Source organism: Aotus nancymaae, unplaced genomic scaffold (genome assembly GCF_030222135.1).
Source record: "Aotus nancymaae isolate 86718 unplaced genomic scaffold, 86718_ANA_hifiasm-v0.15.2.pri h1tg000004l, whole genome shotgun sequence".
Lineage (NCBI taxonomy): Eukaryota > Metazoa > Chordata > Mammalia > Primates > Aotidae > Aotus > Aotus nancymaae.
Window position 1 is genome coordinate 19,236,270 of NW_026988415.1, and position 285,901 is coordinate 19,522,170.

Here is a 285,901-nt window from a genome sequence, read left to right on the forward strand (position 1 = left end):
CCTGGCCAAAGGAATAAACCCTCGTGTATGTTTACATCCCAGGCCATCCCTGGGACTGAAGGGCTGAGAAGCTTGCGGTCCACAGTCGAACTCTGATGACTTTACATTGACTCCGAAGAGAGCAGCTAGCAGCTTGCGAAGGAGCTGAAGCTGCCGGCCGATTTGCTTTCAGTCTTAGGGTGTTTCTTAGCAGCTCTAGCCCTGAGCCCGTGATAGGGACTTCAAAGGCATTGCCTCAGCCTAGAGGGTATTAGGGGAGGTGCCCAGCAGTTCCTGGAGGATTCAGTGCTTTGTAAACGGAATTTGAAATGAATAGCAGGAATTTGAAAAAAGTCTTTATGTGCAGATATATTGATATTATTTATTATATATTTGTCCATGCTGAGGAAGTCAGAGGGGTCATCTGGACTAGAAGGAAGCCCTGCTGGATTAATGTCTTCCTCCTCCTCTTCCCCACCCCACCTCCCTTCTCCTAGGCCCAGAGGTTCCATCTCTCAGCTGCGATGTGTCTTCTCTCCTTTAGAAGTACTTTGGAGATGGCAGTTGAGACTTGCCTGGTATGTCTCCCTCACCTGGCGTGAGGGATGTGGGGGAGCATTGGAGCAAGTTGTCTAAGGCTGCAGTGGCTTTGCTGTGGCCTGAGGCCTGGTGTTCTAGGACCCCTCTTGCTTGTCCTCACCACCCTCAAAACCTATTGCCAGCAACGTGGACGTGATGTTGGCCATTTTATTTTGCTTTGGGAACCTCTCCTCAAGATGTTCTACTTGGCCACTACTAACCTCTCATGCACCTCATCCCCACTCCCTGCACACCGCACACACACACCCCTACCTTAAAAAATATTTGGCCTAAATTGCATCAAGGGGAAAGTGAAGATCTGGAAATGATGTGTGTAAGCCAATCAATATATGAACTCAAAATCGTCTCCATGGGGCCTGATGATACAGACCCGACCAATTCTGCTTTGATTTAGGAAGAGTTTACTGTCATCGCTGATTTTAATTAACCCAGAAATTACTAACTCTCCACTTCTTGAAAGCCCTTAGGGTGTTAGGGCTACTTTCCTCCTTGGTTTGAGGCTGAAACAGATCCTGAACACCTCCATTCGCACTAGTCTGTGTCTCACCATTTGGCTGCCTCATTTGTCTGGTGAAACTAAGGTTGGGGCAAGATGATTATTTCCTGGCTGAAGCTCTCGCTCCTCTGAGCTCTTTCCTGTTGGGGGCCAGGCTTCCTGCCCTACAGGAGATGATGGGAAACCAAGGAGCAGGGTGGGGAGAGCTGTGGGAAACCCTGTGAAGAATGTAGATATTAATGATTATTTTATTTGAGGTTAAAACCACAACATAACCATAATAATAATACCTACCTTTGTATAGCATCAGAGTGTTTACAAAGTTCTTTCACTTGTGTTATTTCATGTGTTTCTCACTATAACTCTCCATATTGTAATTGAGGAAACTGAGTCTATGAGCATCTATGAGTGGCTTGCTCAAAGTCACATGGCTAGTGAGTTCCTGAGCCCGGACTCAACCCCAGTAGTCCTAACTCTACATCCAGTGTTTTTTTCGGTATGGTATAGCACCTCCATGTCATGCCAAAATAGTTTTTTTCACGCAAACTCCGCCTCCTGGGTTCAAGCAATTCTCCTGCCTCAGCCTCCCGAGTAGCTGGGACTACAGGCGCACCACCATGCCCAGCTAATTTTTGTATTTTTAGTAGAGACGGAGTTTCACCGTGTTGGCCAGGATAGTCTCGATCCCTCAACCCTGTGATCTGCCTGCCTCGGCTTCCCAAAGTGCTGGGATTACAGGCGTGAGCCACCACATCTGGCCTGTTTTTCTTAATTATTTCTCTCATCAGTAACGTCTACTGACCCAGGCCTGGACTCTCAGAGAGGCAGCTTGGTGTAATGGAAAGAGGGTTGTTTGGGAAAGTTCTAAGAACAGGTCCTAGTCCTGCCTTATCCATAGCTAGCAATGGAACCTCAAGCAATCCCTGACATTTGACTGAGTAGTGCCAGCCTGATATGCCAGGTACTGTATTTTGGGTCTTCTCTTTACCTCTTAAATATGGATATCAATGTACCTGCCCTACCTCCCTCATAAAAACATCCCGTGAGCAATGAGGTATTGATGGGAAAGTGTTTTTTTTTTTTTTTTTTAAGATGGGGTTTCACCATGATGGCCAGGCTCGTCTTCAACTCCCGACCTCAGGTGATCCACCCACCTCGGCCTCCCAAAGTGCTAGGATTACAGGCGTGAGCCACCGCGCCCAGCCAGGAAAGTGTTTTATATACCACAAACTACTGGATTCATGCTGGAGCTTTTGGTTTTTTGTTTTGGGTTTTTTTTGTTTTGTTTTGTTTTTTTGAGACAGGGTCTCACTCTGTTGCCCAGGCTGGAGTACAGTGGTGCAATCATGGCTCACTGCAACTTCAAATGCCTGGGCTCAAGCGATCCTCCTACGGCTGGGCGCAGTGGCTCAAGCCTGTAATCCCAGCACTTTGGGAGGCCGAGGCAGGCGGATCACGAGGTCAAGAGATCGAGACCATCCTGGCCAACATGGTGAAACCTTGTCTCTACTACAAATACAAAAATTAGCTGGGCATGGTGGTGCACACCTGTAGTCCCAACTACTCGGGAGGCTGAGGCAGGAGAATTGCTTGAACCTGAGAGGCAGAGGTTGCAGTGAGCTGAGATTGTGCCACTGCACTCCAGCCTGGCACCTGGTTACAGAGTGAGACTCTGTCTCAAAAAAAAAAAAAAAAAAAGTGATCCTCCTGCCTCAGCCTCCCAAGTAGCTGTGACTACAGCATGCACCACCACGCCCAGCTAATTTTTTTTACTTTTAGCAGAGACGAGGTCTTGCTATGTTTCCCAGGCTGGTCTTGAACTGCTGGACTGAAGTGATCCTCCAGCCTCAGGCTCCCAAAGTGTGGGATTACAGGTGTGAGCCACTGCACCTGACCATGCAGGAGTTACTATCAGTGCCAGCATCACCAACCTCCCTAGGTGTAGCACAGAAACCTAAGGGTGGCACAGGTCTGGGCCCTGCCCTCCTGAAACTTACTAGACAACGCAGGACAAGGCAGTGGGCGGTGGGGGGGGGGGGTCCCAGGGTAATTTAGGCCCCAAACCAACCTCTAACTGAATCTGTAGGTAATTAGTTTAATTCTCTGCTTTGTTCTGTAATCAGAGGCCTTGTCTCACTGGTAAAACAGCCCAGCCCTATGACAAAACAAAACAAAACAAAAATCCCAGTGGTTTAGATCTTTAGAGTTATCAGAATGAAGCAAATTTGAAGCTTCTAGTTGTCCCTTTATTTCCTGCACCTCAATCAATTGAAGGTGAACTTAATTTTGGAACTTAGGATCTCAGGATTGTCTAAGTTACCTGCCTTGAAGGGGAACGGGGTAGGTGAGGGGTGGTGGTGGGAGAGAGACAGAAAGAGCTGTGCAAGCTACAGAAAAGAGTGACCATGTGTTACACCTGAGGTCTACAGTGTATCACTTTATGTTAAAGGGCAAGCAGGGTTGGGGAGGAGTCCATGCCCCTATTTGCTTTTGGTAAATTACAAGCCTTTGTTGTAAGCAGGGTCCCTACAGTAGATACATTCCAGCAGCCTACAGAGTACTGGAGACTTAATACTTACTGGCTCCCGGAGAACAAATGGCCCGGTCTCCGCCCTCTTAGAGCCCCAGGTGTGGATAGGGAGACAGCATGTCTGTTAAACTGAACTCTGTAAACAACCAACAACCTTTTTGGATTTTATAGCCAAAGGAGTGAAAATGAGGAAAGGGGCTCAAATCACCCCAGAGGCCTCACCAGGTCAAGCCCTTCAGCTTGCTGACCACTCCCCTCTTCCTTGAGACTCCTAGGCTCTAAACAAAGTTCTTTTAATTTTTTTTTTTAACATTAGAGGCAGGGTTGGGGAGTGGTCTTGCTATGTTGCCCAGGCTGGTCTGGAACTCCTGGGCTCAAGCGATACTCCAGCCTTGGCCTCCCAAGTTGTTGGGATTATAGGCGTGTGAGCCACTGCGCTCAGCCAACAAAGTTCTTAATCAAACATGCAGTGCTAAAGGTGGAAGGGACTCTAAGAAATCTACCCTTCTGCAAAACTGGCTATGGTTGGCCACTGCCAACAAAATCAAGTCCATGAACCTTCACCTAGCCTTCAGGGCCCTCCCTGTTCTAGTTCTAGCCTCCTTTCCTTCCATGTCACTCATAAAATCCGCTTTTCTGATCTGACTAGCCCCCTCGGCATTCCTTGGATAAGACATGCACTTTGTCAGCTCTGCTTCCTCAGCTTTAAAAAAAAAAAAAAAAAAAAAAAAAAACTTTAAAAAATTGTAGAGATGAGTTCTTGAGTTCTTGTTGTGTTGCCCAGGCTGGTCTTGAACTCCTAGCCTCAAGGAATTCTTCCCTCTTCGCCTCCCAAAGTGCTGGGATTACAGGTGTGAGCCACCATACTGGCCTCCCACAGACTTTTTTTTTTTTTTAAGATGGAGTTTTGCTCTTGTCACCCAGACTGGAGTGCAATGGCACAATCTTGGCTCACTGCAACCTCCTTCTCCTGGGTTCAAGCAATTCTCCTGCCTCAGCCTTCCTAGTAGCTGGGATTACAGGCACGCACCACCACGCCCAGCTAATTTTTATACTTTTAGTAGAAACAGGGTTTCACCATGTTGGCCAGGCTGATCTCGAACTCCTGACTTCAGGTGATCCACCCACCTTGGCCCCACAAAGCGCTGGGATTACAGGTGTGAGCCATTGCACCTGGCACCTCCCACAGCTTTTTATATGTCCTTCACAGCTTATTGAAATCTCACTCAACCGTTACACAGCTCTTGAGGCCAGGCATGGCAGCTTGTACCTGTAATCCTAGCACTTTGGGAGGCCAAGGTGGGTGGATTGCTTGAAGTCAGGAGTTCGAGACCAGCCTAGGCAACATGGCAAAACCCCGTCTCTACTTCAAATACAAAAATTAGCCAGGTGTGGTGGTGCATGCCTCTAATTCCAGCTACTTGGGAGGCTGAGGCAGGAAAATCGCTTGAACCTGGGAGGCAGAGGTTGCAATGAGCTGAGATCACACCACTGCACTCTAGCCTGGGCAACAAAGTGAGACTCTGTCTCAAACAACAAACAAACAAACAAAAGACCACTCTCTCATGCCGCTTTCCCTGACGCCCACACCCTCCCTAAGGAAGTTGTCTGCTCCTCTAGGGTACGCCTACAGTTTTTAGCTCGTCCCTTTAGTTAGCACTTCTACACTCTATCTCTCCAACTAGATTGTAAGTTCCTTGGATGAAAGAACTCAGTATTTCTCATCTGTGTATCACCGCCTCCTTCGTCTCCCCACAAGACCTCCCACCTTGGCACAGAGTAGGCACTTGTTTTACAGTGGAGAAACTGAGGCCCAGACTTGACTTCCCTTCTTGCCAAAGACTCATTTTAAAGTCTTGGTCTCTTTTAGTCTTTCTCTTCCCATTCAGTGGTTAAGCACACAGTCTCGGAAGTTAGATAGACATGGTTTGAATACTGGCTCCACCACTTCCTAGCGCTATTGCCTTGCATTCTTTTCTCTGAGCCTCAGTTCCCTCATTTGTGAAATGGGGGCTAAAAAGTACCTCCTGAAAACCTTATAAGGGCCAGGCACAGTGGCTCACGCCTGTAATCCTAACAATTTGGGTGGCCAAGGTGGGCGGATCAGTTGAGGTCAGGAGTTTGAAACCAGCCTGGGCAATATGGTGAAACCCAGTCTCTGTATATTAAAAAGAAGAAGAAGAAGAAGAAGAAGAAGGAGAAGAAGAGGAGGAAGAAGAAAACGTTATAAGGATCAAATGAGTTCTTGTATGCTTAGAACAGTGCCTGGCACCTAGTAGATGCTCCATAGTAGTTAAAAAAAATATAAGGAATTTTTAGAGTTCAGAACTTCAGAGGACCTGCTTCACTTAAGCCTAGGAATAAAACCCACAACCTGAACATAAAGAAAAAGAGATGTATTTTTGGCAAGGAGAGTAGAATAAAATTTAGCAACTTTCAGCATAATTATTACCTCTTGCCCCAAAGAGGCTAAAGGATATTGAGAATAGCAACAATTTCAGTGGCCCGTATTAGTGGGTGCTCACCAAATTCCACTGAATTTGGGGTGCTGCTTTTCTCTTGCTGTGGTAGCGATTCTGTACAGGCATAGGGAGGTTAGCAGGGACTGAGGTGCTTGATCCATTTCATGTACCCTCCACCTGGCCAAATCCTTCGAGCCCCACTTCTGTGAAGCTTTTGGCTAATGCCTTCGCCTCTGAGACATCCTCTTGTCCCTGAATTCTTGGTCCCCGTAGGTAAATACTGCACAGTTTAGCATCTAGTGCTCTTCTGTGCCTGTGCCTTGGTTAGACCACCCCATCTGACAGCAGGCACCTTGTTATAGAACTCAGCATTCCCCATAATGCCTGGCAGCATTTGCGCAGACTGCCCTCCATGAATACTTTGGGATTGACTGACAAGTGGGCATTCACCAGGAGCAGTGGGGGCATGGGTCCCCTCAAGTCCTGCCCAGCATGCCTTCTATTAATCCTCTGTCCCCCTACACCGCACTTTTCAAACCAACCACCCACAGACACCCCAGTGTCTTGTATCTTAGAATTTGTAAATATCTAGATAGCAAGGGCCACATTTTCCCATGTCTTCCACATGGCCCGGCATAGAGCTTCCAGCATTAACAGCAGAGAGTAAGCACATAGTGTCATGAGCTATAGATAACTCAGTAAAGATACCATTCTTATTTCAGTTTTCTGTGTGTGTGTATGTGTGTGTGTCTCTTTGTGTGTGTGTGGGGGGGATATGCGTGCATGCAGGGTGTGTGTTTATGTGTATTTTTGTGTGTCTGTTCTTGGTCATTAAACTGCAAGAGCTCCACGGGAATTGTCCTTTTTGTGAAGAAAGTTAGAAGATAATTTAAAAAACCAAATTAAGGCTGGGCGTGGTGGCTCACGGCAGTAATCCCAGCACTTTGGGAGGTTGAGGTGGGCAGATCACAAGGTCGGAAGATCTAGACCATCCTGGCCAACATGGTGAAACCCCGTCTCTACTAAAATACAAAAAGTTAGCCGGGCGTGGTGGTGTGTCCTTGTAGTCCCAGCTACTAAGGAGGCTGAGGCAGGAGAATTGCTTGAAGCCGGGAGACCGAGGTTGCAGTGAGTGGAGATCACACCACTGCACTCCAGCCTGGGCGACAGAGCAAGACTCTAAGACTCCGTCTCAAAAAAAAAAACCAAAACCAACAAACAAAAAAAAATCAAAACCTGGGATTTGAATTTTTTTTTTTTTTTTACAATCTAGGAAGTGAATATTCTGCCTTTAGTATACATTCAGTCTATATATACTTACCAAATTTTCTCAAACTTTAATATACATCAGAATCACCCAGGACAGCTCCTTTAAAATTCAGATTCCAAGGCACTGCCCCACTTAGGGTTTTATTGAATAGGTTGGGTGGTGCCTCGTACTTTGGATTTCAAACAATCTCTACAGTAAATTCTAGAACCAGTGGGTTCTGGGACTACATCTTGAAGGACATTGAGCGCATTTTCCCCTTTCCATCTTTGCCATAGATCCTCAAACGTTTCACTACCGAGGGTTTTATTATTTCTTTCCCTTCATGGACCCCATTTGACACACAGTTATATGTCACTTAGTATATGCCAGACACTAATCAAAGGATTTAACAAGTATTAGCTTATGTAATAGTCATAACGACTCCATCACGTAGATACTATTTCTTTCCCCTTTTATAGATGAAGAAATTCAGGTACAAAGAGATTCAGTGACTTGCCCAAGCTTGTCCAGTTAGTACATTTTTAATCAATTGAAGTCAAATTTATATAAAATTAACCGTCAGGCGCAGTGGCTCACAGCTGTAATCACAGCACTTTGGGAGGCTGAGGCGGGCAGATCATGAAGTCAGGAGTTCCCAATATGGTGAAACCTCATCTCTACTAAAAATACAAAAATTAGCCAGGCATGGTGGCATGTCCTGAGTGCCTCAGGCTACTCGGGAGCCTGAGGCAGGAGAATCGCTTGAACTTGGGAGGCGGAGGTTGGAGTGAGCTCAGATTGTACCACTGCACTCCAGCCTGGGCGACAGAGTGAGACTGTTTAAAAAAAAAAAATGAGGGGGGGGGCGGTGGGCAGGCGCAGTAGCTCACGCTTGTAATCCCAGCACTTTGGGAGGCTGAGGCAGGTGGATCACCTGAGGTCGGGAGTTTAAGACCTGCCTGACCAACATGGAGAAAGCCTTGTCTCTACTAAAAAAGCAAAATTAGCCGGGTGTAGTGGTGCATGCCTATAGTCCCATGTACTCTGGAGACTGAGGCAGGAGAATCGCTGGAACCCGGGAGGCAGAGATTCCAGTGAGCCGAGATTGTGCCATTGGACTCCAGCCTGGGCAATAAGAACGAAACTCCGTCTCAAAAAAAAAAAAAAAAACACTTTAAGGTGTACAATTCACTAGTATTTAGTACATTCCCAGTGCTTTACAACCACTACCTCTCTAGTTCCAAATTGTTTTCATCACCCCAAAATGAAACTCCCTACCTGTCAAGCAGTTGCTCCTTGTTTCCCCCTCCCCTCAATCTCTCGCAATCACCGATCTGCTTTCTGTTTCTGTAGATTTACCTATTCTGAATATTTCATTTAAATTGAATCATAGGCCAGGCATTGTGGCTCAAGCCTGTAATGCCAGCACTTTGGGAACCCAAGACAGGAGGAGGATCACTTCAGGCCAAGAGTCCAAGACCAGCCTAGGCAATATAGCAAGACTCCACCTGTTTCCTTGAAGAACAAAAAGTAGAACTACCATTTGATCCAGGAATCCCACTACTGAATATCTACCCAGAGGAAAAGAAGTCATATGAGCTGGGTGCAGTGGCTCACGCCTATAATCCCAGAATTTTGGGAGGCCAAGGCAGATGGATAACTTGAGGCCAGGAGTTTGAGACCAGCCTGGCCAATATGGCAAAACCCCATCTCTACTAAAAGTACAAAAATTAGTTGGATGTGGGGGCACATGCCTGTAATCCCAGCTACTCAGGAGGCTGGGGCACGAGAATCACGTGGTCCCGGGAGGCAGAGGTTGCAGTGAGCCTAGATCATGCCACTGTACTCCAGCCTGGGTGACAGAGCACGACTCTGTCTCAAAAAAAAAAAAATATATATATATATATACACACACACATACATATTACATATACATATACACATACATATTACCATGGAATGCTACTCAGCCATAAAAAGGAACAAAATAATGGCATTCACAGCAGCCTGGATGGAACTGGAGACTATTATTCTAAGTGAAGTAACTCAGGAATGGAAAACCAAACATCATATGTTCTCATTTATAAGTGGGAACTAAGCTATGAGGATGCAAAGGCATAAGAATGATACAATGGACTTGGGGGACTCAGGGGAAAGGGTGGGAGGGGGTGAGGGATAAAAGACTACACATTGGCCAGGTGCAGTGGCTCATGCCTGTAATCCCAGCACTTTAAGAGGCCGAGGTGGGCAGATTACTTGAGGTGAAGAGTTCAAGACCAGCCTGGGCAACATGGCGAAATGCTGTCTCTACTAAAAATACAAAAATTAGCCAAGCGTGGTGGTGCACGCTTGTAGTCCTAGCTACTAGGGAGGCTAAGTCAGGAGAAACGCTTGAACACAAGAGGTGGAGGTTGCAGTGAGTTGCAATCGCACCACTGAACTCCAGCCGGGGCGACAGAGCAAGACTTCATCTCAAAATAAAATAAAATAAAATACTGCACATTGGATACAGTGTCTCGGGGAAAAGGGTGGGATGGAGGTGAGGAATAAAAGACTACACATTGGGTACAGTGTACACTGCTTGGGTGATGGGTGTACCAAAATCTCAGAAGTCACCACTAAAGAACTTCTTCATGTAACCAGTCACCACCTGTTTCCCAAAAGTCCTTTGAAATAAAAATAAATTAATTTAAAAATAGAATTTTAAAAAGGACTCCATCTCTATACTTAATTTTTTAAATTAAAAAGAATAAAATGGCCAGGCATGGTGGCTCATGCCTGTAATCCCAGCACTTTGGGAGACTGAGACTGGTGACTCACTTGTCAGGAGTTCGAGACCAGCCTGACTAACATGCTGAAACCCCATCTCTACTAAAAATACAAAATTAGCTGGGCATGGTGGCACACGCCTGTAATCCCAGCTACTTGGGAGGCGGAGGCAGGAGAATCACTCGAACCCAGGAGGCAGAGGTTCCAGTGAGCCGAGATTGCACCATTGCACCCCAACGCGGGCAACAAGAGTGAAACTCTGTCAAAAAAAAAAAAAAAGGAGAAAAGTTAAATGAAATCATACAGTATGTGGTCTTTTGTATCTGGCTTCTCGTGCATGTTTTTGAGGTTCCTCCATGTTATAGCACATATCAGTATTTTATTCCTTTATCTAGCTGAATAATATTCCGTTGTGTGGATATACCACAATTTATTTATCCATTCCCAGCTAGTAAGGTTTTTTTTGTTTGTTTGTTTTAAGAGACCCAGTCTCACTAAGTTGTCCAGGTTGGTCTCAAACTCCTGTGCCCAGGTGATCCTCCTGCTTTGGCCTCCCAAAGTGTTAGGAATACAGGCATGAGCCATCACACCTGGCCAACAGCTAGTAAATTTGAAGTCAGGATTAGAATCCAGAAAGTGGACGAGACATGTGGCTCACGCCTGTAATCCTAGCACTTGTGAGAGACCAAGGCAGGCGGATCCCTTGAGCTCAGGAGTTCAAGGCCAGCCTGGCCAACATGATGAAACCCTGTCTCTAAAAAAAAAAATACAAAAATTAGCTGGGTGTGGTGGTGTGTGCCTGTAGTACCAGCTACTTGGGTGCTGAGGCAGGAGAATTGCTTGAACCCAGGAGGTCGAGGCTGCAGTGAGCCAAGGTCATGCCACTGCACTTGAGCCTGGGTGACAGAGTGAGACCCTGTCTCCAAAAAAAAGAAAATCCATAAAGTCTGGCTTCAGAATCTATGCCGTCACCGTCTCTGAGTTCCAAATACTTATCTACTTAAACAGGATATATTTCCAAGTAATGCTTAATTTGTCAGTTAAACATGTATAAGATACATATAAAACTGCATCAGAACATCAGATCAGCCTGAGCCAGCCACACTGAAGTCATTTAATCCCAGCCAAAGCAAAAAATCACTTGATGTTGTCATTAACCTGTGAAACTTCATGCAGGTTCATGTATGGTTTCACTAGACTTTATGAAATACCAAACATAATTTATAGGCTTTCCTACAAACTTTTATGGGTTGGATCCCAGTTTGGGATCCATTGATTGCAAATCCTGCAAGACACTCACTCAACAAAGAGAGATTCGGTCAAGTTGCTCAGTAGACTCCAGAAAGTAAGCTCATGCAAATTAGATTCTTCACACCAAACAGCTAAACAAAACAAAACAAAAATGATTTGGAGGTTAACCTTCAGTAAATTAGAAAATTCCAGCCCGGCAAGATGGCTCACACCTGTAATCCTAGCACTTTGGGAGGCAGAGGTAGGAGGATCACTTCAAAGTTGAGCACTTCAGAGTTCAAGACCAGCCTAGGCAACATAGACAGACCTTGTATCTAATCGTGGTGGCCCATGCCTATAGTCCTAGCTACTCAGCAGGCAGAGGAGGGAGGCTCATTGAGCTTAGGAGTTTCAGGCTTTAGTGAACTATGAACGCATCATTGCACTCCAGCCTGAGTGACGGTGACAGAATGAGACCCTGTCACTAAAAGAAAAAAAAAATTTTTAATTAAAAAATTCCATCCAGGTTGGACTCAGTGGCTCATGCCTATAATTCTAGCACTTTGGGAGGCCGAGGTAGGTGGCTCATCTGAGGTCAGGAGTTTGAGACCAGCCTGTCCAACGTGGTGAAACTCCATCTCTACTAAAAATACACACACACACACACACAAAATTAGCTGGGTGTGGTGGCGGGTGCCTGTAATCCCAGCTACTTAGGAGGGTGAGGCAGGAGAATTGCTTCAACCCAGGAGCCGGAGGCTGCAGTGAACCAAGATTGCAACACTGCACTCCAGCCTGGGCGACAGAGCAAGACTCCATCTCAAAAGAAAAAAAGACAGAAAAAAAAATCAAACCAAATTCCATTCAGGCACAGTGGCTCATGCCTGTAATCCCACACTGTGGAAGGCCGAGGCAGGAGGACGTCTTGAGTCCAGGAGTTGAAGACTAGCCTGGGCAATATGGCAAAATCCTGTTTCTACTAAAAATACAAAAATTAGCCAGGCATTATGGCATGTGCCTGTAGTCTGGGAGGATCGCTTGAGCCTAGGAGGATGAGGCTACAGTGAGCTCTGATCGCACCACAAAACACCAGCCTGGATGACAAAGCGAGACCTCATCTCAAAAAAACAAAACAAACAAACAAAAAACAAATATAAGAAAATTCCAAAATCTGATATGTCATTCTGCCTGAGTATTCTAGCTAACTAGAATTTCACCACTAAAGCCAGGCACTGTGGCTCACGCCTGTAATCCCAGGACTTTGGGAGGCTGAGGTGGGCGGATTGCCTGAGCTCAGGAGTTCGAGACCAGCCTGGGCAACATAGTGAAACCCCATCTCTACTAAAAATACAAAAAAAGCCGGGTGCGGTGGCTCACGCCTATAATCCCAGCACTTTGAGAGGCCAAGGCAGGTGGATCACGAGGTCAAGAGATCGAGACCATCCTGGTCAACAAGGTGAAACCCTGTCTCTACTAAAAATACAAAAATTAGCTGGGCATGGTGGTGCGTGCCTGTAGTCCCAGCTACTCAGGAGGCTGAGGCAGGAGAATTGCTTGAACCCAGGAGGCGGAGGTTGAGGTGAGCCAAGATCGCGCCATTGAACTCCAGCCTGGGTAACAAGAGCGAAACTCCGTCTCAAAAAAAAAAAAAAAAAACCGAAAAAATTAGCCAAGTATGGTGGCAGGCACCTGTAATCCCAGCTACTCAAGAGGCTGAGGCAGGAGAATTGCTTGAACCCAGGAGACAGAGGTTGCAGTGAGCCGAGATTGCACCACTGCATTCCAGCCCGGGTAACAGAGCAAAACTGTCTTAAAAAATATTAATAATAATTTCACCACTAAGGGTGCACATGGCTATGTCTTGGGGACCAAAAAGACAGCCCCTTAACAGCCCCCCCACCAAAATGTGACAGCTTGTGCTGGACTTACCAGAGAGGCATTCCAGACCTGGAGCTGAGGTGAGAATGCTGTCTCAACACAAGGTCGATTGTATGATTTTATCTCCTGAATTTTTAAGGGTGTGGACAAAAAAAAAAAAAAAAAAAAAAAAACAAAAAAAAAAACTCAAACAGGCTTGCATCTCCTCTGGAGTTTTGTGATACCCACAGCCCATGTCTGAGAGCCCCATTTGATGTTCTTAGCATTGCCCTCTCCAAAAGTGTCCCCTGTTGCTCCATCAGAGACCAAATAACCAGGCTGGATTCAAAACTATTAGCCCTGCCTTTGCTTACCAGAATAAAATGAACATCAAGGAGAGCCTGGAAAGAGGAGAGATGCCATGAAATCTGTGGCTGGAGAGGTGAGGGGTGAATGATGAGCAGTGAAGGCTTCTTCATCGCTGTAGCGCCACGACCTAGCAGAAAGCCTGGCACCAATAGGAAAACTCTCAGTCTGTGTTTGTTGACTGAGTATCTGACTGAAAGAGAGCCTTCTTCTTGGTCTGGAGGTCGTCATGGAGGTGTTGTAGAGCTGCTCCGTGGAGAGAGAATGGAGGGAAGTTGGCATGGGTCTGGAGTGTCCTGCCAGGACCTACACAGACCATGCTTTTCTCTGCCTGAAAATTTCTCCAAGGCAAAGTTCTCAGCACCTGCAAGTCTCAAAAGTAGATTCCTCCAAGCTCACTGTGTACTTTATTTGACTAAACTCAACTTAGGGAAACTTAACAGTGGCATAGCGTTGTTGGGAGAATCCAACAAGAGCACCTATATAAAAGCATATTGAAAAAGAGAGGGGCCGGGAATTCTTGATAACTCACCAATATTGGCTATATGGGGTCTACGTGACCCTTTTTATGTGCCATTTGGCCAGGTAGGTTTCCATGTACGGATCCTAACCCTGAACATGCTCCCCCACACACACATTTAATAATGCAGTAGACTCCTGTGTGCCAAAACCCAAATAACTACAATCCTCAAAGAATCGGAATGCTTTTTTTTTTTTTTTGCAATACAATGTACTAATCCCTTACATTCGTATAGGGCTTTGTGGGTCATAAAGTGCTTCCCCATCCATGACCCCGTTTGTTTGTTGATTGATGTTCAGAACGGTTCCGAGCCTTTGCAGGATCCTGAAGGCCCTTGAAAAGACTCAAATAGCAGTAACCTGTGGGATGAATAGCCTTGGCTGTGTGCTGACCCTCTGAACACCAAGCCTCTTGTTGTGACAGAGACATCCAGGGGTACAGCGACTTGCTGCCACAGACTTGCAGAGACTCATCAGCTCTTGGGAGACTGAGTTTATAGGACGTGATTCCTGCAGCTGAAAGGAGCTGGGACCCATCTGTACAAAATCAGTACTATAGCAGCAACAGAGGAGGCCAAAGGGTTGGCGTGCCCTTCCCTGATTCTATTCCATCAGGCATTTAATGGGCAGACAGCGAGCACTTGAGCTCCTTTCTCTGGCTTATTCTGGGTACTGAGGATACAGACATAGCAAGACATGTCTGTCTCTTTCTCTCTCTCATCCACACAGACACACACACAAGGCTTCACCTGGAGCTCCAAACCCCCAGGGCTAACCTGGCTCTGTCATGCTCCTGTATTAAGCAGAATATTAGATAAACCAGATCCAAGGGATAAAAATGAAATTTGATAACGCATATTTATAATAATAGTAATCTCTCACATCTGTCCACAACTTAACAGTTTGCAAAACACTTCCATCCCTATTCTTTTATTTGATCCTGGGTCTTGTCATCGTCCTTCATATTCAAAGATAATCTTCTGATTGTGATCTCTATCTCCAGTGCGAGCCATGCAAGGCTGAGGCAGGACCAGGAGGCCCTCTGCTAACAGACTGACATCATGGTGGGGTTTTTTCTTTTTCTTCTTCCCTTCTTTCCCTTCCTCCCTAGCTCCCTCCTTCCCTCCCTCCTTGCTCTCTCTTTCTTTCTTTTCTTTCTTTCTCTCTTTCTTTTGTCTCTCTCACTCTGTCGCCCAGAGTGCAGTGGCACCATCTCAGCTCACTGCAACCTCTGCCTCCTGGGTTCAACTGATTCTCCTGCCTCAGCCTCCAGAGTAGCTGGGATTACAGGCACGTACCACCACACCGAGCTAATTTTTGTATTTTTATTAGAGACGAGTTTTTACCACGTTGGTCAGGCTGGTCTCAAACTCCTGGTCTCAAGTAATCCACTCCTCAGCCTCTCAAAGTGCTGGGATTACAGGCATGAACAACTGCGCCTGACCATTTTTTTTCACCCTTTTCTTTTTCTTCATCCCTCTTTCTCTTGCTGTGCTGTCTGTGGAGCCTGAAGTTGCCTATGACTCAGCTTCCCAGCCTCCAGGGATCCTGGCACCCTGGAGAAAAGGGCTGCTGGCCAGCTACCCCCCAAGCTAGGGTGCCCAAGCCTTTGACTCCTGCAGAGTGGGGAGGGGAGATCCTCCTCTTTAGGCAGCCCCAAAGTGAGCCCCAGCCCACCTCAGCAAATGGGGCAGGCCTGGCATGGGAGAAAGGGAGCAATTTCAATAGAACAAGGAAAGGAGGGTTCCCTGGAGCTATTAGGAGTATGTGAAATAGGGCTCTGAAGCTGGGGAGGCAAGCGCTAAGTTCATGCTTCACAAGGTGCAGACGTAGGAACCTAGGCTTGCAGGAGAAGATGCTAGGGAAGGGAGAAAGGAATCCCCACTATGAGGACTCACACCTATAATCCCAGCATTTTGAGAGGTCAAGGCAAGCGGATCACTTGAGGTCAGAAGTTTGACACCAGCCTGGCCAATATGATGAAACCACGTCTTTAATAAAAATATAAAACTCTGGGCCGGGCGCAATGGCTCACACCTTTAATCCAAGCACGTTGGGAGGCTGAGGTGGGTGGGTCACTTGGGATCAGGAGTTCAAGACCAGCCTGACCAACATGGTGAAACCCTGTCTCTACTAAAAATAAAAAAAATAGCCGGGCGAGGTAGTACCTGTAATGACAGGTACTCGAGAGGCTGAGGCAGGAGAATCGCTTGAACCCAGGAGGCAGAGGTTGCGGTGAGCAGAGATCGCGCCATTGCACTCCGGCCTGGGTAACAAGAGCGAAACTCCGTCTCAAAAAAAAAAAAAAAAAAAAGGAGTCCCCACTGTATCCACTGGGTTTCTAGGCCTTTTAAAAAACCTACTTCACTCATCCATTCCCATTCCCTCACATACTGAAGTATCTTTTTTTGTGGGGGAGGGGATGGAGTTTCACTCTTGTTGCCCAGGCCGGAGTGCAATGGCACAATCTTGGCTCACTGCAACCTCCACCTCCCGGTTCAAGAGAGTCTCCTGCCTCAGCCTCCCGAGTAGCTGGTATTACAGGCACCCACCACCACTCCCAGCTAATTTTTTGTATTTAGTAGGGATGGGGTTTCACCATATTGGCCAGGCTGGTCTCGAACTCCTGACCTCTGGTGACCCACCTTCCTCAGCCTCCCAAAGTGCTGGGATTACAGGAGTGAGCCACTGTGCCAGGCCTAAAGTATCATCTTTCATTTGTCCAGTTTCTTCATTAAGCCCCCTTCTACCTCCATTCCTCTAATGTAGCCCCAACTTTTTGAGCTAAAGATGCTTTCAGTGAAAGCCCAACCCAGAGAGTTCTGAAGTCATCCCAGCCAAACATTCTCAAATTCCCCCATCCATCCCTCTCTCTACATGGTTCTCAGCCCATAGCTGTGGCCATTCTAGTCACACCCTCCACCTGGCCCAGAGCCGCCACAGATGGGAATGCCTAAGAAACGAGGGAGGAGGGGGATATAAAACCACCATGCTGTGGTGGTTGGCAGGAGTAGAGGATCAAAGCTCGGCTTCTCCTGGTAGGAGGGATCAGAGCTGTCTGTCTTGGCACTTGCGAGCAGGGGGCCCAAGCAGCTGGGAAAATCTGCGTTAGCCAGTGGCCAGGTTAAAAAGAGATGACGGTGTGAGTGACTGCCATGCTGGGGTGGGGACGGAGACCCACGACCCCCTCCCTTCATCCGTGGATGTGACCAGCAATCTGTTGAGGCTCCCAATCTAGCCCAACCTCGGAAACTGCCTTCTCTCAGGAAAAGAGCTTCGTTCCAGCCCAGGAGCTCCCTGGTTGAGCCCTCTTCTAGCTCTTGCCCTGACGTTTAGGGCCGGCCGAGTTAGCATTGTCACTCTGGCAGTGGCAGTCAGTGCGGGGCGGGAGTGTGTAATTGCAACCACTTCCTGCCCCAGCTTGCCCTAGGGCTGGCTCCGCCCCTGAGGACAGTTGGGGCGGGGCCCAGGTATAGTGAGAGAGTCCGGTAGCGGGTTGGGGGTGCTGGCTGGTGGGGCCGCTCTCCAGGGAAATCAGCTGAGACTCATAAAAGGGCGGAGGGGAGTCGCCTTAGTTCGAGCCAACCACCGGGAAAGGGCTGGGGCCTCGGGGCATTCTATTGGCACAACGGGTCCCTGCAAGGGAGGATCTAGACAATAGCCCCTCTCCGACTAGTATATGACTAGTTCCAATATTAGCTTTATTCATGAGCTCCGAACACGCTGAAGCCCCAGTGGAGAGGGCGAGGGAACAGCTGGGGTCTACATGGAGGGATGCTCTCCTCTCTGCCTTGGCTCGGCTCTCTGTCCCAGCAACTTAGGGCAGATAAGAGACGGGCCGGGAGCTGCTGAAGACTCTGGTGGTGCATACCACCATTAGCCTGCAGGCGTCTCCTGTCCTGGAGTTTCCGGGATTCGCTGGCAGGTTGTACCATCAGTCTGTGGCTACCCAGGCCTGGGAATGCCCAGCGTGTACAGAGCCAGTCCTACATCAGGTGCTCTGGAAGTATAAAAGAAGCAGAAAAACGAGTTCGAGGCTGCGCTATGCTATGATTGCACCTGTGAATAGCCACTGCCCTCCAGCTTGGGCAGCATAGCAAGACCCTGTCTCTAAAATGAATAAAAAAGAAAATAATAATTTTACTTTTTTTTTTTTGAGACAGAGTCTCGTTCTGTTGCCCAGGCTGGAGTGCAGTGGCGCAATCTTGGCTCACTGCAACCTCCGCCTCCTGGGTTCAAGTGATTCTCCTGCCTCAGCCCCCCGAGTAACTGGGACGACAGGCCCGAGCCACCATGCCCAGCTAATTTTTGCATTTTGTAGAGATGGAGTTTCACCATGTTGACCAGGCTGGTCTCCACCTCCTCACCTCAAGTGATCCGTCCGCCTCAGCTTCCCAAAGTGCTGGGATTACAGGCATGAGCCACCATGCTCGGCCAGAAAATAATTTTTAAAAGAAAAAAGAAGCAGAATAGCCCCCTCCTTTGGAGGAGCTGGGTATCAACTGGGCATTAGGTTGGCAGAGTGGACAAAGAGTGCGATTTGTAGTCAAAGATGGAGACTGTAGCCGTGCCCTACCCCTATGTATCAACCGTGTGACCTTGGGCAGCTTGCTTATCTTCTCTGTTTCAGCCTCCTGGTGTATAAAATGAAGCTACTAATACTTACCTTGTGGTAAGGGTAAAATAAGACATGTATGAGAAAGTGCTTTGAAAGCTGTGAACCACGATACAAAGGTAAGACAGGGATGATGGTATTAAATGGGTGAAGGTGGGAGAGAGGACCCTAACAGGGAAAGATGAGCAGGCACCCATGATTAGGGTGCAAACTCTCTGCTGGAGTGTTACAAGAGTGTGCTGTAGTGAGGCTATCCGAGGCAGGTGGGGGGTTAACTCTGCGTAGGTTTCCAGTTCAGGTGACTCTGAGAGAGGAAAACCCCTAGGAAAAAGTGGTCAGGAGAGGTGGAGAAAAAGCCATCATTTCTCTCCTTTTGAGAAGGGCTTGCCACAGTCCTGGTTGCCTTAATCATGCCCATGTGAAGAGAGGCCAGCAGTGGGTGAGGGCGGCCCACTCCACAGTTCTGTTTAGGGGGGAGGGGGCGGCCTGTCAGCCCTCAAAGTGTAAGGCAGCAGCTGGAAGCGCGCCGCTTGCTCACATACCACGCCTGCAGCGTGCACACAGCTCGCTGGAATGAGCTGGGATTGTCTCCTCTCCTCGCCCTCTGCAGACCGAGAAACGGAAAAGAGCCGAAGGGAGCTGGGTGAGCGGAGCACATTCAGTGACAGCTGCCAACCTGTGGGCTTCTCAGTCCCCTTTGCTCTCTGGCAAGTGCTGCCCAGCCCAGGCGACGCCTGCCTTTCCTTCTCTGATCAGCAGCAGCCAGCCCTGCCTCCCCCTACATGGGGATGGGGCCATCTTCGCTTGCTTGGTAAGTTTTGGGGGAAGGGTGTACCCCTGTGTGGTGGTGGCACACGTGGTTGGGGATGCAACCACGTCTATGCATGTCAGCAGCCATGTGTGCAGGTTCAGGCAGGTGTCTGCGTACAAACCTGTCACACATGTGCAAGCTCCGAGTGTCAAGAATTACAGGACTGACATTTCTGCTCCTGCCTGACTTTGGACTAGGGACCTTCTCATCTGTAAAATGAAAAGACCTGTACCAGAGCATCTCAGAGGGCCCTTTCAAGCTCAAATGCTCACTGTTTCTACTATGTAGGGCTGTGGCTGCTTAAAAAGTCAGGGCAGTAAAAAAAAAAAAAAAAAATCAGCCCAAGCAGTTGTGACGTTGCCTGTCGACATTTCAGATGTTTAGGTTTGGAGATTCAACTTTCAAAAGGCCATTTACTTGGCATCATGTAACATCTGTTCACTTTCCAAGGAGTGACACCCTGACTGTGGCATGATGGTATTTTGTGTATTTGCTTTGTGTATTTACGTGAATGTGAGAACATCTGTAGGTGCAAGTTTAAGTTGCATCACATAATATTAGAGCTGAATGAGATCTTGAAGGTCATCTCATTGAATCCACTTCCATTTCTAGTACATGTATTCAATATCTGTTTTGTAAGCAAGGATCTGTGCAGGGAGCTCTAGAGATAAATAAGGCATAGTCTCTGCCCTCCAGGAGCTCCCCGTCTATGAGGGAGAGAATCATGTCAACAAGTAATTACAATACAATATGGTAATAGAGGTATAAATCCTAATTTTTGGGAGGTCAGGAGAAAGCTTGATTCATTCTACCTGGGAGTGTCTGTAATGGAAACTCAGTTTACAATCACTTTACAGCCAATGAGTTTTCATCTTCAGTTTTCCACTTCCAAAATATTCTTCCTAGTTCTTCACTCCTCACTACGTCCTCTCAGCAAATGTAGGAAGATGCAATACGTGGAAGGCATCAAGAACTTGAAAACGTGTAACGAGCGGGAAGGGAGAAGTCCCTGGCTGGCAGTGTGAGGCTGTAGCATGAGTGTGTCCACACAAAAGGCTAGTCTGCACAAGCTGAAAAGGATTGGCCAGATGGCACACTGGGATCAAAATGGCCCACTGGGATCAACCGTGACCCATACTCCTCTCAGCCACAGGCCAGCCAGAGGCTGGTATGGGGACAGTGTAGGTTGCCTGGGTCAGTGGTTTAGCTAACGCTGAGGTAGGGTGGGGACTGAGAGGGAAGCCAAGGGAAGTGAGAATCCAGTCCTTCCTGCCTGGCCGAGGGGGTGTGCAAATGGAGATCGTTTTCCACAGGGCTTGCCCTTTGTGTTCGCTGCACTAGGAAAGGGGCTCCCTTGCCCGGTGCCCCTGGTGAGCAGCAGCGCAGGTCTGTGAGGTGGTGCTGAGGATACTGGGGCAGCCTAAGTCAATGTGGAGGGCAAATGCGATCAAAGCTAACTGGTAGGGGGAAGGAGGGGCAGTAAGTCCGGACTCCGCCGCAGGTTCTAACCACTGCTCTACCCGCCCAGGAATTCTCCTTGGGAGGCAAATCTCCAGCTCCCCAACCTCCACCCCCATCTAGCGTCCTTCCCCCTCTCGACGGGCAGAAGCCAACGCCCCCTCGGGGACTACCACCCCACCCCACCAGGGCGGGAGCACTCCCTCCCCCTCCCACCCGTCGATCCATAAAGCCAGGAGATGCTACCGCGAAGGGAACCATGGGAGTGTGCCTTGAATGACCCCCAAACACATCTGGATTTTCGGAGTTCAGGCCAGCCCCCGAAACGGACCCCAGGGAAGTCCGCCAGAGGGAGGGAGCGGGGGAAAGGAGAGGCAGCGCGCAGTTCAGGGCCTGCCTTTTAGGACTCCCAGCCCCAAGACTAGGACCGTCCCAAACTTCCTGTTTCTTCCGGCCGCTCTGACCCCGGGGCTGCGGCTCCGAGATAGCTCGGGGCCTGGAAGTGCATGCTGGGTAAGCGCAGACGGACGGAGTAGGCGAGCTGCTCGCTGTCGCCGCGGCGCAGGGCCCGTGTGGGCGCGCGCGCTCGGCTTCCTTCCCCGGCGGTCACGCTTTGCATGTGGGATGGGCAGCGGGCAGGTGGCAAGGAGGCCCCCACGCCGAGGGCGCGGGGAGGAGCCGGGGTCGGGGCGGGGGCGGAGGGGGAGGGGGAGGGGGAGGGGGAGGAGGCTGCCCGAGGGGCGGGGGCGGGGGCCGGGAGTTGCTACATTTTAAAGGGAAGCGGAGTTGCCTTCGTCGGAGGCTGAAGTTCGAGCCGGCCTCGCCGCGTCGAGTGCAGGAAATCCTGGAGGGGCAGAGCAGCCAGCTGGGCCCCCGGCCCCCTTCTCCCGCCCTGCTGAAGCCCCCAGGGGATAGTTGAGGAAGAGTAGAATGAAGTCCTTCTTTACTCAGACTGGAGAAAACTTAAGGAAAACTGTTAACCCCCTCCCCAAAGGGAGTCCAGATTTGGGATTTTTTTTTTTTTTTAATGCAGGCAAATGCTCGACTCCAGGGAGAAACTAAGGCGATCCCAATGGTTGAGGGGTGGGGGTCGGAAAGGACAGCCCATCCCTCAGTACCTCGTCCTTAAGATCGGCTGCCTAAGGTTGCGGCGGAGTGACTGGTTGGGGGGGAACCCATTGCTACTACTTGGCTCCCGCTTCAACAGTTAGAGAGAGCAGGAGCTTTGGAAAGATGGTTGAATCCATGAAGATGGTTAAATCCGAATCGAGGTTTGACCTCTACCTTTTCCCGCACCTTCCTTTGGGGCCACACCCCTTGCGCGAAAGCCCGGCTCCCTTCCACTCCGACCACCTCTCATTATTCCGTACTCTCCAGCTCTGCCACAGGTTTGCGTTGTATCTTAGGGAAATTGGTCTTATGCCCTCGCAGGGGGGTTGATGTTGGACAGAAGACCAGGCGAGATGGGAGATAGAGCACACAGCACACTTCACACATTACTGCCCCTATTCTGAAGATGAAAGAAACCGAGGCTGCCCAGAGAGCCCAATCTTTTGCTGAGCTCCAGGGAATCAGGAATAGAGGTTTAAAACAGCGCTTGAGGCCAGGCGCGGTGGCTCACGCCTGTATCACAACAATGTGGCAGGCGGAGGCGGGAGGATTGTTTGAGGCCAGGAGTTCGCGACTACCCTGGCCAACATAGCAAGACCCTATCTCAAAAAAAAAAAAAAAAGTAACAAAACACAGCTTGGGAATGGGAGCGGGGTCGATGCTTAAGACTCAGATTAAGCAACCGTATCCCTCACCAAGTCTCTTCAGACCCCCACCCCACTAGCTGAGTGCTACTTTAGCAGTCCTCAATTATTCTCTCTGATGGCACACTGCACTAGGGCTACTTAGGTGACTGTGTTTCTGTCACCTGTGCTGGATTAGGAGTACCTCAATGATGGAGACAGGGTCTCAATATTTATCATCTCACCTCAGTACCTACTAAAGTGCCTGGCACATAGAAGACAATAAATGTGTCTGTTGAATGATATAAATTAGGAATCCAGACTTCCAGCCTTTTTCCTTCCTTTCCCCGCCCTCCCTCCCTCCTTCCCTCTTGCTCTGTTGCTCAGCTTAGAGTGCACTGGAGCGATCATGGCTTACTGCAGCCTTGACTTTCTGGGCTCAAGCGATCCTTCCACCTCAGCCTCCTAAGTAGCTGGGACCATAGGTACACACCACCATGTCCAGCTAATTCTCAAAAACATGTTTTTGTAGAGACAAGTTCTCTCTGTGTTGCCCATGCTGGTCTCAAGCTCCTAGGCTCAAGTGATCCTCCCACCTCAGGCCTCCCGAAGTGCTGGGATTACAGGTGTAAGCCACCACGCCCCTTCAGCCCTCTTTCGAGTCAAGTGCTGGCTTATCTACCCATCCATCTACACACCTGGCTTAGAAGCACCCCATTCCGGGTGAGATCTTTCTATTGCTACACATCCCTGGTGCTGGGCTTTGCACTTAAGAGGGGCTTTCAAAAATAGACACAAAGAGTGAGGGACCATCTTTGACTAGCTGGTTAGCGCGCCTGGCCAGGGGCAGGATCAAGCTGGCTGGTTACAAATCTGTTATGTATGTTCTCCGCCCTGGTGCCCTTCTCCCAAACCAAAATATAGCAGGCAGTGCAAACATTTATGCAAATGAGCCAGGAGCCCTGCTGTTTTCAAAAATAAATGATGGAGCCCGTATCAGTAGTTGCAGTGTGTCTTGGCAGGGTTTAGAAGGGGCCCTGCCCACCCCTGGCTAGTACTCTTGGGAAGCCCAGCACACTGAGAAGCAGTGTCTCCTACCCCCCTTGTCTCCCCCTCCCCTCCAAAACTACAAACAGCCACAAACCACATGGCCCACAAGCAACTGAGATTTGTGGCCTTTGGAACCTCCCAGGGCAGGGGTCAGTCAGCAGGTCAAAGGGGGTGTAGGCATCACACAGTCCAGAGTCATTACTCTAATGCCCTCTGGGAGAGTTTCGAATCAATGGGCCTATTTGTCCTCCCTCCAGGGAGGACTGGGGGTAGGGCAGTGGGGGTCCATTATCAAGCCCACCCCCACAACACTGCCTCCCAGAAGCTCACCCTTGGCTTGGCATCCTGCAAAGCTCACTGCTACCCAGAAGACAGAAACCGGAAGTGAGATGGTGTCTGTGGAGCCGGGCAGATAGGATGTCTCCTTTGCATTCTAGGTTAAGAATCTAGGAGTCTGGACTTTTCTGTGGGAATCCCTGGCATTTACAAAGCCAGCAGGGTGACTTTGGGCCCCTGCTGATCTCTCCACATTTTGGTAAGTAGCCAGTTTCCAGCAAGACTGTGCCCTGGCCCAGTTGTCTCTGTTTCTTCCACGAGAGTTTTAGAATCACTTCTTGTGGGAAAGAGGTTGGATAGTATAGCGATGAGAAGCCTGGACTTGGGCGTTGGCCAGACCTGGATTCCAAACCCAGCTCTGCCTCTAACCAGCTGTGTGATCTCTTCAAGTTACCTTCTCTGAGCAATAGTTGCCGTATGTGTTGAACGGAGATAATAATAGTACCTACCATATAAGACTGTTATTGGGATTAGTGTGCTATGTACTTGGCACTTTGTAAGGGTTCAATAAATAGTCATTGTGGTGGCCATTCTCATTAGGTTGGGTTGCAAGCCAGTACTATTCTGTGTGGTCCCTGTCAAGCTTGAGGCCCTTCTCAGCTCAAGTCCTTACCTAAGATACTGGAGAGATGGAATTCTTTCTATCACTCTTCCCCTCCCAGCATTTGGGTCTTTTGTTCTGGGACTGGCCAGGGCTTTTCGGAAGGTGCAGCTAGTGTGGCTCTGGCCACAGGCATATCCCCTGAGGGGACTTAGCTTTATTGACTAAAATGGTATTAAGTGGCCAGCGGGGCAAGGTGGGGGAGACTCAGGGAAATAGTCCCTCCATAGACTCTAAAATGCATACACATGGCATCTAGGGCCAGGCTAGTGGCATTGCTGTAGACCCTAGCAAAGAGTGCATTTATACTGAGGCTGCTTTGAAAATGTTTTGTCTGATTTACTGGATAACCTTGATCTTCCATGGCCTTGTTTAAATCTTACCCTGGTAAGGAATGGGAAGGAGCTCACTTTTCTTTTGTTTTTGACATGGAGTTCTCCTTTTGTTGCCCAGGCTGGAGTGCAATGGCACAGTCTTGGTTCACTGCAACCTCCATCTCCCGGGTTCAAGCGATTCTCCTGCCTCAGCCTCCTGAGTAGCTGGGATTACAGGCACCTGCCACCACGCCCAGCTAATTTTTTTGTATTTTTAGTAGAGACGGAATTTCACTATATCGGTCAGGCTGGTCTTGAACTCCTGACCTCAGCTGATCGACCCGCCTCGGCCTCTCAAAGTGCTGGGATTACAGGCCTGAGCCACCACGCCGGGCCAGGAGTTCAGTTTTCATTCTAACTTTTGGTGGCAGGAGTTGGTAGGATGGGAAGGGCAGCTTGCTAAGTGCTGGGCAACATGGCCCAGAAATAATCTGGTTCAGCCAGAAGTTCACGAAGACACAGGCCAGCTCTGCTTTTGCAGGGCACCCTCGTCCCACTTTTCGATTCATCCTTACTGTTGCGTTTGAACTGCTAAGGGGAGAGAGACTGAGTCTCTCCAATCAGACCTGGAGCTCCCTGAAGTTGGAGATCTTGTCACCCCCACTAGACTGGGAGCCTTCCGACGGGGGCTGAGTCTCCTCCCTTAGGCTGGCTGTTCTCCAGCCTGGGAACCAAGAAAGCTGCCTCCGCCCCCGGAGCGTGTCCCCCACCCATGCCCCGTGCGTTCCTTGGTATTCGAAGCACCCGGAGGCTCAGCACCAGCGATTGGCGCGAACGAGGTCCGGAAAGGATGCGGGGCCCGAACTCCCCAGACCTCTGGCTGGGCAGGAGACGGGGGAGCTGCCCTCTGCCCGAGGAGGGAGGGGCCAAGTGGTGGTGGTGGGGAGCTGCAGAGGGGTGCCCCCGGGTCCACCCAGACCCTTTTGTCTGTCCCCTGCGCTGAAGCCCCCTCCCCAAAGTGGACTTGCTACCGGCGGAGGGGAGGGGAGAGGGAGCTAACACTATGGGGGCTGGGAGAGGCTGGAGGGGTGGAGGGCCAGAGGCCGCGCCGGAGAGGAGCGGCTGGAACTGCAGGAGAAGGCCGGGAGGAAAAAGCGGAGGAAGGAAACCCATCCTGCCCCCAACACCCGAGTGTCTCCTGTTACCAACCGAAAGGTGCTGCCTCAGGAAGAGGTGATCGTAGCCGTTGAGAACAGGCGGTCACGTGAGCCGAAGAGGCAGAGAGAGAGAGAGAGAGGAGAGCGAGTGAGCGAGCGCGCCGGAGAACCAGCGCGAGAGAAAGCCGATGGACAGACCGACAAAGAGCCCAAAAGGGAGGCCAGCGCGGACCGCGAGAGAAAGGAGGAGCGGGAGGGAGGAGGGGAGGGCGGCCCCGGCTCTCGTCCTCCCTTTCCTTCTCTTCCCCAGCCTCAACTCTCTGTTCTTACACTTGGGGGGCCCAGTGACCGAAAGGGGGCCAGAAAGCCTGTCCTCCGGCCGAAGGAGCCTTTTATTTTATCTCACTCGGCCCGGGCGGCTAGTTTTGACGCTTCCCCACTCCTGGAACGACAAATCGGCTGTAATTGGGCCTGGTTAATACCCCCTTTTAGTTTGCAAAATACAAGCAATTCCCTGTTATCCACAGGGGGCTTCCCCAGGGCCTCTGGAATCTGGAATCTTCGAGACCCTACAGTCCTCCACCCCAAGCCTTCTGGGAGTTGGGGCCCTGGGTAGGTCCCTTTCCACTGTTTCTATTTCACTGGACAACAACAAATTAGTCTGGGGGAGGAGTCCACTGTGCCAAGCACGGTGCTAGGTCCGAGAGGCTGCTGAGATATGCCAAACGACTGAGCTGCCTTCTGGAAGCTTTTACTCTAGGGGAGAGGAGGTCACAGATAGAAAAGGCTGACGGTGGAAAAGACTGAGCTCGCAAAGTGCCAGAGGGAGTATGGAGAAAGGAGAAATGACAGGAACTGGAAGGCTTCTTGGAGGAAGTAAGATTTGAGCAGGCCTTGAAGGCTGGCTCTGGAACCCAAGGGCTGTAGGGGCAGGTGGAAGGATTCTTCTGGGAAGAAAGACTGGAGCAAAGGAATTTCAATTGGTTCTTAATTATAAAGGTAAATCTGTTGTTTTAAAACAAACTAGGGGCCGAGCACAGTGGCTTACGCCTGTAATCCCAGCACTTTGGGAAGCCGAGGTGTTTATCACCTGAGGTCAGGAGTTTGAGACCAGCCTGGTGAAACCTCGTTTCTACTAAAAATACAAAAATTAGCCGGGTGTGGTGGTGCACGCCTGTAGCCTCAGTCGGGAGGCTGAGACAGAATTACTTGAACCCAGGAGACAGAGGCAGTAGTGAGCCAAGATTGCCCCACTGCACTCCAGCCTGGGTGACAGAGCAAGACTCTGCCTCAAAAAAACAAAACAAAACCAAAAAACAAACAACAACAACAACAAACAAATCGGGGCCGGGCGCGGTCAGGAGTTTGAGACCAGCTAGGCCAACATGGTGAAACCCCGTCTCTACTAAAAATACAAAAATCAGCTGGGCGTGGTAACAGGTGCCTGTAATCCCAGCTACTTGGGATGCTGAGGCAGGAGAATCGCTTGAACCCTGGAGGCAGAGGTTGCAGAGAGCTGAGATTGCACCACTGCACTCCAGTCTGGGCGATAGAGAGAGATTCTGTCTCAAAAATAAATAAATTAATTAATTAAATAAAATAAAACAGGGGGCCAGGCATGGTGGCTCAAGCCTGTAATCGCAGCACTTTGGGAGGCCGAGGCAGGCGGATCACGAGGTCAGGAGTTCAAGACCAGCCTGACCAACATGGTGAAACCCCATCTCTATTAAAAATCCAAAAATTAGCCTGGTGTGGTGGCGGGCACCTGTAATCCCAGCTACTCAGGAGACTGAGGCTGGAGAATTGCTTGAACCTGGGAGGCGGAAGTTGCAGTGAGCCAAGATAGCGCCACTGCACTCCAGCTTGGGCAACAGGAGCGAAACTCCATCTCAAAAAATAAATAAATAGATAAATAAATAAATAAATAAAATAAAACAAATTGGATCGTAAACATTACTGTTTTTCTTGATCTAATTGCAGCCCTACTGCTTGGCCCATCATTGGTGCTGATTACTGGGAATTGGCTATGATTTTCCAAAGTGCTACCAGTTCCATGAAAACTTTCCTCAGCCTGCTTTTTCCATTGAGGAAATACGGGCCAGAAGGAAATGAAGTCAGTATCCTGTCCCCTGTCCCCCTGCCCCACAAGGATAGAAGGTGGCCACCCACTCAGTAAGTATAGTCTAGGGACAGTGAGAGGTTTGCCTTGGCATTGCCCTTCTCTCTTGTCACACACATGGGCTCACAATTGGAATCACTGGGGTTGGACAGCCTGGCCAGGGATTCCAAATCCAGATTCTAGGTTCTCATGAGCAGGTCAAGTGTTCCTTGGGCATCCTGGTTCTTTCTTGTTGGCATCTTAATTGTGTGAATTACTTCATCTGTTATTTATTTATTTATTTATTTATTTATTTATTTTGAGACAGGTTCTCACTCTGTCATCCAGGCTGGATTGCAGTGGCACAGTCATGGCTCACCGCAGCCTCGACCTCCTAGTCTCAGGTGATCCTCCCACCTCAACCACCTGAGTAGCTAGGACTACAGGTGCCGACCACCACGCCCGGCTAATTTTTGTATTTTTTGTAGAGATGGGGCATCGCTATGTTGCCCAGGCTCATCTTGGACTCAAGCAATCCTCCTGCCTCGGCCTCCCAAAGTGCTAGGATATAGGCATGAGCCACTGCACCTGGCCACGTTATTCTTTGTAGTTTGCAAAATTCAGTCAACTCCCTGTTCGCCACAGGGGGCTTCCCAAGGGCCCTGAGAGTCTAGCCTCTCCCTGACCTTAGACCACTCTCCATTCTGGCTGCCACTGGGCTGCGCTGGGAGTTGGGGCCTGACAAACACAGGGTATTTCAGTGGGGAGAGGAACATGGCAGCTACAAGCCCACTGGGTGGCAGCCCAGAACGTGGGGTCCCCAAGGCTAGGAATATCACTTGAGAAATTGCTGGCTGAGTGCCCAGGGCAAGGGGACCAAAGTCTCACAGGAAGGCTGTAGACCTAAGAGCACTCTTCTCAACGTTCTAGTGAAAGACTGCTCCCCCACCAAACACCGTGTGTATACAAGCCAGTAGCATCATCACCATCAACCTTTTTGTTACTGTTACTCATTTATTCCTTCCTTCAGTTCCTTATTCTTTAAACCTCTATTCAACATCACTGTGTGCCCCTCTGTACTCAGGATTGGGGACAGAGTGCCTCCCCACCAGGTGCTCTGAGCTCTACTGAGAAAGAGATCACAAATTCTAAGGAGGGGGAGAGAATGCTTCCTTTTATTCCTAATACAAAAAGGATTAGTTAGATGAGGAAAGGGACTATTGGGAAAAGGCAGAAAACACATGTTTATTATCAAAGTTTAGAAGACAGAGAGAAGCAAAAAAATAATCATTTCTTTTTATTTATTTATTTTTTCGAGACAGGGTCTCACTCTGTTGCCCAGTGCAATCTCAGCTCACTGCAACCTCTGCCTCCCTGGCTCATTCAATCCTCCCACCTCAGCCTCCTGAGTAGCTGGGACCACAGGTGCCCGCCACCACACCTGACTGATTTTTGTATTTTTAGTAGACACGGAGTTTCGCTATGTTGCCCAGACTGGTCTTGAACTCCTGAGCTCAAAGGATCCACCGGCCTTGGCTTCCCAAAATCTTGGGATTATAGGTGTGAGCCACCACGCCCACCAGTAATTTCTTTTTGAGACAAGGTCTCACTCTATTACCCAGGCTGGAGTGCAGTGTTGCTATCATGGCTCACTGCAGCCTCAACCTCCTGGGTTCAGGTGATCCTCCCAGCTCAACCTCCCTAGTAGCTGGGACCACATCAGGCACATGCCAACATGCCTGGCTAATTTTTTGTGGCGAAAGGGTTTCACCATGTTGCCCAGGCTGGTCTCAAACTCCTGGGCTCAAGCAATCTGCCCACTTCAGCCTCCCAAGTTACTCAGATTACAAAAAAATAATTTTTTTTTTTGAGATGGAGTCTCACTCTGTCACCCAGGCTGGAGTGCAGTGATGCGATCTCGGCTCACTGCAACCTCTGCCTCCCAGGTTCAAGCGATTCTCCTGCCTCAGCCTCCTGAGTAGCTAGGACTATAGGTGCTCGCCACCATGCCTGGCTAATTTTTGTATTTTTACTAGAGACAGGGTTTCACTATGTTGGCCACGCTGGTCTTGAACTCCTGACTTCAAGTGATCCACCTGCCTCGGCCTCCCCAAAGTACTGGGATTGGAGGTGTGAGCCACCTCGTCCAGCCCATAAAAAATAATTTTTAATCTACAATGGCAATAAGGCCGTTTCTGAGCTCTGTGGATTTTAGCATGTTAGTCTCTGGGAGCCTCAGTTTTCTCACCTATAAAGTGGGAGTGGGAGTAGTTGCCCCACTGGGTCATTATGCAAAGACATGGTGATTATTTATTTATTTGAGACAGAGTTTCACTCTTGTTGCTGAGGCTAGAATGCAATGGCACAATCTCAGCTCACTGCAACCTCCATGTCTTGGGTTCAAACAATTCTTCTGCCTCAGCCTCCTAAGTAGCTAGGATTACAGGTGCATGCCACCAGGCCTGGCTGATTTTTGTATTTTTAGTAGAGGCTGGGTTTTATCCTTTCAGCCAGTCTGGTCTCGAACTCTTGACCTCAGACGATCCTCCTGCTTCAGGCTTCCAAAGTGCTGGGACTGCAAGAGTGAGCCACTGTGCCCATCCCATGGTGATAATTTATGTAAGTAGAATGACAAACACAGAACCTGGGACTTAATAAGCCCTTACTGTTTTGCAGGTATACTGTAACATAACTATCATCCAGAGACAACTGCCGTTAACATTTTGGTGCACTTCCTTCCAGCATTTTTTAAAAAGTGCATATTTTTTCCGCATAGTTTGTGATGCAACTCAATACACAGTTTTATAGCTTGCCCTTTTTAAAGTTAAAATCGTAACAAGAATTTCCTCATGTTATTAAAAAAGGTCTTTGTAAACATCAGTGTATTGGCCACATAATAGCCCATTGTGTAGATTCCTGTTGCTTTTTAAAAGCTCCCAGGCCTACTGTCTCCTTTGTCCTCAACCCTTGACCATCCAGCAATACCTTTGACTCCGAGGTGGAGCCACCTCTTCCCCATCCCCCACATTCAGATCCAATTATTTCCTGAGACATTTATTGGAATCCATACTTTCGCTGAGGCATTTCCACCGATGTCTGCATTTACACTTAGTGGCAGCCAAGACATCCTCAGGCCTTGTGGTGCCATGTTGTAACTCAACCTGACTCTCGCCCCAGCGGACTCTCCTTCCCCTGGCCATCTTTGCTTCTCCTCACTCCCTAGCCTGCTCCCTTAACCCCGGGCTGGGGCTTCCTCAAGGATTCCTTAGAGGCCAGTCCTGTTTTCACCCTTCCAACCAGAAATGGCACTGCTTTGCAAACTCAGTTTTGATGGCACCAAAAAAGTAAATCATGGGGGAAATAAAAGTAGACCAAGGAGTGAGCACTGTAGCCGCCAGCAGGCCTCAGGAGACCCAGATCAAGCTCCGGTGTCTGTAGGTAGCTTCCTAGATGCTATTCTCTCCTGGTATTGGTTAAAAATGAGAATTACATAATAGGGAGCCAGTGAGGGAATGGGGTGGGAGTGAGTGCTTTAACTTGGTTCATTTCTTTTTTTTTTTTTTTAAATCAATCCTCTGTTTGTTTGGCACAGTCATGCTCTGCCACCCAGGCTGGAGTGCAGTGGCGTGATCTCTGCTCGCTGCAGCCTCTGCCTCCCGGGTTCAAGCCATCCTCATACCTTAGCCTCCCAAGTAGCTGGGACTACAGGTACACACCACCACGCCTGGCTGATTTTTGTAGTTTTTTGTAGAGACGGGGGTCTCACTTTGTTGACCAGGCTTGTCTTGAACTCCTGACCTCAAGTGATCCTCCACCTTTGCCTCCCAAAGTGCTGGGATTACGAGTGTGAGCCACCAGGCCTGGCCAGGTCAACCCTTTTTATGCCTTTGAGGTTCTCCTAACTGGAGCTGAAACTGTCAAATAAATGGCTTGCTATGGGAAAGCCTGAAGCTCAGCAGACACGATCCTGAATGCAGCCCTCCAGCTTCAAGACAGGGACTGTTTATATATCCAGAGGGTTCAGTACCAAGCCGGCAGCCTGGAGTTCTAGAACATGAGACTTTCCTTGCCAAGAAGGGAATGGAAAACCTACGGGGGTTCTAGGAGAGGCATGGGATTCTAGTCAATAGGACAGTCCCAAGGACAAGAGCTCGTTTAATGGAAAAAGTCACCCTTTTCAAGTCAGTGGAAAAATACTGCATTATTTAACCAATGGTTTGGGGATATCTGACTTGGAGAAAAAAAGTTAACACGGCCAGGTGCGGTGGCTAACCCTGTAATCCTAGCACTTTGGGAGGCTGAGGCAGGTGGATCACTTGAGGTCAGGAGTTCAAGACCAGCCTGCACAACATGGTAAAATCTCATCTCAACTAAAAATACAAAATTAGCCGGGCGTCGTAGTGTGCGCCTATAGTCCCAGCTACTCAGGAGGCTGAGGCAGGAGGATGGCTTGAACCCAGGAGAAGGAGGTTGCAGTGAACCAAGATTGTGCCACTGCACTCCAGCCTGGGTGACAGAGCAAGAGTCTGTCTCCAAAAAAAAGTTAACACTTGATGCCCTCTACCCAAGTAAATCCCAGAGGAGCCTAGTTAGGCTCTTGGTTGTAAACTACAGACCGTTACTTGACCACAAGCTGAAAAGGAGTTTGCTAGAAGGCTATGAGGCATCTCACTGTGACTGCAAGTGTGAAAAACCAGCCTCAGGAAAAGGGTAGGAACTAAGGAAGGCAGGCAGAGTCTGTAATCCCAGCATTTTGGGAGGCCGAGGCAGGCCGGATCACCTGAGGTCAGGAGTTTGAGATCAGGCTGGCCAACATGGTGAAACCTCGTCTCAACTGAAAATACAAAAAATTAGCAGGGTGTGGTGGTGCATAGCTGTAGTCCCAGCTATTCGGGAGGCTGAGACAAGAGAACTGCTTGAACCCAGGAGGTGGAGGTTTCAGTGAGCTGAGATTGTGCCACTGCACTCCAGCCTGGGCGACAGAGAGACTGTCTCAAAAAAAAAAAACAACAACAAAAACAGCTTAGTAAGAGTTTAGAGAAGCACATTTAAAAAATCAGCTTTGTTGAGGGATAATTTAGCTGCAATTAGCTGAGTCCAATTAAATTATACAACTCAAAGAGTTTTGACAGGTATACCCAATCATGAAATCACTGGCACAATCAAGATACAAAACATACCCGTCACCCCAAGTCTTTGCTCATGCCCCTTTATAATTTATATCTTCTTCCACCTCTGTCCCCAGACAGACAGGCAACTATTGATGTTGATCTTCTTTCTGTCACTATAGTTTCATTTGCCTTTTCTAGAATTTTATATGATGGGGATATGTTAAAAATATGCATGCCCAAATTATCTGATATCCAGTGTTTGCTTAAAAAATAATCCATTGGCAGGGGGACATGGGTGGGAATGTAGGTGAAACGAGATTGGGGCTTGTTATACTATTTTACTTTTGAATATGTTTGAAATTTTCCATTATGCAATTTTCATATGCATCATCACCTCTTGATCTGGTTGTTCCTAAAATCAAAAATGCACAAAGGATGCTAACGAGATATTATATTTATAATAACAGAAAAAGGATAAACAATCTAAATACCCAACAAAAGGTAGGGTAAATAAATTACAGCACATTCATTGAATGGAACACATGGGGCCTTTAAAAATCATGTTTTCAAAGGGTATTTAATGCCATTGAAAAATGCAATGTACATTTTATATGAAAAGTACAGGTTACAAAACAGTTACAGCATGATTCCATTTTAATCTAAAATATATAATAAATATAAATAAAATACTGGAATGTTAACGGTGCTACACTCTATGTGGTAGGATTACAAGTGAATTTTTGGGTGGGGTTGGGGGAACCGAGTTTTGCTGTGTTGCCCAGGCTGGAGTGCAATGGCATGATCTCAGCTCACTGCAACCTCCATCTCCCAGGATCAAGTGATTCTTCTGCCTCAGCCTCCCAGGTAGCTGGGATTACAGGCATGCACCACCATGCCAGGCTTATTTTTATTTTTAGTAGAGACTTGGTTTCACCATGTTAGCCAGGCTGGTCTTGAACTCCTGATCTCAGGTGATCCGCCTGCCTCAGCCTCCCAAAATGCTAAAACTATAGGCATGAGCCACCGCATCCGGCACACCCCCTTTTTTTTTTTTGAGATGTAGTCTCACTCTGTCACCCAGGCTGGAGTGCAGTCATGATCCCACCTCATTGTAACCTCCACCTCCCAGGTTCAAATAATTCACATGCCTCAGCATTCCAAGTAGCTGGGATTACAGGTGTGCGCCACCACGCCCAGCTAATTTTTGTATTTTTAGTAGAGACAGCGTTTCACCATGTTGGCCAAGCTAATCTTGAACTCCTGGCCTCAACTGATCTGCCCGCCTCAGCCTCCCAAAGTGCTGGGATTACAGGCGTGAGCCACCGTGCCCTGCCCATGCTAATTTTTTGTGTTTTAGTAAAGATGGGGTTTCACCATATTGCCCAGCCTGGTCTCGAACTTCTGAGCTCAGTCAATCTGCCCACCTTGGCCTCCCAAAGTGCTAGGATTACAGGCATAAGCCCTTGTGCCTGGCTACAAGTGATTTTTATTATCTTTATAGTTTCCAGTATTTTCAAAACTTCTACAATGAGCATGTGATACACACACACACACACACACACATTTGTAGAGACAAGGTCTCACTATGCTACCCAGGCTGGTCTTGAACTTGAACTCCTGAGCTCAAGCCATCCTCCCGCCTTGGCCTCCCAAAGTGCTGCGATTGCAAGTGTGAGTCATGGTACCCAACCTATAATATTTTTAATAGAGGAGAATCGTTTTTAATGTATCTTTGGTACTTTGCATTTTTCCAGATTCTTTTCTTTTACATTGTCTTATTTTTAACCCTAGCAGATCATAGAATAACTTTTATTATATTCCCATAGACTCAAAGTAGTATATTTTCAGAAAATATAGGACCTTAGAGATGAAGACTGATTGCTCCATTGTTTAGACGAGGAAACTGAGGATCTGAGAGCTGAAGTAACTTGCTTGATGCCATACAGAAAATTAGTGTCAGAGTCAGAACCAGCAGTCAAGCCCCGTGGGGCTGGTTCCCTTTCACTGCCTCATAGAACAAAGGATCCCAGTTAAACCGAGTTCCTGACAGAGATCATTACTAGATATTCTTGAATAGGATGCCCCAACCAGAGATAACTTCCTTGACTTTTTTTTTTTATAGAGATAGGGTCTCACTATATTGTCCAGGTTGCTCTTGAACGTTTGGCCTCAACCACTGCTCCCACCTTGGCCTCCCAAGGTGTTGGGATTACAGGTATGAACTGCTGCTCCTGGTCAACTTCTAATCCTGGTCCTGAATCTCATCTTAATCCAGGACACAAGGGATCCCTCAGCTTCATACATAGATCAATCTCCCTAACCCTGGCCAGGATCTGAATCCCGATCCGTGTTGGACAGTGAGCCATTTCTCCACCCGCTTACCCCCATCATGCAACTCTGTGGTTGAAAGGGATGTGGAGTGGAATATAGGTGAATCAATATAATCTCCTCCCTTCAAGGGTCAAGGATGACACTTTCTTTTTTTTTTGAGATGGAGTCTCACTGTCGCCCAGGTTGGAGTGCAGTGGCACGATCTTGGCTCACTGCAACCTCCGCCTCCTGGGTTCAAGCAATTCCTGCCTCAGCCTCCAGAGTAGCTGGGATTATAAGCGCCCACCACCACGCCCAGCTAATTTTTTTTTTTTTGGTGGTTGTATTTTTAGTAGAGACGGAGTTTCACCATCTTGGCCAGGCTGGTCTTGAACTCCTGAGCTTGTGATCCAAGGGTGACACTTTCTTATACGCAGGCAGGTAGGCAGACACTTTTTAACTAGAAGGCAAGGGCAGGTCCAGAACTCGAGTGGAAGATGCTTAGGGGCAGCATTGGAAATTTCGGAGAGCCTGGAAAACCTCTCTCACCAGTTCGCGTGGATACTCAGAGCCCTCAGTCTGTTGATCAGAAGGGCCCAGCCCAGAGGACTTTTCCCAGTCCTGAGTTAGCTGAGGGACGGGAGCAGCCCAGCCAAAGCCAGTTCTTGAAAGGCTTTTGGGAAGCAGGGGTGGGGCCCAGGGGTGGAGAGTGTTGAGAGAGCTGCTGGAGGAGTGCCAGAAAAGATCGAGGGAAAAGATGCGACCGTGATGCTTGGTTAAAGGAATTGAAAGGACAGAAAAGAACGGACCATTCCATCTTTACGTCCATTCCTGGAAACTGTCAGAACTCCTCAGTGCTGGGAACCCCAGCTGAGGTGACATGGCTCCCCCAGGGATAAGGAGGTCTGTAAAACTTGAAAGGAATTTCCCTTCCTGCGAGAAAACAGAACCAGTTATATCATCCCTCAGTGCCTCAGTTTCCCTCTCTGTGCAATGGAGTAGCAATAGCCTTCCTGCTTCTGCCACCTTGGGCTGTGGAGTGGGAGGAGAATGTGTGAGAATGCATATGATAGAATCAAGTACAACACGCTTGAATTCTCTCTACTTTCAGCTCTAGCTGGGGAGTACAAGTAGCACTGAGAGCTATAATTCAATTTTGGCTCCTTTACTCTCGGGCTGGGACATGGCTCCTACCCACCCCTAGCTTAACTTCCGGTGGTGGGATGGGTAAGGGGGTGGCTCAACCCTTGCCTTTCTCAATTCTGCCTGGCCTGGTAGGGAAGTCTTATCCCTATTGTCACAGGTCAAAGATTAGGGTAACTCCCTAATGCCCAGCATTTTGCCACATGGAAAGAATCATTCCTTTGGTGGCATGAGGTGGCCCTGTCTCTGTGTCTTTATCTAATACTTCTCTGCTTGAAGTTCCTGAAATCTGGAAAATGGGTTGTCTCTTTCTAGCTGTAAGTGCATATATGCTTGTGGATTTTTGGGCAGGGGAGTGTGGAGTGGGGGGGGCGGAGGAGAAGGTGAAGTAGATAAAGGGAAGGGAACTAGGAGGTAGTGCTGCAGGCATTAAGAAGCCCAATCGATTTTGGTAGGTTTTTTTTTTTTTTTTTTTTTTTTTTTTTGTAGACAGAGTCTCGCTGTGTCACCAGGCTGGAGTGCAGTGGTGCCATCTTGCTTCACTGCAACCTCCTCCTCCTTGGTTCAAGCAATTCTCGTGCCTCAGCTTCCCCAGTAGCTGGGATTACAGGCATGCCACCATGCCTGTCTCATTTTTGTATTTTTAGTAGAGACAGGGGTTTCATTATGTTGGCCAGGCTGGTTTCGAACTCCTGAACTCAAGTGATCCACATGCCTCGGCCTCCCAAAGTGCTGGGATTACAGGCATGAGCCACCGCGCCTGGCCCTAATAGATTTTGTTTCCCCTCTCATAAATGCTTAAACTAGAAAAGGCTGAGAGTAGCTTCATAGTGGTTTAAGGCTTTTCAGACCCCAGTTAGCCCTCGGCCCACCCGGGCAAATGAAAGACAAGAATGTAAACAAAAAAAGGAGCAATCAAGGTAAACATGTGAATCTCCTTTTTACCTCCTGGTCTTTGTAGAAAAGCTGCTAGTGGCAGCAAAGACAGAAATGCAAGAGGCAACATGGAGGACGCAAGAGGATCATGGGAAGAAAAAGGCAACTGACCGCATGTCTTTCCTGGAAGACTTTATTTTTATTTTTATTCTATTTTATTTTTTATTTTTGAGATGGAGTCTAGCTCTGTCACCCAGGCCGGAGTGCAATGGCATGATCTCGGTTCACTGCAACTTCTGCCTCCTGGGTTCAAGTGATTCTCCTGCCTCAGCCTCCCGAGTAGCTGGGATTACAGGTGCCTGCCACCATGCCCAGCTAATTTTTGTATTTTTAGTAGAAACGGGGTTTCACTATGTTGGCTGGACTGGACTCGAACTCCTGACCTCAGGTGATCCACCCGCCTCGGCCTCCCAAAGTGCTGGGATTACAGGCATGAGTCAACGCACCTGGCCCCTTTGTTTTTCTGTAGCTGAAATTGTGAGCTCAAGAGGCTTACACTGTGGTCAAGGAAACAGTTTACAAGAAACAACTAGATAACAAGGAGAGAGAGAGAGAGAGCAGAGCATCAATATTCAGGTGAAAAAAAAAATCAGGCCACATCAAAAGGTTGGAAGGTGGGCAGGATCAGGGAAGGCTTCTGGAAGGGGGTGAGATTTGAGTACTTGGAGAATGTAGATATAGAAAGTGGTGAGGGGCATCCCAGACTGGAGGAACATCATGAATCCACGCTTGGAGGTGGGGGTGGGGGTGGGGCGTGGTGCAAAAGAACAAAGGCTGCAAAGAGTAATGTCTGTTGCGGGAGGCAGGGAGGAGACAGTGTGGCTGAAGAGGAGGATGTGGGTTGCAAGGTCATTGTGGGGATCTGAAGAGAATGAACTGTAATGTGGGAGCAAGGAGAAAATCTTTGTTTCCCTTTGAGAAAGTGACCTTCACACATCTTGGGGGAGGTGTTTCCCCTCTTCTGTTAACTTCTGGGCTCAGTCCTCTGACCTCTCACCCCCCTACCCCCCAACACAGGAGACATCCTATGGACCAAAATCAGTGTGTGACCACGTAGGTCACTGCACAGGTGGGAACGTGTGTGTATGCGTGCGTAGTACTCTGCAAAGCATGCACAAAGTATGTCTCGTACGCTGTGAAATGGAAGGAGAGCAGGTGGCAGCCTGTTTGGCACCCTTTGAGGCAGGCTGCAGGGCACAGTGAGAAGGGCACAGGGCTTGGATTTAAATCCCAGCTGTGCCATTGCCTATCTGGGTGACCTAGAGAGGTCCCTTTCCTTCTCTGAACCTCATTTCCTCATCTGTAAAATTGGGATAATAACAGTACCTACTCCATAAAGTTGTGGTGAGGGTGAAATGAGATGACCTGTAAAGTACCCAGCTCATAGTAGGTACTCAGGCATGGACAACTTTTTACATTCGGTACCCACCTCTGCATCCCATGCTGCCCCCAGGAATCTGCTCTGCAAACCTGAATTCCCACCATTTCCCAGAGTCCTGGCTTCTTTGTTCCAATTGCTGTTCAAGGCAGTGCTAGGCACTGTTTTGGTGAGAGTAAAATACAAACATGAAGTGGAAAGAAATGTAGCAAAATCTTAGCAGCTGTGGAGTCTAGGTGAGGGGGGTTCTCACTGCAATCTACTTGTTTGTGCAGATTAGGAACAAACAAAAACTGCCAAGAAGCAGAAGCCCAGCTTGGCCTCAAGAAGGTTACCTTAGCCAGTGGGAGGTAAATCAGTCAGCAACTCATTTTTATGCAAGGCGGAACGTGCAATGGGGGTTCTGAAAGAGAGACATAGTGTGTAAACTCATCGGAAAGGTGAACATGGCTTCACCTGGGGTACTACTGGCAGCTTCCCTGAGGCAGGGACAGGTCAAGTGGTCCTTTGAGGAAGAGAGTTTGATTTGCAGAGAACAGGGTGGGTGTCCTGGTTGCAGTGGTCCAGGCTCAAAGAAAACAATGGCCAACAGCACAGACTCTGGAACAGAATGGTGTTAGTGTGCTTTGAGAACTGTAGTTCAGCTGGGTGTGGCAGGAGAGAACATACAAGAACCCCTTAGCATGCCACAGACAGTGGTGGAGAGGGCTTATTTGATCAGGCTAACCTGCTATTTGCTAGTTAAGTGCAGAGCCATGAGGGGGTCTACTTCAGGGCTCAGCTGGGAGATGAGGGGGAAGAATGGAGCCTGAGAGCCCATCTGGTTGCTGGGGAGGGTTGCTCCAGATGTAGAACTGTACAGGAGGGTGCCTCTTGGGGTTGGCGTGAGGCTGTTCAGAACCTCAAGTTCAGGACAGAACATGATGGACCCTGAAGAGTAAAACTTTTCTCCTCCCCATGCCACCTGAGCCTGTCAAGGGCCACAAGTCCCCTGATACCTGTTTTCTTTCTTTCTTCTTCTCTCTCTCTCTCTTTCCTTTCTTTCCCTCCCTCCCTTCCTTCCTTCCTCCCTCTCTCTCTCTTTCTTTTTTGAGACAGAGTATTGCTCTGTTGCCCAGGCTGGAGTGCAATGGCTTGATCTCGGCTCACTGCAACCTCCGCCTCCCTGCAACCTCCGCCTCCCATGTTCAAGCCATTCTCCTACCTCAGCTGCCGGAGTAGCTGAGATTACAGGCGCCTACCACCATGCTGGGCTATTTTTTTTTTTTTTTTTTTTTGCATGTTTACTAGAGATAGGTTTTCAGCATGCTGGCCAGGCTGTTCTCGAACTCCTGACCTAGGCGATTTGCCTGCCTTGGCATCCCAAAGTGCTGAGATTACAGGCGTGGGCCACTGCTCGCGGCGTTTTTTTTTTTTTTTTTTTTTTTGATGGAGTCTTACTCTCTTACTCTGTTGCCCAGGCTGGACTGCAGCGGTGCCATCTCAACTTACTGCAACCTCCACCTCCCAGGTTCAAGTGAGTCTCCTGCCTCAGCCTCCATAGTAGCTGAGATTACAGGTGTGCACCACCATGCCTAGCTAATTTTTGTATTTTTAGTAGAGACGGGGTTTCACCATGTTAGCCAGGTTGGTCTCGAACTCCCGACCTTAGGTGATCCACCCACCCCGGCCTCCCTAAGTTCTGGGATTACATTGAGCCACCACGCCCGGCCCTGATACCTGTTTTCATTCCTTTTCAGGCACCTTAAGGATTTTTTCAAGTTGAGGAGGCTCATATGCAATTACAAGACCTGGGAAGGGGTGGTATGTTAAGCCTCTGTCAGCTCAACTCCTTGCTTGCACAGAAGGAATTCTCTAAACTTACCAACCTTTCAGATAGAGAGAAAGACTCTCCAGGAATAGGAACGGAGGAAAGGAGAGGGCTAGGAGACTGTCCATGAAGGAGTGTAGGGTTGGCAAGGGAAGAGGGAGACTCCATTTGGCTGAGAACAGGTCTTCTTAGCAGGTGACTGGGAAGACATGGGGCTTCAAGAAGGTTGGGCAAGGCAGCAAAGACCAAGGACTTTGTCTAGGTCACAGTTAGTTCTCCTGGGAGTCTTGTGTGCCTCTCCCTGCTTCCCTTCCTCCACAGTCTGGCTCCTCTCCATATTGTGATCACCACCACGACAGGAATGAGGCAACCAAGAACAACCTGCAGTCCTCTGCGAGAAGGGGCCTGGATGGCTGTGGAAGGATGCCCAGCACTGTGCCTGGCTGCTCCCCACCTGAGAGGGCTAGATTAACCCAAGCTTCTTAGGCAGGTGCCAGGAGAGAAGACCTCAGAGCCCAGCAAGCCTGGGGCAGGACAGTCCATCCTTAAAAGCTGCAGTGAATTCCAGGTTAAAGGGATAGCCTGAAGAAGTTGAAAGTAACCCACCAAAAGCATCCCCTTGCCGGTTGTATTTGGTGGGGAGTCTGGGGACCATGTTCACCATTTTATTGCTAATATCTAGAAACCACAAATCATTTTTTAATCTATTCTTTGTGTCTACTGTACATAAGGTATTTTATTATGATCAATAACAGCCACCAACAGCCATCAGACACCTACGATGCAGCAGGCTCCTACATTACACCAAGAACTTTACTTGTATTATCTCAGTTCATTCCTATAACAACCCTGTGGTGTAGGTACTATTAATGTGCCTATTTTACAGAATGGGAAACAACGGCTCAGGGCAATGAAATAACTCACTGAAGACCATACAGCTAACTGATGACAGAGGCAGAACTCAAACTCAGGCCTCGTTAGCTCCAACCCCACGTGCTTCTGCGCCTAAACAAGTCCACTCCACAGCCTCCAGCATGCTTTGCTGCCTTGCTCCTCACTACACCATGCCTTCTCCGAATTAGTAGATTAGTCATGTGTTGACACTTCTAGTCTCAGTCTAATGGCTTGTTTATTTAACTGATGGATGCTGCTCCCCATTTGAGGCCATTAGCATTTAAACAAAACAAAACAAAACTGTTGAGCCTGGCAAAGTGACACTGTGTTTACTGTTTTTCTCCCAGTGTTAATTGTGAGCATTTTCCAAATATGTATTTTGATGTGCTAACAGTCCCTAAAGAGGACTGTAGAACAGTTAGCAGTCTTCTCATGCAGCTCCAGCCCCACTCCCCATAATCTCCTGGGCGAGGGGGAGAAGTCTTGGCTAAGATGGGGAAGAGGGATGGTGACCATTTCGGTCTGATTAGGGGGCAGAGGAACTGGGCTGGGCCGGCGACTCTGTCCTTGGGGCTAAGTCCCAGAGTATCCTCGCTTCATGCTTGGGGAGGGAATTTGGTATTTCTTTCCAGGACAATAAGAACATCTGTGCCAAGGCAGAGGAGGAGGCCGGGCGCTCCGAGGCATCTCTGCCGGAGTCTCTTGACACTGTCCGATTGTTACTGCTTCAGTTTCTGCTGGGATCACTGACCATGTCCATTTAGAGCAGGCTGACTTAGGCAAAGACAGTGTAGGGCTGAGGAAGGACAGAGAGGACCCATCTGGCTGGGGGTGGAGTTGTGAGGTGGGCAGGGAGCTAGACCAGTTCTAAAGCGACCAGGTTACAAATGAGCTGCTGCAAAGTACAGGGTGAATCTTGCATCCGTAAATGGGAGGAAGGAGTGCTTCCACTCTTCCCTTCCCCTGGGGTAACTGCTGTTGACCTCGAGTCCAGTTTGTTTGCAGCCTCCTTCTGGCAGATCGGGCTTCGGGTCGACCTTGGGGCAAATGGATGAAGAACTACAGGTTTGATCCTTATATGGGACAGTTTGCTTCACACTCAGAAAAACCTGGCTACTTCCTGCCTCCCAGCTCCAGTTGCAAACTGGAGTTAAAGTCGAGTTTCTGACTCCCTGCAAACCATTCCCAGTAACTAGACAGTCAGGTTACCCAGTGTGTTTGGATGGTGACTGCAGCCATATCTAGTCCCAGCGAGTCGGCACCCCATTGGGGATGAGCTAAGACAGCTCCTTAGTTTCTTCCTCACTCAGACTTAGCCCTGGAACTGGCAGTTCTGGAGATCAAGAGGTAGGCATCTGCCTCCTGCATAATTAGTTACATCAGTCTCAAAAAGCATTGATGGCCCATCCCTCTGGGCATCATGCTGTGCCTGGCACGAGCTAGTAATCTCCACCCGGTTCTGGCCCTCCCGAGTTTACAACCTTAAGTCACACAATAATGACACAGATCCCGAAGGCGAGCAGTCAACAAATACATCCACTTGTCTGCCAATCACAAGGGATCCATTGAGTGAGCCACTGCGACAAACAGGGCCCCCTTCAAAGAGCTTCCAGTCTGGTGGGTAAATAGGTAAGACTGAGTGAGGGCTTGGGAGAAGAGATTTGGGCGAGGAAACACAGTCAACTTGGGCATAATGGAACGGACTTTTTATTGCTTTTTTTTTTTGAGACAGAGTCTCACTCTGCCACCAAGGATGGAGTGCAATGGCGTGTTCTCAGCTCACTGCAACCTCCGCCTCCTGGGTTCAAGCGATTCTCCTGCCTCGGCCTCCCGAGTAGCTGGGGCCGCTGGCGCTCGCCACCACTCCCGGCTAGTTTTTGTATTTTTAGTAGAGATGGGGTTTCGCCATGTTGGTCAGGGTGGTCTCGAACTCCTGACCTCAGGAGATCCGCACACCTCGGCCTCCCATAGTGCTGTGATTGCCGGCGTGAGCCACCGCGCCCAGCCCGAAGGGACTTTTAAAAAGTGTCTATTGGCATGTGGCTGGATTTTCTGTCGACTTGAGCCACGTCCCTCACTCTGGGTCCGGCGGGGTCTATACAAAAGGCTCTGCGATGCGTGGTGGGGAGAACCGCGGGCGGAGAGGCGGGGGTCCGTGGTGCTTGGCGTGGGCTCACCCTCTCTCCCTGGGTGGCCAGGACGTATCACTAGATCTCACCTCTCTGGGCCTGAGGGTCGGCAGTTAGGGTCCCTCACGGCTCGGGCATTTTCAGGACAGTCCCCCGCCCTCCTCCCGCCAGCCGCGAGTCTCAGCTGCGCGTCGCGCGTCGGTGGCACAGGTTTGGGGCGGGAGCCGGGAGGAGGCTCTGGGTCAAGTCATCCCCGGAGGAACGGTCGCGGCGACTCCCCGGGGCGCACCGGCCTGGCCTGGGCTGCTGGAGGAACCTCGGCCGGCCTGTCCCCTAAACATTTCCGACGGGCGCCTGCGCCCCGGGAGGCTTCCGAGGGCCCGGCTGAGCTGGGGAGACCCAGCCCGGCCCAGGTTCGCGCTCCCAGGCCGCACGCCGGCCCGTCCGCGAGGTGCCGGCGGCCACGGGGCGCCGAGGCTCCCCGAAGGCGGGCTGCGGGGTGCGCGCTGCGCCGGGCCGGGCCGAGGCAGGGCCTGGGCGAGCGAGCGAGCGAGCGGAGCGCGGCGGCGGGAGTGCGTGTGTAGGAAGAGCGCGCGGGAGCGCGAGCTGCCGGCCCGGGAAGGGTGGGTCGGGGAGCGGCGGCGGCAGCCGCGGGAGGAGCGAGCCGGGAACCGGAGGCCAGCCGGGCTGGCGGGCCGGAGCCGTGGGGGGGGGAGGGCGGAGCGCCGAGGGCGGAGACGGGGCCGCGGAAGGGAGGGGGCCGCGGGGCGCGGCCGCGGGGCGGGGCGCCGGGACCTGGGGAAGATAAGAGCGTGCTCGGGGGAGCGAGGGCGGGAGCGAGGGAGGGGCGGGGGACTTAGAGACCAAAGAGGAGACAAAAGGACGGGGTGGGTGGGAGGGGCATAGACGAGCGGGGGTTGGGGAGGGGCGCCGGGGGACGCCTCGCGGGGAGGGGGTTGTGTGTGTGTGTATGTGTGTGTGTGTGTACCGCGGGGGGGGCACGGTGTGGGAGGGACTTAGCGAGGGACATGATGGGACAACATAAGGGAGCGCAGGGGTACGGAGAAAGGGGGGGCGGGAGTGCTCCACCACGCTGGCCACGAAGGGGAAGGGAGGCCGCGAAGGGGAGGCCGCTGGGAGGACTGGCCACATACAGGGTCGGGAATCCTGGGGATGGACAGTTCGCGAGGAAAGGGGCTCAGGGCTTCGGCGGGCTCGGGAGGGGAAGGGGGAGCCGAAACGGGGAAAGGGGGTGCTGTGGAGACCCAAGGGTGGAGGCGGATGGGCGTGTGTGCAGCGCTGAGGGCAGGGATTTAACGCCGCTCTTCGGGATGACCCGAGGACCACGGTGGGGGCTGCACAGACGTGACGGGGCTACCGAGGCAGGACGAGAAGTGCCCAGGGGAAAGTGGGACCTACAAGGGCTAGAGAAGGGTGGCGGGGGCGGCCTCGGGCTCGGCAGGAAGGCGCCACCACCGCCCTCTGCCCGTCCCCAGCGTGCCCCGCCCCGTCCGGGGGCCCTAAGGGCAGCGGCCTGGGCCTTGGGGGAGCCGAGCCAGGGCGGTACCATTCGGAACAGAGAGGGGGGCTTGGGGGGAAGGGAGGAGCCAGGGGTCAGAACCCTGTTGGGGGCGGGGGGGGCGCCACACCCTGGGAAAAAGGCTTGGGCACATCCAGAACGGACCAATCAGCGAGCAAGGCCAGGGTGGCGTCAAGGGGCAGCTTCGGCCAATGGGAAGGGAGAACACTTCGGAGGTTCGGAGGAAGAAAAGAAAAAAAAGCCCCACGAAACAACAATCGAATCCGTTTGGGGGCTTGGAAGGCTGGAAGTGGGCGTCGTTTATAGCACGTTCCGGCACCTGCCTCTCCTTTGAAGGATGGGGTCGCTTGCATCACTCCTGGGCAGTGGGGAGCAAACGGAGCTCAAGAGGGTCCCGGGAAAGTAGACGGGGATTGGCCATTTACCGGGGACGCTTGATTGGGCGCTTCAATTTGGGGGGTGGGTGGGACGGAGGTAGCAGCTTTGTGCTCAAAAGAGTGCAAGATAATGTTGTGGTCCCTTAAACGGAGGCAGGAGTGGGCAGGGTGCCGCATCCCCTACCACTGGCTGCTGACTTAAGTGTCAACCAGCGAGTGGATCGTGGATAATCTCAAACCGGTGGATAACTGAAGCATGCCCTTTGGGCACTGAACACTGCTCAACATACTCATTTCCCTTCCCTTCCCAGTCCCAGGTTGTTTCATAAGAGGATGAGCAATGGTAGGGGCCACAAGGGACCCCTGGGAAATTCATAGAAATTTATCTTTGGCTTTTCGCTTCTGTTAGTCTAGGGTTCTAGTCCCCTACTCAGTCACCAGTTTAATGTCGTAACACCAGATACATCACTGTTCTGAACAGTTTCTTGTATAAAGGTACTGGGACTAGCTGCCTTTGAGGTCTAAACATTTTGGAACTGATTGGAGAGTGGTGTGCTCACAAGAGAAGGCAGTAATTGTGCGGGGCTGGGGGAGGGGGATTGCAAAAGAAAACTTGTAGTGGTACAGCTTTTGACCCAGGGATTCCAAATGTCTCAAAAGCCCCTGAAACTGTATGTAAAATGTCATACAAGTGTGTGTGTGCACATGTTTCTGGAGACAGTTCATAAATTTCAACATATTTTTAGAGGGGCCTGTGACACAAAAGTGAACCCAGTTTGATTTAAAAATGTTGGGGATGGGACTGAACCTCCAAGGCAGGACGCAAGGTGCAGTCGTGGTGTCATTTTGAAATCAGAGGTGTTTCCCAAATTCCTTGTTAGGAAGCTCGGCTGCAGGGAATCTTTCCATATATTTCTTGTCATCCAAAGGCAGACCAAGTTCCTCAGAGCTGAGAAGCCCATGTGAACTGTCATAGAGTAAAGCAACGCTTGAATAAACTATACTTTCAATCAATGGTGAGGAGCGGGCCCTGAGTTAGGAAGGAAAAGCAATAGAGGTTTACTTCTGAAATCACATCTACCTTTATCTACAAAATAAGGGTAAAACCTCTTGGTTTTACCAAGAGGTTTATTTACAAAATAAGGGTAAAACCTCTTGGTTTTACCCTTATTTTGTAGATAAAGGTAGATGTGATTTCTGAGAAAAGAAGGTTATATACATGATATTGTAGACAGCAGCCTTTACAAGCTGGGAAAGTTCACACGTGAAAAAAATGACAGTTGCTAGACTTGTGGGGAAAGAACCGAGCTTCAGCACCATGCTGGTCTTAGGATCAGTCTAGGACAGAATCCAATTTGTACATCTTCTTCCTAGGCTCAGAGGTCAAAATATAGAATATTTTATCATAATTAACCCTGTTTCTTCAAGTTGGCAGTAATTAATGGTGAATCATATCTGATGTGATATATTTAAGATCACAGACTACAGTGAATTTTCTCCATTTCGATTTAGGACCAACTACATAATCCTTGGTAAGAAAAAGAGGTGCCCCTGACAAGTGCAACTCAAGAAATACAATATTGGAGTGTCCATAGGTGCCTGGCTTGACAAAATGACTTCACTGGGGGACAACACAACATATACTCCAGATAAACAGATTAAAAAAACCTTTATTTTTAAAATGTGGCTCAACTACATGCAAGGTGCTGAGCCAATTTTGGAATCCACCTTGTAGCAGAGTAAAACTGGACCAAAGGAAGTGGAGTCAGGGTTCCTGGCTGTCACTCCTCCAGCAACTCAATCTACAGAGTTTTTCTTCAGCTGTTTTTTGTGACGCGTGGTGACCCGTTTTGGATTCCTCTGTATGACAGAGAGGTCCGACCTTGAGGAAGACCGGTAGCCCACGTCCTCTGCTTTTATGGGCTTAATGATATGGCCTGGCTTGGTGATGACCTTAGGAGTAGTCAGCTTTTGGAAAGCTCTCTGAGTGTTCCACGTGGATCCTATAGGCGTCTGGATGGTCCTTTCAAATTGCCGATGGTGGGTAAATGGATATGGAAGCACTCGTACCTGGGAAGGAAGGAGAATGATTTGGTATGAGGCAGGCCTGGGGTGCAGTTGTATACTGGAATGGCAGCTCTCATCAGGTACTGTTTTGGTACAGGCCACGGTTCCACATGATGACTGCAAGTGAAGAGACTGAGAGATCAAGGCATCCCAGTGCTCCCATCTGCCCTTAGGAGTCCAATCTGCCTGATGACACTGGGAGTAGGGGGGGTGGGACTAAGTTGGTTCTGGATCCCCTGTTCAACAATTCAGGGTCTGAAAAGCCACACTGACACTGCCCCTGTCTTTTTGAGACAGTCTCGCTCTGTTGCCCAGGCTGGAGTGCAGTGGGGTGATCTCCACTCACTGCAGCCTCCACCTCCCAAGTAGCTGGAATTACAAGCGACACTGTCCCTGTCTAGCTGTAGGAGCTCCAGGGCTGTTGTCCCACAGTGAGTTTTCCTATATAACACTGTGACTGCAAGAACCTACACCTTTCTGTATCCCTGTGGATTTCATGTCTTTGCTACCCTCTTTATGCTCTCAGTCTCCTTCCCTCTCTTAGGATTGATGTTTTAAGGAACCGGAATCCTGAACTCTACCAGGCTGTTACACTTAGCTTCATCTTCTTTTGGCATCACAGAAGTATAGAGCTGGAAGGCCCTAGATTTTGGCAATGGTCATCTCCCTTGGCCTGAAGATTAGGCTTGGAGGGGGGAAGTGATGGACCTAAGTAAATGAGGAGCAGAATTGGAGAACAGAACCCACAGCTCCTGTTTCCTTGCCTGGTACTCCTCCACCACATTACTGCCTTCAGATATTTAAATAATCTTTCAGGCAGGCATGGCGGCTCATGCCTATAATCCCAGCATTTTGGGAGGCTGAGGCAGTCAGATCACGAGGTCAAGAGATCAAGACCATCCTGGCCAACATGGTGAAACCCTGTCTCTACTAAAAATACAAAAATTTAGCTGGATGTGGTGGTAGGTGCCTGCCAGCTTCTCAGGAGGCTGAGGCAGGAGAATTGCTTGAACCTGGGAGGTGGAAGTTGCAGTGAGCTGAGATCGTGCCACTGCATTCCAGCCTGCTGATAGAACCAGACTCCATCTAAAAAAAAAAAAAAAATCTTTCAACACTTCCCCAATGGTGAAAGGAGGAAAAACACATAAGCAGAAAATGGGGATGGAAAAATCAGTCTTTGGCAGGGCGTGGTGGCTCACACCTGTAATCCCAGTAGCTTGGGAGGCCAAGGCAGGCGGATCACTTGACAGCAGGAGTTCAAAACCAGCCTGGCCAACATGGTGAAACCCCGTCTCTACTAACAATACAAAAATTAGCTGGGTGTGGTGGTGCATGCTTGTAATCCCAGCTACTCAGGAGGCTGAGGCATGAGAACTGCTTGAACCTGGGTGGCGGAGGTTGCAGTGAGCTGGGATCATGCCACTACACTTCAGCCTAGGTGACAGAGTGAGACTCTATCTGAAAAAACAAACAAAAAAACCCAAATTAGTAGTCTTTGGAAATATTCAGTGGAATACTCAAGAGAACTAAGTACTCTCTTACTTGTACTTACATGGTCCTGGTAGTAGCTAAGGAAACAGATTTTCTTTAAGTTAAGGGAATGTCTTATTTGGGTTGATGGCTACATCTGTGCTTGTCAAAAGGGCAATAGAAAGAGAACACCTGGACCAAGTATTCAGTCTCAAAAGATCCCCCTAGGCACCTTGAAGCACTTTATTCTACTGCATGTTGGAACCTGCAGCAACTTATTAAAAAGATGAAAATCGGGGGACATTCCTGGAAAACTATTTGTCAGTTTGCCACGACTGTATTAAAAAACAAATAGATAAGACCCCTGGAAGGAAAGGGTGGTCTTTATTGAGCGCCATACTCTGCCCATCACCTGGAATCCTGGCCCACTGAAGCACCCTTGCCCCCTTCCCTTATCCCGTAACTGCCTATTTTCTAGTTATAGATCCTTAATTGGGACTGCAGTGGTTACAATCCAGTTTCTGCAGTGATTGGTTCACAAAATAAGATCAAATAGAATGTTATTGAAATGTACATCTTCTTACCTCTGTTCTGTACCCATTAGTTCTTTATTCAGGGGAAAAATGTAACTTATTTCAATATTATACTGGCTGGGGACGGATCTCAGAATTGAAAGGAACATAAAGATCGTCTAGTCCAATCTTATTCTTGAGTCCCCTTTACTCATACTCATGCTCCCAGAACAGCCTTGAATTCTTTATCTCCTTTAACTTCTACTTTATGTGACTTCATACAATAACCTTCAATATACTCGAACACTGTAATCACATTCAACTTTTCTTTTCTCTTGTAAACATCCCTAGCTCATTATCATGTGACACAACTTACAATCTTCTCATTCTCCTGAACAAGTACCGGTTTGTCTTCATTTTTCTTAAGATACAGCTCAAACCTCATAGCCTCTGTTTGAGTATTACCTTGACTCTAAACTTTTTTACTGGCCAGTAATTAAAACAGCATAGTCTATCTGAAATGGTACATCTAATAGCCATTCAGTGAAAACAAGAGAGTTGATTCTGTGGTCAAGATCACACGTTCCTCTTGACCACGATCACTAGAATACTCTTTTCAAGCAAGAGAGCCAGGCAGTAACGAGCAGGCAGCTAAAGAGCTCTAAGCTCTCACCTGATGAGCTGCTGCGTGGATGTTGCGCTTCTCATTGATAATCACATTTGGCAAATTCTTATCTTTTCTTGGAGGACCCTCAGGGGCTTTAATGAGAAACCTGGAAGGCAAAACCACAGGACATCTGACTAGGAACATTAAGGACTTAGTCAAAAGGGCAGGGAGGACACCGAAGGGCGAGGTGGGAGAACCTGGTGCCCTGTTGACAGGCTTTCTTCCGTGTTCTTACCGGCGTCTTTTCTTGGCACTGGGCTTTAGGCCCACACCACCCCACTCGCCCCAGCCAGGTAGTGTCAGGTCCACGTCCTTTGGCTTACTGGCCTCCACAGCTTCCCTCTTCTCTTTCAAGAAATCTCTGATGACATCATCCCCAGCGAAAGCTTCCTTTATCATCTGCCTTTGGTTTCTCTCCACTTCGTCTTCCTAGGAAGAAACAAGCGAGAGCTACAGCTTGGCTGATGAGCGGTGGTTCATGGCTAGAATGCTTGAATTTTAGCGCCCCCTAGGGGGAAGTGCTGAACGATGATGGTCTTGCGATACAAACCAATCGTAGGCAATCATGCTCCAATTTTTTTCTCTCTAGGGTAAATATCCCTAGCTCATTATCATATGACACAATTTTAAACTTTTCAGTAAGGAAGCTGCAAGGTGGAGGAAGCAATGACCTGTGTTAGCAGCAGGAGCTCTAAGTGGCTAGACTGTGGGCTTCCTCTAGCTTATATCCCTGAAAAGACAGGTACCAGGATGCCTCCCTTTAAGTTTCAAATTAACTGAGGAGTCTTAAGATCATTTGAGATCCCACTGAGTACAACTTTGGCAACAGCTCAACGACTCACCTTCGAGTTGTGCTGCCTGGGATCTGGTCAGAGCTCTGAGTTACTCCCTCTTTCCTCTGAGAGCAGTTTTAGAGTTACCCCAGAGAAGTTTTGGTGGATCAGGATTTAGGAAATGGGGGTCTTGGCAGCACCCACATATCTGCATCTATTAAAACATCACTGGGACTAGCCTGACCCTATACTATGCTGGACTTCTCAACTACTGAAACGTGCCCCCAGCAAAACAAAGCTTCATTACTCCTTGTGCAAGAAGGACACTTTCTGAACCAGCTCTGATCCCCCACAATGGCCCATGACCCTGGCTCTGCTCACCAGCATCTCTACTGTGGGAACTGCCAAAGACTTCACAGAGAGAGACTGTGTGGTTAGGAGGTTCTGTAGGTCAATCATTTGCTCCTTCTTTTTCTTCTTAGGGGCATCAGGGTGATTATTTGGGGTCTTCTCTGACCAATGCCCTTCTAACACAGGTCTGGAAAGCTCCTTATTTTGAAACCATTCTTCTTTTTCTAGCTCTTCCAGCATCTGTACTCTTTCTGGCCTCTGTAGCAACAGGGACTCCTCTTCTTCTGGGGCAGGTTCCTCTCTCTGGACCTGGGGAACAGTCCCCTCTGAACTTGCTTTTTGCTTCCTGGACTGATGGTTTTCCTTCAATTTCTGAGACAGTGCCTTCAATTCTGACAGCACCTCCTGGCTGCTAGAATCTGGGGGAAAAAGAATGAAAGCTGTCAGAAAAGGAGGTTTGTATGTTGCCTGGTCAGTAAGCATTTGTTGAGCACCCAGTTAGTGCTAGGTACCACATAATGCATTCTAACAAGGACAAATGGGAAAAGAAGATTCTGCATATTGGATCTCCTAGAGAGTACACTAATTATAGCAGGAAATGGAGTTTGGTAATTAAAAGTAGCATGTGAGATGTCGGATATGGTGTGTCACACCTGTAATGCCAGCACTCTGGGAAGCTGAGTGGGGAGGATTGCTTGAGCCCAGGAGTTCGAGACCAGCCTGAGCAACACAGTAAGAAATCATCAACTCATCTCTACCAGCAACCCCCTGCCCCCAAAAAATTGCTAGGCATGGCAGTGTGCATCTGTAGTCCCAGCTACTTGGGAGGCTAAGCTGGGAGGATCACTGGAGCTGGAAGGTCAAGGCTGTAGGGAGCTGTGATGGTGTCGCTGGATACTAGGCTGGGCCACAGGGCAAGTCCTGTCTCAAAAAGAGAAAAAAACGAAAAACAAAAAAACTCAAAAAAAACAGTAGCATGTTGGAAAGAAGATATCCTAGGTCCTATTCCCAGTTTTGCCAATGACTCACTGTATAACTGGGACTGTGGCTTAAGCTCCCTGTGCAGTAAACCCTGCTTGGGAAGACTGCCCTAAGTTTCAAATTTTAAAAAAGGAATCCACTTTAACAGGTGGCTTCCAAATGTAATTTCATCATAATATATGCTTTACTGCTTGTAAAAACCTTATCCAGGATTTTACCTTGACTCAAGAATTTCTACTTCATTATCTCAAAGCAGTATTTCATAATCTGCTGTGGCTGAGTCAAGGGGTGAAGCAGCTGCTTTATCTAGTGGATGTAGCTCACACTTCTACTGTCAACATCTAAGCAAATAACACTAGTCTCAAGAGTCTGGAGGGGGCTGCCTGGGCGCAGTGGCTCACACCTGTAATCAAAGCACTGTGGGAGGCCGAGGTGGGTGAATCACTTGAGGCCAGGAATTTGAGACCAGCCTGACCAACATGGCGAAATCCTGTCTCTACTAAAAATACAAAAATTAGCTGGGCATGGTAGTGCATGCCTGTAATCCCAGCTACTTGGGGGGTTGAGGCAGGAGGACTGCTTGAACCTGGGAGGCAGAGCTTGCAGTGAGCAGAGGCTACACCACTGTACTCCAGCCTGGCTGACAGAGACCTGTTTCCAAAAAAAAGAGTCTGGAGGGAAGCATGGCAGTGTCATGCTTCTAAACTGTCCTTTGCATTGACTCAGGTTGCCCCATTCCCAAGTTGATCCTGCTCTCTAGTTTTGCCATGAAGCCATTGTAGTTCCTTAGATCTGGCCTTTGGACACAGGCATATTTATTTCTCAAGAATCAAGTTTTCTTGCTCATTTTCATTGGTGTCCATGACTTTCCAGTATTGTAGGACAATCTTGGAAGGTTTGAGAAAACTCAATTTACTTACTGTCCAAGGAAATCCAAATCTACCTTTTCTTTTTTTTTTTTTTTTTGAGATGAAGTCTTGCTCTGTCGCCCAGGCTGGAGTGCAGTGGCTCGATCTCAGCTCACTGCAACCTCCGCCTCCCGGGTTCAAGTGGTTCTCCTATCTCAGCCTCCCAAATAGCTACAGGCGCGTACTACCACACCTGGCTTTTTGTATTTTTAGTAGAGATGGGGTTTCACCATGTTAGCCAGGATGGTCTAGATCTCCTAATCTTGTGATCCGCCTGCCTTGGCCTCCTAAAGTGCTGGGATTATAGGCGTGAGTCACCGTGCCCAGCCCAAATCTATCTTTCATACTTTCATATCACAGTGAACTGCTCTGCACATTTAGCTAGATGGCCAGTTGTTGAGGAGGCTCATGAGGAAGCCACTAGGGTCCTGTGGTCATATACAGACACCCCCACAATCTCAGCCTGCTGTGCTGCTTTCCAAAATTCCCTCAGAAGTGACTACTAGCAACTATTAATCCCAGAAATATCCAGCCAAAACCATTAAGTAAAGGTCCCTACAATACATTCTAAATGATAGCTCTTTTAAAATAAATTTTTGTATGTGGAAACCTGGAAAAAAAAAAGGAGAAAAAAAAGGAGGCTGGGTGCAGTGGCTCACACTTGTAATCCTCATACTTTGGGAGGCTGAGGTTGACAGGATAGCTTGAGGCCAGGAGTTCAAGACCAGCCTGGGCAACAGAGCAAAACCTCAGTCTCTACAAAAACTTAGCTCAGCTTGGTGGCACAGGCATGTAGTCCCAGCTAGCTGGGAGGCTGAGCCAAGAGGATCGCTTGAGACTGGGAGGTCATAGGCTGCAGTAAGGTATGATTGCTTCACCGTACTCCAGCCTGGGTGACAGAGCAAAACCCCGTCTCTTAAACAAAAAAAAGTAGAAAAGATAAGTTTTTGCCATTGAAAACCAGATTTTTGCCATCATCTAAATGCATTCCTATGTGGAACTGAACCAGACCTGGTAATTTGTCCAGATAGCCAAATGATTTCTCAACGTAGGTAGTTTCCTAGGCAGGCTTTTTAGTGTCCTGGTTTACTGCCAGAATGGGAACTCTCTGACCAATCTCACAGGTGCTAACACTGTTAATAAGATCTCTTCAAGATAACATGTAGAAAATACAACGTACAAATAAAGCCTGAGCATGGAGTCACAATATTTGCCATGTAGCCCCGTGGAGTCATTCATTCTGTAAAGTCTCACCCCATATAGACACACATAAACTAGCATCAAGAAGTGCTAAAAATGCTACTCCTACTTAACTAACAAACGAATAAACTCCAGCAATTAGAATGTTTCACAGTGTCTCAAAATCTACCTACCTGTTTGTATAGGTGTGAACAGATGTTCAGATTCGCCATTCTACCACACATACTTCTTCCTGGTGTGTGGGTACCAGGAACACTAACTCATACCCTGCCTTCGAGGATGGTTTAGTTATTATGGCTTTCTAAAGGCTGTAAGCCCCCAAGAACAGAAAACTTGCCTGAACACATTGCATGGCCATGCAGATGACTGCTTATTAAATGCCTTTGAAGAAAAATAGTTATGAATCTAATTCTTCTCACGGATCCAGTGCACACACTCTCGCAAGTCCCCAGAGCCTAATCACCATGCAGTGTGTGTGTGGGTGGACATTTTTTTCTCCCATAGTCCGTCCATAGCACTAGGAAGTTCACCTTTCCATTTGATCACAGCTCACCTTTTGTTTCTTGACTGCCTGCTGGCTCAGCATCCTGGTTGAGATCAGATTTTTTTCTAAGGGATCGCCTTTCCTCAAATTCTCTCAACAAAATGTCTTCTTCTGCCACTGGTCTTTCTTCTCCCTCACTTTCAGAAACTTCGTGGGCCACAGGCTCTGGCAGCTGCTCAGGGTCCTCCTCCTCAGTTGCAGCCTCTCTGGTGTCAGTGGTGCAGCTCCTGAGCATCCAGGGATTCGGTCCGTCCACATTCATCTGCACTTCATTCACTGCATCAGGGACAAGGAGTTCTTCCACTTCTTCTGCGCCTCCCTCCTCTTCCTCACTCTCAGAGGCTACCTGGAGTTTCTGTGTCAGTTCTTTGTTCTTGGCCAACTGTTCCTGCATAGCTTGGCGAGCCTGGAGGAAAGTCACAGCATGAGAGCCTTGTCATTAGTGACCACAATAACACCTTTCCCGGTCCATTTCATAAAGCTGCCTCCTCTCAATTTGACTTGATATTTCTTACTGGTACCTACTGTTTAAACTGCACATACAACGCTGTGTTAATAGCTATGGTATAAACTGGAAGGCAAATTCTTTGTCCTCAAGGAATCAACAGGTGAAATAAGATTTTAAAAAGCTCCTCTCCCCTTTTGGACTTGCCTTCAATGCTGTTTCCCTTTCATCTCTCCTTTTCCACCTTGTTCCTGGTCATTTTCCTTTCTGCCTTAGAGATTTCTCTGATGCCTTCTTTAGATTCCTGGTTTTCCATCCACCCTCATGGCTCTTTCCCAACTCTGCTTCTGCTAGCATCCTCCAATTCCAGATCTGCTCTCACCCCAAGGGTCTCTTACCTCCAGGTCGTATTTGGCCATAATTGCCTTTGATTTGGCCCATTTCCCACTGTTTTGGTGCTTAAGGCTCATTCTTTCCTAGAAAGAAAGAAGAGTGAGATTTCAACCTTCAGTGCCTTCCAAGGAAAGCTGGTTGAAAGGGGTGGGGGTGGGGCAAGAGACAGTCTCACCATCATTCTGGCCTTTTCAATTTTTTCCAGTTCTTCCAATGCTGCAGCTGGATTAACCTTCCGCAGCTGCTCAAACTCTTTTAGGGCTTTCTTGGCCTTTCCTTTCTTCACGACTTTGTGATACCTGTAAGGTAAGAGGGTAGGAGGGAAGAGTTTAGCAATTTAGCTGAAGCAGTGATGTTGTAGGCACAAGTACCCATATTACCCAATGGGTTTCCCAAGGCAGGGGGCTGGAATGGGCATCACAGAGCTAGTTGGCTGTAGGGAGTCAGTTTGGGACTTGAGAGGACTGGCAAGACTCTTGGTACCCACCGTCCTCAGGTAGACCTCTGTGGCTCAAAGAGTCTGCCTCTATAGCTCAAGGGAGGAGTAGAACAAGTTTCATTTTTTCTGTTTAGACAGTGTCTCACTCTGTCACCCAGGCTGGAGTGCAGTGATGTGATCTTGGCTGACTGCAACCTCCACCTCCTGGGTTTAAGCGATCCTCCTGCCTCAGCCTCCCAAGTAGCTGGGACTACAGGTGCACATCACCACACCTGGCTAATTTTTGTATTTTTTGTAGAGATGGTGTTTTGCAATTTTTTTTCTTTTCTTCTTATTTTTTTTAGATGGAGCTTCACTCTTGACACCCAGGCTGGAGTGCAATGGTGTGATTTCAGCTCACTGCAACCTCCACCTCCCGAGTTCAAGCAATTCTCCTGCCTTAGCCTCCCAAGTAGCTGGGATTACAGGCACCTGCCACAGTGCCCAGCTAATTTCTCTATTTTTAGTAGAGATGAGGTTTTGCCATGTTGGCCAGGCTGGTCTTGAACTCCTGAGCTCAAGTGATCCATCAACCTCAGCCTCCCAAAGTGCTAGGATTACAAGCGTGAGGCACCACATCCAGCCGAACAAATTTCAGTTTCAAAGAGGCAAAAAGGCAGGAAGGAAGCCCTATTGGCCTCAACAGCTGTGGAATTCATTCTCCAGAACCACTCTGATGCCTTGGAAGGGAGAGAAAGTAACTGAATACTACTCCTTTTGGCAAAACTGTAGGAGGTTGTTTTGGGGGGAAAAAAGAGGCTAGTCACTCCTGTTTGGGACCTCATCTACATGACTCTACTTGCCGCATCAAAGGTTCTCTCCAAAGAATTCATGATGAGCCACATGACTTTCTTCTGTGGAACCCAAGTCCAGTTCACAAGGGCCTCCTTACTTTTTACTTTTAATTTTCTTCTCTCTTCGAGCCTTGGCCTCATAGTAGGACTGCAGAGCCCGGGCCCTCTGAAGCTCTGCTCGGCGCATCTTTGCCTACAACAAATGACACTCACAGTGAGACTTGGGCCAGAGGACAAATGCTAGGAGAGGTGTGACATGCCTGGGTATATTCAAGGGCGTATGATACACTTACCTCTTCCAGGCTCATGGCTTGGAGAGAGGCCTTTTCCACGGGAGTCAGTAAAGGGTCTGTCACTGGCTGCTTGTTCTTATGGAGGAGGTTGAAAATTTCTTGCTCCAGGGGAGTTCTCGCCTTAAAGAAGTAACAAAACATTCTGAGTCTTAAGCCTTGCTCTTAGAGCTTTCTGTCTTTACATTCCTATGATTCTCTAACTTATGACACTATAATTGGAATCATAAGTGAATAGGATTGGCTGTTACAGAAAGAAAAGGGGGTTCCAGTCTTCCTGTCAGCAGTGTAAATAAAGCCTTATTGGATTCTTCTTTTTTTTTTTTGGAGATAGAGTTTTGCTCTTTTTGCCCAGGCTGGAGTGCAATGGTGCATTCTCGGCTCACCACAATCTCCGCCTCCCGGGTTCAAGCAATTATCCTGCCTCAGCCTCCTGAGTAGCTGGGATTACAGGCATGTGCCACCACGGCTGGCTAATTTTGTACTTTTAGTAGAGATGGGGTTTTTCCACGTTGGTTAGGCTGGTCTCGAACTCCTGACCTCAGGCGATCCACCCACCTCGACCTCCCAAAGTACTGGGATTACAGGTGTGAGCCCCTGCACCCAGCCATATTTGATTCTTATATAAGACAATTTCGGCCGGGTGCTGTGGCTCACACCTGTAATCCCAGCACATTGGGAGGTCAAGGTGAGCGGATCACAAGGTCAGGAGATTCAGACCATCCTGGCTAACATGGTGAAATCCCGTCTCTACTAAAAAATATACAAAAAATTAGCCTGCTGTGGTGGCGTGCGCCTGTAGTCTCAGGTACTTGGGAGGCTGAGGCAGGAGAATTGCCTGAACCCGGAAGGCGGAGCTTGCAGTGAGCCGAGATTGTGCCACTGCACTCCAGCCTGGTTGACAGAGTGAGACTCCAGCTAAAAAAAAAAAAAAAAAAAAAAGACAACTTCAGCAGGGAGACACTGAGGCTACTCTCTAATACTGCTGAGGGGATCACTGTGTTCAGGTTACCAATGTATGTTGAAGATTTCCATTCTCTTAAGAATCTAGGCAGGTTGCCCTAGAGTCCCTGTATTGTTATGTATCATTTGAAGCACATAACTATTACTTTATAGTCGTGAATCTCAAATTTGTATCATAAGCCTTCTTTTAGAATATTTCTAGAGGGAAGAGGAGGTTAGATTTATTTTTTTTTTATTTTTTGAGACGGAGTTTCGCTCTTGTTACCCAGGCTGGAGTGCAATGGCACGATCTCGGCTCACCGCAACCTCCGCCTCCTGGGTTCAGGCAATTCTCCTGCCTCAGCCTCCTGAGTAGCTGGGATTACAGGCACATGCCACCGTGCCCAGCTAATTTTTTGTATTTTTAGTAGAGACGGGGTTTCACCATGTTGACCAGGATGGTCTCGATCTCTTGACCTCGTGATCCACCTGCCTCAGCCTCCCAAAGTGCTGGGATTACAGGCGTGAGCCACCGCGCCTGGCCTAGATTTATTTTTTTGAGACAGGGTCTGAGTCTGTCACCCAGGCTGGAGTGCAGTGGCACTCTAACCTCTACCTCTGGGCCTCAAGTAATCCTCCTGCCTCAGCCTCCAGAGCAGCTGGGACCACAACTGCAAGTCACCATGCCTGGCTAATGTTTTTTATTTTTTGTAGAGACAGGATCCTGCCATGTTGCCCAGGTTGGTCTTAAACCCCTGGCCTCAAGCAATCCTCCTGCCTTAGCCTCCCAAAGTGCTGGGATTACAGGCGTGAACCCACTGCACCCTGTGAGGTTAGATCTTAAGATAAGCAGTATTTGCCACTGATGGTGTACCTAGAAAATAGATCTGCAAATGTCTCAGAGGGGAAGCCCAACTTTTTTTGACCATAGCCAACTGCTGTAAACCATGCATATTAAGTGTTGTTGGTATCATTAATTACTGATGAAAGAAAATGAGAAAAAACATGGCATTTTTTGGCACAGTCTTCAAGTGTAGTTTGTGGTGCGGTGTGTGTTTTAATTTCTTGAGCACAAAAGGATATTGCCTTTAAAAAAATACAGGCCAGGTGCAGCAGCTCGGGCCTATAATCCCAGCACTTCAGGATGCCGAGACAGGAGGATCACTTGAGCCCACGAGTTCGAGACCAGCCTGGGCAACATGGTGAAACCATGTCTCTATTTATTATGGTGAAAAAATAAAAAGACCTTCATGTAATTAGCCTGTTTCCTGATGGTTCAAATTGAAAAAAATAGGAAAATAGAAACAAATCTAACCTCTCCTAATTTTCTAACTTTGCCTCTAATTCCTCAGTTTCCAGTTAATTTTGCATGCTAGACAGTCTTTACATATGAAACAAATGAACTGTAAACCAGTTATTCCACATGCTACCATTAGGATGGCTAAATAATCCGGCCAATCATGCCGTGGTCCACATTCTGGCAAAGCACAAAGACAGCCCTAGGCAACAGAGCCGGTTTCAAACCTCACGTGCATATTATGTGTGGTTTTCTTCAATAGCCATATACATCATGGTCAGTCTTAAACTTACAAATATTTGGACAAATGCATCAACGCACATTATCACATGTTACACAATGCTATTGATTTAACCATAAAGCTATTCTATTGAATAGTAAAGGTACGTGTTCTTCCATTTTTAGCATTTGTAGTAGTGATCAATCACAGGCTACAAAGTGATTTATACTACAATGTTGTGATGTCCCTTCAATTCAATTCAATTTACAAATATTTATTGATTATAGCTATATTCCAGGTGCTTGTGTGTGGTGCTAGGAATACACAATTGATTAAGATAGTTCCTGTCCTCATAGAGCTCACAGCCTTTCAGAGCGGAGACACATACAGTGCAAGCAGCATAACATAATGGGTTAAATACCCTTTTTGTTACCCTTAAGTAACATACCGCTGTTATTCTATAGGGGTAATCACAGAGGAAATCACCATTAAATATTATTAGGAGGTAGGTTACGCTTGGGGAAGGAAGTGACTTTTTTTTTTTGGAGACGGAGTATTGCTCTGATGCCCAGGCTGGAGTGCAGTGGTGCAATTTTGGCTCACTGCAACCACTGCCTCCAGAGTTCGAGCAATTCTCCTGCCTCAGCCTCCTGAGTAGCTGGGACTACCCATGATGTTGGCCAGGCTGGTCTCCAACTCTTGACCTCAGGTGATCCGCCCGCCTCAGTCTCCCAAAGTGCTGGGATTACAGGCGTGAGCCACCACGCCTGGCCATGGAAGTGACTTTTTGAATTAGGCTTTTAGGCCTAAGTACAATTCTGTCAGGTGGGAAAAAAAAATCCAGATGAGCATAAGCAAAAACACAGACACAGGGAAAGGAATGGCATGTAACAGAACAACGTGCTGTCCAGCATAGCTAAAATGCTAGGTAATTTTATTTTATTCTGTAAGTGAACAGCCTTAGAAGAATTTTAAGCAGGAGAGCAACGATCAGTTTCGTGTTGCAGCAAGAAAATCCTGGTGATTGTGTAGAGTATATATGTAAAGTTCCAAAGGAAAGTTTCAATGAGGGCCTCGATTAGGGCAGTAAAAATGAAACTAAAGAGAAAATAGGGGCCTAAAGTTTATTACAGAGACAGAATTTGCAGGCCTAGCCCTCTATAAGCTGGGGGAGAGGGGGACAGTGAAGGAGACAAGTAGGAATCAAATGACTGAGGTTTCCAACCTAGGTGACTGGGGTAGGGAACTCTGCTGTTAACTGAGTTGCAGACTGAAGGGGGTGGTATAGGTTTTGGAAGTCTGCGGAAAGGAAATGCGAAGCTTACTTTGGACTGGACTAAGTTTAAGGTGCGTATGGGAGACCCAGGTGATCCCTGCCAGTCACATGGAATATGAGACTGGAGCTTCAAAGAAGGGGTTGAGAGTGATGGTCAAAAGTTATGGAATTTACAGAGCAAGAATAAAAAGGACTAAGGAAAGCCAGAGAAAGAAAATACCCAGAGTATGACACAGAAGTCAGAGGGGAGAGGTTTTTAGAATGAAACGTGCCAAAGGTGTCAAATACACTAAAGACTAAGAGGACCTGGGATTTGGCAGTTTGGAGGCCCCTCACTAATGCTTTTTGAAAGAAGTTTTAGTAGGGCAATGAGGAAGAAGGTGAGAAAGAGGAGGCAGCAGTGGAGACAGACCAGCTCTTCCCCAAACACATTCCTCATCAGATAACAAGATTTACTTCCCCTGTTAAAAGCTGAAAATTTAATTGAAATTTTAATAAAGTCAGCTTGTATAAAGTTAAATTAGATCCAACAGGTGTCTTCGCCAATTCTTTCATAGCCTTTATTTTTATTTTTGAGACAGTGTCTTACTCTGTTGCCCAGGCTGGAGTGCAGTGGCGTGATCTTGGCTCACTGCAACCTCCACTTCCTGGGTTCAAGTGATTCTCATGCTTCAGCCTCCCAAGTAACTGGGATTACAGGCATAAGCCACCATGTTTGGCTAATTTCTGTATGTTTTTTAGTAGAGACAGGGTTTCGCCATGTTGGCCAGCCTGGTCTCGAACTCCTGACCTCAGGTAATCTGTCCGCCTCGGCCTCCCAAAGTGCTGGATTACAGGCGTGAGCTATCACATATGTTTGGCCTGTTTCATAGCCTTTAAAATGATAAAGCATATTGTGACTCTCCAATCTCCAGCAGGGGCATGCAGCATTTCCTAGCAGTGTTTCCTCTTGTGAGGGCATACTGAGAGACTAAGGTTTCAAGGATAACGCCTTGGGAAATACCAGTGTAGACAGAGACTAGTGAGGAGAGAGGGGTGAAAGAAGTTACCTTACAGCATTTCTAGCACTTTGCAGTTTACCAATGCTTTCTCATACATGATCTCATTTCATTCTTTGCAGCTAAACAAAATTTTAGGAAGCTGGACCAAAATTATAGTACAGACTTCTGATTTTTTTTTTTTTTTTGAGACAGAGTTTCACTCTGTCCCCCAAGGCTGGAGTGCAGTGGCACAATCTCAGCTCACTGCAACCTCTGCCTCCTGGATTCAAGGGATTCCCCTGCCTCAGCCTCCTGAGTAGCTGAGACTACAGGCATGTACCACCATGCCCAGCTAATTTATGCATTTTTGGTAAAGATGAGGTTTCACCATGTTGGCCAGGCTGGTCTTGAACTCCTGACCTCAGGTGATCCACCTGCCTTGCCTGAGCCTTGATTTTCAATCTCCAGAAACCCTAATACAGCATATACTAGTTGTTGGTACTTTGCACTCTAAGTTGTAAGGAGAGACCTAGGAGTTGCTAGCCACAAAGCACTTTCTGAACTAAGCACTTCCTTATTTCTCTGTGCCCCACTAGCATAATTTCTCAAAAGTCAGTCTTAGAATGAATGAATGGCACAGCATAGTCAATGTGCAGCATCTGAGCCTCACTCTATCTTGAAGAGGTTGTGCTATTCTTAATGTAACCTCCTCCACTATCATCTCGTTTTAATTATTTATTTACTGATATATATTTTTTGAGATGGAATCTTGCTCTGTTGCCCAGGCTGGAGTGCAGTGGTATGATCTTGGCTCACTAATGTCTGCCTCATGGGTTCAAGCGATCCTTCTGCCTCAGCCTCAGTAGCTGGGATTACAGGCACGTGCCACCATGCCCGGCTAATTTTTTAATTTTTAGTAGAGACAGGGTTTTGCCATGTTGGCCAGGCTGGTCTCGAACTTCTGACCTCAAGTGATACACCCACTTCGGCCTCCCAAAGTGCTGGGATTACAGGCATGAGCCACTGCATGCAGCCCCATCTCCTTTTTAATAACACACTTGGCATTTTCCTGCTATCTCCAAGATTACACTGTCATTTGGAAAAAGAGAGGTGCAGTACAGTGTGTAGTAGCATACTACCATTCTTTTGATTTAAAAAGGAGGTAAACATGAATATAGAAATAAAACTCTAGGCCAGGCGTGGTAGTTCACACCTGTAATCCCAGAACTTTGGGAGGCTGAGGCAGGCGGATCATGTGGTCAGATTGAGACCATCCTGGCCAACATGGTGAAACTCCGTCTTCACTAAAATACAAAAAATTAGCCAGGCGTGGTGGCATACACCTGTAATCCCAGCTACTCAAGGAGGCTGAGGCCGGGGAATCAGTTGAACCTGGGAGGCGGAGGTTGCAGTGAGCTGAGATCTCGCCACTGCACTCCAGCCTGGTGACCGAGCAAGACTCTGTCTCAAAAAAAAAAAAAAGAAAGAAAACTCAACAACAACAAACTTATGCAAGTGGTTACTTCTGAGTGAGTATGGGGTAAAAATGATCAGATGGGACACATGGGTGGAGTCGAACTTTTCACTACATATCTTCTATGCTTTTTTATTTTTGAATCCTACAAATTGTATTACCTCTGATTTTTTTTTCTAGTCTCCCTTCATCCTGCAGCCACACTTTAAACCTGATCTCTCTTTCATGTAGAAAAGGAAGCTGCCTAGAAAAAGAATGGTAGTGACTTCAGCAAAACATCAGAAACAGCTTATCCCTGTAATAAGCAACTACTCGCTCAATTTCTAGCTATTGTGGCAAGCAATGTTTACTTTGATTAGCTTTAATTAGCTCAATTAGCTCAAATTCCCAACACCTAAGAAACTACCATTTTTGGGTTTTTGGAAAGTAAAGAGGAGAAGCACAAAGAGGGCATCTATTCAAGACTAATCAGCCCATTATAGACTCTGTGCCAATGGTGTATTGGAAAAGTAGGCTAGCTGTTCTAAAGCAGTTATTCAGACTAAAAATCGAGACTTTGGGGACCAACGTAAGATCACCAACTTCTAATTCTGCTAAGAGCATAACTACCGTTCCACTCCCAATCCCATCATTTACTACCATAATTTCTTAGAAGAAAACATATTTTAAAACCATTAAAGTAGAAAGAATAACCTCATAACAAAAAAGAACTGGGAATGTTACACCCACCAAACAAACATACTTACAATTATCCTTTTGGTTCAAACAGAAACTTTGTCAGGGGTCAGTGTTTGGGAAACCTGGCTCTAAAACATCAACCCCTGCCCTGCAGCTCAGAGTCATAAGTTACCTGCTGAAGTTCTAGTCATTGCCAGCAACACATTATATTTTAATGCAGTATTCCTGTACAAGCAAACTTAGGGTTCTGTTGCTCACATATGCTCACTAAGGTATCATTAATGCTACCGAGTTCCTGATTTCTCTAGGATCAGAATGTGGCTATAAATGCTTTTTAAAAACTGGGGTAAAAGAAAACATTATTATGTTCCTGCTATACTGGCAATCACATGGTTTAACACAAAAACATGGGAATAGCCAAGTACTGTATACTACAAGCAAATGACAAGTGACCACAGAGGCCGGGTACATTGGCTCACGCCTGTAATTCCAGAACTTTTGAGAGACTGAGGTAGGTGAATCACTTGAGGTCAGGAGTTTGAGACCAGCCTGGCCAACATGGTGGAACCCCGTCTCTATAAAAATCCAAAAAAAATTAGCCGGAGGTGTTGGCGCATGCTGGTAATCCCAGCTACTTGGGAGGCTGAGGCAGAACTGCTTGAACCCAGGAGGTGGAGGCTGCAGTGAGCCGAGATCATGCCACTGCACTCCAGCCTGGGCGATGGAGCAAGACTCTGTCTCAAAAAAAAAAAAAAAAAGTGATCACAGGGCCATTGTGACTGGTTACTGCACGACTGACAATGACGATGGGCAACCCCTTCTTTCTAAGCACAAAGCTAAAATGACTTAAGCTGGGGTTTACCTTAACATGTCCAAACAAATCAACTGCAGGCTCTGAAATCTCCAACTTACAAAATCTCATCTTTTAGTGAAGTTCAGTTTCATTTTGTTGTACTCACCTTCCAGCTACTGAGCACATGTTCAATGGGAGCAATGACTGGCTCCTCCTTCTCCAGGGGAAAAACCAGCTGCTCTGCCTGTCGGTTCTTCAGGACGATAGGGTCCCATTTGGAGAGGACTTGTGAGGTTTTATTGAATGCTACTTCTCTGTGGATCTGAAGCAGGCAAGGTATATAAAAAGAAAGAGCCACAAGATTAAGTATCACACCCAAAGGACTAACAAGAAATTAGGAGGCAATGTTTCTTAGCCCAAGAATCAGGATGCTATAGGTTACCTCTTGCTTCTCAGGACTGCACTTTCTCCTAGATGATGATGATGATTATTTTTAGATGGAGTTTCACTCGTGTTACCCAGGTTGGAGAGCAATGGTGTGATCTCAGCTCACTGCAACCTCTACCTCCTGGTTCAAGCGATTCTCCTGCCTCAACCTCCCAAGTAGCTGGGATTACAGGCATGTGCCACCACACCCAGCTAATTCTGTATTTTTAGTAGAGAGGGGGTTTCACCATGTTGGCCAGGCTGGTCTCAAACTCCTGACCTCAGGTGATCTGCCCGCCTTGGCCTCCCAAAGTGCTGGGATTACAGGCATGAGCCACTGTGCCCAGCACTCCTAGATTATTTTTAATCTTATCCATAGTGGGGAAATCACAACTCCCCCTCCTCCCATTTTTCAGGTCTTTCCCTTCTTTCTGTTATATTACCCTGTTTTCCCTTGTCAATTCAATTTCTTTCCCATAATAGACCACCTTCTCTGTAGCTTACCCGTTCAATCTCTTCTTTGTTAAGAGGTAACTCCACAGTCTTCTTTGATTTGACTCTATTCAGTTGCTTTTTCACAGTAGCCAAAGAAGATGAAGTTTTAACAGGCTCAAGCAGATCTGCAAGGACCAGCTTTTCTCCTGATCCTGTAGAAAGGTCAAACTTTCTGGTCAGACCAAGAAGTGAGGCAAGATCTCAATGAAGTGTAGGGAGAAGCCTCAGTAGAAAAATGCCAGTAGACGGCAAATGTGCAGAAGCAGGAATAATCCTCTTACTTCAGTTCCCTATTTCTAGCCATGCCAACACTATCACTCTTCTGCATTCACCCCAAACGTGTTAGGGGATGGAAGAGAGCAGAAAAATACTTATTCAAAACTCAGTTGCTTTTCTCCTGGGGCTTCCACTCTTGCACCATTGCAATTCATTCTTCACATAACAGCCAAAAATAAAAACAGAAAAAGTGACCTTTTTGTTTTTTTTTTTGAGACAGGGTCTCACTCTGTCACTTAGGCTGGAGAGCAGTGGTGCCATCTCTGCTTCCCGGACTCAGGCAATTCTCCCACTTCAGCTTGCCAAGTAGCTGGCACTATAGGCGCGTGTCACCACACCTGGCTAATTTTTTGTAGAGATGGGGTTTTGCCATGTTGCCCAGGCCAGTCCCAAACTCCTGGGTTAAAGCAATTTGCCCAACTTGGCCTCCCAAAGTGCTGGGGATTACAGGCGTGAGCCACTGCGCCCGGCCCAAAATGATCTTTTGAAACTATAAACCAGGCCAGGCGCAGTGGCTCACACCTGTAATCCCAGCACTTTGGGAGGCTGAGGCGAGTGGATCATGAGGTCACGAGTTCGAGACCAGCCTGGCCAACATGGTGAAACCCTGTCTCTACTAAAAATACAAAAATTAGCCAGGCATGGTGGCGGGCGCCTGTAATCCCAGCTACTTGGGAGGCTGAGGCAGGAGAATCACTTGAACCTGGAAGGTGGAGGCTGCCGTGAGCCGAGATCGTGCCACTGTGCTCCAGTCTGGGCGAAAAGAGCAAGACACCATCTCAAAAAAAAAAAAGAAAATATAATCCACAGCATGTCATGACCCTGCTGAAAATCCTCCAATGACTCCCCATTATACTTTGAATCTCATCTACCTAAAGGACATAGCCCTAGTCCCCCATCTGCCTCTCTAACCTCATGTCACCCCCTATCCTCCACCTTTTGTCACAGGGGCTGCTTTCCTACTCTTCAACATACTGTGCATGTTTCTACCTTAGAGCCTTTGCACTAGCTGTTCCCTGGCCTGAAATGCTTTCCCCCATCTTTGCATGGCCGACTTTACTTGTCGTTCACATCTCAGCTTCAATTTTGCCTCTTCTGGGGCCTTTCATGACCAACTCGTCTAAAGTAGCCACTTAGTCACGTTACTGCATCATCCTCTCTTATTGTCTCCCTTCATTAGAATGTAAGCCCCATGAGCTCACATCTTATTTGCTGCTGTAGCCTTGATATTGCTACTGACACTGTACTAGGTGAAGGCCCTTGAATAAGTGACGTGACCTCTCTGAGCTCTGGCTGAAGAGAATATTTGGCTGTCTCCTAACTAGAAGCATTATAAGAGAACTGAAATAAAAATGAAATTGTACAACTATGAATTATGACTAAGTTAGTAAGAGGCAGCTGTCTTCATTCATGTCCCTCTATCCTAGAAGTATCTCATCAAACTCTGTAGGAAAGCTTGACCACAGCCTTCTAGGCTTTGAGAGATGGAAAGAAATTGAAGGGCATCTGACTACCCTTCCTCACCCACTCTCCTAGATATTTATGGTATGCGTCATTAACCACATCAAAAACAGTTCCTGGGGGATGATGTGAACACTTTGCCTTTGAAACCGCACAAACTTCATGCATGGGTATCTTCCTTTGTTCAACTTACCTTCAGAACTGACATTGAACTCTGATACCTTCAGACTAGCCTCGGACCTCTCAGCCAATTTCCGCCTGAAATTAGGCCAAACAATATAATAGGAATGGATACATTTTATGGGGGTTGGGGGTGAGAGAGACAAACACTTCTGTCTTCAAACAAGGCTTTGGTTTCTTGTATTTCTTCTAGGGTCAGGTTTTGTCATGATGCAGCAAGGAAATCTGTTCCTAACTTGGACTTGGTTGTCTAACCCTCATCTCTTCTATTACAAGGTAAGCATAGTGGAAAACATATTGAACTTAGATTCAAACACACCTGGACCTGCAACTTATGAGGCAGGTGACCTTGGGGGTAAGTCGATTTACTTCTCTAATGGGGTTAAGTAATGTTTACTCAATGCTTTAAAAGATTTTCATGTGGAATAAGACTTCGAATGCTTACAGTAATAGCACTAAGACTAATAATAGCTAACAGTTAATTATATAATGCTTACTATATGCTAGGCACTGGTATTAAGATCTTTACATGAAGCACTCAATAAATATTAGCTGCAAAGAAATCACATGGAATCGGCTAGTTATAACCTGCCCTAACTGATGGGAACGTTACCTATTCTTTCCATCAAGGGAACTGATTGCTTCCAGAAGCTTCTGATGCTTTCTCTCTCCACCACCGTCCCCCTAAGACACAGAAAAAGAAAAACTATCAGGATGAGCGGGAGGGAAAAGACAACATGGAAACTGAGGCCCATGTAAAATCTCTCGTACTTTTGGTCAGTGGAGAACTGGGGAACTGGAAGAGGTCTGGTGTGCAAGCATTCTAGCTCAAACTAAAAAAGAGGTAATGTCATGCGTCTGTCCTAACTTGCTTTGGGACAAAAAGGGCTTAGAATGGGTATAAAATATATAGTATCATCTAACACAGAAACCCTGACATATAGTGTAACTCACAGCCAGTTACCAAGTTGGCTGTTTTTCTTTGAGACAGAGTCTCACTCTGTCTTGCCCAGGAGGGAGGACAGTGATGTGATCTCGGCTCACTGCAACCTCCACCTCCTGGGATCAAGCGATTCTCTTGCCTCAGCCACCTGAATAGCTAGGATTACAGGTGCACACCACCATGCCTGGCTAATTTTTGTATTTTTAGTAAAGATGGGGTTTCACCATGTTGGCCAGGCTGGTCTTGAACTCCTGACCTCCAGTGATCTGCCCACCTTGGACTCCCAAAGTGCTGGGATTACAGGCGTGAGCCACTGCACCTGGCCTCCAAGTTAAGTTGCCTTTTCCTAGGAAGAACACAACAACCAGAAAAAAAAAAACAAAAAAACCCCTCTTTGTTATTAATAGATGTGTTGTGTGCCCCCTACCCCAGGGAAAAAAACCTGGGTTTTTTTTTTTTTGTCAGGAGAATAAAGAATTGTAATTCCTATAGCATCTGTTGGAGATTCAGCTTAAAATACATATGCATATTTCAGTCAGATAATTAAATAACTCTCTACAGAATTCCAAACTTGGGAAATGGGGAAACATATCATGAGGACCATGTGTGTGTGTGTGTGTTTTTTTTTTGAGATGGAGTCTTGCTCTGTTACCCAGGCTGGAGTGCAGTGGCATGATCTTGGCTCACTGCAACCTCCACCTCCTGGGCTCAATAGTAGCTGGGATTATAGGCGCATGCCACCATCACCACGCCTGGCTAATTTAGCACTTAATATTATACAGTATCTTACATTGCCACACCTTTCCTTTACAGGAATGTGCCTTCTACCCTAATTTTGAAGGCAGTTTAGCAATTGTCACCCACCTCATCTTCACTCTCACTCAAGAGGTAGTCTTTTGGCAAATCCACTAGTTCTTCCTGTTGGCTCAAAGCCAGAAGGCTGTTAAAAGAGGCAACAAAGAAATGTTCATGCAATATACCCATCTAACAAACCTGCATATGTATCCCTTAATTATAAGAAAAGTTGAAGTTAAATAAAGAAACATTATCATTTGAAATAAGGTCTTATCTATTAAAACAATCTCAGAAACATTGTAACTTCAGCACAGAATAGCCCTATCCCTTGGAAGACATATAAAGCAGTGTGAAAGCCTTTGGAAACTTGTCATGACATGAAATTTAGACTGAAGTCAGCATCACCTCCAAGAGTGCATGCAAAAGAACTAATACTTTTCAGTGATTGGTACAACATTTCCTATGACCTATAGGAAGCTGTAAAAATGTCAAACCCTGGCATAATATGGCCAAAGATGATGTTGCTGGCCCTGGAGGCAAGGCAGTTTCATGATATATATATGTGTGTGTGTGTGTGTGTGTGTGTGTGTGTGTGTATTTATATATATATACACATATATATATAAACACACATATATATGTGTGTGTGTGTATATATATATGTATGTTTTGAGATGGAGTCTCGCTCTGTCACCCAGGCTGGAGTGCAGTGGCATGATGGTGGCTCACTGCAACCTCTGCTTCCCAGGTTCAAGCGATTCTCCTGTCTCAGCCTCCCGAGTAGCTGAGATTACAGGCGCAGGCCGCTTTGCCTGGCTAATTTGTATTTTAGTAGAGACGGGGTTTCACCGTGTTGTCCAGGCTGGTATTGAACTCCTGAGCTCAGGCAATCCTCCCGCCTTGGCCTCCCAAAGTGCAAGGATTTCAGGCGTGAACCACCATGCCCGGACTCACGATTAATATTTCTAAGCATCCTCCACGTTTGACTCCTTGATAGGCAGCCTAATCAAAAGTGTCATCTTGATCACTTGTTTCCAGGAATGGAGAAACAGGTCAAAAGCAGCTGAGTAAGCCATTTTCCCTGGGGCTTGCTTAGCAAAGTAGGTGCTTAGCTAAGGAGATTGGTACCCACAAACAAATACAACTTACTGTTAGGTAACAGCATATATTATTAGTATTTGCAAAGCCAGCATTACTGAAGGGACTACAATTAGTTCCAGGGGTGGGGGGTGGGGGCACGAAACATCACAGGAGTGAAAACGTGGTGGATGACTCCAACCAGCAAAGGTTTCCAAGATTTGAGGAGTTTATAACTCCTGCACTGTCTGCGCAGAGGATTAAATCGGGCCGCGGCAAAGGCAGAAAAAGGGTCACATGACGAAGAAAGTGAAACAGTAAATGAGCTGGGGAGGCAGAAGCAGTATCAGGACCAACAGGGATGCGGCTATACCGGTAAGGAGCGCAGTAAGCGAATGAAATTTAATTAAAAGGGCTTTAAAGGCTGGATCGCGGAAAATAGGAACGAGTGACCAGTTCTTAAAGGGAACCATTGCCATCTGTTAAAAGGGGGCTCCCATTTCCCAAAAGCTGGGGAACCCGGCCTCCAACGAGTCCCAGAATCCCCCTTCCTGTCTGCCCCTCACCTCTCCGCAAGCCGGTTCGCACTCATCTCAGCAGCCCGCTTCTCTCACATGGACGAAGAACGGAAGCTGAAGGAAAGCAATTTCCGTGCCAGCCGCAAAGTAATTTCTGCTTCCGTCAATTGCTCGCGACGGAGACGTCACATCCGTGCCGTGCGAGGCGTGTGAGAAAAGGGAGCCGTGTCGGGAGGGGCCTGCAGAAAACGGGGAGGCTGGAGATGAAACGGCTGCCAGCGGGTGGGGTTTTCCTTTCTCCACCCGCCCTATATTTCCCTGGTGCGCCGGTGTCTGTGCTGCCGGCCCCTGGTTTCCACGCAGCCCAAGGTGGGTGAGTTTAGGGCGAGGGTGCTGCGCTGTCAGGGGCTGAAACCGCGCCTTCATTTGTCCCTACCTAATTCAGAAGGAAAGACTCCAGCGCCCGTCCTTGTGCGACGGCGTCCTGCAAGCCTGCCACTAGTCAGCTCGGGGGTTTATTGAATGCCGATTAAGGGGCCAGATTGTGCCGGGACCCGGCGATCCGATAGTGAACAAAACAAGTTTCCTTCCATTTAAGGAAAAATCTCTTTTGATCCCTTGTAATTGCAGCTCTGTTCTTCATTCCAGACTCAAAGAATGGGCCGTCGGTAGCTACGCTTCCTAACCGCCCATCAACAAAATTTTTTTTAAACAACTTTTTTTTCTCCCATCAACTTTTAATAATTTTATTTATTTATTTTTGAGACAGAGTCTCGCTGTGTCGCTCAGGCTGGAGTGCAATGGCGTAATCTCGGCTCACCGCCCCCTTCCCTCAGGGTTCAAGCGATTCACCTGCCTCAGCCTCCTGAGTAGCTAGGATTACAGGTGCCCGCCATACCCGGCTAATATTTGTATTTTTAGTAGAGAAGGGGTTTTGCCACCTTGGCCAGGCTGGTCTTGAACTCCTGACCTCAGGTGATCTGCCCGCCTTGGCCTCCCAAAGTGTTGGAATTACAGGCGTGAACCACGGCATCCGGCCTCATAATCTTTTTTAAAATTAGAGATTGTAGACAAATATTAGACAAGAACATTCTTTTCATTCTTTTAAGCCATCCCATTTTGCCTTTCCCCCGTTATTCCACAGAAATTGCTCCGGACAAGATCAGGGACACCCAAAGTTGCTAAACAAAATGGATACTTCTCAGTCTTTGGCTTCCCAGAACTTTGTGTGGCATTTAATACTGTTGATTTGTTTTCTCTTTTCTTTTCTTTGTGAGATGGAATTTCAATCTTGTTGCCCAGGCTGCAGTGCAATGGCACGATCTCCACTCACTGCAACCTCTGCCTCCCGGGTTCAAGCGATTCTCCTGCCTCAGCCTCCCGAGTAGCTGGGATTACAGATGCCCACCACTACACCCAGCTAATTTATTATTATTTTCAGTAGAGACGGGATTCCGCCATGTTGGCCAGGCTGGTCTGGAACTCCTGACCTCAGTTGATAAACCTGCCTTGGCCTCCCAACGTGTTGGGATTACAGGCATGAGCCACCGAGCCCAGCCGATTTGTTTTCTTATTTAGGAAATGTTTTTAGCCATCTACTATGTGCCAGGCCTCTAGACATTGGGGATACATTGGTGAACAAAGCAAATATGTCCCATGCCTTTCTAGACCTTACTTTCTAGTGGGATTAAAGACAATGTTGTCATTGTTGAAACTCCATCCTGAGATTTCAGGACACCACTTTCCCCTGCTTTCTTAGCCCTGTGACCATCTTCCTCAGTCTTCTCTGCTGGATGGTTTTAATATACTTACTCCCTAAATAATGATGTTTCCGAGAATTCTGCTTTAATCCCTCTTTGTTTCTTACAGATACTCTTCCTAAGTGAAATTGCCTTTAACACCTGCATGAGAACAAAATTTACATCTCTAGCCCTAATCTCTTTCTTGAGCTCCAGACTAGTATCTCTGATTGCCTCCTGGCTCTTCGTTTTGTCCCACAGGCACATCAAACATAAAATGACCAATAATTTCTATCTTTTCCACAAGAGTTCCTTTCCTGAATTTCCCATTTCTATGATTGGTCCATGAACTAAAGCCTGAGAGTCGTTTTAGATTCCCCTCTCCCTTATGCTCTGCAGCTGTTTGCCCACATTGTCAATTTTACTTCCCTGGGTCTCTTTCAAATATCTCCTTACCTTTCTCCATCATGTTTGCCATCGTATTAGTTCAGACCTTTGCAATTTCAAGCCTGTGGGATTGCAGTAATCTTACAAAAAAGGGAAGCATTGTAGCACTTTCATATTCATGAAATGAAATATGAAGAATGAATGAATAAAAAATTCATTTTGTGTTGAAGAGCCCTAGTTTTGAAACTGGACTCTCTGGGTTTGAATCTTAGCTCTGTCACTTAATAGTTTTATAGTTTTTTTGGGGGGAGTGGGTAGAGAGAGTCTCGCTCTGTTGCCCAGGCTGGAGTGCAGTGGTGTGATCTCAGCTCACTGCAGCCTCCACTTCCCAGGTTCAAGCAATTTTCCTGCCTCAGCCTCCCGAGTAGCTGGGACTACAGGCGTATGCCACCATGCTCTGCTAGTTTTTTGTATTTTAGTAGAGATGGGGTTTCATCATGTTGCCCAGGCTGGTGTCGAACTCCTGAGCTCAGGCAATCTGCCCACCTCGGCCTCCCAAAGTGCTAGGATTGCAGGTGTGAGCCGCTGCGCCCAGCCTAGTTTTATAATTTTTGAGTAAGTCCCTTAACTCTCTGTGCCTTTGTTTTCTCATCGTTATTTTATTTATTTATTTAGAGATGGAGTCTTGCTCTGTCGCCCACACTGGAGTGCAGTGGCCTGATCTCGGCTCACTGCAAACTCTGACTCCCGGGTTCAAGCAATTCTGCCTCAGCCTCTGGAGTAGCTGGGATTACAGGCTCAAGCCACCATGCCTGGCTAATTTTTTATTTTAATTTTTTTATTTTTAGTAGAGTAGTGGCTCACGCCTGTAATCCCAGCACTTTGGGAGGCCAAAGCAGGAGGATCACTTGAGCCCAGGAGCTCAAGACTAGCCTGAGCAACAGAGTGAGACTCCATCTCTATTTTTAAAAATAAATAAAATATTTGGGAAACAAAAACCCAAAGCAATCCAAAAAAAATACAATAAAACAATATACAGTATTTACAATAGCATTTACATTTTATTGGGTATTTTTTTTTTTTTTTTGAGATGGAGTTTTGCTCTTGTTGCCCAGGCTGGAGTACAATGGCATGATCTCGGCTCACCACAACCTCCGCCTCTCAGGTTCAAGCAATTCTGCTGCCTCAGCCTCCCAAGTAGCTGGGATTACAGGCATGCGCCACCATGTCCGGCTAATTCTGTATTTTTTAGTAGAGATGGGTTTCTCCATGTTGGTCAGGCTGGTCTGGAACTCCCAACCTCAGCTGATCTGCCTGCCTCGGCCTCCCAAAGTGCTGGGATTACAGGCGTGAGCCACCGCACCTGGCTGAATTGGGTATTATAAGTTATCTAGAGATGATTTAAAGTATGTAAGAATATTTGCATAGGTCATATGCAAATACTATGCCATTTTATATCAGACTTGAGCATCTTTGGATTTTGGTATCCATGCAGGTCCTGGAACCAACCCTCCCAGATACTGAGGGACAACGTATTTGTCACATATTAAATGCTCAATAAATGTCATAATATTAATAATAATTATTATTTCATTGACCTTTTAGTCTTTAGTCTCACTTCATCCAATCATTTAAATTGGACCACAGCATGCCCCTACTTAAAAAATGCAAATAGACCCTTATCACCAAGATTAAAAAAAACTCTCTAGTCCTTGTCAGTCTCTCCATCCTGTTTGAAACACTTCCCACTTCCCTCAGGGTACTCCAAATTATATTTTTATGGACAGATGATGTTTTCTTAATCTTATATAAAGTATGAATAAAAGCATTTTAGAAAACATTGACATTTTTATTGATCTATACTTAATCTAAGTAAAGACAGTGTGTTTGCTATGCAAATGCAGCTTTGAGACAGATCCCCTAAGAATTCCCCCTTCATAGTTTTAACCAGATTGCTGCCCCTTTTCCCTCTTATGTAAAATTATGGAACAGCCAATGCAATATTTTAGCTGAGATCTAAAGGATAAGAAGGAGCCAGTTTTGCGAAGAACTAGGGAAGATTGTTCAAGACAAAACAATGTGGGCTGGCCAGGCGCGGTGGCTCATGTTTGTAATCCTACCACTTTGGGAGACTGAGGTGTGCAGATTACCTGAGGTCAGGAGTTCAAGACCAGCCTGGCCAACATATCGAAACCCTGTCTCTACTAAAAATACAACAATTACCTGGGTGTAATGGTGCGCCTATAATCCCAGCTACTAGGGAAGCTGAGGCAGGAGAATTGCTTGAACCTGGGAGGTGGAGGTTGCAATGAGCTGAGATTGCAGCACTGCACTCCAGCCTGGGCGACAGAGCGAGACTGTCTCAAAAAAAAAAAAAAGAAAAGAATGTGGGCCCAACACAGTGGCTCATGCCTGTAATCCCAGCACTTTGGGAGTCTAAGGCAGGAGGATCGCTTGAGTCTAGGAGTTCAAGACCAGTCTGGGCAACATAGGGAGACCCCTATCTTTACAAAAATGTTAGCTGGGTATGGTGGCTCACACCTGTAGTCCCAGCTACTTGGAGGCTGCGGTAAGATCACTTGAGGCCTCGTGCGGTGGCTCACACCTATAATCCCAGCACTTTAAGAGGCTGAAGCTGGTGGATCACCTGAGGTCAGGAGGTCGAGACCAGCCTGGCCAACATGGCAAAACCCCGTCTCTACTAACAATACAAAAATTAGCCAGGCATGGTGGCACATGCCTGTAATCCCAGCTACTCGGGTGGCTGAGGCAGGGAGAATCACTTGAACCTTGGAGGTGGAGGTTGCAATGAGCTGAGATTGTGCCACTTCACTCTAGCCTGACTCCGTCTCGAAGAAAAACACACCTGAGCCTGGGAGGTTGAGGTTGCGGTATTCATGATCACACCACTGCAGACTCACCCGGGAGGACCCTGTCAAAAAAAAGGAAAAAGGTATGTGTACACAGACCCTCAGGGTTGGGAAAAGCTTGGTTTACTTTGGCAACCTAAAGGCTAGTGCAGCTGGATCATGGTGAATAAGAAGGTAAATGACAGAGAAGAATGGAGAGATGGTAGGGTTCAGACCATGTAGGGCCTTGTAGGCCGTGGTATAGTTTGAATTTTGCTCTCAGTCAAATAGGCCACCAATAAAGGGTTATGTCAGGGGGTGACGAGCTCAGTTTTAAGAAAATCACTTTGGTGGTTGTGTGGAGAATGGATTGGAGCGGGGCAAGAATGGAAGCACAGCAGAAGATGGTGATGGCTTAGAATAAGGCGGTGGTTGTGGAGACAGTGTTATTGATGGGCCCACCAGAGGAATATGGGAGGTAAGAGAAAAAGAAAGATTATGCCTGAGTTACTGCCTTGAACGAGTGAATAGGTGGTAGACTGTCTACTGAGATGAAGAAGACTAGTGATGGAGGGAACAGATTTGGGGAGTGAGACCAAATGTTCACTGTTAAACTTTTGAGGTTTTTTTGTCAAGTTACAAAGTTGGGTATAGGAATTATGAAAGATAATGAGTTAACAGCATTTGATCTTGGTTATAGCTATCAGTGATTATCAATAAATAAAAATGTACATCCCCCATCACAAGTATGTTTGTATTTCATCCAACTTATATTTCACAAAAAGGACGCAGGCTCAGCCAGAACTTGCAACATGACAACAGTTAATGATTTTGCCATAAGTTTATAATTTTGTGTGCCATGCAACATCTAACCTAGTCCTTGAACCTAGTAGGGACTTAATAAGTGCTTTTTAAGTTAATGAGAGAATTAAGTCATAATAGTTCCATGCTATGGTTCTCATAGTATACATAATAGTAAATTGCTCACAATTATAGAATTTAGAGTGCTTTTACATCCATCATGTTATTTGATTCTTTTTTAGTTAAACTTTTAATTTTGAGATATTTGTAGATTCACATACAACTCTAAGTGGCTGGGTGTGGTGGCTCATGCCTGTAATCCCAGCACTTTGGGAGGCTGAGGTGGGCGGATCACTTGAGGTCAGGAGTTCAAGACCAGCCTGGCCAACATGGTGAAACGCCCTCTCTACTAAAAATACAAAAAGTTAGCCAGGCCTGGTGGTGTGCACCTGTAGCCCAGCTACTCAGGAGACTGAGGCAGGAGAATTGCTTGAATCTAGGAGGTGGAGGTTGCAGTGAGCTGAGATCACCCCACTGCACTGCAGCCTGGGTGACAGAATGGAACTCTGTCTCAAAAAAACAAAAAGCCTACCTCTAATACAATATTACAACCAGGATATTGATACTGATCCAGTCAAGGTACAGAAAAACTCCATCACCAGGAGCATCAGTCATGTTGCCCTATTGTAGCGCAGCCACTTCCCTCCCACCCCTGCCTCCTCTTTCATTCCTGGCAATCACTCATCTTTCCCTCATTTCTATAATTTTGTCATTTCAAGAACGTTATATAAATAGAATCATACAGGATGCAACTTCTTGGGATTGGGTATTTTCACTGGAGATTTATTCAGATTATTGTCTGTATCAATAGTATATTATTTTTTTATTTTTACTTTTGAATAGAGACATGGTTTCACCATGTTGCCCAGGCTGGTCTCAAACTCCTGTATTCAAGCAATCCACCCACCTTGGCCTCCTAGAGTGTTAGGATGACAGGCGTGAGCCACCACACCTGGCCAATCAATGGTTTATTTTTTTATTTTATTTCATTTTGAGACAGGATCTTGCTCTGTTGCCCAGGCTGAAGTGAAAGTGGCAAGATTACAGCTCACTATAGCCTTGACCTCCCAGGCTCAAGCCATCCTCCCACCTCAGCCTCCCAAGTAGCTGGAACCACAGGCAAGTGCCACCATGCCTGGCTAATTTGTTGTAAAAAAAATTTGTAGACACAGAGGTCTCACTTTGTTGCCTAGCCAGACTCCTGGGCTCAAGCGATCCTCCCACTTTGGCCTCCTAAAGTGTTGGGATTACAAGCATGAACCACTGCACCCAGCTTTTTTTTACTTTTTAGGTGTACAATTATATGGCTTTTTGTACATCTAGAGTTGTGCAACCACGACCACAGTAAATTTTTAATTTTTATTTATTTATTTATTTTTTGAGATGGAGTCTTGCTCTGTCACCCAGGCTGAAGTGCAGTGGTGTGATCTTGGCTCACTGCCACCTCCACCTCCTGGGTTCAAGCAATTCTCCTGCCTCAGCCTCCCGAGTAGGTGGGATTACAGGTTCGAGTAACCACACCTGGCTAATTTTTGTATTTTTAGTAGAGATGGAGTATCACCATGTTGGTCAGGCTGGTCTTAAACTCCTGACCTCTTGATCCACCCACCCTGGACTCCCAAAGTGCTGGGATTACAGGCGTGAGCCACCATGCCTGGCCCACAGTAAATTTTAAGAACATTCTTCACCATCCCAAAAGGAAGCCTTGTATCCCTTAGCCATCACCCCTCATTGTTTCCCCTCCCAGCTCTAGGCAATTTATCTATTTTCTGTCTCTATAGGTTTTATTCTGGAGACTTCATGTGAATGGAATCATAAATATGTTGTATTTTGTGACTGACTTCTTTGAGTTAATTTTTCAAGGTTCATCCATGTTATAGTATGTATCAGTACTTCATTTCTTATTGCTGAATAGTCTCTCAATATATGGATAGACTGAAATTTATTTATCCATTCATTGGTTCATGAACATTTGGGTTGTTTCTACTTTTTGGCTGCTCTTGTGTGGACATATGTTTTCATGTGATTTAATTATTATTTTTTTTTTGAGACAGAGTTTCTGTCTTGTTGCCCGGGCTGGAATGGTACCATCTTGGCTCACTGCAACCTCTGCTTCCCAGGTTCAAGCAATTCTTCTGCCTCAGCCTCCCACGTAGCTGGGATTACAGGCGTGTGCCACCACACCTGGCTAATTTTGTATTTTTTTTAGTAGAGACAGGGTTTCACCATGTTGGTTAGGCTGGTCTCGAACTCCTGACCTCAAGTGATCCACCTGCCTCGGCCTCCCAAAGCGCTGGGATTACAGGCTTGAGCCACTGCACCCAGCTAGCTTTTGTTTCTCTTTACACCTCTATCCGTTACCCAAAACCTTGAGAAAATGTAAATCAAGGAGCGTAGAGTTAGTGGAGTTAGAACCGGCTCATACCAGCTCCCAAAGGTTGATTGTCAGAATTTCAGGAACGTCCTGAGCTCATTGACTTCACATTAGTGATTTGAAATTGGTCATGGTGGGAGTATTTACATCATGGAAATCAGGATGCTACAAGCCAGCATTACTTCCCCCATCCCAGTCTGTTAAACATTTGTCGGTATATCACTGCTTAGAATAAATGATTCTAAATGTTATTTGAGCTGCAAAATGGTGGTTATCTATGTAATTTGTATAAATTTGGCTAAACAGCTATATCCTATGCTCACTGAGAGGAATGCAAATTAATACTAGTTAACATGCAACAGTATTTAGAAATACAGGAAGAATCCAGTAAGCTTAGTCAAGTTAAAAAATAAATAAATAAAAAGAGGCCTGGGTGTGGTGGTTCATGCCTGTAATCCCAGCACTTTGGGAGACGGAGGCGGGTAGATGGATTGAGCCCATGAGTTCAAGACCAGCTTGGGCAACATGGCAAAACCCTGTCTCTACAAAAAATACAAAATTTAGCCAGGCATGGTGGCATGCGCCTGTAGTCCCAGCTACTTGGGAGGCTGAGTTGGGAGGATTGCTTGAACCCAGAGGCAGAAGTTGCAGTGAGTCGAGATCGTGCCACTGTACTCCAGCCTGGGCAACAGAGTGAGACCACATCTAAAAAAAATAAATAAATTTAAAAAAGAAATATCGGAAGTCAATGTGTTAATAAACACTTCTTCATTTATTTTTAATAATTCAATAAAATTTGCTTTTTTTGGAGACAGGATCTTGCTTTGTCACATAGGCTGGAGTGTAGTGGCACAATCATAACTCACCATAGCCTCAAACTCCCACGCTCAAGTGATCCTCCCACCTCAGCCTCTTGAGTACCTGGGATCACAGGCACATGTTACCACATTCGGCTAATTTTTGGTAGCGATGGGGTCTCCCTATGTTGTCCAGACTGGCTTCAAACTCATGGGCTCAAGCAAGTCACCCTCCTCGGCCTCCCAAAGTGCTGGGATTACAGGCATGAGTCACCATGCCCAGCCTAAAATTTATATTTTATATTGAGCCAGGGTCTTGCTCTGTTGCCCAGGTTGGACTCAAACTCCCAGGATCCTCCTGCCTCAGCCTCCAGACTGGCTGGGATACAAGGTGCACACCCAGCTTATCAAAAACTTCTGAGGGCCAGGTGTGGTGGCTCACATGTGTGATCCTAGCACTTTGGGAGGCTGAGGTGAGAGAGTTGCTGGAGCCCAGGAGTTCAAGATCAGCCGGGGTAACATAGTGCAACCCCTGTCTCTATTCTTTAAAAAAAAAAACAACTTCTATGGAGGTCTTTTGGGAATGAGCTAGACAATGTGGACAAACAGTCCCTTTCTGTACTGAGTTTAGAGTTGCTGACATCTACCTGATTAAACTGTTAAGACATCAGAGATGGGGCATATGCTTATAAGCATACATCACCAAAAGCATTAACCTGAGATAAGTTATACTTTTCTTTTAAATTTTTGAGATGGGGGTCTCACTCTGTCATCAAGGTGGGAGTATAGTGGTGCAATCATGGCTCACTGCAACCTCGACCTTCCGGGCTCGGGTGATCCTCTCACCACAGCTTCCTGAGTAGCTGGGACTACAGGCACATGCCACCATGCATGGCTGATTTTATTTTTATTTTTTATAGAGATAGGTGTCTCGCTGTGTTGCCTAGGCTGGTCTCAAACTCCTAGGCTTCAGCAATCCTCTTGCCTCAGCCTCCCAACTGAAAATGCTACTGCTCACAATAATTATCAACAATATAGTACAGTGTGTAATGAGGAAATATTTGATTAACATTAATTCTTAGGCACAAAAGATTTTGGCACACAGTCATTTCTTTTTTTTTTTTTTTTTTTTTTTTTTTTTTTTTTTTTTTTGGGTTTTAATGTTTATTTACAGGAGGCTGCAAGATATGAAATTCCACATAGAAATAAGAAACGTAGCCGGAGGACAAGCTTCATACAGTATGTACAGTTGGAACTGTTCAAGTATAGTTTCAGTGTAAAAAGTGCTACAATAACTAACAACATTTAGAAAGAGTTCTTCATAGAGAAACAGGAAGACAGAATACCAAACATAGTACACAACAAATTTATACCTCAGCTACATGATCTAAAAGTTAAAGGTCCCAGGAGTCCCATCCTGAACTTGGAAGGTATAGCCTTCAGAGGTAGTTTCTGGCACAACATTTTGATCTTCCTCTTCCTCTACAGAGAAATACTTCTCAATTAAGTTTAATGAAGCCTTATACACAGACTCATTTTCATGGTTTTGTAGAGCTTCAATTTTGTCTAAGCCTCCACATTCTTCAATCATTATACTAAGTTTCTCTGTTTCACCTAGTTTCTCAGCAGCCTGAAAGATATTTGAAATGGCATCCAGGATAACCAGAATAATCTTGGTATCTTTTGCAGTTAAGAGGTTCATCAACGGTTCTATTACGCCACAATGAACAAGGTACACAATCTGTTCAACTGTTCCACCACTGGTATAGTTGGTCACAGCCCATACAGCTTCCTTTTGTGTCTTAAAATCTGCCTTAGAAAGAACACTGACAAGGAATGGAACTAATGCGTGATTCACAACTTGCTGTATCTGGTCCTGACAGCCAGCTGTGATGTTTGACATTGTCCATGTAGCTTCCTTCTGAATGTTAGTTTTGGGGTTGGTGAGCAGGCTGGGAAAGATGGCAAGCGCTCCTGCATCGATCACAACCTGAGTCTGTTCATCTGTACCAGTGACAATATTCCCTATGGCTCGTAGTGCAGGAGTCACAATTGGCAATTCAGAAGCTCCTAGAAGCTTCACAAGTTGGGGCACAACTCCTGTTTTCACGACCATGTCAATTCGTTCATTTGGACCATCGGTAAGGTAGGAAATAACCCAGCAGGTATCTGCTAATACTTCTGGATCATCATGATGCAGGAGCCGAACTAAGGTAGGAAGAATCTGCTCAACAGCATCTAACGGGGGTGCAGGATTCTTGTTGCGGCAAAGATTTGAAAGTGTCCAGGTAACATTACGTAAGTAACCACATGCCAAAGATGACATATCAGGAACTGCAAGAAGAGCCAAGAGTGGGTCAACTGCACCATACTTAATAACCAAGTCTCGGAACACTGAGCCATCCCCTGCAATGTTTCCTAGAGCCCATACAGCTTGTTCACTGATGTGAGCATGGGGAGATGCCAACAGAGAAATGAATGCTGGGATGGCACCTCCATCTACCACAGCCTTGGTTTGTTCTGATGTCCCAGAAGCAATGTTAGTGAGTGCCCAAGCAGATTCAAACTGAATGGGACTACAATCAGTTCTGCCCAAGAAGGACACAAATTTTGGAATCAAACCAACCCGGATTATGTTGTCTATAGGGGGCTGTTTTTCTCTAGAAAGTAGTTTCCTGGCAGCTTGAGTAGCTTGGAGCTGATTTTCCACGTTGTTGCTATTTATGCCTTTGACAATGTCATCAACAGACCAATTTACAGTGCCCTGGTTGTTGCGGTTTTCCTGCAGTGGAGAAGTAGCATCATCAGGAAATGAGCTTACATTTCTCCTCTTCAGCATCTGATCATCCTTCTTAGCTTTCCTCAGCTCTACATTGACTTCTATTCTGCGACGCCTCATTTCTGTACTGTCTTTTCCCTTGTTCTTGAATCTGTTAAGACGGGCAGCTGGTGTATGTGCATTCTCGTTGGTGGACATGGTTATGAGACAAAGGGAGAAAGCTGCGAAGCGGGCCTGGGCGTCCACAGGAGGCTTAAATGTGGATCCGCGGCTACGGGGAGGTTGCACTTAAACCGACCACCTCGGCTCAGTTCAAAGACCGTGTTGGCACACAGTCATTTCTAATCGAAGAACTCATACACATTCCATTCAGGTTTGCTATTTCAGTTCCTCAATTTAGAGAGAAAAATATCTTCATATTCCCAGATTATAAAGGCAATAGTAGGGTGGGCATGGTGGCTTATGCCTGTAATTCTAATTCTTTGGGAGGCTGAGGCTGGAGGATCCCTTGAGGCTGGAGTTCAAGACTACCCTGGGGAACATAGCAAGACCTCATCTCCACAGAAAATTTAAAAATTATCTGGTCATGGTCGTGTGCGCCTGTAGTCCTAGCTACTTGGGAGGCTGAGGCAGGAGGATTGCTTGAACCCAGGAGCTTCAGGCTGCAGTGAGCTACAATGACATTACTGAACTCCAGCTTGGGCAACAGAGCCAGACCTTGTCTCTGGAAGAAAAAAAAAAAAAAAGAAAAGCAACAGCAAATTTTAAAGTATCTTCCTCCACTCAGTCTTTATACTGAAACGCTATGTGTGCTACAACTACATATTTGGACCCCATAAGATAATGTTACAATTTTGGCTTTAAAAAACTTAATGTATAGGCTGGGTGTGATGGATCATGCCTGTAATCCTAGCACTTTGGGAGGCTGAGTCAGGCGGATCTCCTGAGGTTGGGAGTTCAAGACCAGCCTGGCCAGCATGGTGAAACCCCGTCTCTACTAAAAATACAAAAATTAGCGGGGCATGGTGACAGGCGCCTGTAATCCAGCTACTTGGGAAGCTGAGGCAGGAGAATAGCTTGAACCGGGGCGGCGGAGGTTGCAGTGAGCTGAGGTTGCACCACTGCACTCCAGCTTGGGCAACAGAGCGAGACTCCATCTCAAAACAAAAAATTAATTTATAGCTGGGTGTGGTGGCTCATGTCTGTAATCCCAGCACTTTGGGAAGCCAAGGCAGGAGGATTGTTTGAGCCCAGGAGTTTGAGACCAGCGTGGGCAACAGGGTGAGACGCCATCTCTACAAAAATAATAATTAAAAAATTAACCAAGCGTGGTGGGGTTCGCCTGTGGTCCCAGCTACTTGGGAAGCTGAGGTGGGGGAATCACTGAAGCCTGAGGCTGCAGTGAGCTGGGATTGTGCCAGTATTCTCCCACCTATAGAGCAAGACCCCGTCTCTATAAACTAAAAAGAAATTTAAGGTATTTTTAGTAAATTAAGAGGAAAATAGTCTTTTATGTTTACCCAATTATTTATCATTTCTAATGTTCTTAGGATTCCTTTCTAAAGATTTGACTTTCCTTTTAGTATCATGTATTTCCAACCCTAAGAAACTTCTTTAGGCACTCTGTTAGTGATGAATTCTCTTTTTCATTTATCTGAAAATGTCTTTTTTTCCACCTTCATTCTTTTTCAAAAAACAGCTTGAGGCCGGATGTGGTGGCTCATGCCTGTAATCCCAACACTTTGGGAGTCTGAGGTGGGCAGATTGCTTGAAATCAGGAGTTCAAGATCAGCCTGAGCAACATGGAGAAACCCTGTCTCTACGAAAAACACAAAAATTAGCCCGGTATGGTGGTGTGAACCTGTAGTCACAGCTATTCAGGAGGCTGAGGTGGGAGAATTGCTTGAACCTGGAAGGCAGAGGTTGCAGTGAGCTGAGATCACGCCATTGCACTCTAGCCTGGGCAGCAGAGCAAGACTCTGTCTCAAAAACAAAACAAAACAAAACCAAACAACAGACAGGGCACAGTGGCTCATACCTGCGATCCCAGCACTTTGAGAGGCTGAGGCAGATGGATCACCTGAGGTCAGGAGTTCGAGACCAGCTGTGCATGTACTCTCATGCCTGTAGTCCCAGCTGCTGAGGAATGAGAATCGTTTGAACCCAGGAGGTGGAGGTTGCAGTGAGCTGAGATCACACCACTGCACTCCAGCCTGGACGACAGAGTGAGACTTGGTCTCAAACAAACAAACAAAAAGCCACAGCTTGAGATATGATTTACATATCATATGATTTCCTCAATTTAAGTGTACAATTCAGTGGATTTTAGTATAATCACAGTTAAGTGTGACCATCACCATAGTCAGTTTTAGAGCATTTTCATCACCTCTAAATGAAACTATTCCTCCATTTCCCCATTCCTTTATTCCCACATTCAGCACAGTCATAAGCAACCACTTATCTACTTTGTCTCTATGGATTTCCCTCTTTGGGACATCTCATATGAATGGAATTATATAATATGTGGTATTGTGACTGACTTCTTTCACTTAGCATAAGGTGTTCCAGGTTTATCCACATGGTAACATGTATTGGTACTTCATTCCTTTGTGTAGCCAAATAATATTCCATTGTTTGGATATACTACAATTGGTTTCTCCATTCATCCACTGATGAAATTTTTGGGTTGTTTCCACCTTTTGGATATTACGAATAATGCTGCTCTAAACATTCATGTACAAGCATCCGAGTCTCTGTTTTCAATTCTTTTGAGTATTGCTGGGTCATATGGTAATTCTATGTTTAATCATTTGAGAAACTGCCAGATTGTTTTCTAAAGTGGCTATACTATTTTATATTTTCACCAGCAGTGTAAGAGGGTTATGAGTACCTTCATTCTTGCAGGATATTATCTCCAGATATAGAATTCTAGGCCAGGTGTGGTTGCTCACGCTTATAATCTCAGCACTTGGGGAGGCTGAGGTGGGCGGATCACTTGAAGCCAGGAGTTCAGGACCAGCCTGGCCAACATGATGAAACCATGTCTCTACTAAAAATACAAAAATTAGCCCAGCGTGGTGGTGGGCACCTATAATCCCTGCTATTTGGGAGGCTGAGGCACAAGAATCACTTGAACCCGGGAAGTGGAGGTTGCAGTGAGCCAGGATTGTGCCACTGCACTCCAGCCTGGGAGACAGAAGGAGACTATCTCAAAAAAAAAAAAAAAAAAAAAAATCTATCTCAAAAAAAAAAAAAAAAAAAAGGCCTGATTGTTGTCCTTTCTTTTTTTCAGCATTTTAAAGATGCTGTTCCACGGTCTTTTGAACTCTATAGTTTCTTTTTTAAAATTGTGGTAAAATGTATGGAACAAAATTTACCATTTTACCATTTTTTTTATTCTAATGCATCTTCTCAGAATTAATTATTTTTAAGTGTACAGTTTTGTGGCATTAAGAACATTCAGGGCTGGGCATGGTGGCTCACACCTGTAATCATAGCACTTTGGGAGACCAAGGTGGGAGGGTCACTTGAGGCCAGGAGTTTGAGACCAACCTGGGCAACATAGCAAGACACCATCTCTATTTTTTTTAAAAAATAGAATGTTCACATTGGTGTGCAACCCTCCTCACCATTCATCTTCAATTTATTTCATCATCCCCAGCTGAATGGCCTCTATAGTTTCTTATGAGGACTCAACAGTTATTCAAATTACCATTTCCTAGTATGTAGTATATCATTTTTTTCTGGATATTTTAAAGATTTTCTCTTAATTTTTGGTATTCTGAAGTTTGACTATAATGCATCAATACATTGTTTTTATCCCGCTTGAGTTCAGTTACTTCTTGACCCTAAACATAAATGTCTTTCACCAAATTTGGGAAATCATTTGCCATTATTTCTTCAAATTCTATTTGCTCCATCCTTCCCCACTGAATTGTCTTGGCATCTTTGTTGAATGTAAATTCACCATAAATATGTGGGTCTATTTACTGTCTCTCTATTTACTTTCATTGATCTATTTGTCTATTATTACACAATAACTATGCCAGGGTGGTTTTTTTTTTTTTTTTGATGTAGCTTTACACAACTATGCTGTTTAGATATTTGCATATTTGTAGCTTTATAATAGGTCTTGAATTCAGGTAGTTTATGTTCTTCAGCTTCATTTTTGTTTTTCAAAAATTGTTCTGGCTATTATACGTTTCCTTCCCTCCCTCCCTCCCTCCCTCCCTCTCTCCCTTCCTTCCTTTTCTTTCTTTTTATTTCTTTCTTTCTTCCTTTCTTTTCTTTCGAGATGACGGGTCTCCTGGCCTCAAGCGATCCTCTCACCTCTGCCTCTCAAGTAGTTGGGATTATAGGTGTGTGCCACCATGCCTGGTAATATTTTTCTATTCCATTTAAATTGTAGAAACAAGGTTGTCAATTTTATAAAAACAACCTACTGGGATTTCGATTGAAATTAATTGAATCTATAGATAAATTTGAGGAGAATTGACATTTTTTTTTATTATTATTGATAAGACAGAGTCTTGCTCTGTCACAGGCTGGAGTGTGGTGGCCCGATCTCAGCTCACTGCAACCTCTGCCTCCTGGGTTGAAGCGATTCTCATGCCTCAGCCTCGCAAGTAGCTGGGATTACAGGCATGAGCCACTGCACTTGGCCTTAATTGACATCTTAATATTGAGCCTTCCAGTTCATGAACACGGTATAGTTCTCTATTTACTTAAAACTTCTTTAATTTCTTTCTATACATTTTGTAAACTGCAATGTAGAAATTATTCACATATTTCTTTAATTTGTCCCTAAGCATTTCATATTTTTGATGCTAATGTAAATGATATTTTGTAAAATTTCATTTCTATATTTTTGCTAGCATATAGAAATACAATTAATTTTTGTATATTGACTTTGCATCCTGTGATATCACTGTATTCACTAGTTAGTTCTGTTATTTGATTTTTGTAGGATCCTGAGGATTTTCCATGCATGGAAATCCATGTCATCTATGAATAAAAACAGTTTTGTTTCTTCCTTTTCGATATGGATTGCTTTCATTTCTTTTTATTGCCTTATTGCACTGGTTAGGACATCTAGGACAATGTTGAATTGAAATGGTATAAGCAGACATCCTTGCCTTGTTCTCATTCTTTGGGGGAAAGCCTCAGTAGTTTACCACTGAGTATCATGTTAGTTATAAGATTTTCATAGATTCTTTTTATCAGATTGAGGAAGTTACTTTTTATTTCTAGTTTGTCAAATTTTTAGAAAATATCATAAATGGGCGTGGATTTTTCAAGTGCTTTTTCTGCATTTATTAAAACAAATCTATACTTTTAAAAACTTTATTCTGTTAAGGTGGTCAGTTAGTTACATTGATTGATTTCTTTAAATGTTAAACCAACTTTGCGTTCCTGGGATAAACCTTACTTGGTCATGATATCGTTTTTATATATTTCTGGATCAAATTTCCCAAAATTATAATAATGCATTGACACATTGTTATTAACCAAAGTCAGTCAGATTTTCCTAGTTTTTACCTAATGTCCTTTTTCTATTCCAGAATTCTATCCAGGATATCATGTTACATTTAGTCTCCTCATGGTTGTGATAGTTTCTCAGACTTTCCTTATCTTCAATAACCTTGACGGTTTTGAAGAGTACTGGTCAGGTATTTTGTAGGATGCCCCATTCATTGGGATTTACCTGTTGTTTTCTCATGAGTAGACTTGGTTATGGGTTATGGGAGAAAGTGCAATTTTATGACATCATATCAAAGACACATATTGTAAAAAAAAAAAGGCTCATATTGTCGACATGACATCTCACTGTTGATGGGGGTCTATATTAGTCTATTTTCACACTGCTGTAAAGAACTTCCCTAAGACTGGGCAATTTATAAAGGAAAAAGATTTAATTGATTCACAGTTCTGCATGGCTGGTGAGGCCTCAGGAAACATAGAAGCATGGTGGAAGGTAAAGGTGAAGCAAGAACCTTCTTCACAAGGAGGCAGGAGAGAGATGTGCTTGTGAAGGAGGAACTGTCAGACACTTATAAAATCATCAGATTGGCTGGGTGCAGTGGCTCATACCTGTATTCCCAGCACTTTGGGAGGCTGAGGTGTGTGGATCACGAGGTCAGGAGTTCGAGGCCAGCCTGGCCAACATGGTGAAACCCTGTCTCTACTAAAAATAGAAAAATTAGCCAGGCGTGATGGTGGGTGCCTGTAATCCCAGCTACTCGGGAGGCTGAGGCAGGAGAATCCCTTGAACCTGGGAGGTGGAGGTTGCAGTGAGCTGAAACCGTGCCATTGCACTACAGCCTGGGCAACAGGGTGAGACTCCATCTCAAAAAAAAAAAAAAAAGAAAAACTGTCAGATCTTGTGAAAACTCACCCACTATCACGAGAACAGCATGGGAGAAACGACCCCCATGATCCAATTACCTCCCTCCCTCAACACGTGGGGGTTACGGGTCCCTCCCTTGATATGTGGGGAGATTTGGGTGGCGACACAGAGCCAAACCATACCGGAGTCCTGATCACCTGGCTGAGGCAGCATTTGTTAGGTTTTTCATAATAAAGTGACTCCTTTCCCCTTTGTCTTCCTTGCTGTACTGTTCGGAAGGAAGTCAGTATGTACAGCCCACACTCAAGGAGTGGAGAGTTACGTACTCCCTCCTCGAGGGCTGAATGCCTACATAAATTATCTGGAATCTTTCTGCCCATGGAACTTATTTCTTCTCCCATATCTATTCATTTATTCAGTAATTTCTTTATACCAATATGCACTCCTGGGCATTTATTTTATAATTTTTGCTGTAATCCACACTATTTAATTTTGTTGCTGAAATTATTGAGAGCTCTTTCTGTTGGTTCCTGTCTCTCTCGCTGTTTTTTTTTTCCCTGACAGAAATGCCATTCAGAATCCTGTGTCTCTTTGGAATACTCTCATCAATGTGGTTTTGTTTTATTTTGTTTTAGCCTGCGGGACAGAGTGAGACCCTGTCTCAAAGAAACCCCAAAACTCATTGCTTTTTATATTTCAATTTCCAGTTGTTCACTGTTATTATGTAGAAATGAAATTAATGTTTGTATATTGATCTCTTACCCTGTAATCTTTCTGAGGTCACTTATTCTAGTAGCTTTTTTTGTAACTTCCATCTAATTTACTACATAAACAATCATGTCATCTGCAAAAAAATAAAATAAAAAGTTTTACTTCTTCCTTTCCAGTCTTCATGGCATTCATTTTTTTCCCTTTTATCTGATTTCATTGCCTAGGACTTACCATACAATGTTTTCAATAGAGAGGTTGGAGTGGACATCCTTGTCTTGCTCCCCATCTTAGGAGAAGCATTCAGTCTTTCACTATGAAGTATGATTTAGCCATAGATTTTTTATTTTGGTAAATGTCCTATATCAGGTTGAGGAAATTTTCTTTCTTTTCTTAGTTTGCTGAGTTATTGCTACGAATATATTTGGATTGTCAAATGCTTTTTTTATATCTATGGAGATATCACATGGTTTTTCTTCTTTAGTTTGTTAATATGTGAATTGCATTGATTGGGTTTCTTTTTTTTTTTTTTTTAGACGGAGTTTCTGCTTTTGTTGCCCAGGCTGGAGTGCAGTGGTTTGATCTTGGCTCACTGAAACCTTCGCCTCCCAGGTTCAAGTGATTCTCCTGCCTCAGCCTCCTGAGTAGCTGGGATTACAGGCGTGCACCACCGTGCCCAACTAATTTTTTTGTATTTTTAGTAGAGATGTGGTTTCATCATGTTGGCCAGGCTTGTCTCAAACTCCTTCAGATGATCCACCTGCCTTGGCCTCCCAAAGTGCAGAAATTACAGGTGTGAGCCACCCTGCCCAGCTACATTGATTGGGTTTCCAATGTTAAACCAAGTTTCCATTCCTGGGATAAACTCCACTTGGTTGTGATATATTATCCTTTTTATATGTTGTTGAATTTGATTTGCTCAACTTTTGTTTAGAATTTCTTTTTATTTATAATTTTTTAACAGTTTTGTTGAAATATAATTCACATACCATACACTTCATTCATTTAAGGTGTACAGTGTTTTTGAATATAGTCACGTGGTTGTGCAACCATCACCAAAATCAATTTTAGAACATTTTGTCCCCACTAAAAGAAGCTCTGTACCAATTAGCTGTCCCTCCCCATTTCCCCACCTCCACCATAAACAACCACTAATCTACTTTTCCTCTCTATAGATTTGCCTATTATTGTAGGTACTTCATATGAATGGAATCATAGTAAGTAGTGTTTTGTGACTGGTTTCTTTCAGTTAGCATAATGTTGTAAAAGTTCATCTATGCTGAAACATGTATCAACCAGAACTTTATATTTTTTTATTTTAGAATAATACTTCCTTTTTTTTTTTTTTTTTGAGATGGAGTCTTGCTCTGTCACCCAGGCTGGAGTGCAATGGCATGATCTCAGCTTACTGCTACCTCTGCCTTCCGGGCTCAAGCAATTCTCCTGCCTCAGGAGGAGAGTAGCTGGGATTACAGGTGCATGCTACCACACCTGGCTAATTTTTGTATTTTTAGTAGAGACGGGTTTTCACTATGTAGATCAGGCTGCCCTTGGACTCCTGGCCTCAAGTGATCCACCTGCCTCAGCCTCCCAAAGTGCTAGGATTACAGGTGTGAGCCACCGTGCCTAGCCTCAAAATTCTTTTTAATTTTCTATTTGATATCTTCCTTGACCCAAGGGTTGTTTAGCAATACGTTATTTAATTTACAAATATTTCAAGATTTTCCACAAGTCTTTTTGTTATTGACTTTTAATTTAATTCAGTTGTGGTTAGAGAAAATGTATTTTATGACTGGAATCCTTTACAATCTATTGAGACTTGTTTTGTGGCTCAAAATATGGTGCATATTGGTAAATGGTCTATGTGCTTTTGAAAAATATGTATATTCTACTATGGTTGGTTGGAGTGTTCCATAAATGTCAATTAGGTGAAGCTGGTGAATAGGTCAAGTTGGTATGGCCCTCAGCCATATAGTCACAAGGAAGTAAAATCTGCCAACCATGAACCTGGAAAGATATTCTTTCCTAGTTGAGCTTCTCCAGGAGAATAAAGCTATCACCTAATACCTTGATTACAGCCTCCTTAGATTCTGGGCAGAGGACTTAGCTAAGCTGTTCCCAGACTTCTGATCCATGTAAACTGAGAGGTAATAAATGTATGTTGTTTAAATTGCTAAGCTTGTTAGAATTTGTTACGCAGTAATAGAAAACTAATACAGATGCATAAACACTTAAGATTATTATTATTATTTTGAGACAGAGTCTTGCTCTGTAGCGCAGGCTGGAGTGCAGTGGCACGATCTTGGCTCACTGCAACCTCCACCTCTCAAGTTCAAGCAATTCTCCTGTCTCAGCCTCCCAAGTAGCTGGGATTACAGGCGTGCGCCACCATGCCCAGATAATTTTTTGTATTTTTAGTAGACACGGGGTTTCGCCATGTTGGCCAGGCTGGTCTCAAACTCCTGACCTCATGATCTGCCCACCTCGGCCTCCCAAACTGCTGGGATTACAGGCATGAGCCACCAAGCCTGTCCTAACATTTAAGATTATTAAATCCTCTTGATGAATTGATCATGTTATCATTATAAAATAACCGTTGTTATTTCTGGGAATATTCTTTCCTCTGAAATCCACTTTGATATTAATATAGCTCCTAGAGCTTTCTTTTGATTGGTGTTAACAAGACATGTCTTTTTTAAAATTTATCCTTTTTACTTTTTACCCTATTTGTGGCTTCATGTTAAAATGTGTTTCTTTTTTTTTTTTTTTCTTTTTTTTTTTTTTGAGACAGGGTCTCACTTTTGTCACCACGGTTCTTGAGTGCAGTAGCACGATCATAGCTCACTATAACCTTGAACTCCAGGGATCAAGCTATTCTCCTGCCTCTGCCCCTCAAGTAGCTGGGACTATAGGCGAACCCCACCATGCCTGGCTAATTTTTTATTTTATCTTATTTTTTATTTATTTATTTTTTTTAGATACAGAGTTTCACCATGTTGGCTAGGCTGGTCTCAAACTCCTGAGCTCAAGCGATCCACCATTCTTGGCTTCCCAAATTGTTGGGATTACAGGTGTGAACCATTGCACGGGCTGTGTGTTTCTTATATATATTATATAGTTGGTTTTTACTTTTTTATCCAATCTGATAATCATTGCTTTTGATTGAAGTATTTAGGCCATTTTAATTTAATGTGATTATTTATATGATTAAGTTTATTGTTTTTTTTTTTGAGGCAGAGTCTTGCTGCTGCTCAGGCTGGAAGGCAGTGTCGCAATCATAGCTCACTGCAGCCTCAAACTCCTGGGCCCCAGTGAACCTCTCGTCACACCTTCCCAAGTACCTAGGACTATAGGTGAGTGTCACCACGCTCAGCTAAGTTTTAAATTTTTTGTAGGGATGGAGTCGGGCTGTGTTGCCCAGGCTGGTCTTGAACTCCTGGGCTCAAGCAGTTCTCCACCTGGGCCTGCCAAAGTGCTGGGATTATAGGTGTGAGCCACCTTGCCCAGTCTATGATTAAGTTTAAATCTATTATTTTTTATAATTATTTTCTATTTTCCCCACCTATTCTATTCCTTTTATTTTCTCTTTTCCTGCCTTATTTTGGATTGCGTATTTTTTTTATTATTCTATTTTATCTCTATTTTTTTTTTTTTTTGAAACAGAGTCTTGCTCTGTCACCCAGTCTGGAGTGCAGTGGCATGATCTCTGCTCAGTGCAACGTATTCCCCCCACCCCTGGGTTCAAGTGATTCTTGTGCCTCAGCCTCCTGAGTAGCTGAGACTACAGGTGTACGCCACCATGCCCAGGTAATTTTGGTATTTTTAGTAGAGATAGGGTTTTGCCATGTTGGCCAGGTTGGTTTCGAACTCCTGACCTCAAATGATCCACCCACCTGGGCCTTGGAAAGTGCTGAAATTACAGGCATGAACCACTGTGCCCAGCCTATCTCCATTTTTGATGGAGATAAAATAGGTTTTGCCTGACACAGTGATGCATGCCTGTGAGGCCAAGGCAGGAGGATAGCTTGACCCCAGGATTTTGAGGCTATAATACACTATGATTGTGCCTGTGAACTGCACTCCAGCCTGGGCAACATAGTGAGACCCCATCTCTAAAAAAAATGATTTTTTAGTGGAGATAAGATAGAATCAGAAAAAAACACAAAAGGATTCCACTTACATGCGGTAATTAGAGTAACCAAATTTAGAGACAGAAAGTAGGCCAGCCTGGCCAAGACAGTGAAACCCCATCTCTACTAAAAATATAAAAATTAGCCAGTGTGGTGGCAGGTGCCTGTAATCCCAGCTACTTGGGAGACTGAGGCAGAGAATTGCTTGAACCCTGGAGGTGGAGGTTGCAGTGAGCCAAGATCACGCCACTGCACTCCAGCCTGGGCGACAGAGCAAGACTCTGTCAAAAAAAATAAAAACAAAAGAAAGAGAGAGAGAAAGAAAGAGAAAGAGAAAGAAAGAAGGAATGGAAAGTTACTGTTTGATGGGTACAGAGTTTCAGTTTGGGAAGATGAAAAACTCTGGAGATGGATGGTGATGATGCTTGCATAGCAATGTAAATGTTCTTAATGCCCCTGAACGATATACTTATAGTCAACATGGTGGATTTTATGTTATAAATATTTTACCACAATTTTTAAAAATCCTCAACAAAATCAGAATAGAAGGTAAATTTCTCAGATTAATAAAGGGCATGAGAAAAGTCTACAGCTCACATCATAACATCGTCGTAACATCGCTGGTGAAAGTGAACACTGTCCTCCCAAGATTGGAGACAAGTCAAGGATGTCTACTCTTGCCACTTGTGTTAAACACTGTCCTGGACATTTGAAGCCAGTGCAATCAGAAAAGAAAAAGGAATAAAAGCCATTCAAGTTGGAAAGAAAGAAGTAAAACCAGCATTCTTTTCAGATGATGGTCTTTAATGTAAAAGTCAGATGGAATCTACAAAAAGGCATCTAGGCTAATAAGTGAGTTTAGCAAGCATGTGAGATAAAAGTTAAATGTAATAAATTATATATCTGTATACTAGCAGTGAAAATGTGAAAATGAAATTAGGGAGACAGTTCTATTCACAGCAACATCAGAAGGAATAAAATACTTAGAAATAAATTTAGCAAAGCAAATGCAGACATACACAAAAACTATAAAACATTGCTCAGGGAAATTAAAGATCTTCAAATTAAATTACAAATGGAGAGAAATCCCATCTTCATGAATTGAAAGGCAATATTGCCAAGATGACAGTTTTCACCAAATTGATCTATAAATTAAATGAAATCCCAGCCGGCATGGTGGTGCATGCCTGTAGTCCCAGCTACTCTAGAGGCTGAGGTGGGAGGATCATTTGAGCCCAGGAGTTTGAGGCTACGGTGAGCCATGATCTTGCCACTGCACTCCAGCCTAGGTAACAGGATGAGAACCCATCTCTAAAACCAAAAATAACAAAATGAAGCAAAATCCCTATAAAAATTCTAGCAAGCATTCCTTTATTTTTGTAGAAATTGGCAATCTGTTCCTAAAATATATACAGGATATGGACATGCAAAGGACCCAGAGTAACCAAACAATTTTGAAAAAGAGCCAATAGGAGAATTTTCATTTCCATCTTTCAAAACTTACTATATATATAAGTCACAGTAATCAAGACCATGAGATACTGACATGAGGATAGAAATATAACGGAGAGTCCATGAATTAATCCTTATATTATGGTCAGCTGATGGCTGACAAAGGTGCCAAGATAATTCAATGTGCAAATGACAGTCTTTTCAACAAATGGTGCGAGGATAACTGCATTCTCACCACAAATAAGTGATAAGTATGTGAGGTGACAGATATGTTAGTTACGTTGATTTAATAATTTCACAATGTATACATATATCAAAGCATCATGTTGTATACCATGAATATGTACCATTTTATTTGTCAATTATAATGTAATCAATTTTAGATTAATTAAAATGTTAATCTGAGTGCTTCTCTGAAGGAATTAATTTTCCAGATATTAGTAAAGTCCTGAGTCAGTTAACTTTAGTATATGGAGATTATAGAACTGACCTAGTCAGGGAAACCCTTTAAATACAGAGAGTTTTCTCTGGCTAGTACCAGAAGAAGTCATCAGCGATTCAAAGCACAAAAAGGATTTGATGCTCTATTGTTTATTTGATGGTAGTGGGGACCTCTGTATTAAGGAAATGGAGAGTTCAGTTTTACAGCTTCATGGAACTGCATTTCTGTCAATAACTTGAATTAACATGGAAGCAGATTCTGTTTTTTATTTGCAGGTAAATTCTTCCGTAGAACTTCCATATAAGAGCTCAACATGACCAACATCTTGATTTTGACTTTTTGAAACCTTAAGTAGAGAACCTGCCTGGTCTTATGACCTAGAGAACCGTGAGATAATAAATGGTTATTGTTTTAAGTTACTAAATTTATGATAATTTGTTACACAGCAATAGAAAACTAATACATTGGTATAGCTGGCTCACTCATGTTTATTGCATGGTGTATCATTTTCCATCCTTTCAACCTAATTGTATTATACATTGAATCTAAAGTGTCTGCTCTAGACAGCATATAGTTAGATCATGTTTTTAAATCTAGTCTGATAATCCCTTACTTTTTTTTTGAGACAGGATCTCACTTTGTCACCCAGGCTGGAGTGCAGTGGTGTGAACATGGCTCACTGCAGCCTCGACCTCCCAGGCTCAAGCGATCCTTTTGCCTCAGCCACACAAGTAGATGGAACTACAGGTGTGCGCCACCACGCCTGGCTAATTTTTTTTTTGTATTTTTTGTAGAGACAGGGTTTTGCTATGTTGCCCAGCTTGGTCTCGAACTCCTGAGCTCAAGTGATCTGCCTCGGTTTCCCAAAGTACTGGGATTACAGGCATGACCCACCATTCCCACCATGCCCAGTCTATCCCTTACTTTTGAGTGTAGTACTTATTTCATTTACATTTACTATAATACTGATTGTAATATAAATAATATAATTATTATTTTGGAGAGAAAAACATGCAAAATTGTTTTCCCAACAGACAAGACAACATCAGCAGGTACAACTACAGGAGATTCTCCATAGATCGTACATTCACAAAGCATCGTTAGTTCAACAGTGGAAAAACCACTGGTGCGTTCTCTGTCGCATATCCACTTAACAGTGTAAAGAGGTACTATTATTGTGTTCACTTACAATTCCAGAAGGAAAGGCACAACTGGACAAAAAAAATTTTGTATCCTCAAGTCAGGTGCGGTAACTAAGAGACAAAACTTTGGGTAACAGTCTTGATGCACATTTCAATAAGGGCTTTCTACTTAGAGAGGAAAGATTTCTCCACCCACAAGTTAGGGTCTTTCTCCTTCCTTGTTTAATTATTAGAGCAACATTTCATTGTTTGCTCAGTATTATTGCATATACAAAAGGGGATCTTAAAAAAGGAATCACGAAAACATATGTCCAGCTGCTCCCACCAATACATCAACTCTTAAGAGGCAGGAGAATAGGGTCTGGAGGCAGGGAACCTAAGGCTGTTTCACGCTGACTTCCTAGAACTAAACTGAAAGGAAAACCCCAACTTTCCACACCTAAATAACAAAAGGACCAGAGACTACTCCCTTTGCAAACCCCCACCTTTTCTGCCCAGCAGATGGCAAATTGAAAGTACAAAATTGGGAGGCTGAGGCAGGAGAATTGCCTGAATCCAGGTGACGGAGATTGCGGTGAACCGATATTGCGCCATTGCACTCCAGCCTGGGTAACAAGAGCAAAACTCCGTCTCAAAAAAAAAAAAAAAGTACAAAATTACAAAATTACACTCTGACGCAAACCTCTGAATCAGAGGTTTGCGTCAGAGTGTAATTTTGTAACTTCACTTCAGCCTCTGATTGGTTGCTGTCCACAACCAAAGTGATTGTAGGCCACCACTTCAATTACATGAGGTGAACACCAAGTGGCCAATTGGAAACCTCTAAGGGGTATTTGGACCCGAGAAGAGTCTGTATCTGGGCCCTTAAACTACTGCTCAGGCCGGCTCCCACACTGTGGAGTGTACTTTCATTTTCAATAAATCTGCTTTTGTTGCTTTATTCTTTCTGTGCTTCGTGTATTTGTCCGATACACCAAGAACCTGGACACCCTCCACCAGTAACACTTAGGTTTAAGACAGAGGCAGTTGGGGCGGTGGCCCATGCTTGTAATCCCAGCACTTTGGGAGGCTGAGGTGGGTGGATCATGAGGTCAAGAGATCGAGACCATCCTGGCCAACATGGTGAAACCCTGTCTTTACTAAAAATACAAAAATTAGCCGGGCGTGGTGGCACGCACCTGTAGTCCCAGCTACTCAGGAGGCAGAGGCAGGAGAATCACTTGAACCTGGGAGGCAGAGGTTGCAGTGAGCCGAGATTGTGCCACTGCACTCCAGCCTGGGGGACAGAATCAGACTTCGTCTCAAAAACAAACAAACAAACAAAAAGACAGGGCCTAGGAATACTTCAGTGGTCATAAAATAGGAAAATAGAGACTATGGCTACAAAAAAAAGTGAGGTATTTAAATTAAAGCTTTCATACCCAGGACTTGCCTGTTCCAACTTTGTAGCCTTCATGCAATACTCAGGGCAAAAAATCTGCATGATTACCTGGCATAAGTTGCACCAACTGTATTTTTTAAAAATTAGTATTTGAACCTGTGAAAGGAAACGCTCCTTTCCTCTGGAAAGGAGTTTCTTCCTTGGAATGAAAATTCAGTTCTTCAACTGAGTAGGCACTGGTGAACTAAATTAAGTCACCTGAGATTCCCTGCTATCTGGCCCACCTCGTCTGGTGTTCAGGAAGGCAAAGGAAAGTGTGGGTAATACATTCGCACGCTTGTGGCTCCAACCGAACTGTATTTAAATAAGCAGACACTGACTCCCTAACAACTAAAATAAGTCCATTTGAGGGCATCCTACTTAATGTTCTAAAGTTGAAGGAGGCTGGGTGCGGTGGCTCACGCCTGTAATCCAGCACTTTGGGAAGCCGAGGTGGGTGGATCTTTCCACATTGGCACTGGGTCTTTCCACATTGGCACTGATACCTGACTGGAAGCCATCCATCTTGGACTCAGTAGTGTTATTCACAGCCGAGTTGGCCCCCACGGAAACTGGGAGGGTGGGAACACCACCACTTCTGGTCACTTAAGCCCAGGAGTTTGAGACCAGCCTGGCCAACATGGCGAAACTGAAACCCTGCCGCTACTAAAAATACAAAAATTAGCTGGGTGTGGTGGTGGGCATCTGTAATCCCAGCTACTTCGGAGGCTGAGGCAGGAGAATCCCCTGAAACCCAGAGGTGGAGGTTGCAGCAAGCCGAGATTGCACCATTGTACTCCAGCCTCCTGGGTGACAGCAAGACTCCATGTAAAAAAAATTTTTTTTTTGGAGTAATTTGTTACTCTACAATCTTTTTTTTTTTTTGCTTTGTTTTTGAAAGTACATTCAAAAAACAAAACAAAAGATGGGTACAGGGTTGGGAGGCATAAAAAACAGGTCCCTAACTAGACGACAGCCTTGTCCCTTTACTTGCAGACAGTTATGGAAGTATACAGTACTCCCCCCCACCACATTAAGCTAAGTAGTTGTCTCTTCCACTGTGGTTCAAAGTTCAAGCTGTTCCACCTTGAAATAGGTAACAGTCTATGGGTTGTACAGAATTTCTATGTATATAGTTTGTCGGAAGTAACAAAGCTACTTTCAAGACTTGCTTCTTTCCAAAATTAAAAAATAATTTCAGTCTGTATTTATTTTAGTATAGATATTTTTCTTTTTTGGATTTTGATTTTTTTGTTCTTATGTTTTGCAAATTAGCATGACAACAATTGTGATTGTAGAACTGCCTGAGGTTGCCATCTGTAAACATCATTTGCATATCAGTAAGAATAAGGAAAACAGGAGGAGGAGATGGGTTTAAAAAAATTAATCCTATTAAAAAATGGGGCAAAGGACATGAATAGGCATTTCTCGAAAGAAGATAAATGGCCAACCAACATATGAAAAAATACTCAACATCGCTAATCATCAGAGATGTGCAAATTAGAACCACAACGAGAAACCATCTTACACTAGTCCGAATAGCTATTATTAAAAAGAGAACAACTAACAGATGTTAGCAGGGATGCGGAGAAAAGGGAATGAACTCTTATACACTGTTGGTGGGAATGTAAATTAGTGCAACCTGTATGGAAAACAGTATGGAGATTTCTCAAAGAACTAAGAATGCAACTACTTTTCATCCAGCAATCCCACTACCGGGTATGTACCCAAAGGAAAATAAATCATTGTATCAAAAAGACACCTGCACTAGTATGTTTATCACAGCATTATTCACAATAGCAAAGATAAGGAATCAACCTAAGTGTTTATCAGTGGAGGATTAGATAAAGAAACTATGGTACGTATACATCATGGAATACTCTGCAGCCATAGAAAGAATGCAATCATGTCTTTTGCAGCAACATGGATGGAACTGGAGGCCATTAACTTCAGTGAAACAAGCCAGGAACGGAAAGGCAAATAGCCCATATCCTCACTTATAAGTGGAGCCAAATAAAGTGTACACACAGAGGTAGTGTGTGGAATGATAGACAACAGAGACTTGGAAGGGTAAGGCAATGGGAGGCGGTGGATAATGAGTGATTACTTAAGGGGTACAGTGTAGGTTATTTGGGTGATCAATACCCTAAAAGCCCTGACTTCACTACACAGTCCATGCAGGTAACCAAATTATACTTGTACCCTGTAAATTTATACAAATAAAAAATAATAAAAGAATAAAAAGCATAGTCTAGACTAGGAGTATCCAATCTTTTAGCTTCCCTGGGCCACACTGGAAGAAGAAGAATTGTCTTGGACCACACATAAAATACATGAACACTAACCATAGCCGATGAGCTAAAAAAAAAAAAAACTCACAAAAGAAAATCTCAGCAAGTTTTAAGAAATTTTCGAATTTGTTTTGGGTCATATTCAAAGCTGTCCTGTGCTGCATGTGGCCTGCGGGCAGAGGGTTGGACGGGCTTGCTTGGTCTAGACATTTCACTCTGCACTTCTTCCTGGCAAGTTCCCCTTTAGCTTAGCTGACCACAACCTCATTTTTTTCCAGGAAGTGAGGGAACCAGTGTGTAGGAATACTCTCAGTAGCACCTGGTTTTTCCACATTGGCACTGATACCTGATTGGGAGACATCCATCTTGGACTCAGTAGTGTTATTCACAGCAGACTTGGCCCCGACGGAAACTGGGCAGGTGGGAACACCACCACTCTGGATCATAGAGATCTCGTTAGTCTTCATGACAAGACCACTGTTGAGCATGTTGATGTATTGGTTCCTCCACCTTCACCGAAGGGGCCGGGATTTCTGGGAAACATTTCTGAGATTCTTTCCATCCATACCTAATGGATCCATGGTGTTCTCAATGGCTAGGTTCCTTCTCTGCTGTGCTGAGTTATTGTTTGCTCCATGAGTCATACAGTGGACCTTCAAGTTGCCTTTGGTGGTAAAAGTTTGCCCATGTATGCTGCACACAAAAGGCTTCTCTCTAGTGTGAGTCCACTTGTGAATCTGAAGAGCAGTAGTAGACGAGAAGTTCTCACACTGTGCAGCTGTGTTGCTTGACCTGTCAGTGTGGTTGGGCTGCTAACACCAGAGACATGATGGAGGGTCCACCAAATGTGCCAGTGAAACAGGAGAGTTCCCTGATCCCCCTCACAGGACGTGTGACAGGGATGTGGCTTGTCTGGTCACCGCTGCTGCTCAAACCTCTTACAGGACTGGGAGCACACAGACCGACATGTGCAGGAGCCCAAGTGGGCGTGTGTTACAGTGCGCTCTTTTAGCCTTGCCATCTGCAGATGGTTTAAGTGTTAATCAGCTCAGTGGACTCTGCCTTTCTGCAAAGGCAGAGGGCAAGTGTGGTAGCTTTCCATATCCTGAGCTGTCCAGGGTCCCGGAAGAATCAGGTCACAGATGGACTTGAAGGATGGTGAATGCAGGGTTTTATTGGGTGGTGGAGTGGCTGTCAGCAGGATGGACGAAGAGCTGGACAGGGGATGGAGCGGGAAGATGAACTTCCCTTGGAGTTTGGCCATTTGGTGGCTGATTCTCCAACCGTCCCCAGCCAAACTCCTGATGTTTCTTCTTTCCTCTGCTGTGCCATTTTGCCATTTGTCTGCTCATCTCATCTCCTGCTTCCGGAGCCTCGGGTTTGGGGTTTATATGGGTATAGGATAGTGGGCGTAATGGGCCAAACTGCAACATTTTTGGCACAAAAACAGGAATGGCTGTTCTCACTTAGGACTATGGTATTCAGGCTTGGGGGTGAGGCCTTTGCCAGGGAACTGCCCTCTTCTACCCAATATTTTCCTGTCTCCTGTCTGTATCACCAGGAGCTTCAACTTTTTATTTTTATTATTAGAGACAGGGTCTTTCCTTTTTGCCCAGGCTGGGGTGCAGTGGCACAATCATAGCTTAGCACAACCTTGAACTCCTGGGCTCAACTGATTCTTTTACCCCAGCCTCATTAGTAGCTGGGATTACAAGCACAAGCCACCAAGCCAGTCAAAACTTGAACCTTAACATAGGTTGACTGGGCTCAGAAAAACGTTGATGGGAGACTGCCTATCTCAGTATGGCTGTTCTTGGAGTGCTTAGCTTTGCCCCCAGCATCTGGAGACTTTGACTTGATGCTTTCTGCTTGGCTATTGGCCAGGTAGTGTGCCTGGAAGGATGTGGTTTCCACAGCATCTGGACTTTGGCTAATACTCCTGGTCCCCCATCAGTGAGAATGAGTAATTAGTTAAACTGTTGCTCTCCACTGAATCATTTTTTCAGCTGCTCTGCCACTGTAGGCCAGAAGGAACCAGACCAACTTTCCTGGTGACAGCTAGGGAAGCCTTCATGGCAAACCCTAGGGTGGGCGATATTAAGTGGATGCTAAGAAGAGGTGTGAGGACCTTTGAGAAGCTACTGGGGGCATCCTGGGAGCTGATTTTGTCCACAGTGATGCCTTCTTTCGACATCATGGCAGATGGCACTTGTACTACCATTCTCACTGACCATCATTGACTCAGGACCCCTAAAGTCACAGGGATTCTCTGGCAGGGGCATGCTGGGAATCTGACTGCCCATGTGCATCCAAATATGTTGTTGCAACATTACCATGTTGGTAAATTTCTTTTGACTAATGGGTTGTGTACTTATGGATCATTTGGTTCGGTGAACCCTGAGAAGTGTCTTTATGCCACCTTTAGTAGAAAAAGCTTGGCCACAGATTTCACACTGGACGAGTCTCTTCCCAGCGTGGGTGTGGTAATGCATTTTTTAAAAAAAGTGAGCAAATTTATTGAAGGAATAAAAGAATGGCTACTCCATAGGCAGAGCAGCCCTGAGGGCAGCTGGTTGGCTGTTTTTGTGGTTATTTCTTGATTATATGGTAAACAAGGGGTGGATTATTCATGAGTTTTCTGGGAAAGGGGTGGGCAATTCCTGGAACTGAGGGTTCCTCCCCCTTTTAGACCATACATGGTAACTTCCTGACGTTGCCTTGACATTTGTAAACTATCATGGTGCTGGTGGGAGTGTCTTTTAGCATGCTAATGTATTATAATTAGCATATAATGAGCAGTGAGGACGACCAGAGGTTACTTTCCTCACCATCTTGGTTTGGGTGAGATTTGGCCTGCTTCTTTACCACATGTTGTTTTATCAGCAAGGTCTTTGTGACCTGTATCTTGTGCCAACCTCCTATCTCATCCTGTGACTTAGAATGCTTAACCTCATGGGAATGCAGCCCAGTAGGTCTCAGCTTCATTTTACCCAGCCCCTATTCAAGATGGAGGCACTCTGGTTTGAACACCTCTGACATATTTCCCCCCTGCCTTTTACAAGTGAACCCTTAATCTTAAGGGTTGTAGAGGGATGAAAATCCATCTTCTGTAACTTCTTCAGGCTAAATGGGGCGATAATATTCCTGCCTAACTAATAGGGTCTCTTGCATTCAGGGTAGAGAGGAGCTCAGTCAGAAAATGTAGGTATGGTGAGGGCCATCCATAATTCTTCAGTTCTGACAAAAGGTGATATCTGGAAGATTAATAAGTATTCAATTTAAGAAAACGTTGAGTAAGCTTATTCTGCATTCCTACACAAAGAGTACAACAGCAGTATATTCCATAACAGTAGAACAAAATAAGTACAATTATTCAAAGTAAACTAAGAAGGCTTTCCATGAACTGGGCAATTGTTGAAACCAAGCTGATATGGTGTTGCTAGCTAATTCCAATACATGCCCAGAATTAGAATACTGACCCAGATTATTACATTACCCATCCCTCTTGTTTCTTCTGAGCAGTAGCCAGGGATAACTGGTTGGTTCACAGGAATAAGTATGGTTAGTCTAAATTGCAAAACATAAACAAAAACAAAAAACCTTAAAAACAACAAATGAGCCTAGAATTTAATAACAGTTGTACCATTGTTCTTTTTTTTTTTTTCTTGGTGCGGTGACTCGGATGTACCGTGGTTCTTGAAACGATTTTTCTCTCTCCAGTCTCATTTTTACTAAAGACAAATCATGGTAACAATGATTTGCTTTACTATACTTGGCCTGATTATTTGTACAAAGTGCAGCAATAATAATAATAATGATTATTATTATTATTTTGAGACAGAGTCTCACTCTGTCACCCAGGCTGGAGTGCAGCGGCGTGATCTTGGCTCACTGCAACCTCTGCCTCCTGGGTTCAAGTGATTCTTGTGCCTTAGCCTCCTAAGTAGCTGGGATTACAGGCACATGCCACCATGCCCAGCTATTTTTTGTATTTTTAGTAGAGATGCGGTCTCACCATATTGGCCAGGCTGGTCTCAGACTCCTGACTTCAATTGATCCACCTGCCTTGGCCTCAAGAATAATTATTTTTAACATAGGCTTTTAAAATTGTCTTTGACGGAACTCTCTTCCATAAGAAATCTCAGATAAGACTTTTATTTTATAAAGCTGAGCCCAGCCATGGGCTCAAATACCATCAAATACCATGAGTTGGGTAAATTTCCTCTTCTATTGAGGTCCCAAGATAACTTGGGGCTCCTGGGCCTGTTAGAAAGTGACATTCTTTACCTGTCAGTCAGGAACCCTGTACAAGGACTGTGTAGACAAGGTATGAGGCTAGTTTTCCCAAGGAAGGTAACACATTGTGAAGAAACTTTGGCAGCTTAAGACTCGGTGACAAATGAGACATTCACTGGGGTCAGAAGTGACCTTGTTGCTATTCTCTACCAGCTGGTGCAATTTCATGCTCTCTAACCCTGGCTTGGTGGTCCCACTCCCTTGAAAGCCACCGACCCTTGGGGAATTATGGTTTGTCCCCACTCCAGGGAGTGTGGGCCCAGCCTCACTTTCTGGAGAAGGCCCAGCAATGAGCCACCCATGTCGTCTTTAGGGTTAGCCCTCGAAGAAAGGTTTTGAGGTAGTTCTATGGAGGGGGTACTTGTTACGAGGACAAGTTTGCTGTCTAAAGAGCGACTGGATTCATCTATGGGGATAGGTACAGAGAGTGCATGGGGTGCCATTGCCTACTACCATTTTGTTCTGGAACTCGGCAAACAGCTGGGGGTTTGCCTTCACCTGGGGATGTGATGAAAGTGTACCTTGACGCTACCCTTGGTAGTGAAGCCATGACCACACACAGAGCACATGAAAGGTCTCTCTCCAGTATGCATGTGGGGATGGATCTGCAAGGAGCTACCAGTCTCCCAAACCTTGCTACAGTCTTCACAGTTGTGCTTGTAGAGGATGGCCTCATTATTGGGTTCGACATACATCTCAGATGTTCAGTGGCTCATCTTTCTTTTTCTTGGATGGGTATAATGCCACAGTAGAGAAATAACTCTGGAAGAGCACAGAACCCAAGCCTGAGGTAGCAAAGCACTTTGGAGGTGAGACACAGTATTCAGGAGCACCGATGTCCTATCCAGCTTCAGGGTGAAAGATGTCAGCCATGGGGTCACAGAGCTGGCGGCAGAAGGGATGTTGTTGAGATAGCTTGGCTTGTTTAACGTGTCCAGAGACAGACCTTGGCTTCCAGCTTTCTCTGAGCAAAGCGTCAGCTGCAGAAACTTGCTTGGACATGTGGCTATAAGGTCTTCAGGGTATTAGCCTGAGTGGAGGGTGTGGGAGGCCCATGAGTTCACTTGAATGCAGATCTGCTCAGTAAGCTGGATCTGCTGGCATTGCTGCTGCTGCAGACACAAGATCTGCTTAAGGACCCAAAAGATGCTGTTGGCACTAGGCAAAGGGTCCAGCAGTGCATATGAGCTCCACTGATTTACCACTCCTTTGTCTCCTTGTAATGTCAGAAGAATCATATTAATGTAGGCCACTTTGCCTTTGGGTAAATAACTTATGTTCTTGGGCGTGGATGGTAGGGCAGTCTCTGTCTTTAAGTGCAAGACAGACTCTGTGCCCAGCTTCTCCTTCATGTCCCCTTAGCGGCCACCATTTTCCCTGGGACTATCTTTTCTGCTTGAACTGGGTAGCTGGTGGCTTGGTACAGCTGCACAAAAGTCTTCTGAAGGCACTGGCTCCTTGGTGTCATTCATGGTGAGGACAGGTAGATTTTTAGTGCGATTTTTCTTATGTTCCAAGAACTCAGAGATGCTAACAAGTTCTGTACAGCATTTCTTAGAGATGTGAGTTTTCTACCTATTGAAGCTGCTTTACCATCGCTTTATCCTCATTCACTTCATCACTATTCCCTGGGTGGTTCACTGGAGCACTTGGCTTGTTAGGATGATGCTTGTTAAAGGGTGAAAATAGAGATGTGGAGAAATAGATATAAGTGGGAGGTAGGGTAAGGAGAGGTAGAGAGAAATACAGAACACTAATATGTCTTCATCTTACAAAGTAAGAAGTCAAGGAAATACTATCTATGGTTGATTAAACAGAAAATACAAGTTGATGTATATTATTTAAAGTGAAAAAGATACCTATTAGAGGAAACAAAAATAATGCTACAACTTTATTGGAAGGGCTAGATGGAAGGTAGGAATGGTGGAATTGAGCTTAATCATTGTCTCTGGCCAGGCCCGGTGGCTTACACCTGTAATCCCAGCACTTTGGGAGGCTGAGGTGGGCAGATCCCTCAAGCCCAGGAGTTTGAGACCAGCCTGGGCAACATGGTGAAAACCCACCTCTATTAAAAAAAAAAAAAAAAAAAGACCACACAAAAATCGGTTGGATGTGATGGTGCACAACAATGGTCCCAGCTACTTAGGAGATTGAGGCAGGAAGATCACTTTAGTCTGGAGAGGTCAAGGTGGCAGTGAGTTGTGATGGTGCCACTGCACTCCAGCCTGGGCGACAGAGTGAGACTGTCTCAAAAAACATAACATCTCTCATAGCATTAAAAGATAATGTCAAAAAAGAAATATAAGCCAGGTGCAATGGCTTATGTCTGTAATTCCAGCACTTTGGGAGGCCAAGGTGGGAGGACTGCTTAAGCCCAGGAGTTTGAGACCAGCCTGGGCAACATAGGGAGATCCCGTCTCTATGAAAATTAAAAAATTAGTTGGGTGTGGTTGTGTTGGAGTGCACATGTGGTCCTAGCTACCAGGGAAACTGAGACGGGAGGATAGCTTGAGCCTGGGAGGTAGAGGCTGTACTGCACTCCAGCCTGGGTGACAGAAATATACAGGCAGTAACAAATTTGAGGAATGTTTTAGAAGGTAAAATTTGCAGGAGTTGGTTGGGTGTGGTGGCTCATACCTGTAATCCCAGCACTTTGGGACACTGACGCAGGTGGGTCATCTGAGGTTTGGAGTTCAAGACCAACCTGACCAACATGGTGAAACCCTGTCTCTACAAAAATACAAAAATCAGCCAGGCATGATGGTGGGTGCCTGTAATCTCAGCCACTCTGGAGGCTAAGGCAGGAGAATCTCTTGAACCCAGGAGGCAGAGGTTGCAGTGAGCCGAGATCGCGCCATTGCACTCCAGCCTGGATGACAGAGCAAAACTCTGTCTCAAAAAAAAAATTGTAGAACTTGGTGATTAACCCAGTACAGTGAATAAGGGAGAGGGAGGAGGCAAAGGTGATTTGAAGGGTTCTAGATTGAGTGATTGGGTGGATGTGATATCACAACTGAAGTAAAGAATATGGGGTACTACCTAGTTCAAGTAGGGAGATGATGTGGTGGATAATTTTATGTATCAACTTGAGTGGAACAAAGGGTGTCCAGATATTTGGCTAAAGATTATTCTGGGGGTGTCTGTGAGGGTGGTTCTAGATGATTAACACTTAAATTGCTAGACCAAGTAAAACTGATCGCCCTCCCCAGTGTGTGTGAGTCTCTTCCAATCGGTTGGAGGCCTTTATAGAACAAAAGACAGGGTAAAGGAGAATTTATTTTCTCTGCCTAACTGTTTTCGGAGCTGGGACATTGGTCTTCTCTTGCAGTTGAACCGGAACTTATACCTGGTTCTCCTGGTTCTCAGGAGACTTGGACTGGAACTACACCACCAGCTGTCTTGGATCGCCAGCTTATAGATGGCACATCATGGGATGTCTCAGTCTCCATCACTGCATGAGCCAATTCCTTATACCAAGTCTCTGTTTCTCTCATTGTAGGTATCTTGAAGAACCCTCAAGAACCTTGACTAATACACAGGATAAATTCAACTTTTTCTTTTTTTTGAGATGAAGTCTCACTCTTGTCCCTCAGGCTGGAGTGCAATGATGCGATCTCGGCTCACTGCAACCTCTCCCTCCCGGGTTCAAGCGATTCTCTTGCCCCAGCCTCCTGAGTAACTGGGATTACAGGCATCTGTCACCACGCCCGGCTAAATTTTTGTATTTTTAGTAGAGACCGGGTTTCACCATGTTGGCCAGGCTGGTCTTGAACTCCTGACCTCAGGTGATTTGCCCTCCTAAGCCTCCCAAAGTGCTGGGATTATGCGTGAGCCACAGCACCCGTCCAAATTCAGTTTTAATTGTATGTGAGGCATTGTGGTGGAGATATATACTAGATACCCACAAACAAGTGCGGAAAGGTCTGGGATCAAAATATGTATTTGGGAATCTTCAGCTTATGGGTGATAGTTGAAATCATAAAAGTGGTTGAACTTTTCTGGGACTCTCATATATTGTAATAGGAAGAAAGGCAGAAAGAATAGATACAGATACATGTAGGTTGGTTAATTTGGTGGTTGGAATGTGCACTTCATATTCGATGTGCCTGGGGTGGGTGTGTGTGGGGGTGTGTATTTGTTTATAATGAAGTCAGTTGTTCAGTAATGTGCATATAATAAATTCCATAGTGTGTGTCGTTCAGTCACTCTTGACTAATTTTTTAAACTGTTCTGCTAAAGCTCTGAGTTGAAAGAACCCAGGGTGGTGGTGTTATGCATAAATATCTTTATGTGGTAGACCTCACTGATTACAGTCAGGATTCTGGTAGATAAATTGGGCAGGTGAGATGAACTCTTAACCCTTCTCTGGTGCTGTCTGATTAAGGCCTATGTTTGTCTGGCTGTGCCATACATTTTATTTTCTCTTTCATTCATTTGTAAGCCTTAGCAACAATCCCCTTCTCTAACACCTTGATATAAATTGCTTTCATACTCTAATAGAAGTTGAGAATGTTGATAAGCTCAAACCATGATATCCTGATGTTTCCATGGTAACTAATGCACACCAAGGGGGAAAAGATGGAGAATAGATGAGAATAGCATTTTAACAAAATAAGTGAGGGGCAAAAAGTCTTTAGACATGTTATTACCTCTTGTTTAGGAATATGAAGATATTCATCTCCTTAATAATGGGGTTATGAAAGTTGCTTCAATGAAACTTGTCAGTAGCCATTTATATTTCGTTTTTCTCTATAATCATCATCATCAAAAGCATTTAAATGCTTCTCTGCTCAACAATACTGTAGAGAGTAAGCTAAATGGACACAGTTGCCATTTTCCTGTGAGCCTGCAATCAGAATAGGACAGGTTAGGCTAATGTCTGTATTCCAGGGTCCCAGGCAGAGCTTTGACCTAGTGGACATGAGGAATGGGGATTCAAAGAAGACAAATCAATGTTGTGGCATTTGTTTGCTTTGATACAAGACTTTACTAGCATCTCAGCACTTCTCTGCTTAAAGGATGTGAGAACAGAGTGCTGCTGTTTCTTCTTTCCTTTCTGTAAGCCAGGAAGAGGGCACTCTCAAATAATCAAATTGGCTGGCACCTTGATCTGGGACTTCCAGTCTCCAGAACTCTGAGAAAATCCATTTGTGCTGTTTAAGCCACTGAGTCTGTGGCATTTTGTTACAGTAGCCTGAGCAGACTATACACCAGTCAGTGTACATGCACAATCAATTAACCTATTGTTATATAGGAATAGACTTTGTAAGGGTGAAGAGATGACTTCTTATTTTATGTATTCATTTATTTGAGACGATGTCTTTCTGTCATCCAGGCTGGAGTGCAGTGGTGTTATCATGGCTCACATCAGCCTTGACCTCCCAGGTCCAAGTGATCCTCCCATCTCAGTCTCCCAAGTAGCTGGGACCACAGGCATGTGTCACCATGCCTGGCTAATTTTTGTATTCTTTGTAGAGATGGGGTTTCACCATGTTGCCCAGGCTGGTCTTGAACTCCCTCTTGCCTCGACTTCCTAAGGTGTTGGGATTATAGGTGTGAGCCACCATATCTGGCCTGATATTTTTATTTTAGAATTAGCGAGATTAGGCCGGGGGCGGTGGCTCACTGCTGTAATCCTAGGACTTTGGGAGGCCGAGGTGGGTAGATCACTTGAGGTCAGGAGTTTGAGACCAGCCTGACCAACATGGTGAAACCCTGTCTCTACTAAAAAAAACAAAAATTAACCAGGCATGGTGGTGCATGCCTGTAATGTGAGCTGCTTGGGGGACTGAGGCAGGAGAATCACTTGAACCCGGGAGGCAGAGGTTGCAGTGAGCCAAGATTGTGCCATTGCGCTTCAGCCTGGGTTACTGAGTGAGACTTTGTCTCAAAAAAAAAAAAAAAAAAAAAAAAAGGATTAGCGAGATTAAATTTCCACAGATAAATTTAATAACTGGTGGGATATCTGTCTAACCCAGAACAGAAAAACAGAGAGTAGCAGGACAGAAAGCATACTGAATAGCTCCAGGTAAGGTAGATAGCATGGCTGGGATTCTACTTAGCCTGACACCTTCGTCATTTAGAGGAGAAAGGTTAAAAAGCACATTCTTCTTATTCTTCTTTTATTTTTTTACATACTCACATCACCTTTTGAAACATTAGTCTTCAGTTTAGCTTTTGTGCAAATGAATTCAGAGATTAGAAGCAAGATGTGTTGGGAGGTGCCAGTAGGGTGAGGATCATCAATGGGAATGAAACCCAATTTCCTGGACTTACCAGGGGAAGATATATTAGAATGGGGACCATTTGTTCTCATTGTTCAACTCCCACTTATGAGTGAACATGCAGTTTGGTTTTCTGTTCCTGTGTTAGTTTACTGAGGATGATGGCTTCCAGCTTCATCCATATCCCTGCCAAGGACATGATCTCATTCCTTTTTATGGCTGCATAGTATTCCATGCTGTATATGTACCACATTTTCTTTATCCAGTCTATCATTGATGGGCATTTGGGTTGGTTCCACAAACCTGCACATTCTGCACATGTATCCCATTTTGGTTTTTTGTTTGTTTTTTAGAAGAAATAAAGAAAAAAGAGATTTATCTTGGATGACCAGAGGTTTGGTAGACATTCTAAAATTTAAACATGCCTTAGAGATCAGATGAAAAAGGAGTGTATCTTCATATTAGAGGCTCAGTTTGGACAAGGGAAATTTCGATGTGTGTGTACGTGTTTAAAATTTGTGACATTCAGTCTGGCGCGGTGGCTCATGCCTGTAATTCCAGCACTTTGGGAGTCCAAGGTGGGTGGATCACAAGGTCAGGAGTTCGAGACCAGCCTGGCCAATATGGTGAAACTTCGTCTCTACTGAAAATACAAAAATTAGCTGGGCATGGTGGCGCATGCTTGTAGTCCCAGCTACTCGGGAGGCTGAGGCAGGAGAATCACTTGATTCTCCCAGGAGGCGGAGGTTGCAGTGAGCTGAGATCATGCCATTGCACTCCAGCCTGGGCGACAGAGCAAGACTCCATTTCAAAGAAAAAAAAATGTGACATTTGGTCTTACAGTCACTGGGAAAAGGCAGAAATTTTGAGGAAAAGGAGTTCTCAATAAAGCATTCTTTCACCCCAAATTATTTGGTCTCTGTCATTATTACATCCAAATTAAAACAAGACAGGCAACTATTTATTCCTTGATAAAATGGTCTTCACTTGTCATCTGTATTAGAGTACTTAAAAGTCTTGATCAATCAATTATATATCATACATTGAAATGTAATTACAATTTTGTCACTGCAACTTTTTCAGAGCTCCAATTTTATTTATTTATTTTGAGACGGAGTCTCCCTCTGTCTCCTGGGTGAGAATACAGTGGTGTTGGTTATGGCTGACTACAGCCTCGACCTCCTGGCCTCGAGCGATCCTCCCAGTTCAGCCTCCCAAGTAGCTGAGACTACGGGTGTGCACCACCATGCCCAGCTAATTTTTTGACCTTTTTGTAGAGATGGGGATCTCACCATGTTGCCCAGGCTGATATCAAACTCCTGGGCTCAAGTGATCCACCTGCCTTGGCCTTGCAAAGTCCTGGGATTACAGGTGTGAGCCACTGCGCCTGACCTTATTTCTTTTTAGTTTTTTCACAGTTTGGGATTCAGAGTCTAATAGACTGCTGAAATACAAATCTAATACTTCAGTTTTGAATATAAAAAATATGATAATTTTACAGCCAATTGTAACTGTGTAGAGGTTTGGTTTAAGATCCAAATAGTATAGCTTGGCAGGGGGCAGTGGCTCATGCCACGGCTGGGTGCGGTGGCTCACGCCTATAATCCCAGCACTTTAGGAGGCCGAGGAGGGCAGATCATCTGAGGTCAGGAGTTCAAGACCAGCCTGGCCAACATGGTGAAATCCCGTCTCTACTAAAAATACCGAAATTAGCCAGGTGTGTTGGTATGCGCCTGTAATCCCAGCTACTCAGGAGGCTAAGGCAGGAGAATCACTTGAACCCGGCAGGCGGTGGTTGCAGGGAGCTGAGATCACACCACTGCACGCCAGCCTGGGCAACGAGAATGAGACTCCATCTCAAAAAAAAGTATAGTTTTGTACAATGTACTGATATAAAAATTAATATTTTTGTATAGCTAATATATGCACATGGACCAAAGTTCCAAAGTTATAAAAGGGCATACACTGAAAATTAGGTTTCTCTTTTTCTCTTATTTCCAAGTTCTCCAGTTCCTTCCCCTGAAGGTAACCACTATTACAAGTTTTTTGTATTTCCTTTTACAAATATTCCACAGTGCACTGATTCTGAAACAGGACATTTCCCCCTCCTTAGCAAGCTCACAGTACCTGGCAGCAAAAAAATGTTGCTGTTTAAGGTGAAAACTAATGCTCTGAGTAGTAGCATGGAACAGGGACCACCCTTGTTCCTTCTCAAACCCCTCCTTAGAAACCATATTTCCAGATTGGATCGGCAGACATTTGTCAAAACCACTTCTAGCTGGACATAACGTGAACACAGACACCTTTATCATGAGTATACAGGAAACTAAACACCTAACACATCCAGACGTTTCATATTTATTTAGTGCAGATGTGTAAAAAAGTAGGTGCTTTTGGTAGGTTGTTGAGCAAGGAGGGGGTTGTGGTTTTATGCAAGATGGAATCAGGGAAAAATTGTTCACTCTTTTCCAAGAAGTTGGAGAGGATTTCATCAAAGAGGTGCTGTGTAAATGACAGAAAGGAGATGCAGAGGAGGCATTACAGCATGAGTTGTGGTCTGGGAGAAATGTTGGAATTGGAGTTTAGGATAAAATAGAAAGGCGGTAGTGTTGAGTGCTGACTCGTGAAGAGCAAGGGGAGGAATCAGATTGGCAGGAAGAGGCAGTGAAGGGAGAGTGAGGCAATATGGGATTTGCATTTGTAGATAATGAAAGCTTGTATAGGACATGTGGACAGAAGTCAGTAAAGAACTCTGTATTTACTATGCTTCCTATATTCCTAGCATTGCCTTAGGAACTACCACTTGGTCCAGAATTTTTCTCTAACCGATGAACTAAAGAATGGATTGTGGGGCCGGGTGCGGTGGCTCATGCCTGTAATCCCAGCACTTTGGGAGGTCAAGGCGGGTGGATCACTTGAGGCCAGGAGTTCGAGACCAGCCTAGCCAACATGGTGAAACCCCATCTCTACTAAAAATACAAAGATTAGCCGGGCATGGTGGCATGTGCCTGTAATCCCAGTTACTCAGAGGCTGAGGCAGGAAGATTGCTTGAACCCAGGAGGTGGAGGTTGCAGTGAGCTGAGATCGCGCCATTGCACTCTAGCCTGGGTCACAGAGTAAGACTCCACCTCAAAAAAAGAAAAAAAATGGATTGTGGTATAGTATGGTAGGTTTCCTACATTATGTTCTTCTCACAGGTTGACTCTATTTACTAAACAGCCATAACACTCCCTAATAACTTGTTATGAATCTATTATCATTTATGTAAAGCAGGGTTCCTTGGCCTTGCCCCATTGGCATTCTGGGTTGAAGAATTCTTTGTTGTGGCAAGCTGCCTTGTGCATTGTAAGATGCTTAGCAGCGTCCCTGATGCCAGTAACACTCCCCCAAGTTGTGACAAACCAAAATGTCTCTAGACATTGGCAAATGTCCCTTAGGAAGGGGGCAAAATCACCCTCATGGAGCACCACTAATATAAAGCCTCACGAACCTATGTTTTTTGTTCTGTAAACCCCCCTTTTAAAAGATTAACGTCTAAGCTGAATGTGGTGGTGCTCATCTGTAGTTCCAGGTACTCCAGAGGCTGAAGTGGGAGGAGTGCTCGAGCCCAGGAATTAAAGGCTCTAGTGCACTATGATTGAGCCTGTGAATAGTCACGGCACTCCAGCCTGGGCAACATAGCAAGACCCTGTTTCAAAACATTAACATTGAAAAATCTTTATTGAAATAATGCATTGGGCTGGGAAAGGTGGCTCCTGCCTATAATCCCAGCACTTTGGGAGGCCGAGGAAGGTGGATTGCTTGAGCCCAGGAGTTCAAGACCAGCTTGAGCAACATAGTGAGACTCCCATCTCTACAAAAAGTTTTTAAAAATTAGCTGGGTGTGGTGGTGTGCACCTGTAGTCCCAGTTACTCAGGAGGCTGAGGCGAGATGATGGCTTGAGCCTGGGAGGTTGAGGCTGCAGTGAGCCATGATTGTGCCACTGCACTGCGTCCTGGGTGACACAGCAAGACCCATCCCTAAAATAATAATAATGATGATAATCATCACAATAATGTATTCATGTAGATACAAATCACTCATAATAGAAAGCGACTATCTCCTACCCTGCCCCTACCTACCTGTAGTCCCATTCCCTAAGAGCTGCCACTTAATTCTTTCTGGTTTGGGTTTTTCTAATGATTTCTGCCATATACATTCACCTGTTTATCCATTTACTTAAACAACATATTTGTTGTGCACCGTGTTTGTTTGCTCGGGCTGCCATCACAAAATACCACTGGGTGACTTCAACAACAGAAATTGATTTTTCCACAGTTTTACGGCTGCAGGTTCAAGATCAGGGTGCTGGCAGGGCTGGTTTCCTCTGAGGGCCATCAAGGAAGGATCTGTTCCAGGCCTCTCTCCTTGGCTTGCAGATGGCTGCTCTCTTGCTGCCCCCAAACCTGGCTGTTGCTCTGTGCATGTGAGTCCCTGGTGTCTCTTCCTCTTCTAAGGACACTAGTCATATTGGAGCAGGGCCATATCCCAATGGCCTCAGTTTAATTTAATCACCTCAGTGGAGACCTTATCTCCAAACATAGCTACATGCTGAGGTAGTGAGGGCTGGGATTTCAACATACGATTTTTGGAGGACACTATTCAACCCATAACAAGCACCTACTGTGTGCCACTCACCATTCTAAACACAGGGCATGGAGCAGCCAACAAAACAGATGAAAATCTGCTCTTGGCTGGGTGCAGTGGCTCACGCTTGTAATCCCAGCCAGCACTTTGGGAGGCCAAGGTGGGTGGATTACCTGAGATTGGGAGTTCGAGACCAGACTGGCCAACATGGCGAAACCCCATCTCTACTAAAAGTACCAGAAATAGCCGGGCATGGCGGCGGGTGCCTGTAATCCCACCTACTTAGGAGGCTGAGGCAGGAGAATCCCTTGAACCTGAGAGGCAGAGGTTGCATTGAGCTGAGATCGAAGCACTGCACTCCAGCCTGGGCAACAGAGCAAGATTCTGTCTCAAAAACAAAACAAATAGAGTAGCCAAGGAAAACCTCTCTGAGAAGTGGACATGTGAGTAAGGACCTGAAGGAGGTGACAGAGAAAGCCATGCAATAATTCTAGGCAGCAAGAACAGCTGGTGCCAAGGTCCTGAGATGGAAACATGTCCAGTTTGCTCCAGGAACAGCAAGGAGGCTCCTGGGGCTGGCGCGGAATGAGCAAGGGGCAGTAGCAGGAGCTGCAGGGGTCGGGGAATGGTGAAGCAGATGATGGCACAAGGCCTAGTAATGGCTTTGGCTTTTGTTCTGAGCGAGATAGCAAGCCATTGGACAAGTCATGGGTGAAAAGGTCCGAGTTCGCTTTTTTCTTTTTTTTTTTTAAAGAAAAAGGAAGAAAGAAAGAGAGAGAGAAAAAAAAGAAAAAAAAAGAATGAAGAAGAGGAAGAAAAAGGAAGAGAAAGAGGGAGAGAGAACGGGAATATTGCTTTATTGCCCAGGCTAGAATGCAGTCTAAAAATGGGAATTGAAAACCTCTTTTATGCCAATAATTGTGCTTAACAATGGAGACAGGAAGGAATAAGGGAAGAAAATAACAAACAAGCAACCAACCAATATTTCATTTAAACCTATGAAATGCTATGCAATTATTGAGGAGTGATTTACTTGCAATTATGTAGTCACTTTTGGAATAGGTGTGATATGGTACTGATAAGAATGTATGTTTTGTGTATTTGAAGTGGAGAGTTCTATAAATGTTTATTAAGTTTACTTGTTCCGGGTCTGAGTTCAAGTCCTGGATATCCTTGTTAATTTTCTATCTCGTTGATCAGTCTAATATTGACAATGTGATGTTACAGTCTCCCACTATTATTGTGTGGGAGGCTAAGTCTCTTTATAAGTCATTAAGAACTTGTCTTATATATCTGGGTGCTCCTGTATTGGGTGCGTGTATATTTAGGATCGTTAGCTCTTCTTGTTGCATTGATACTTTTACCATTATGTAATGTCCTTCTTTGCCTCTTTTGATCTTTGTTGCTTTAAAGTCTATTTTATCAGAGGTGAGAATTGCAACTCCTGCTTTTTTTTTAATTTATTTATGTTTGCTCCCCATTTGGTTGGTAAATCTTCCTCTGTCCCTTTGAGTCTTTGTGTATCGTTGCATGTGAGATGGGTCTGGATACAGCATACCGATGGGTTTTGGCTTTTTATCCAGTTAATAATATATATGAGTTTAATACTGCCATTTGATGCTAGCTGGATATATTTTTGGAAAGGCTGATACTGGTTGTTCGTTTATATGTGTAGTGCTTCTTTCAGAAGCTTCTGCAAAGCAGGCCTGGTGATGGTAAAATCTCTAAGTACTTGCTTGTTTGCAAAAGATTTTATTTTTCCTTCGCTTTTGAAGCTCAGTTTGGCTGGATATGAAATTCTGGGTTGAAAGTTCTTTTCTTTAAGGATGTTGAATATTGGCCCCCCACTCTCTTCTGGCTTGTAGGGTTTCTGCCGAGAGATCTGCTCTGAGTCTGATAGGCTTCCCTTTGTGGGTAACCTGACCTTTCTCTCTAGCTGCTCTTAGTATTTTCTCCTTCATTTCAACCCTAGTGAATCTGACAATTATGTGCCTTGGGGTTAGTCTTCTTGAGGAATATCTTTGTGGTGTTCTCTGTATTACCTGGAGTTGAATATTGTCCTGTCTTACTAGGTTGGGAAAGTTTTCCTGAATAATCTCCTGAAGAGTATTTTCCAACTTGGATTCATTCTCTTCATCACATTCAGGTACACCTATCAAACATAGATTAGGTCTTTTCACATAGTCCCATATTTCTTGGAGACTTTGCTCATTCTTTTTTATCCTTTTTTCTCTAATCTTGACTTCTCGTTTTATTTCGTTAAGTTGGTCTTCGAACTCTGATATCCCTTTTTCTGCTTGATCAATTCGACTGTTAAAACTTGTGCATTCTTTGCGAAGTTCTCGTGTTGTGTTTTTCAGCTCCATTAATTCACCTACATTCCTCTCCAAATTGTCTATTCTCGTTAGCATTTCTTCAAACCTTTTTTTCAAAAGTTCTTAGTTTCTTTGCATTGGGTTAGAACAAGTTCTTTTAATTCACAGAAGTTTCTTATCATCCACCTTCTGAAGTCTACTTCTGTTAATGGAATGCACTCGTTCTCCATCAGGGCTTGTTCCGTTGCTGATGAGGAACTGTGATCACCTGTAGAGGGAGAGGCATTCTGATTTTGGGTATTCTCAGCCTTTTTACGCTGGTTTCTTCCCATCATTGTAAATTTATCCACCTGTCGTCTTTGTGATTTCTGACTTTCAAATTAGGTTTCTGAGTGGACGTCGAACTTGTTGATTCCCAGCGCAGAAATCTGAGCAATCCATTGCGCCGGCCAGAACAGCGGTGTTAAGATTGATGGTGCTTTTCTGCCCAGGAATCGGCCAAAAGGGGACCCAGTCCCGCTCACTCTGCACCAAGAACTGCCGCGCTGAGGCGCCTGCAAAACCGCCGCGCTGGCCACAAGAGTCACGCTAGCGACCCGTGGGGCTCCTCCGCTGGGAATCTCCTGGTCCGTGAGCAACAAAAATTCATCTGAAAGTGTGGCCTCCTCTCGTTCTCTGCACTTTCACTAGGAGCTACTATCCCGAGCTGGTAGTGGTCAGCCATCTTGGATCTCTCTCTCTCCCGAGTTCGCTTTCAAAAGAATCTCTTTAGCTGGTACGTTAGTAACAGACTAAAAGGGGGCCAGGGAGGAAGCAGGGAGACCAGTAAGGGGGATGTTGCAATAATTCATTTTCCCTGAATCCTTACTTGGTTTACCAGCTCTAGACATCCTCTATTGACCTCCTGCTCTGATAGGTGGGGATTTAGCTCACTTCTGCTGCAGCACCACCTTTTCCTTCTTGCCAATACATCACTAATTTTAGTTTCTCTGTTTACGTTCCTTCCCCAGAGGCAATCATTCTAATGGTACCTTTTTATTTGTATGCCTTTTTGGTTATCTTTATGCCTTTTTTTTTTTTTTTTTTGAGACAAGGTCTTGCTCTGTCGCCCAGGCTGGAGTGGAGTGATGTGATCACAGTTCACTGTAGCCTCGACTTCCTGGGCTCAAGTGATCCTCCCACCTCAGCCTTTCGAGTAGCTGGGATGACAGACTTGCACAACCATGCCCAGCTAATTTTTGTTTATTTTTGTAGAGACAAGGGCTCACCATGTCACCCAGGCTAGTCTTGAACTCTTGGGCTGTGGCAATCCACCACCTCAGGCTCCCTCCCAAAGCCCTGGGATTACAGGCATGAGCCACTGTGCCTGGCCTCTTTGTGCCTTGGTATAAGGTACATAAAACTCTATTTGTTGTTCATCTACAGATAGTATCTCTTGATTGTACACTTTCTAAAATTCAAGTATTAGTGCCGCTACACATCCTTCCACCTCTCCTAATTCTGTCTACTTTCCAACTTCTGTAAGCTATGCTTTTACATTAAGTTTGTTAACGTTTCCTTTATACTTTGTAATCATTATTAAGTTTCCTGTGATTTGTCTCTAGGTTAGAAGTTGAAAACCATTAAAGATAGTGTTGACATTGTTATACTCATATAAATATTTTTCAGTGTAAAGCCAAGGGATGTGCCTTGATTGCATTGCCTGCATTTTCTTCTTTATAGTTCCAGTGTCACAACCTCTGTCAATTACTCTGTATCATTCCATGTTCTAGCTGCCTTTATTATTAGAAAATGGCATTCTTGATTGCCTTTTTTTGTAGATAAACTAGCTATATGCTTTCTTTACCATATTTCGACTATCTTCCAGCTTCTTCCTTATTTTGTCTATTGCTCAGAATAAAGTTCATTCTTCTTGAAGCCCACTTCCTGTGTTAATTCTTTGTTTTATTTTATTTTATTTTATTTTTGGAGATGGAGTCTTGCTCTGTTGCCCAGGCTGGAGTGCAGTGGCATGATCTGGGCCCACTGCAACCTCTGCCTCCTGGGTTCAAGTGATTTTCCTGCCTCAGCTTCCCGAGTAGCTGGGATTACAGGCACCCGCCACCACGCCTGGCTAATTTTTGTATTTTTAGTAGAGATGGGGTTTCATCATGTTGGCCAGGCTAATCACAAACTCCTGTCCTCAGGTGATCCGCCCACATCAGCCTCCCAAAGTACTGGGCTTACAGGTGCGAGCCACTGCACCTGGCCTAAAAGTTGTATTTTGTTAATATAAATGTTTAGACTTAATATATAGGGGACACTTGCCTGTCAGCACATCCATAGTTAATTATTGAGAAAAAAATATGTATTTTTAACAACAGTGTTCTTTATTTGTACAAAGCATTACAATCTTCTCAGCATTCTTCACTCACAAACTTTTCACTGTATTTATTTAACAAGTTAACAGTGCCAAACTACACGTCACTACCTGTCAAACACCAAGCACTCAACTTAGAGACAAACAAAAAGTGCTTAGCCCTGAATGGAAACAGAAAAAAGGTTAAGAAAGGCCAACAGAGATATTTTAGAAGCAGTTAAAGAGGATGGTTTGGGAAGCATTAGATTCCTGGGCACCATCAGATTTCCCTTAAGGTTCAGAGGGGCTTCACAAAATAATTTTTAGAAGACATGAGACAAAATTAGCCAGGCTTGGTGGCATGCATCTGTAGTCCCAGATACTCAGGAGGCTCAGGCGGGAGGATCACTTGAGCCCAGGAGTTCAAGGATGCAGTGAGCTATGATCATGCTGCTGCACTCCAGCCTGGGCCACAGAGTGAAAGACCCCATCTCTTAAAAATAACAACAACAAAAACAAAGAAACAACAACAAGAAAAACCCATGAGATTAGAACTAAGGAATCAAGACATCAGAGGAACTCGCACTTTGGAGTATTAAGCAGGTAATCAAAGCTCCTAGACTGACAGAAGTGAGAAAAGGAGGGAGAGGAGAAAGTGGAATGGGGAGCAGTCGAGAGACAGAAGAGAGAAAGGAAGCAAGAGGCACAGAGGGAGAAAGCTGTGTGCCTAGAGGAAATAAAGCTCGGAACTCATCATGAATTGAAGAATGAAAAGACTTAGTCACAAATCTGGGATATGGACTACAAGAAGAGGAAGCCTGGGGTTTTACACCTTCCAGGAGGTGATGACAAATCCTAAAGCTGTACAGTGGCAGATAGTAAGGTACGTCTGACGCGGTGCCATCTGTTTTTGTAAAAGTAAGACACTGGCACCCCTGCTTGACTAATACCACTCTAAACTGCTGATTTAAGAACATTTGTGACCAGATTACCACCACCCCAGCAGATCGAACATCTACAGGCAATATAGAAAGGTTTCGAGCCAAGTGGGTCTATGAAAAACAAAATTCAGTTAATGCTTCTGTCAACTAAAGAGACAGAACAGATTTTATTATTCTCCCACAGCATTTTGGTAGTTTCCTAAAGGTTACTATTCTGACGAGTCTTAGTAAGCTACTACTGTCAAAGACGGTGGCCAGCACGGTAGCTCACGCCTGTAATCCCAGCACTTTGGGAGGCCGAGGCAGGCGGGTCACCTGAGGTCAGGAGTTTGAGACCAGCCTGACCAACATGGAGAAACCCTGTCTCTACTAAAAATACAAAATTAGCCAAGTGTGGTGGCACATGCCTGTAATCCCAGCTACTTGGGAGGCTGAGGCAGGAGAATCACTTGATCCCGGGAGGCGGAGATTGCGGTGAGCGGAGAGATCAGGCCATTGTACTTCAGCCTGGGCAGCAAGAGTGAAACTCCGTCTCAAAAAAAAAAAAAAAAAAAAAATGGGGTAACGAATCGCTGGAACGCCATCTCTTCCGTGACTGAGAGCACATCAGCGTCTTGCACTTTCCTTTCATTGCCAAGTTGTTGCCGCAGGATGTGGTGTTTAGCACCAAGATGCTGGCCGCGCGGGAGATGGCGCTCCGGGCCTCCTTGGAGATGCTGACACCGTCTGGGAGCGCCTCCTTGTTGATCCTGGTGATGATGGCTTTGGGCAGGTTTAGGTCTTTGGGCTTCTCAGTCACTGCCGTCGTCCGGGCTAAGCCTCCCCCCGCCGCCCCCGGCCTCTGCTTCAGGAAGCTAGTAGAGATTTTTTTTTTTTTTTTTTTTTTTTTTTTTTTTTTTGAGACGGAGTCTCACTATGTCACCCAGGCTGGTGTGCAATGGTGCCATCTCGACTCACTGCAACCTCCGCCTCCCAGGTTCAAGCGATTCTCTTGCCTCAGTCTCCTGAGTAACTGGGATTACAGGCACCCGCCACCACGCCTGGCTATTTTTTCTATTTTTAGTAGAGAAGGGGTTTCGCCATGTTGGCCAGGCTGGTCTTGAACTCCTGGCTCCAAGCAATCTGCCCACTTCGGTCTCCCAAAGTGCTGGGATTACAGGCGTGAGCCACCGCTCTCGGCCTCAAGAAAATATTTTAATGTAAACTTTCCATTGAAATATACTCTCATACAGAAAGGCAGTGGTTTGCTCTTTTCTGTATGAATATTATATACCATTATTTTTAATAGTTACATAGTACTCCACGATATGGATTTCCAATAGTTAATGGCCTTTTCTGTTTGCTAATTTTTGCAATTACATATACGCAAGCATGCACATTCACAAACAATTGCAATGTGTGTAGTGAATATCTTTGAACATATATCTTTGAACATTTGTGCTAGTATTTCTAGACAGAAGTAGGATTGTTGCGTCAGCGGTTGTGTAATGCAAAAATGTTGAGATACTGCCAAATAGCCCCTCTGAAAGACTTTTACCAATTTACTCTTCTACGAATAGTATTTGAAAGGCTACAACCTTTTGAGGCAAGATCACCTTAAGACTTTGGAGACTCTGCTATGCGTGGTTGAGACTTTGACTCTGCACTGTCTTGTATTTATCTTTAATGACTTCATAGGTGCTAGTCTTTTTGCCCTTAGAATATTTTAAGTTCCTTGGATATTTCCCATAGTGCCTAGTACAGGCTGGGCAAACTGTGGCTGCTTAATACATACTTCATGATTGACTGATAAACTGGTTCTATTTTTGGGCGGCACAGTGATTGAGGTCAGTTCCTGGAATGAGAGAGCTGGGCAGAGTCAGAGGCTAGGGCTGTGCCAGGTCAGTATCAGATGCTCTCACTTGCACATCAAGTTTAGACCGTAATCTGAGAATCTAATTGTATAAAGCATCTAGTACAATCCCTGGCTCAGAGGAGGTCCCCAATAAATGGTCTCTATTGCTGTTATCATGCTCGTTTAATGAGAGGATTGTCTTAGGGCTAGTATTGAGGGGTCAAGCATAGGACCTAAAACATCCCAGGTGGAGTCAGAAATCCACAGTCTAGAGATGAAGTCACATTGGGAGCCAGTGGGAGCAGCCATGCCATCTGAGGCACAAACAGAGACCTGGGTTTGGGCAGTTCAGTTGCATTGTGATGAACACTTTTCTGGCCATCCCAGGCTGTTTTTTTGAGGGGCTTTCTGCATGTTTGGCTTTCATGCAAGGCTATCTTTTTTGTTTGTTTTTGAGATGGAGTCTTGCTCTGTTGCCCAGGCTGGAGTGCAGTGGTGCAATCTCAGATCACTGCAACCTTTGCCTCCTGGGTTCCAGCAATTCTTGTGCCTCATTCTCCTGAGCAGCTGGGATTACAAGCACCTGCCACTAAGCCCAGCTAATTTTTGTATTTTTATTAGAGATGGGGTTTCACCCCATCAGGTTGGTTGGTTAGGCTGGTCTTGAACTCCTGACCTCAGGTGATCTGCCTGCCTCAGCATCCCAAAATGCTGGGATTACAGGCATGAGTCACCATGCCTGGCCATGTGAGGACGTCTTTAAGGTGGTGCTCAGTCCCCAAGAGAAACCAACCATCTCAGCACAGGGCTGCGAACATAGGAGGTGCTCAGTGAAAGGAATCCCATTTACTTTTTGCTTGTTGAAACAGATAATGTAGCAGTAATGTCAATGATTTACTTGAGAAGATGAAGCTAAGGATCAGCCATTCTACTAGAACAAGATTACTATCCAGGCTTTCCCCAGTCCCAGGTCGGGTGGGGGAGTGGGAAACCCAGTCAGATAAGGATTCAAAGAGAGAGATCCAAGATGGCTGATGATTAGCAGCTCGGGCACGTACCTCCCAGTGAAAGCGCAAAGAACAAGAGGACGCCACACTTTCAGACGAATATTAGTTACTCACGGACCAGGAGATTCCCAGTGGAGGAGCTCCATGGGTCGCCAGGGCGACTCTTGTGGCCGGCGTGGCGGTTTTGCTGGTGCCTTAGCACAGCAGTTCTAGGTGCAGAGTCCGGAGATTCCCGGGCAGAAAAGCACCATCCATCTTAACACCGCTGTTTTGGCCGGTGCAGTGGATTGCTCAGATTTCGGCGCTGGGAATCAACAAGTTGGACGTCTGCTCAGAGACCTAGTTAGAAAGTCGGTAATTATAAAGACGACAGACGGACAAATATATAATGAAGGGAAGAAACCAGCGTAAAAAGGCAGAGAATACTCAAAATCAGAATGCCTCTCCCTCTACAGGGGATTGCAATTCCTCATCAGTAACGGAACAAGGCTTAATAGATTACACGTGTGTTCCAATAACAGAAGCAGGTTTCAAAACGTGGGTGATAAGAAACTTCTGTGAATTAAAAGAACTTGTTCTAACCCAATGCAAAGAAACTAAGAACCTTGAAAAAAGGTTTGACGAAATGTTAACGAGAATGGACAATTTAGAGAAGAATATAAGTGAATTGATGGAGCTGAAAAACACAACACGAGAACTTCGCGAAGCATGCACAAGTTTAAACAGTCGAATTGATCAAGCAGAAGGAAGGATATCAGAAGTCGAGGACCAGCTCAGTGAAATGAAACAAGAAGACAAGAATGCAGAAAAAAGGATGAAAAGGAATGAGCAAAGTCTCCAGGAAATATGGGACTATGTGAAAAGACCTAATTTACGTTTGATAGGTGTACCTGAATGTGATGAAGAGAATGAATCCAAGTTGGAAAATACTCTTCAGGATATCATTCAGGAAAATTTTCCCAACCTGGCAAGGCAGGGTAATATTCAACTCCAGGTAATACAGAGAACACCACAAAGATATTCTTCAAGAAGACCAACCCCAAGGCACATAATCGCCAGATTTATTAGGGTTGAAATGAAGGAGAAAATACTAAGGGCAGCCAGAGAGAAAGGTCAGGTTACCCATAAAGGGAAACCTATCAGACTTACAGCAGATCTCTCAGCAGAAACCCTACAAGCCAGAAAAGAGTGGGGACCAATATTTAACATCCTTAAAGAAAAGAACTTTCAACCCAGAATTTCCTATCCAGCCAAACTAAGCTTTATGAGCGAAGGACAAATTAAATCTTTCGCGAACAAACAAGTACTTAGAGAGTTTACCACCACCAGGCCTGCTTTACAAGAGCTTCTGAAAGAAGCACTATACATATAAAGGAACAACCAATATCAGCCTTTCCAAAAATATATCAAAAAGCAAAGAACTTTAACACAATAAAAAATTTACATCAACTAATGGGCAAAACAGCCAGCTAGCATCAAACGCGGGTATTAAACTTATATATATTTTAATTGGATAAAAAGTCAAAACCCATCGGTATGCTGCATCCGGGCCCATCTTACATGCAACAATACACAAAGACTCAGAGAGAAGGAGGAAGATTTACCAATCAAACAGAGAGTAAAAATAAACTAATAAACAAAAAGCAGGAGATGCAATTCTCGCCTCTGATAAAGTAGACTTTAAAGCAACAAAGATCAAAAGAGGCCAGGAATGACATTACATAATGGCAAAAGGATCAATGCAACAAGAAGAGCTAACGATTCTATAGATCAACGAGATAGAAAATTAACAAGGATATTCAGAACTTGAACTCAGACCTGGAACAAGTAAACTTAATAAACATTTATAGAACTCTCCACTTCAAATACACAAAACATACATTACCACCTCACACCTATTCCAAAGGTGACTATATAATTGGAAGTAAATCACTCCTCAGTAATTGCATAGCATTTCATAGGTTTAAATTAAATATTGGTTGGATGTTTGTTTGTTATCTTCTTCCCTTATTCCTTCCTGACTACATCATTAAGTATAATTATCAGCATAAAAGAGGTTTTCAATACCCATTACTAAATTGCATTCTAGCCTGGGCAAGAAAGCAATATTCCCATTCTCTCTCCCTCTTTCTTTTCTTTCTCCCTCCTCCCCATTCTCCCTCTCTCTTTCTCTTCCTTTTTCCTCCTTCCTATTCTCTCTCTCTTTCTCTTTAAAAAAAAAAAAAAAGGATTCAATTCAGTGATGAATTTAGAGGCTATGAAAACATGGTGGCACACGGATGACAAGGATTCTATAAAGTGAAGAATGGGTCTCATTTTTTCTACTTTTCTATCCCTAGTCAGCAGGGTGGCTAAAGGAGGGAGGTGGGAGGGGGCAGTAATGGAGATGTCATCATAACATACAGCATTGACTGTGTCTCTCTTCCATGCCAGACAGTTAGCACACAATTCCCTTTATAACTCTATGAAGTAGGTATTAGCTTTATTTTACAGATGAGGAAATAGTCTCAGAAAGGATAAATTACTTGCCAAAGGTTATACAAGCTATTAAGTAGCAGAGCCAGGATTTGAACCTAGGCCCGTCTGGCCATAAGACTTACGTGCTTTCTGTGCTACCTACCATCCTGTCTCTTCTATGTCAGTGATAGCAGCCCAGGCCTCAGAGAAACAGATGTTGCTTAAGAATACTAGCTCATCATAAGTGGACAGGGCATTCCGTGGCTCATTCTTTTGCTCATCAATTCATTCTACACACACATATATTTATAGCCAGAAAGCAGAGAGAGATGTGCAAGTCAGGAAGGTGGGGTGGAAAGGGCCGTGTGTGTAGGGTGGAGGGCAAGGGGACATGACAAGTTTGAGGCTACAGAAAATAGAGAAAAAAGGAGCTATCATGAGCTCAAATGCAGGAGGGGGGCTGATGCTTTGTGTCTGCTCCTGGATGTAGTACTGAATGGGTCTCTGGGTGGTTGCAGAAGAAAGTCTTTGAAGCAACACTAAGAGGAAAGCTTCAACCCAGTGGTGGCACTCAGGATAAAACAGCACATTACATCTACACCTACACACACACACACACACACACACACACACACACAGCATAAATATGGAGACAGGTATTTTTAAACAAGTACTCCAGAATATGTATGATAACACAAGGAGCTGACTTATAAATTGGAAGGCTATACCTTGATTCTTGTGGTGTTTCTAGTGCTTGTCACATGACTATATCCCCTTTTCTTTTTTCTTTCTTTTCCTTCCTTCCTTCCTTTCTGTCTTTCTTTCTTTTTTTTTCTTTTTCTTTTTTTTTTGTAAGACCGAGTCTCGCTCTGTCCTCCAGGCTAGAGTGCAGTGGTGTGATCGGGGCTCACTGCAACCTCTGCCTCCCAGGTTCAAGTGATTCTCACACCGCAGCCTCCTGAGTAGCTGGGATTACCAGCACCTGCCACCACACCCAGGTAATTTTTTATTTTATTAGAGATGGGGTTTCACCATGTTGGCCAGGCTGATCTTGAACTCCTGTCCTCAAGTGATCCGCCCGCCTTGGCTTCCCAAAGTGCTGGGATTACAGAGGTGAGCCACTGCGCCTGACCTATAACCTCTTTCTGAAAGAGCCAACACTGACTTGGATGTAAAAAGTGGGAAGTCCGTTGAAAAGAGAAGAGAAAAGAATAGGAAAAAGCAGTCTCAGTTTATAGTCACAATTTAGTTGTGTGTGTGTATTAAGACTTTAAGGATTATATAAAATGATGTAATGACACAGAAGGAAGTACTATGAGATGTTTGTCCACATACATTTTCCTTATTTTTCTTTGAGTGGTGAGCACAAATAATAACAGATCGTAATAATACAAGCCTGACTCACATAGCCACTTAATCCCAGAGGGAATGTGACCCAGAGCAGGGAGGGGCAGAGCTCAGGAATGCGTTGCCATGACACATCGATTCCAGGACTCCTCAGGCTTCACCTGTACCTGAGTTATGGAGAAAATATGTTTGAGTGCTGCAGAGGCTTATTTTTCACTGCTCCATAGTCAGAAGGGTGGCAGCTGGGGTGATCATACTATTCCTAAGGGCACCTGATGTCCACAGGCTTGGAAATCCAGAGAGCTGATGAGGTTTAGGGAGGTTCTTCTCCCTCCCATACCAAGTGTATGCAATACCACCACCCTCCAGAATTCAAAGTGGGAGAATTGGAGGCAATGATACTGATCATACCCTCTGTGAGGAATAAACTGATGACTATAATCAGCATGAGTGCTAAGGAACAATGGAAGCTTTATAAAGACAAACCTTCCCTGCAAATTAATTACTACACATCTCAGAATTACCTAGTGATTTTTAAAATCCTTTTAAAATGTTGATTGAAGGGTGCCATGAAAGTGTCAAATGTAATTATTATGTAGCTTTTTGTTTCATATCGTGTGGGACACAAATACTCTAAAGGAAAAATAGTTCTTGACCAGGTATGTGGTCCTTCAACTGACAAACAACTGCTTCAGGAAGAGCTTTGGCAGTCTCTTCTGTACTAATTCCAAATACCAAATTTCTAAAGCTTTGACATTTTTGTCATGCTTAGGAAAACCTAGGCTGGTAATGTAGGCATTCTCCTCAAATCTTCAACCTTTTCTCATATTTCTTCTTACATTTGGAAAGGAGATGCCACCTTCAACCTTTTCTCATATTTCCTCTTATATTTGGAAGGCAAGAGCCATACTAGTGAAAACAGACCTAGTGTCTTTTAAAGTCACTCTAAAATACTGTGGTTCTCAATTGTTTCCCCACTTCAATCTAGCATTTTTTTTTCTTTGAGACAGAATCTCGCTTTGTCACCCAGGCTGGAGTGAAGTGGCATGATCTTGGGTCACTGCAACCTTCACCTTCTGGGTTCAAGTAATCCTCCTGCCCCAGCCTCCCCAGTAGCTGGGACTACAGGCGAGTGCCAGTGCACCCGGCTAACTTTTGTAATTTTAGTAGAGACAGGTTTTCGCTTTATTGACCAGACTGGTGTTGAACTCCTGACCTCAGGTGATCCACCTGCCTCAGCCTCACAAAGTGCTGGGATTACAGGAGTGAGCCACCGTGCTCGGCCCAATCTAAACTTTTAATGCATGCAGCTCACTCGGATCAGTAACAGTGGCTTATGGTGGCAGTAATACAGAGCTGGGTGGCAGAAGGAAAGAATCAATCTGAAGGGTGGGAATTCTGCGTTGGATTCTCCCCTTAATTATCATAAGCTCTCCAAACAGAATAAAAATTTACAACCTTTTTGGCAATCTTTACTTCATTACCTACCTGGAAGAATTTATGTCCTTTCAGTGGAGTTTAAGTCCATTAATGTCAATTAGTTGTTTTAGGTGCCGCAAAATGATATTATGTTCTTGGGGACGTTTATCCTTTACAACATCCTTTTAATGCTTGTTTGTGTGTTTTGATGTGAAAGCCTTACAGATGGAGGCTACGGTGATTGGGAGAGATATGGGGTCCCTGGCTACTGAATGAGACTTGGGAGGCAGACGGCTTGTTTTTGTGGCGATAAAGAGTAAAATCTCAAGTTGCGGTCGATTTTAATGCAAATAGGGCTAGAGAGGCCCACGGCAGACCTAGTTTGGGGTGAGCACCCGGATTTGTGAGCTAGTGTTGCTTCAGCATCTCACTGTGTGTGTGTGTGTGTGTGTGTGTGTGTGTGCACGCGCGCGCGAGTGTATGTAGGTTGGTTCCACCCTTCGCTGTCCCATTGGCACTACCCTTCACCTCCGTCTCTGCGTAACTATATTAATAGAAGGCAACACTTCACATACTGACGCTCAGACCCCAAAGAGAGGCTGGCAGTGGCTTGGCAGGTGGGCATGCAGCAGGGAGATGGGTGGAGGAGTGGGCGGAGGGATCGTCGAGTGGCGTTTGGCATAGCCAATGGCAGTTCGGGATACGGGAGGCCGGGGCGGAGGCGCCGAGGCCGATCGGCCAATGGAGGGTGAGCAACTACTGGAGCGACCTGGTGACGTGAGGAGCGTTCCATTCGGCCAGCGGTGGGCGGTAGCCACAGCTGGTTTAGGGCCCCGACCACTGGGGCCCCTTGTCAGGACCAGACAGCCTCTTGGCCCAGGGAGGAGAAGTCGCTGTCACCTTTGGCGGCCGACGCGATCCCCTGGGACGGTCCGTTTTCTGCCATCAGCTGCCGGCCGAGTTGGGTCTCCGAGGTTCAGGTAACGAGGGGTGGGGGCGGGGGTCTCTCGGGCTCGGCTGCTGGGTGGGCTGCCTCCCCATCCGCGGCGCCTGCACGCGGGGACGTCGGCACCGCCCTTCTCAACTCGGCAGCCGCCGAGCCCCTGGCCGGGGGTGACTACACGTGGCGGGGCGTGTGTGAGTGTGTACGAGCGTGTGGCTGCGTGTGCGTGTGGATGTGGCGCGCGTCCCAGCCTGCCTGGGGCGGTGGTCCGCGGCGTGGCGGAGGCAGGGCGGGCCTCGCGAGGCGGCGCCCGCGGCCCGGCCCCGGACTCTGGCCTCCGGCCTCCGGCTGGGGAGCCGGTCGCTGCTTCCCGACAGATTTTGATCTTTGTTCTTCCAGGCCAGCTCCCCTTTCCTGGTCTTCCTTCTCCCGCTGAGCCGGTTTATCGGGAGGAGATTGTCTTCCAGGTTAGTTTTACACAAAGGACGCGTTTTTCTGCACCTCTGGGCCCCCTCCCCTTCCCGGAGCCTTCTACCTTCTTGTTTTCCTGCTCCGCTCCTAGGCTGTTTTTGGACCTTTGCCTTCTCCAGCCCGGGAATGATCTCGAGTTGGCTGTTTCTCCCTCCGTCCGTCGGGCTGCAGGCTTCCGCCTCAGTCCAGCCAGCGTGGGGCATGTGGTGTCAGTAAATAGAGGCCACAGCACCACACCTGAGCGGAGGAGAAGGGTGGCAGGGGCTGAGAAAGGCTGGGCCTGGGAATTCAGGATGCTGAGTAGAGATGGTACTTAGGACATGTCCCAGAAAGCGCCCTTGTGACTTTTCTTAGCTGCTGCCATTCTCCACCCCCCCAACCAGCCATCAGCAGTCACCAACCGTTCCAGAATCTCTCCTGCTTAAGTCAGCCTTTCACCTATAGGTCTCCGATGTGGTTTCATTAAGATTCCCACAAATGTTAGGCTAGACCAGCCAGATTGTTTCATTTCCCGGACTCAGGAAGTTGCAAGGGGTTTGTTGAAGGGAAATCTGTTTTGTGTAAACACAATGCACGTAGGTGCACAGAGCGTCCAGAACCTCCTGGCCCCGCCGGAGGGTGACTTGTTCCCTGCTGTGATTCATATTCGAGTGGCTAATTGAAGAAAGAAGGTGAAGTGGAGGAAGGGAGGGAGGCTTTATGAGGACAGAAACTCTACTATTATTTTTAGAGTCCTTTTAATGATGTTGAAAGAACATTATGGCATAGTGGGACATGCCCTTGACTGGATCAGCATAGCTGCTGTGTGACCCTGGATAAGTTATTTCTTCTCTCTGGCCTCAGTTTACTCATTTACAAAACAAAGTATTAATAATTGGCACGATCACCTATAGAATCCTCTCTAATTCCAAGGTTCTGTGATGATCAGATAGATCATCAGCATTAGATTGGAAGCATAGAGGCTTATTTAAGAATAAATACTAGCCCCTTCCCTTTTTTGAGAACCTTTAATCATTTCTTCTTTTAGAGGACAAACACGAATTGGAAACAAACTTTTCCCACTTCCTCATCCCCACCCCTTCAGTCAGTTTTCAACTTTCTGCCTCTGGGAAAGGAGGGTTGAACCGTATTTTCTTATTCTTGCCTCATTTTTTTTTCTTTTTATGCTTTTTCTTAGGGGTAGCAATTGGACTTTTGATGATGTTTGACCCAGCGGCAGCAATAGCAGGCAACGTGATTTCAAAGCTGGGCTCAGCCTCTGTTTCTTCTCTCGCGTAATCACAAAACGCATTTTGGAGCAGGAATTCCAATCATGTCTGTGATGGTGGTGAGAAAGAAGGTGACACGGAAATGGGAGAAACTCCCAGGCAGAAACACCTTTTGCTGTGATGGCCGCGTCATGATGGCCCGGCAAAAGGGCATTTTCTACCTGACCCTTTTCCTCATCCTGGGAACATGTACACTCTTCTTCGCCTTTGAGTGAGTTTCGGTTGAGTAGAGTTGACTGATTATGGTTACTTTGGGTCCAGGGGAAGAACCTGCTTTCTGGGGAGTTTGGGGCTGGTCCTTGGATGAGTTTACTGTCCTCTTGAGCAATGTCTGTAGATGATGCCAGCTGAATTCATTGCTTCGTGGTCATCGCAGAGTATATGCTTTATAAAAAGACCAATATTTTTGATACCAATTTTATAGTACTGATTTGGGGCTACCCTTGACAGACTTGAGAAATAAGGAAGTTTGTCTTAATTACTCATCTCTCCCTTTTAGTGGTCCCCTTAGGAGCTGAATGACAGATTGCCTCCCCCGCACACAGACCTAAGGCCACCTCTCGTTGTTACATCACTCAGCAATCCTCACCTATTTTGTTATTCTGGGTCCTGTTTCCTTAAGGCTCGGCTCTCAGCTAATTACAGTGGAAAGCCAACTGAATTGGGAACCTACGGATTGGTTCCAGCCTCAGCTGGACCACCTGCTGGTTGTGTTTGTGGCACATATGTGCTTATTTGAAGTGAGTTGCTCTTTCTTTCCCTCAAAAACACTCAGCGTAAACAACTCTATATTCTGTGTATGCCTGATACCAGCCTTGGAGTGATTTTTTTCTGTGGTGTAATACCTATTACTCGAGCCACTGTTTGAAGTCTGTGTAGGTCATGTCTCTAGGGGAGGTGGCCAGTGGATTCTAGGGCACTGTGGCGTGTCTCCTGGGTGTGCTGAGAATGCTCTACACTCTAGGGATGGGAGCATTGCTAATTGTTTTGGGATTACTGTGAGGAGGCCCTTGAGAGCCAATAGGTGTGTGTGTAGACTGTGAGCCATACCTGAAGTGAGCCTGATATGGTGTGTGTACATGAGTAACCTGGAAATGGAGCTCTCATGCTGGGGTGTGGCCATGGGAGGTAGGAGGGGGCGCCTTGGCCAGGCTTAGTCAGGAATTAAAATGAGCTCTGGTCCCTTGGGGCTCATTTTTGTCCTTCTGTGAGGGCTTCAGGCTTTCCTGGTGCACCCAGAGTGATTTTCAGGCTGCTTTGCCAGACGTTTGGATGGTTGCAGCTGGCTTGAGTAACAGCAGGGGGAGGAGGGGGACCCAGTTTATAAAGGGGCTGGGAAAGTAAGGTCAGAGGAACTCTTTGTTAAAGGTCCTTTCGCTGTTGCTGCTACTGCTGATGCTGACTTTGTCAAGTATTTGGCTAAGTCAGGCAGGTTGCTGAAGGTTCTTATTTGCTTTCCAGTTTGAGTTTCCTGACTGAGAGTGTGTGTGTGTGCATGTGTGCACTCACGTGCTTGTGTGTGGCACCAGTGAGCATGTGTGGTCAGCCAGGCATAAGCCCCTAGCATTAAAAATCGTTTTTCCTTCTCCTCACCCTTCTCTCCAAGTTTTCCTTGCCTCGTTCCTGCCCTTCTTCTTCTTGGAAGTGCAAAGCTGACCTCTGTTCTTCATCATTTGTCCTCTCTTTTGCTCTTTTTGTCCCCATCCCGTGGTTAAATTTTTATTATTGCAACCATTCCAAACAGAGATGAGCCTTGTTCCCAGGCTTTGAGTTAGTTGGTAGTTCTGGGCCCAGGAGACCTCTGGTTTGACTGGCCAGGGGTACTTGAAATTTGGAGCTATTGCCATTTGTCCCTTTTTGTATCTGGGAGGCAACAGAAGAATCTGATTGGAATCTGTTCCACTGAGTCTCCTGTAGGCCTCTGAAGAATACCGCTGGTGGGATGAAGCTTGTAATTAGCCAAGTTACCTTTGACAGAGGCAGGTTGAGTTTTCCACCATGATGACTTTTTCCCCCCAGGTTATTTCTTGCATTTTGAAGGGCGGGGTTGTTAGTAAAACTTCCTTGAGTTCCAGCTGTCTGTGTGAAAGACTAAGTATTTTTGAAGATAGGGCTGGAGGAGGGAGTAGTGGGAAGAAGAAGGAGAAGAAAGTGAATGTGATAGCAGAGGAGTGGAGCGGGGAGGTGTAAATATGACCGAAGAGGAGAGGACCCTGCTGATGAATACTTTGTACTGAGAATGGTGGAGTTTGTGTTTGTGAATGTGTGTGCTTGTGTATGTGTATGTGTCTGTCATATAGAGACACATAGACACTTTAGGTGGTGGCTGCCTGGTGCCTAGCCAGTGACAGGTTGTATAAGGTACGCCAGCATGCCTCTGAGAAATGAAGTCTCTTTCTGGTTGGCCTTCTTCTTTGGTATCTATAATTTCCTGTCCGCCACATAGTAGGGGCAGGGTTTGGGGAGCAGAATGTGGGCTCCTTTGTTAGTATTAGAACTTAGTGCAGTGGCTCATGCCTGTAATCCCAGCACTTGGGGAGGCTAGGCAGATCACTTGAGGTCAGGAGTTTGAGATCAGCCTGCCCAACATGATGAAACCCTGTCTCTACTAAAGATACAAAAATTAGCCTGGTGTGGATGTTGTGTGCCTGTAGTCCATGCTACTTGCAAGGCTGAGGCAGGAGAATCCCTTGAACCTTGGAGGTGGAAGTTGCAGTGAGCTGAGATCACAGCGTGGGTGACAAAGTGAGACTCTGTTTCAAAAAAAAGAACTTAGTGAGGGGCCTCAGGAAATCAACTGATCTAGGCCCTTGCCTTCAGGCAGGTGAAGGTGTCTGAATAGACAAATGGTGATCTGTTTTCATTCTTATATTGCCCAGAAGTAGAGACTCCACATCCTCTGGCTGCTGTATTTTTGCCTTGTGGGAAGATAGTCCAAATCTTGAGGCACATCTGGATCTGCATTTTAGTAGCAGGGTCCTGCTTGGAGCAGGTGCTTGGGAACAAGTGTGAGTTGATTTATAGCTGCCTGCAGCACAGCTCTGGGCCAGCCAGATGGCTTGAGAAGCTTGGTCAGGCATGTGGGTGCCCCTTAATGAAAAACGCACAGTGTTAGCCGTGCTGGCGGATGTCCTTTTATTTTTGGATTATGCCTTTACATATCTTCTAGAAGACTTTCAAAGGAGCGACATGTGATTTTCAGTGGACAGACAGTAGATTGAATACATAAAACAAAAAAAGGTTGTCCATCCTGGGGACAGTTAGCTCTGTATTGTTAGTGTTTTTTTTTTTTGTTGTTTGTTTGTTTGTTTTTTTTGAGACAGAGTCTGACTCCATCACCCAGGCTACAGTGCAGTGATATGATCTCTGCTCATGCAACCTCTGCCTCCTGGGTTCAAGTGATTCTCCTGCCTCAGCCTCCCTAGTAGCTAGGATTGCAGACACCTGCCAAGTACAAATAATTTTTGTATTTTCAGCAGAGACAGGATTTCACCATGTTGGCCAGAGTTGTCTCAAACTCCTCACCTCAAGTGATCCACCTGCCTCAGCTCCCCAAGTGCTGGGATTACAGGCATGAGCCACCATGCCCAGCCTGTAAGAAGTGTTTCTGAAGAGTCTGGGGGGGCCTCTCTCAGGGCCGCTGTCACAGAGTAGAAATTTGGCCAAATATTCACTAAGCCTCTTGCAACTACAAGAACCTGAAATTCTGTATAACTCTATGTCTGTCTGGAAGATTCAAATAGGAGATTATAGATTACCAGTAGGTAGCTATATTTAATATACTTGTATTCATGGTAAACGTATTTTAATTTAAAAGCAGAGTGAAATGGTATAATGCTTAAAGGATTTTCTAATTAATTCGTAGGGTGAGGTATTTAGGAAATGTGAGCGTGTATTGCCAGTTTCAGCTTTGAGCACATGAACAATTTTCAGTTCTTTCTGCTCAAGCTCTGTCCAGCTTGTGTGATGAACACATAGCTGCTAGCTATGCCTGGAGTGTCAGGACACTCTAGCAGAATGACACTGACAACCTAGGAGCTATCCAGCTACTGAAAGGCTATTGTGGTATTCAGTCAAATTCAACTTCCTGATAAAGTGTGATCCTGGAGAAAGGAATAAGTGCACTGTCTCCTGGAATTGACGTCCAGCGTTCTCTTTTAGCTTTCTGACCAGGCCACTAGTGGGGTCAGGGTCCGTAGACTTTTCCTGTGGCAAGAATGACTGGGTGATTCTTGACTCCTGAAGCAGAAGCAGTTTGCTACTATAATCAGTGCTTATGCTCTCACTGTGTCCTCTGTATATAAAGGAGATCTTATCAAGGCACTGTTAGACCAGATTCTGTCAGACTGGTCCTCATTGGAGCTTTTGATGTATGTATTGGCAGAAGAGTCATTGAATTGGATGAACTGAAAACAGCTTTGTAACCCTGCTTGGTAATCAATAGTCCCACTTTTCTAGCCTATCCAAATGCTACCCCTCTTTCAGATTCTTTCTTGAGTCTTTCTTCATGAAACCTTTCCAGTAACTTCTGCACTCATTGGGCTAATTGTACACACCACTCATTCAACAAATAATCATCTGACATTTCTTATATTTTGGAGCTCTATGGTGATTATATTTCTCACTGTTGTCCCCTGCAGCTAGTCTCTTTCAAGGTCAGAGACTATGTCCTATGACTGTGTAGCCCCTGCAGTGCTGTCTACCATGCCTTATGTAGAGTAGATGGCCAATAAGTGTTGCTGAATTAAAACATTCTGGATGTTACTTAAAATTTCACAATCCTGACCCACAGAATCATAGGATGGTAAAGCTGGAAAGGGCTTTGGAGACTATCTCCATCCTTGTGTGGGTGAGGAAACCAGGCCCACAGAAGTGAGGTTCCTTCATCAAGATGAGTCGGCCAGCCAATGTCTCTATACTGTTTCAAGGCTTTTTCTTCTAATTTCTGCCTTTCATCTCATTATTCATTGTTACTCTTTGGCTATGGAGTCCTGAAGACACTCAAACGCACATGCTTTAGTAAAGCATACATAGTACCAAATACTAGACCAGCATATTCAGGATTCTTGGGAGCTAGTGTGTGTGTTACCCAATGGCGTCTAGGCTCTTTGGGTCTCTCAAGCTCATGCTCCTAGAAAATGAAGGCATCTTTGCAGAGAACTGATGATGTTATGGCATGGCATTTGTGGTAGCCTTGCAGGAACAGGGAAGCCCATTAGGAGCTTTGTGAGTTAATGAGGGATCATCACTGCTGTAGCCACTCATGGTCCCTGCTGCCAAGATGAGGATGTCTTAGAGAAAAATCGAGCAATGTATGCTCCATACATTGTTACCTTGTGAGTTATCCTGATGAAAGGGAAAGTGTGGGCTGGGCACAGTGGCTCACATCCATAACCCCAACACCTTGGGAGGCCGAGGCAGGTGGATTACTTGAGGTTAAGAGTTCGAGACCAGCCTGGCCAACATGGTGAAACCCTGTGTCTACTAAAAATACAAAAAATTAGCTGGCATGGTGGTGGGCGCCTGTAATCCCAGCTACTTGGGAGGCTGAGGCAGGAGAATCACTTGAACCAGGGAGGCGGAGGTTGCAGTGAGCTGAGATCGTGCCATTGCTTTCTAGCCTTTGCAACTATAGCAAAACTCCATCACAAAAAAAAAGAAAGAAAGAAAATAAACGAAATGAAATGAAAGGGGCAGCGTGTCCTGGCAGACAGATGGAATAGGAAAAGCAGACCTGATAATATGAACTTACTAGGTTTGAGGAGACGTAAGACTATGTAGACCAAAGCCAAACTTTGACATGCCAGAATGTTAGTGCCCACAGTGACAAGGTCCAGGTTCCTGAAAAGCATCTTTAGGTGAGATTGGGAAGAGGAAAAAGTGACTATATTGTGCTCTCTAACCAAGAGTGCATTCTCTGGAGAATGACTCTATGGAGGTCAGTCTTGGCTTTATCTAGCTTTGGATTCTGTCTGTGACTTGGCTAATCAAATGAGTTTAGAAAGGCATAGTTGTCTCTTTGATATCAGTCTGTTACAGTACTTAGCTAAACTTAACTTCTCGATAAAGTATGTTCCTTGAGGAAGAATTGGGTTGTGTCTCCTGAACAGTTTGCTTTCCTTTAATAATTCTTTTTTTTCCTCTTTTTTTTTGAGATAGAGTCTCCCTCTGTTGCCCAGGCTGGAGTGCAGTGGCGTGATCTTGGCTCACTGCAACCTCTGTCTCCTGGGCTCATACAGTCCTTCCACCTCAGCCTCCCAAGTATCTAGGACTACAGGCGTGAGCCATTATGCCTGACTAGTTTTTGTATTTTTGTAGAGACAGGATCTCGCTATGTTGCCCAGGCTGATCTTGAACTCCTGAGCTCAAGTGGCCTTGGCCTCCCAAAGTGCTGGGATTACAGGTGTGAGTCACCATGCCTGGCTCCCTTAATAATCCTTTATGGTTCTATCATTCAGAATTTCTCTACATTTTCAGCCTCTATTACCTTTTGTGGTAATGAGTTTCACATTGTCAGTCTCCACTGAATGCCTCTCCCATCTATTGAGAATGAGTCTTAATTAAATATAGTGATCCTCTGTTTTGGGAAAAGCAAGCCCAAAGAACAGGGATGTTCCTCAACATGCTGACATCAGCTGAGATGTTATTAGGGGAAAGAAGAGACTCCTAAATCTCTCCTCAGAGATGCTGGAGCTTGTATTGTGCTTAAGAACAAAGGAGATACCTTATGCTACTTGCAGTAGCAAGAAGCTAGCTAATTCAGGGTAATTAATTGGCGGGATGCTTCTGGAATGGAGTGGAGAAGACAGGGGCCTTTTGATGGTGGTTAGATAAAGTCAGTTAATGGAAAGCCTGGGAATACTGACCTGTGGAGTTTGGAGCATAATATAATAGGCAGCAGTGAATGGTTCTAAGTTCTCAAGCAGGGATATATTGTAATTGAAATTGGAACTTTGTTATCATAACTGAAATTTGGAAACTACTGAGCAGGTTTGCCTGGATAGAGATTTTGATCTTCCTCTCTGAGAGGATGGCTTCTCACTTCAGAGTTGAAAATGTCCCTGTTTGGTTAATTTTCTTTATTGCTACTGGAGCAAAAGAGCATTGTACATTTTTCTCTGACCTTCACATAGAAGTAAATCTGGAGGCTGATTGTAAACTATGTTTTTAGTGTTAAGGGAAGCTTTCCCTCTCAGCAGACTCTGAGGGTCATCAGAAGAATCTTGGAACAGTCTTATGGGTGGTTCTATATGTTTATTGTGTTCTGGAGGTAGTGTCTTAGTCTGTTCTGGCTGCTGTAAGAAACTACCACTGACTGGGTGGCTTATAAACAACAGAAATGTATGTCTCACAGTTCTGGAGGCTGGCAAGTACAAGATCAAGACGCCTGCAGGTTTGGTGACTGATGAAGGCCTGCTTTCTGGTTCATAGATGGCTGTCTTCTCTCTGTGTATTCACATGGCCAAAGGAGCCAGGGAGCTTGCCAGGGTTTCTTTTATAAGAATGCTAATCCCATTCATGAGGGTGGAGCCTTAGGTGACCTAATCACTCACCAAAGACCCCAGTTCCAAAATCCATCACACTGGATGTTAAGATTTCAACATATGAATTTTGCAGGGATACAGACATTCAGCCAGTAGCAGGTAGGTAGTAAGAGGACAGATGGCCATCCATATCAAGGAGGTATTATAGCAAAGGCTTATTTATCTCATGTGTGACCAAAGAGTACCATGGGGCTTTGATCCTTGGGCCTTCGTCCTTAAAGCCACACTTACCAGCTGTTTCTGGAGCAGCTTCAGGCAGCCAGCAGCTCCCCTGCAGAACTCTTCTCTGACCACTTACAGCCTGTAGAGGCTGAGTCACCATTCTTACACTTGATTATCAGTCGTCTTATTCTTTAGCTATTTCATGTGTCAGTTATGTTTTCCCCAACAAAATTAACTCCTATTTCCCTTGTTCTTCATTTGTTAGACCAACAAATACTTGTTGGCCGACTGATTACACTGAGAAAAGAACAAACAAAAAATCAAAAACATAGCAAGAAAGCTATTAGGGAGGCTTAGAAGCAGAGTATTGTACAGAACACCAATCCAAGCTGCCAATCTGTAAGGCATAGCTCTCTGTCTGGATTCTTACCCATTCTACTCATGAATCTCTTTTGAGTGTTTTCATGTGAATTGAAGTCTGTGTCATTATCATCACCCCTCCAATGAACTAGCATGCTAGGGATGGGGGATGGGACGTGACACACCAGCCCAGCCTGGCACTGATGGTTACTGCTGGTCAGTACCATTATGCCGCCTGAGGGGACATGTGGGAGGCCAGTTGTCTAGTCCAGCTATGGTAGCCTGAGGACAGACAAGAAGTCAATAGAGGATGACTTAAAATGATGATATCTCTTCAGGTGGCAGAAATGAAGACTTAGTTGGGGCATGGTTGCATTTATAAAATTCACAAGGGAGACAAGGAACTCTAATCCCCAAGAAGGAGGAAGGTCTCTTAGTACTTTGAAGACAGGAGAGTTCTGTTTTAAGTATATGGATATTATTATTCCAAGTAGTGACATAGATGGAACGTTCTAGGGAGTTTCAAAAACAATTAGCTTGTGTTTGGGGCTTACATGTCTGATCTAGTCTTTTTTTTTTTTTATTTTTTTATTTGACTCAGAGTCTTTCTCTGTCACCAGGCTAGAGTGCAGTGGTGCGATCTTAGCATACTGCAACCTCCACCTCACGGGTTCAAGCGATTCTCCTGTCTCAGCTTCCTGAGTAAGCTGGGATTACAGGGGTGTGCCACCACGCCCAGCTAATTTTTGTATTTTTAGTAGAGTTGGGGTTTCACCATGTTGGCCAGGATGGTCTTGAACTCCTGACCTCAGATGATCCACCTGCCTCGGCCTCCCAAAGTGCTGGGATTACAGGAGTGAGCCACCGAGCCCAGCTGATCCAGTCTTTATCTAAGACAAATTAGTGATATTTGAGGATACTCCTGACTTTGGACGTCTATATTGGGAATTACCACAGACTTTCACATAGCTTGTTCTTGTCAGAGGCAGACTTCCAGCTTATAGCAATTATGGGATTAGTCTAGGGTGATATTTTTGAAGTATTTTTAAAATGACGAAGATTTTATATGTATATATCTGGTATACAATATGATGTTTTGATACATGTATACATTTGGAATAGTTAAATCAAGCTAATTAACATATGTATTACTTTACATACTTATCATTTTTTTTAATGGTGAGAACGATTAAAATCTACTCTCCTAGCAATTTTCTAGTATACAATGCAGTGTTATTAACCATAATCCCCATGCTGAGCAGTACATCTCGTGAACTTATTCTTTCTTACTGAAATCTTATGTCCTTTGACAAACATCTTCCCAATCTTCCCTTCCCAATATCCCCGGTGAGGGTGTTTTTTTATCATAACTTTTGAAGACAAACACTATGGGTTGTAGTTCACAATCGTCTTAGTGGCTGGCGCTTGAAGTTTCCCCTTACTCAGAGTGGAAAGGCCTGCTGGTTCCACATCTGGCTTCCCAGCCACACCCACTCACTAGAGACGACTGGCTGCCAATAGCCTCATCTCTGGAGGAGAACAATACAATAGGCCTGTTGTGTACTTGTTGACATACAGAGTGGATTGTTTCAGCAGGTGCAGAAGATGGTCTATGTGGAGATTACAGAGACCTTTATCCTTGATGGTGTAGCGTAATTGAAATCTAAGCTGTCCTTTGTCTGGCCTACAAGCAGGTGTTGGAACTGGACTTAGTTAAGCTCGGGTCCTTCTGTGCAGCGGGGCAGCATTAATTTAGAATTTTTTTATGGTCGTTCTACTCACTCTGTATCTTTTACCTTTAATAAAAAAATAAAACTCTCTTTGGTGGCCAATCAGATAGATCTGATTCTTTTAAGGCTTTTGATTGGAGACTGTACATCCATGGCAGTTTGAGTCCTGGAGACATTACTTCTTTGTTTTCAAGAATTATCTTAGTGATGGGCAGTAGCTGGGAAGATGCCTGTTTGCTGTTAATGTGGTGATTTCACTTGGGTTGTTCATGAAATGAAGACTCATGCTCCTCCTGCATACTTTGGGTTCCTGATAAGTGGTGATTTTTGCTTCTGAATTTCCTTTTTGGTTAATCTGTACCAGTGAAAAGGAGTAGTGGAAAAGAGGGTAATCCACAAGCTAGTGATATGTAAGAACCTTAATTACCCTGAACTCACCTGCCAGATCCTTCAGTTCTCCAACTTTCCCCCCAACTCTTGGCTTTTAGGAGAAGGAAGTAAATCATTAAAAAGCAACCTAAAACGAGGGATTTTGTTAAAAATAAACAAGCATACTTTTGCACTGACCTAGGAAAAAAATAATAAGCAAGCAAGCAAACAAAAAAGCCACTAAAATCATCCTCCAGGTTCAGTGCATGTATTCACCTTCATGACAAAATGCTTAGCCTAATATAAAACTTGGCTTGTGTTCCCTCATGCAACTGTGTGTGTGGCAGGGAGCTAGGGGAGGACCTCATGAGGGTTGTTCCGAAACTGCAGTGAATATATAACCGGGGGTTAAACGTTTGCTTTCAATGGCCAGCAGCTTGCTTACTCCCCAAGCTGATGAGGTAAGCGTTTTTCTTAGCTTACTTTCTCTGCTCTCCCTCTGCTCCTTGCTCATCCACTTATAGTCTGCCTCCAAGTGAAAACTCTGTTTTCAAGGAGAAATGTGCCTCAGGAGGAGGAGGATAAAAATAGGTCAGTGATAACTCTCATTACATATTCCTATTTGTTTTGTTTGAAATTCAGTTCAAATCAACAAGTATTCATTGGTAACTTCTTTGTTCCCTTACTTGTATTAAGCTCTGAGAGGTACAGAATCATGACGTTAATAGCTAACATTTTACTTATTGTTTAGTATTTATTGTGTGTCAAGTGCAGTTCTGAGCACTTTATTTATACTAGTGCATTTGATCCACACAATGACCTCATCAAGTATTGTTATTATCCTCATTTTATGGATAAGGAGACTGAAGTTAATTAAGTCACCCAACTACGAGTTGGTAGAGCCAGAATTCAAACCTGAGCATTTCCAGTCCAATAAGACTAGGTCCTTGCTCTTAGGAAGTCCAGTTGAGGGACATGCCATCAACATACTGAGAAATAGCTAGGAAATAAGGCAAGACTCTGAAAGTGAGGACCACAGGGAGTAGAGAAGAGAGAGATTAGTGCAGCTTAGCATAAGCCTTTTGGAGGAGGTAAGAATTCTCTAAATCTCAGATTCTTCATCTATCAAATGGGTATAGTAGAATCTATTTCATAAATTTAGTGTGAGAATTGGATGGGAGGGCAGATGATGTAGATGAAGAGCCTACTGCATTGCCTGGCTTATGGTGAGCACTCAATAAATTATAGTCGCAATGATGACAATGATGATATTGATGTCTCTGGCACCTGAACGATGAGTAGAGTTGGGATATCCAGAGAGGAAGAGAAATAGCTTGCCAGGTGCATTATGAGGAAAGTGGGGAGTGAACATGATGTTGGGAAGGGGTACTAAGGAGAAATGATTTTCTTATTCTCTTGCTGATGGTCATTAGTCACTTATTAGCTGAGCTAATTGAGCAGACCAGAGGAATGGATGTTGCAGAGTCAGTGAACAGCCCCGAAGGCTTTCACTGGTCTTGAAGCATGCTGAGATACTCTCTGTCTGACACTGTGAACCTGCTTTCTGGTTGGTCCTCATCTTTTCTCTCTCCTCATCAAGCTCAACCTGAATGCCAGATCAGTGGATATGAAAATCCCTGGACATTCCCAGAGTGAGATCAACCTGCATTGCTTACAAATCCAGGCTCAGTTGCTTCCCTATTCTTAGCAGGTGTGAGCCTTTTCTGAGGCAGAGGAAATGTAGCTCCCAGTGGGCTGATAGGAGAGACTGGACGTGGGGGTAAGGGAGGGTCCTTGAGACTGTCTTGTTTATGTTATAGGTGGCAGCAATCAATTATTTGTTGTGCTCCTACTATGGGTAGAGACATATGTTAGGAGTTTTGGGTAATTCAAGAGAAGAAACATGGTCCCTGCTCTTGAGGTGCTGCTCATTCTATTGTGGAGGCCAGACTGACATACTGATAACAATTGGAGATCAACATAGGGTAGGTATCATTAAATGTTGAATTGCCTCCTTTCTTCAGGTGCCGCTACCTGGCTGTTCAGCTGTCTCCTGCCATCCCTGTGTTTGCTGCCATGCTCTTCCTTTTCTCCATGGCTACGCTGTTGAGGACCAGCTTCAGTGACCCTGGAGTGATTCCTCGGGCACTACCAGATGAAGCAGCTTTCATAGAAATGGAGATAGGTAAGTCTCCCGACCAGTTGGCAAGCTGCTGTGTAGTGGGTGGCCCTAATCAGTAAGAGAAAGCATTCATAATAGTAGTTGCAGATTAACAGTCACTTATAGCCTTTTCTCTCTGAGATCCTGAATCTGAGATCATGACCACCCTGTAAATTTGGTAAGGCGGGTTTAGCAGCAGTCTAAAGTCATAGACTTTGTCCTTTGCTGCATTGGGTCAGATTTCAGGAAGGATCTGTTACCAAGGTCCTGCTGTATTGTTCCCAAGAGGAGGGTTTTTTTACTTTTTGCGGGGAGGTGGTCACCAACACATTTTTTTTAAAGCAATGAAAGCACAGATTTATTGAAACAAAAGTACACTCCACAGAGTGGGAGGGGGCTTGAGCAAGTGGCTCAAGAGCCACTTTGGGTTTTTTGATGAAAGCTGAAAACCGTCTTCCCATTAAAATGTTCTTATATGCATGTACATGTACACAATTTTGGATGTAATTTCAGGGATTCATAGATCTTCTGAAGCGCATTCATGTCCCTCCCAACTAGGAATTCCTGCTTTAGGCCTGGTGCGGTGGCTCACACTTATAATCCCAGCACTTGGGAAGGCTGAAGTGGGCGGATCACTTGAGGTCAGGAGTTCCAAGACAGCTTGGCTAACATGGTGAAACCCCAGCTCTACTAAAAATACAAAAATTAGATGGGCATGGTGGTGTGTGCCTGTAATTCCAGCTACTCAGGAGGCTGAGGTAGGAGAATCGCTTGAACCCTGGTTGCAGTGAGTCTAGATTGCGCCACTGCACTCCAGCCTGGCCAACAGAGCGAGAGTCTGTCTCAAAAAAAAAAAAAAAAAAAAGAAAGAAAGAAAAACCAAAAACCCCTGCTTTAGGGGAACATGCAACGTGAAAGAGGGTAGCTGTGGTGCCAGGAACCACTGAGAATCCTAGGAGAGGTACAAGAAGCAATTGCAGGCTCGGTAGAGTTCAGACTGCCGTTCAGGATAAGGATCTTTGGTACAGAGATGAAGTGCTACATTATCTAGGAGCCAGGGTGGCTTCATGAATTGAAGCAGAACCATCCCAGGGCCAGAAGAGGAGATATCCTGGGAGCTCACAGTGAGAAAGAAGACTTTGATGCAAGTACTGGGAGGGAGTGGGAGCCCACCAGATCAACAGCAGTGCCTATCTAAATTGTTCTCAGGTTTGATAACTAGGTAGCTTGAGTCAGCATCCAAACTAGATAGAGGAAGAAAAAGGGACCCAGGACTTGTAAGACTAAGAAGCTGTGCCAGTAGAGCACCAGTCTGTGGCTAGCCTTTAGTTCTTTGACGGTGCTTTGAAGGCTTCCATGTGTTTCTTTTTTCTTTTTCTTTTCTTTTTGAGACACAATTTCACTCTGCCCTGAAGGCTGGAGTGCAGTGGCATGATCTCGGCTCACTGAGACCTCCACCTCCCAGGTTCAAGTGATTCTCGTGCCTCAGTCTACCGAGTAGCTGGGATTACAGGCACCCGCCACCACGCCTGGCTAATTTTTGTATTTTTAGTAGAGAAGGGGTTTCACCATATTGGCCAGGCTGGTCTTGAACTCCCAACCTCAACTGATCTTCCCGCCTTGGCCTCCCAAAGTGCTGGGATTACAGCTGTGAGCCACCACACTGGCCCATGTATTTCTTTTGTTTATTTTAGCTGTGTTTTCTCTTAGGCTTCTGAATGGATTTCATTTTGAAAAATTCCAGCCTATTTTAGTTGAGCTAAGGAGAAATGGGTTTGTGCACATGTGAGCTAGAACTATTTGGGGGTGGGGTGAGGGTGGGGATAGTGGGAAGAGAGCAGAGGCGACATGTGCTGGCACAGCTGGAGTTCTGGGGAGACACGATAGAATTAGGAGTAGTTAGGAGCAAGATGGTGAGGAAGAGTGGTGAGTGCTGTTTTTTCTCCATCTGGGTTATTCTTTTCCAGTTCCCTTCCCATTCACATATGGAGAAACTGAGGGTCAAGGCAGTACCTTGACTTGTTTCTTGCCTCTCACAGCAGGTTGTTAACAAAGTTAGCTCTTTTCTGCCCAATCACTGGGCCTGGGGCCCAGACTCAAGCTGTCACACTGTGGCCTCTGCATTTAGCATATTTCTCTCAATAGAAGAGTACATTTTTCAGTTCATATGTATGTTTATGTTAGCAAGTTTTTGTCATCTTATATTCAGTCCTGTGCTGGGTACAGGACTGCTGTGAGTCGGGGATGGGGAGAGAAGAAGTCATGTGATGCCCTTGCCTGATATGGCCTCCTGGGGAAGGTGAACCATGAACCCTGTCTCTCAGGTGCCCTCATGGAAACCATATGCATAGAATATTAAGGTGCCATGCTGGTACTTATCCTCTAATGAATAGCTGTCCTCATCGTTTTAAGACTTGTGACACACTGTTATTGTTTGATTTCACAGCATCCACCCTACTCCACAAAAAAAGGAAAAATGTTCCATATGGCAGATATTTTTAAAATCAAAGTGAATTGAAAAATATTCTGTTTTTAGAATTATACTGCATGGCGAGGGTGCCACAAGACAAGCACTCTCATGTGCTGCGGATGGGCAGGCATGCAAATTCATATGGTCTGTCTGGGAAGCAATTTGGCAATAGGTAATATGGACTTTAAAGGGTCATAGCCTTTGACCCAGTAGTTATACTTCTATTATTTTATTCTGTTTTGAGATGGAGTCTGGCCCTGTTGCCCAGGCTGGAGTGCCATGGCCTGATCTCTACTCACTGCAACCTCTACCTCCTGGGTTCAAGTGATTCTCCTGCCTCAGCCTCCTAAGTAGCTGGGATTACAGGTGCATGCCACCATGCCTGGCTAATTTTTTTTTGTATCTTTGGTGGAGACGGGGTTTCACCATGTTGGCCAGGCTGGTCTTGAACTTCTGACCTCATGATCCACCTGCCTTGGCCTCCCAAAGTGCTGGGCGTGAGCCACCGTGCCTGGCCCATTAGTTCTACTTCTCTAAGGGTTTAGCTAAAGGAGATAAACAGAGATTTTTACAAATTACTGTAGAAGGATTTTTGGTGCGTCCTTTTTTCTTTTTCTCTTTCTTTTAAATATGAGTAGCTATTTTAATGCCGGCAACTTCATGTATTACTGCTTAGACTTCAACATTTTCTTTTTTTCTTTCTGTTTTAGGAATTAATTTTAACACATGAATATGTTCTTGGAAGGGAGAAGGGGACTAGGATTGAGGTGGTGATCCAAGGGGATTTAAGCTTTTATCTGTGATGTTTTAAATTTTTACATGTAACGCCACCTAAATAGTAGAAAACCAGACACAACTTAAATGCCCAACAATATGGAATATTTAAATAAATCATATATGATGGAATATTACCAGTAATTATGTTTTAGAAAAAATTAACAATGAGAAAATGTCCACCATATATAATATTAAGTAAATACTTCATGGTACAAAATTGCATTTATAATATGATCTCAAATTTTTTAAAATTTGAATGTTTACCTGTTAATAGAAGATTAGGGTGGGTGTGGTGGCTTGTGCCTGTAATCCCAGCACTTCGGGAGGATGAGGCAGGTGGATCACAAGGTCAGGAGTTCAAGATCAGCCTGGCCAATATAGTGAAACCCCATCTCTATTAAAAATACAAAAAAAAATTAACCGGGTGGTGACACTCACCCGCACCTGTAGTCCCAGGTACTTAGGAGCCTGAGACAGAAGAATCGCTTGAACCTGGGAGGTGGAGGTTGCAGTGAGGCAAGATCACGCCACTGCATTCCAGCCTAGGAGACAGAGCGAGACTCCGTCTCAAAAAAAAAAAAAAAAATAGAAGATTAGAAGAAAATACACCAAAAATATAAATATCTCTGAGCTGAGAGACTGTCAGTGATTTTTATGTTTTCTTATTTATATTTTCTGTTTTTTCTAAAATTTTTTTTTTTTTTCAGATGGAGTCTTGCTCATTCTCTCACCCAGGCTGGAGTGCAGTGGTGTGATCTTGGCTCACTGCAACCTCTGCCTCCCGGGTTCAAACCATTCTTCTGCCTCAGCCTTCTGATTAGTTGGGATTAAAGATGCACACCACCATGACTGGCCAAATTTTGTATTTTTAGTAGACATGGGGTTTCACTGCATTGGCTAGGCTGGTCTTGAACTTCCGATCTCAGGTTATCCGCCTGCCTTGGCCTCCTAAAGTGTTGGGATTACAGGCACGAGCCACCGCATCTGGCCCTATTCTATTTCTTTTCCCCAAAATTTTTACAATAAGCAAGCATTATGTTTATTTCAATAACTGTTTTTGTAAGTATTACCAGTCTTTTTGCGTGCATATATTTTATGTTTGCAAGATAGAATTGTTTTATACATATTGCTTTTTAACATACATGTTCATGTTGCCGTATATTGTATTTTCCTGTTTTCACCATTTTTTTTGTCTGTATCATTTTTAATGGCTGCATGGTATTCCATTCTATGCATATAACATAATTTTCTTAACCAATCTCCTATTGTGACATTGATTTTTAGTTTTTCACTATTGAAAGGAACTCTGTGACAAATATCCTTATATAAACATCTTTTGCATATCTCGTTATAATTTTGATAAATTTCTAGAAGTAGACTTGCTAGATAAATGAGTATACACATTTAAAACTTTCGTAGCTGGCTGGGCACTATGGCTCATGCCTGTAATCCCAGCACTTTGGGAGGCTGAGGCAGGCAGATAACTTGAGGTCAGGAGTTTGAGACCAGCCTGGCCAACATGGTGAAACCCCATCTCTACTAAAAATACAAAAATCAGCTGGACATGGTGGTGGGCCCCTGTAATCCCAGCTACTCTGGAGGCTGAGACAGAAGAATCACTTTAACCTAGGAGACAGAGGTTGTAGTGAGCCGAGATTGAAGTTGTGCCACTGTATTCCAGCCTGGGCAACAGAGTGAGACTCCGTCTTAAAAGAAAAAAAAGTTTAGTAGCCACTGCCATATTGCTTACTGATAAGGTATAAGAATGACCTTTCCCCACCCTTGCTAACATGGGATATTTTAATTCTTTTTAGTATCTTTTAATGTGGTAGGTAGAAATGGTATCTTTGTGCTTTAATTTATATTTCTCTGATTATTAGTGAAATTGGATGTTTTCGTTTAATGTATTTTTAGCTATTTTTTAATAAATGGTTTTCTTTGTAATCAGAAAAAAATCCTTGAAGAAACACTTTTTCATTCTCTCGCTCTCTTTTTTTAAAATTTGAGACAGAGTCTCTCTCTGTCACCAGGTGGGGGTGCAGTGGCGTGATCTTGGCTCACTGCAACCTCCACATCCTGGGTTCAAGCGATTCTCCTGCCTCAGCTTCCCAAGTAGCTGGGACAACAGGCATATGCCACCATGCCCAGCTAATTTTTTTTTATTTTTAGTAGAGACGGGGTTTCACCATGTTGGCCAGGATGGTCTTGATCTCTTGACCTTCTGATCTGCTGCCTTGGCCTCTCAAAGTGCTGGGATTACAGGCATGAGCCACCACGCCCAGCCAGAAACATTTTTTCATATGTATACAGCAGAACTGCATGCACTTATTGGAATTTTATGGGCATATTCTGTGATGTTGAATGTCTAGTCTGTAAATGCTTGCCTAGAGAAGACAGTGGGCTTAGAGAACCTTTGAATGCCCGCATTGGTTTTGCAAAGGTGGTGAAACTTTTGGGCTCAAATAATGGCTAGCTGTGAGGTTAACTGTGTTTATTGGTTTACAGAAGCTACCAATGGTGCGGTGCCCCAGGGCCAGCGACCACCCCCTCGTATCAAGAATTTCCAGATAAACAACCAGATTGTGAAACTGAAATACTGTTACACATGCAAGATCTTCCGGCCTCCCCGGGCCTCCCATTGCAGCATCTGTGACAACTGTGTGGGTGAGTAAACCCACAGGGACATTGCCTAGGGAAAAGGCTGAGTTGAGCAAGAGAGTCAGGGTGGTCACCAATTCTTGGGAGAAACCAGTGGAGAAGGGAAGATATTTAGATGGGAAATGAGCTAGATTTAGATAGGAAATTTAGATAGGCAACAAGCTCCTGAAAAACTGCAAATCAGCTGTACTTGTGTGGATCAAATCACAATTTAAATATCCTCTAGCCTAAAATTTACAGCAACCTCTTTAGTAAATGGGAAAAAGAAACTTTACCTGTTTTTGAAATTTAGATTTTCCTCTACTGGATTTTCATGTGGGGCCCACCTTACATAGTGGCAGGAGACTCCTAGTCCACTGGAGGGCAGTATTGAGGAAGGAAGCCCTGTCTAAGATGCAACCCAAGAAGAGGGAAGTTACTAGCATTTATTGAGTTACTACTACATATTGGGCACTGTGCTAAGTGATTTACCTTTCTCTCATTTAAAACTTGTAACAGCCCCGTGAGATTGGTATTATCCCCATTTTACAGATGAGGAAATAGGTGAAGCACCAGTATGTAAGTTCACATAATTAGTATGAGATAACGCTAGAGCAGGTCTGATTCCAAAATGCTTCTTTCTTCTTTCTGCTGCTGCTGCAAAAGGGTCAGGTGTATGTGCACATAATACAGTGGTCTGTGCTTCCAGCCACATATATGTGGCTTTGTTGTAATCACCGCCTACTGTGTGCTGAACCCTGGTAAAGATGAGAAACGGGCCATAAGGATTCCTGTTGAGGCCGGGCATGGTGGCTCACGCCTGTAATCCCAGCACTCTGGGAGACTGAGGTGGGCGGATCACGAGGTCAAGAGATCGAGACCATCCTGGCAAACATAGTGAAACCCCATCTCTACTGAAAATACAAAAACTAGCTGGGTGTGGTGGCATGCGCCTGTAGTCCCTCGGGAAGCTGAGGCAGGAGAATCGCTTGAACCCGGGAGGTGGAGGTTGCAGTGAGCTAAAATCGCGCCACTGCACTCCAGCCTGGTGCTGGTGACACAGTGGGACTCCGTCTCAAAAAAAAAATATTCCTGTTGATAGGCCTATATGTGCAGTTGCTTATATCATCACTAGGCATGCTTCTAACATTCTTTTTAAAAATTACTTTTTCTTGAGCTCCCATGATTGGATAATGTTCTTTCTGAATGCCATGTGGGATTCTGATGGCATTGCTTTCCTCTTACTAGCCAATTCTTTAGACAAAGATTGGGAGAGATATTTTGCTTTATATAGTAAAAAGCTATATGGTGCACTCTTTGGAGCGCATATACTAAAAAATGTAGATGATATTTTTATAAATCAAAACCCATTTTATTACTGTTATTATTATTTTATTTTACTTTAAGTTCCAGGATACATGCACAGAATGTGCAGGTTTGTTATATAGGTATACATGTGCCATGGTGGTTTGCTGCACCTATCAACCTACTGTCTAGGTTTTAAGCCCCGCATGCGTTAGATATTTGTCCTAATGCTCTCCCTCTTCACCCCACCCCCAACAGGCCCCAGTGTGTGTTATTCCCCTCCCCGTGCCTATATGTTCTCATTGTTCAACTCTTATGAGTGAGAACATGTGGTATTTCTTTTTCTGTTCCTGTGTTAGTTTGCTGAGAATGATGGTTTCCAGCTTCATCCATGTCCCTGCAAAGGACATGATCTCATCCTTTTTTATGTCTGCATAGTATTCCATGGTGTATATGTGCCACATTTTCTTTATCCAGTCTATCAGTGATGGGCATTTGGGTTGGTTCCGAGTCGTTGCTATCGTAAATAGTGCTGCAATAAATATACTTGTGCATGTGTCTTTATAGTAGAATGATTTATAATCCTTTGGATGTATACTCAGTAATGGGATTGCTGGGTCAAATGGTATTTCTGGTTCTAGATCCTTGAGGAATCACCACACTGTCTTCCACAATGGCTGAACTAATTTAAACTCCCACCAACAGTATAAAAGCATTCCTATTTCTCCACAGCCTCGTCAGTGTCTATTGTCAAAACCCATTTTAAATGAAGCAGGAAACTTGATATTTAAAGAAGGTATATACCCAGTCATGGGATTGCTGGGTCAAATGGTATTTCTGGTTCCAGATCTTTGAGGAATCGCCACACCATCTTCCACAATGTTACATTCCCAACAACAATAGTGTTCCTATTTCTCTGCAACCTCATCAGCATTTGTTGTTTTTGACTTTTTAAAAATTGCCATTCTGACTGCCATGAGATGGTATCTTAGTGTGGTTTTGATTTGCATTTCTCTAATGATCAGTGTTGGGCTTTTTTTTTATATGTTTGTTGGCTGCATGAATGTCTTCTTTTGAGAACAATGGGAACACATGGACACAGGGAGGGGAACAACACACACCGGGGCCTGTTGGGGGGTGGGGAGGGGAGGGAGAGCATTAGGAAAAGTAGCTAATGCGTGCTGGGCTTAATACATAGATGATGGGTTGATGGGGGCAGCAAACCACCATGGCACACTTTTACCTATGTAACAAACCTGCACATCCTGCACAGGTACCCCAGAACTTAAAAAAAAAAAAAAAAGAAGATCTGATATGAGGTAAAATTACCTTTCCTTATTAATATTCTTAACTATAAACAACTCATACAAATCAATTTATTAAAAGCACTAACATTGCAGAAGAAATAGAGACAGTTCATAAAAATATAATAGGCTAGTTATAATGACTAATAGTCAAAGAAATGATTTCAGGATGCCTTTTTTTTTGAGACAGACTCTCACTCTTTTTCCCAGGCTGGAGGGCAGTGGCATGATCACAGATCACTGCAGACTCAACCTACTTGGCTCAGGTGATCCTCCCACCTCAGCCTTCCAAGTAGCTGAGACTACAGGCATGTACCACCATGCCTGGCTATTTTTTTTTTTTTTTTTTTGTATTTTTTGTAGAGATGGGTTTTCCCCATGTTGCCCAGGCTGGTCTCAAACTCCTGGGCTCAAGCAATCCACCCACCACAACCTCCCAAAGTGTTGTGATTACAGGCATGAGCCACTACCCCCAGCCCAAGATGCTTTTTTAAATCTAGAAAATTAGCAAGGAAAACCTGATAATGTTTATTCTTCCACTAGTAAGGGTGTAAATCGGAACAAAACTTTTTGGAAGGCAACCTAATAAGATTAATCAAAAGCCTTAAAACATCTATACCTTTCGATGCCAGTGATTCCACTTCTGGGGAATCTATCCCATAAAATCAGAGATGTGGTAAAATATTTAGGGGTGGAATTGTTTAACTCAGGATTATTATGACAATTAAAAGTTGAAAAGAACCTAATCGTCTACCAATAGAAGAGTAGTCAAATAAATTATAGGACCTGGCGCAGTGACTCACTCCTATAGTCCCAGCACTTTGGGAGGCCGAGGAGGGCAGATCACTTGAGGCCAGAAGTTTGAGATCAGCCTGACCAACATGGTGAAACCTCGTCTCTACTAAAAAATACAAAAATTAGCCAGGCATGGTAGCGTGCACCAGTAATCTCAGCTACTCAGGTGGCTGAGGCACAAGAATCAAGAACCCATGAGGTGGAGGCTGCAGTGAACTGAGATTATGCCATTGCACTCCAGCCTGGGTGACAGAGCGAGTCTCCTTCTCAAAAAAAATAAAATAAATAAATTACAGGACATTCATACATTAGACTAATGGAGAGAGTTCATACCAGAAAGCTAAATGACATAAAATAGGAGATAGGCTACATTTACAGTGTGAAGTCAGTTACCTATTTTAAAAAAATATGATATATAAGGAAATATGCAAGGAAATACAGGAAATATACCATAATTTTTAGAGTTTATTATCTATAGATTGTGGGATTATGAGTATTTTTTTCCTTCATTTTTTATATGCCATCTTCCACTACTGTGATTCCTTCATTTTTCTTTTTATTTTTTTCAGGTTTTCTATAATGAGCATGTATTACTTGTATTATTAGAAAAGATGTGATTTAAAATACTGTAAAAAATATATATGTGTTTAACCATTCTTCTCTATACCTTGTTTCCCTTTCCTGAAAAGATGTAGCCTCCTCAGCAGGAGATAGACCATTTTTACAGCCTTGTTTTCTGACCAGTACACAGCTCACTGTTCTTTCAAATTGATGTATTTTATTCTTTCGTAGTCTTTTATTCATCAAAATAACACATGTTCATTGTAGAAAATATGGGAAGTGCAGAATGTATAAATAAAACTTAATCCTAAATTCACTCTTCATTTTGCTGTATTTCCTTCCAGTGTTTCTGCAAAATTGGAGTGTAACATGATAGAGTTTTTAATCCTGCTTTTGTCATTTAACATTCTATCCTGAGCATTCTTCTGCATCTTTAATAAATGTTTCTTTAATATATTATTTTAATGACTGCATAATCCATCATATGGTTATATTCAAGTTTATTTAGGCAGTCTTCTGTCATTAGACATTATTCCCTCTTCCATTTTATTCATTGTTATAACACTGTAATCATAATTATTAAACTTAAGGATGTGGAACAATTGGAACCTTCATACATTTCTGATGAGAATGTAAAATCATGCAGCTGCTGTGGAACAGTTTGGTGGTTCCTCAAAAAGTTAAACATAGAATTACCACATGAGCCAGCAATTCTACTCCTGGGTGTATGTCTATATTAGTCTGCTTGGGTTGCCACAACAAAATACCACAGACAGGGTGGCTGAGACAACGGGAATTATTCTCTCACAATTCTGGAGGCTGGAAGTCCAAAATAGAAGTGCAGGAAGGGTTGGTTTCTGGTGAGGCCTCTCTCCCTGGCTTGCAGATGGCTGCCTTCTTGCTGTGTTCTCACGTGACCTTTTCTCTGTGCTCACACACGACTGGTGTCTCATCCTCTCCTTACAAGGACACCAGTCCCATTGGATTAGGGCCCCACCCATATGACCTCATTTAATTTTAGTTACCTCCTTAAAGTTTCTGCCTCCAAGTACAACTACGTTGGGAGTTAGGGCTTCAACATATGAAACCAGGGAGTGGGGGTGCAATTCATTCCATAGCAATACGCAAAAGAATTTTCAACAGGGACTCAAAACTTACTTGTACACCAGTGTTCATAGCATCATTATTCACAATAGCCAAAAAGTGGAACCAACCCAAGTGTCTATCAACAGATGAATGGCTAAACAAAATGTGGTATATATATATATATATATATATATATATATATAATATTATCCAGTCATAAAAATGAATGCAGTACTGATGCAATGTGGCTGAACCTTGAAAACATGCTATGTGAAAAAAACCAGATACAAAAGGACAAATATTGTATGAGTCTACTTATATGAGATGTCTAGAATAGGTAAATTCATACAGACAAAAGATTAGAGTGCCAGGGGATAGGGGAAGGGGGAAATGGAGAGTGACTGCTTAATGGGTGCAGAGTTTCTGTTTGGAGTAATGAAAGAGTTTTGGAAATAGATCATGGTGATGGTTCCACAACATTATGAATGTAATTAATGCCACTGAATTATAGACTTAAAATGGTTAAAATGGCAAACTGTATGTTACGTATATTTTACATATATATATATATATATATATATATATATATATATATATATATTTTTTTTTTAAGACAGGGTCTCACTCTGTCACCCACGCTGTAGTGTAGTGGCACGATCTTGGCTCACTGCAATCTCTGCCTCCCAAGCTTAAGCGATTCCCCCACCTCAGCCTCCTGAGTAGCTGGGATTACAGGCATGTGCCACCATGACCTGTGAATTTTTGCATTTTTTGGCAGAGATGGAGTTTCACCATGTTGACCAGGCTGGTCTCAAACTCCTGACTTTGTGAATGGCCTGCCTGGGCCTCCCAAACAATAGAACTTTAATTAAAAAATTTGAACTTCGACCGGGTGCAGTGGCTCACTCCTGTAATCCCAGCATTTTGGGAGGCTCAGGTGGGCGGATCACCTGAGGTCAGGAGTTCAAGACCAACCTGGCTAACATGGTGAAACTCCATCTCTACTAAAACTACAAAAATTAGCTGGGCGTGGTGGTGGGTGCCTGTAATCCCAGCTACTTGGGAGGCCTGAGGTGGGAGAATTGCTTGAACCCGGCAGGCAGAGGTAGGTGAATAGGAAAAATATTAAAACATAGGTTTTATGATATTTATTAGTTTTTGCCCTATTACCTTTTGCTGTTTTCTGTTTTTGTTTTATGTACAGTTGACCCTTGAACAATGCAGTTTTGAACTGCATGGGTCCACTTATAATGACATTTTTTTTCAATAAATACATTATCAGTGGGTTCCTCATCTGCAACCAAACATGGATCCAAAATACAGTCATCCCTAAGTATCCTTGGGGGATTGGTGTGAGGGATTGCCCTTGGATACCAAAACCCATGCATTTTCAAGTCCTGCAGTGGCCCTGTGGAACCCATGGATATGAAAAGTCAGCCCTCTGTATCTACGGGTTTCATGTTCTGTGAATACCATATTTTTGATCTGCGTTTAGTTGTGGATGCAGAACTGTTGATACGGAGGGCCAACTGTATTTATTGAAACAAATCCATGTACGAGTGGACACATGCAGTTCAAACCTGAGTTGTTCAAGGTTCAAATGTACAGTATTCACAAGATGCAAAACCTGTGTACACGAGGGGCAACTTTTTTTTGGGTTCTGCAGGGCTGCTGAGTGACTTGAGCATGGGTGGATTTTGGTATCTGCCTTTGATAGATGTATACACTGTAATGCTTACCACAATCAAATGAACATACTCATCACCACACATGGTTACCGTTGTGTGTGTATGTGCGTGTGTGGTGAGGACAATTAAGATCTACTCTCTTAGCAAATTTCAAGTAACTTTTGACTATTATTTTCTTGAGGAAGTATTTGTATTTTCCTATTGATTTTTAAGAACTTTTCATATAGTCAGGTACAACTTTACATAGATTGCCCTTGGTTTTTTTCTCTTTAATCTTCTTTATGGTAATGTTAACATACACAAAATATTTTTAAAATTTTTATGGGTACATAGTAGGCATATAGATTTATGGCATACATGAGAAGTTTTGATACAGCCATGCAATGTATAATAATCACATCACTGATCACCAAGTTAATGTTTATGGAGTTAAATCTATATTTCCTTGTCATCTGTTTTCTTCCAGTACTTTTATGCTTATAAAGTCCTTCTGCATATAAAGGACAAATAAACATGTATTCTTTTTTTTTTTGAGACGGAGTTTCGCTCTTGTTACCCAGGCTGGAGTGCAATAGCGCGATCTCGGCTCACTGCAACCTCCGCCTCCTGGGTTCAAGCAATTCTCCTGCCTCAGCCTCCCGAGTAGCTGGGACTACAGGCACGCACCACCATGCTCGGCTAATTTTTTATATGTTTAGTAGAGACAGGGTTTCACCATGTTGACCAGGATTGTCTCGATCTCTTGACCTTGTGATCCACCCGCCTCGGCCTCCCAAAGTGCTGGGATTATAGGCATGAGCCACCGTGCCCGGCCTAAACATGTATTCTTTATAATTATTTTATGGATTCACTTTGTTTTTACATTTAGCTCTTTAATTCATCTGGAATATGTTATGATAAGTAATATGAAGACAAGAAAATCGATCCTTATTTTGCACCAAATAGCCAATTGTCTCAGAATTGTTTATGGAATAATACTTCCTTTCACCTCTGATTTTGTAATGTTGAGTTTATTAGACAACAAAATCTTATATGTTCTAGGGTCTGTTTCTGGGCTCTTTCCATTCTGTTGAGCTATGCCACACCATTTTAAGTATTATAGTTTTACATTTTTCATACCTGGAAGTCAAGAAAAACTGCACTAGTAATTTTTCAAATTTTCCTTGACTATTTCCACTTATTCTTCTTGAACTTAGTAGTCCCACCAATTAAGATTTTATTTGGAAAAGCAGTGTCCCTGCTTTTAATGAGCAGAGTGAGGCGGATCACTTAACACCTCTGTGCCTTTGTTTCTTTATCTGTAAAGTGGGGAAGAGTATCTCCTTTTGCCCAAGTTCCAGGGAAATTGTGAGGATCAAATGAGATGGTTATGAAAACATTTTGAAAAAGTAAAAAAATGGAACCCAGTATTTTTTACAACTGAAATGGGCAATGATCCTGGAGGTGTTTGAATGAGGTATTATGGTGATGGTGGGGTTGCTTTTTGTTCTGGAGGCTTTTGGCATTGGACTCTCTCTTTCTCCCACAGAGCGCTTCGACCATCACTGCCCCTGGGTGGGGAATTGTGTTGGAAAGAGGAACTACCGCTACTTCTACCTCTTCATCCTTTCTCTCTCCCTCCTCACAATCTATGTCTTCGCCTTCAACATCGTCTATGTGGCTCTCAGTGAGTATGCAGGGCAGTGTCTGTTGTTGGAGTGGGGTGGGGTGGGGGAAGACTTAAGGACAGCTTAGAGGGTGGTTGGGTTTCCTGGTGGTACCATTGTGAAAGGTACTTTAGGACAGGTTAGAAATGAGCACTATTATCTGCTCTTGAGCAGGGTTGCAAACCTCAGTGCACATCAATGAGTATTTACTCTGTGTCGGCCTTCTCTCTGGCCAACTGCTGGGGACTGGGGCCATAATTACTGGTCTGTATCCAGAGTACAGGGGCATTTCTGAGGTAATCCCAAAGGTTGGGGATGTATTTTGTCTCTGAGCATCCTCTCTTCTTCTGCCTTATAAGACTTGCCTTGTGCTAAGGGATAGAAAAGGGTTTTGCCTGAGAAACGTCTTTCGGTAGCTCACGGTCTACTTTGGGAGATAGAAAGCACACCCACATGTGTGCATGTGCACAAATGTACACACACAGACGCATGTATGCACACGTGTGCACGCGTGCACACACACACATACACACACACACAGCCCAATCTAAGGGCAGATGTGATGTGGAGTTAAGGGAGTGGTCTTAAGACAGCTTCCTGGAAAGAGAAGAGTTCTGAGCTGGATTTTGAACAAGGGAGGGACACAGATTGGCAAGGAGAGAGGATTTTTCTTGGGTACTTCTGATTTCTTTTACCTGTTAATATCCCCCTAACATGGTCATAGTTGGGGGCTAGCGAAAGGGGAAGGGAGCCTGCTGCTTGGCTTCTGCCCACCTGCCTAGTCCAGGGCCTGGTCCTGCACTGGAAATGTGAACTCTTTAGTCATGAGACTACCAGCTTAGAGATGAGGCTCTTCACCCTTGCCCGAGGGAGCGCTTAGCTCCTGCCAGTGTGTAACATGGGATAGGGAGGGAAGGAAGTGAGTAGGCACTAGGATAGTGTGTAGTTTTGACTGAAGTCACTAATTTTTCTCTCTACTCCTCCTCCCAATTTCACAGAATCTTTGAAAATTGGCTTCCTGGAGACGTTGAAAGAAACTCCTGGAACATATCCTCCCTGGCAGTATGTCCTTGTGAAGCCTCCTTAAGCTACTTTCCAGCATGCTTTCTCCCCACAGTTCTCCCACTATCTAGTTTTTCAGACATCAGCGAGTGCCAAGGTCTAAAATAATTTAAACAATATAGTCTTAGTGGTAGCAACCAGAATGGAAGATGACCAGGACTAGAAGGGAGGTCTTTCCTTCACCCCCTGCTCAGCTGCCTCCCTCCCAAGTCCTTCTGATCCCAGGCTCAGTCCTGTCTCCTCTAGTGGGCTGTACTTCGCCTCAGTGTACCTCTACTGTCACTTACTGGAAGCCCCACCTTTCTGTTATAGCTAGGGCTTATTTTGGACAGTGGCTGCATTTCTGCAAAGGGGGTTCAGATGAGATTTCTATAAATCATGTCCTCTTTTTTCCCCCACTAATTCTTCATTTATGAATTTGTTTTTTGAGAAAATTTCCATTGGCAGTGATGGCCAACGTTGTTTAGCTTTGGCCTCTCCCACACATCTCCTTCCAAGAGCCAGTGATAAGTAAATAGGCAAACCCTTAAATGCACTAGATAGACTAGAAATTCTTTACCCTTCATAAGGGATCTATCCAGCAAGTTCCAAATTCATCTGTTATATATGGAAACATGGTTTTTTGTGATATACATTCCAGGAGGTAAAGATGGTGTGACTGGTGCCCTGAATATGGGCGGAGGCATCAAGTCTCCTGATGTTGAGTTCGTAAATATTCCTTAACCTCACCTCACTGTTCTAGAAGTCCTCATTTGCTTCTTTACACTCTGGTCCGTCGTGGGGCTGACTGGATTTCACACTTTCCTTGTGGCTCTCAACCAGACAACCAATGAAGACGTGAGTCAACTTTCTCTTCTCCTCACCACATATTCTCCCCAAAGCCTATTATCTTGCTATCTGCTAGAGAACTACCGAGTCTCCAGGGCCTGGGAGGTTGAGGCAGGCAGAAACGTGGTGTGCAAGATTATTAAGTCAGATGTGTAGAAGAGAAAGCAGAGGGCTTTGTTTGGAGTTGAATGCTCGTGGAGCATTAGGAAGAAGAGGTTGAAAAGTAGGGTGGATATACAGCCTTTAACTGTTCATACGTTCTTAAAGCCTAGCTGGTGCCTCTGTCTGGCATGGAGAGGGACAGTTGCACTGGATGAATCCTTGCTTTATAAAAAGTTACCAATTAGGCTGGGCGCGGTGGCTCACGCCTGTAATCCTAGCACTTTGGGAGGCCGAGGCGGGTGGATCACCCGAGGTCAGGAGTTCAAGACCAGCCTGGCCAACATGGTGAAACCTCATCTCTACTAAAAATACAAAAATTAGCCGGGCATGGTGGTGCACATCTGTAGTCTCAGCTACTCAGGAGGCTGAGGCAGGAGAATCACTTGAACCTGGGAGGCGGAGGTTGCAGCGAGCAAAGATCGCACCACACTACACTCTAGCCTGGATGACAGAGTAAGATTCTGTCTCAAAAAAAAAAGTTACTGATTAATCCACATTCATTATAGAAAATCAGAAAATAGGCCAGGCATGGTGGCTCATGCCTGTAATCGCAGCACTTTGGGAGGCTGAGGTGGGTGGATCACAAGGTTGGGAGTTCGAGACCAGCTTGGCCAACATGGTGAAACCCCATCTCTACTAAAAATACAAAAATTAGCCAGGCATGGCTAATAAAAAATACAAAAATTAGCCAGGCATGGGATCACACCTGTCATCCCAGCTACTCAGGAGGCTGAGGCAGGAGAATCAATTGAACCCAGGAGGTGGAGGTTGTAGTGAGCTGAGATCGCACCACTGCACTCCACCCTGGGCAACAGACCCAGACTCTGTCTCAAAAAAAAAAAAAAAAAAAAAAGAAAATCAGAAACTACAGATGAGCAAAAATGAAAAAATAAGTTCCTCTTCTTAGACATCACCCTTTTTTAGTAGTATGATGTATATGATCTAGACTTGTTTCTATGTTTATTTGTTTATATTATGTACTTTTAAATAAAAATAATATATATCATTGAGTTAGCTGCTTTTTTTCACCCTATTGTGAGCATTTTTTCATGGCTGTGTATGTATTTCTTTTTTATTGTGATAAAATATACATAATACAAAGTGTGCTATATTAAATGTCTCATTCAATTCTGGCGATCAATGGGGTGACAGGTGTTGCAGCCGGATCACCCTCACATCCTAAATGTTCAGTTCAGTGGCATTTAGTACATTCACATTGTTGTGTAACCATTGCCACCATCCATTTCTAGAACTTTTTCATTAACTCATGCTGCATGCATTTCTTCAACTTTATTATTATTTTTTCTTTTTTGTGTTTTTATTTTTATTTCAGTATTATTATTTGTCCTTTTTAACATTATTTTTGATGTCAGCGTTGGCTTTTATCTTGCAGATTAAAGGATCATGGACAGGGAAGAATCGCGTCCAGAATCCCTACAGTCATGGCAACATTGTGAAGAACTGCTGTGAAGTGCTGTGTGGCCCCTTGCCCCCCAGGTACTTGGGGAACCCAAAAGTCCTGGGACTCTTGGGATGAGCAGCTCAACTTGATCCTGTTACCTGGTCTGAGACGTTTTTCTGAAAGTGGGCTCTTGATGTCAAATAGGTCTTTCCAGGGCTTGCCATATCTACACGGATCATAGACCATGGGCTTGTTGTTTTGGAGGGATGATCTTTCATTCTTATTTCATTTGTTTGTTCTCTTGTTAATGTGACATTCCCTGGTTTGTGGAAGAAAAAGTGAATGGGAGATAAGAGGCGTGTGCTGGGATCAGTCTAGATTGCCAAAGGACAGGTTTATATTTTCCCGTCTATGTAGCAAAATTCAGTGGGCTAGGTGGGTGGAGGGGTGAATGCCCACTTCTTTATCAACTCTCCTATCTCCTTTAGTGTGCTGGATCGAAGGGGTATTTTGCCACTGGAGGAAAGTGGAAGTCGACCTCCCAGTACTCAAGACACCAGTAGCAGCCTCTTGCCACAGAGCCCAGTAAGTATTCCTTACTTAAGGTTGGGTTGATGATAGAGAGGGCGGAGGCTAACTTTACAGCTTGGAAAAATATGATTAGGCAATTTTGTATTCTAATCACCCCAGCTTCCCTGCCTCTACACCTGCCCTGACATTGCCTTCAGATCTTTGTGCCCTTGATGTAGATTAAGATTTAGTCATTTCTTTGGTGTATATTGAGTGACTCTGTGCCAGCCACTGCACTAGTTGCTGGGGATATACCAATGAATGAGGCAAATGACATCCCTGCTCTCAAGGAGCTCATTGTCTAGTGGGGACAAGAAACAAGTAAACAGGCCATTGCTCAACATGGGGAAAAGTGCTTTGATGAGGGAAGCATAAAATGCTATAGGGGCAAAGACAGAGGTCAGGGGATTGTATTGGAGTTAGTGATGTGGTTACCTTGGTAGAAGGGCTTCCTCACTGGAATATGCAGAGGTTGTGGAAACTCTCCCAGCTGTCTTATTTAAGATATTTAAAGCATAAAAAGTACTTTCCTAAAAAATTATTATTTGAGCTTTCTTTTTTTAATAAGAACTTTATTGAGATATGACTCACATACCATAGATCCCTATTTAAAATGTATGATTCACGGTCTAGAATATTCACAGAGTTGTACAATCATTATAACGATCAGGTTTTTTTTTTTTTTTTTTTTTTTTTTTGAGTTGGAGTCTTGCATTGTCACCCTGGCTGGAGTGCAATGGCGCAATCTCAGCTCACTGCAACCTCCGCCTCCTGGGTTCAAGCGATTCTCCTGCCTCAGCCTCCCAAGTAGCTGGGATTACAGGTGCCTGCCACCACACCTGGCTATAACAATCAGTTTTAAAGCATTTTCATTACCCTTCCACTGTAAGAAACCCTGTACTCATTAGCAGTCCCTCTCCCTTTCCCCTCAACTTCCCCAGCCCCACCCCTAGGCAACTACTAATCTACTTCCTTTCAGTATAAATTTCTCTCTTCTGAGTATTTCATGTAAATGAAATCATACAGTATGTGGTCTTTTGTGACTGGCTTCTTTTACTAAGCATGTTTTTGAGATTTGTCCACATTGTACTATGTAGCAGTAGTTTGTTCCTTTATATGGCCAAATGATATTCCATTATATGGATATACCACATTTCATTTATCCATTCATCAGTTGATGGACATTTGGATTGCTTCCACCTTTTGGTTATTATGAGTGATGCTGCTATGAATATTTGTGTACCAGTTTTTTTGGCATGGACATACATTTTCATTTCTCTTGGCTATATATCTGGGAGTAAAATAGCTGGGTCATATGGTAGTTCTATATTTAACCTTTAAGATAACTGCTGAACTGTTTTCCAAAGTGGCTGCACCATTTTATACCCCAACTAGCAGTGCCTGAGGGTACCAGTTTCTCTACATTCTTGGCATCACTTATTTTTTTTTTTTTTTTTTTTTTTTTTTTTTTTTTTTTTTTTTAAGGTGTGCACTTTATTCAACTGGTCTCAAGTCAGTGTACAGGTAAGCCCTGGCTGCCTCCACCCACACCCAGGGAGACCAAAAGCCTTCATACATCTCAAGTTGAGGGACAAAAAAAGGGGTAGCCACAGAGGCTAAAATCTTTCAAAATAAAACAAAATAAAAAAAGTATTAAGGCGAAATCTAAAAAATTTTTCATTACATAATTTACAACAAAAGCAATGCTGTTACCTCCCCTGTGTGGACTCGGGAGAGGACTGGGCCATTCTCCTTAGAGAGAAGTGGGGTGGCTTTTGGGAGGGCAAGGGACTTCCTGTAACAATGCATCTCACGATATTTGGAATGACTTAAAAAAAACAATGTACACAATCAAGTCCTCGGCCACATTGTAGAACTTTGGGGGATGCTCGCTCCAACCGACTGCTGTCACCTTCACCGTTCCAGTTTTTAAATCCTGAGTCAAGCCAAAAAAAAAAACCAAAACAAAACAAAAAAACAAATAAAGCCATGCCAATCTCATCTTGTTTTCTGCGCAAGTTAGGTTTTGTCAAGAAAGGGTGTAACGCAACTAAGTCACAGTCCGCCTAGAAGCATTTGCGGTGGACGATGGAGGGGCCGGACTCGTCATACTCCTGCTTGCTGATCCACATCTGCTGGAAGGTGGACAGCGAGGCCAGGATGGAGCCACCGATCCACACGGAGTACTTGCGCTCGGGAGGAGCAATGATCTTGATCTTCATCGTGCTGGGTGCCAGGGCAGTGATCTCCTTCTGCATCCTGTCAGCGATGCCAGGGTACATGGTGGTACCACCAGACAGCACTGTGTTGGCATACAGGTCTTTGCGGATGTCCACGTCACATTTCATGATGGAGTTAAAGGTAGTTTCGTGGATGCCACAAGATTCCATGCCTAGGAAAGAAGGCTGGAAGAGCGCCTCAGGGCAGCGGAACCGCTCGTTGCCGATGGTGATGACCTGACCATCAGGCAGCTCATAGCTCTTCTCCAGGGAGGAGCTGGAGGCCGCCGTGGCCATCTCCTGCTCGAAGTCCAGGGCGACGTAGCACAGCTTCTCCTTGATGTCACGCACGATTTCCCGCTCAGCTGTGGTGGTGAAGCTGTAGCCGCGCTCGGTGAGGATCTTCATGAGGTAGTCAGTCAGGTCCCGGCCAGCCAGGTCCAGACGCAGGATGGCGTGGGGGAGGGCATACCCCTCATAGATGGGCACAGTGTGGGTGACCCCGTCACCGGAGTCCATCACGATGCCAGTGGTACGGCCAGAGGCGTACAAGGAAAGCACGGCCTGGATGGCCACATACATGGCTGGGGTGTTGAAGGTCTCAAACATGATCTGGGTCATCTTCTCACGGTTGGCCTTGGGGTTCAGGGGGGCCTCAGTAAGCAGCACGGGGTGCTCCTCAGGAGCCACACGCAGCTCGTTGTAGAAAGTGTGGTGCCAGATCTTCTCCATGTCGTCCCAGTTGGTGACAATGCCGTGCTCGATGGGGTACTTCAGGGTCAGGATGCCTCTCTTGCTCTGGGCCTCGTCACCCACATAGGAGTCCTTCTGACCCATGCCCACCATCACGCCCTGGTGCCTGGGGCGCCCCACAATGGAGGGAAAGACGGCCCGGGGAGCATCGTCGCCCGCGAAGCCGGCCTTGCACATGCCGGAGCCGTTGTCGACAACAAGTGCAGCGATATCATCATCCATGGTGAGCTGGCGGCGGGTGTGGACGGGCGACGGAACGGCAAAGGCGAGGCTCTGTGCTCGCGGGGCGGACGCGGTCTCGGCCGGCATCACTTATTATCTGACATTTTTTTTCTAGCCATCTTAGTAAGTGTGAAGTGATATCTCATTGTGGTTTTGATTTGCATTTCCCTGATGACTATGATGTTGAATATCTTTTCATGTGCCTATTGGCCGTTTTTATGTGTTTCTTGGAGAAGTGTCTCTTCAGAGCTTTTGTCTATTTTTTAATTGGATTGTTTGTTTTTTTATTGTTGAGTTGTAAGAGTTCTTTATATAATCTGTGTGCAGGTTCCTTACCAGATACACAATTTGCACATATTTTCTCCTATTCTGTGGGTTATCTTTTCATTTTCTTGATAGTGTCCTTTGAAGCACAAAATTTTAAAATTTGGATGTAGTCCAATTTGTCTATTTTTTCTTTTGTTGTTTGTACTTTTTGGTGTCATATCTAAGAAACTGTTGCCTAATCCAAAGTCATGAAGATTTATGCCCCTATCTTCTTGTAAGATGTTATAGTTTTAGCTCTCACGTTTAGGTTTTTGATCCATTTTGAGTTAATTTTTATATATGGTGTGAGGTAGAGGGTCCACATTCTTTCTTTTGCCTGTAGCTATCCAATTGTCTCTGCATCATTTGTTGAGAAGACTATTCTTTTCCCATAAAATTGTCTTGGTACGCTTGTTGAAAATTTATAAATGTGAGAGTTCGTTTCTGGACTTTCAGCTCTTCTATTGCTCAATATGTCTCTTCTTATGCTAGTACCACACTGTCTTCGTTACTTTAGCATTGTAATAAGTTTTGAAATCAGGAAATGTGAGTCCTTCAACTTTATACTTCTTTTTCATGATTGTTTTGGCTCTTTGGGGTGTCTTACATTTCCATACGAATCTTAGGATTAACTTGTCATTTATGAAAGAAGCCAGCTGGAATTTTGATGGGGATTTCATTGAACCGATTTGGGGAAATATAGCCATCCTGACAAGATTAAATATTCTGGCCATTTATATGGACTATATTTTCATGTATTTAGGTATGATTTGATTTCTTTCCACAACATTTTGTAGCTTTCAGAGTATAAGTTTTACACCTATTTTGTTACATTTATTCATAAGTATTTGATTATTTTTCATGTTATTGTAAGTGAAATTGTTTCACTAATTTAATTTTTGGATTTTTCACTGGGAGTGTATAGAAATACAATTGATTTTAATATATGAATCTTATATCCTAAAACCTTGCCAAACTTGTTCATTAGTTCTTTTTTGTTTGTTTGTTTTTGTTTTTATTTTATGAGATGGAGTTTTGCTCTGTTACCCAAGCTGGAGTGTAGCGTCACCATCTTGGCTCACTGCAACCTCTGACTCCCTGGTTCAAGTGATTCTCCTGCCTCAGCCTCCCAAGTAGCTAGGATTACAGGCAGCCACCACCACGCCAGCCAATTTTTGTATTCTTAGTAGAGACAGGGTTTCACTATGTTGGCCAGGCTCGTCTCAAACTCCTGACTTCAAGTGATCTGTCTGCCTTGGCTTCCCTAAGTGCTGGGATTATAGGCATGAGCCACTGCACCTGGCCCTTGTTCATTAGTTCTAATACATTTTAGTAGTTTGAACTTTGTTGTAAAATACAATCCTAATTTTAAGTGAATGCTTTTTATAAGGTAGATAATTGTTCTCTACTTTGCCTTTCCTAAATTTTGAATTTATTTTTATAGTACAGCAACCCATGTTTATATATTATTGTCATTTTTAATATTATTTTTTAAATGAGTCTGAACTCAAATTGTAACAATCTAGGTTAGTTATTCTTGGTTGAAAGGGGGGAAGGGTTGTATTTTAGAATCACTTGAGGACATTTTCAAACCACATATGACCAGCTGAAAATTTGGGCCGGGCACAGTGGCTCACACCTGTAGTCCTAGCACTTTGGGAGGCTGAGGCAGGTGGATCACCTGAGGTTGGGAGTTCGAGACCAGCCTGATCAACATGGAGAAACCCCATCTCTACTAAAAATACAAAAAATTAGCCTGGTGTGGTGGCACATGCCTGTAATCCCAGCTACTTGGGAGGCTGAGGCAGGAGAATCGCTTGAGCCTGGGAGGCGGAGGTTGTGGTAAGCAGAGATCATGCCATTGCACTCCAGCCTGGGCAACAAGAGTGAAACTCTGTCTCAAAAAAAAAAGAAAAAGAAAGAAAATTTGGACAGCTGGCCTTTGGTTCAGAATCACTATTCTAGTGAGCTATGTGTTTGGGCAGAAATAGATTTGAGGACCATGGGTCAGGCCTTGTGAGATAAGTATGTTATGACGCTTGTTCTGAAGTGGAGAGGACCTGTGTAATTCTTTGTGGTCCCTATTATTATGACTATTAATAATAGTAGAAAATCTGTCCCCAAGTGTCAGTTAAGGAAAGAACTCAAATAAACTTCAGTTTCGTTCTGCCGAGAAGGTGGTAGCCTGGTGTTGATTCTGAGTTTGGTATTGGTGGCTGCATATCTGTGGCATCAGTGTGGTCAGGGGACTGAGAGGAAGAGTTCAGCGTCTAAGGCTTATCCGCATTTGGATTTAACAGCTTTGTGTTGAATCTGATATCTTTTCCTTCCCAGGCCCCCACAGAACACCTGAACTCAAATGAGATGCCGGAGGACTCCAGCACTCCTGAAGAGATGCCACCTCCAGAACCCCCAGAGCCACCACAGGAGGCAGCTGAAGCTGAGAAGTAGCCTATCTATGGAAGAGACTTTTGTTTGTGTTTAATTAGGGCTATGAGAGATTTCAGGTGAGAAGATAAACCTGAGACAGAGAGCAAGTAAGCTGTCCCTTTTAACTGTTTTTCTTTGGTCTTTAGTCACCCAATTGCACACTGGCATTTTCTTGCTGCAAGCTTTTTTAAATTTCTGAACTCAAGGCAGTGGCGAAAGATGTCAGTCACCTCTGGTAACTGGAAAAGTGGGTCTTTTGGGCCCTGGCACTGGTTCTCCATGGCCTCAGCCACAGGGTCTCCTTGGACTCCCCTCTCTATGCTCCAGATCCCAGCCCTCTTGCTTGGGGTCACTGGTCTCATTCTGGGGCTAAAGGTTTTTGAGACTGGCTCAAATCCTCCCAAGCTGCTGCATGTCCCGAGTCCAGAGGCAGTCATAGAGACCTCTGGCCAGGGGATCCTAACTGGGTTCCTGGGGTCTTCAGGATTGAAGAGGAGGGAGAGCGGGGTCAGAGGATTCTCCTGGCCACCAAGTGCCAGCATTGCCCACTAATCAATGGGACAGGTACCTTCCACTTGTTATATTTATTAGTGTAGCTTCTCCTTTGTCTCCCATCCACTCTGACACCCAAGCCCCACTCTTTTCCCATTAGATGTGTGTAAGTAGTTGTAGTGGAGATAATAATTGACATTTCTCGTAGACTACCCAGAAACTTTTTTAATACCTGTGCCATTCTCAGTAAGAATTGATGAGATGCCAACGGCATAGCCCTTCAAACTCTCTGTCTCATCTCTCCTTCTTTCTCATTAGCCCCTTTTAATTTGTTTTTCCTTTTGACTCCTGCTCCCATTAGGAGCAGGAATGGCAGTAATAAAAGTCTGCACTTTGGTCATTTCTTTTCCTCAGAGGAAGCCCGAGTGCTCACTTAAACACTACGCCCTCAGACTCCCGGTGTGAGGCCTGCAGGGGCCCTGAATGCACAAATGGGAAACCAAGGCACAGAGAGGCTCTCCTCTCCTCTCCTCTCCCCCAATGTACCCTCAAAAGAAAAAAAAAAAAAGGCTAACCAGTTCTTCCATTAAGCCTCGGCTGAGTGAGGGAAAGCCCAGCACTGCTGCCCTCTCGGGTAACCCACTCCAAGGCCTCGGCCCACCTCCGGCTATGGTAACCACACTGGGGGCTTCCTCCAAGCCCCACTCTTCCAGCACTTCCACCGGCAGAGTCCCAGAGCCACTTCACCCTGGGGGTGGGCTGTGGCCCCCCAGTCAGCTCTGCTCAGGACCTGCTCTATTTCAGGGAAGAAGATTTATGTATTATATGTGGCTATATTTCCTAGAGCACCTGTGTTTTTCTCTTTCTAAGCCAGGGTCCTGTCTGGATGACTTATGGGGCGGGGAGTATAAACCAGAACTTTTCATCTATTCGAAGGTGATTAAACTGTGTCTAATGCAAACTTCCTGTCTCCTCCTTCCCCCTTCCATTTCAAGAATGTGTTTGTGTGTAGGGTGGGGGTGGGGGTTGGAAGGGGTTGCTTGTTACTCCCCAAACTTCCATTAACCAGGGCACCCTTGGGTTGGAGAGGTAGTTCCCACACTCTCCATTGATCTATACTACATTCTGGCCTGAAGCTTAGCTGATTCTGGACTATGAAGAAAGGACTTTCAAGGAAATACAGTGTGAACAAGATCGGAAAGTTAGAAGGATTATATTTACTTAAGAGAAGAAGCTCTATGTTAGGGTATTGTTTTCAAGCAGATGTATGTCTTTAATGAGCCTTGGTTATTAAAGCAGGCTCATTGTGGCCTCCCCTTAGAGAAATATTTGATCAGTGGTCTTTTACAAGTGATGGTATATATTTCTTTTTAGATGGTGTATAATCAAGACTCCTTGTCAATTCCCATCTCATACTTCCCAATTATTTAGAATTAATGAAATTTGGCTGCTCCCAGACTTTTTTCCATGACTTTCTATTTTCCTTGTAGCAGGATTTAAGTTGAGCATTCCTGAGAGAGAGGTTGGAAGAGAGATGGGGAGAGGCTGACTCAGATCCCTCTCCTATCTGCTTCTACCTTCCTATTCTTTTTCTGGTTGTCTCAGTTTTTTTCTTGAAGTTATGAAGCCAAACCTGGAGAGTTTGGAAGTTGTTAGGTTTTCCCAGGTAACCTGGCACTCATATGAACCCCATTTTAGTAAGTACCCAGCCCGTCTCCTCTCCTGGGCTCAGATGAATCTCTCTCCTCTCTCACCTTACCTCAGCTGCTCCTGAGGACCCTTAGGTCAGACAGAGAAGCTTTCTCTTTCTGATGGGAAGAGTCAGAGTGGAAATCTCTTAACTCTAGTGTGAAGTGATTTTTTTTTTAAGTTTCCGCTTCTTCGTACTCCCCACCCTCTTTCTTTTCCTTAGTGAATCTTCTGTATTTAAGACGTTGGCCTGAAGATCTGTCCCATTCATACCATGCACCAGCCGGGACTGTCCCTATCTGATCAGAGGGGAGATTAAAGAATCAATCTTTCCAGGGGAAAAGGGCCTTAAATTGTTTAGTCTTTTCAATGGCTGACACCATCTCCAACTCTCCCCTTCTTCCTTCTTCCTCGAGCTTCCTATGCACCCCACTTTCCCAGTCCAGGATGGTTGTCACTGATCCCAAACCTCTGTGGGCAGGTGGAAATTGGCTGTATTGAGCCATTTCTTCATGTCCATTCAGCTCCGAGGCCTTCCTGGCCCGAGCTGAGATCATCGTCTCCTCCTTTGCTTTTTCCCCCAGGAGTGAGTTTGGGTTAGAGGTGGATTCTGATTCTGTAGCAGCTAAATTCCATTCTCCCTGTCCTGACCATCCTGCCTTTACCCCTAAAGCCCCCTTTCCTACTGACCAAATCTCTTTACCTTGTTGGAGAAAAAAGTATTTTGTTTTTAAATCTATTTTCTAACTTAAATGCAATTTAATATGTAAATCTCTGCACTTTTGTGTGAGCCTACAAATGTGTATGTGTTGGGGGTTTTTCACTCTCTGGTATTTCTTAATAAAGAAATCTTTCTTTTGGGGGGAAGCCAGTTAATGAAGGAGCCTTGAATGGTTTTAGAAATACAGGGCTGTCTGTTTCTTTGTGCTTCTGCCTCATTTCTTTACTTTTGCCTAGTGTGAGTGATTGGCCTCCCTCCCCCACCTTTTGACCCCCTTCCTCTGAGAGGGCCCCCAACTTAGTGGGGAGAGAGAAGGACCTGTCCTATATCTGGTACCCCTCTGGGACCACTTGGATCAGCTCAACTGGTAACCTAGCAACTCAGCCCCCTCCCCTCTCCCCGTGACCTGGTCCTGTTAGTCCTTTTCTTCCAGCTCAGTTCATTTTATACTCCTGAGGCTGGGGCCAGGCCAGGGAAAATCACCAAGGGAGCACAGTAAATGGTTTTTAAAAAATGATAATTCGTTCTCATGCCTTGGTGCTACTAAAGAAGCGTCATGTTCCCAGTAATTCTAAAAGCATTTGTGTCAATTTGGAGAATACATTCTAGGAATCTCTTGCTGTTCTTGGTGATAGGCTTTAGAAACTGTCAAAGCCTACAACTCTGAATATCATTAATTTTAAAAGATGCAAGTCCAGCTCACAAAAAAAAAGAATCATTATGAACTTTATGTTTGGGATTAATATGAAAGGGCAGTGGGAGTTTTACAAATCTATATCCGCAAAACTTTCAATGTTCTATACGTTAATGTAGGTGGAAAACCCTGGTAGAATTAGCTAGACCTAATTATTTTACAAATGAACACAAAATGTTTTTACAGTTTTAATATATACACTGAATTTCCAGGAAGGCAACAACTGTGGAGAAGTTGTTGGGGAAGAGGATATTTTGTTTTGTCCAAAACTTTACTAAGAGTTACTCACAACTTTTGAAAATAATGTCACTGATGACAGTGCCATTCATGGGTGTTTAAGTTGCCAATATAACATACCTGTATGAGTCTTCATTTATAGAGGTTGCTTTCACAGTGAGTTTACATATAGGTAGAAGCATCTCACTACTCTAATATATGCTTTAGTGTAGTCTTGCCTCAGGTATTTGTATATTGAACTACATATCCTATTACAAATTACTTTCCTTTTATTTCTTCTTTATAGTATAATTAGTATATTGCTATTTTCGAAATTATGTGCAAAAGCAGGTCATATTCACTATAAAGTTCATTTCAGGGTGGCAAAGAATGTATTAAAAATACTACATATACCAAGGGAGTGCCAGGGCTGCTTTCTAACTCTTAACATTTGGAAATCTTAGAGAGAAAATAAACATCCTCTTCCCCTAACACCCTTAATGTGCTTTTTAAAAATTTAAAGCTCATTGTTGAAAATTGGAGAAGTGCAGAATAGTAAGATTTCAAAAAATCACCTATAACTTCATCACCAAGATGGAATAATCACCATTAATGTTTTGTGCATTTCTTGGTAGTCTTTTTTTCTGTGCACATGTTTTTTTAAACATAACTGGAATTCAACTATAAATATAGTTTTGTAAACCTGCTTTTTTAACCTAGTATTTTCCATACCATTATAAATTATTTGAACATACTTCTTTTGTTTTTGAGGCAGGGTTTCACTCTGTTACCCATGCTGAGGTGCAGTGGTGCAATCTCAGCTCACTGCAACCTCCGCCTCCCAGGCTTAAGCAATCCTCCTGCCTCAGCCTCTCAAGTAGCTGAGACTATAGGCACATGTCACCACAGCTGGCTAATTTTTTGTATTTTTTGTAGAGATGGGGTTTCGCCATTTCACCCAGGCTGGTCTCAAACTCCTGACCTCAAGCAATCCGCTTGCCTCAATGTCCTAAATTGTTGGGATTACAGGTGTGAGCCACTGCTCCCAGCAGAAAATACTTCTTAATGACTTTGTAACACGTACATAACCCTCCTAATGTCAGACATTTAAGAGTTTCCAATTTTTCATTATTACAAATAATGATGGGATAAACTTCCTTAAATATGGGTGTATCTGTGATTATTTTTTTAGGATAGATTCCTGGAAGTAAAAGTATTGAGTCAAAGGGAATGGTCTTTTAAAAGCTCTTGATAAATGTGGCCAAATTGCTTTACTGAAAGGCTGTCCCCCTTGGTTTTGCCAGCAGTACATCAGAAAAGACTCTAGTCAACCCATCTCATTCAAACCTTTGGAAATTTTACTTGAGATGGAGCCTTGCTTTGTCACCCAGCCTGGAGTGCAGCGGCGCGATCTCGGCTCACTGTATTCTCCGCCTCCCAGGTTCAAGCGATTCTCCTGCCTCAGCCTCCTGAGTAGCTGGGACTACAGGCCTGTGCCACCACACCTGGCTAATTTTTGTGTTTTTAGTGGAGATGGGGTTTTGCCGTGTCAGCCAGGCTGTTCTCTAACTCCTGACCTCAAGTGATTTGCCCACCTTGGCCTCTCAAAGTGCTGGGATTACAAGTGTGAGCCACCATGCCCGACCTAAACCTTTGGTAATTTGATAGCTGTAAACTTATATCTCAGTGTTAGTTTATATTTCTTTAGTTAATAGTGAAGTTAAACACTTTCTGTACCTCTCCTCTGCCTTAGGTTAATTACCATTTGTATTTCTTCTGTGAATTGTCTGTCCAAATCTTTTGTCTGTTTTTCTTCTGGTGTTAAGGGGTTTTCTGATTGATTAATAAATTAGAACTTAGAGCTCACACTTCACCATGGGCCGGGAAATGAGGGGCGCTTGATTTGAAAGTTGCTTTACGACTCTAGAACTCAGAGTAGAATTACCTCCCTGACACTCCAAGCCCTTCACTTTCTTCACGCCCCCTCCCCCGCCTGCCTTCTCACTGCCGTTTCTGCCAGCCCCTGCCCATCTTCAGCTGCTTAACTGTTCCAACTTTGTTAAAAGGGTTGGAGTTTTATGCCCAAATAGTAGACATGATGATTATTTGTCATAAAACGCAGATTCTATTGAACAACACAGCTTAAAGAAACATATTGATCTTGTAGTCTGTGCTTCTCTCTTTCTCTTTCTCCCTCAAATTAAATACTGTAACTTACCCAAGGTCACATAGAGAGTCACTGGTAGAGCCAAGACCAGAACTCAGATGTACTGGCTCCCAGTCTAGAGAGTTTTCTGGCATAACCCACTGGTCCTCTGTCAAGCAGGTGTAGACAGATAAAAGAGTTGGAATAACTGCACATGACACTTGAATGAAATGAAGCTTTCATTTATTTAACATTCAGTAAATACTTGGTGAAGACTGACTGTGTGCTAGGGTTAACTTCAGGAGAAATTGCATTACCAACCCTCGTAAGCTGAGGAACAGTAGTGATTTTTCGGATTATTTGCCATTTTGGATGAATAGTACCGATAAGCTCTCCATTTTAGGCATACAGAGGAGTGACTATACATAGTCGGGCTGATATGAGAATGGTTGTTGGGTTTTTGTTTTAAACTAAACTCTCTTAAGTCTCTCTCCAGACCCCTGCATTTAGGTTGAACTGATGGTGTGGTTTCTTTAGCAGAGAAAGTCAGGAAGTTGCCTTGCTAGGTTCCCACAGTCAAATTGGCTGTCCCTTTGTGAGGGCCATTGCTCTGGGCTCTTTCTGACGCTATCCCTGGCAGGTCCCAGAGGCAATGGTATACAAATGCTATATTGGTCACTGTGAAGTTATAGGAAAAGGTGAAGCCTACATATCAAGTGCTATAGAATTCCATTTATTTAGGTCCTTCCTGGAGGAGGAGTCTTGGCTGACTCTAGAGGGGAGGCAGTTCCTTCCCACTTGATTGTGTTGTTGGCTGAATAATATGTAATATGGTCCAGGTTGTGTGAGAAGCTATGGGAGCCTCTATTGTGAAGGAGAGGTGGGAGAGCCACTTCTTTTCCCCAGTGGGAAATCTCATACCTCTTCCTGAATTTCCTGACTTGGGAGGGGGGAAGGTGTTGGGCCTTGTTGAGACGATGGTGATCAGTGCCTGTTTTTCCCGTAAGAAACCTTGTTTAGCCTTTGTTTTAATGTCCTTGGTCTCTCATGGCCCAACCATGGGTGGGGAGCTCTGTGAGTAAGAAATTAGAAGCTGACTCATAGGGACTGGGGCCTCAGTGCCATGTGTCAGATCACAGTGCCATAGGGTTTGGAGTTTAGGAGAGGGAATTTGTGGAGGCCTTTGAGGGGCTGATCAAAACCTGCTTGGGTGGTCTAAGGTGAGGCTCTGAGATACTAAGGCAGCAGGTGAGAGAGGACATGGTTCAGCCGGACTGTACCAGTGCCTCCAGCTGCTTCTCCTGACAGGAAAGAGAGGCAGAAGGTGGCTCTAACTCTGAACTGGTGAGGAGCTGGCTAGGTTCAACTCTTCCTTCTGAAATCTGGTCTTTATTCTCTTCTTTCTCCCAGCTCCTAGATGTCCAAGTGAGTTCCCTAAAGGAAGTCTAGTGCCTGGGGCTGATTATCTTGCTGTGGATTGGGCAGAGCCAGGGCTGCCCCAGGCTCCTCAGGTGGGCTTTTTTCATCACCAGCCTCTCTGGGCACCAGAGCTGGCACACTCTATCCCTGAATCCCAACACCTCCTGGGGGCCTGGACATCAGTGGTCTCTGGGATATGACAGGTCCGAACATCAGTCAGTCCTCAGACAACGACACGGCCTTTGTGCCCGGTATTGAGCTCAGTACCCTGAAAGTTACGAAAAAGTCAAGTAGCTGCCATTTAACGTCACTATGTGCTAGGAACTTTGTATGAGTTATCTGATTGATTTCTCTCATGACCCCCAAGAGGTAGGTATTATTAGATCATTATTCCTGTTCCACAGAAAAGAAATGTATATGTATGTAATTTACCTAACGTCATATAACTAGTAAGTGGTATAGCAAGAGTTTGAAAACACTTTAGTTGAACTCCAAGGTCTTTTGCTCTTGGTCACTCCATTGTACTCACTGGGGGTCAAAGGTCAGATGGGCCTTGAAAGGAGTGAAATGGAGGTAGCAGGATGGAGCAAATCAAGGCAGCCAGACACACTATCACTCCTTGAGCATGTATTTTGTGCTGGACACTGTGCGAAGTACTTTACGCTAGTACATTAAAACTTCATAACAGCCCCATGGGGCTAATGCTAGTATTCCTACGTTATTGTTGTGGGAATGGAGACTCAAGGAGGTTAAGTGGCTTGTCTAAGGTGACCCAGCTAGGAAGTGACACAGCCAAGACTTGAACTCAGGTAGTCCTGAAGCTCCTAAGTGCTAGGCCTTACCTACCCAAGAGAAGCTGCTGTTTGCTCTCCCCAGGCCCTGGAGAGGCCCATGGGCAGAGGAAGAACCTGCCTCATCAACCTCTTAGACCAGCCTGTCCCCCACCTTCCAAGGGGAGTGAACTAGAGGCCACAGCTCCCTGGGCTGCTGACCTCCTAGGCTGGGGTGGGTGTATATGGTCTCCAGCTGTGTAGAGTTAGCCTCTTGTACCCTAGACCTTGGTTGCTGGGTTCAGGGCACCACTTGGCATCTTCTAGAAGTGCATGGGGCAGGAAAAGAGGTACTAGCAGCCCTGCCTGGAGGAGGAGCTTTGGGCCCTGTGGCCCTGCTCAGCACTGCCTTTCTTGCCCCTTGGGCCCTGGCCTGTTCTACATGCCCTTGATGCCCCGCCTCACCTGCCCCTCCCAAACTCCTGTGATCCTTGGGGTCCTTGCACAGCTACCTACTTCAAGCCTGAAATCATCCTATACGCCAAACTGCGCCTGATATCCGAGACACACTCCCACCCCCGAGCTGCCTCTGCCCAGGGAAGGGGAGGATTTCCAAACATCATGTTCCCAGGCATTCCTCTCTTTCTGATATTTTCCTTTCCCCAGCTTAGAGCAATAGCGATTACATAGGGGTTTTAAAAGGTTTAGGAATCTCCTCTGATAGGCACACCCTGGTATGTATGGATTTTGACCATTTTGGGCATTATTCACCTCTCATCTTTCCAGAACTGGTGTCAAAAGGCCGCAGGATAATGATTTTGCTGCTGCTGTCCCATATTGGAGGCCAGAGGCATGGTCCCTATTTATTTGTTAATTTAGTTTTATTTTTAAAAAATTGAAATGCAGTTTCCCTTTTTTGTAGACATAAAAATAGAAATAATACTTTTGAAATGCAAATAAAATAAGAGTGTAGAAAGTAAGCATTTTTTTCCTTCACTTCCCTAGTCCCATCCCACGGCCCTCACAAGATCACCAGTAGTAGTGATTTGGTGCGGATCTTCATAGTCTTTATTCTGTGTATGTGTTCTCCTCTTCTAACATAAAAATGGAATCATCCTATTAATAATGTTTTAGGATTTGCTTTTCCCCTTGCTATAATGCAAATTTGTTTTACAACTAAAATGTTTATACACTGTTTGTGTAATTTTCAAATTTAAAATTAAGGAAGGCTGGGTGCAGTGGCTCAAACCTGTAATCTCACCACTTTGGGAGGCTGAGGTAGCAGGATTGCTTGAGCCCAGGAGTTTGAGACTAGCCTGGGCAACTGGGCAACATAATGACACCCCGTGTCTACAAAAACTAAACAAAAATTAGCTGGATGTGGTGGCACATGCCTGTAGTCCCAGATAACTCAGGGAGCTGAGGTGGGAGAATCGCTTGAACCCAGGAGTTCGAGGCTGCAGTGAGCCATGATCATGCCACTGTACTCCAGCCTGGGCAACAGAGCAAGACCCTGTCTCTAGAAAGATAAATAAATAAAATCAAAGAGTAAAAAAACACAAAGCTTTTCCTCAAGTCATTAAATATTTTTTCTACAGCATCATGTGTCATGGCTGCATGGTGTATGAACAAACCATAAAGCATTTAATTCCCCATTTGCATTGCTTTCAATTTTTTACTACTACAGACAGAGCTGTTGTGAATATCTTTGTCCATAAGTCTTTGTGCACTTACGTGGCTGTTTCTGCACTTATGTGGCTGATTAAATTCTAGAAGGAAAATGGTTGGGTCAGAGGGTCAGCTTGCCCTCCAAGGTGCCCAGGACCTTTGAATGCTTGTTGGACAAGGCCTTTGGAGAAGCAGTGTAGTCAACTTCTTCAACCTCCCCAACCCTCAGTCTCCTCCGTGGTAAACTGGGATGGTGAGGGCACCCGCCTCAGGGGGACACTGTGAAGATGACATGAGATGCTATATGTAAAGTGCCCAGTGCCTGGCACCAGTGGATGTGCTCCCTAAATGACTGCAATTATTCAGCACCCATTCGGGCTTTGAGGCTGTTAGGGCTCTTGTATCTTTGGTGAGGATCATGCTTGCAGTTTCCTGGCATCCCCAGTCACTAAGGGCGGTGGGATGAACGCAGCTGAGAACAAGCCCTGGAAATCGAGTGGCCTTGTTCTTACTCTGGCAGCAGCTCTCCCTCCAGTAACACCCTTCCCCAATGCCCAATGCAGTTAATTCTGGCAGAAACAAAGGAAGCTGGGGGTCTTTGTCTCCATCTCACCTCCCAAGAGATGGTACTGCTTTAGTGGGCACAGGGTGGGGGCCAGGAAGAGGTACTCTCAGAGAAAAGGCCATGCTGACCCCAAATCTCCCCCTTAGACCCTGGACAGCTCCCCAGTGCAGGCCCTTCTTCACAGGGGTGAGGGTTTTCAAGGGTCCTGTTAAAATGAACAGTTATTGAATAAGGAAAGTAGCCATTCCTCCCTATGCCTCTTGGACCCCAGCAAAGCCTGTGCCATGGAAGCCTGAGACTTGTTCTGAGGAGGGCTAGTTGGAGGGAAGGACAGAGCCAGCTAGGGCTTCAGACTGGCGCTTTAGGTGAGCAAAGTCAATGACAGTGAACATTTAAGGTAAAGGAAAGATGGCCCTGAAAGGACAATGACGGACGATTTGCTGAGACCAGCTTTGAAGGAGACTGGTCTGCCCCTCCCCACAGAAAAGATAACTGGAGACAGTAGTTTAGTTCTACCCATGTTTATTTCTACCAACTGGTCTCCCTCCACCCTTATATTTACACCCAACCCCTTTCCCAAAGCTAGCTTTTACCGAAGTTCCTGGTAGGAGGTCAAGAAGTGTGTCCACTTAGCCAGCAGTTCTAGAAGTTCTAGATGTAGTGGACACTGTCCCCAGGCTGGTTGGGCACCAGGGAAGGGCTACTCTGGGGATTCGGGGCACAGACTTGGTACCGGGGTCAAGGGAGGCCCCCACTCACAGATACTCTCCTTTCCTTCTGGGGCTCAGTGTACACCAAAACCTTCAGAAAGCGAAGTTGGAGTGGTGGACCCCCAATGTTAAGTTTAGTGCTCTCTTTGCTCGTGAGGACCCACACAAGTGGCCAACTCTGGACCCAGATCCTCAGCTGGCTTCTGAGAGGCAATTCTGTCCTTGGAAGCCAGGCCTGACCATCTGCAATTAGCCTTGTAAGAAGCCTCATTTGAAGGGGCCAGGGATGGAAGGGGAGGGTGCATATCGTAGGAGGTTTGGGCATTGTTTTAAGCTGGGGGAAGTTGCAGCTGTCCTGAGTTACACGGGGAGGGATAAAGTGGGTGAGCACAAGGAGCCATTTCACTTGAAAGATCGAGGCCCCTCTGGTCCCCTTGATAAGCCCCACTGGTGTCCCGGGCCACAGGTGACAGGAGAATAGACGTTTAATGTCACAGAATGTCAGAGCCGGCAAGGCCTTCAGTGATAACCCATTTTAACCCCAACCAGTCCTAAGCCTAGAAAGAGGAAGCCACTTGGTTCAAGTCTCATAGGATTTGGTGGTCAAACCTCTAAGAAAGCCAAGGAGAAGGAAAGTGGGTATGGTGCCAGTGGATTTCTTCAGCCCTTACTTAGGGAAACTGGATTTACCCATGGTCAGTTCGGGTTCTTTTAAATGGCCACCTTCCCTAGGGTTTCGAGACTGGCCTGAAACATTGACTTGGCCCCCTTTTCAGAAGCAGTGCAACAGGGGTAGGTGGTTTGGGGGCGAGGAGGATTTGGGGGCCTTGGTGGTGAGGGACATGGGCAGGGTCTCCCAGTGCCCTGCTTGCTGTGGCCGTGGCCATGGCAGGGGAGCAGTTGGTGCCAGGAGGGGCTGCGCTGTCAGTCGCTGGTGGAGAGTGGGGCTCAGGCAGGTGGGATGTGCCCTTAGGTGACTCCCCAGCCACTCTAGCTGAGCCTAGAACCTGTAGGGCCCTGGCCTGGCCTCTGCGGCCCTAAGTGTCCCTGGGGAAGCAGGGCCAGGCTCAGTGCCAGTCCTCTGGGCCTGGGCCACCGCGGGCAGCTGGGCCCACTCCTGCAGACTTTGCAGCTAGAGCCCAGCCTTGGCCTATTGCTAACACCACCTCAAGGTGCCCCGGCCAGGGAGAGGCCCTGCAGCTGCTCCTCAGTGCCCGCCAGCTCCGCCTCATCACGCCCGCTCTCTGAGCCCTCATAGCAGCCGGAGTCGCGAGGGATGTCCACCTTGGGGTCGGACACTGTGTGTGCCACTGGCTCCTGGCTGCTCTCGGCGCCCTCTTCTGCCTCCTCGCTGCCGGCTGCCAGGAACGAGAGAGGAAGACAGAATAAGGGGGTGTGGGTAAGGACCTTGGGAACTGCATCATAGGCAGTCTCTCCCTGTGGGCACCTGCCACCAAGCTGCCTCTCTCCTCACCACTTCCAGCTTAGAAGTGAGTGGGAGCTGTTTCCAGGCCAGCTCTGCAGCCCAGGAGCTCACACTTCTTTAGCACTACTAAGCTGGAGCCAGGCAGTGGGCCTGAATCCTGGCTCTGTAATTTATCTGCTTTGAGGCCTCAAATAAGGCTTTGCCTTCTTTGGCCTTAGGGTCCCCTTTGACCCAAAAGGGGTTGGGCCCAATCATCCCTACAACTCCTTTCTCCCACACACCTTCCCTGAAATTCTAATTCAAGTGGAAAGTCCTTCTCACTGCAGAGCGGTCCTAGGGCAGAGTGTGGACCGGGGGCAGGGCCAGGGCAAGCCTCCCCTCCCTGGAATGCTGGCGGGCACACACCCTTGCCAGGCTGTTCCTAAAGCCACTCACTGTCATAGTCCAGCAGCAGCTCAGCGGCCGTGAGCAGCTTGGCCCGGTGCTGCGGGTCCATGATGTTGAGCTCATTGAGATGTGTTTCTCGCAGCTCTTTGAAGTCCTCCAGTGTCTGGTAGCCATTGAGCAAGAGGGTGGACGTGTGCTCCTGTGGGCAGAGGCAGGCCACCGGCACAGCTGCTTACCAGCCACCCTTGCCAAGGCCCTCCCCAACTACGCATAGTTGTCATTTCCTCGTCCCCATCCCTGGGGCAATTGTGCCTCCCTGATACTAGGTACTAGTGAGGTCCAAGCTCAAACCTCCAGGCCGATGCGCTCCAGCAGCTCATGCAGGGTCTTAGGCTTGGGTCTCTTGCCCTTGCTCTGTCGGCGGCTGGGGCGGGCAGGCTCTACGGCTTCCTCGGGCAGCACATCCACATAGATGAATTTGAAAGAGCCCAGCTTGCCGTTGAGTAGGCCCTGCCATGTGCCCACAGGTGGCTTTTCAATGATCTGGATCACATCTCCTTTCTGTGGGGGGAGAGGAGAGGAGAAGGGAGCAGGGGACAGAGGAGGTGGGGGTCTTGGCCTCCACTGACACTGTCATAACCTGGTTCAGTCCAGCTTCCTTTTTGGGTGCAGCGTGCCAGGCTCCAGAGAAGCCCAAATGCTGACCTTACCTGCAGTTTCAGCGAGTCGTGGTCATAGGGGCTGGGAGTGAAGTCGGTGTGGACTCGTGCCCGGCCACAGAAGGGCCCTGTGTACCGGGGGGCAGATGGTTCCTCCCCGAAGCTGCCGGAGCCTGGGCTGGGGCTGCAGAGCTCACTGCCTGCAGGAAATGGGGCAGGGAAGAGGCTCACATTTGTCCCAGGACAGCTGAGACAGTGCCTAGCAGGTGCCTTCCAGGGGGTCTGCCTAGAAATTCCCAGGGCATACACTGGGAAGGCGGCTGGGCTCTGGCAAGCCTCACATGGCAGAAGGGATTCTGAGCCGCCCCTTGGCTACCCTGCAGGAGCACAGCTTCACCTCTGGGGCCTCGGTCATGAAAAGAGTTGACAACGGGAGGAGAAACGGCTCATGACCAAAGAATGGGCAAATTAGGAGGGCCTCCAGAGACCAACTGGGCCAACACCCCAATGAACAAAATCTGAGGTCACACAGACCAAGTGAACTGCTCAAGGCCTCTCATTTTATAATTGGCAGCACTGACTCAGTCCATTAGACTCCATGTTCCCTGACTCCCACTCCAACGCTCCCTCCGCCCAGGAAGCTACCTGCTGCATTAATATTTGACTTTTCCTGCTTAATAACTCAATGTTTAGTTACAACGCCACATACAAACTCAGCTGGGCTCCTTCTCCTTGGGAAGAGCAGAGTAGTGGGCATTGTGAATGATTTTCAGTGGGGGGCAGGGAAGTGTCTGTGGAGCCAGAGAAAGAGCAGGAAACTTGGAATGGGCCTGAGGGGCGAGAAAGGCAGTGCTGAGTGGGGCTATGGGACCCAAAGCCCCTTCCTGGAGGAGTTCCCTGCTGGTACCTCTTGTCCTGCCCCATGGACTTCTAGAAGATGCCAAGTGATGCCCTGAGCCCAGCAACCATGGTTTAGGGTCAAGAGGCTGACTCTTCACAGCTGGAGACCTCATACTCCACCCCAGCTTGGGGCATCAGAGGCCCAGGGAGCTGCAACCTCTAGCTCCCTTTGGAAGGGTGGGGACAGGCTGGTCCAAGAGGGTGACTGAGACTTCCTCTGCCTGTGGGCCTCTCCAGGGCCTGGGGACAGCAAGTGGAAGTTCCTCTATGGTACATCTGAGTTCAAGACTGGGTCACCTTGGGCAAGTCACCTAACCTCCCTAAGACTCTTTCCACATCAGTAAAGCAGGGATAATAGTACTGGCCCCATGAGGTTGTTGAGAAGATTTAATGTGAAGAGGGCTGGGAATGTTCCCAGCAGGCAAACAGTAAGCATTCATTTATCTTACCCCACTCCCAGATAGCCCGCCACCAGCACGGCTGTAACCCAGTCCTTTCCTCTCGATTCAGCAGGTGTCCCCCGCATCCCTTACTCACTTGTTGACGCCTGGCGGCTGAGCGCTGGAAGTTCACGCTCCTCTTCCTCAGAAAAGGCCAGCGCCATCTTCTCAGGGCCGGGGCTGTCCAGGCTGCAGTCTGGAGATGTTGGGGAGGCAGAGCCCTCCTCCGGAGTGTCTCCCTGCAGGGAGGGAAGGCGGGAAGCCCTAAGAGCCTCGCTGGGGTGTGCATGAAGCCAAGGAAATGGGTCTGGGCTTGGTGAAGACCTGGGGGCTGCCTCAAACCCCAGCTCTGCCACTTACAGGCTAAATGACACTCTCTGAGCCCTAGTTTCGCCTTTTGTAAAAATGAGAGTGACAGTTCAACCAGGGTGTCGTGTAGATGTGCTTTTGTCAGCCTCAAGTGCCGATGTACATACAGAAAAGACCACGGTGGCACAACCTGGACTAGCCATTGCTACCACACAATTGGGTAGAAACTACTTTTGCCTGTGCTTCTGTGTGCCAGGCCTGCCTGCCATTTCACTGAGTCCTCACAGTGACACCTGAGGGTAAGTGGTATTGTTGGCCTGAGTTTACAAATGAGAAGTAAGGCCCAAGGGTTACTTAGTCCTCATTCATAAACTCAGGCCAAAGGAACTCGGGTTCGAGGCCCAAGGGAACTCATAACTAAAACTGCCAGACTCCAGAGCTACCCCCACCTCACCACACCTCAGTGAGGTGATAACTGTTTTTGTTTGTATGTTTTTGAGATGGGGTCTTGTTCTGTCGCCCAGGCTGGAGTGCAGTGGCGTAATCTCAGCTCACTGCAGCCTCTGCCTTTAGGGTTCCAGTGATTCTCCTGCCTCAGGCTCCCAGGTAGCTGGGATTACAGGTGCACGCCACCATGCCCGGCTAATTTTTGTATTTTTAGTAGAGACAGGGTTTCACCATGCTAGCCAAGCTAGTCTCGAACTCCTGATCTCAGGTGATCTGCCTGCCTCGGCCTTGCAAAGTGCTGGGATTATAGGCATGAGCCACTGTGCCTGGCGAGTTGATAACTGTTTAACAGCTGGCCCCCCGATGAGTTGCCAATTCCTGTGTTGTAAATACTCCCCACCACGGCCAATGTTAAGCTACCATTTTGATGTCACTGGATGTGTTGTCCGAAATGAGGGTGAGGCTATTTCCACCATGAAGATGCTATGGATGCAAGTAACCTCAACAACACTGATAAGAGTAAAAGGTAGTGCAAGAATTAGGAAGTGATGAGTTTTGAAGATTTACTGTTATTTTTGTTCTTTTTTACAAAATTTTATTTTTATTTATTTATTTACTTATTTAGAGACAGGGTCTCACTATGTTGCCCAGGCTGCACTCTTACTGGGCTCAAGCAATCATCTTGCCTCGTCCTCCTAAGTAGCTGGGATTATAGGTGTATATCACCACACCCAGTGTACCTTTTTTTTTTGAATATTATTTACCAAATTGTAAGTGCTACAGTTTGATTTTTAATAATGGTTGTGTTTAACAACTGGCTTGCAAAATTCCTGACAGTTTGACCAATTGCTCTCGTGAGCTGGTATAAGTCAGTACACGCCAACTCCAGCATACCACTGCCTTTTAGAGCCGTGACACCCCAGACTCACTGTGTGATTTAAGCTACTTGGGCCATGCCTGCCTCACAGCTGTCTGTGCCACCTTTCCTCCCTGGGCTGAAGACAGTCTTCTCTGTTTTTTTTTTTCTCTCTCTCTTTTTTTGAGATGGAGTTTTGCTCTTGTCACCCAGGCTGCAGTGCAATGGCACGATCTTGGCTCACTGCAATATCCGCCTCCCAGGTTCAAGTGATTCTCCTGCATCAGCCTCCCGCGTAGCTGGGATTACAGGCACCAGCCACCATGCCTGGCTAATTTTTTTGTATTTTTAGTAGAGACAGGGTTTCGCCATGTTGGCCAGTCTGGTCTTGAACTCCTGGCCTCAGGTGATCCACCTGCCTTGGCCTCCCAAAGTGCTGGGATTACAGGTGTGAGCCACCACGCCCAACCTGTTTTCTCTTATAGGGATCCTATGAGAGAAAATAGGCCTCCCCAATCCCAGGGGCTAGTTCCAAAGCAAAGCTTTGAGGGATGGATTGCCTCAGGCCATCTCATCATTCTTCCAGCTGCCCCTGTCCCAGGCCCATCTCTCCAAGAAGCATCTGTTGCCCAGACTTTCTTTCTTCCTCTTTTTTTTTTTTTTTTTTTTTGAGACAGTTTTGCTCTGTTGCCCAGGCTGGAATGCAGTGGTGCGATCTCAGCTCACTGCAACCTCTGCCTCCCAGATTCTCCTGCCTCAGTCTCCCGAGTAGCTGGAATTACAGGCATGTGCCACCACACCTGGCTAATCTTTGTAATTTTACTAGAGATGGGGTTTCGCCATGTTGGCCAGGCTTGTCTCAAACTCCTGACCTCAAATGATCGGCCCCAGCCTCCCAAAGTGCTGGGTTTACAGGCATGAGCCACCATGCCCAGTCCTGTTGCCTAGACTTGAATCCCTTCTGAAACTCCACCCCTTCCCCAGCCAACCTCCTCCCACCTCAAGACTGTTCCTGGCTGCCTGTCCGAGGCTGCGAGTGAGTTTTCCTTCCCATGTGACCTTCCTTCTTGCATCGAATAAGACCTTCGGGTCTGAGTAGTGGCTATTGAGGTAGTTATGCTCACATTCTGCCAGAGCTGTCCCCAGCCCTCAGACACCCCCTACCCTGCATCCCCAGGCCTCACCATCTCTTCTGACAGGGCCTTCACCATCATCTTGCCCGTCTTCCTGTTCATGGTTCGGGAAATCACTGCCCTCCACTTCTTCCCCAGCTTTTTGCCACTCTTCCCAGCATCCTCTGGGGTGGGGACACCTGAGTCATCTTCTGGAATCTGTGACAATAAAAGAGGTGATCCAGGGACCCTAGTGGTCCTGCCTGGGTCTGGGACTTGAGGCACAAGAGGACTTTTGGTCACAGCAGAAGCTGGAGAGGGTGGAGTTGAGAGGCCCCCATCCCTTCCCCTCTTAGCTCCAGCCATGTCCTTAGCCCTATAAATTTATAAATAGTTTGCTGTTTAATTTGTAATTGAAAGGAATGCAGGGGAGTTCTTAGTGTGGGGAGACATGGGCCCTCTGTGTTAAAGGGGGCTTTGCCCCAACAATTCTATCTCCTCTTCACCATCCTCCCTCCCACTCCCACTCCCCTGCCCAGGGCCTGCAGCCGGATCCCCCAAGAACACCCTGAAACTCACGTTATCGTCCAGATTAAACTCCTTCTCGCTCACCACGGGGGAGCTGGGTTTGGATTTGGCAAAATCCTTGAAGCTGCTGGAGCGCTGAAGGGAGAGCTGGAAAAAGCATGGGTGTTGCAATCAGTGAGCTAAATGGCTGTCCAAGGGCCTACATACATATTCGCAGCCCCCGCCACCCCGCCATGCAACAGCCACAGCCCAAGGCTGGCAGAGCCACATTACCCTGAGAGCCCAGGGTAATGGTCCTCGATATTCTTGGAGCTACCTGGCTTCATCCCATTCTTCACCCCAGCCCTGGCCACAGACCAAGCTCCTGACCTCAAGAGCTTCACAGCTCAATCGGGCCTCAGACTTAGCCTGAAATTCCACCAGTTCCTCAAGTTTGGTCTCCAGAATCCTGAAGCAAAAGACTACAAAAGTCAGAGTAAACGTGTATCTACCACTAGAGACACCTCAGTATGCACGAGCGCATCGCCGGGTGTGTAACTGAGCAAATCTCTCCCAAAACCCGTGGCTCTGGCCTCCACGTCCTGGGTGTGCTTAGAGCCAGGCCCCCAGTCACAGTTATAGGAACAAACACGCTGGGGTCTCCAGCCTGATGAGTTTGTGTCCCAAGAAGAGCAAGACAATCCGACTAGAAGCCAGCGAGACCTGGCATGACACTTTCTTGAAAACCACAGTGGAGGCTTGCTCACAGAAGAGGCCCACAGATTTAGGACACACGTGACTGGGGCTAATTTGGTGGAAGAAAGACACCATTTTCTCTTTCTTCCCAGCTTTTAATCTTAGCCACTGATGTGGTGAGCTGGCAACCATGACGTTTGCCGGTGTTTGGACTTTTAGGCATGACCTATTGTTTGCGGTTTGTGTTGATGAGGCGGTTTTTAGGATATGAGCTTTTTTTGTTTTGAGACGGAGTCTCACACTGTCACTAGGGCTGGAGTGAAATGGCGCAATCTCGGCTCACTGCAACCTCTGCCTCCCAGGTTCTAGGGATTCTCTTGCCTCAGCCTCCTGAGTAGCTGGGATTACAGGCATGAGCCACGACACCTGGCTAATTTTTTTTTTCAGTAGAGACAGGGTTTCACCATGTTGCCCAGGCTGGCCTCCAACTTGTGACCTCAGAGGATCCACCTGCCTTGGCCTCCCGAAGTGCTGGGATTACAGGCGTGAGCCACCATGCTTGGCCGAGCTTTCTTAAATGTATATGCACGGACATAGCAAGATAGCAGCCAGAAACCAGGGCAAGGCAGGTAACGGGGGTGGGCCCTCGACAGAAGAGGTTGAGGCTGAGCCTGTATCAAGATAAACAGTCGAGACCAGAAGATACACACAGGAACCAGGGTTCACAGATGGCCAGACAGATAAAATAGGATAGACTGCAGACACCCGAGATAAGGGCTTGAGGAACTGAAGCCCCAAACCCACACAACACTGAAGGTTTCACATCCTCTTTCCTAATAAAGGGGTTGTGTGTCCAGTGACAAACTCCCAGGGCAAGGGCAATATCACCTGCCCCCGACTAACACACATATAATTGGGCCAAATTCCTGGGGACTGCAGTGTAGCAGTTTAGCACTCTTGGTGGGTCTTGACCAAAGCCAAGTCAGCAATCGGGGGTCAGGGGTCACACATTCCTAAAAGTCACAGCGAGATAGTTGATGAGAAACTAGGTCACTGGTCAGGCCAAGCAGACGCTAGCACGATCAGGCCCTCATGGGTGGGGTGCCTGCAACCTCAGTCAGAAAGCCTCCTCTGTATTGCCCTGGCGAGCTGAAAAGGGCGCTATAAGTGGGTGTGGGGAGCAAGCATGACCATGGGGTGACCACTCTGGTTCCTCTGCATCTTCTCCATTTTCTTTTCTTGGTTGTCTCCTCCCACTATTCTTTTTTCTTTTTCTCCCTTTCTTTCCTTTTCTCTCTACCTTCCATTTATTTTCTCCTCTTATATGGCTAGGATGCAGCTGCCTGGGTAACTTCCTCCTCTTACTGCATGGAAAAGAGGGAACAGAGAGAGGGTGAGCATCGGGCTGGCCTGGTCCGAAGGAAGGCAGGCTGGGCTGCTATTTATAGGCCGATAGGGCCTATTGTGGCCTTCTCTCCACCAACCCTCAGCCCGATCTGCAGACCAGGAGGCTAAGAGTCGCCCCTGAAACCCTAGGGACTGGTGAGGCTGGAAAGCAAGCAGGAGAGCAGACGTGGGGCCGGAAGTCGGCTTTGTTGGGGAAGAGTAAACTCACTGCCTGCCTGCCCTCTAATTGCAGCTCTTTCCCAAGGCCTTTTCCTGTCATTAATCTGCAGTCTGGGGGCTGGGAGGAGAGGCCTTTGGCTCCCAGGCCTTGTGCGAGGGTCCCTCTGTCCCAGTTTTAGTCCAAAGCAGGAGGAGATAATCACAAAGGACTACAGAGATGGTGCTGTCCAGTTGGCCGCTCTCAGTCCAGGGAGATGGAAAGGACAAACACAGTGTTCTTTGGGTGATCGAGTTTCAGGACCCTCTAGGGTGGTGTTTTGCCAAGCGTACCTCTAACCTCAGGGACAGCCCCAAATATCTTGATTGCCTTTCAGGGACAGATGACCCCACTCAGGGTTGAGTTGAAATCCTTGAGCCCATCTGGGTTTTCTGCTGGCTTCCCTTTGGAGCGAGGACTTCCTGGGAGTCACGCCTGACGGGGGAGGAGGTGGTACCATACACTGGTGGCCCCCTTTTCACTTCATGGCTCAGGGGAATGTGTGCGCCTCTTGGAAAGTGCTACATTTCAAATGTATATTACATTTGAAATTTATATTGAAATATATTGTTGCGTATATCTCAATATTCCAATATTGTATGTTACATTTGAAATATATATTGAAAATATATTGTTGAGTATATTTCAATATGTATTTCAAATGTAATATACAATACATTTGAAATGTAAGGCCACCAAAGAGTATATATACACCATATGGTTCCCCCTATATAATTATAGTTCAAAGCCTGGCAGAGCTCACCTATGCTGTTGGCAGTCAGGACGGTGGTCACCGTGGGAGAAAGGGGGCGTGTAGTGACTGGCAGAGGCATGAGGCAAGCTTCCTCAGCACTCTCACAATGCTGAATTCAACTCTGGGATGTGTGACCTCCAGCAAGTTATCGAACCTCTCTGAAGCTCACTTCACATCACGGCAAGGGTTCCCATCTTGGTTCTGCCACCAACCGACTGCGTAAAGCTGGGTATGTTTCTTAACTTCTCTAGGTTTCTGTTTCCTCTTTAGTTAAAGACAAAAGTACCGACCTCATCTGGCTGTTGTGAGGATGAAATGAGCTAGTACGCATATAAGTACTTGGAACATTGTCTGACACAGCAGTCCCTTGCGGAATGTTGGTTTATGTTTACTCTTTCCTACGACCCACCTCCAGCCTCTTACCTTGGAATTTCCCCACTGGAATACTCTGCCCTTCTCTCTGTTGGCTGTAGCTTCTCCCCCTTCCAATTTAAGTGGAAAAATCGCAAATGCCCATCATCTGTATAATGGGTAAATTAATTGTGGCAGAGTCACACAAAAGAGTAGTACCCAGGAATGAGAAAGTACAACTGTTCCCAACAATATGAATGAGTGTCACAAATATATGGTTGAGTAAAGGGGCTGGCCACCAAAGAGTATATATACACGATATGGTTCCCCCTGTAAGTTCAAAGCCCGGCAGAGCTCACCTATGCTGTTGGCACTCACGATAGTGATTGCCCTGGGGGAAAGGGGGCATGTAGTAACTGGAAGGGACATGAGGGAAGCTTCTAGACTTCTGAGAATGTTCTGTTTCTTGATCTAGGTGCTGTCTACATGGGGTGTTCACATTATTGAAACTCATTGGGTGGCGCAATTATGATTTATCCACTTCTCTGTATGGATACTATACGTCTATAGAAAGATTTTCCAATTCCAGTTTAAAAGGCAGCATCCATACAGAAACCATGCCCTGATCAACCCCTCAGAGGTACACACCGCCCCAGCTGGCGTTCTTTTCTCTTGCTTCCTGAGCAAACTTGGCTTTTTCCCCAGGGGTCTCCTGAGCCACCCCCTCTGCTCCTTCAGGGTACCAGGCATATACTGAGCTCTAGGCCCTGCCTCTGTGTGTGTGTGATTCCAGCAATGAGGGGCTAAACACCTCTGGCATGCCCGACACCCTGCCAAGTGCTTCATGTGTGCCAGCTCACTCCAGCTTTATCGCAACCTCGCATCATATTCACACTTCGACGCGGACACCAAGATGCAGTATGAAGTGCCCTAGGCAGGGTGACGCAGCTGGTCTGGGGAAGAGCAAGTATCCAAACCCTGAGCTCATGCTGTTGCTCCGCCTCACCAGTGTAGAAGTTAGCAGTGGACTGACTGCAGCGCTGACTGCATGCAGGTGGTTTTTGAACAGAGCTCCCAGGAAAACAGGTGGGAGTGCGGAGGGGGAAGGGCTCAGGCGGGACTTTGTGGAGGAGGTGCATTTGAGCTGGGCCATGCAGGGGGAGGCAGGATTTCTCCAGGCAGAGCTCTGAAGGGTTTGAACAGGAATGAAAGTTAGAGACATTGAGATGGGGTGATGGGATGGTGGGTGGTGGAGTAGAAAAGGCTATGGAAGGCTCTTGCCAGCCAGGCCAAGGACATGTATCCTGTGGGCAGTGAGGAGTCACTGAAAATACGAAGTGCATGCTGGTGGGGTGTGGGGGTCATGCTAGAGGTGTGCCGTAGGAAAGGAGCGATGGAGAAAGAGGGAATGTGGTGGAGTAGGAGCATCCTTAGGGGAAGCAAGTCCAGGAAAATCCCCTCTCCACTTCCTACACCTCAACACTGGCCTTTGGATGAAATTAGATCAAAGGGCATGCAGAGCAAGAACTTGAAGTAAGTGAAAGTCTCCAAAGTGCAGCTAAGGGGTCTGTCTTCCAACCCTGGGGCCTCTCCAGTCCTTCATGATCCATGGGAGATGCCACGTCCTGGCCCCACCGTTCTAGAGGGCCCTCCCCCTCCTCAGCTCCGGTGGCTGGAAGGTCACTCATTCCACAGCTATCTGGGTCTGCCCAATGGAGTTCTCCCGCTGATGGGTTGAGTCTTTTATGCTCATCAGACTCTTCTAGCGCCTTTGAGATCAACAGGGGGTCAAGAGAGTGGAGAGACAGAAGGGATCAAGACTCTGGAGTCAGACAAATCTTGGCTTGGATCCCTGCTCGGCAGCTTCCTAGCTGTGTGACCTTCAGCAAGTTGCTTCACCTCTGTGAGCCTCAGGTGTCAAATAGGGATAATGACAATATCCGCCCCTACCTCACCAGGTTGTCATGGGGAGTGAACAAGCTAAGAGATGCACAGCACTGTGCCTGGCATCCCATGAGCCCTCACTCAGTGGTGGCTCTTAGTGCTATTAAGTCTTGTGTTTTCCAGGCCAGCAATGGGGCTATGGCTTGTTCTTCTTCGAAGTATCTCTCTATCCCCACCCATGCCTACAGGAGGCACCCCCTCGTGTGCACATGCATACATGCAACAGGGTACTCACATCTATTTTGTGTGAGCTCTACAACCTCTTGAGGGGACAGATGAGGAGTTATCCTCCTTTTCAGAGGCAAGGAAACTGAGGCCCAAACGAAGTCAATGAGCTGTCCAAGGTCCTACAGCTAGAACATGGTAGGATTCCAGCTCAGCTTTCTTGCCCCCTGCCTGGCACATTCTCCATTGGCAGGCCCAGGAGAAGAAAGGGCAGGAGAGAGAGGCCTCTCTTGCCTTTGTGCCTTCCTCTCCACCACGTTATCTCAGTCTTCGAGAGGAAGGGACTAGCAGTGATGGAGCCAGCCTGCTGCCTCCGGGCCTGGGGAAGATTCTCTGCGCCTTCTGGAAGCTTGGCTTTTCAGATGGCATTTCCACAGTCTGAGACTAGCAGAATGTGTGGAGGCAAGCTCATCCCAGCTCTGGAGGCTGGCATCAGCTTTGGCAGGGGTTGGGGTGGGGTTTGCCCAGACTACCCTCCCCTAAATGACCCCCTAAAGGACATGGGCCTCAGAGAGCCACTTATCTTGCTTCTCCTGGGAGAGGCCTGGGGAAATGCCAGAGGCTCACCTGCCTGCTGAACACAGAATTTGGGTAATTGAAGCTGGGAAAGAAAAAGGGGACTTCTGGCTTCTGTGTGCCCCTGGGCACATCCTGCTGATGTGGCACAGGGTCCCAGTGTCAAAGTGTCAGCTCTTTTTCACATTATCCTCCAGCTCAGCGCCCCTGTGGTTTGGGGCCTAGCGGTGTCTCTAGAGCAGTCTCTGTTTCTCACCCCCACCAGCCAGAAAGCAAGGGGAAGTGGCCCTGCTTGCTTAAAAGTGGCAGCCAATGGCAGGCCTGCTGGGCCCAGAGCCATGCAGAGTTTGGATGAGGATGACATAGTCTGTATGAAGATTCATGAACCTCCCCCCTCCCCCGCCCACCACCACTGCAACCTTAGAGAAGCAGCTGGGGTGGGGAGAATACAGCCGGAAGTGGCAGCCACCCCAGGACCCGAGAGCTGGGGCAGGATGCACACCCCAGTGCCCCGAGTCTCAATCTTTCAGCTGCCTTGGCCTCCATCTCTGAACTGCTCCCCTGACAAGGCACTTCGCCATAAGTCACCTGGGCTGAGCTCCAGGGAAAGCTGGGGGGGATAGCCTGGGCCTCTTGGACCTAGCTCGAGCCTGCTTTGGGACCGTCCTAGCATCCCACTGGATGTGCAGGATATGCTTGCTGATTGCCTGGGAGAATCCTTCAGTCGAATTAAAGAATTAAGTCTAGAAATCCTCAAACCCAACCAAAGAAATCTGGAAATCCTCAAATCCAACCACAAAATCCTAAATCTGGCAGAGCTTCAGGGAATCTTCCAATCCAGCCTCTGCCCCAGGAGGATGAACACCTCAGACATCTATGGTAGCTGCTTTTCCTCCCAGCCTTTAAAATCCCCGCTCCTCAGCCTTCGCTCCTACTCACTGCCTCAGCTTCGTTTCTCATTCCCTACCCAGGAAGAATCTGCATGCCCTCTGCATCCCACTGTACTTCCGGACTCCTTTTTCCCCAAGCCTGGAATGGCCTCAGGCCCCATCTCCAGGTTGGCTCCATCTCGGGTGGGGCTGGGGAGCTACCACAGAACTGAGCCAAGTGGGCAGGATCTGAGCCGTGGCCAAAGTGGAGACGGGAGTGGGGGGGTGGTCCTGTGAGCATCATGGCTCCAAGCTGGGCAGCCCAGCGGGGCCCTTTGAGTGAGATGGCTCCTGAGAGGCCATGGCTGGGGCAGAAGTGGTGGCAGGACCAGCGTAGAGAAGAGAGAATTAAGTACAGGCTTAGGGTTCAGCTTGAGCATTGTATTTTGTTATTCTCAAATTCTAGTCTAAGATTCTGGTCCCTAATTTTAGATCTTTTTTCCCATCCTTGTAGGGTTGAATTGCATGACTCTAGACTTGTAATGATTTATTCTGTAACTCGGTTGCTCCAGAATTTTAAATGTCTCTTCTGTACTTCTGTTACTCTTATAACCTTTGGGTCCCTGTCCCGTTGCCCTCTAGGTGAGTGGCTCTCACCTACAGACTCAAATATGGCCTTTGGCTCTTCCCACTTCCAAGAGTCTTGCGGGGGATGGGTCAAGAGAGCAGAGGAGGAAAGGAAGATGTGAGTTCCCAAAGATGCTCCTCACCTTTTTCTTCTGAGTGGGCTCCTTCTCGCTGGCATTGGAGGGCTTGCGGCGCAGCATGATCCTCCACCCTGGGAGACTCCGTCTCTGCTCTCCTAGGTGTCAAGATGCAGAGGACTCTTGCTCAGCCTTGCCAGTACTGCCCGGGGGCACGGCATGAACCGAGCCTTCAGCTGCCACTCTGACTGCTGCAGTGGCAGCTTGGGGGTGCGGGCCATGGACACCCGGCGGGAGCAGCATACAGGAAGCCCTGCCACGTGACCTGCTCTTACAGCAATCGCAGCCCCTGCCGGCCCCTAGGGAGGAAGGAAGTCCAAGCTTCAGTCTCCAGAGATTCTAATGCAGACGGCTCTTGGGTTGAAGAGTCAGAGAAAGTCCCTACTTTGTTGTCTCATGCCAATCATCATCAGTCCTTCTGCTCCATCTTCCCAGAGATGGACAATTAAACTCAACATTATATGGCCTACTCAAGCCCTTTATCTCACTGACCAGAATCCAGAAACCAGAAATTGGACCATCTGTCTGCCTGTTGGATCAATGCTCCTGGTCAGCTTGCATCATCAAGGTCATCATTGCCATCACTACCATTACCATCAATCACCCCTGTGACCATCACCACTGTTACCATTACTCCTCTCAATAGCCATCACCGTACAGCCATCAGGCCTGCAGCCACCCCAGCTGCCATCAGCACACTTGCAGTCATTGTCCTCACCTGTACAGTTGACATCCCTCAGCCACGTATTCAGCTGGCTGAATACAGTATCTTTAAGATTTTCTCATGCTGTGAAATATTCTTCAATGACATGATTTATAATGGCTGCTGAACGTCTCATTGTGTGGATGTGCCATGCTTATTTCACCAAGCCCCTGCTGATGAACTTGGGTTGGCTTAAATTATTCGTTGAACATACTTATGGTAAATATTCACATCTGTAGTTTTTTCTTTTCTTTTTTTCTCTTTTCTTTTTTTTTTTTTGTTTTTTTTTTTAGACAGAGTCTCGAGCTGGAGTGCAGTGGCGTGATCTTGGCTCATAGCAACCTTTGCCTCCCCAGTTCAAGTGATTCTCCTGCCTCAACCTCCCAAGTAGCTAGGACTACAGGCATGCGCCACCACGCCCAGCTGATTTTTGTATTTTATTATTATTTTTTTTTAGTAGAGATGGGGTTTCACCATGTTGACCAGGATGGTCTCGATCTCTTGACCTCGTGATCTACCCACCACGGCCTCCCAAAGTGCTGGGATTACAGGCAAGAGTCACCACGCCCAGCCCACATCCATAGTTTTTTTCTTTAGGAGAAATATCCAGAAGAGGAATTGCTGGGGTCAAAGGTATGCACCTTTTTAAGGCTTTCAATTCTGTGGTACTTGTGAAATCCTTAACTGGTCCACCCCTGTTCCCAAGATGTTCTCGTGACTTCCTCCCTGATTCTGCTTTATGCCCTCTGACCATCCAACCTTCAGGGTGAGCTCAGGGAAGACAAGCTGTTTCTTCCCTAAGCTGAAACCATACATTCTTTGGCCTACTCACCCTGCCAGGCCGACTCATGAAGAGATTCCACACCCCAGATCTCCCCACTAGCCTGTGTTTTCCACCCTGAAAGTCCCTCCCAGGCCGCCCAGGGGCACGAGCGAGCGTGATAACTGGTTAAGGCTTTTCGGCATGTGCAGTAGCCTGGCAGCCAGGTAGGGGATCCATCAGGCCTTTGGGACTCTACGTGACCAAGGGCAGGAGGGCAGCCCCAGAGTGTTCTGGGACTGCGGATGCTGCTGTAGTGGCACCTGGAGCCAGAGCTGTGAGGGAGGAAGCAGCTCACAGAATCTTCCGGGTCTGCGCAGCGGCTGCGTCCCTGGCCGCCTGGCAGGATGTGCCCGCTTCCTGTTTGCTCAGCCCAGGCAGCGACTGAAGATCACACACTAACCACAGAACCTTCAAAGGCCACCAGCAAACCAGGGCGCAGGGCTGGCAAGGCTTGGGAAAAGGTAGCGAGGGGGAGGTGAGGGTACCTCGGTGAGAAATATAAAGAGGTGACCAGCTCCCAGAACAGAAGGGAGCAAGTGTTTTCAATGGCTTTCTTCTTTCTCCTTTTCAGATCTGTCTCCTCTGATCAGCAACACCTCCTTCCCGCCAACTGGGGCGGAGCCAGTGGAGGCGGGGTGTCCAGGACCCCCATCGGGACTTGCCTTCCCCTCGTTTTCCTCTTCTAACAGATTCCCCTGGCTCAATCCCAACAGGCCAGGTCCTTGCTGGCTAACGGCTCTTAAACATGTGTTTAATAGATGTTACCTTCTGGGTAACATACTTGCATTTTACAGATTATGTTGTTCCAGGTACACAGAGCCCTCAGCTAAGGAAGTGATACGAGTCAGTAGTTCAGTGAACAAGGTCATCTTACATTTGATAATGGGCCAACAGGCAGGACCTAGGAATTTGCTGTGGGCACGGCCTTCTGCTGAGCCCCATGAGGAGGTACAAAATAAATAGCCATCAGGGTCCCTTGTGCCTGGGAGCTGACATCCTAGGTGGGGTGGCAAGCTTACATCTGCCCAGCACTTGTTTTTGCCAAGCACTTGATGGATGTTTAATCCCACCACAAACCCCGAAGGCAAGTAGTTTAATTTAAAGATGTACCCAGAAGTATAGATTTGGGGCAGAAGAACCTTGATTTAGCACCAACACTGCAGGATTGCAGGGTGTGTGTGTGTGTGTGTGTGTGTGCGCGCGTGCTTTGGGGTTCCACTGATGAAATCAATCTGAACCCTCAGAGGGTGGATGGAGGACTACCAAAGACACAAAGGTCATCGTGGGCCACATTCAGATAAAGCAGCTCCCACACCAGCATGCCCCAAGACATTCTTATTTAGTAGATGATCATGAGTGCGATATTTAGGACAGGTGGGATCCAGACCATGTACAAAAGCATCTCTCACTCTCTGAATGGATGTATTTCTGATTTGAGATAGTAAGAGTTTGGATAGTGAGAGATACCTATATATCTGGGAAAACCTCCCCAAAGTTTAATTAATCAATTAATTCAAGACAGCGTCTCCCTCTGTTGCCCAGGCTGGAGCGGAGTGGTGTTGTCACAGCTTGGTGCAGCCTCGAACTCCTGGGGCTCAGGATCTTCCCACCTCAGCCTCCCAGGCTGATCTCGAACTCCTGGCCTCAAGTGATCCTCCTGCCTCTACCTTTCAAAGTGCTGCAATTACAGGTGTGAGTCACTGCACCCGGCCCCAAAGCTTCTTCTTTCCACTCCCCTCCGACCCTCGCATCTAGCTGAAAATTATTATACTTCATGGCAGGCAGTTGGCTCTACAACAACATGACAAGTCAGGCACTGTTGTTACCCCCATTTTCCAGGGAGGAAGCTGAAGCCCAGAGGAGTGAAATGAATTGCCCACACAGCTGGTAAGCAGTGGAGCCAAGCCTTAAACGCAGTTCTGGTCTTGGCTGGGGCCCACACTATTAACCACTCTGCTAAAGTGCCTCTGACCTGGAGTTCCTGAAAGGGGAGGTGACAGAATTATGGAGCCCTCGGCTTGCAGCCTTCTCTTGGCATCTGACGCTGGTTCGGGTGCCACGCTAGGTGCCACAGAGCCACCTTGAAGCAGGCCCAGAGGAGAGTGAACGAGAAGGGGAGGGCATCTGGAAGTCGCATCACATGTGCAAAGCTGCAATAGCTAGGTCCGATTAAGTGGGGGTGAAGTATGGGGAAGTCCGTGTCAAAATGTGAAGTACTAAACTCCTGTCACATTTAGCCTAGATGATTGAGGTGGAGAAGCAAGTGGCTATGAATGATGGGGAACAGATACATGGAAGGTTTTGGTTCATTCCAAGGAAGAAATTTTGGCTGTTCAGATGGTACTAGTTCATGTACTAGATGGTACTAGTTCAGATGGTACAGAGTTCAGCTCTGGTAAGTAGTGATCTCCCCATCTCTTGACATATCCAAGCAGGCTGGGCACGGTGGCTCACACCTGTAATCTCAGCACTTTGGGAAGCCCAGGTGAGTGAATCACCTGAGATCAGGAGTTCGAGACCATCCTGGTCAACATGGTGAAACCCTGTCTCTACTAAAAATACAAAAATTAGCCAGCATGGTGGTGCATGCCTGTAATCCCAGCTACTTGGGAGGCTGAAGCAGGAGAATCACTTGAACCTGGGAGGTGGAGATTGCAGTGAGCCGAGATCACACCACTGCACTCCAGCCTGGACAAGAGTGAAACTCTGTCTCAAAAAAAAAGAAAGAAAGAAAGAAAGAAAAGAAAAGAAATATCCAAGCAGAGACCACATAATTCCTTGAAAATACCTGCACATTTCTAAGGTGAAGCCCACTTTAGTAGCCCAGCCCATTAGCAAATTTCACGGTGGTCATTTTAGGCAGGGAGGGCAGAAAGAGCAAAATTGCAGGAGGGAGAAGACGGGCAGAGGAAAGCAAGGAGACAAGGACAGGAGACTTGCACCCATTCCTCATGTCCACATACAGCACACACAGAGTGGGCAGCTGGTGGCAGGGGCTGATGGGAGGGGAGGGAAAGACAGTGATCTTTGGAACTCTGCACTTGTGATAAGATCTTGGTTTAAAAACAAGACAAAACAAAACACCTGCTGGCACCTCTGTCAATTTCCATCAGAAGAGGAGGCTGGACTTTGGTGCTCAGATTAAAACACACTCATGACTCACTGGTGGGTAGGGTGGTGCTTTCTATGGGGGACAAGTAGGGACTGGGCTACTCTGCATAAATCTCTGCCCCAAGGTTACAAGGACAAACATCTCTGATCAGTGGGCCCCTGCCCCATGGGGACAATTGTCCAGGGCTCCAGAGAAGAGGAGGAGCAGAATACCTCTCAGAAATGGAGTCAGGTTGTCCTAACTGGATTCAGACTGTTGTATGGTCACCTACTGGCTGCATAACCTTGGGCAAGTGATGTCACCTGCAATGAGCCTTAGTGAAGACAGTTACAGTGATAATGTGGGCCTTTCTTGTGGGTGTGTGTGACTAGGGTTACTACTCAGGTGACATGCATACAGTGAGTGCTCTCAGCCCAGTGGAAAGTGCTGGGTACTTGGTGAGTGATTCCACATCAGTTCACTTCAGGCTCCACCTGGAGTTTCTTCCCTCTCCAAATCCATGAAGACCTTGGTGACCATTTGGAGCTGCTGTCTTTCCCTTTGGTGTTCCCTTGGCATCTGCTTTTTCTTCTTCTTTTTTTTTTTGAGACAGAGTCTTGTTCTGTCGCCTATTCTGGAGTGCAGTGGCATGATCTCGGCTCACTGCAACCTCTGCCTCCTGGGTTCAAGCAATTCTCCTGTCTCAGCTTCCCAAGTAGCTGGGATTACAGGCGCCTGCTACCACACCTGACTAATTTTTGTATTTTTAGTAGATACAGCGTTTCACCATGTTGCTCAGGCTGGTCTCGAACCCCTGACCTCAGGTGATCCACCCACCTTGGCCTCCTAAGGTGCTGAGATTACAGGCATGAGCCAATGTGCCCGCCCCGGCACCTGCTTCTATGTCTCTCATGGTCCCCATCCGAATCTCTGCTACATGACCCTGTGGCCCATATCCTATGTGTCTCAACCTTGTCAAGGGCACATCCCTCAGCCCAAGTTGTTCTAGAACACAGGAGGTGTGACAAGCAAGAGGGCCTGAAGCTGCCTGGGAGTCACTGTGAGAGAAACCAATTTTTCAGCTTCATGGCCTTGCCACGGACCACTGGGGCTTTCTCAACCACCCATCCTACCCGACTTAAGCTGCTTGCTCAGTTCCTGTTTCACGAAGAAACAAGGAAGTGAAGAGATGGGCTGGCCTCTGGGCAAAGGCTAGCTGGGTGGGGGTTTGGGGAGCACCTCCGGCTCCTGGCTGTGACCGACAGGGAGGAAACAGTTGCTACTGAATCTTTCATATTTCTATTTTTTTTTTTTTGGTACCAAGAGTGCCCAACCACTGATTTCAGGAAGCACTCAGTGAGTTGGTAAAATTCACTGCTGACGTGGCTTTGCTGGCTGAAAAGTAGCCAGCCCAGCCCCTTCTGAGGTTCCAACTCACACACAGCTGGAACCAGCTGTCTGGCAAACGAGCAAAGGCTGACTTAGTTATCATTTAGAAAATGAACTATTAAGTGTCTTACACTGTAATCCCAGCACTTTGGGAGTCCAAGGTGGGAGGATCACTTGAGACCAGGAATTTGAGACCAGCTTAGGCACCATAGAGAGACACTATCTCTATAAAATAAAACTTAAAAAAAAATTAACTAGGCATGGTGGTGCACGCCTGTAGTCCTAGCTACTCAGGAGGCTGAGGCAGGAGGAGCGCTTGAACCCAGGAGTTCAAGGTTACAGTGAGCTCTGATGGCGCCACTGCACTCCAGCCTGGGTGACAGAGTAAGACCCTTTCTCTAAAAGAAAAACCAGAAGGAGTTATTTAGATGATTTGTGTATGTATGCATTTACCTATCATCTTACCTATGCCCTTTTCTATTCGGATTTGAAGTTTGAAGGAGCGAAGCCCGACACCACCATCGCCATTGTTGTCACAGCTGTGTCACCTCCAACAGGTCTCCTCGGGTCTGAGTACGTTCATTAGGGGCAGTAAGGGAGTAACAGAAGCACACACGGAAAGCGAGAGTGGAGCCATCGCGGAGCTGAGTCCGTATGCTGCTGATTTAGTCCTTGCTCTGGCCCCAGTGGACTGTGTGACTGTGAGCAATCCCTTCCTCTTCCTGGGTTGCTGTTGAAGTTTCTCCACCTGTACACTGAAAGGACTGCATCAGACTGTGTGTGTGTGCGTGTGTGTGTGTGTGTTTGGTCATGGAGCTCCTATTCAGGATTGACTCTGGAATTTTGGGGACTTGGTGCAAAATGAAAATGCCTGGTGCCCCTTGCTTAAAAATTATTGAGAATTTTGAGACAGTGACAGGCAAGTGTTAAACCAAGCGCGGGGCCCTTCTAAGCACAAAGTCTTGAGGGACTGCACAGGTCCTACACCTGTGAAGCTGGCCTGCGGCTACTTCAAGTACCATTTTACGGGAAGCCCATTAGGGCTACTTCGTGCGGGAGCTCCGTTTTCCTCAACAGCCTCTGTGGTGTTTCTGAGGCATCGCAGGCTCCTGGGAGCATAGTTGGGAAGACATAAATTAGATGTTTGCACATTAGCTGGGATTTCAGGCATGCGCCACCATGCCCAGCTAATTTTTGTATTTTTAGTAGAGACAGGGTTTTGCCATGTTAGGCAGGTATCTTTCTAGTTTTGACTATTTATATATAAAACTGGGGTCCCAGGTCAGTTTCTTACCTACCTGCAAAGGTGAAGCAGAGTTGAACTCACACTGGTTGAATGACAGCAATATCATCTCTCGTCTGTGTGGCTTCCTGGTTTAGAGTACTGCCACATCCGGGTCTTATGGGCCTCTCACCATAACCTCACCAAGAAGGCAGTATGAGAGCTTCCAGAAGGAATAACTGAAGACCAGAGAGAAGTGACTTGGCCAAGGCTACACAGTTGGCACAACTGGGACTCGAACCCCGGAATCTTAACTTCTAGGAAAAGGGGCTTTTCCACATGGTCTGCTCCCCAGGCAATCAGCAGTCGAGGAGAGGTTGCTAAGCCCCATTCCTGTCCTCCAACATTAAAACAAAGGACTACAGCCCGAGGAGACAGTTCCTAATGATCTCTCATTTCTAACAATGTCACAAAAATCCCTGTGTATCAGCCCGGGTGTATGTGCCCTGAATGTTTTCCTGCCTGACCCAGAGTGAACCCCTTAAAGCAGGAATGGTCAAGGCTGTCCATCTGGGTCCCAGGGGAGGGAGGAGCTGGGGTGGGTGTGAGTTCTCATTCCAACCACGTTCCAGGGCCAGATTCTTCATCCCAGAATGGTGGGCTGGAAGGGCAGTTAAGGAGACTTGGAGACGAGGTGGAGTCCTCGGTCTTGCACTGAGGAAAAAACACATGAGCTGCCTCGGGGTGAAAGGCCTTTGTGTGGGTGTTGGTCAGGGGCCTGGTCTTGCCACCCATGACCTGCCAGAACCACAGGAGCAAGTGTCAGGGTGCAAGGCAAAGGTCTGGCAGGTCCTGGGGAGGCATTATGGTGTGGCTCTGCTTCTCACCAGCAATGTGGTCCTGCTCGAGCCTGTTTTCTCATCAGCAAAATGGTGAAAGCCATATCACTCGCCCTTTCTTTTCTTTTGAGACGGAGCCTCGCTCTGTCACCCAGGCTAAAGTGCAGAGGTGCGATCTCCACCTCCCAGGTTCAAACTACCGGCTGACGCCACCACACCCAACCAACCTTTCTATTTTTAGTAGAGATGGGGTTTCGCCATGTTGCCCAGGCTGGTCTCGAACTCCTGGCCTCATGCGATCCTCCCGCCTTGGCCTCCCAAAGTGCTGGGATTACAGGAGTGAGCTACCACACCTGGCCAGGACTCTCCCTTTCTTGAGGGTGGATTCTAGAGTTCTCTGACTGGTTTAAAATCTGGCTTTTTAAATTTACCCAATGCAAAAAGTGACCTTGAGCCACTTGGTGAAACTCCATGGGCCTCACTGAGTTCCCCCACTTGTAAAATGGGAGTAAGAAAAGGGCCTTCTCAGAGGTTGTGAGGATTAAATGAGAAAATGCATGTAAAGCTTCTTCCATGTTGGCACAAAAACACTCTCAGTAAATGGTAGCCATGACCATGATGATGGTGATGGTGACTGTAATTTTATTAGTAGCAGCTGTTTTTGTGGGGTGAGCAGGTGAGGGAACAAATGACTCAGCGAACAGAGGCCCATCTTTGTGTTCTCAGTAAGGCTGGGTCAGGGCTGGGGCCTCTTGATGCCAGCACTGGTGGTGGTAACCATTACAGGTCACCCTCACACTCAGCAGACTAGGCCTGATGGTCCCAGGCCAGGGGATTTCTCTGCCTGGTACCTTTGCCCAGCACCCTGCACCCAGAGCCTTGGTTCTTTCCTTCCGCCAACTGTGCTCTGCTTGGCAAAGGTGCTAACCCCAACTTTTCTGGACAACATTTGACAAGTTTCCCAGTGTGGGGCTTCTTTCTGTACCCTTTACAAGGTTGCAATATCCTTAGCATGGGCTGGAGGTTGGCTGGTTGGGCGTGGCGTGCACGTGCGTCTGCGCACTTGGGCACACATACTCATATACATGCTCACACACACGTTCTCAAGGCCACGTGCTCCCCCGCTGAGCTTCTAGGAGCCTCATGTCCCCACCCCCCACCTCCCGTTCTCTTCCTCCTCCCCTACCACAAAAGCCACAGGTGACAGCAGTCTCTGGCAACACAGCAGACACAATACAAAACTCAGAGGCAAGTGTCTTTGCTAGGGTGTTTTAAACGTCTTAGCAGGATGTGAACCCAGGTGGCTAACGGCCAATTTGGCTGGAGCAAATTCTTCTCACCACAGTGGGCTCAGCGAATGAGGAGAGGGCTGGGAGGTGGGCTCAGGGACTCTGGATGGCGCTGAAGGGTGAAAGAGCTGGAGTGTGGGCTCATCTGGCTCCATCAGCTCCCAATCAAATGCGTGCCCTTGGGCATGGCCCACCCTCTGTCTGAAGCTCAGTGTTCCTGTCTGTGAAATGGAGAAACCAGACACTGCCTACACAAGGTGAAGGGCCATCCAATGATGCAGGAGAATTTAACAACATCGTAGCTGTGGCTGCGCGTTGGAAAGTTCAAAGGGCTCCCCGAATGCCAGGGAGTTCTAGAATAGTGACGCGGTCCAGCTGCCCAAGTTTGTTCTCCAACCTCTGGTAGGGTCATATTCCAGAGTGTCTCACCGAATTCCCTCCTACCCCACAGCCAAATTCCTATGGCTTAACTACCTTTGCCGTTACTTGGCATAGAGCCCACCCAGGGTTTAGGAATGATGGGTTCACATGTCGGGGGTTGTTGGTTCGTGCTCTGGCTGAGTGGAAACAGCTGTGGCAATGCCCAACAGGTGGTGATAGGTTTGGGTTCTCCTGGGACCATGGCACCCCTGGGTGGTAGGGGCATTGCTCTCTTGGGCATTTGTTTGGCAGGAGGGGAGCAGCTGTAGCAGTTTGTGCTAGGTTATAGGTTAGGCCTACTGAGATCACAGGAGAGAAGAGTCTAGCTGGCTCTCCTATCCCAGGTCCTGGGGTTAGGAGCCCAGGGTGCGGTATACAATCCCGGGGGCAGGGAGGTGCCACCTGGGGCCAAGAAGCCCTGTGCTCCTGGGGTCTGGTCTTGGAGAAGGAGGCTGAATGCAGTGGTTTCCAGGCAATGGGCCATCAGGGGCTCTTGGAGTATGTTTGGTGCAGGGTGAGGGGAGCCAAGCAAGGGAGCCCCCCGTCTAGATGGAGGGTTAGCAGGGAAGTCTTCTGGAGCCTCTAGACACTCCAGTCGAGGATGGCAAGAGTGGAGACCACTAACACAGAGGCCCAGGAGGCGGGGTCTGGGGCCCTGGCGGACAGGGGCTCTGTGTGCTGCTGCAGCCACTGGAACTCCTCCAGCAGTTGGCGCTTCTGCAGCTCTGGGCCCACCTTCTCCCGGATGGTCTGGTAGTAGCGATTCAGGTACTGGAGCTGCGAAAGATAGAAGGGATGAGAGCCTCTCCAAGCCAAGCTGCCAAGAGGTGCAGTCTTGGCGACACCCACTCCCCTGCTGTGGTACTCCAGCTGCCCACCACGATCCAGCTGCCCACCACGATCCAGCTGCCCACCACGATCCAGATGCCCACAGGTCCCCCACCATCATCAGGCCTCAGGAATTCTCTGGGGCTTTCCAGAGGCAGTTCCCCTCGGCAGCTGTTTCATGTCATAGTGATGTTCATGGGTGGTGAGGTGGGTAGATTTCAGGCCCGGGAATGGGAGTAAGCTGGGTAGGCATTCTTATCCTCAGCTTACAAAAGAGGAGACTGAGGCAAAAGAGTGGAAGGGATCACTTACAGCTCCAGGCCTTGTAGCGGCTGAGCTCAGAGGCCCAACCTCAGACCCCCCAGTTGTTCACTACCTGGGGTTGGGCAGGCTGGTTTGACTGGAAAGTTCTAGAAGCTCTGGGATCTCTGGTGAGCTGGGGAGGAATGCCCCAGTGTGTGTCTGCAGGTACCACCAATGTGGACCCTCCTGGGGGAGGGGCAGGGACAGAGGGTGTGGTGGCAGGTAGCAAAGGCAGGAAAGGCCCAGGGTCAGAGAGATGGCAGTGCTGAGGGGCACTCACGTGCTCGGGAGATAGCAGGCTGACATCGATGAGGTTCCGGTCATAGGGCACAAATGATACCACCTCAAAGGTCAGGTAGCTCCCTGGGTACTGGGAACCCACAAGAGAAGGCGGGTAAGCAGGACAGTGAGGGAGGAGGAGGAGGTGGGCTGAAGGGAAGGAGGGAGCACTCCACCCAGAGGACACAGGAGCTGGGCCTCATCAACCTGGACACTCGGGGTAGGCTGAACCTTCTAGAGTCCCTTCTCTTGGCGAGCCCCCTTGTCTGACACTTAGTGCTCCATCTTTGGTGCTTCCCTCCTGATTCTGGAAATTTAGACTTAGGTTTGTGTTTTTCAAAGTTTGCACATCAACAGCACTTAGGGAGCGTGATAAATATGCAGAATCCAGGGCCCACCTCCCAAACCTACTGGAGGCAGAATCCTTAGGGCAGGTCCCAGAAACCGAAATTTCAATCATTTTATTTTATTTTTTTGAGACAGGATCTTCCTCTGTTACCCAGGCTGGAGTGCAGTGGCGCGATCACAGTCCCCTGCAGCCTCGACCTCCTGGGCTCAGGTGATCCTTCTACCTCAGCCTCCCAAGTAGCTGGGACTATAGATGGGCACCACAACGCCCAGATAATTTTTGTATTTTTAGTAGAGATGAGGTTTCACCATGTTGGCCAGGCTGGTCTCAAACTCCTAGGCTCAGGTGATCCACCCACCTCAGCCTCCCAAAGTGCTGGGATTACAGGCATGAGCCACCATGCCTGCCCTTAAATCATTTAAAAATAAATGATTATTAGGTTTTTCAATCAATCAATCAATCAGTCATCTATGTAATCTATCTATAGATTCATCTATCCATATCTCTATGTATCCATGTATTTATTGATCTGTCTATATAGACAAATGTAAAGAGGAAAAAATAGCCCATAATTCCCATCTCCCAGAGAACCCTTGCATGTATGTGCTTAGGAAACTCAAACTACACAAAGATACACAATAAAAATTGAAAGTCTCTTTTGGCATGGTGGCCCATGCCTGTAATCCCAGCCCTTTTGGAGGCCGAGACAGGCAGATCGATTGAGCCAAGGAGTTTGAGACCAGCCTGGGTAACATGGAGAAACCTCGCTGTTACGGCTAGGCTTTGTGTCCCTGGCCAAATCTCATCTTGATTGTCCCCAGGGTATTTAGCAAGAGACTTGGTGGGAAGTGATTGACTAAGGGGGTGGTTTCCCCCATGCTGTTCTTGTGACAGTGAGTCCTCACAAAATCTAATGGTTTTTTGTTTGTTTGTTTCTTTTGTTTTGTTTTGAGACGGAGTCTCACTCTCTCTCCCAGGCTGGAGTGCAGTGGTGTAATCTCGGCTCACTGCAACCTCCGCCTCCCAGGTTTAAGCGATTCTCCTGCCTCAGCCTCCCGAGTAGCTGGGATTACAGGCACACACCAGCATGCCTGGCTAATTTTTGTAGTTTTAGTAGAGACAGGGTTTCGCCAAGTTGGCCAGGCTGGTCTCAAACTCCTGACCTCAGGTGACTCACCTGCCTCGGCCTCCCAAAGTGCTGGGATTACAGGCGTGAACCACCACGCCCTGCTGATCTGATGGGTTCATGAGGTAGTTTTCCCTGCTCTCCCTAGCTCTCTCTTTCCTGCCACCATGTCAAGACCCTTGCTTCAAGCCCTTTGCCTTCTGCCATGATTGTAAGTTTCCTGAGGCCTTCCCAGCCATGTGGAACTGTGAGTCAATTAAACCTCTTTTCTTTATCCAGTCTTGGGTAGTATCTTTATAGCAGTGTGAGAATAGACTAATACACCAGTCTCTACAAAAAAATACAAAAATTAGCCAGCCATGGTGGCATCCATCTATAGTCCCAGTTACTTGGAGGCTGAGGTGGGAGGATCACCTGAGCCCAGGAGGTCAAGGCTGCAGTGAGCCATAATCATTCCACTGCACTCCATCCTGGGCAACAGAGCGAGACTCTATTTCAAAAAAAAAAAAAAAAAGAGAGAAAGAAAAAGGCTGAGTGCTGTGGCTTACGCCTATAATCTCAGCACTTCAGGATGCCGAGGTGGGCAGATATTTTGAGGTCAGGAATTCGAGACCAGCCTGGCCAACATGGTGAAATCCCGTCTCCACTAAAAATACAAAAATCAGTCAGGTGTGGTGTCAGGCACCTGTAGTCCCAGCTACTTGGGAGGCTGAGGCAGGAGAATCGCTTGAACCCAGGAGGTAGAGGTTGCAGTGAGCCGAAATGGTGCCATTGCACTCCAGCCTGGGTGACAGAGTGAGACTCTGTCTCTAAAAAAGAAAAGAAAAAAAGTTTAGACTTGTTCAGTTTTGTTCCTGAGAACGTTTCAGGCATACACAGCATATGTATCTATCTATGTGTATATTTTGAAAATTCACACAAAATGTATTCTACCATACATACTTTTCTGCACCTTCCTTCCCTGCCCCACTGCCCTTACTTGTAAACCTAGGAGAGTGCTTCACAGTAGCTCAGGGAGAGCTACCTCATTCTTTTTAAGGGCTGTGGAAGACTCTGTAGTGTGTGGATGTCCCATGGTTTATTTAACCAGGATATTGAGTCCACTGCCAAATTTTTACTCTATTTACCATCAATGCTGCAAGTCAACATCATTGTATAAACATCTTGGTGAGCTTTCGGGACTATATCTAGAAGGTACATATCTGGTGTAGGGATTGCCGAAACAAAAGTACAAGCGTTTTTAATAGGTAATTTCACAGATATTGTCAAACCACCCTCCAGAAAGGTTGCACCGATTGTACTTTCTCCAAAAGTGTATGAGAATGCCCATTTCCCCACATACTCACTAGCACTAGGTATCATCAAAGTCACTGATTTTTGCCAATCTGATAGGTGAAACATGGTATTCTATTGTTGTTTTGATTTGCATTTCTTTTCTTTCTTTTTTTTTTCTCAGATAAGAGTCTCCCTCTGTCGACCAGGCTGGAGTGCATTGGTGAGATCTTTGATCACTGGAATTTCTGCCTCCTGGGTTCAAATGATTCTCTTGCCTCAGCCTCCCGAGTAGCTGGGATTACAGGCATGCACCACCATGCCTGGCTAATTTTTGTATTTTTAGTAGAAACAGGGTTTCACCATGTTGGCCACGCTGGTCTTGAATTCCTGATCTCAAGTGATCCACCCACCTCGGCCTCCCAAAGTGCTGGGATTACAGACGTGAGCCACCGTGCCGGGCCCTGGTTTGTATTTCTTTAAGGATGAACTTGAGCATCTTTCCAAGTGTATGTGGACCATTTGGTGTTAATTTACTGAATTGCCTTTTCATGTCCTTTGCCCTATTTTTTCCTGTTTTGCCTATTTTTATCTTACGGATTTGTAAACGCTCATGGTAAAATGAGGTTCACACTCTCCCTGTGACATGTGCTATATTTGTCACACATCTCTTGACTTTGTTTATGGCATTGTTTCCATAAACATTGTTTCCATTTTCTATTTAGTTTAGTCAGAGTTATTAATCTCTTCCTTCATGGCTTCTGGTCTTGCACAGAAAGACTCTTTTCCACCCTGAGATTATAAATGAATGTATATAGGTTTTCCTCTACATCTTTTGCGGTCTCATTTCTCACCTTAAAACTTTGGTCCATCTGGAATTTTATTTTGGAGGTTATTCAGTTTAATCCCCCCAAATTAGCCATTTGTTCCCTCTGTTTATTTGATGAATAATCATTTTTTCTGACTGTTTTGCAACATCAGCTTTCTTGTAAACGAAATTCCCATGTTGTTTATGGGAATTAGAGGGTTTATTTCTGGACTGATTATTCTGTTCCATTGCTACAGCTGTCTATTTCATCTCATGTCATACTATTTTAGTTATGGGAGTTTGTGTTCAAATCTGAGAGGGCTGGCTTTCCTTATTGTTCTTTGTGTGTGTGTGAGATGGGGTTTTGCTCTGTCACCCAGGCTACAGTGCAGTGGCATGATCATGGCTCACTGCAGCCTTAACCTCCCCAGGCTTAGAAGATCCTCCCACCTCAGTTTCCTGAGTAGCTGGGACTGCAGGTACACAACACTACGCAGCTAATTTTTTTTGTATTTTTCTGAGAGACAAGGTCTTGCCATGTTGCCCAGGCTGATCTCAAACTCCTGAGCTCAAGCGATCCTCCTGCCTTGGCATCCCAAAGTGCTGGGATTACAGGCATGAGCCACTGCACCTGGCCCTGCTCTTCTTTTTCAAATATTTTTCTAGCTACTTAGCTATCTTCACATGTTTATTTTTACAAATAAACTTTACTATCATTTTGTGAAGTTACAAAAGTGTCCAGTTAGCATTGAAATGGAGGTTGTCTTGAATTTATAGATTAATTTAAAGAGAAATGATATCTTCATAATATTGAGGCTTCTCTCCAGAGAGCACCATTTACTTAAATCTTTTTTATGTCCCTTAGTAGAGAGTTTCTCCATGTAGCCTTTTCGAGTTTACATCTAGGTATTTTATCTTCTTGGCTGCTATTACACAGAATCTTTATTTCTAACAAGCTTCCCTGGTGATTATTATGTGCATTGAGAACCAATGATTTAGGACAGGGACATGGATTCACTTGGGCTGGAGTGGGGCCTGGGCATTGGCATTTAAAACATCAAAAAGCCTCTCTGGGTGATTCAAATGTGCAAGCAAGTTTGAAAAGTCTGACTTACGGAATTGCTAAGGAAGACTCCAGATGAGAAATTCATGCCTGCACGCTAAATTTCCTCCTCCTTTGATTTTCCTTCCGCTTCTCCTCCCATGCAGCCCAAAATCATGCCGCCCACACCTCCAGCCCATCCTGGTAGCACTTTACCTTGGTCTTTGCTTCTACGACGAGAGCCACGTCTTCAAGACGGATCCCAAATTCTCCATCCTTATAGTAACCAGGTTCTGGAAGACACAGAGATGCTGGTGGCATTAAGCGGGGGGAGGGCCCAAGCCCAGGCTTCCTGTACCTACTGATGAGTGGCTGGAGGGCCTGGCAGCCTGGCTGTCCCCTGGCTGTTGACTCTGGCAGCCCCACAACTGGTTAGATGCTTGTTGGCTAAGCAGAGGCAACCCATCCCTGTCAGGCCTCACACTCCCCACAGGTGCATTGCTAACTCACCCTTTCTCCCCTGTAGCCCAGCAGGGAAGCCCTAAAAGCCCACTTGGGTCCTGAAGGCACTCCCATCTCCCTGGATGCCACTGTCCTTTTACTCTAGCATTTGGCAACTTCAGGGTCTGAATATATAGTTGGGTCTACAGTCATAGCACCCTGAATGCGCCTGATCTCATCGGAATATACAGCTAGGAATCAACTCCCAAGGGCGAAAAGAGGGTATGTGCTGAGGGGAGCTGGGGTTAGGGTGGGACAAGCCATTTGGGACTGGGTGTAGGGCTGGGAATGGGGAGGTGAGTCCGAGCTGTGTTAGTGCCTACTGTGCTCCCCTGGAGGCTGGCACACCCTAGACTGCAGTCCTGGGCTAGCTCTGCTCTGGGATAGGGTGGTGAGGTAGAGGGACCCAAGGACCGTACCAATGGAAGTGAACATGCCCTTGGCCATGACGATGTTGTTGGACTGGAATCCCACTGGCCCTAGAAAGGAAGACATAGCATGGTATCAGTTCTCCTATATTCAGCAGCTTGGAAGTGAGCAGCTTACAGGGAAGAGCAGATAAGTGGGGATCCCTGAGCATCTTTACGACACGGTCCATTGTATCATTGTCTGCCTGGGCCTGGCACACACCCGATTGGCTCTGGCTTTTATTATTTATTTAGGTATTGAGAGGGGTCTTGCTGTGTTGCCCAGGCTGGAGTGCAGTGGCGCCATCATGGCTCATCACAGCCTCAACCTCCTGGGATACTCCCACCTCAGACTCCCGAGTAGCTGAGACTACAGGCACACGCCACCACACCTGGATACTTTAAAAACATTTTTCTTAGAGATAGGGTCTTGTGTTGTTTCCCAGGCTGATCTCAAACTCCTGGCCTCAAGTGATCCTCCCACCTTGGCCTCCCAAAGCACTGGGATTATGGGTGGGAGTCACCGCATGCAGCTGGCTCTGGTTTTTATTTCTCTGGGGTCTATACAAGTTAGCCACTAGTCCTTGAGCCTCTTTCTGGTGCCCTTTTGAATGCCAATCAGCCAGCAGGACTGGCCTGCTGCTGGCATTCCTCACTTACCCTGTGGAGCTGGGTAACTTTGGGTAGATCATGGCACCTTGGTGGATCTTGGTCATTTCCATACCTGTGAAATGCTCTACCTCCTTCATAGAAGGGATCATAAAAGGGGGGCCCTGGGGAGTGCTGAGAAGACACCTACACTCATGCACACACAGGAAGTTGCCAATGCCGTGGCCTGTTCCATGACCATAATTGAGCCCAACATCCCACAAGGCTCTGCGGGCAAAGGCCTCCACCATTCGCCCTGGAAGGGAAGAGAGATTGACCCCAGTCAGATGGCTGTCCCCAGGATTGTCCACCTTGCCCCTTTCCTGCTCCACTATCAGAGCGGTGCCTAAGAAGAGGGGCCTCTGAGAGGCCACTAAGCATGCACTGATGCAATGATGTTGGGTTGGGATGGAGAAGAGCTGATGGACGGAGTTAGTGGTTCCCTGGCCAGACCGGCCCATCACTATCTCCAGCTTATACATTGTATCCATTACTATAATTTCTTTCCATCTGTCAGGGCTTTGCACTTTGACACCTACTTCCTCTAAGAATCCACCCATAACTGCTGTGGCCCAGCTGATCTCTCCCATCTCTGAGCAACAGTGTTAGATTACGAGGCAGGAGACTTGAGTTCAAGGCCTGGGTCTCCCGCTAACATTCTGCGTGACCTTGGCCAAGTCACTTTCTCTCTCTACGCTAGATTTTCTCATCTATATAAGGGATGGGATGGTGACAGAATACCTGCCCCACCAGCCTCTCAGGGTTATGGTCCGAGTCCTGTGAAATCAGGGCCTGACGCTGTGTCCAGCCTGGTTTCTGGAACCCACCTGATGTAGCAGCAGGAAAAATGAGCATGGACAGGTCAATATTTCCTATCAGCACACGGGTGTACGCCTCCTGATGGGGAGAGGAAGAGGTGACGTGGAGGACAGGAGGAGGAGCCAGGGGAGCTTCCAGGCCTGGGCGTGTGTGGGCAGGGTGGAGGGAGTTGCATTGTCGTGTGTGGCTGCCTGTGTTTGGGAAGATGGTCAGTGGAGGCTGAGGAGGGCCTTCCCAAAGCTGGGGCTCCATCACGTGCTTCCCGCTGGCTGGTCTATGAATCATTACTGGATGTAATCCCAGCACTTTGGAAGGCTGAGGCAGGCAGATCACCTGAGGTCAAGAGTTTGAGACCAGCCTGGCCAATATGGTGAAACTCTGTCTCTACCAAAAATACAGGCATGGTGGCACATGCCTGTAATCCCAGCTACTCGGGAGGCTGAGGCAGGAGAATCACTTGAACCCGGGAGGCGGAGGTTGCAGTGAGCCAAGATCACACCACTGCACTCCTGCCTGGGCGACAGGGCAAGACTCAGTTTCAAAATGTATGTATCTGCAGGAGACACTTGGTGGCAGTGAGCCGAGGCTGTGACTCCCTGGGCTGCAACCTGACTCAGCCACTGACTCTGTGACCTTGGGCAGGCAACTTTAGCTGCTGTGTGCCTCAGTTTCCTTATCTGCGATGGGACGATAACGGTCCTGGCTCCTAGGCTTGTTGGGAGAGGAGGGCGGACTAAGGAACGGAAGGCGGTGCCTGCAGTGCGCAGGCTTCACGGAAGGTTAGCACTCTCATTCCTGTGGTTGCGACAGCTGTTGAGTTTTCTTAAGGCCTTTCATGAGAGTTGAGGTTTGCTGATTTGGCAGCTTAGCCTTCCTCTGTCACGGGAGGGAGGTGGGCTGACAGTGGCCTCTTCTGGTCATGTCCGGAGGCGATGTGGTCAATCTCCTTCACTACACATGTGCACAGGCTGTGACACTGTGCAGGACAGCCAGGGGCAGCAGACCCTGCTAAACTGTGAGCCGCTGGAGGCTCGGACAGCATTTGGTTCCCCTCTCTGTGTTTCCAGCACCATGTCTGCTCCATGGTCGGCCTGCTGAATGCAGTATGACCGCAGCTCAGCTCGAAGGCAGCTTGCTGCTCCACCCCCAGGGCTCTCTGGTGCACAGAGACAATGCCCTGGCCTCTGCCCCAGCTGGCAGCCCTCACTGTTTCCTGAACACCTCTGGCTCCTTCCCATCGCGGAGGCTTCACTTGTGCCGTTTTCCTCCGCTTGGGATGCCTTTCTTTCTCCTTTCTGCTGAGTATAGGGCCAGGCACACAGGCACCAAAAAAAAAAAAAAAAAAAAATCTGTGCACGGATTTACCGGAATAGGATGAGGGTCAGCTTGGGCTGAGACCTTGTCAGTGGCCGGAAATATCCCCAGGGAAGCAGCAGGGAGCACTGGGTTTTCCGGCACCAACTGTGTGACCTTAAGCAAATGACTTAACCTCTCTGAGCCTCAGTTTCAGCCTCTGAAATGGAAGTGATCTTGATTGCTTGGGTGCCCCCTTGGGGGAGGGTGTCGAGGGGAAATCTGGGCCCAGGCTTACCTTCTGGAAGGCGGAGGGGGTGCCCCAGTGGACTGTTCTGGTGATGTCTGTGGTCCCGTCCCTATGGAGAAGGGAAACCAACACGTCCCGCTCTGCCAAATGCCTGGGGCTAGGGACTGGGCCCATGTGCTTTCTGTGTGCTTTCCACAAATGGCAGGGCTGGGCTGGGGTGGGTGGACGGCGAAAGGGAGCAGACAGTTACCATAATCAAAATCCCCCCCTTTGGTGTCTATGCATAAAAGGCCTCTCTGCAAAGCTATCAAGTTAAAAGCCGCTACATTATCTGACAAGCGTGACTACACTCCTCCCCCATCCCACTCATTTGGACTGTTTTGTAAATCTGGGTTTCCTTGGGTCCAGCTGCTTCTAGGCTTCCTGGAAGGCAGAAAGGGGACTGTCCTGTTTTTACAGCTGGGTAAACTGAGGTCCAGAGACATTATGTTATCTTAACACTCTCATATTCAGATAGTTATGGACCATTTACAGGACACTTTTGCTGCTCCCCAGGAAGAATGGCAGAGCAGGCCTCATTATCCCCATTTCACAGATGAGGCCATTGAGGCTATGTGGTTGCTTCACTCTCTGAACCTCAGTGAAGCCAGGCGGAGAGCAAGCACTGCGTCTCCATGCAGTCCTCTCCATGCGGTCCTCTCCATGGCAAACATGGATCTGACTCAGTGATTTGCTGAGTTCCAGTGAGGTGAAGCCTCAGCCTGAAGGTCTGACTCCCAACCCCCAGCTGCAGCGGTTCCCCCAGGATGGCCCCCGTGATCATGCCTTGGTGAGGGAGAGGAGAGAAATGGCCCCAGGGTGCCGGGGGCTCCTCCTTGGGTCATGGGGTGTGGTGAACTTCTTCAGAAGGAAAGAAGAGGAAGTAAGGTGACCATTTCCCTGGCCTCACCCTACTCTGAGCACACCCTATTCCAGCAACGCCCCCACAAATTCACTTCCCCTTTGCTCATTGGCCAGCTCAAGTACACACAGCATGGAACTCCTGATGAGCAAAGGCTGCTGAGCACCTGCTACTCTGGTTCCCTGAGAGCTGCGCTAAGAACAAGCAGCCTCTGTTGTTAGCACATTCGCCATTTCCACAGGGTAGAGGCTGGGAAACCATTGGAAACTACCTGCTCCTCTATAGGCTCAGCACGGCCCTTCTTTTGCTCCACCCCACGCTTCCCACAGTCCACTTCCTTCCTCAACGAGAAGGGAAAATCTTTCAGGTCAGCTCAGCTCAGCTCTGTTGTGAATGATTGGTGACACGTTTGGAAGGAATGGGCTTAGCTTATTCTTTTTTTTTTTTTTTTTTTTTGAGACAATGTCTTGCTCTGTCGCCCAGACTGGAGTGCAGTGGCATGATCTCAGCTCACTGCAACCTCTGCCTCTTGGGTTCAAGCGATTCTCCTGCCTCAGCCTCCCTTGGGAAGCATGCTCCACCACGCCCTGCTAGTTTTTTGTATTTTCAGTAGAGATGGGGTTTTACCATGTTGCCCAGGCTGGTCTCGAACTCCTGAGCTCAGGTGATCCGCCTGCCTCAGCCTCTTAAAGTGCTGGGATTACAGGTGTGAGCCACTATGCCCGGCTGGGTTAGCCTATTCTGCATGGCTATCAGGTCTGAGCATTTAGGTTGTACACTGTACAAGGGTAGCCCATCACAAGGGTTGCTTCTCTCATCTGCCCCCACCTCCATCCAGACCAGTGCCATGGGGAAGAGGGGGCTGAGGAGTCTCCATGAGGTTGGTGGTGCATGGGCTGTGTCCAGAATGTGCATGAGTGGGGTGAGAATAGGATGTATGTGTTTGTGCAGCCAGGCAGGGATGCTGAGTATAGTTGCTCAGACTGTGTAATAATACATGGACTTAGAAAACACTTCACTTGAGGCTGGGCCTGGTGGCTAATGCCTGTAATCCCAGTATTTTGGGAGGCCGAGGCAGGCGGGTCACCTGAGGTCAGGAGTTTGAGACCAGCCTGGCCAACATGGCAAAACCCCATCTCTACTAAAAATACAAAAAAAAAAAAAAAATTAGCTGAGGGTGGTGGCGGACACCTGTAATCCCAGCTACTTGGAAGGCTGAGGCAGGAGAATCGCTTGAACCCAGGATGCAGAGGTTGCAATGAGCTGAGATTGCGCCACTGCACTCCAACTTGGGTGACAGAGCAAGACTCTGTCTCAAAACAAACAAACGAAAAAAATAAAACCAAAATCCTCCCCTCCCCAAAAACACTAAACGTTTTACTTGGGCAAGGGGAGTCTTTTCCTAATTCCCACAGAGGTGCTGCCTGGGTCCTGCCACGATCCCAGCCTCTGCGTATTTCCCACTGTGTAGGGACCCCCTGTGTGAAAATGGGAAGGATGTTGGCGGCTCATTCCAAGTGTCTCCTTTCTCAGATGAAGAATCCATGCCCCAGGAAGGGAAAGCTTCGGCTGACTCTAGGCAGGCCCAGGAGGTCTGAGCAGAGACATCCAGGCGGGGGTGGGGTGAAGGGTACATACCAGTACTGCCCCCCAGAGTCCAGCAGGTACATCTCATCTGAGGACAGCTTGCGGTTCAGCTCCCTGGTTGGGCTGAGAAGGGGAGAGAATGCTGAGAGGGGCAGCCTAACGCTGCGCTGGGTCACATGGGGGTCCTTGGTGGGAGGACCTCTGGGGCTTGGGCTTCCGGTCCAGCTCCTCTGGGGGAAGTCATTCTCTCCCAAAGGGCCCTGGAAGAGAACTCAGCTTCCGTTGCTGCCATCCTCAGCACACATCTGTTAATCCTGCATCTGGCTGAGCCAGGCCCTGGTCCCCAGGGAGGAGAGAGGGAGGAGCCCAGAGTGTGAGAACTGGGAGAGCCCGAGAGACCCCCCAGCCCAGCCAGCTCCCTTTCCACAAGGAAAAACAGGCTTATGGAGGCCGAGGGGTTTGCATGAGGGCACGCAGTAAAGCAGTGAGGAGCTGGGCCTCCACCCGGATGCTCCCTCCGGCCCTTTGTCTCTGACTTCCTGCTGCCTCTGAGAGCAGACAGTCCCCAGAAGAAGCCAGAGCACAGGAAGGGAGGGTCCCTCTGGGGCGGGGCTGCAGAGCAAGAGGTGGTGAAGCTGAAGAACACCCACCCCGCCGCTCTGGCCCAAGTAGGGAGGAGGGGCTGGGGCAAGGCAGCTGAAGGCGTGGGAGACACCAGGGGACACCTGGGGAGGGAATTGTGTCACAGGCCAGGCACTCCCTTGGAGGGCATTGACCTCTCCCTGCTGTGCCCATGCCAGGCAGAGGCAGCTGGTCAGCTTGACCACCCCCTCCACATTTCATCAGGCAGGCCTGCAGCGGTATGTTTTCTGTTTGTTTGTTTGTTTTTGAGATGGAGTATTGCCCTGTTGCCCAGGCTGGAGTGCAATGGCAAGATCTTGACTCACTGTAACCTCTGCCTCCCGGGTTCAAACAATTCTCTTGCCTCAGCCTCCCAAGTAGCTGGGATTACAGGCATCTGCCACCATGCCTGGCTAATTCTTGTATTTTTAGTAGAGACGGGGTTTCACCATATTGGCCAGGCTGGTCTTGAACTCCTGACCTTGTGATCCACCTGCTTCAGCCTCCCAAAGTGCTGGGATTGCAGGTGTGAGCCACCGTGCCCGGCCACAGGGCTTTGTTTTCTATGGGGTCAAATACCTGGCTAGCCTGCATCTTGGTCCCACCTTGGTTGGTTCAGACTGAGTGAACAGGTCTCTCTCTGTGTGAGCTCGTAAGCTTTAAGAATTAGCTGACATAAGCAACACACAGGAAGCCAGGGAAAAGCATCCAATGGCTTCGGTGCCTCCCGTCCAGGTCCCCCAGCCTCCAGCGCTCAGGCCATTACATTGCAAGGCTACTCCCTACTCCACACTGAGCTCCTCTCCCAGCCCCCACAGGGCTAAGGGCCTCAGACCTTCAACGTGGACTCAGGTCCCAGAACATTCCCCTCCCCTCACCCTGTTCCTCTACACACACAAGAGGATCCCCCAACAGGGTTCCTGAAAATTCTTTTTCCTCAAGTACCTGTAGTGGGGCAGGGCAGCATTCAGGCCACTGGCAGAGATGGTTTCGAAACTGGGTCCAGAGGAGAACTGTTCTTCTCTGGAAAGTACAAGGCAAGAAAGGGTCAATGAATGGGTCCATGGACTAGTGTGGGCCCGGGATTCTAACCAGATCCAATGAAGGTCGCGGCTGCCTCTACCTCTCAACCAGACAGCATTTGGCTCTCCCAGCCCTCACCTCCTGGTTCCCATCTCCCCAAACCCTGACCTGTTATTTATAGAGGAAGATCAGAGAAGGACACGCTGTAACTGTAGACACCAATTATTTCCTCTCCACCTCCATTTTATGGATAGGAGTGAAGAAACCCAGCTCCCTGTATCTGGAAACTCCTCCAGCCATGGAAGAGCATCCTGTACCTCAAACCTACAATCTGGACATGACCTGGGCCAAGCATGCCCTTGGGAATCCTCCTCCCTACCTGGTATTCTCAAGTGGTCCAGGGACTGACCTGGCCTGAGCCACAGCCTCCCCCAGGGAGAGCCAGACCGTGCCTGAAGCAGACACTGGAGGACACTATTGGGTTGTGGCCCTTCAAGTTGTCCTGCTTTCGGCGGGGCGGGAAATGTCATCCAACACTCCCTGCTCAACTCCCTGACCACCCAAGAACCTGTCACTCCTTGTTCTACAGAGCTGTCCCCCACCCAGCCCACATACAAGGAGGATCTTCCTTAAGGGGACCAATTCCCCCTCCCTGCCCCCACTGCCACACTAAAAAATAGCCAGAAAGGATGGCCCTGGCTCTTCACCCTCGGAACTTGTCCACGAGCTCTGCCCCTGAGAATTCGTCCACCGTGCCTTTGGGCACATTCTTCTCCAGCCAGACCAGGTACCGGATCACGGCCACAGCATCCCGCACCTGGAGTTGGGGAAGCAGGGAAGCAGAGAAGCCGGCTGAGGTCTGGTTGCAGTCACAGGCTCTGAGTTGATGGAGATCAGATAGCTATTCCAGGATGTGGAGCTTTAAAAAACACTGACTATTTGATGTCAAAGAATTCTTGTTCGTGTTTATAGATGATCATACTGTGTTCCTGTTTTTGAAAGAGTCTTGTGTTGACGGCTGAAATGACACACTATCTGGGATTTACTTTTAGAAGAATCCAGAAACAGAGGGGTGGGGTGGTGGTGGTAATGAACAAGGGGTTATAGACAGAACAAGAATGGCCATGAGTCAAGGATGTCGAAGCTGGGTGAAGGGACACTGGATTATGGTGACATTTTCTCTACTTTTTTGTATGTTTAAAATTTCCTATGAGACAAAGTTTTTTTTTTTTTAATTTTAACAAGAATTTTTTTTAAAAAAATTGAGCCATCCTCTTGCCAGTGTGAGGAAATCATTATAGCTAACACTTATTTAACACTTAGAATGTGCTAGGCAGTGCTCAGAGCAATATATATACTCATTGAATCCTAACAACAACTGTTTGCTGTAAGGTTACTGTTATGGTCCTCATTTTACAGATGGAGTAATTGAGGCTCAGAAAGGTAAAATGACTTGGCCAAGGTCACCCAATTAGGAGTTGGATGGAGCTGGGATTTGAACTCAAGACACCCTAACTCCAGGGCCTACACTCTAAACTGCTATACTATATGGGGAACAAGGATATGAGGTACATGTGGGTGCCCAGGAATAATTTGGTGTCTGCTTCTTTATTTCTTTTTCTTTTCCTTTTTCTTTTTCTTTTCTTTTTTTTTTTGAGACAGTGTCTCACTGTGGCCCAGGCTGGAGTGCAGTGGCGCAATCTCAGCTCAATACAACCTCTACCTCCCAGGTTCAAGTGATTCTCGTACCTCAGCCTCCTGAGTGGCTGGGACTACAGGTGACCGCCACCATGCCCAGCTAAGTTTTGTATTTTTAGTAGAGACGGGGTTTCACCATGTTGGCCAGGCTGGTCTCAAACTCCTGAGCTCAAGTGATCCTCTCACCTTGACCTCCTAAAGTGCTAGGATTACAGGCGTGAGCCACCGCGCCTGGCCTGCTTCTTTGTTTCATTGAGGATCTTCTTCAGGTTCTTTCCTTTCTAACTCATTAGGCTGGTAACTCCCAAAAGGCCACATCTGCCTGAATGGGAACTTACGTGGCTGGCCTTAAGGAGGGCCTGCTCCTTGCTGTTCTTCACCGCCTTGGTAATCATCACTGGGGAGTAGGTGTCTGTCACGAGTTTCTCCTGTTGGGGGCAGGGAGGAGAAAAGAAGGTGTGGGGTCACAGGTCTGGGGGCACAGAAAAGGAGGTCTCCATGGCACAGAGGTGTTTTCAAATGACTGCCAGGAGGACCCAGCAGAGGTGAGACTTGACACCGTTTCGTGGCAATGCCCTCTCCTCTGTGTGCTTCCTGTCTTTCCTAGTCTTCCACATCCAGCTGAACGCGCTCTCCTTCCAGGAAGCCTTCCTTGATTAACACTGCCTTGCTTGGCAGTGAACTCCCTGTCTTTGGATCCCACTAGCACTCTGGGATGGATCAGAGCGTGGCCTGAGTCAACTGGTGGGCTGTTCTGACAGTGTAAGTTTCCTGTACATATCATGACAGCTACCATTCATTGAACGCCTACCATGTGTCAGCCATGTACACTATCTCCTTTAAATCTCCAGTGAGCAACTCCTGTGAAGTTGGGACTCTTACTGTCATTTTACAAGTGAAGAAAAAGACCCAGATTGGCTAAGTTGCTTGTCCAAAGTCAGTGCACAGCTAGTTAGGGGCAGAGCTGGAATTCATTTTCAAGTTTGGCTCTGCCAGATCAGGCCGTATAGTCTCTAGCCTCCTGACAATTTTGTGAGCTCTCTGGACAGACCTCCCTGTTTCCTCTTCTGTCTCTTCCCAGTTAGGCCTAGAAGGGAACTCACTGCACAGTTGTTGGCTGACCAGGTGACTGAATGGCTGAGGGGCTTCATCCCACTTTAGGTTCAGACTTAACAGGCCTGGAGCGGGAATTGGTGCCTGGTTTGGGCTGGGGCCTGGCAAACCCACCTTGGGTATCACTTCATAGATCCCATACGTGGTATAGCTGGTCCCAATCCAGATCCTCACATCTCCTAAGGCGTAGGCTTGGATGCTGTCACGAACTTGGCTGTAATCCTCAATTTGCACACACATGGGGCCTGTGCAACTGGAGTTCAGATACGTCAAGGTTTCGGAGCTAAAGCGACTCTTGTTTGCAAACAACCTGGGTGGGGAAGGAAGACAGAGAGGCCCCTGAGCATCTGCTAAGGATGCAAAGCACCAGAGGCAGACACAATCCCTTTGTTTCTGGAGGTCAAAGGAAGCCAGACCCAGAGAGTCAATCAGGACAGATTTGGGATTCAACAGGGACAGAGGTTAAAGAGTCAGGAAAAGCCAACAGGAGGTTTTCTAAAGGTCATGCTGGGGCAGGCACCAAGCTGATGGGCAACCAGAGGCTGTATATTAAGGCGGGATCAGTGGTGGGTCATCAAAAGGGTGGAAGTTGGAGAAAGTCCACGACAGCAAGCTAAGGAAAAGCCATACCTGATAGAAGAGTCTGTGAGCAGCGCGTAGGAATAGAAGAAGGGGTTATAGGGGATGTCACTGGCTCGAAGGTTGAAGAGCCCTGGGAAGAGAATTGACAGAAACTATTTGATGCTCATCTGCCTGAGGCAAGCCTTTCTCTCTCTCTCTCTCTTTCTTTTCTTTCCTTTTTCTAGGACACAGTCTTGCTCTGTCGCCCAGGCTGGACTGCAGTAGCGCTATCTCACTGCAATCTCCACCTCCCGGGTTCAAGTGATTCTCCTGCCTCAGCCTCCCGAGTAGCTGGGATTACAGGCACACACCACCATGCCTGGCTAATTTTTGTATTTTTAGTAGAAACGGGGTTTCAACATATTGGTCAGGCTGGTCTTGAACTCCCAACCTCAGGTGATTCTCCCGCCTCGGCCTTCCAAAGTGCTGGAATTACAGGCATGAGCCACCGTGCCCGGCCAGAGGCAAGCATTTCTGACACCTTTGCCCCACTGTTTCCTTTGGCCCCCAAAGATTACCAGCAGCATGCCTGCATCATCTACCTCTGCATGTTACTCAATCTTTTTTCGGGGGGCTTTTGTTTTGGGGGGCTCTTTGAGATGCTATTGAGAGTTATGGATCTTTTCACCCCAGAAAAATGCAGACACTTAGCAGTCAGCACACAGGTCCAGTGTGTCCCTGGAATATCTGAAGCCCAGCCATAGGGATCAGACAAGAAGCCCTGAGCCATGTCGGGAAACAGTAGGGTCCCACTGGGTGCTGAAGCTGGGCATATGAGTGCTGTGGGGTAGCGGCTAAGTGTTGGGAGGCATTTACTGGTCCTCCTCCCCTGAATGAGATGGAAGCACTTTGCTGCTGTGGCCAGTTCGTTCCTCCGGCTTGCTCAGGGCTACTTCATGTCCTTTTTCTGCAGCCATGAGCTCCTGTCCCCTTACCCTTCTAGGTTCCCATGGGCTGTGACCATGGAATTCTCAAGAACTGGTGGGCACATGATTATTAGGGGAAGAGCAAGCTCTGTGCTGCAGGGCGCAAGAGGTCTGGGGTATTGGGGAGACCCCGGCGCCCACCCATGTCTGCAAATCCACACTCACAGGCCGTCTCCTCTAGGGCCGACAGAAGGATGGCAGTTGGGGCCTTCTGATGCTTCTGCATCTGGCTTCGGACGCCAGATACTTTCTCTTGCCAAGTGCTCCCTAGAAGCAAAGGAGCCCAAAGAAAGTGTAAGCGACACACCTTGCCTTTGGCACTCAGTTCCTGGAAGGGCAGCCTTAGGGTAACAGTTTTCCACCCTTTTAAGGAAGCAGTGGAACCCTTTCCTCAAACAAACTCTTACTTGTGTACTCATCAATGACATGGGCCTTGGACCCAGACCAGGCTCAAATCCTGACTTTGCCATTATTGGATGGGTGACTGTGGGCAAATTACTTAACCCCTCTGTGTCTCATTTTGCACATCTGTAAAATGGGGATGGAGTATAACAAGTATCTGCCTTAATAGGGTTGCTATGAGGATGGACTCAATTAATATTTGTAAAGCATACAGAAGGGTATCTTGATAGGTAGTAACTCTTGTATCCTTCTGATCAAAAAATAAGCATGCAGACTGAGACCAGGAGAGCAGTCCTAGTTGAAGGACAAACTGATAGGGCTGGGGCCATGTTCAACCTTCTTCTCTACAGTAACCCCAGTACTTACTAAGCCACGGGTACTGGGCTAAGCACTCCATGAACATTGTTCTAATTGTTACCCATTCTATTTCACAGAGAAGGAAACTGAGGCTTCAGAGAGGTAAAGTGACTTGTCTAGGGTTTTACGGATGCAAGAAGTGGAGCTGGGATTTGACTGCTGGTCTGTCTGACTGCCTGGCCCACACTCTTTTTTTTTTTTGTTTTGAGATGGAGTCTTGCTTTGCCGCCCAGGTTGGAGTGCAGTGGCACAATCTCAGCTCATTGCAACCCCAGCCTCTCAGGTTCAAGCAATTCTCCTGCCTCAGCCTCCTGAGTAGCTGGGATTACAGGCATGCGCCATCACACCCGGGTTTCACCATGTTGGCCAGGATGGTCTCGATCTCTTGACCTCATGATCCACCCGCCTAGGCCTCCCAAACTGCTGGGATTACAGGCGTGAGCCACCGTGCCCAGTGGCCCACACTCTTAATCTGTACAGGCACTGTACTGTCTTATTAACATGGTCAGTCTCCAAATCTGTCCTTAAACTCTGTGTCACAGCGCCATCATTTCTAGGATGCTTATATCCGGATTCTATGACTTTAGTTTTCATCTTCTATCTTTGACCCCTGCAAGATATTCAAAAAGTCTACCCCTAGGCAGGACTAGGAGTTTGATGGCCGGCGGTCATAAACATTAAGGGTCCTAGTTGGGTTCAGATATGAGTATAAATAACTTAATGTCGTGAAAAATACTTCATGTAAACAGGTAAAACTATTCAACAAGGGCCAAAACTTTGGGTACAATACATTTTGTAGGTTTATTTTACTACATATTTTACCATAATTTATGTTATGTGTAAAATGCACATAAAATGTATCATTTTAACCTTTTGAAAGTGCACAATTCAGCGGCTTTCAGCACACTCACAATGCTGTGCAACCATCGCCATGCTCTAATTCTACCACATTTTCATCATCCCCAAAGGGAACCCCGTACTCACTACGGAGTCACTCCCTATCCCCGTCCCCCAAGCCCAGGAAACCACTAATCTATGTTCTATCTCTATGGATTTGCCAATGCTGGATATTTCATACAAATGGAATTGTACAATACGTGGCCTTCTCTGACTGGCTTCTTTCACTTGCAATTACGTTTTCAAGGTTCAGGAATATGATACCTTTCTGAGAAACCAAATGAACCCAAATTTCAACGGTCTGATGCGTACAGGTATCTTTGAGTAGCGAACTTTTCATGTTCTGCCCTTTGCACTCTCCTCTCTCCTTTAAAACTTGCAAGTGGCTGGAAAGTCTCTCTCGTCTCTATGAGCTTATTGAAGCTGAACTCTGTTCTTTGGCTTCCAAGCTCAAGCTCCAGACGCCTTTTTCTTTCTTTTTTTTTTTTAATTTGAGACGGAGTCTTGCTCTGTCACCAGGCTGGAGTGCAGTGGCGCAATCTCGGCTCACTGCAACCTCCGCCTCCTGGGTTCAAGTGATTCTTCCGCCTCAGCCTCCCGAGTAGCTGGGACCACAGGCGCGTGCCACCAAGCCCGGCTAATTTTTTTGAATTTTTAGTAGAGACTGGGTTTCACCGTGTTGACCGGGATGGTCTCGATCTCTTGACCTCGTGATCCACCCGCCTCGGCCTCCCAAAGTGCTGGGATTACAGGCGTGAGCCACCGTGCCCGGCCTCCAGATGCCTTTTTCTTGAAGACTGGCAGCATGCAATGACTCGGCATCCCCTCATTTTTGGGAAGTGACAAAACCCTTCCAAATTCTCTTCCAGCCCCGAGGAAGGTTTTTCTCTTGTTTTCCCCCTCCTCTTCCCGACATAACTTTGACTTTCTTTATTCTGAGTAAGATGAGCTTTATTTATGATTTAACAGTCTTGGATAGCAAGTTTCTTTAAAAATGGCATTAAGATACAGAAAGAATGATTCTGCAAGTTACATCAGAACAGATAAAGAAAATGGGACATAATTTTCACTTGTTTCATCATCACTGCTATTTTGAAATCTCCCTGCTGCTTTTTTGGCTCCTTTCTAAATGAGAAATTGTGTGGACTTGCATGTGGAAAGGGATCTCTTAGCCTGATCAGTGTTACTAAGAATCCAAGTTCATTGCCTCATTCAGAATTCCCAGGGAGATAGGAGTGGTTGGTGGCCAAGATACTGATTCATAATCAGGATCCTGGTCCTCGTCCGGACTTTAGTTATGACTTACAGGAATCTTACAGCATACTGTTCTTTTGTGATGTATTTAGATAGTGTCAACAGGGTCAAGGTTATTGATGTTATATTTTTCTAACTTCTCTGATTGGTCCAGCAGAACCTGAACTGTAATCTGTGCTACAGAATAATTCTGAACTTAGTTGTTTACTTCTTCTGTCCACTCCTGCCCACCTGACCCCAGCCATCTCACAAATCTAAATTCTTCATTACAAGAGGGTCAGAATTAAAGATCTGAACCATTCAATATGAACCAGTCTCCACCACTAGACAAGCAACTCATATCATGTTTTTTCTCTCTTGAAAGGGGTTGGATGTTTTCTCTCATCTTTCTCTGACTCCCTTCTTTCCTCCCTTCCTGGTTCATCTTGCTTCAAATCCTAATATTCTTTAATCCAGCATTTTCTCAATATGGCCTGAGGACCTTTGGATTCAGACTCCTCAAAGGGAAGGGGCCTGAAATCCGCATTTTATTTATTTATTTTTTGATAGAGTCTTTCTCTGTCACCCAGGCTGGAATGAAGCGGTGCAGTCTCGGCTCACTGCAACCTCTGCCTCCCCAGGTTCAAGTATTTCTCTGCGTCAGCCTCCTAACTGGGATTACAGGCCTGTGGTACCACGCCTGGCTAATTTTTGTATTTTTAGTAGAGATGGGGTTTCACCATGTTGGCCAGGTTGGTCTTGAACTCCCGACCTAGTGATCCACCAGCCTCAGCCTCCCAAAGTGCTGGGATTACAGGTGTGAGCCAATGGCACCCAGCCTAAAATCTGCATTTTAAACAAGCATCCCGGGCGACTCAGGTGCATGCTAAGGTTTGCAAACCATTGCTTTGGTACCTCTGAACATGAAGTTTGCCGTAGTAGCTGGGATCCGCGTTGCTACAAGTTGGGAGGGAAACTGGGCTTACTGAATCACCTGTGAATGCCTCCTGCAGGGCATAAATGGGTTGGTTTGAAACCGGTGGCCTCTCTGATCCCCACACCAGGTCCACAAGGTTGGTTGTGATGGACACCAGATGTCTGTCAGAGCCTTGGAGGGCCAGATCATAACTCTCCCAGGTGTCTGCAGAGACAAGAAGGAGTCACTTGTCCCTTGCCCATTTACGCCTCAGGAAAAAACTGTGATTCAAGTGAAGTTAGTCCTGGTTCCCTTTGCCTCCCTTTATAGCCCAACTTCCCCGAGCCTGCCCCAGAAGCCTGCCCATCGCCCCCCACTGGAATGTGTGCCCACACTGGGATGTTTCTCATCCTCTTTCTGCTTTTCAAGCCTAATGCCCTGAGCCCACTCTAATACTGACCGTCACAAATTGGCTAAGCTTGTCTTTTTCTCTGCCAGTGGCTGTGGGTGGTCCTTCTTTTGGGCACTAATTATTTTATCTGGGCTTCAGCGTCACAGTCCAAAGGAATGGCGACGGTCAGGCTGTTGGACAGGCTGGCAAAGAAGCCAGTTCTAAAGCACAAGCCTTTCAGTACATATTCATGCGGACTCCCCCTTTGGGGGAATGAGTTGGCCAGCTGTCTGGGGCTCCAGAACTCAGGGAATTGTATTCTCAGGGGCCTTTTTTTTAAAAAAAAAAAACCTCAGAGGCCCTCCCAAATCTTTGACCCTTCTAAGCTACCTTCCAGAAGAGAGCTACCAAGTGATTCCAGCACCATCATTGGTAGAGTTCCAGGGCACAGAGGATGGTTCTGGGTTCAAGCATATCCTGGCCTATTAATTCACTAGATCTTTAATGATTCACTGAATCTTCTAGTTTGGGTCTCTGCACTCATGAATTTTAAAATATTTGTATTCATTCTTAAAATGTATTTTAATTACACAATCCACGAGTACATCCTCATTGTAAAACATTCTGCAACTACAATTTTAAATGCTCTATCTTTATAGTCCCACCGCCCCTCCTTCTACCAAGGTCCATTTCTTTATATCCCAGGGAAGCTGAGTCACCCTCGTTGGCACGGACAAATTCAGGGACTGAGGGAAGAGCATACCAATGGATAAGAGGAAGGGGTCAAAACCCACACGCTCTCCAGCGGGAATCTCGGTGAGGAGCCAGGTGACAATAGGAGTGGTGCCAACTGAAAGAAAGATAGGAAGGAACACAGAGGTCACCTCCAGGGCCAGCTCCAGGCCCTCCAGTCAGGGGTTCTGTCTGATCATCCTGCCATGTGTGTCTTCCTTGAGATCAGTGTTGAAGGTCAGGGATGGCCTCAAATTTCCTAAGCTGCCCATAGGGGCCCAGCATGGTCTTACATGCACGCTCTCACTTATACCTTCCTGAACCTAGTCCAGGTCCCAAGACTTGGGGGCCAAATCCATGTAGCCCTTCTACCTTCCTTATGGAGCTCCCAGTTACAGTCCATCTGCCGCTCAGCCTGAGTCCAGTAGCGACTGTCGGTCCATACAGCTGCTTTCTTCATGGTCACCACTGCCGTTCCTGGGGCAGAACAGAGAAACTTGCAGGTGAGGGTGAAGGGGAGGAACGTGGCATTAGCCGATGGATGTACAATGCAGCGCTGGCTCTGAGAATACCACAAGGGGCCTCTGGAAAGAGATTCTGTCCTCCATTGGAAGGAAGCAAGGAAGGAGATGTTAAAGAGAGATATAGGGGAGCTGCCAGAAACTTATCCTGAATCAGGCACCTCTGCTTTGTGTTGAGAGCTGCTTGTGGGGGTCATTAGGACTTTCAGCAGAAGAAGTGACGTCGACTTTTGGCTGCATGTAGGCGCTCTCAAGAAAGATGGGGCTCAGTGTCAAGACTCGGTGGCTGATAGGGATGCTAAACCAGAGACTCAGCTGTGGACTGGTGGGGAAGACTAATCCAGAGACTTTGGCAAAGAGCCTATGGTGCATGAGGCAGGGCAGTTTGAAGCCCAAGAAGGAACGTTTGATGATCAGGAAAGGAAGCTTGGATTTGATTGAAGGGAGCAGGATCAGGGTGCGAGGCCCCTTCAGAAACTATGACTTCATCAAGGGCTTCGATGTTTGTGTCTCATTTGGCCATGTGAAGTGATGTAAAAAGACTGGCAGAGGAAAATTTTGTCCCCAAATGAGCCCTCATGTGAAGGGAATCAGCAGGTTCTTAGTGGTTAGAGGTAGAAGTAGCAAGTATTCAGAAACGGAGCCCGGGAGTGCTGGACTGGGCGTGGCTGCAGCAGAGGTAATGAGCATGGGAAGGCAGCCGGGGGATGGGGCCTCATGTGCCTCATTTCTACACAGAAAGTGGCTGGTGGGCTATGAGATATATGCCCTGGGGAACCTGATGGTTTTGGGGTGGTGGAGGGAGAGAGAGTAGGAGGGTTTTCTCTACAGTAGGTTCTGGGGTCCCAGCTGCTGTGACTCTAACCACACTAGGTCCTCTGTGACCGCCTCTGGATCTACCAACAAAAGCAATGGGGCTGGGTAGTGACTGTTACCTGCAGACCCTGTGAAGCCTGTAATCCACGCACGCCTCTCGTCACGTTGGCTGATGTACTCATTCTAAGAAATCAACATCATCATTAGCCTTTCTCGTGGAGTGAGATCCCACATGAAAGACCCCCAGCCACATCCCAGTTCTTTCTGTCTGTCAGCTCCAACCAGTCCTATAAGCACAAGCACACCAGGCGCCTCTTCCAGGAAGCCCTCTGTAACTCTCCTTCAATATCTTGCCTTACTTTGAACAACTGTATCTTTTGCAGTCCAAACCCCACTGTCCACACTGGACTGTTGTACAAAGCAGCCTTGTTGTCCTGCCCTGCAAATTCTATGCACTCTAGGGTCCTGTCTTTTGGTTCGTTTGGGTTTTCCCCTCCAGTTACCCCTTCTCCCTCCTGAGTCTAGCATAGTAGACTGGGAACGTCATAACTTCTCTGAAGGGTTTACGCATTATTGTATTTTGATCCGCATAATCCTTGGAGCCAGATCTCATTACTCCCGTTTTGCAGAAGAGAAAACTGAGGCTCAGGGAAGTTCAGCTACTTGGCCAATGTTCTTAGCCCTTCCCAGCATGTGGGAAAACTAATTCAAACAATCTCATCGACACTGAAAATGCCCCCTCTTCCAACTGGGCTGGTGTTGGAAAGGTGGATGGGGTGGAGGGTGGAGCTAGTGGGAAACGGTGGGGTGGATGCCCTCCTCCCCAACCAACCCCACACTCCCATAACCCAGGATTTTGGATCATTTTGCTACTCCGTTCCACAGAGTACGGGAAGGGAGCTTGGAGTTCTTCCAGTCCAATTTCCAGCCCACCTTCTAACCTCCTAGGGCAGGGATACTCTAAACATTCATCCTGGATCTGCGTTCTAGGAACTGATGAAAATTGATTCTGAAGTTGTCGATAGTTTTATTTTTTGAGGTCAAGGCGGTTTGGCAATGTCTGCCTGCCTATGTAGAGGAATACATTCAGTTGCCCTAACACTACCATGCCCATGCTCTCCACTTCCCTCCCTTTGCCTGTCAGATCCTTTCTCTGCCCTCATCTTCTGAGTTTTAACAGCTCCTGTTTATGGTCTCTGACCCAGGGCAGCGGAGAGGGCAAAGGGGAGAGAAGCCGTCCCTTACCATGTGAGCATCCGTGTCTGGGATGATGTAGGCCGAGAGATTCTGGGTCTGCATCTGCTGGCGGAGGGCTGCGAGTGACACTGTGGTGTTGACCACGGTAACTGGAAGGTACTGACAGATGACAGGAAGACACCGAGACACACACAAACAGATATGCACGTTGTTTAGAGAAAATGACACCTGGGTCCCTGGACTCCAGAAGAGGTCCCAGCCTCCCCTAAAGCAGGGGTTGGGGGAAGTTAGGCTGGCCTGGCTTGGGAAGGAATGGGGAGGCAATTGATGTTACTGCTTAATGTAGATCAAGATTGCCTGGGTTGAGTGGAAATGGAGGTGTTGAAGAGTTTGGAAAGGGACCCCTTGTGACAGTAATGGGACCTGAGTCTGGGAGGAGGGTGTGGGTGGTAACTGCAGGGATCTGAGCTCTGGCACTGGGCCAGGTCATGCAGACGGTCCTTCTTTAGCTACCTGGGGGTAGGGTTGCCAGATTAACAAATAAAAATACAGGACACTCATCTAGTTATGTTTGCATTTCAAATAAAAAGTGTAAAATATTTAAATGTAAGTATTATATTAAAACACGCACAATTTGAGGTGTACTTGTACTGTTCTTACTTATTATCTAAAATTCAAATGTTACTGGGTGTCCTGTACTTTATGGCAACCTTCCCTTCAGGGAGCTGTTTCAGGTTGCCACCCACTGGTCCCAAATGGCAGAGGAGAGTGGATGAATGCCCCCAGCAGTTTGAGATAGGGCCCAGAAAGACCCTTTCCAGACCAGCTATTTCTTTAAAGGGTCTTTTATCTTTAAAACCAAAAGCATGCTTTTGTTTGTGCTGTTTTGCCGTTTTGCTTTCTACTCCACGATATATCCATGCTTGTTTCAATATAAAAGTAATGTGGTTCGCCCACCTACCTGCCTGCCCCAGGGGTCCCATAAAGTTGATATTGCTAGCAGATGTACTGCGATTTTCCCCATGGCTTATGGTGCTGCAGGCATGCCTACCCCTTAGCCCTACTCTGATTGTAGAAAGAATCACTCTGGTCTCCAGCTAGGAAGCTGACTTCCCAAGCCCCTTCTGCGGGGCCTTCTTCTAGTCTTCACACCCTAGGCCTCCCTCTCCTGCCCTTCCGTTGGCTCTTCTTTGGTTTTTGTTTTGTTTTGTTTTTGAAACGGAGTCTTGCTCTGTCGCTCAGACTGGAGTGCAGCGGCACGATCTTGGCTCACTGCAATCTCTGCATCCTGGGTTCAAGCGATTCTTCTGCCTCAACCTCCAGAGTAGCTGGGATTACAGGCATTTACCACCATGCCCGGCTAATTTTTGTATTTTTAGTAGAGACGGGGTTTCACCATGTTGCCCAGGCTGGTCTCAAACTCCTGATCTCAGGTGATCCATCCTACTCAGCTTCCCAAAGTGCTGCGATTGCAGGCTTCAACCACCAAGCCCGGCCTCTGCTGGCTCTTCTAACCCCTATCTTTCTCCCTCCTCCCTTCTGTGCTTCTCTTTTCGCTGTTACTCTAGAATTTGTCTTTTCTTTCCTCCCTTCTTCCTCGCCTCTGCCTGGCCCCAGCCAAAGGCCAGCTAGGGGCCTCCTGCCCTCCTCCCTCCTCCTAGGGGGGCTTCCCAGGCTCACAACAGGGTAGAAGCAGATAACCTGCTGCGAGAATGAGTGGGAGGGAGAGGAGGGTACCCAGAGAGTGGAGGGGGGAGGAGCCTCAGAGTCGGAAAGCGCGGTAGGGGGAGGGGCTACCAGCTGAGCCAAAAGGGGATGGAGAAGATCATAGGGCAGGGCAGGGGTGCCGCGGGTGCAGGGGTGCACGGAGCGGGGTGCGCGGGGCGGGAGTGGGAGGATTCGCGGGGGCGGGGGGCTGTGCGTGGGGGCGAGGGGGGGCGAGGGGCACTCACTGGGGGGTTGATGGAACAGTTTCTCACATCCTGTCCTCCAACGTCCACTGCCTTTGGGTGGCCCCAGGCACAAGCTAGAAGCCGGGAGAAAAATCCAGGGTCATTTGGGGACCTGCTAGTTCCTAGAGAGGGCAGGGGCATGCTCCCTCAGCCCGCCGCACAGGGCCTCCATCTTTTGAAACGCACAAAGCTGGCCAGCTCCACTTGAGGATAAAAATAATCACATTTCATAGGAAATCAGGCTGAATTGGATAGCACCCTGGGTCACAATCAAAGAAACCTGTTTCACAGACAAGTGATTGCCACTTTTGGATGGGTTTTAGTGCTCATTAAATCAATTTTTTCTTCTAATCTAATTGGGTCTTTTCGGGGTCTAGTGAAGTGGAAAAGTTGTGTGTAAATTAAAATTTTGTAATCAAATTTTCTTTGAAATGCTCTAGAGGATCACACTAAATAATCATCCCACCTTCATTTTAGCCTTTTCTAAATCCAATTGTATAATATATTGGGTTTACTTTAATGCAAGGCCCCCTTGCACTGCTTCTTACAGTCCAAATATTTGCCTATCATTCCAGGCTCATTTTCAATATTTATAAGACAGAAACCCCAGTCTGGTATGGTGGGAAAAGGTGGATTAATTAGTATTTAAAGATACCCTATTATGTACCAGATACTGAACACAGCAATTCATCTACAGTATCTCATTTGATATTGTGACAGTCCTATGAGGTGGGTATTGCTGATTTTCTGCGGAGGAGGAAGGAGGAAGCCAAGGCCCAGACAGATTTGGTAACTTGCCCAATTTGTGCCACTAGGAGTCAGTGGTAGAACAGGCATTCGAACCCAGGCCATCTTTTTTTTTTTTTTTGGAGATGGAGTCTTGCTCTTGTTGCCCATGCTGGAGTGAAATGGCGCGATCTCGGCTCACTGCAACCTCTGCCTCCTAGGTTCAAGCAATTCTCCTGCCTCGAACTCCTGAGTAGGTGGGATTACAGGCATGTGCCATCACACTCGGCTAATTTTCTAATTTTACTAGAGATGGGGTTTCTCCATGTTGGTCAGGCTGGTCTTGAACTACTGACCTCAGGTGATCTGCCCTCCTCAGCCTCCCAAAGTACTGGGATTATAGCCGTGAGTTACCACACCTCCAGGCCATCTTATTACAATAGAGGTGAGTGCCCTTTCTGTCCTCCCACTCCGCCAAATATGAGAGGTGGGCCAGGAAAGGGTGACGCCATAGAAGGGACAGAATATATGGAGACCTAGTTTCCAATTTGAGCTCTGCCCCAAATTTAGAGTGACTTGAGAGTGACCCAATATTCATTGAGCAAACATTTCCTAAGCACCCACTGTGTGCCAGGCACTGGGCTAAGTTCTCCAGGCTCTGGATCTCTAGAAAGGAGGGGCTTTGATTAGATAAAGTCCTTTCTTGGCCCGAAAGCCAGTGGTCTCTGATAGTCCTCACCCCTAACCCCCCTATCTTTTAGTGAGGGATTTCCCTAGAGAGCAATGGGGGCCTGAGTGTGAGGAGACATTACACTTCCCCAACCCCACACTCCTCTCCCTGCTTTTTTTTGAGACAGAGTCTCGATCTGTCACCCAGGCTGGAGTGCAGTGTTGCGATCTCGGCTCACTGCAATCTCTGCCTCCCGGGTTTAAGCGATTCTCCTGCCTCAGCCCCCTGAGGAGCTGGGATTACAAGCATGTGCCACCACGCCTGGCTAATTTTTGTAATTTTAGTAGAGATGGGGTTTCACCATGTTGGCCAGGCTGGTCTTGAACTCTTGACCTCAAGTGATCTGCCTGCGATGGCCTCCCAAAGTGCTGGGATTACAGGCATGAGCCACCATGCCCAGCCACACTTTTCCCTTCGGAGTGGGTTGAGCTACAGATGCAAGGAGGGTGGCCTGATTTTGCCTGGATCTCACAAACTCAAGGGTCAGATGCTACCCATACTGTTCATTTAAGAAAACAAACACCCATTTCTGTAGCAACAGATCCCTGGCAAAATGTTGACACTAAGATGCTAACATAAGAAGCGGGACACAGCCAACTTATGTCTCTGGACACCAGAATATGCTGTTCTCTGAGGCCAGCGCTGTGGCTCCCAAGAGCAGGCTTTGTAGCTGAATGACTCTGCCGTCCCTGGCGCAAGGCCTGGCACTGCGTAGGTGCTCAGGAACTGGACACTGAGTGACTCATCAGGCCATGGTGACAGACAACAGAGAAAGGAAGGCTAGGTTGGGAGTGCTGAGCTGGGCACCTATTTGAGGACAGAGAGTGTGCCACAGGAATGACAAAGACGCTCTCCCTGACCAAACTTTAGTCAGGATCCCCCAAAGCCTCTTCTCCACTTGGCCTTGACCTTGGCCGTCTGCGTCTGTTCTGCCCTTGCCAGGCCTGCATCACCCAGTCTTAGCAAGAATCCTGCTAAGTCAGTTTAGACACCCTTGATATCTGATCACTCACTCCGGCCTGCCGTCAGCAAGAATCCTGTTCAGTCGGTTTAGCAAGAATCCCCCTACCCTTGCTATCTCCTCTTAATACGTTCCTATCCAAGGGGACTCCTTCACTCTGCCCCATCTCTCTCCTCTATTGCAATGCAGTAGTCTTAAATTAAGTTTTCCTTACTGTTTTAACGAGTGTCAGAATAATTTTTTTCCTTTAACGGGGGGAATGGAAAGGTGCCAAACCAGACTCAATCCAAGTCACGAGGGCCCCCAGAACTGGCCCTGAAGTGCCTCTTCCTCAAGACAGAGAGAGGAAGCAACAGAAAAAGAGACGCTTGGGCCCCAACCCTCACTCCAACCCTTTCTGAGCCCAGAGGGGAGAGGTCAGAGCTGGCTTCCAGCGGAAGCTAGGTTGCACGTACCACAGAGAAGGACCAGCCAGGGGCAGCAGCCCCAGTGAGCCCGGGCCATGGGGTCTCCAGATGCCGGCGCTGGGTGGATGGAGGGACAGGGGAGAGAGAGAGGGCTCTTTCTCGGGCCTCTTCCTCCAGGCCTTTCCTGGGCGCGAGCAGACAGGGGTGTGGGCTGGCGTCAAGAAGGAGGCGTCTGGCTGCTGGATGGAGAGGGCCTCTCTGGTCTTTTGTTTTGGAGGCTCTGGGAGCCAGGTAGGCAGAGAAGCTTTGGGTTGCCCGAGGCGGACTCTGCAAGTTCCTAGTCGTCTAGGATAGGGTGTGAGGCTACCCCGGGCAGAGTCCAAAGATCTCGGAGACAGAGGTACAACAGCTGGTCTCAATCAGCCTGCTTTTCCCAGCCCCCTCTCAGCGGCCAAGCCCCAGCCATTCCTGAATTCTGTCCCGCTCCCTCCAGCAAGCTGATTCCCATTAGCTCCCACACTCTGGGCTCTGGCTACAGCACTGCTTCTGTTGTGGGGATGGAGCTCTGCCTCCTGCTGCTGCCCCTCCTCCCCTCCTCTTCCTCCTCCTCCTTTTCCTTCTCCTCTTCCTTTTTCCTCCTCCCCCTCCTTTTTTGCCTCCCCTTTTTTCTCCAAGCTGCCTGGAAAAGCCAGTGTCCTCTCTTCTTGTAGAGCTTGGAGAGTCCCACTGTACCCCTTGGGAAAGTTGGTTGTGACTGGAGTGTGACTCTTGAGCTAGGATGAGTCCCCCCAGAAGCGCCCACTCTGTAGAAGTGCTGCCAGCTCTGGTGGCTCACCCCTGTAATCCCAGCACTTTGGGAGGCCGGGCAGAACACGAGGTCAAGAGATGGAGACCATTCTGGCCGACATGGTGAAACCCCGTCTCTATTAAAAATACAAAAATTTGCTAGGTGTGGTGGCATGTGCCTGTAATCCCAGCTATTCTGGAGGCTGAGGCAGGAGAATCACTTGAACCTGGGAGACAGAGGTTGCAGTGAACTGAGATTGCGCCATTGCACTCCAGCCTGGCGACAGAGCGAGACACCGTCTCAAAAAAAAAAAAAAAGTGCTGCCAGCTCTTCCCTTGGGATCTGGGGAGTCCCATTCCCCTGCACAATCTGAACCTGCACTCTGGGGAACCCAGGCTGTCAGAGCCATTCACACCTGCGAGGAAATGAAAGCCCAAAGATGCCCCTATCTGGAGGGTTCAGGGGACCCTTCTGAAGAGGGAAGAAGACCCAGAAAGGGGAGTTTGGGCCCTCTGAAAAGACTAATTTGGTGAACTGGAAATGCTCTTTCTGCTGTAGCTTCTAGAACAGGGATTTGGTTACTCTGAAGTGCAGGTCACTCGTAAACAGCACAACTCCCCATGAGGGAAGTGGAGAATCTGAGGCCAGCCTTGTCTTCATGCCCAGCTGAATCAGAGGGTAGCGTCAAGGCAGCTCCTAGTAAATGCTCTTTGGGCTCGAGAAAGGAGATGTCACAGAGAGAAATGCTTTAGAGAGACAAACAGACCCAATGGGGATGGGTGCTCACCTAGCCTGGAGGACCCCTGGGACAAACCGCCCATTCCTTTTGTTTTATTTATTTTTGAAATAGGGTCTCACTCTGTTGCCCAGGTTGGAGTGTGGTGGCATGATCTTGGTTCACTGCAACCTCAGCCTCCCGGGCTCAACGGATTCTCTAGCCTCAGCCTCCTTAGTAACTGGGACCACAGGTGCGTGCCACCATGCCTGGCCACCATTCATTTTGTTTCTATTTTTAATGGATTTACAGTTTACTTATGTCCACATCAAGTTTAAAGCAGCTTTCAACAATCCACTCAAGAATGGCAAAATAGGCCATTTTGAAGAGGGAAAGGAGACCTTTATGGGACTCACTGAAAGGGCAGAGTGAAAATGAGAGAGGCAGCTCAGTGAACTTCATTCTCAGGAATAAAAGCAGGAGCCCGCAGCCTCAGAGGACAGAGCACGGACTAGGAGAACTCAAGAATGCTGTCATTCAATAACTGCTGAAGCTCCCGAAGCCTTTGCCCAGGGCTCGTCTCTCCCACCCCTTCCAGGGCTGGTAATGAAATTATTCCCAGAGACCAGAGCACTGAGAAATGCGTCCTCAAAGGCCCCTGCCTCCTCACAAGCAGGTAGAGCTGATGGGATTGTGCAGTGGAGGGCCCTTGAAGGTGGCCTTTGAGGACAAACATGGTTCTCTCTTTCTGTCAGTGAATTGAGCCTCGGAACACTGACTCAGGAGCTGATCTGCCTGAGTTTCAGTTCCAGCTCTGGCACCCACTAGCTGTGTGATCTTGAACAAGTGACTTTATCTCTAAAGTCCCCAGTGTCCTTACCTGTGAAATGGAGGAACGATAGTACTAACTTCTTAGGGGTGTTATGAGGATTCGATGGGCTAATGTTTGTGACGCTCTCAGAACATGCCTCACAGAGACATGAGTAAATGTTCTACAAATGTTCATTAACTCACATGCTAGAACTAAGTAAAGCCAGTCTCATGTGGTCTCATCTGTACTTTATTCTTTCTCTTCCTGGCATCCAGCACTGCTGAAATGGCAGTTGTTATAGCAAAGATCAGCTGAGCTGAAGGGTCAACCTCAGAAGGAAACAAACTAAGTGGTGATTCCACCCCTATCTTCTGGACTCTGCCCAGGGATGTTCCCCACATAATCCTCAGCCCTCTGGTTTCATCCCTCTGCCTCCCAGCCCCGGTGGCAAAGATAACCTCTCTTGCCTTCATCAGCTCCTTCCTTATCTCCCTATCTCGAAATCACTGTCTTTACTCTTATCAGTTGAGAGACTTCAACCCAAGCTGGCAATAGGCTTGAAGTGGAAAGAAATGATTCAAGGTGGGGAGGATTGAATGGCTGAGTCTTTGTATCAAAGTTGTTTGGAAGATGTATGAGTCACTGGACTCTTGCTATGGCCTGCTGAGGCAGTGGACTTCTCCTCGTTTTACTTTTTGGTCCAAGGCTAGCCTAAAGGCCAAATTCTGAAATTGGAGGTGATCCTCTCTGGAGCACCTCCTGACTGTGCCTCTTATTTTGCACCCTGATGCCACTCCAGGCTTATCACCCTGACTTCCAACCTGAGTCTGCCCTCTCTGGACACCATTGCCTCCTTGACTTCCATCAGAATACACCTTCCTGACTTACATGTTCTCCCACCAGGTGACAACCACTAGGTGTCCTGAATCACAGCTGAGGTCACAATAACAACTTATGTCATGAGTGTGAATGAGAAAATGCATATAAAGCGATGAGCACGCAAGGAGTTCTAGCAGCAGGAATACAAGCAGCTCTGTTGTGGGAGCCCCAGGGAAGGGTGGAAGCTGGAGGAAGGCCAAGATAAGAGAGGTGGAGTGAACCTTGGCAGTAATGGTGCGGAGATGGCATTGCAGGCGGTGGTCACAGGGAAGGACAGCGGTCTAGGGGCAGACTGGCAGCAATGAGGTAAAAAGCAGCCTAAGGAAGCACAGGCAGACAGCACCATGGCCTGGAATAGCCAGTGGCAAAGGAAAGTCAGAGACCCAAGGGGGCTGTGAGCACTGCGGAGCATCCCCTGAGGATGTCCCAAGTCACTGAGGATGAAATCATAAAACAATACCCGAGGTTTTGCAGTTCTGTAGGTGGGAAGGAGACTTTTGAGCTAGCACATGCCCAGTCTGACCATTCATGTGACCTCAGAGGCTGAGGGACTGGGAACACTTGGCTTTGTGGGCACAGCATGTGATCGCTGCTTCCAAATTCCCTTCATACCCTCCTGTCAGGTTCCAGCATCTCATGCTGGGAGACAGGCAGGGTTCTCACCAGCAGAAGAGAAGACAGACTTGGAGAAAAAAGTGGCTTTGCCCAGGTCCAAGCTGACCTGTGACAGAGCTGGGACTCGAACCTGGGTCTGGGGGACTGAAAAGCCCATGTTTGTTCCATTGAGTCTCACTGTCACCCTGACCTGAAGATCCTCCATGGTTCCCACTGCCCTCAGGATAGAATTCAATCTCTTCAGCTCAGTGGCCAAGGCCTTCTTCCTTAACATTGCCCACCTCTTCTTGTCCACATTCTCTCCACCCATCAGAGTCCAGCTCAAAAGTCATCTCATCTCCCAAGCCCTCATCACCTCAAATTCATCCCTCCATCCTGGGGACTCCTGTAACATTTTATTGGAGCTTCTATTTTCAAAGCCTCACATTAATCTTTTGCTTTCTCAACAATTCTTCTTTCTAAGGTCACACATCCCCAAGGGTGGGAGCTTGCTTTTTATAAATGTCCTATCCAGGACAGAGCCCAGCAATTAATGGGCTCAACCCAAGTTTGTGGAGTTGATGCTAAACTCCACCATTGTGTGGCCCAGCCTCCCCATCCTTAACTTGAAAGGAATGCTCTGAATGGAGGGCAGTTTTCCAGCCCCAGAAGGCTGCTCTGGTGCTGTTGGGTGCCTCGTCCATCACATCTGCCCTGCTTTGATACAAAGTTAACCTGCCTCTGTGTGTGTGGTCACAGAGGAGGGGGCAAGAGCTCATTTAATGAAAGCTGATCTTTGGTGCTATGAGGCCTGAGACCTCCTCACCCAGTCAGCCAGGCATCAGAAAAGGGAGTTTCTTTCCTCAGGGTGAGGGTTGGACGTCCCTTTGCTATGGTTGGTAGGTCCACTGGTCAGCTCCTTTTCAGCAGCTCACAGCTGCCCATGGCTTCTCCTTCTTCTTGTGAAATTTGTTGGTGATTGTGTTAGGCCATTTTTCATTGCTATAAAGAAATACTTGAGATTGGGTAATTTATAAAGAAAAGAGGTTTAATTGGCTCACAGTTCTACAGGCTGTACAGGAAGCATAGTGTTGGCATCTGCTTTTGGGGAGGCCTCAGGAAGCTCACAATCATGGAGAAAGGTGAAGAGGGAACAGGCATTTCACGTGGCAGGACTGGGGGCAAGAGAGACAGTGAGGGGAAGGTGGCATACACTTTTTAACAACCAGATCTCGTGAGAACTCACTCACTAATGCAAGGGCAGCACCAATACATGCGAGATCCACCCCCATGACTCAAACATCTCCCACCAGACCCCATTTCCAACATTGAGGATTACAATTCAACATGAAATTTGGCAGGGAGATGTATATCATTCGACCTTGCCCCCCTAAATCTCATGTCCTTTTCATATTGCAAAATACAGTTATCTCTTCTCAATAGTCCCCCAAAGTCTTAACTCATTTCAGCGTTAACTCGAAAGTCTAAAGTCCAAAGTCTCATCTGGAAATGAGTTCCTTCCACCTATGAGCCTGTAAAATAAAAAAACAAGTGATTTACTTCCAAAATGCAACGGGGGGATAGGCATTGAGTAAACGCTTTCATTCCAAAAGGGAGAAATTGGGCAAAATAAAGGGCTACAGGCCCCATGCAAGTTTGAAACCCAGCAGGACAGCCTCTAAATGTCAAAGCTCCAAAATAATGTCCTTTGACTCCATGTCCCACATCCAGGCCACACTGACACAAGGGGTGGGCTCCCAAGGCCTTGGGTAGCTCTGCCCCTGTAGCTTTGCTGGGTTCGGCCCCTGCAGCTGCTCTTACAGTTGTTGAGTGCCTGTGGCTTTTCCAGGTGCAGGGTGCAAGCTGTTGGTGGATCTACCATTCTGAGGTTTGGAGGACTGGGGCCCCCTTCCCACAGCCCCACTAGGCAGTGACCCCAGTAGAGACTCTATGTGAGGGTGCCAACCCCATGTTTCCCCCCTGCACTGCCCTAGCAGAGGTTTTCCATGAGGGCTCTGCCCCTGCAGCAGGCTCTGCCTGGGCACCCAGGTTTTCCTATACAACTTCTGAAATCTAGGTGGAGGCTGCCAAGCCTCCTTCACTCTTGCAGTCCGCACACCTACAGGCTTAATGCTACATAGAAGCTGCCAAGGCTTACAGCTTGCCTTTTCTGAAGCAGCAGCCTGAGCTATATCTGGGGCCCTTTGAGCCAAGGCTGGAGCTGGAGTGGCCAGGATGTGAGAACCAGTGTCCAGAGGCTGCACAGGGCAGGGGGGCCCTAGCCCTGGCCCTGGCCCATGAAACTATTCAGTCCTCTTAGGCCTCAGAGCCTGTGATGGGAGGGGCTGCCTCTTGAAGGTCTCTGAAATGCTTTCCTTATTGTCTTGGCTATTAGTACTTGGGTGTTTTTTAGTTATGCAAATATCTCTAGCAAGTAGTTATCCCACAGCCTGCTTGAATCCCCTGAAATTGGTCTTTTCTTTTCTACCACATAGCCAGGGTACAGATTCTTCAAACTACACTCTGCTTCCTGTTTAAATACAAATTCCAACATGAAGTCATGCCTTTACCCCACACGTGGGCATAGATTGTTAGAAGCAGCCGGGCACCTCTTGAATGTATTGCTGCTTAGACGTTTCTTCTGTCAGATACACTAAATCATCAATCTGAAGTTCAAACCTCCACACATTCCTAGGTCATGGACATGATACAGCCAACTTCTTTGTTAAGGCACAATACAGGTGACCTTTGCTCCACTCCCCAAAAAGTTTCTCATTTCCATCTGAGACCTCAGCAGCCTGGACTTCACTGTCTACATCACAAATAGCATTTGAGTCATAACTGTTTAACTAGTATGTAAGAAGTTCCAAACCCCTCATCTTCCTGTCTTCTTTGGAGCCCTCCAAACTCTTCCAACTTCTGCCTATTACCCAGTTCTAAAACTGCTTCCACAGTTTCAGGTATCTTTACAGCAATGCCCCAATTCTTTGGTACAATTTTCTGTATTAGGCCAATCTTGGATTGCTATAAAGAAATACCTGAGACTGAGTAATTTACAGAGAAAAGAGCTTTGATTGGCTTACAGTTTTGTGGGCTGTACAGGAAAGCATAGTGCTGGCGTCTGCTTATGGGAAGGCCTCAGTAAACTTACAATCATGGCAGAAGGCAAAGAGAGAATAGGTATCTCACATGGCAGAAGTGAGAGCAGCAGACTGAAGAAGGAGGTGCCACACACTTTTAAACAACCAGATCTCTTGAGAACTCACTGACTATCACGAGGGCAGTACTAAACCATGAGGGATCTGCCCCAGTGACACAAACACCTCCCTCCAGGCCCCACCTTCAACATTGGGGATTACATTTCAACATCAGATTTGGCAGGGACATATGTTCAAACATTATCAGTGATTGTGGTTCAGGAACTTTGCTAGTGAGACCTAGTGGATCTGGCTAGAGTCCTGTGTAGGTCAGTTAGCTTGGTTCACTTCAGTGGTCACAGACTGAGTCAGATCCTGAGCCCTGGCTGAGTGCAAAGCCCAGCCAGGCATGTCACAAACCTATGCTGCCCCCTCCGGGCACCTTGCACTGCATAAGGATGTGTGGTGATAGCACCACTGGGGCTCACCAAGGTTCTAGTCGATTTCACTCAAGCCTTCATTTGGTGGTCTCTGGGCACTCTCCCAACCTTCTGTCCTCTTCAAGAGCCTGATCCTTTACTTCTCAGCCATCTTATGCCCCTCTTCTTGCCATCTCCACTCTAGCCATATGCCATTCTTTCAGTCCCTCTTACCATGTCTCCTCTAGCAACAAGGTCTTTGTCTGTTTCTTTCCCTTCATCCAGAATATCTGCCCTTCCTTCCTCTCTTTGCTCTGTGAACTCCTCTTCCTTCCAGTCTTGCCTCAAATGTCATTTGTTCTGGAAGTTTTCCTTGACCTCCTGGCGAGGTTGACTTCCCCTATTAGTTCTCTTACTGCCTTTGTCACAGGTCCCGTCATCTGCCTTTCAACACTTCCCCAGTCATGGAAAGGACCACAGCAACTAGCTCATGGCTGCCTCTCCCCAACACGTATACCATTACTATGAGTCATATCAAGGTTCCTGTCAATGACCCGTCTAATGTCCTCATTCTTCAAGTCCAAAGCTCCTCAGTTCAAAGCCCTTGCTTCTTCACTCCTCCTCAGCCTCCCACAACCAAAGTAGCATCTTGGGCCTTGTCACTGCTTGGGATTGCTGTCATTTGACATATTGAACTCCAGTGCCTCATTCTCTGAACACACCCTCCTGTGCCTCTCTCCTTCACTCTTACTGCACCTGACTTTTGACTTCACCAAAATGTCCCATTCCCTCACCCTATGCTCTTCCTCTCCATTTATCAGCATCCCCTGGGTTCCCTTCTCTCTCTATTTGGCTCAAACTACATATCCCATCATTCCAACCTCCCTTTTATTAGCACATTTAACTCTCCTGTTCCTTTGTGCTTCCGCTCCAAGTATCCTGCCAGTCTCCATCCGCAAGTAAAGCATGCTCCCACCCCAGGGCCTTGGCACATACCATTCCCACTAATAGGAATGCTCTTTTTTCAGATGCCAACATGGCTCATTCCTTTACTTCATTCAGATCTCTGTTCAGATGTCCCCTTTTCAGAGAGGCCTTCCCTGTTCTCATTATTTAAACAGTTCCTCTGTCACTCTTTATCTCCTATTCTGTATCTTTCCCTCTTCAAGGTATTTTCCTGACATGATATTGTATATCTATTTGTTTGTTTTTGTCCACTGCTATATCTCAGGGCCTAGAACACTACCTGGAGCTTAGTAGGCACTCATAACTATTTGTTGAATAAATAAGTAAACCCCAGGGCATTTGAACCATCTATCTTCTCTACAGGAGAATGTATCCCAACTTTGTGGGTTGGGGTCACTCCAAGTTTTTGGTGTCCAACCTCGGCAGGCCTCTTGGTGCTGCTTGCCAGTCCTTTCCCTTGTCCTGAGTCAGCTGTATTTTCCATTGCCATTGTGGGAGATTCCAGACCTTTAGTTTCTGTCCTCAAATCCCTACCCTGCTTGCATTTCATGATCGATGGACCTTCAGGTTGTTTCTGACTTTGCGCTGCTGCAAACATGAAGTATTGCTCCAGGATCCATATCTAGAAGTGGAAAAGTGTACAGTTTTGTCATGTCAATAGATCCTGCCAAATTGCCCTCCAAGGAAAGCTGTAGCAGTTCACACTTTTACCAGTAAAATAGCTGTTTCCACAACGTCATCAGCATTGAATAACATCAGTTGTTTAAGGTTTTACTGATTTGATGGGGGAAAATTGGTCTCTTGCTGCTTTGTGTTTACCTGCTGACTGGTAAAGGTTGAATATGCTTCCTTATGTTTTATTTGCCTTTTACTTTTTTCTTCATCTTTGAGTACCCATTCCTTTCGTTAGCCCATGTTCTCATTGGGTTGTTTGTTTTCTTCTTATTGACTTAAAAATGAGACCTTCATATATTTCATGCATTCTTCCTTTATCTGTTTGACAAATATTTATACACCACAAGTATTTTCTCCCTTTTAGCTTTGTTTTTAATTTGAGAGACTAATTTTTATAAGCCTATCAAGATAACGCTTATAATTTCTAGGACCTGTGACTTATTTGACAAGGAAATACTGTCCTATATATTCTTACAGAGTTTCATATAATTTTTTTGTGAGTTTATGTGTGTTCAGTTCATTAATTCATCTGGAGATTATGTTTGGATGTGACAAGAAGTACAGATTCAAGAATATTGTGCCCTAACCCCCCACCCCCAATTTGACAACTAATTGTCCCGACACCATTTATTGATGGGTGTACGTTTTCTTCATTGATTTTCAATGCCTTATGTAGCGTATATTATAGTCTCACATGTACGTGGGGTTGTACTAGACTCCTTCGTTCCATTGATCTAAGTCACGGTGCCAACATTACACTGCTTTAATTACTATAGCTGTGTTTTGTGTGCTTCGATAGCTGGTAGTGGAAAACTTCCTGCCCATTTTTCAAACACTTCTCTGTCATATTGCATATTTCCTTTTCTACATGATCTCAAGATCAGCTTATCAAGTCCTATAAAAACTCCCGTTATGATTCAAATTGAGATTGCATTAGATGTTTGGATTAATCCGGGGAAAATGTCTGAGTTTTAAAAAACATCCTGGAATATACCTTGTCTTTTCATTGATTCAGGTATTGTATGTCCTTCTGTAAAGTTGTCTATCCCTATCCTTGCCCACAGTGGTCCGATTTGAGCCCTGACCACTTCACTAAAGGAGCTCTTGCTAGAGTCATTAGTGACCTTTGTGCTGTTTGCCTACTGAGAGGTGGCAGGTTCAAAGGATGTCTTTGTCCACTCCCCTTGAAACCGGGCAGGGTTTTATGAGTATTTTGAGCAATGACAGATAGTGAAAATGAACATTCCATTTATTTAGGTCTTCTTTAATTTCTATGTGCAATGTTTTGTAGTTTTCTTATGCAAGTCTTTCACTTTCTGGGTTAAATTTATTGACAGATATTTTATTCTTTTACGTACTACTGTAAATGGGATTGTTTTCTTCATTTCCTTTTGGAGTTTTCGTTGCTGATGTACAGAAACATGGTGTGTTAGTCAATTGGGGCTGCTGTTACATATTACCATAGATGGGGTGGCTTGAACAATGAATGTTTATGTCTCATAGTTCTAGTGGCTGAGGAGTCCAAGATCAAGGTGCTGGCAGGTCAGGTGTCTGATGAGAACACTCTTCCTGGTTTGCAGATGGCCATCTTCTTGCGAGGTCCTGATATGACAGGTGGAGAGAAAGGGAGGGAGCGGGTAGAGAGAGCGAGAACTCTCGTGTCTCTTCTTCTAAGTGCACAAATCCCACCAGCAGGGCTCGACCCTCATGACCTCTAATCGCCTCCCAAAGTTCCCCATCTTCAAATACCATCACATTGGGGATTAGGGTTTCAATATATCAATTTGGAGGGACACAAGCATTCTGTCTATAGCACATGGGACTCTTACTCTTGGTCTTCAGTTGCCATACAAGCAGGTGGACTTCCGGGAGACCTCCAGGCTGTGAGGAAGCTCAGAGTAGCCCTGCAGAGAGGTAGCATGGAGAGGCCCTGAGACCACAGGAAGAGAGAGAGAGAAGGCCAGCCTGCCCCCAGGCCAGCCCCCAGCTCCCCACCACCCAATGTTCTAGCTTCCAGCCCCTCTCCGACTACAACAATGGGAGAGATCCTGAGTCAGATTCCTTCCCTGCCCCAAATTCCTAACCTAAAAAACCATGAGAGATGATAAGATAATACCATGATTTTTGTTGCTTTTAGCTACTAAGTTTTTTTCTTTACATATCAGTAGATAATCAGAACAGCCTTCTACTTCCCAAATCTAAAGGACCACTTTAAGGGCAATGACTTCTCTGTGGTAGTCAACTTAGCAGGACTGTTCCCTCTTTGAACCTCTCCTTTTCTTTGACTTCCTTGACAATTGTTCCTGGTTCTCTTCCTATATCTGTGGTTACTTCTTCTTAGTCTTTTTCCTACACTTCTTTTATTCTCCATTCTCCTTAAATATTGATGTCCTGGCCTTCCTTTCTGATGAATTACACTGTCCCTGAAATCTGTCACCCATCTCCAAGTCAGTGCTGGCGCAAGTCTCTTTCCTGAGCTCTAGACTCATCAAACCAATTGCCTACTGACCTTCCCTACCTGGATGTCTCTTACTACACATGTGCAAAATGGATCTCTTCATTTCCCCCATGCTCCAACATGTCCCTGTCCACCTGGTTGCCCAAGTCAGAATTCTGAGGGTCATTGCGGACCTCTCCTTCCCCCTTGCTTATACACCATGTCTGGTCAAGCCTACCTCCTACATATATCTAAAGATCATCACTTCCTCTGCTTTCTGCTCTGGACTATTGCCATAGATCCTAAATAATTAGTCTGCTTTTGCTCTCTTCCCCTTCAAGCTGCCCTCCACACTACAGCTAGTGGTTAAGAACACCAGCTTTGGGGCTAGGTTTATCTGTTTTTGTGTCCCATCTCTGCCATTCATTGTCTCTGTGACCTTGGGCAAGACCTTCACTTTTCTGAGTCTCAGTTTCTTCATCTTTAAAATGGAAGTAATAATAATAATTTTACCTACTTGGAAGGTTGGTGCCAGGATTCGATAAGAATGCACACGCAGCATTTTGCACAGTGCCTGACACACAGAAAATGCTTAATAAATGCTTGCAAAATGTTTGAGAAGGGGGCTTAGATGAGAATATGGATGGCTCTAACAGCTTTCCTTCTTTGCTGAAAATAACTATTCTGAACTCATGGACTACACCAGATGTGACTTGGATTTTGAGTTTGAATAGGAAAGACTGCATCTGTGCAGATTAAGGGAGAGCACTGATATTGCAGAGGACATCTGAGTTGTATTGCTGAGGTCACAGTGGCAGCTAGGGCTTGGAAAAACTGACAGGACCTCCTTGGAAGCTGACTAAATTGGCCCAACTGGAGCGCGCACATATGGAACCAGACAGCAGAGGGCAGCAGAGGTTGGTGTGATTGCAGTTCCCTGGGTTGGAGTCCGGGTTGGGGAAGAGAAACCTAAAGTAAAAATTGGGATCCAAAAGGGGGATTGGCTAGGGAAGCTGTCCAGAGGATAGCAGTGCTCTTGAGCATCCTTTCCCTTAGGGCCTGGGATGAAGATGGAAGTAGGGCTACTTGAGAAGAAAGGAGGGGGCTAAAATTCATAGGTGGGAGCTTAGTGAGTGAGTTGGAACTTCTACAAAATATACTAAGAAAAAGGAATCTATTCTAGTCTTGTGTGTTTGGGCCTTTGCTCATTTCTAGGAGTCCCAGTGGTCCTTCTACAGGTAGAGTTGTCAACTGAGGACCTAGAGGGTGGAGATGCTTTTATGTGTGGTAGGTAATGAGTTTGTAGTAGAGGTTAGGGCCACATCCCTAAGGTATGAATAAAAGAAGCTTCAGGCTCACGAAGAAAGGAAGGCCCAGAGAGGGAAAGTGACTTGCCTAAGGTCATATAGTTAGGATTACGAGTGAAAGTCAATACTTACTGAGACCTTATAGGTATTGCTGAACACATTCCATGCATTACCTCACTTATTCCTCACAATAACCTCACGAGGCAGGATCAGGTGTTGTATCATCACATTTAACAAAGGAAGAAACTGAAGCTCAGAAAGGCTGCGCCATTTTCCCAAGGCCATACGGCCAGTCAGTGTTGCACCCAGGATGCCAATCCGGACGGCCCAATTCCAGGGCCTGTGAACGTAACCACCACATTCTGCTACTTGTCTAGGTCAAGGATTAGGTCACTGGACTCCCAAATCAAGGCTCTTACCAATATAGACAATTACTCTATATTGTCTTGGATGGGAATCCAATTTCAGTAAGTCAAGTTCTGGTCTCAAATTAAGTACACTAGAAAGGCAGTTTGCTACTTTAAATGGAGCCTCAGTTAATCTTTTGTGAGGTAAATACTGCCGTTTTTCTTCTCCTGTCTGTAATTTATCTGCATTGCGATGTTTCTATGCTGTGTGAACTGTCCAGGGGACATATGGCTGGCATGCTTCCTACAGAGCATCACTGCTGATACAGGTTCTGCTTTAAAGGGCTTCTTTCCCAGCCAGCTCTGGATTTCTCCTGGGCTGCCTTCCTAATTGTCGCTGTAGTTGAGGAATGGTGAAAGAAAGTCAGTTAAAGTGTTTTTTTTAAATCCTCTATTTTGTTTTCCTTGTACTATTGCTTGTTGTTGAGCAAGCAACCATTCTTATTCAGTGTCTGTCTGCATAGAGGGATTCATTCATTTACTCATTCATTCATCCATTCATAAAACACTTGCTGGGTGCCTGCTATGTGCCGAGCACTTTGCTAGGTCCTGAAGGTACAGTGACAAACCAGGAGAGCATGGTCCCTGTCCTCATGGAATTTCGAGTCTAGAAAGGAAGGCTGTCAAATCATCCCTCTCAGGTGCCCCTAACTGATATTGGGAACCGCCCATCTTCTCCATCACTGTTGTCTTAGCTTGAGCTCTTATCATGTCCTTTCCTTGGATCACTGCAGCTGGTCTGCCAGTCTCTGTTTCTCCCAACCGCTGCCCCCGCCCCGACAGCCTGCACACAGCAGACATCAGCAGACAGACTCCGCCTTTGAAAACATCCCTTCAAGCATGTCACATCCTTCCCCTGCTCAACCTGTTCAAAATCCTTCAATGACTCCCCATTTCCTGTCAAATGGCATCCACATTCCTTCACCATCTAGCCCGATTCAAGCAAGTCCATGAGCCCATCCTGACCCGTCCTCTTCTCTATCACCTCATTTCCTACCTGGCCATCTGCTTTAGTAGGTTTCCTTACTGTCCTCCTAGCCTTCCAGCTCATTCTTCACCTTAAGTTCCATCTCCTCATATCCTACCCATCCTTCGGAAGCTCCAACTGGGGTACCACCTTCTGTAGGAAGCTTCCCCAAGGACTCCCTGCTTCCTCTGCTCTCCCTTATCTGTGATCCTGGGCCCAAGGCCTGAGCTGGTGCAAGGATTAAATGACATGCTATTATGGGCAAATGCTTTGTATTGCATCATGGGAAACTTCATATCTGTTCTCATAGCTACCATTTATTGAGCACGTGTTCTCAGCTATACAGTGGGGTCAGTGGCTTAAAGACATCATCTGATTGAGTCCTCGTAACAGCCTATGAAATAGACAATGTAGATTAGGCCCATCGTTCAGATGAGGGAATTGGCTCAGGGAAGTTGGGGATCTGGCCGAAGATCACACTTACAGATAGGTCCATGTGGGGATCTTGTGCTCCTTCCAGAGGTGGTCCATTGGACTGAGCTGGTTTGAATTCCAACTCTGCCTCTTTTTAGAAACCTGTAGTGTAACTTTATATGGCCTTTCAAGTCTTTAACACTTGATTTAAAACTTTCTATTAATATTTTCCCTGGTCTTGATTCTCTGTTTTTATTTTGCCATTATCTTTTCACTGTCATTAACCACCTCAAAGTCTTTGGGAAGCAAAGTGTGGTAATTAAATGCATGAAAATAAAATTGCATCTCCTGTTCCCACTCATAGTGCTCAAGAAAGAAGTGGGAACTGGTTCTAAGCGAGGATCATCTAACCTTGTGCTCTGCAAGGCCTTGAGGAAAAGGCAATCCAAATCAGAAGCCAAAGGTCAGTTCTTTCCGTAAAATGAAAGAGTCCATACCAGGTCCCCTATCAACATGCCTGACTATGACACGGACTCTATTTCCTTCCATGATTTTATTTTTATTTTTAAGGAGCCATCAGGTGGTAATGGATGATTCATGCTTTACTTACTCTTCTTGTTTATTTCCCTTCCTCGACCTTCAGATTTTTTTCCTGTTAATGTTTGTTCCGGGTTTTGACAAAGCAGTGAGGTACTTGACTTGTGTTGGTAACTTTTTTTTTCTAATGTCTTCTTAGGAAAAAATTGAAAGGAAGTGACAGTATTCCAAAACCATCTTTTATTTCATCAGTGGATGGATTGCACCTGCTGCTCTCCAGTTGTTTCCTTTTACAGTAAAACCTCATTAGAAGACACTCTGTGAGTACCAAATGGGGATAGCTTGAGCCCTATCTGTCTTGACTTTGCCCACTCTCAACAATATCATAAATGAATTGAATAAATGGACACTGTGCACTGAGTTTCCATACTTCAACGCAGCAAACTTTATCATTTCCTTGGCAGGACCATTTGCATACGAATGATTGATGCTGGGGATTCTTTTCATTTCATTAAGGAAAGTCTCCTAAGACCTCGATTAGGCTACAATTTGTTAGCCTACTTGGAGCTACTGTGAATTATTCAAAGCAATAGAGCTTCATTTCTTTACAAGTAACCTACAATACAGATGGTTCACTAATTTGAAAGGCAACATCCAATTAGTTTGAGTAAGTGAGGTTGGACTGCATTCAATAGCAATTTATTGATTTCTTTCATCATACAAATCACTCTCCCTAGGCAAGAATTCCCTTTAATAGCCCCAGTACTCCGTGAAGACAGGAACAGTGGCCTCTCCCTCCCAGACAAAGATGTGGTATCCACTCACCTGTCTGTGAGCTGGAATCTTAGTAGTAAGGATCACTTACACTGATACATCCTCACGCTTGAAGTCTCATTCTTAGTGGCTAAAGTTCAGCGTCAGTATGTGGCTGGAATGGAGGATTGGTTCTGTGTGATGCTGGCCAAGTTGCTTTACCTCTCCAGGTTGGAATTTCTTCATTCTGCAATTATACACTGTCTGTGTACAATAATATAATAATAATGGGGTAGCCCATTACCAAGGTTTAGGCTCAGCCTCTAAACAGGGTTAGGGAACATTCTAGGCTAGGGTTAGGGCTCAATCAGTGGCCATAATTAGAGCTTGCCATATGGATGGAGAGCTAAATGAAGGAGACTTTATTTTCTAATCCTAACTGCCTGCTTATAGGTAGCGCTATGCTTTACCCCGCTGAGCTGAGGAGGTAAGACACCAGTAGCAACAAGACAAGACTGGAATTATAGGACAGGGACACTTAGGAAGTCAGGGAAGATACTGGAAAATTTATATGCCCTGTCTAGTACCTCAACATTTTCTGTAAAGATGGCAAGAGAGAGAAGCTCACTTGCACTGTCACTGACATTGCAAGGCATCATCGGATTCTAAATAATTACTTGAAATTGGGTACCTTTCCTTGCTGTGAATTTCTCTCAGGGACTCTGGCCATGGGGTACTGCTGGGATCTGTTCCAGTCAAGTTATCTATTCTCTATCTCTCCTATGGGTGTGGAAGAAAGGGGATGGGCTGGGCCACCTTGGCCATGTTTGAGTTAACAAATGACAATAGAATTCCTGCTTAGAATGCTAGGGAAATGGTTTTCTCTGATCTCTTGGGAGGAATTGCAATCACCAAGTTTTGAAAAGGCTAGGGAATCTGTAACTGAAGGCTGCTTTTCATTTGAGACAGGAAGAGACGGACACGGAGGGTGAGACTGATAAGTGAAAGGGCGTGAAGCACCATTTCCCCCCTCAGGATGCTGGGGCTGGGCTGGAGAAGATGCAACAGGAGGTGGTGGTGGTGATGGGGAAATCCACTGTGCCTGACCTACATGCTCACAACTACCCTATGAGCTCATTATCATATTTTTCCCACTTTACAGATTAGGAAACTGAGGTACAGAAAGAAACAGAGGTCACCCTGCTAGTGAGTACAGTGCTGTAATTTGGACTCCAGAACCTCTGAGAGTTATGTTTATTGGGAATACCAAGTCAATTTGGAATAGCAGGAAGACAAGGGGAAGAGGTGGAGGAGGTTATGGTAACATGGTACCTCAAGTGCCCTGAGGTGGCCTCAGTGCCAAGAGGAAGCACAAGGTAGTGGTTAAGAGCATACACTAGGAACCCAGCAGTCTGAGCCAACAGACTTGGTTCAAATCCCAGATCTCCCACTTTCTGGCTGTGTGACCTCGGGCAACTTACTTGACCTCTCCATGCCTCAGCTTCTTCTTCTATGAAATAGGGATATAGGGATAATAACAGTACCTACTTCATGGGATTTTTATGAGAATTGAATGAATCAGTGAGGGAGAGTGTTTAGACAACACCTGACACCTAGCGATGGCTACCTAGCTGTTTAACATCTAGTGTAGTAATGAATTGCCCATGTGCTTGGCCTGTGGTTGGCTAGGGGCTCTTTGAGCCTCAACTTCTCCCTACAACCTACTTTAGGGTTGATGTGAGACATAAACGAGGCAAGGTACATCGAGAAGGGCACATGATGAGCTGTTTAGCATTACTACATCAGCCCCTTACAACTAACCCGAAGGTAGAGTCCACATTGGTGTAGCATCTGTGAGTTCAAACATTGCATTAAACGAGAGGGTCAGTGGCAAGGGATGAAGAAAACCTTTTTCTCTTCAAGGAATTCTATTTCCTTTCAAAAATTTTCAAGAGACGGGGTCTTGCTCTGTTGTCCAGGTTGGAGCACTGTGGCCTGATCATAGCTCACTGCAGCCTTGACTCTTAGGCTTAAGCCATCCTCTTACGTCAGCCTGCTGTGTAGATGACACTGTAGGCACACACCACCACACCTGGCCAATTTTAAATTTTTTTTGTAGTAATAGGGTCCTGCTATGTTGTTCAGGCTGGTCTTGAACTCCTGGCCTCAAGCGATCCTCCCACTTCAACTTCCCAAAGTGCCGGTATTGTAGACATGAGCCAATGTGCCTGACTGGAATTCTGTGTTCAATCTAGATTCTGCTGACACACAGTGAAGAGGGAAAGGGCCATGGCCTCAGATACCATTGGGCCCAGATCCACAGCCTCAAGAATCCACACCCTGCAAGGTGGTAGAACCAATGGGTAAGAACTCAACCTCCAGAGCCAGACCCATCTAGGTTCAAATCCCAACTCTATCACATATTGTATGACCTTGGGCAAGTCACTTTGCCTCTCTCAACCTCAGTTTCCTCATCTGGAAAATGGGGGTATTATTTGTGCCTTCCTCAAAGGGGGTGTTGTAAAGATTAACTCCATGGACACATGTAGAGAGCTAAGAGCAGCACCAAGCACGTAGTGTTATATTTGTTGATTTATTTCCAAAGAAACCAGAGATGAGTGAGAAATGAAGGAAGGCTGTGGTGCTCCTCTCCACCCTGTCCTCTTCCCCACCGGCTGGAAGATGCTCATGTCCAAATGGGAAATTTAAGCCAAAATAGCACAATAAAGGAAAGGAAGTGCTTCAGGAGCAGATGGGCTCCCACTTGCTGTCCTGAGGAATGTGCTGACTATTCAGGAACAGGCCTTTGGCAGTCACTTAACACAATCACGAAGCAAAGGGAAATGATCAAGTCTGTCACCAGGGTCAGTGCCAATTTGTTTAAGAACATGGTGAGGCTGAAAAGGAGGATGTGGGGAATGGGAGGCCCTGAACATTCCTGGAGCCAGTTTGCAAAACCTCCCAGGCAGCAATCCCAGGTGCGTGTGGCTGGAGACCTGCCCTCCCTGTGCGCCCTCCAAAGTTCCCCAGTGAGCAGCCTTGGCGATGATGGGGGTGCTGGTGGCCCACATGAGCTGGCTCAAGTTGGGACTCACATGCTTCCTTTATTCTATTCTGCAAACTTGTACTGAGTGCCCACTCTGTGCCAGACACTGGGCTAGGAGGCGTGGGGTATGTGGGGGAGAGTGATACAGGTAAGGTCCTTGCTCTGGAAGAACATCTAGAGGATCGAAGCTGTGTCCGCCTACATGGGAACACATCTGAGAAATGCTGAGGGGTCAGGGACTGGACTATTACCCCTTCCAAGTGGCTTTACCTGGGAAAAAAAAGAATATCTGGAAAGGAAAATGTTTAATATGGAATAACTGCTAATGATGGAAATAGCGGGGGTGTTATTTCCCGGGGGGTGGAGGGGCCATGGCAGACTGTAAACTTATTAAAAGAAAAGCTTCTGCTTCTGTGAATCCCTTGACCAGTAGCTAGCATGACTGTACACTTAAACAGACTTCTAGGCAGAGCATTTAGATGAGATCCTACCAGCTTCGATTGAGTGCCTACTATGTGCCAGGAACAAGGTCAGGTGCTCTCCTATGCTTTAATATCACAGAAAACCGATCTGAGGTGGATTAATGTAGATACTGAATGACTGGGCATGAATCAAAGGAAGGTCCTTAGGTAGAATGTAACCTAGTAGTTCTCAAAGTATGGTCCCTGGACCAGCAATGTCAGTATCACCTGGGCACTTGTTAGAAATGCAAATTCTCAGTTCCATCCCATAGGCACAGTCAGAAACTCTAGGGAGAGCCCAGCAATCTATTCCTACAAACCCTCCAGGTGATGCTGGTGCACACTCAAGTTGGAGGCCCACCGCTCTAACCCAGTGGTCTTTAAAAGGGGCTCTGGGCTACCATGGAGGTTCTAGGGGAACCTCTGGGAAGGGGAATGGGGTGAGATCAGTTCTATTTTCATCTGCCACCTTACATGTTGAGCTGCCCTGTTAGATTTTGCTTAAAGAAAGTGTTCCAAACTGCAAAAATTTGAAACCCATGATTCTGGTTGTACCAACTGCCTTCCCCACTTTATGCATCCTGCCTCATCATTTGTGCAGATGGAGAACACTGAGGCCCAGGGAGAGGAGGGCTCTGTCAGGCAGGGATGGGACTAGCACTCCCGTCTCCTAACTTGCATCCTGGGGCGCTTCGTGACATCTCAGGCTGTCCCCTCATGAGAGAGGAAACAGGAAGTCAAGACTTTGAGCTCTCATTGAGTAAGATCCTGGGGCTGTCTGCTTCTCTTTCTAGTTATGCCCGGAAGGGCCAGAAGCTTCTGGGGTTCTTGGAGGAAGCGTTTCCGGTTCCACTGTCCTGTAGCCCAGGGCTTGTAGCCCTGGATCAACCTCCCAGCTAGCCTGGACTCTTCTGACCACACTCATCTCGAGGTAGAATATCATGGGAAGGCTTCCTGCCAGGCCTCTCAGGCCCACCTGATGTCCGAGGCTCTGAGTATGTCCATTACCCTGGTCTCAATTTCCTGCCCAACCGCAATCCAGACGATGCTCTGTTATTTCCCTCATACTATGAAGTGGGGGTCACTGCGAGCCTCTTCTGGGGGGTCATTGCTTACTGTATTATATGTCTCTCCCTTCTCAGCCTCCAGCACTGCCAGGTCTATTGCCCCAGTGGGCAGCGCACAGGGCTTGGTAAGCGAGCAGCAGAGATGTCAGTGGGGTTGGGGTCTGCCCTACCTGCTGCTGGTTCTGTCCAAGGCTCAAAGATCCAGCTGGTAGGACTTCCCCACGGCTGCCTGGGGCCTTTCTGATATCTGGCATTGCCTTTGACTTCATACTTAAGCCTCTGCCAATCTCTATGGCTGTCTTCCCCCAGGACAAGAGCACCTACTCCAGCCATCTCCACAATAAAGGAGAGAATGCAACCACTCCTCCAGGTGCCAACTGAGGACACTGCCAATGCTGGGGCTGCAGTCTCAAGCTGCTGAGCCTACGTGAAGAAAGTCAAGGCAACTGCGGCATGGTGTGTGAGTCAGCTGCTTGGCTTGTGTGTGTGTGTGTGTGTGCGTGCGTGCGTGCATGTGTGTGTGTGGTGAGGGAGGTGGATTCTGGATGAATGAGAGACTAAAAAGAAATTGGAAACACAACTGCTAAAAGACTAGCATTTTCAGGACAAGCCAGCTCATCCCTCCTGCAAAAGAGTATTTGAAACCCTAGCCAGGCCTGTTCCTGTCCAACTTATTAGCCTCTGTGGACTGGCTTAGAGCAGGGATTTCACAACTGATAGAAGCCAGCAGTGTAGGGGAAATAGCAAAAGGGCTCTGGAGCCAGAGGAAGAAACATTGAAATCTGAGCAAGGGACTCACCTCCTTGAACCTTGGTAAAAGATTTTGGTAATATTAGGTTGAACCATATGAAAATGCTATTTTGTGGATCAAAAAAGATTGAATATTGACAATTTCTTAAGGTTCAACCCAATAGCCCCTTCCTTCCAGAGTTACTGTGCAGATTAAATGAGCAAATATGCAAGAGTGTTTATACCAGCATGTGACACATGATACATGCCCAATAAAGGATAATGATGATGACAGTGATGATAATGGGTATTTAACACCAAATTTGGGCCACAGGATGAGCCCTGACCTTGGCCATCTCATAAATACAAGTCCTGGATAGGCTGAAATACCTCAGGGGCATAATCTACAGGGTTAAAATATTTCCCTGACCAAATAACCCTCCCCCACCCAGGTTGTCCCAGTTCTTAAAATTTTTTACTTATTGGTCATGCTGTGGTGAAACTACTCTCCAATGAAGGCTCCCGCTAAATAGTCCCCAAAGGGGAAGAGATTCATTCACTGATTCATTTGTTCATTGAACAGCTTGTATCAAGAGCCTATTATGTTGCCAGGCACTGTGCTAGCTGCTGGACTGAAGAAGGTATGGTCCCTGCCCTGGAGGAATTAGCAATTAGATATGAGAGAAAGCCTCCAGACAGGTATCAACAGTCCACTTTCAACAAGTGTCATAGCCATAAAAAGTATGTCCCAAGATTTGTGGGGTCACTGAAGAGGGATCATCCTCTCTCTGAGGCAGGAGGATAGGTTCTGGAGGTGGGGAACCTAGGGCTGTTTCACACTGAGTTCCTAGAAGTAAACTGAAAGGAAAACCCTAACTTTCCACCCCTAAGTAACAAAGGGACCAGAGACTACTCCCTGTCCAAGTCCCCACTTTTTCTGCGTGGCGGATGGGAAATTGAAGGTACCTCTGATTGGTTGTTAGACGTTTGCATAAGAGTGTAACTTTGAAACTTCACTTCAGCCTCTGTAGGCTGTCCACAACCAGACTGATTGCGGGCCAAGTCTCCCTTTGTATAAAAGTGACACTTTGTAACTTCACTTGAGCCTCCCATTGGTTGCTTCCACAACCAATCAGATCTTTGCATAAAAGTGTGACCTTTGTAACTTCAGCCTCTAATTGATTGCAATCAGACTGATTGTAGACCACCACTTTATTTGCATAGGGTGAACACCAAGTGGCCAAGGGGAAACCTCTAAGGGGTACTTGGATCCCAGAAGATTCTGTATCTGGGCCCTTGAGCAGCTGCTCAGGCCCACTCCCACCCTGTGGCGTGTACTTTCATTTTCAATAAATCTCTGCTTTTGTTGCTTCATTATTTTCTTGCTTTGTTTGTGCATTTTGTCCAATTCTTTGTTCAAAACACCGAGAACCTGGACACCCTCCACCAGTAACACCTCCATCCATCTTAAACCTGTTGGGTGGTCAGAGATGGCTACACAGTAAAAGGGACATTTCAGATGGACTTTAAGTGATGTGTAGGAATTCCTTGCATGGAGAAGGTGTGAGTTCAAGCAGGGGAAACCTAATACATAGAGGCATGGGATTGCAAAGGGTTGTGAGCATTTTTAGAGACTGTTTCTAAGTTCAGTGTGTCTGGAGTATGCATCAAGAAAAAGAGTATCAGGAACTGAGGATAAAGAGGCACGTCAGGGTTAGGTTGGAAAGTGAGCTCTGGATCTAATTCCCTAGGCAACTGAGAACCAACAGATGAAAATTTCCCGGTGTCCAGACAGAAGACAATCTAATTTTGTTTGGAATGGGGCCTGGGAATCTGAGATACAGGGCCTGCTTTCTTTCTCTTTCTTTCTTTCTTTCTCTCTCTCTCTTTCTTTCTTTCTTACTTTCTTCTTTCCTTTTCCTTCTTTCTTTCTTCTTTTTCTTTCTTTCTTTTCTTTCTTTTTCCTTCCTTCCTTCCTCTTTCTCTTTCTTTTTGTCTTTCTCTTTTTTCTTTTTTAGAGATGGAGTCTCACTGTGTTGACCAGGCTGGAGTGCAGTGGCTGTTCACAGGTGTGATCACAGCTTACTATAGCCTCGAACTCCTGGGCTCAAGTGATTCTCCTGCTTCAGCCTCCTGAGTAGCCAAGACTACAGGGTTTTCTTTCTTGGTAGTAATCATTCTCTGTTGAGGTATAATTTATATGCAATAACATGCACTCATTGTAAGTGTACAATTCAATGTTTAATAAATGCCTGTACCACACAAACCAGTACTACCTTAGACCTGGGTAGATGGGGCTTCTGCCTTGCATCTCAAGGGGACCCTGCTGCATTTTGCAGCACTTTCCTTAAAATCTCCAGTTTCCTGCCAATGTCTGAGACCAGAGCCTTGGTCTCAGCACACCATGCTATCGTTGCCTTGACTTTGTTCACATAGGCTCAGCGGCTTAGCACCAGTGGTGTCATTAGGTTGGGCTTTCCTTGGCTCAGAATGGGTCCCAAACAGACATAAGACTTGGTCTGTGTTTTTCCAGGCACTCTTTGAGTCTCTAGACATCCCCCATCCTGTGCTTGGGGCCCACCAGATGTCCCAAGGAACTCCAGGACTCTAACCTATGGGATCATCTATGGTACTTGTGGTTGAGACCCGGTTCCAGGAGAGCAGCATGGTAAGTGGATTGCTCCACTAACCAGAACAATGTATCTTTGACAGAAGTGCATGAAATTGGGCCAATCAGAATGGTATCAACACACTAATTTTGGATGACTCAAATATTGTGTGTAGACAGGGGTTGCACAAAATATATTTTCCCAGATGCTGAGCACCTTAGGAGTGGCCCTGGGTGTAAAGCCACTGCTGTGATTGAGATTTATGTCATTTTCATCATGGCAAAAAAATGTCCTTGAAGACCTTTGCAATCTCACTCCCACTCCTGACCCTTGACTACCTCCATCTTGCTTCCTATAACCATAGGTTAGTTTTACTTATTCTAGAATTTCAAAGAAACAGAGCTATATGGCATCTGACCTTTGTGTCCGGCTTCTCATTACATAATGCTTTTGAGGTTCTCCATGTTGTAACATGTATCAGTAGTTTATTCCTTTAATTGCTGAATATCCATTGTATTAATATGCCATTGTGTATGTTGTATGTCCATAAAAATTATAATGTATGTGATGTATGATTGTATTGATATACCATTGATCCAATCTATGGATATATCACAATTTGTTTATTCATTGACCCATTGCTAGACACCTGAGCTGTTTCTAGTTTGGGGTTTTCATAAATAAAGCTGCTATGAATAGTCTTGTATGAGGTTTGTTGTGGGCATATGTTTTTATTTCTCTTGAATAAATACCTACAAGTGGAATTACTGGGCCAAAACATTAGCTTATGTTTAATTTTATGAGAAACTATCAATCTAACTTCCACAATGGATGTAGCATTTTCTACTCCAACCAGCAATGTAATTTTCATTGCTTTGTAGAGTTTTCATTGATTTATATCCAGTTAGTATAGTTATTCTAAAAGAAATTTCACCATTCTAAGTGATGGTGTACTAGCATCTCATGGTGGTTTTAATTTGTATTTCACTGAAGACTAATAATGTGGAATATCTTTTCATGTGTTTATTGGCCATTTAAATCTTTTGCCCATGTTTTTGGATACAATTAACAGATAATAAAATGTACTCATTATAGGTATACAACTCAGTGAGTTTGACAAATATATACAATCATATAACTAATACTGCCTAAGAAGAAGTTTATTATTTTTATCGATATTTTCAAAGCACTGACATTTGGTTTCATTGATCTCTATCTGTTTGCTAGTTCATTGATTTCTGTTCTTATCTTTGTTATTTCCTTTTTTCTACTTATTTTGGACTTAATCTGTTCTTCTTAGTCTGGCTTTTTAAGCTTGAATCTGTTAAGTTTATCATGAAACTACCTCCTTATGTATTTTAAGTTTGGCCTAAAGGTTTCTCTGTGCATAGTGAACTGTAACCTAACTGGATGTATAAACAGACTGTAACCTGCTCTTGCACCAATCACTGAGTTTTGGCAAATCACAGGTGGCCAACTGTTCAAATTGTGTTCAAATAAGGCAAACACTGAGCCGTAATCATAATCAGTCCAGCTGGTTCTGTACCTCACTTCTGTTTTCTCTTTTCTTTCCCTCCCTTCCTTCCTCCCTTCCTCCCTCCCTCCCTGTCTCTCTCTCATCTCTTTCTTCTTTCTTTGCTTCTCTTTCTTTCTCTCTCTCTTTTTCTTTCTTTTCTTTCCTTTTCTTTCTTTCTTTTCTTTCTCTTTCTCTCTTTCTCTCTTTCTTTCTTTCTTTTGACAGTCTCACTCTGTAGCCTAGGCTGGAATACAGTGGCACAGTCTTGGCTCACTTCAACCTCTGCCTCTGGGGTTAAAGCAATCAATTCTCCCACCTCAGCTTCCTGAGAAGCTGGGACTATAGGCATGTGTCACCACAACTGGCTAATTTCTTTAGTTTTTGGAGATGGGGTTTCACCATGTTGTTCAGGCTGGTGTCAAACTCCTGGGCTCAAGCGATCTGCCTGCCTTGGTCTCCCAAGGTGCTGGGATTACAGGCATAAGCCACTCTTCCCAGCCCACACTTCCATTTTCTGTACATCATCACTTTCCTTTTTCTGTACATCAATTTTCTCCAACCACATGGCAGTGCTGGAGTCACTCTAAATCTATTCTGGTTTAGGAAGCTGCCTGATTTGCAAATTGGTCTTTGCTGAATTTAACTCTGTTAAATTTAATTTGTCTAGAGTTTTTCTTTTAACAAAGCTGAGGTCTTTGATCTGAGACCTTTCTTCTTTCCTAATATAGGTATCGAGCGCTATAAACTTCCCCCTAAATACTGCTTTAGTGACATCCCACAAATTTTTGTATGTTGCCTTCATTTTCATTCAATTAAAAATGTTTTTCAATTTCCCTTTTGATTTATTCTTTCACTCACGGATTATTTTGAAGTGTGTCATTTAATTTCCAAAGATTTAAGGACTCCACAGATACCTTTTTTGTTATTGATTTTGAATTTAATTCTGTTGAGATCAGAGAACATACATTACATGATTTCAGTCCTTTTAAATTTATTGAGACTTGTTTGATCATCTAGCTTATGGTCTATCTTGGAGAATGTTCCACATGTGCTTGAGGAGAATGTGTATTCTGCAGATATTGAGTACAGTGTTCTATTCATGTCAATTAGGTCAGGTTGATTGATGGTGCTGTTTAAGTGGGTTTTTTTGTTTATTTGTTTTTGTTTTTGTTTTTGAGACAGTCTCGCTCTGTCACCCAGGCTGGAGTTTAGTGGTGCTGTCTCGGCTCACTGCAACATCCACCTCCCAGGCTCAAGTGATTCTCCCACTGGAGCCTCCTTAGTAGCTGGGATTATAGGTGCCTGCCACTATGCCTGGCTAATTTTTGTATTTTTATTATAGTGGACACGAGGTTTCACCATGTTGGCCAGGCTGGTCTTGAGCTCCTGACCTCAAATGATCTGCCCGCTTCGGCCTCCCAAAGTGCTGGGATTACAAGTGTGAGCCACCATATCTGGCCAAGGTGTTGTTTAAGTCTTATATACTCTTCCTGATTTTCTGTTTACTTATTTTATCAGTTGCTGAGAAAGAACTGTTGAACTTTCCGACTATAATTGCAAATTTGTCTATTTCTTATTTCAACTCTGTCAGTTTTGAGTTCATGTATTTTGAAGCTTGTTATTAGGTACATACACATTTAAGATAGTTATATTGTCCTGATGACTGTTCTATCATTATACGTGTCTTTATTCTTGGTAATAGGACACATATAAATTGTGGTCTTTTATGGGTCACTTCTTTCTTAGTGTAAAGCTCATCTATGTGATAGCATGTATCAGGACTTCATTTCTTTCTTTGGACAGTTAACATTCTATTGTATGGATATACTGCATTTTGTTTACCCATTCGTTCTGTTAACTTTTTATCAGCCTCTACTAAATCAGTTATTTAATAAAAATAACTTTATTTTCCCTCTGTGCTGCCTTGTGGGTAGTTTCCATTGCTATTTCTTCTAGTTCACTGATCTTTTCTTCTGCAGTGTCTAACCTGCTGTTAGGTCCATCCAGCAAATTTTAATGTTAATATTCTATTTTTTACCACTAAAAATTCTATTTGGCTATTTTTAATATATATTTTATATTTTTCTTCACTCTATCCATGTTTTCCTGTAAATCCTTGAGCATATTTATAATAGCTGTTTAATTCTATCATCTCTACCATTTCGGGCTGTTTCTATTGACTGATTTTTTTTTGTTCCTGGCTATGGAAGCAGCACATTTTATTTGCTTCCTTACATGTCTAGTAATTTTTTTATTGGATTCTAGACACTGGGGATGTTTCATTGTTCAGTGTCTAGATTTTGCGTCTTCCTTTAAGCCATCTTGGATTTTGTTTTAGAAAGCAGTTAAGTTTCTTGTATATCAGCCTAAGCCTTTCACTGCTTGTTTTTAAGGTTGATTAGAGAAGGTCTAGAGTATCATTTATTCTAGGTCAAGTTTATCCCTACTGCTGAGGTGTGACTTTTCTTGGGGCCTTGACTGAATGGCCTGGATTTTCCATAATGTTTCTCTACTCTGGCTAGCAGGAAATTGCATGTCTCCTATGTAAGGCCGGTTGCCTCGCCGGGAGCTCAGACGCACACCCCGCATCCCTCACCGGGAGCTCGGACACACCCCCTCTCCCTCGCCAGGAGCTCGGACACATCCCCTTCCCTCGTTGGGAGCTCGGACACACCCACCCTCACGGGGAGCCCAGAAAAAAGCCCCGCCAGGACCTACCTTATACCATTTTGTCCCATCTGGGCCCCAATCAAACGCCTCCACTCCGTATAAAACCCCACGTCTGAGAGGAGTCCATGTGACTTCTCCGGCCCCTCCTTTCTGACCGCAGAACCTAGCCCAGGAGCCGAATAAATTTGCATTGGATCTTCTTGTGCTGGCCTCAGTTCCCTTCTTTTAAACTCGGCAAGAACCCAAGAACAAACCTTACATCCTATACTTGTCAGGACTCTGGGAATTTCAGCCTATCACTTCCTGGTAGTTCTTGCCTGGATTTGTAGGGTATCATCCTATGTATGTGTAGCTTAGTGTTCAGCAAGTCAGTCAAGAGGCTCTCTATGCAGATATCTGGAACTCATTTTTTCTGTGTTGTTCTTTCCTTTCTAGAACTGACTTGAAAATTCCAGCTGCCCTAGTCTCCCAAACTCTAATATGTTTCCTCATTAACTCCAGGAGATCACTATGCTCTTCTGGGATTTCCCCATCCCATATTATGGTCCAGAAAGTGCCTTCAGGCAGAAACCAAAGGCCATCATAGATCTCACCTCACCTTCTCTCAGGGATCACAGCCCTGCACTGCCTATTGTCCAATGTCTAAAAATAGCTGCTTCATGTATTTTGGTCAGTTTTCTTGTGTGTGTGTGTGTGTGTGTGTGTGTGTGTGTGTGTGTATGTGTGTTTTAATGGCAGAAGAAAAAGTCTGATACAATTTGCTCTAATGTGGTTGGAAGTAGAAGTTCCAATAGAGGCTCCTAAACAGGGGAGAAACATGATTGTATTTGTTGCTACAGGAAATCTGGCACCTGGTGGTCTCTTAACTGGAAAAGAGATAAATGCTGGGGCAGAAAGACAAATTAAGCGGTAATTTAAGTTGTCTATGAATGAGTTGATGGCAGTCTTAATTAAAAGAGTGGCAGTGGGATTAAGGAGACATAAAAACTGTGGAGAGCTCTATAGAAGGAGGGATTGACAAGACTTGCTGATAGGTGGGATGTAGGTGGTGGGTGAAGTAAAGAGCAGAGTTCAGGATGACCCCCAGTTTTCTGACTTGAACAGCTAGAAGAATGGTACTACCATTCACTGAGATGGAGATGACTGAAGCAGGAGAAGATACTTTTCTTTTTCTGAAGGGGTGTGTTTATTTGGTGGTTGGGTGGAGTGGAGATGGTGAGGTCAGTTGTGGCCATGTGGAGTTTGAGGTGCCTGTGAGCCACCAAGGGGGAAAGAGCAGCTGGATATGAAGGTCTGGGGATCAGAGAGAAGGTGGGACTGGAGAAATAAATATGGGGTTTATCGCATATAAATGGTAACTGAGGCCACGGGTGTGTGTGAAACTGTCTAGGGAGAGGGTGTGCAATGAGAGCAGAAGGTGGCCCGGGAAAGAGTGAATATCCTCATTTACCAGCAGATGGATGTCAAGAGTGGGCCATGGTACAGGGAAGTCATGATGGGGAAAAATAGGGTGGAGTAAGAGCCCTACTGGTTCTTGTCCACAGAGAATAGGCCCTGGGAGGGACTGCCATGGAGGCCCAGGCCCTTCAGTGGCAGTGGGCAGTGCTAGAAGAGAAGCCGGGAAGTACCAGAGCACACTCTGCTGACTTTAGTGTTCTCTTGGCTCTTGCCCTTCCCTGCCCCTGCCTCACCTCCAGGCACAACCACCAACACTATTAAAAAGAAAAGAGAAAATAGGGCAAAACAAAGGCATAATAGAGATGGAAATAGTTTCTAAACCCCACAGTAGGAGAAAACCTCAACTGGTATTTTGGAGGCGACAGCAGTAGTTGCCACTCTGTCTCCAGTGGCTGGCATTGTCAATTTGGCCCTGTGCCCTGCAGCTGGGCCCTGAGGTCTGGCCACATTCCAGCCAGCCCGCATGTCTTCACCCCTACCTCTGGTACTGGGAACAATGCCAGGGCCTCCCCAGGCAGCCAACCATGTGGTTGCCCAAGGAGCAGTCTAGGAGGACCCTAGAGCAACTGGGACAGACAGGGAAAGGCAGGAAGGGGGTAGCTCTGTGTAGTGGTGATAGCAAAGCCTAGATCCCAGGCCCGGGTACCCACCTTCGGTGGCATCCCTGGTTATTCTTGCCTAAACTTTCTCCTGCTTCTCGGAGCTAGTGAATGAGCAATGCTGTCACCAGCAAGGTCTGATTGGAATTTGTTCTCTGTGGCCTATTGTTCTCCAAGGAGATCCTGTCTGTCTCTCTGGTGGGCTGGGAGAGCCCCAGGGTCAGGGACCTGTTGTAATTGCCATTTGCTTGACTTCTTTACAGTACACCAGTTTTGCTGTCATTTACGCGTTGTCATCAGTTTTATTTTCAACTCAGATACATGACATGGGAACTGACTTTTGATGTGCTGCGAGCTCCCTTTAATTGTGAGGCTTCTGGGGCATGTACAATAGGATCTACTTCCCACCAATTTAATTTGTGTTTAACATCTCAAGGGCACAGTTCTTGGGTAAAGTGAGGTACATTTGGATTTCTTTTTTGAATTAAAGTAAATAAATATTTGGAAATATTGGGGGAGAATTTTCCAAGACTGCTTTCTGCTTAACTGAAATGGAGACCCCTGAGTTGAGGGGAGGATTGGTGCAGGCTCTCAACAGGATGGGAGCTGTGTGAGGCTGGGACCCCTTCTAGACCATTGGAAAGGAGCCCATACTCAGCTCCTCCCACAGACCTGGGAAAACAACGCTGTCTTGGCAACGGGTAGAGGTCCTTTGGGGCTTCAGGGGGCACACATATCCATTAGCCTGCTCATCCTGATCCACAGGATCTTTGCTTCCTAGGTCAGTTTGGGTCCTCTGAGAAGCAGGCATCAGATGGGATTAAATGTATAGGAGCCTTATGGGAGGGGGGAATCTGCAAAGCATACAAAGATGAAAGCAGGAGCAAGGAGGGCACACCTTCAGACTACAGTGCAGGACTGACACTTGAGAAAGGAGAGGCGCAAGGGAGGAGGCTGGAGTAGGAAGTCTTGGGCTCCAGTGCAGCTCTAAGAAAGTATCACCAGATTGATGGGAGATCCTGGAGCAGGGGCTGCCTGTTGGAGGAGTCCCATGTTAGGCAGGAATGGGCTGGAACTGGTATCCCTGCCAGGCTTAGTCATTGGTTGGGAGCAGCCTGTGGTGAACACCACCATAGATTCAAAAGTGTGGCAACGGGTGTACTGTAAAGAAGTCAGCCTCCCTGCAGAAGGCTCTATTGAAGGGATATCTGAGCAGCACAACTCTATGCTCGCCTTGTGATCCCTGAAGCCTCCTGGGATCACTATCTTACCACCTTGCCTGGGGTCAGTCCTGAGGTCTGGTGTTTTGCTCTCAAGGTAATTGTTTCTCCCCTTCCAGCCAAACCCCAGGCCAGATAATCTTCCTGGGCCTCCTCCAGTTCCACAGTAGGGCCCTGGCTCCCAGAAACCTGCCTTGCTAGACTGTCCACTTGGAGCAAGAAGGCTGTGGGGGCAGCTGGGGAGGGACCATGGGCTCTGACTCCCCCACTGGTCAGTTGGTCATTGCAGGCAATGGAGATGTTAACAATAGCCCCCAAAGGAAGGATGCTGCTGCCTCTCTCCAAGACTGGCCTGGGAACCACCTCTTCTCCTTGGCTTTCAAGGAAACACCAACGTGGATCCTTGTGGATGTGTGGATGAACGACTCTCCATGAGCTCTCAGCCGACTGTGCTGCTTGTGGTGGAGAAAAGGGTGAAGGGATGGGGATGGTAGTAGGCAGCTGGCCAGGGCCAATGGCACCACCTCCAGCCAGGATCCTGGGGGGAAACATTTCTTCTGGGATGGTGGCCAGAACACTGGCTTGGCTGGTGGCTCCTCCTGACCGAGTGGCTCTGCTGTGGCATTGTGCCTCTAGGACCTAGTCTAAAGCTTGGGACACAGTGGGTGCCCAAGACGTGATGGTTGGACAAGTGCCTCCTCTTGGCTTCCCCTTCTAGACCTTCCCCTTTGCCTTCCACTAAAATGGGAGGTTAATGAGGGCTGGAACTTTGATTTTTCACGGCAATGTCCTAGCTCGGAGACTGGCACATAGCAGGTAGTCAGCAAATATGTGTTGGATGAATGAATAAATAAAAGTGTCCGTTGGGTGCAAGAGCCTTGTTCGTAGGAACACAAAAAGGTGACAAGGATAGGTCCTGCCCATGAGAACTCTCAGTCTGATGGGGAGACAAAGCCTCTTAGGCAGAAGATGGGGAGCTAGGATTTACTCTGTAAAGTAGCTAAACATAAGGACCCAGTTAAAAGAAAGTTAACAGCAAGAACATAGCCAGGTATAGCTGGCGAGAGAAGGCCTTTGTGTTCAGGGGGCATTGGCATGCTGGAGGTGATAAGAGCTGGCTACATATTTCCTTTCTAGGCTTCCTATTTATACAGAACACACATTCTGAACCAGGATTCTGGACACAAGATCTGACTAAGGCACAAGATATGGGAAAGTGGAGCTGGCCTGGAAAATCCAACAGGACACTTTCTAGTATCAGGCAAGAACTGCTCATGGAAAGCAACAGCCTAGATGAAGGCCCGGCTCTCTGCTGGGGTCTGGGCCAAGTTCCCAGGCAATGAGTCTTATCAGTGGGTCAACTTCTTGCTGGAGGTTGGTGTAACTCAAGGGGATTGAAGGAGGAGAAAGACTTGGTGCTCAACACTTCTTGGGGCTATGAGAGTGCAGCAGTCTACTCCCTGCATCCAGTCCAGCCTGGGTACCCCTGAGGCTCCTCCTCACCCTGGCAGCAGACCCCTCAGGTCCTTTAGTCTTGATCCAAGAAGAGGGAACATCTTACCCATTTGTGGCTTGCCCTTGGATTCCTAACTGTTGTCATTACCAGCTTGAGACGACAAATGCCTAAAGGGCAGGTTCAAGGGTCTCCTATTCCCTGGGGGACACTATTCTATGCAACTTCAGACTCAGTGAGTGGTCATAATTTAGAGAGAAGGAACCAATAAGTCAGTGTCATTGCCATGAGATGTCTTTAGGTCGTTTTCCCTACGGCGGAGATGAGTTTGGCCTGAGCTGTTCACATTTCATCTGAGGCAGGCAGATTAGAGCTTGAGGGCTCAGGCTGAGGCCAGGGTTTGGGTTCAATTAGGGTTGAGGCCATAGCTAGGGCTAGAATGGAGGAAAGTGGTCCACATGGACGCACTCCACAGTGTGGGTCCTCACTGGGCTACAACAACCAAAGTTGACCAGCCTCGACATTTACATGTTGTCTATTACAAATAACACGTTAGGACTTATTTTATAAATCTTTGAGGAAAAGCTCAAAGTTCAGCATTTTCGTTCTAGGAAAAGGCTGTCTCCATTAATGCAGGAATTGTAGATAGAGTAAGAGAGTCAACCGTGATTGGCTATTAAAGTGGTAATGCCTCGTTAATGAGGCATTGGCAGAGAGTAGTGTTTGGAGGGGCTAGTTATTTTCTAGATGAAGAGAGACTAGGTTGGTTTGTAGCCCCAAGGAGATCAGGCTCTGAGGGGCAGGGACGAGGAAGGACAGAAGGTGAGGGCTGTAGCAGCACCAGGGGTCATTGATTTCCCCCTCCTCCTCTTCCTCTTGGCTGATGCTGAGTGCTAACAATTATGCTTATTGCTTAACAAGCATTATCTTATTTTGTCCTCAGGATATCTTATGAAGAAAGTCTAACATTCTGTCTTACAGATGAAGAAACTGAGGCTAGTCTGGGTGCAGTGGCTCATGCATGTAATTCCAGCACTTTGGGAGGCCGAGGCAGGTGGATCGCCTGAGGTCAGGAGGTCCAGACCAGCCTGGCCAACATAGCGAAACCCCGTCTGTACTACAAAAACAAAAAATTAGCTGGGTGTGGTGGTGGGCACCTGTAATCCCAGGTACTTGGGAGACTGAGGCAGGAGATTTGCTTGAACCCGGGAGGGAGAGGTTGGAGGGAGTTCAGATGATGCCACTGCACTCCAGCCTGGGCGACAGAGCAAGTCTCCATGTCAAATTAATTAATTAATTGATTAATTAAAATAAGAAAGAAAGAAACTGAAGCTAACGGGAGTTAGATAACTAGTTCAAAGGTTCAGAACAGGGTCGGGGGTCAGACCTGGGTTTCTCTGACTCAAGATTTGATCACTGCTGTTTTTGCTGCCTCTAGTATTTCCTGGGCTTACTGAGGGCTCCCCAGGGGACAGGTGAGCACCAGAGATCTTGGTACCTTGACACAAAACTGTCCCATGCATGGCTCAACCATAATACCCTTCCTGTCCAGTCTAAAGCTCTGCACCCCCTGGAACTCCGTGGTCCTGCTGGGCTTCCTTGGAGTTTCTTGGGGCCCACGTGGGCAGGGGCCTGCTCTTTGGTCCATGTGCTGTCTCTACAGACTCACCCCCAAATGACTGGACTGGGGCCACCCGCTTTGAGCCCCTACCACATCCCGCCTCTCTGTCTCCCTTAGCTCGGCTGTTCCCCACAGTCCTCCCGCTTCCTGCTAACTGTGGGGAGAAATTGGCAGCACACACATGACGTTTGCTGGCCCCTTCCCAGGCTGAATTTCACATGGTTATTTCCTCACCGTATTTCTAGCCTGCTGGGCCCCCTGGAGACTCCAACTCATCTTTGGCTGATTCTGAACAGTCCGGTTTTAGCTCATCTGTGGATTTCATTAGCGTGCTGTTTACTGGCATCTTACAAAGTTTTAACTGAAGCCGTTCCTAGAGACTGAGCCAGGGATTGGTCACTGGGATTGGTCAGAGCTTGGTGTTAATGAAGCCAAGCACATGGACACAGGCCACGTCGGGCCCAGTGAGCTGGGCTGGGCTGCCAGCCACAGACTGAGGCTGCGCCCAGACCCTGTTTCAGATGGAGCCTGAATCTTATGCACAGGCCTCCTCTGGGATCTAAACTCTGAGGCGGCAGTGGGCATGGAATGTTGCACCCGGAAACAAGTCAAGGTTCTTGAAAAGACACTGGCTTAGAAGTTTGTCCCTTGTGTTCCCTTCGTCACTCACCTGCTTGCCATCCTCATCGTAGGCTTTAGCTCATCAGCCCTGGGCCTTTCTGCATGGAAAGATGGAGTATTAACAGTGTGCAGCCGAGTGAAGTGGCTCACTCCTGTAATCCCAGCACTTTGGGAGGCCGAGGCAGGAGTATCACCTGAGATCAGGAGTTCAAGACCAGCCTGACCAACATGGAGAAATCCTGTCTCTACTAAAATTACAAAAAAATTAGCCAGGTGTGGTGGCACGTGCCTGTAATCCCAGCTACTTGGGAGGCTGAGGCAGGAGAATAGCTTGAACCCAGGAGGCGGAGGTTGCAGTGAGACGAGATTGTGCCACTGCACTCCAGCCTGGGGGACAAGAGCAAAACCCCATATTAAAAAACAAAACAAAAAAATACAGTGTGCAGCACGGGGCTGGTCCGGATCCCTCCTCCCACTCTTGCACTGGCCTCCGGCTCAGGCCACAGTGTTATGGTGTCTCAGGGTAAGGGGCAGTCTTTGCTGCCAGGTCTCCACTGGGGCTCTCTCCTTTGCTCCTTCTCCTTATCGCAGCTGCACTGACCCCAGTGAGCCCCTGGACAAAAACAGATGACAGACCTGTGGTGTTTACAGCGTCTCTGGTTGGGAAGAGTCACATTTGGTTCATTTCCAGGACAGCACAGAAAAGTGAGACTAAAACATGGAGACTGTGCTGCCCTCTGTACCCCAGCAAGCTGTCCCAGCTTTCTGTGCTACAGGGGTGGAAATGACTGAGCTGGAACTGAGCTGTGACACATGCTCTCCCCTGGTCCCTGTCTGCCAATTTGTAAGGTCACTAAGGATGAAACCTGTGGCTGGAAAACAGTAGAAAAGACACTGGCTCATCTAGGGCAGGGTCCACACTGTCGCCTTCATTAGCCTGGGGTTCTCCCCTCATCAATCAAAGGGACCCTGAGTTTTGGGATATTATGTATATATAATGGACATTATATATATATAGGATTCAACATGTGAATTTTGGAGAGACACAAACATTCAGACCACAGCAACCTCCCTGAGCTCTCGTTCTACCTTCATGCCCAGCAGTGAGGCCCTCATGCCCACTGTGTTCTAATAGGACAAGAAGCTGCATATGAATAAAAGCAATTCTTGCTGTTCTCATCTAGCAGGTCACACTAGAAGTGAGATTTGTGATTTAAATCTCATGAGAGCAAATACCTAGTTTTTTCCTATGGAATCCACAGAGTCTAGTGAATATATATATATATATTCCATCATGTCCATATATATTAGCCTCTGTAAGTGTGTAGACTCTGCCTTCTACTCTCTATTATTTTTCTCTGCCTTTTCCCTTGGGCCATAGTGGGACTGGGTACAAGAGAGACAGATGGTGGAGGCCAAGGGCCATCCCACCATGGACTGATCAGCCTCGCCCCCCTGCTCATCTGTGGTACCAGCCTGCTGCTTTGCACAACTCTGCGGGGAGGGAGGACAGCTATGTGCAGCACGATGGGCTCCCCAGCCCAGTGAGCCTTTGCAGCTGCCACACCAACAATGCCTGGTCCTGGCTTATTAAATGGGCTCCTCTGGAGTTTGGGTTGTCAACTGAAGCATGAGGTAGGGGTGGCAGCAGAGCACTGATCTCCATTTATAGACTCTTCTGTAATGTTCCTTTTGATCAAACGCCTCTGAGCCCCTCTCTTGGCATCCTCTCTGTCACAGTCAGCAAAGGCTTCTAAGCTCCCTTTCTCCCAAAGGTGACCATAAAGCAAATGAAATTGAAATCTGATGGAGCTGAAGATCCTATTCAGTTTGATTTGGTTCAGTGTGATTTGAGAAACATTTACTGAAGGAGCCACTGCTCTGGGCCAGGCCTTTTGCCAGCACTAGGTAAAAAGATATGTCTTGGTGCCTATCCTCCAGGGGCTTCCAGAGACCATCTGAGTCCAGCACAGTAAGGGCACTGATGCAGGTCCACTGACGGGAGCCCAGAGGACGAATGAAGTAACTCTGCTGGGCATCAGTGTAGAACGAGAGCTCAGGGAAGTTGCTGTGGTCTGAATGTTTGTGTGTCTCCAAAATTTGTATGTTGAAATCCTAACTCCCAAGGTAATAGTATTAAGGTGGGGCCTCTGGGAGGTGATTAGGTCATAAGGGTGGAGCCCCCATGATGGGATTACAGCCCCTTAGAAGAAGACATATGCAACAAGAAGATGGCCATCTGTGAGCCAGGAAGCAGGCCTTCACCAAGAACTGGGCCATGATGGCACCATGACCTTGAACTTCCAGCCTCCAGAACGGTGAGAAATAAATATGTGTTTAAGCCACCCAGTCTATGGTATTCTGTTTAATCTGAAAGTCCTAAAACAGAAGTCTTCGCAAACAAGGTGATTCCCAGCCAGCGGTTTGAAAGGTTAATAGTTTTCCTAGAAGGACAAAATGAGGAGAGTGGTAGAGGGATGAAACAACACAAGCAAAGATGCAAAAGCGGCAGTAGCTGGGCGGGGAGCTGCAACTATTTCAGCAGAGCTGTTTGACTTTTGCTTCTCAGTGCCTGGCACAGTGCCTGGCACATATGGTGTTCAGAAGATGTTGGGTGAATAAATGCACCCTCTTGCTCCTGGGGGATCTCGTGTATCTGGAGGTGTTCTGGCCATCTTGCCAACTGCAAGATAGTTGAGGGTGATTTGTGAGAGAGAAATGAACATGGCCAGTAATCCCGGCATTTTGGGAGGCTGAGGCAAGTTGATGGCTTGAGTTCAGGAGTTCAAGACCAGCCTTGGCAACATGTCAAAACCCTGGGTCTACTAAAAATACAAGAATTAGCCAAGAGTGGTGGTGCGCACCTATGGTCCCAGCTTTTCAGGAGGCTGAGGTGGGAGGATCATCTGAGCCTCAGAGGCAGAGGTTGCAGTGAGCCAAGATTCCACCACTGAACTCCAGTCCTGGGCGACAGAGCAAGACCCTGTCTTAATAGAGACAGAGAGAGAGAGAGAGAGAGAAAGAGAGAGAGAGAAAGAGAGAGAGAGAGAGAGAGAAAGAGAGAGAGAGAGAAATGAACACATCAGATGATACAGAGAATTAGGCAAGGAACTGGTCTAGAGCCTAGGTCTCCTGACTCCCAGCCCAGTGCTCTTTTCATGCCACATACTCTCCTCTCAGTCCATGCTGATCTCTCCCTCTCCCAAGCCCCTTGGCCCCTTCAGCACTTAAAGCCAGAATCGCTTATTCCCCAGCTCTCCTGAATCGCACATGGGTTGTTTTCAGTGTATTTCACCTGTTTCTCCAATTGGACTGTCAGCTCCTTCAAGGCAGAGACTGGGGGGCTCTTCCGTACTGGGTTCTCCATGGTGAGCAATAAATGTGTCCTCCCCAAAGCATCAAGAATCCAAGAGCCTTGTGGATTCAAGCACTGGCATCCTTGAGTTTAGGGATTGAAATTTCTCTGCGTACACACCCCACACGGTGTGCAGGGAAGTCCACAGAACTTACACCCTTCCTTCCTTGGGAAGTTCACTGCTTAGAAAGGGAGAAAAAATGGCCTCAAATATAGAAGAGGATGGAGTTCTCGTACTTTGTGAATAAGTGTGTTCTTTTTTTTTTTTTTTAATGAAAGAAAGAAAGAGAAAGAGAAAGGGGGAGAGGGAACAGGAGTCTTGCTCTATTGCCCAGGCTGGAATACAATCTAAAAATAGGTATTAAAAACCTCTTTTATGCCGATAATTGTGCTTAACAGTGGAGACAGGAAGGAATAAGGGAAGAAAATAACAAACAAACAGCCAACCAATATTTCGTTTAAGTCTGTGAAATGCTATGCAAATGCTGAAGAGTGATTTACTTCCAATTATGTGGTTGCTTTCAAAATAGGTGTAATGTGATACTGAGAAAAATGTATGTTCTGTGGGTCTGGGGTGAAGAATTCTATAAATATTCACTGAGTTTACTTGTTCCAGGTCTGAGTTCAAATCATAGATGTCCCTGTCAATTTTCTATCTTGTTGATCCATCAAATATTAACAATGTGGTGTCAAAGTCTCCCGCTATTATTGTGCGGGAGTCCAAGTCTCTTTATAAGTCATTAAGAACTTATGTATCTGGGTGCTCCTATATTGGGTGCATGTATATTTATGATCATTGACTCCTGTTGTTGCATTGATCCTTTTACCATTATGTAATGTCCTTGTTTCTTTTTGTCTTTGTTACTATTAAAGTCTGTTTTGTCAGAGATGAAAGTTACAACTCCTGTTTTTTTTTTTTTGGTTTTTTTTTTTTTTGCTCTCCATTTGATTGGTAAGTCTTCCACCAACCCTTTGTTTTGAGTCTTAGTGTGTCCTTGCTTATGAGATGGATCTGGATACAGCGTACCGATGGGTTTTGAGTTTTTATTCAATTTGCCTGTCTGTGTCTTTGATTGGGGCATTTAATCCATTTAAATTTAGGATTAATATTGATATTTGTGAGTTTAATATTGTCATTTAATGCTAGCTGGCTATTTTTCCCATTAGTTGATATAGATTCTTCATTATGGAGATACTCTTTACCTTTTGGTAAGTTTTTGGGATGACTGATACTGGTTGTTCCTTTCTGTGTATAGTGCTTCTTTCAGAAGCTCTTGTAAAGCAGGCCTCGTGGTGATGAAATCTCTGAGTGCTTGCTTGTTCATGAAAAATTTTATTTTTCCTTCATTTATGAAGCTTAGTTTGGCTGGATATGAGATTCTGGGTTGAAAATTATTTTCTTTGAGGATATTGAATACTGACCCCCACTCTCTTCTAGTTTGTAGGGTTTCTGCTGAGAGATCTGCTGTGAGTCTGATAGGCTTCCCTTTATGGGTAACCTGACCTTTCTCTCTAGCTGCTCTTAGTATTTTCTCCTTTATTTCAACTCTGGTGAATCTAACAATTATGTGTCTTGGGGTTGTTCTACTTGAGGAATATCTTTGTGGTGTTCTCTGTGTTACCTGGAGTTGAGTATTGTCCTGCCTTACTAGGTTAGGAAAGTTTTCCTGAATAATATCCTGAAGAATATTTTCCAACTTGGATTCATTCTCTTCATGACATTCAGGTACACCTATCAAACGTAAATTAGGTCTTTTCACATAGTCCCATATTTCTTGGAGACTTTGCTCATTCCTTTTTACTCTTTCTTCTCTAATCTTGTCTTCTTGTTTCATTTCATTAAGTTGGTCTTCGACCTCTGATATCCTTTCTTCTGCTTGATCAGTTCGACAGTTAAAACCTCTGCATACTTTGCAGAGTTCTCCTATTGTATTCTTCAGTTCCATTAATTCACTTATATTCCTCTCTAAATTGTCTATTCTTGTTAGGATTTCATCAAATTTTTGTCAAGTTTCTTAGTTTCTTTACATTGGGCTAGAATATGTTCTTTTAGCTCACTAAAGTTCCTTATCATCCACCTTCTGAAGCCCAATTCTGTTAATGGAACTCACTTGTTCTCAATCAGGCCTTGTTCCCTTGTTGATGAGGAACTGTGATCACCTGTAGAGGGCGAGGCATTCTGATTTTGGGTATTCTCAGCCTTTTTGCGCTGGTTTCTTCCCATGATTGTAAATTTATCCACCTGTCGTCTTTGTAATTACCGACTTTCAAATTAGGTCTCTCAGTGGACGTCCAACTTGTTGATTCCCAGCACTGGAATCTGAGCAACCCACTGCGCTGGCTAAAACAGTGGCATTAAGATTCATGGTGCTTTTCTGCCCAGGAATCTCCGGTTTGGCTTCCTTCTTGAGTCCCTTTTTCAACCAGCTGAATAGGCGACTCTGCCTTCCTGGAGCTCCCAACGTCGACCAAAAGGGGACCCAGTCCCATTTACTCTGCACCAGGAACCGCCGTGCCAGCCACAAGAGTAGCACTGGCCACCTGTGGGGCTCCTCCACTGGGAATCTCCTGGTCCATGAGTAACAAAAATTCATCTGAAAGTGTGGCGTCCTCTCGTTCTCTGCACTTTCACTGGGAGCGACAATCCTGAGCTGCTAGTAATCGGCCATCTTGGATCTCTCTCCAATAAGTGTGTTCTGACATGCTTTTGGGAGTGGAATCCTAACTTTGATGTGCTGGGGAAAATCCCTAGTTGAGGAAATCCTCTGGTGACATTTTGACAACTAATGATACTGAATCATTGAATTAATTTATTCATTTCTCCATGGCATCTTTTGCTTATTAGAGTTGGCATCTATTCATTTACCAATTATCTAAGAAAAATCCATTCATCCCAATGAATCCATCCCTCCTAGTAAATACCAACACAGAGTAAATACACACTGACTCATAAAAAGTAAATATACACTGACTCATACACACATTTCACTTGTAGTAGATTCTTTTTTAATGTGAAGAATCAGGCTCTAATGGACCCACTGTGTCCTAATAGGACAAGAAGCTGCATATGAATAAAAGTAGTTCTTGCTGTTCTCATCTAGCAGGTCACCCTAGAAGGGTAGTTAGACTTGTGATTTAAATCTCATGAGACCTAACACCTAGTTTTTCCTATGGAATACACAGAGTCTAGTGAATCAGAAAGACTGTTTGAATCCCACTTCTGCCACTTACTGCGTGACCTTTGATAAGTGACATTGGTTTTTCTGGTCCTCAGTGTCCTTGACTGTAAAATAGGGACAATCATAGCCACCACCTCATAGGATTGTTATGTGGCTGAAAGGTGACATGAATGACAAGAGTACAGATCGGCTGAACTGGTGAAGGTAGGAACTGTGAGACGGGGACGTGTCTTCTTCCTAAGGTGACCCCAGAGCACCGATTACTCTGGGGTGGGTTCTCCCCCACATGCACCCATAGTATAAACTATTTTACCAGTGGGAAGGCAGGCCTCAGGAAGGGGAGGCACAGGTGGGTTTCAGCAGGCCATCAACAGATTCTTCCATGACACCCTATGGGCAAGGTGTCCACTGGTGCTGGATGACACTCATAATCACAACTGTTAGCAAGAGCTCGCTTGAGTCGCTCATGCACTCAAAATAAAATGGTAGAGACACAGATAACATGCAAATCCTGGAAACTTTCTGTAGCAGATGATGACGACCCCCCTCCCTCCCCAATCTCTGCAGCCTAGCTGAGGTCACCTGCAGCTGCGGGAAGGGCTGTTTGTAGCATGCCACTGCTGCCCACCTCTCACGCCTGCAACTTCTCTGCGGGAGGGAGGGCTTTCTGTAGCATTCGGGAGAATGTGGAGGAGGTGACACTCCTGGGTAACTTTCAACTGATGGGGGAGAGGAATTGGTGGGCAAATGCCCCAGCCCTCTGACAGGGCAGTTCTGAGGAGTGTCCCCACAGTCTCCCAGCGGTCTAAAGCAGGATTGAGCTCTAGGTGCCTTAAGGGTAACCTGCTCTTTAATATGGTTTCTCTCCCTTTTCTCCCTTTTCCTATTTCCACCTGTGTCTTCCCAAGAAACTACCTGAACCCCAATCCTTGTCTCTGGGTCTGCTTTTGAGTGGGACTGAAACGAAAACACTTTTTCTGTTCTTCCACAATTCACACAAGATTCAGGTGTGGGGAAACAAGAGTGTGAGAAAAACTCACTACAAAAGAAATGTAATCCCCCTACCTGACACCTGTTTTCAAAGCACTTTCTTTCACCTACATCCTTGTTATTCAAAGCAGGACAGGCAGCAAAGAAGTCACCTGGGAGATTGTGAGAAATGCAGACCCACCCCAGGCTGGCTGGCTCCAAATCTGCATTTTAACGCAATCCCCAGGTGCTTCTTGGCTGTTACAATTTGAGAAGGCCTGCCTGTGCTACCTTATCCTTGCGAAGCTCCTACGAGAAAGAATGGCTATCTGTAGTGGGTTGAATAGCGTTTTCCTCCAAATTCATGTCCACCCCAAACTTCACATCGTGACGTTATTTGGACACAAGCTCTTTTATTATTATTATTATTTTTGAGACGGAGTCTCACTCTGTAGCCCAGGCTGGAGTGCAGTGGCGCTATCTCAGCTCACTGCAAACTCCACCTCCTGGATTCAAGTGATTCTCCTGCCTCAGCCTCCCGTAGTTGGGATTACAGGCACGCACCACCATGCCCGGCTAATTTTTGTATTTTTAGTAGAGATGGGGTTTCACTATATTGGTCAGGCTGGTCTTGAACTCCTGACCTCGTGATCTGCCCACCTTGGCCTCCCAAAGTGCTGGGATTACAGGCGTGAGCCACCGTGCCAGCCTGTTTCTGTTGTTTTAAGCTACTCAGTTGGTGGTACATTCTTATGGTAACTCTAGGAAATTAATAACATTCCCAATTTCATAGCCTAGTAAGAACTTGGCCTAGGCACAGTTTGAATTGCTGATTAAACACCCACTCCCATGCCCCATGGCCCCCTCTCCCCCTAAATGGATATCCGGCCTCAGGAGCTTTCCAGCAGCACTTCCAGAGCCTTGCTCCTAGCCTTTGTCCTGCACTATTGTTGGCCAGGATTTGGAAGCAGCCATAGGGACACACACTGCTGAGTTTTGCAGATGACACAAGGCCAGGAGGGTTGGTTAATAGGGACATGGAAAGATTGGTAACAGCAATGGCCCAAGCAGATGATGGAATCCCACAGGAATGAGAGTAAAGCTGAAACTTAGGGTACACAAAGCAACCATACAGAAGCAGGATGGTGGGAAGCGGCTGTGGCAGATATCCTGATTGCAGCAGGTGGGTGGGTGGGTAGGTTTAAGTGACCTCCAGCTCTGGTGCAGCTGAGAGTACGATGCAGTTGGTGACAAAGGAAAGTAGCCTTAAGCAGCATTAATAGAAGTGGATGTCCCCAATAGGTGGGGACAGCATCGTCAGCTTCTACTTTGTGTTGCTCATACCACCCCTGGAGCACTGCGCCAAGGTAGGGGTACCACTTTACAGAAAGGACGCTTCCAACTAGGGAGTGTTCGGGGAGGTGATCAGAATGGTGAGGATTCAGAAATAAAATAATGATAATAGCTACCATTTACGAAGTGCTTCCTATGTGCCAGCGACTGGGCTAAGGGAGGTGAGTAAGACAAACACTAGCCCTGCCCTTGGGAAGCTTACACTTGCTGGTAAAGCCAGGCCATAAGCCTTGAGGCAGATAAACACATGGATTTATTTAAAAGCCTACAAGTGCTACAGAGGAGCGCAGGGTGCTGTTACCCAGAGAACCTGACCCAGATGGGGATCAGGGAAGCCTTCTTTGAGGAAGCAATATTTTCATCTTTGAGCAAGTTTATGAAACCAGATTAGGTGTTACTTAGTGGGGACCACGACATCTTTTAAACAAAGAGAACGGCAGGTAGGTTCAAAGGCCCTGGGGCACATTTGAGGCACAGGGAGACAAATTGTATTAAGTGACTTGGTTTGAGTAAGGTCCTGGGTAACATTGCTTTGGCTGCGTTGTGAGGGATGGATTGGGGAGATGCATGGGTGGGGGCAGGGAGACAAGTCAGGAGGGAGTGGCAGCCATCTGTATTCGTTTCCTATTGCCGCTGCAACACACTGCTTCACCTTTAGTGGCTTAAAACAACACAAATGGGCCAGGCACAGTGGCTCATGCCAGTAATCCCAGAGCTTTGGAAGGCTGAGGCAGGAGGATCACTTGAGCCCAGGAGTTCATGGCCAGTCTGGAAAACATAGCAAGGACCTCATCTCCACAAAATAATTTTTTTTTTTTTTTTGGGACAGAGTCTCACTCTGTCACCCAGGCTGGAGTGCAGTGGCCTTATCTCAGATCACTGCAACCTCCGCCTCCCGGGTTCAAGTGATTCTCCTGTCTTAGCCTCCTCAGCAGTGGGGACTACAGGTGTGTACCACCAGACCCAGCTATTTTTCTGTATTTTTTAGTAGAGACAGAGTTTTGCTATATTGGACAGGCTGGTCTTGAACTCTTGGCCTCAAGTTATTGGCCCGCCTCGGCCTCCCTAAGTGCTGGGATTACAGCCATGAACCACTGTGCTTGGCCTCCACAAAACAATTAAAAAACAATTAGCCAGGCATGGTGATGTGTGCCTGTAGTCCTGGCTACTTGGGAGGCTGAAGTAGAAGGATGGCTTGAGGCCATGAGTTTGTGACAAGTCTGGGCAATATCACAAGACCCTGTCTCTACAAAAACAAGAACAAAACTTAACAACCCCCAAAAAGACCCTACAAACAAATTAAACCACAAATATATTCTCTTACAGTTCTGTAGGTCAGAATCCAAAAGGAGTTCCACTAGGCTAAACGTGTTCCTCTTAGAGGCTTGAGGGGAGGATCTGTTTTCCTGCCTTGTCCAGCTTCGAGAGGCTGCCTGCGTGATTTGCCTCACGATGCCTTTTCATCTTCAAAGCCAGCAGTGGCTGGTGGAGTCTTTCTGACATTGCAGCATTCTGAGTCCGACTTTCCTGCCTCTATCTTTCACTTATAAGGACACTTGTGATGATATTGGGCCTCTCAGGAAATCCAGGATCATTCCCCAATCTCACTATTTTATTTTATTTTGAGATGGAGTTTCTCTCTTGTTGCCCAGGCTGGAGTGCAATGATGCGATCTCAGCTCACTTCAGCCTCTATCTCCTGGGTTCAAGAGATTCTCCTGCCTCAGTCTCCTGAGTACCTGGGATTACAGGTGCACGCCATCACACCCAGCTAATTTTTTATATTTTTAGTAGAGATGGAGTTTCGCCATGCTGGCCAGGCTGGTCTTCAATTCCTGACCTCAGGTGATCCTCTCACCTTGGCCTCCCAAAGTGCTGGGATTACAGGCATGCTGGGTTGATCTTCCTATTTTAAAGTCAGCTGATTAGCAGCCTTAATTCCCTCTTGCCACTGCAACATAATATATTCACAGGTTGTGGGGACTAGGATGTGCAGATATCGGGGAGTCCATTATCCTGCCTACCACACATCCTGATTTATACGCGTTACCTCATTTAATCCCCACGCCCTCTCCCCAGGAGGCTGGTACTACTAATTCCCTTTCTGCAGATGACCTGCCTAAGGTCACACAGTGGGAAGTGGCAAAGTCCACAGTCAGACTCCAGGCTGCCTGACTCCAGTTCCTGTGATCTTAACCACTACCAGATTCTGCAACTCCATTTCTTAGGAGGACAATGCGAAAGGCCAGGGCATGATGTTTGCCCTAGGGAGCTGAGCTGCTAGCTGACTTCTAGTGTACGATGGGCTGCTTGGCTGTTGGCATCACACAAGGTTAAGTTCTGTGTGACTCTAGAAGGCAAAACCAGGTCAAAACGTACAAGGAGGTAAATTCCCAGTTTTAGAGACTCAGAATGTTAAAGTGAGAAGGGACCTCAGCGGTCATCTTTTCTTGTAAGGAAACTAAGGCCCAGAGACAGGAAGTAATCTACCCAAGGCCACACAGCTAACTAGTAGCCTAATAAATAACTTTCTTTTTTCTTTTATTTCTTTCTTTTTTAATTTTTAATTTTTTTTTGAGATAGGGTCTCTGGAGTACAGTGGTGCTATCTCGGCTGACTGCAACCTCTGTCTCCCAGGTTCAAGCGATTCTCCTGCCTTAGCCTCCTTGAGTAGCTGGGACTACAGGTGCATGCCACCATGCCCGGCTAAGTTTTGTATTTTTAGTAGAGATGGGGTTTTGCCATGTTGGTCAGGCTGGTCTCAAGCTCCTGATCTCAGGTGATCTGCCTGCCTCGGTCTTCCAAAGTGCTGGGATTACAGGTGTGAGTCACCGCACCTTGCCCCACAGCTTGTTCTTTTTTTTTTCACTTAACAATATGCTTTTCATCACAAAAAAACTAATAAGTATGTGAGGTGATAGATATGCTAATTAACTTTATTTAATCATTGTACAATGCATACATATAGTGGGTGCAAGACTCCTTGCAGGTACCCAAATCTAAGGATGCTTAAGTCCCTGATATAAAACGGCATAGTATGGCTGGGTGTGGTGGCTCATGCCTGTAATCCCAGCACTTTGGGAGGCCGAGGCAGGTGGATCACAAGGTCAGGAGTTCGAGACCAGCCTGGCCAACATGGGGAAGCCCCATCTCTACTGAAAATACAAATATTAGCTGGGCATGGTCACACGCAACTGTAGTCCCAGCTACTCAGGAGGCTGAGGCAGGAGAATCGCTTGAATCCAGGAGGTAGAGGTTGTGGTGAGCCGAGATCGCACCACTGCACTCCAGCTTGGGCAACAGAGCAAGCAGTCTGAAAAAAATAAAGGCATAGTATTTGCATATAACCTATGCACAGCCTCTCTTATATTTCAAATAATCTCTAGATTATGTATAACACCTAATACAATGTAAATGGCATGTAAATAGTTATATTGTTTAGAGAATCATGACAACAAAAAAAGCCTGTACATGTTCAGTACAGACACAACATCCATTATTCTTTTCCAAATATTTTTCATCTGAGCTTGGTTGAATCCTTGGATGTAGAACCCATGAATAAGTAAGGCCAGCCATACACCAAAACATCACTTTGTACTCCACAGATACATATATATATAATTATTTCTCAATTAAAACAAAATAAGAATACTTCTTGGATAACTTTATCCACACATTTATGTCTAATACATAAAAAAGTATCTGTATAGCTTTCTGTAATATGGCTGTCCCATAATTGATTGAATCAATCCCCTGGTGGGAGACATTTCCGTTGTTTTGAATTTTTCCCTATTACAAACGGTGGTGCTGTGGCCAGCCTTTGCGCACATGTGCAAGTTCTTCTCAGAAGTCGAGAGAAGTGATATGCTTTCTAGAGTGGGAGGAAGAGGGATGAAGATTCAGCTGACACAGAATTGCCCCCAAACCCTGGCGTGGCCATGTGAACGCCATCTGGGACACATTCATTCTGGAGGCTGACAGCTGATGGGTTGTCTTGAGGGCTTCGGCAGTGCCTTTGAGCTCTGCACGTTTGGGATTCTCAGACTTAGCCAAGGTCACTTCACACGTCCAGATTTGCTTCTCTGGTCTGCTAACTCCTGGGCCCACACTCTGCCTCAGCCAGCCTTGAAGTCCCAAGACTCACAGGTGCCTGAGGGAGCCCCCTTTATTTCGAGGAAATCATGTATTGTTTTGATGACAGCTATTCTGACTTAATGCTTCCCAGCCCTAGAGAGACCACATGCCACCCTTGCACAATAGAAATGATGGAGGTCAAGAAATAATCAAGCGCCTCTCCAGAAGCAGGGGTGGTGATAAGTCCACTTTCTTCTATGGAAACTAAGACCCAGAGAGGGGAAGGAATCCACCTGAGGCCACACAGCCAATTAGTAGCCTAATAAAGATCTTTCTAATGGGGGTAGGGGGTGGGTGTTGGAACAGAGTGGGGTGGAATTGTTAGCTCTGTGCCTGTTTGCTCAGCCTCAGTAAATCTGCCTGGGGTGAGGCCTTCAGCAACTGGGGAATAGCCACATTGCCAAATTCCGCCTGCCTGAGTCCTACTGTATGTGTGTAGGGAAAGGCTGTTGACCCATCCCAGTTCCATAATCATGCGCCCACGGACTCACCCACTACCTTGGAGCCTACATTCTGGAGAGGAAGGAAGTGGTGGTTGAGAGAAGAAACGAATACAGAATAAGAATTATGAGCATTTTAAAAGCATTTTCTACTCTTGAGAGGTTCTTCCTGTCTCTTTTCTTTTCTTTTTTGAGATGAAGTCTTGCTCTGTCTCCCAGGCTGGAGTGCAGTGGTGCGATCTCGACTCACTGCAGCCTCTCCCTCCCGGGTTCAAATGAGTCTCCTGCCTCAGCCTCCCGAGTAGCTGGGACTACAGGCGCCTGTCACCACACCCAGCTAATTTTTGCACTTTTTAGTAGAGACAGGGTTTTGCCATGTTGGCCAGGCCAGTCTTGAACTCCTGACCTCAGGTCATCAACTTGCCTCAGCCTCCCAAAGTGCTGGTATTACAGGCGGGTAGGAAGGGCAAGCTCTAGGTTTTATACTGCAGAGGTAGGGAAACCGAGGTTCACTGGAGGTTGGGAAGTTAGTCTCAGATGATGAATGCATCAAACTAGCCAGAGAGCTGGTTCAGGGACCCTGGCTTCCTGATTCCCAGCCAAATGCCCTTGCCAACACACTTTACTGCCACCCCTCATCTGACCGCCAAGGGCTTCTGCACAGAGTCTCATTTGCCCATGTGCCTACCTTGGAAGAGACACTGCACTGTGAACCTAGCTCTGCCCTAGCATTTATGGCCAGAAGCTATGTCACCCTGAGGCTCTGAGACCCTGGAAGAATGAGGAGGATGTTTCAGAATGTAGATGTTTCACCTGGCCAGGCTTTAGGACCCACATGTGGAAACCTACCCTTTGGTCAGAGTGGCCCTGACCAAATGTGGCGCAACTCTTCGGCCTGTCAAACGTGTGTAAGTGTCTGCTTCCTATGAATAAGGGAAAACTGCTGCTGTGGTGTTTATGGAAGCCTTTAGGGAAACTTTAAGACGTGGGACTCCAACTGGGGCTGAAGGCACTGGAGAAGAGAGAAGGGCCCCCAGAGTAAGGGACCAGCTGACAGCTGCAAGCAAAAAAGCAAAAGGTTTGCCTGAGGTTCAGCTGAGGGAACAGCAGGAAGTAGAATTGGTGTAGTAGGGAGTATTTTCTCACAATCGCTATGACAGTATCATCTGTCTCGCATGAGCTTATTACAGTATGACTTTGACACTCCCCCATTGAGATGTAGGGTCTATGTTCCTTCTCCCTGAAGCTGGGCAGCTTTGTGACTACTGCGGAAGTGAAGCTAGATGACTTCCAAGGCGTGGTCATAGAAAAGGATACAGCTTCCCCTTTGCTTGCTGGAATAGTTACACTTGAAGCCATGAGCCACCCTGTGATTGGTTTGACTGCTACCATGCCGTGAGGAAGCCCAAACTGACTCACATGGAGAGATCACGTGAAGATCTCTGAGACTACATGAAGTGAGAGGTACCTGGCCTGTCCCCAGCTGCTTCAGCCCCATTCTACCCACCGCATACTGTTTCAGCTCGTCACTCCCTGATTACAACCTTGTGAGGGACCCCGAGCCAGGACCACCATCTGAGCCCTTCCCGAGTTCCTGACCCACAGAAACCATGAGAGGTAATAACATGATTGCTGATGTCTTAAGCCACCCAAGTTTGGGGTGATTTGCACACAGCAATAGACAAACGAGGTTGATGAATCAGAGTAGTCTTGTGGAAAAAGCACGGATTTGAGAGTCCAGAGGCTTGGGTTCTTGGGCCTCTCCCCCTGCCAATACCTTGCCATATGATACCAGGCCATAATACCAGGCCCAGACACTTCTCTCTGGGCCTGAATTATATTATGTGTAAAAGCAAGAGGTTATGATTTGATAATTTAGAAAGCCCTTTCTAGTTTTTAAAAATTTCTTTGTAATATATGCCTCAGAGGAGTTTGAACTTTACCACTGAGCAGAAGGTGACATGCTGAGAGAAGGTTCTGGAGATAAAAATGTGTGG

At 46.3% G+C, this 285,901-nt stretch overlaps 6 protein-coding genes, 1 long non-coding RNA gene and 1 pseudogene across 8 annotated transcripts; 2 read left to right on the forward strand and 6 right to left on the reverse strand.

Moving 5' to 3' along the window:
- Positions 1–47,508: 47,508 nt before the first annotated feature.
- UTP14A (UTP14A small subunit processome component) lies at positions 47,509–71,709 on the reverse strand. Of its 2 annotated transcripts, XM_064361244.1 has the most exons (15): positions 71,611–71,709; positions 70,037–70,112; positions 68,843–68,913; positions 68,243–68,307; positions 66,322–66,464; positions 65,558–65,713; positions 57,735–57,854; positions 57,540–57,634; positions 56,345–56,468; positions 56,175–56,252; positions 55,341–55,737; positions 51,729–52,117; positions 50,810–51,003; positions 50,581–50,680; positions 47,509–47,928 (listed from the first exon to the last, which is right to left on the reverse strand). In XM_064361244.1, exons 1-15 carry the CDS (start codon positions 71,634–71,636, stop codon positions 47,656–47,658), a joined length of 2,307 nt encoding a protein of 768 aa, XP_064217314.1. In that variant the 5' UTR covers positions 71,637–71,709; the 3' UTR covers positions 47,509–47,655. The 2 variants fall into 2 exon arrangements, with proteins under 2 accessions (XP_064217314.1, XP_064217312.1); XM_064361242.1 differs by lacking the exon at positions 71,611–71,709 and having other exon boundaries at positions 70,037–70,458.
- Positions 71,710–71,780: 71 nt separating this feature from the next.
- Positions 71,781–88,386, forward strand: LOC135268401 (uncharacterized). Its single transcript, XR_010336753.1, has 3 exons — positions 71,781–71,931; positions 76,527–76,641; positions 85,048–88,386. It is a non-coding gene; the product is annotated as an uncharacterized LOC135268401 (long non-coding RNA).
- Positions 81,719–83,664, reverse strand: LOC105721640 (importin subunit alpha-1-like). Its single transcript, XM_064361246.1, has one exon. It carries the CDS (start codon positions 83,544–83,546, stop codon positions 81,957–81,959), a length of 1,590 nt encoding a protein of 529 aa, XP_064217316.1. The 5' UTR covers positions 83,547–83,664; the 3' UTR covers positions 81,719–81,956.
- A 13,141-nt stretch (positions 88,387–101,527) lies between the features above and the next one.
- Positions 101,528–123,800, reverse strand: LOC135277763 (sal-like protein 4; annotated as a pseudogene).
- A 7,076-nt stretch (positions 123,801–130,876) lies between these two features.
- On the forward strand, positions 130,877–172,417 carry ZDHHC9 (zinc finger DHHC-type palmitoyltransferase 9). The gene is made up of 11 exons (XM_064361249.1): positions 130,877–131,065; positions 131,428–131,495; positions 132,677–132,978; positions 144,957–145,117; positions 150,846–151,004; positions 159,245–159,382; positions 160,361–160,407; positions 161,157–161,261; positions 162,808–162,911; positions 163,305–163,401; positions 169,221–172,417. Exons 3-11 carry the CDS (start codon positions 132,812–132,814, stop codon positions 169,335–169,337), a joined length of 1,095 nt encoding a protein of 364 aa, XP_064217319.1. The 5' UTR covers positions 130,877–131,065; positions 131,428–131,495; positions 132,677–132,811; the 3' UTR covers positions 169,338–172,417.
- Positions 165,040–166,655, reverse strand: LOC135268402 (actin, cytoplasmic 1). The gene has a single exon (XM_064361248.1). The coding sequence runs from the start codon at positions 166,578–166,580 to the stop codon at positions 165,453–165,455; it is 1,128 nt and encodes a 375-aa protein (XP_064217318.1). The 5' UTR covers positions 166,581–166,655; the 3' UTR covers positions 165,040–165,452.
- A 7,784-nt stretch (positions 172,418–180,201) lies between the features above and the next one.
- Positions 180,202–195,431, reverse strand: SASH3 (SAM and SH3 domain containing 3). Its single transcript, XM_012458728.2, has 8 exons — positions 195,178–195,431; positions 187,522–187,617; positions 187,015–187,161; positions 184,316–184,457; positions 182,930–183,078; positions 182,571–182,780; positions 182,268–182,418; positions 180,202–181,764 (listed from the first exon to the last, which is right to left on the reverse strand). The coding sequence occupies exons 1-8, from the start codon at positions 195,232–195,234 to the stop codon at positions 181,574–181,576; spliced, it is 1,143 nt and encodes a 380-aa protein (XP_012314151.2). The 5' UTR covers positions 195,235–195,431; the 3' UTR covers positions 180,202–181,573.
- A 9,062-nt stretch (positions 195,432–204,493) lies between these two features.
- On the reverse strand, positions 204,494–236,103 carry XPNPEP2 (X-prolyl aminopeptidase 2). The gene is made up of 21 exons (XM_012458727.3): positions 235,649–236,103; positions 232,777–232,850; positions 230,873–230,983; positions 229,747–229,810; positions 228,663–228,767; positions 228,322–228,408; positions 227,246–227,392; positions 223,528–223,629; positions 222,446–222,527; positions 221,930–222,125; positions 221,041–221,130; positions 219,712–219,821; positions 218,927–219,004; positions 217,412–217,483; positions 214,921–214,981; positions 213,338–213,407; positions 212,662–212,766; positions 211,875–211,934; positions 211,171–211,247; positions 206,359–206,448; positions 204,494–205,724 (listed from the first exon to the last, which is right to left on the reverse strand). Exons 1-21 carry the CDS (start codon positions 235,695–235,697, stop codon positions 205,530–205,532), a joined length of 2,025 nt encoding a protein of 674 aa, XP_012314150.2. The 5' UTR covers positions 235,698–236,103; the 3' UTR covers positions 204,494–205,529.
- Positions 236,104–285,901: the final 49,798 nt, after the last annotated feature.

Bases quoted from the DNA above. Each gene is read 5' to 3' on its own strand.
- UTP14A (XM_064361242.1), bottom strand. From the start codon at position 70,156: ATGGGTATATTGCATGAACATTTCTTTGTTGCCTCTTTTAACAGCCTT. The intron at 56,469-57,539 runs GTAAGGAGGCCC...CTTACCTTACAG, and splicing joins AAGAAAATTAAAAGTAAAAA to GTATCACAAAGTCGTGAAGA. The intron at 55,738-56,174 runs GTAAGAGACCCT...ACTTTCCTCCAG, and splicing joins TGGCCAAATACGACCTGGAG to GCTCGCCAAGCTATGCAGGA.
- LOC105721640 (XM_064361246.1), bottom strand. From the start codon at position 83,546: ATGTCCACCAACGAGAATGCACATACACCAGCTGCCCGTCTTAACAGA.
- ZDHHC9 (XM_064361249.1), top strand. From the start codon at position 132,812: ATGTCTGTGATGGTGGTGAGAAAGAAGGTGACACGGAAATGGGAGAAA. The intron at 160,408-161,156 runs ACATATCCTCCC...TAACCTCACCTC, and splicing joins CGTTGAAAGAAACTCCTGGA to ACTGTTCTAGAAGTCCTCAT. The intron at 162,912-163,304 runs GTACTTGGGGAA...TATCTCCTTTAG, and splicing joins TGTGGCCCCTTGCCCCCCAG to TGTGCTGGATCGAAGGGGTA.
- LOC135268402 (XM_064361248.1), bottom strand. From the start codon at position 166,580: ATGGATGATGATATCGCTGCACTTGTTGTCGACAACGGCTCCGGCATG.
- SASH3 (XM_012458728.2), bottom strand. From the start codon at position 195,234: ATGCTGCGCCGCAAGCCCTCCAATGCCAGCGAGAAGGAGCCCACTCAG. The intron at 187,618-195,177 runs GTGAGGAGCATC...TGCTTTTTCCAG, and splicing joins AGCCCACTCAGAAGAAAAAG to CTCTCCCTTCAGCGCTCCAG. The intron at 183,079-184,315 runs GTGAGTAAGGGA...CATTTCCTGCAG, and splicing joins CAGCCGCCAGGCGTCAACAA to GCAGTGAGCTCTGCAGCCCC.
- XPNPEP2 (XM_012458727.3), bottom strand. From the start codon at position 235,697: ATGGCCCGGGCTCACTGGGGCTGCTGCCCCTGGCTGGTCCTTCTCTGT. The intron at 230,984-232,776 runs GTGAGTGCCCCT...GTCATCTGTCAG, and splicing joins ACTGTTCCATCAACCCCCCA to TACCTTCCAGTTACCGTGGT. The intron at 205,725-206,358 runs GTGAGTGCCCCT...TATCTTTCGCAG, and splicing joins GCCTGCTATCTCCCGAGCAC to CTCCAGTACCTGAATCGCTA.